Source organism: Diospyros lotus, chromosome 9 (genome assembly GCF_014633365.1).
Source record: "Diospyros lotus cultivar Yz01 chromosome 9, ASM1463336v1, whole genome shotgun sequence".
Lineage (NCBI taxonomy): Eukaryota > Viridiplantae > Streptophyta > Magnoliopsida > Ericales > Ebenaceae > Diospyros > Diospyros lotus.
In genome coordinates, this window is record NC_068346.1 from 6599997 (window position 1) to 6838509 (window position 238513).

Here is a 238513-nt window from a genome sequence, read left to right on the forward strand (position 1 = left end):
ATGACCATTTCACGGAAAGCTGACCAGCTTCTCAGGAGAGCAAGTAGGCGTCAAGGGTTACATCGACCTGTCAACCTCACTCGGGGCAGCTCCGTTAGTCAAGATTACCATTATTCGGTACCTAGTTGTGGATTATCGAGCACCATACAACGCTTTCCTCGGCCGATCATCCCTCAACGCTTTGGGCACAACAGTATCCACCCCCCATTTGACCATGAAATTCTTGATATCAAACATTAAGGCTGGGATCGTCCACGCCGACCAAAAGGAGGCCCGACAATATTACCGCGATAGCCTTAGAACTCGAAGCCCCAAGCCTAGCAGAGGCGAAAAGAGAAGTGACGCGTTTAATAGCAACCAAGCAACGGGTGTCAACAACCAAGGCCCACAGCACCATGTGCATATGGTTGAGCTAGATCCTCAAAGTGAACTCTTGGACAGACGTCCCCAACCCACAAAGGAGCTCCACCCTGTAAGCTTGGGCCCTCACCCCAAACAAGTCATCCGGATTGGCTCTACGCTACTAAATGAGCTAAGAGAAAGACTCATCACCCTACTCCAACAAAACGCCAACCTTTTTGCTTGGACCCTTGTTGACATTCCCGGGATAGACCCACTTGTCATTTGCCATAGGCCGGTGCTGGATCCAAAGGCCAGACTCGTTACCCAGAGAAAAAGAAGACTGGGAGAAGAAAGACGGCGTGCAGCCGCCAAAGAAACAACCAAAGTCCTAAAGGCCGGATTCATCAAGGAGGTTCCATACACCACATGGCTCGCCAACGTAGTCGTGGTAAAAAAAATCTTCAAAAAAGTGGAGAATGTGTGTCGACTTCACCGACCTAAACAGAACGTGCCCAAAGGATTCATACCCGCTGCTTAACATCGACCGACTTGTAGATGTGGCCTTTAGGTACATGTACCTAAGTTTTATGGACGCTTAAGTTATAATCAAATTCGAATGCACCCTGAAGATGAAGAAAAAATAGCATTCATCACGGAGAATGCCAACTTCTGTTATAGGGTTATGCCATTCGGGCTAAAAAAAGTAGGCGCAACATATCAATGACTGATGAACAAAGTATTCGCAAAACAGATTGGCCAGAACATCGAAGTCTATGTGGACGACATAGAAGCAAAAACTTTAGAAAAACAGGACCACTGCTCGAACCTAACCGAGATCTTCGCATAGCTCCGACAGCATAACATGAGGCTTAATCCTGACAAGTGCGTCTTCGGGGTGCAAGCTGGCAAGTTCCTAGGATTCATGTTAACCAGCCAAGGAATTGAAGCCAACCTTGACAAATGCAAAGCCATCATCGCAATGCGTAGCCCTACCAACCTAAAGGAGGTCCAGCAACTAACAGGCCGAATAACAGCTTTATCCTACTTTCTCCCAAAATCGGTCGATCGAGAGAAACCATTCTTCCAATGCCTAAAGAAGTCAGTCGAGTTCCAATGGACGAAAGAGTGCAACCCCCCATCCTTTCGAGACTAGAACCTGGAGAGGAACTTTCACTCTACCTCTCTGTCACCACAAATGCCCTCAGCGCAATACTGGTCAGGGAGGAAGGCAAAATGCAGCAGCCGGTATACTTTATCAGCAAAACCTTTCAAGGAGCCGAATTACGCTACCAAAAGATCTAGAAGCTAGCGTTAACATTGGTGACAGCGACCCAAAAGCTCATACCATATTTTCAAAGCCATCAAATCACGGTCTAGACTGATCAACCGATCCAACAAATACTCCAGAAGCCGGAACTCTCAGGAAGAATGATCGCATGGTTAGTCGAGCTCTCCGAGTTCGGCATATAATACCAGCAATGCAAGCACATCAAGTTCCAAGTACTCTTTGATTTCTATGCTGAGCTTTCTCCCTTAGATTAGAACCTGGAGCCCAACCCTTGGATATTGTTCATCGACAGAGCCTTTAACATAAAAGGAAGCGGGGTTGGGATCATCCTAGGAGGACCCAACGGGCTGATACTCGAACAGTCACTTCGATTCAACTTCAAGGCAACCAAGCAGAATATGAGGCCCTTATAGCCGGGTTAAGCTTGGCAAAAGAAATCGGAGAATCCTGGTTAATCACTAAGAGCGATTCCCAACTGGTAACCAACCAGGTCAAGGGTGAATTCCAGACAAAAGAGCCACGGCGTGGCCAATACCTGGTTGCACTCTCACCCTGCAATTAAAACATAATAAAAACACAATAAAACTTTTATATTTTTTTCTTTATTTTGGTGAGAGGTTTATACTCGTCAATGTAGGAATGTAGTTGTAGTCCAAATTTAAATTTGTATTTTCTAGATGGGTCAAGGTCGTCCACTAAGAGATTTATTTATGACAAAAGAAAAAGAATGTCACACACACACACACATCTGGATGAATTGACAATATGATTTTGTGGATTTTCAGATTACGGATGCTAGAAAATAAAACAAGGCAGAAATTAAAATAAACACTGAATGTGAAAATATAGAATTAGATAAGACTTGAGTTAAGGCAAATTCAGTACCAACCCACTGATTTCTAATTTTTAGCAAAAAATATTAGCAATATTAATTTAATTTCAGATATGAGAGTCTGCTATTAAATGCAATTAGAGATGATAATAGTTCGAGTTTAAGCAATCCCCATACATGATGTAATACCCCATTTTTGTACAAGGTTGCCACGTAATTTTAATAAGTTTAGAATACCGAAAAATTGATTTTATAGCAATTTCAGGTACTGAATCAACTGTAGAGAATGCCTCGAAGTGAAATTGTCTAAGGAAAATGATATGGTCTCGATATGCATTCTGAGTTAGGATTTATGGTATCAAAAGAAATCGGATCGGGAACAGTTTTCGGTACAGCTAAAATACAGCTGCCATTTAGGCTATAAAACCAAATCGTTGTAAGAGACTCTCGAAAAATCAATGGAACCCTAGGGGGGCTCCGATTTTGCGTAAGGATCAGCCCTTCAATGGTTTCGAGATGAAACGTCAGCTCGGTGAGGACACTGGGGCGAAATCGTCATTATCGAGTAACTTTAAAGTTATTAATTTTGTGTTTTCGGTATTATAATGCAATTTAATTCAGTGTTTGAGGATATTATTGTAATTAGGAAATTATTCCAATAAATTTAGGGTTAAAAATGGAATTTAAAAATATAATTTTTATAATATAATATATGTAATTATATATATATGTATATAAACGTGTTGCGCATGCTCTGCAAATGTAATGGCTTCGTGAAGCTTCTGTTAAGCTTTAATGGCCAAGATTGTGGCCACAAAATGGGGAGATTGTGGCAGCGAGATTTAGGGAAGAAGATATGGCAGCAAGATTTAAGGGGTTAGCAATTAATGTGATATATATATATATGCATTTCGTACAGCAGCCCGCCTATAAATAGGATGCATTCGGCCGAGAGGAAGGCAGAGGAAGCTCGAGCTTGAGCTCGAGAGAGATGGAAGAGGGTTCAGGGAGGCGCAAGGAAGCGGCGAAAATGGCCGAAGCTAACCGCAAGAGGTGGACAGCAACCATGGCCGCAAGCCGCGGCCATGGCAGCTCGAGCTCGAAGCTCTCAAGCGATTGGTCGGCGAACGAAGGGCAGCCAACACTCGAAGCAGTTTCATCAAAGTTCGTTGGTGCCTGAGGCAGCTCGAGAAGCGGCTAGAAGAAGAGAAGCCGCGGCCATGGCAGCCATGGTCGCGTGCTCCAGCAGGCCGTCGCGACGCAGGGAAGCTGGCCGCGGTGCGGAGGCTGTGCGGGTGGAAGCTGCGAAGTCTGGCGATGGTGAGGCTGGCCAAGGTAGCGGCGATGACAGCTAGTACGCACGGTAGTTGCAGGCGGGCGCTGGAGGAAAAAATAGGGGAAGAAGGAGGAGGAGGGAAGAAGAAGAGAAGAGAAGGAAGAAGAAGAAGAAGAAAAGGAAGAAAAGAAGAAAGGAAAAAAGAAAAAAAAAAAAGAGAGGAAGAAGAAGTTGGGTGTGCTGCGCGCAGGAGGCAAGGAAGAAGAAGAAGAAGAAGAAGAAAAAGAAAAAAAGAACAGAAAGGAAAAGAAAAGAAAAATAAATGGGAAAAATGTCGAAAAAATTCTAGAAAAAATTTTAGAAAATAGGGAATTATATTTCGGTAATATTCCGGAGATTTTGGCAAGAAAACGGCCCAGGCACGCATTTCGAGGAGATGGCACGCATACCGAGAAAGTCAGATATGCTAAGTTAAGGTAAGTAAAATTTCTTAAAAAATTCCAAAAATTCCAGAATATTATTTTATGAATTTTCGTAGTGAAAGATTCGAAGAAATGTTTTAAAAATATTTAGTTTGAAATTATTGAGAAAAATTAGGAAGAAATAGAAAGAAAATTATAGAAAATGCTTGAAATTATGAAAAATAGGTTTTAATACTTATTTAAATAATTATGATGATTAGGATGCTTTGAAGCTTAAGTTGAAGTGACTCGTTCAAATTTTGAGGTTGGCATGCAAATCGAGGCAAGGCACGGATATCGAGGTAGCCTGATAAGCTTGAGAAGGTAAGTGGTATTACCCAACTGAAGTTAGTTTTATGGAAAATATTTGGTTTGTAAGTGGTTTATGTTCCTCGAAAATGTTTTCATTATATTGACATGCGCTGATATGTATCCAGCACATAGACTGCATACATGACATGACTATGAAATGCATGAACACACGTTGATATCATTGATCACTCGCATTTGAGGCCGTAGGGAGTACGAACTGACACCGCTACTTTACCAAGGGTGCACCCATACACCTCGGCTTCGAAGAGGGGGCCACTAAAATGGTAGGTAGCATAAGGGGTGTAGTTGACACCTACGAGGTAAGACATTGCATACACACATGACATAACATCATGTACCCTTACTTAGATGATTTATCATCTAATTTGGGCTTTGCCCCTGGAATATTCAAACGTTCCAGGTGGAGATTGTAGCAAATACGAGGATAATTGAGGCATGAAATGGCACTTATCAGAGTGCATGAAGAATGAAATGTATGTTACGTAACCCCTGTATTTAAGTTCTGCTACTTTAGATTCTAAACGTTTTGAGAAATGTTAAAGATGTAAGAATTTATGATTAATGTTAAGATGTCAAGTTTCGATCTTTGCTTCCGCATCTAATGTGTATAATGATTCTCTTTCGAGATTAATGTATGGGAATTCTGGGATGGATTCGAGGTATGATGTGATTTAGAATTAAGTTTGAAAGAAAAAAAAAATTATTGTCTCGGAATTGTCCCAAGTCATAACGCGCCTGGGAAAGCGGAGCGTTACAGATGATATGCGGGATTCTAGTTTAAGCAACTACAATAAATTCGATTGCAATTAATACACAAAATAACTAAATTAATCATCCGGGTTTGGGTATGATAACATTTTCAGTTCTAGTAACTTTCATACGTGACATGAAAGCTCTAAGTTAGGCTTATGCTCCAATCCAAACCTAGTGATTTCTCAATAATTAATACACCTGATACTGACATTTAAATTAATGTCACTCATTTAAAGCGTAATTTTATTTGGAAATCATTGACGTTAGACACTGTACTTGCCTTAACCGAAGATTTTATTTAGCCACTCATCTTCATTCGAAAATTAATTGCCAGGAATTTAAATGGCGTAATTTAAATGATAGGAATTAAAACAATAGAAATTAACCGGCCATTTAGGCAGTGGATAATAAAAAGACGTGAATTAAAAATTACAAAAATTTAATGGCAGAAATTAATCGGCCATTTAGGCAGTGGATAATAAAGTAACAATAAATAACATGAGAATTCAAGAGAAGAAAGAAAACAAGATAAAACAAGAGTAATTCTCAAAGAACACAACTAAGATTTCATTCAAGAATATAATAGGTCCCTTACAAGTGCACCCAAGTAAGCTATTTATAACCCACAAGATGCGATAAGGACCACACAAATAAAATTACCTCATTATCACAAAACATAATCATAACTAAGCTAATGGGGCATTTACCAAAAAAATACAAAAGACTTTAACTAGTGGAAAGTCACAAAATACAAAAGACTTTAGGTGGTGAAGCACTCATAAAAATACAAAAGACTTTAGGTGATAAATCACTCATAAAAATATAAAACAAAGAAAAGTCTTCTACAAGTTGGGCTTTTGCTTAGTCTTAGGCCTTCTATGTGATTAAAATGATTGGGTCTTTCTTGTGATTAAAATGCTTAGGCCTTCCTTGTGTTGGATTTATTAAATAGTTGACCCAAGTGCACTTGAAACATCTTTTAGACTCCATAATTAGTCCTTGAATTTGAGCGGCAATACTGGATCATCCAACGTTTTCGATTTATGCCCCTAATTAGTTGTAGAACTCAACTTCCTCGCTTCATCCTAAAAATAATATGTAATGTGTATAATTATTTATTTAAAGCAAAAATATAAAATCAAAATGGAGATATAATTCATTAAGATTTAGGAAATATTGACCTCTCATCAATACCTCTATAAGGTTAGAACCTTGGCCGAATCCTTCGACTATTTCCAAATTGAATATATCCCCAGAAAGCAAAATGCACGAGCAGATATGCTCTCAAAACTTGCCAGCACCAAGAAACCCGAAAACAACCAGTCGATCATTCAGGAAGCCCTGGAGTTACCCACCATCAATCTTCCCAACATACAAACAATATAAAAGACGTCGGAATTCTGGGGAGCCCTTATCATCCGATTTCTACAAAACGGGATGCTCCTTGGTAACGCCGAAGAAGCCAAGAAGCTCAGAAGAACGGCTTGCTACTTTACCTTACTCAAGGACCAACTGTACCGAAAAGGTTACTCCATGCCACTTCTCAAATGTGTCGACCTCAACCGGTCCACCTACATCATGACCGAGACACATTAAGGGGTATGCGAAGGCCACCTCGGCTAACGATCCCTTACAGCGAAGGTACTGAGATCCAGATACTACTAGCTGACGATGAGAAATGACTGCCTGGCTTATGTAAAACGCTGTAACAAGTGTCAGAGGTTCGCAAACGCGCATCATTCCCCGCCTAAAGATGTTCACAACCTCAATAGCCCTTGGCTATTTTACAAATGGGGGATAAACATCCTCGGGTCCTTTCCAACCACAGCAAGACAACTTAAGTTTATGGTAGTAGCAATCGACTACTTCACAAAGTGGATCAAGGTCGAGCCCCTAGCTACAATCACTGCCGAAAGAATCCAAAAATTTATTTGGAAGAACATCGTTTGCCGATAAGGCCTCCCTAGGGTGCTAAGCTCGGACAACGACACTCAATTCACCAACGACAAGCTTTAGGACTTCTGCCAAGAGCTCGGTATCCACCAGGTCTTTACCTCAGTCGTGCATTCCTGGACCAACGGCCAAGCTGAAGTCGCCAACAAGGTCATATTGGCAGGGCTAAAGAAGCGACTCGACAGCACAAAAGGAACCTGGCTAGACGAACTCCCCATGGTATTGTAGTCATACCACACCACCGCTCAAACCTCAACCAAGGAAACACCTTTTCAACTCACTTACGGGTCAAAAACTATGATCCCAGTCGAGATTGGGGAACTTAGCCCCATGCGACAATACTTTCGGGAAAACACCAACAATGAAGAACAGAGAACCGACCTCGACCTTGTCTAGGAAATTTGAGACCAAGCCAAAATTCGTGAACAGGCCGCCAAACAAAAAGCAGCTCAAAAATACAACAAAGGAATTCGTCCTAGACAATTTCAGGAAGGAGACCTAGTCTTAAGGAAGATTGAAGGCCCAAGAAAACAACCCTCACAAGGAAAACTTAGTGCCAACTGGGAGGGCCCTTACCGATTCATTAACAATCTTGGCACATGAGCCTACCACTTGGCCAAACTCTCAAAATATACTTCCTTCTATTACTTGTCAAATCCTCATGCGGGTCCATACCTAACGTTTCTTTTCTTATCGCAGGCCTCGAGTTACCTCGATCTATCTCCAACAAGGTTTTGTAACAAACAAGCCCCGACGGACCTCGAGTTACCTCGGTTTGCTGCCTTTGTCCTCGAGTTATCTCGGTCTATGTCCAACAAACCTTTGTAACAAACAAGCCCCAACGGACCTCGAGTTACCTCGATCTATTGCCTTTGGCCTAGAGTAATCTCGGCCTATCTCCAACCAAGCTTTGTAACAAAAAAGCCCCGGCGGACCTCGAGTTACCTCGGTCTACTGCCTTTTGCCTCGGGTTACCTTGATTTATCTCCAACAAAGCTTTGTAACAAACAAGCCCTGGCAGACCTCGAGTTACCTTAGTCTGCTGCCTTTGGCCTTTAATTATCTCGGCCTATCTCTAACAAAACTTTTAACAAACAAGCCCCGGCGAAGCTAGAGTTACCTCGGTCTGCTGCATTTGGCCTCAAGTTATCTCGGCCTATTTCCAACAAAGCTTTGTAACAAACAAGCCTCGGCGGACCTCGAGTTACCTTGGTCTGTTGCCTTTGGCCTCAAGTTATCTCAGCCTATCTCCAACAAAGCTTTGTAACAAATAAGCACCAGCGGGCCTCGAGTTACCTAGGTTTGTTGCCTTTGGCCTTGAGTAGCCTATCTCAAACAAAGTTTTCTAACAAACAAACCCCGTGAGTTTCCTTGATCCGCCCCGCAAGTCACTTCAATATTTCCCTTTTTTATTACTTACAAATAGCACAAAGCCTATCCAAATAAAAGGCAATCAGATACTCACGAGGATTAGGCTGTCAAGCACTGCAACAAACAAAAGCAAAGGGAAAGTGCAAGGTACTCGTACTCAGAAAATTTTCATTTCATTACTCCATTCCATTACGAAACATGTTCACAATGCAAGATCTATTATTACACTTTTGGTTGTCCACTTACCATAAAATGCAACCAAAACTAGCTTAATATTTTACCCTAATCAAGTCTTAGCACAACAAGACCAACACAACTAATCAAGTCTTAGCACAGCAAGGCCGACGACCCAGTTATCAAACGCCCATCCTTCATAGAGCCCGTAGCAGCTTCCCAGCACGAACACCAAAAACCTATGCTACCATACAAAATCATGGGTCAGCTCGACTTTTCAAATGAAGGCCAAAACTCGAAAGATCTAGCTCTGGGAAAGCAACTCAGACATCGAACAAGGCCGTTTCATACCCTTCCTTTCTCGACTCCTCTGCTTCCGTCTTCGCCTTTGCCATCTCAGACTGAGCAACAACCATCTTGGCCCTTGCTCTCATCCCCGTCGCCGTCACCTCAGATTTGGCTAATGCCACATCTACCTCCAGCTTCTTCAGCTTCATACTAGCAGCATCCAACTGAAATTGAAGAACACCAACTGCACAACCAGCCTCTTCAACCTACTTCTTTTCCTCGACAGTAGTCGCCTCCACGGCTTTCTTAACTTCTCCACTTATTGCCTCTAGAACCTGGCACAACTCCTCTTCGTGAACTGCCTTCATCTCGAAAAGACTAGTTACTACGCCCACCTCGAGCAAGCGGCAATCCGCAGCAAGTTGGAGCGCCTGGTGCTCGACCTGATGAAATGCAGTCAACGAGCTAGCATCTGGTAATCCCCCTCGATTCGACGATGGATCAAGATAGGCGTCGATGAAGAGGTCACTTCGAAACTCTAGGTCTTGAAACAAAACCAAGTGACCACCACTCCTGATCAGATTCGAACCACTGGGTGATCGAACCTCCCCCCCCCTTCTAATGCTTCTTATGTAGGGCCAGCTCTTTAGAAATTGTAGGCTCCCCAGGGCCAACACCTGGAGTCGTGGTATCAGCAACCATAGCAGTGGGTTGGGTGGTAGGAGCAGCAGGTGCCAGCACAACTAAGGCCCTCCCAACCGTCTTGCCCGCCGGAGTGGGACCCGATGCAACCTTACCCCTTCCTTGCGAAGCAAGTCCATATCTTCCCTGATATAGTTCTTGCGATACGCGGAAAGCCATTCGCCCTACAAAGCACGTAGGCGCAAGAGCAATCGAGAAAGCTATCGCTCACAAAGTTTACCAAAAACCCCCATGCCTACTTCCTTCGTCCTGTCACTGCGAAAGTGAGGAAGCCCTCACCCAAAAGGGGATCCTTATAAAAATCATTGAAGAGCGCCTACAACACGTCCCACGGATCTACCGTCACAAAGCTGTCACTTGTCACACATCAAAAAGAATTAGTAGTTATTACCTTGGTAGCACCCCTGTATCCTAAACGAAATGCCTCGAACCCTGAAACCATGCGTGTTACTGGTCAACGCACAAGGAAAACCACATTGCTTTCAAGGTCAGACCGACCTCGAGATGACTCCAGGACCGCCATTTAAGCATAGCCAAAGTCAACTCGATCGACCGCCTCAGTCACATTTAAATCCAACTCTCCAAACTAGTACATGCAGCAAAAATCGCCCAGGCCTCCATTTTCTAGCTCGAACACTCGTTACTCGAGCATCCAACCTGGGGGGCTGTGGACCGTCCGGGCCCAATCTCGGCCCTCTCTTTAGGCCCAACCTTAACCCTTTCCTTAGATCCAATCTCGGCCCTCTCTTTGGGCCTAATCTTGATCCTCTCTCTGGACTCAGCCTCGGCCCAACGCTAGCCTGCCACGAGATTATTGCAAACCCCACTGGGTATTCGTGTGACAGCCTCAAATCCTATCCTCATTAATGGGGGATCTCATCTATATTAATGAGGGTCTCGTCGCCACCATGCTACCACCTCGAAACCTTCACCGACGCCGGATAGTCAGTCTCATCACTCACAAACGCACGACGCATGCATACAGAAGGACGTCTCATTCTCTTATATCAACCAGCTCTTCTCAGAGTCAAGGTATGTTTTGACCTCTAACCTACTGATACATTGTCTTCTCCTTACTCTCTTACTCATTCGAGCATCATAGTGTTTCCAGGAGTCAGGTGCTAGCCGCCCCTGGACGGATTTGTTATCAGAGCCTACGCCTTGTCGTTGTAACCCACCTCCGATTGTCCTCTTTCAGTTAGGAAGGAACAGTTACCAACTTTTGTGCATATCACTAAGGCCCCGTTATCCTTCAAAATTCTTATCAATACACATCAATAATATATGTTTCAAGGATCCTTCAAATTGTAATTCTAAAATTCTTAAAAATGTCTAAAAAAAACTAGTCCCTAAATACTTCAAAAAAATCCCAAAAAATCAATCCATAAATCCTTCAAAGTACCCCAAAATTCAGTTGCTAAATCCTTCAAAAATGCCTCAAAATTCAGTCCCTAAATTCTTCTTCAAAAAAAAAAAAAACTTCAACCTTAAACCCCTAAATCCTTTAAAAAAAATTCTTAAATTCAATCTGAAATCTCTTCAAAACATCCAAAATAGAAAAAAAGATTTTGAAGAAAACAAGCTTGAAATATTATGATATATGTATTTCTATTCAATTAAACTCATCTAATTACATTATAAAGGTAGTCTTTTTATTTTATTTTTCATAAAGTCAGACAATAAAGGCTAAGCTTGTAGCTTCTAGAAACAAAACAAAAGATGATAATTAGAAAACCAATCCATAGCCAAATATATTTGTCTGAAGAGTAAAACATTTAAACAAATTAAGGCTAGGATATATGCTATGTAAGAGTTAGTGGGATCTTAACAAGAAATATTTGAGAAATTCAGGGTGGGCCATGGTCCACCATTGGCTGTACATGGCTCCACCATTGTTTTTATGGTCGAGTTTAGTGGCCTAACATGCCATCATTACCTCGTTACTATTGCCACCTATCGTTTGATAGCTTCCTGATCATTGTTGGTCACCTTCGCTAACATCTATTATCCGTCTATGACACTTCCATGCCTATCTATCTTTTATTGCCTTCTTCAAATGTGATTTCTAGATTTGTGTATATATGTATACACATATCAAATCTTCTTCTTTTTTTTTTTTGTAGATTCTTGCCAAATTTTGCTTAATTTCTATGGAATTTCATCGATTTTCTTAGATCTCTCAATCATTTTGATCTTTCGAAATTTGCAATCAAATGCAAGCAATTTTCAACATAAATTTGGACAATCCTTGCATTATTTGGTAGTTTGACGGTGGTTTCCTTTGGTTTCATTTGGTTTATTCCATCAACTTTTGGTTTCAATATCTTATTTGTTTATGATCAAAAATTGGTTTCGAAAGCACATACATGTTCTTTTCCATGTCTTTGTTGAGCACTATAAACACTTTATGAAATATTTGTTTATGATCAAAAATTTGTTTAATGAAACTTAATTTTATCAAATTATAATCTTACTCTTTATGAAATAATTAAAAATTATATATTACTCATCATTCTTCAAATCTTTTAGTTATTTTACCATGTTAATTAATCTTAACTCAAATATTTACTAAACACTTATACATAATCAAACTCATCGCATCTAACTCTTTAAACTTAACACATTAAACTCTAATTCTTTTTGAGCTAGGTCAAGCACAACCCTAGAATTTAATGCAGTCAAGCCTATTATAATTATCATACTTGGTCATATCAAAGTGTTGACTACATAAATTATAGAAAAAAATAGGGGCAAATACAATAATAACAAATTAAATCTTAATCCCAATAAATTTCATCTATTACTTGAGTTCTAATTTGTCAATCACTTTTAGATGTACTCATATATTTCACAAATCTTCTATAACTTAAATCATATATATATATATATATAAAGGTTTCATCTATTACTTGATTTTGTCATGTCTAAGAGTTTCTTTGTCTTATTTAATAGCTTACCTATCGTTAGTTCTATTATTCAAACTTGCAAATAATTGTTAGCATAAAAAATAAATTCAATACTATAAAGTAAGCCATAAGAGTACTGGCGTGTGTTATGATAATTCCTCTTGACTTGTTGACATATGTTAGTATCTTTTCATTTTCAAACAAATTTTATGGGTGAAAGTTTTTATGATTTATTACCATAAAACAATGTTTTAATGATAACTTTCTTGTATCTCAAAACTTACATAAAACTATTTATTTGTTAGAAATTATCGTTAATGTATATTCTCTATTTTTTTATGGTGTGTCTTCGATCATTTTAGTAGAATTTGTAATGACTAATGAGTGACTCCCAATTCGGGATAATTTTTTGATACTCAAGTTAGAAATTGTGAACAAATTAAAATTAAGATAAGGAGAAATTTAAAAGAAACAGTGAGATAATACAGCTTAAATAGGCTATAAATGTCCTTATTAATATAATAACGCCACATTTTACTTAGCAAGAAAACATAATAATAATAATAATAATAGCATTCACATTTTTGAGATATAATTATAGACTGATGTATACTAAAACCCAAGATTAGAGAGCTCAAATAGAGCACTAGACATCACTGCTTCTTGAGTTAGGAGGGGAGGTAAAATAGATTAGTTCACTACTGATTACTAATATTAACCATTACTTAATACTAATTCAACTTTGTTTGAGAAATATTTATACAGTTGATAAAGCTAAAAACGAATTTTACAATTTACAAATATAATAATTTTCTACATTTCATAGTACAGATTACTGCTCTCAATGTAGACACTATGAAAGAAGGGGAAAGGAGGAAAGAAAGTTGCGGCATTCACTGCAGCATTGAACACTCCAACAATCCAAACAAGGAACTGAGTCTGTGTCGAAGCAGGCAACCATCGAATGGCCCCACACGCATCTTCCAGCTGTACACAACACACAATATATTCTAAATAAAATATTACATCACAATACACTCCAAATTTCCCTCTACTTGCAAAATTTCCTTTCTTTCTCTCTCACTTTCCCTTTCCAATTTCCTTCCATTCCTTTCCCCTCCTTTCTTCTCTTCTCCCCTTTCTCCGCCGCTTCGTCTGCCAAATTCACGCTTCCTCCATTTTTCACTCATTTTGCCCTACTCCGAAAACAACCCTAGTGTCGTTTCCGGCGATTTTCCCACCGTTTCTCGCTAATTTTCTCGGGAAAATGGGGAACCCCCAGCTGGGTCATCTTCTCGTGCTGTCTTTGATGTGGGTTTTGGCGTCAGTCCACGGCCAGGGGAGCTCGAGCGACGCGACGGCAATGCTGGAGCTGAGGGCGGTGCTGAAGCCGCCGACTTCTCTTGGGTGGACTGGGTCGGACCCCTGCAGTTGGAGCCACGTTGGCTGCAACGGCGGCCGGGTTACCCGGGTCCAAATCGGGCACCAGGGCCTGACTGGGTCCCTCCCGGCGAGCCTTTCGAACCTCACCGCCTTGGTGAGATTCGAGGTCATGTCCAACCAACTCACCGGGTCGGTCCCCAGTCTCGCCGGGCTCAACTCGCTCCAGTATCTCCTTCTCAACAACAACAATTTCTCTTCCTTTCCCGCCGATTTCTTCTCCGGCTTGACGTCACTCCAAGCCGTTTACCTCGACTACAACCCTTTCTCGGCGTGGGAAATTCCTCCAAGTCTTCGAGAAGCCACCGCCCTGCAAGTCTTCTCCGCCACATCGGCGAACATCACGGGCAAAATCCCCGATTTCCTTGGCGGCGACGTCTTCTCCGGTCTCACAGTCCTCCATGCGGCATTCAACAGCCTGGAGGGCGGCCTTCCGGCGAGTTTTTCGGGTTCTTCGATTCAGTCCCTGTGGCTGAACGGCCAGCAAAGCAGTTCCAAGCTCAACGGCTCAATTTCCGTTTTACAGAACATGACTCAGTTAACCGAAGTTTGGTTGCACGGCAATTCGTTCTCCGGCCCGTTGCCTGACATGTCGGGGCTAACTTCGTTGCAGAATTTCAGTGTGAGGAACAATCAGTTTACGGGTCCGGTTCCAGATTCTCTGGTGAGTCTTCCGTCGCTAAAAGTTGTGAACTTGACCGATAATCTGTTGCAAGGGCCGACCCCGAAGTTTGAATCTTCTGTTGCTGTTGATATGAATAATGGGTCTAATAGTTTCTGTCTGTCTGATCCTGGAGTTGAATGTGATCCATCGGTGAATACGTTGCTTTCCATTGTGGAATCTTTTGGTTATCCGACGATTTTTGCTGAGAATTGGAAGGGAAATGATGCTTGCAATTCGTGGATGGGAATTGCCTGTATCGATGGGAACATTACTGTTATCAATTTCCCGAAAATGGGGCTTACGGGTACAATTTCGGCTAATTTCTCAGCAATCAGTTCGTTGCAGAGATTGATTTTGGCTAATAATAATATTACAGGTACTATTCCGAATGAGCTTACTACTTTGCCTAACCTTAAAGAATTAGACGTGTCGAATAATCGGATTAATGGGAAAATTCCACCATTTAAGAGGAATGTACTTGTGCAAACTGATGGGAATCCGGATATTGGGAAGGAGAAGGTTAGTCCCTCGTCACCCGGGAGTCCAGAAAGTCCGTCTGGGGGTCCTAGTGCTAGTACAGGAGGTTCTGGAAGTGGTGGCAAGAAGTCCTCCTCTGGTGTGGTTGTTGGTTCGATTGTTGGTGGTGTGTGTGCAGCCTTTGCTATTGGGGTTGGGGTCTTCTGTCTTTACAGGGCTAAACGAAAGCATTCTGGTAGAGTCCAGAGTCCAAATGCAATGGTGATTCATCCTCGCCTTTCTGGATCAGACCAGGATGCTGTTAAGATTACCATCACTGGTTCAGGTGGCACTGGCGGGACAACAAGTGAAACATACAGTCACGGCAGTAGTGGACCAAGTGATGTTCATGTCATTGAAGCTGGAAATATGGTAATCTCCATCCAAGTTTTAAAGAATGTTACTAATAATTTCAGCGAGGAGAATATACTGGGAAGAGGAGGATTTGGAACCGTTTACAAAGGAGAATTGCATGATGGGACAAAAATTGCAGTTAAGAGGATGGAATCAGGAGTGGTGACTGAGAAGGGTTTGGATGAGTTCAAGTCAGAGATAGCTGTTCTTACTAAGGTCCGACATCGGCATTTGGTGGCTCTTCTAGGATATTGCTTAGAAGGAAATGAGAGGCTACTTGTCTATGAGTACATGCCTCAAGGAACTCTTAGCAGGCATTTGTTCAACTGGAAGGAGGAAGGTTTGAAGCCTCTTGAGTGGTCAAAAAGGCTATCTATTGCCCTTGATGTGGCCAGAGGTGTTGAGTATCTACATGGTTTAGCCCACCAAAGCTTTATTCACAGGGATCTTAAACCATCTAACATTCTTTTGGGAGATGACATCCGTGCTAAAGTTGCTGACTTTGGACTTGTTCGTCTTGCACCAGATGGAAAAGCTTCAGTCGTCACAAGGCTTGCAGGAACTTTTGGGTATCTTGCTCCTGAATATGCAGGTACTCTTTTGAACATATCATGCTTTTAGATTTTATTTTCAGAAATATTTTGCTATTCTCCAGTTTCTTATGGAAAGAATTAATTTGTTGTATTGGGATAGCCAAAACATCTAAAACTTTTGTAGTTGAACCAAAGGAACATGACAAAAGCTAGATTATAACGAATCCCACCTACCTGTATTGGTTAAGGCTTTGTGATGATGATGATGATGATTTGAAAGCAACTTCAGTTTGTGAAGGATGACTTTCTACGTGGTGCATCTATTTGATCTTGTTATGTGAAGGATTTGTTCCAGGGGACTGATCCTATTGGCTTTCAGTGTTTTGTAGAGAATTACATGGCGACATGAATTGTGTATATGGTTGGACATGTTCGTATCCCACAATTGGGGCTTAAGTTACGTTCAGTCTGATTTGATAGCCTCCCTCGTTTTCTTCGTGCATGTGAGGTTATTTTCCATTGGAAAAACACGAAAGCATTTTTGTCTTTTCATTTTTATTGGCCCATTATTGTTTATCGACGTCAGGTGTGTATGGTATTTTGACTTGCAAATGGTTGTACCTGCACCCTAAAAAAGCACTTAATCCAAGTGGTCTTCCTTTTCCTTTCTTGTTTCTTTTTCTTTTCCTCCTAACGACATTGCAACACATACTTGCTTGACCTGGCTGCACTTGGTCTATACTATAGTACTTTGTGCTATATGATGTCAAGTTGAGGCAACACGTTTATGTTTGTCTGTATTAAAATGTTTTAGTTAGGTATTTTTGTTATATTCTTTCATTCTCAACAAACTGAATGCTGTTGGGAGGATGATTGTATTTTGGTATCATGATCACATTGGTCTAGTATTGCATCATGTTCATGTATCTTCAAAGAATCTGTGCTAAAGGTGGAAATATCTGTTCCTCCGTGTGAATTGATAATGAAATGATTTCTAGAATACAGAAATTTTCCTGGGTTCATTAATTGGCCCATGAAAAATCATCCTAATCCTATCATATACTCGTATTCATTTCTATTCATCTATCTCTGTGAATGAAAGCGAATGGTTCTTTGCCATCTTTTGTTGCAGTCAAGTCTAGATCCTTTCTTGGCTATCATACTGACATGTTTTGTATGAATGAACAGTGACAGGAAGAGTTACAACAAAGGTTGATGTGTTCAGTTTCGGGGTCATTTTAATGGAGCTGATTACGGGAAGAAAAGCGCTAGATGAGACTCAGCAGGAGGAGAGTGTTCATCTTGTGACCTGGTTCCGGAGAGTGTACGCCAACAAGGACTCATTCCGCAAGGCCATTGACCCAACAATTGAGCTTGACGAAGAAACACTTGCCAGTGTCAGCACTGTGGCGGAGCTGGCAGGCCACTGCTGTGCAAGGGAGCCCTCCCAGAGGCCCGACATGGGTCATGTAGTCAACGTGCTATCCTCTCTTGCCGAGCTCTGGAAACCATCAGATATCGATTCTGAGGACTTGTATGGGATTGACTTCGATATGACCTTGCCGCAGGCGCTCAAGAAGTGGCAGGCGCTCGAGGGTATGAGTGGCATCGATGGTTCTTCATCGTCTTTCCTTGGCAGCGGTGACAACACCCAAACCAGCATACCGACTCGGCCATCTGGCTTTGCAGATTCGTTCACTTCTGAAGATGGGCGGTGAGCAGCAGTAGAATCAAGCCTTGCTGGAGAGCGAGTTAACAGTTGTTAAAAGGCCTCAGTGATAGGTTGGGTTGGTTTGTTCATTCAAGATGCTGCTGCTTCTCTGCTGAATTCTCTCCTCTCATCTCCCTGTTTGTCAGTGCTATGTTTTGATCCCTTTTTGTGAAGATGCTCCTTTCTGTTTCCTTATCTTTTCCGTTTTGTTTGTTAGTTTGGACAGTTTCTTGGCTTTTTGTTTGTCTAAAATGTTTGAACTCTGAACAGCCTTTCCATCTCCCTTTCTTCTCTGCCCCTGGAAGTGTAGATGCAAATAGTTCAACTTTCAGAAGATACATATATATATAATATAGTCTTCTTCATGTTCGTTCATTTGGCTATTATCGAAAACCACTCCTACACTCCGCACGCACAAGTAAATAATTTTCATGCTCGGGAAAAACAGTAATAAGAGAATTAAACAAAGAAAAAAAAGCATGGTCTGGTACTGGCGGCCTTTATTCATCGTGGGTATTTATTAGATCATGTGATGGTGGAGTAGAGGAGCACAATACTTGTCCCATACGATGATTTGGAGAAAATGAAGTCAACCATATCCATGAATTAATCAAATGCTTGATTAGCGGGAGAAGGGTTTTCTTTCTTTGGTAATAGCAAACGCGCCAGGGGCATGCTGGGGTATGGGTTGCCATCACCATCACCATCACCATCACCATACAAAGCTGTGCAGATGCAGGGATGGACAAAATCTAATAGAATAATTATGCCACCTAATTAATTGAAGACATTCTTGCAGTAAACAATCTTTTTCTTTTTCTTGATTGTTGGTTCTTTCTTCCTTCCTTTTACTTTTTAATGTATATATACAAATCACATAATATTTGAAGGACAACATTAATGATGGGTGCGTATTGTTTAATGCATTTGTTGGCGGAATATGACCACATATATAAATATAATATATGTGTGTGGGGAGTTGGGGATGCCAGGTGTGAGATGGGGAATGGATGGGCGCTGGATTAGTTTGACAGTTGGTCTGCTACACACACCTGAAGTGCTGACTTCTCCTCCTCTTTAGTTTCACGGTGGTCAACTCCGGTAGATAGGGTTGGCAGTGCACTTCTCTCTTCGATCTCTCCTCTCAACAACAACAACACACACGCACACACACACACACATATATATATATAAGATAATCTATCTAGGACTGCCACCTTGCACTATTTTTTAGTAACTAAAAACTTTCTAACTCTCATCAACCAAGAAATTTATTATTATTATTATTATTATTTTTAGTAACTAAAAACTTTCTAACTCTCATCAACCAAGAAATTTATTATTATTATTATTATTATTATTATTATTATTATTATTATTTAAAAGAAAGTGAAATACCCTACGACATACTCACAAAATTATCATATTTAGGCCTTTGTTGATTGAACGGGAGCACTTTGATTACTTAATTATAGAATTAGATGGATGCTCAAGTGATGTGTGACAGAAGGTGAAATTGTTTTTACATAAACTACTATTGGACACAAGTTGTGCGATGAATCATAGACCAAAGATTCACTATCCTAATTTGTAGATGATTGTAGAAATGGATATGCATGAAGGTGAGGTTGCTTTTATTTTGTGGGACATCCAAGTTAACATGTCCTCTCAAAGGAACCCCTAATTGGAGTGGGCACTTCACTTTCATTATCCAGGCCCATGCCCAAATTTGGTGGTAACTAATACCATCTCCAGGACCCATTTTACCAAAGGTCAGTGTCATATGAGATTGAGACTTCGAATTATTGTATCGCTGAGCTTTAAGTTCTTTCATATTCAATTGGTATTACAAACACTAAGGGAGCGTTTGTAAGGGAAAAGTTTTTAAATTTTTGGAATTTATAATTTTTGAAAATATTCATAAAAATATTTTATTTTCATGATTTGTATAATTTTATATTTGGTTAAGTTTAAATATTCTCAAAAATGTTGAGTATTCTTTTCTAGAAATTTTAAATTCCTATGTTTGGTTTAAATGTAACATTCTTGAAAATTCATATTTTTTAAAAAAAATTATCTTTATTTGATTCTTTATTTAAAAATTATAAATTTCTTCTATTATATAAAATATTATGTCTCACAGCATCTTTAGAAAGTCAAAAAAATATTATTTTTTATACATTATGTATATATATATATGTGTGTATATATAATATATATATAATATATACATAATATATATTTGTATGAATATCTACTTTAATATATATATAATATTTTATAATAAATAATATAAATATATTATAATATATATGTTTATATTAAATATATAAATATATATACATATATGTATATATAATATATTTAATATAAATATATATATATAATATATTTATATAGAGTTATAAAAAGATAAAGGGTGTTTTAGTATTTTTTTTTGTTAAAAACATTCCCAAGTTCATGAAAAATTTGGATTCCCAACCTCCAATGGAAATTTTTTTGTGGGAAAGTTGCTTAAAAATCATTCCGAAAATTCTATTTCCTATGATTCTTTTTATAAAAAAATTATACCAAATATGAGAATATAGATTTCCAACCAAACATTCTTAAGAATCTTAAAATTTCTCATGTACCAAACCTCTCCTAAAAATATATGAATCACTAACTAAAATTTCAAATTTCATAATTACAAACTAATTAAAAACACAAAAAACTAAGGTTTGCGTTCTCTTTACTATTTTTAAAAATACATTTTTAAAAACAAAAAAAAATTATAAAGAAAACTCAAAACAACTAAAAGTTGTTTTGAGTGTTTTCATCCAAAACAAACTCAAAACTCAAAACACATTTATTTATTTATATTTTATTATTATAATGAAAAAAATATTACAAAATTCATTAACATTAAAATGTAGATATTTTTTAATAATGTATAAATATTAAATATTTTTAATTTACTGAATAATCAAATTTATTTAATAAAATATCATTAAAAATTATTTTCAAAATTTCAAAGAGAACGAGTTTTTTAATTTTCTGTTTTGAGAAATAATTTTTTAAAATGACAAAGAGAATGCGTTTTTAATTTTCTAAAAACAGATTATCAAAACAGAAAACTGAAAATAAATTCAAAATTCAAAATTAAAAATTGAAAAGTAAAGAGAACGCAGTTTAAGATTGAAAATTCAAGAAAAAAAAAGAATTTGACTGTTTAAAAATTATTTTTTTTATTTTTTTCACAAAGTCTAATTTACTTTCCTAAAAAAGAAAAAAGACGTTTGAAAAAAATGAGTTATTTAATACCTTAGACAAAAATTAATATTAACAAATTTTGATTTATTTTGACCCATTTATATACATGTTTAATCTTTTTCTCTAACACAAACGACTCAGTGACTCATTCACGATCTAACCACTAATAGCTATAGCATATATATACATATAGAAACATGAATTAAGTGAAAGAGATGGGGCATTAGGGGTGGTTTGTTTGGGGGCAGGCATAGGCATGTGGGGGTCACTTTTGGCCCGATGTCTCTGTCAGGCTTTTAGGGAAGGGAAGGTCTTTGCTAAAAGAGGCTGCATTGGCTGCAAAGGCAGAAGGGCGGGCCATGCACACAGGGGAGGCCTTGTAATCATAGGTGGACCCAATTCTTCCATCAAGTTGTTGGACCAAATCACCTATGTCACTTGGCAATAATATATTTATAATATTATTAGCACTACATTATTTCATTTTTTAATATTGGTTTATTTTTTCAGTTTTCATTTTTTAGTTATCTTATTTTTAAAAATAAGGGTGGGGGTTTGACAAGGCGGGATTGGGCTATGATGAGGTAGATCGTGCTTGTACAAATTCTTGTGCCCTGCTTAGTCATTCTGTCATTCTATGAGTGATTCATAAATTAAATTGTCTAATTCTCTTGATATCTTTAGATAATTTAAAAGAGAGAAATATAAATTTTGCTTAAAAAATAGAGAATAAAAAAATTTCCAAGAAAGTTTGGCTCAACAATAGATCTTTGTGAGCTGAGACAAAGTTGAGCTCAAGCTCAAAACAATTTTAAATTTGATTCAAGCTTGAGCTTAATTTAATTTTTTTTTTATTAGTCGAGCTAGCCAAGGTTGAGCTCAACAAAGCTCAATTTTGTTCAACTCTATTGCATCCCTATTCGCTAGGCATATGACATTTCATCTTTAATTCAATAAAGTGGCAACATGTAATGCAATTTCTTCTATCTAATTGACTCCTTACATTAACACCTATTTTATCAACCAAAAAAAAAAGTAGATAAGTCCATTTTTTTCGTGGTTTATCTCAACTTTAATGTTATAAATTGTTGTCGCTCAAACACAACAATAAGATTTATTTGTTGAGGGAGAATCGTCTTCAAACCTTGAGAATTCTATAAAAATAAACACGTCAAAGAGCGTAGAGCATTCCCTGTGCAAACACACTTATGCTTAAATTAAATTCTTCAAGATCATAGAAAGAAGTGCAAAGCTCTTGATATTGCTAGGAATTGATAACAATCACTAATATACCAGGATTAGAAATGTTGCAAATAGTTCTCATCCATTACGAATTTTAGGAGAAAATTTCGAAGGTAATTGTTTGCATGTTTATCATGGCAATACCTTACGAGGGACCACTAGGGAGACTCTCCCTAGGCTTGGGATGAACTTTTTGAGAGATAGTCATTTAGTTCCAGCTTAACTTCACCCCAATGAGTGGGCCTAGCTAGTGGCTTTGTCAATCTTATGCCACTAACATCGAGTGGTGCCTACCATATAGCTATTTACCTATTTTTATCGAGTGCAAAGGATTGATAAGTGTGTAAGCTTCTTTACTATTCAGTGGTTGCTTGGGGCCAACTTTTTGCTGACCTACCCAACAAGGTGAAAGATTTTGAAATTAGATGGTTTATGGTGAGAACCCTGGCGAGCTAGGATGCCCCATTTGATGGTGTTGGGATGAAGAATATGATATGTATATAGCTCGCATGCCTCCTTTTAGGCACATTTGGGCCCTTTGCCAAGAGCTCATCTCGCATAAAGGAGCCTAAATAATGGAGATGCATAGGTTCCTACAGACCTTTTAGTGTCTCTAGTGGTGGAGAAAAACCCCCATATCCATTCTCCAAATAAGAGAGATAACTCTTTCCTTGACTCCAATAAGGGCTTTTCCTCCAATTTTTCTTCTACTAGTGATAAGGTTGCAATCGAGCCAAGATGAGCTTCACTTAGCTCAAGCTTAACTCGATGAGTAAGAGTATGGGCTCAAGCTTAACTTGAGCCTTAAAGTTGAGCTCAAGCTCAACTTGGGCTAGGCTAGTCAAGAAGCTCAACAGTGGCTCAAAGTTATAGGTAGTTGCAGATGGTGAATGGGTCAATGTTGTAAATGCCCGATGGTCAAAGAAAGAAAATCGATTGGAGAGAAGGGGCAAATAGCTAGCGGTCACCTTTACTGAAAAAGGCGGATGGTTGAAGGCACCAGAGGTTGCACACCAATTCTAAGATTTCTCCTTTAGGGGATATCAACACCATTTCGGAGCCACTCCCTTGTGAGCTTGATACCCCATCCATAAATAATTTTCACTCGGGTTTATCATCTTTCAGGGGTTCTTTTCATGTATGCATTCCACAATAAAATTTGCCAAAGCTTGGCATTTGATTTCCTAATGTGACTAGAAATTAACATCATATTCACTAAGCTTTATTGTCATGAGTCGTCCAAAGTATTCTAGTTTTTGTAATACTTGTCAAAAAGGTTAATCTGTTAATAATATTATGAAGTGAGCTTGAAAATAAGGTCTCAATTTTCTAAAGATCATAATTAGTGCTAGTTTGGCCCTTTCAGTGTAAGGGTATCAAGTTTCTACTCCTTGTAATACTTTGGCAGAGTAATACATAAGTCAATCCACTTGGCCCTCATTTCTTAATAATACTCACTAATTGCAATTGTCACTCACTCCTAAATACATGAACAATGACTCTACAATCTTTGTCCTAATTAACAACGTGACTTCTTTTAAATATTCTCTTAATGCCTTAAAAAGCTTTCTAACATTTAATTTCTCACTCAAAACTTTTCCTGACCCTCAAGGTTTGGAAGAAAGTCAGGCTTCTTTCTACTAATTTTAAGAGGAATCCATTAAGGGCAGCTATTCTTTCAGTCAACCACTGAAAATCTTTGATTAAAGTGGGTGGTTTCATATCTAGGATAGCTTTTATCTTCTTAGGGTTATAATCAATTCCTCGTTTGTGATCATGTGCCCTAAGAATTTTCCAAATTGGACCCCCCGAAGGAACACTTATTAGGGTTAAGTCTCATATTATATTGTTTGAGTACTTGAAATACTCTAACGAACTTTTTAGCATGGGGCTCAGTTTGCCTACTTTTCACAATTATATCGTCAATGTAAGCTTTCATAGTATTACTTAATAGGTCCTTAAGAACCCTATTAACCTTCATTTGATAGGTTGGTCCTACATTCTTTAGACCCAAAGGCATAACCCGATAGCAGTAGGTACATTTTTCAGTAATAAATGATGTCATCTCCTTGTTGGATGGATGCATCATGATTTGGTGGTACCTAAGACAAGTATCTAAGAAGCTTAATAATTCAAACCTCGATGTTTCATCAACTACCCTATCAATTCATGGAAGGGGTAAGAGTCTTTTAGGCAAGCTTTATTAATATTTGTAAAGTCTACACATATTCTCTATTTTTTGTTGGTCTTTTTACCATCACTACATTTGCCAATTAAGAAAGTAATATACTTCCTAAATGAAGCTTGCCTTTAGGAGTTTGCCAATTTCTTCCTTAAGACTAATCTCAAGCATACCTACTGGTGTCCATGTAAAGATATTAGCATTGGCTTGTAATCATTCTATTGTTTCCCTTCTTGCATCCCCTTGTAGCTGGTTTTCCACATATACTAGCTTTTTAGCATCTTCTTTTTGAAGTCTTATAACTTCCAATTTTTCCATGGGCTAAGGCTTGTTCAATTATAGCGAGAGTTTCTTCCTCTTCTTTTCCTTTTGTAAAGAAAATGTAACATTTTCTTGTTTTCTTTTGGTCACCTCGAATTTACCCTATTCCATGAGGTGTTAAGAATTTCATCAAGAGGTATCCTAAAGAAATTACTACTCTCATATCATTTAAAAATAGGTGTCCCAAGATCATGTTATAAGTTGATGAAAATGTCTTCACTATTTGAAATTTACTTGTCTCATCACACTTTGGGGTTCATTTCCTAGTGTTATTGCTAGTTGCACAGATCTAGCCATGGGTATGTCTTCTCTAGTAAAGGTGTATAGGGGATAAGATACATCATTTAGCCTGTCTCGTGAGATGTTCATTTTTTCAAAGCAATTTCAGTATATTAGGTTTACTGAGCTACCACTATCTATAAGTATTCTCCTAATTGGAAGTTTTGGTTATAGCAAAGATAACCATGGGATCGTTGTGGGGCATAATGATGTTCCCTCAATATGTAGGAGTAAATGTGATGCCTTCCTCATTCTCTTGTACTAGCATCATAGAATTTACTTGGTAGGCTAGTCTTGTGTAGGCTTTTCTTGAGGATGTTGTGTTTCTTACCATAGTTTCTCTATCAGAGATTATATGAATGGCCTAATGAGGAGTAAATTGTGTCATCTTGTTGTCTATCTTGTCCTCTTGTCTTTCTAGCCTTTCATATCCTTAATTGTGTCATCTTTCTCTCACTTAGCCAATCAATTTTTTTTAGGAAATTTAATGAGTCATGTTCCTTTAATAGTTGCCAGAATATTTGATCCTGATTTTGTGAGCTAAGTGTAGTTTCTAGATTAAAATCTGGAAAGGCCATCATATTTTTTAGATCTTTCCTCTTTTTTACTTGCCCCTTTATCATAATCTTTTTATTTTCTTTTCTTATATTTTTCTTCGCTTCCTATGACTATTCATATTTTCTTATCCTACATAATCTATTTGCTGGCCTAAACAAACAAATCTGCCAAAGATGCAGGTTGATCTAAAGCAAGGGATTCTTGTAGTGATACCAACTTAGTTCCTTGGAGCATCCATCAACTACCATATCCACTTGCAAGCCATGTATTTCCAAAGTTATATTTCTGAACCGATCAATATATTGCCTAAGAGTTTCTTTATTGTTTTATTGAATGCTGAGTAAGTAAGTGACGTCCTTCTTTCTTCTGTCTATTAATGATAAAAACCTTGATAAACTCCTTCCTCGAAAATAGATCTTTTAGCTAAGCCATTAAACCACATGCTAGCATGGTCAATTAATATTAAAGAAAAAACTCTACATAGATAGCGTCTTCCTATCCATGTAACAACATCACAGACTCATAGTTTTGGATGTGATAAAGTTCACATTTTCTCAATAAGTATTGAGTTGAGGCATTTTGAATTTAGAAGGAACTTCTTCATAATCTCAAGAGTAAAAGGGATTTGTCTCTTGTGCTAGTCTTTTTCAATGGGTACTAGATTTTTTTTTCTAATACTTGTTCAATCATTCTTTTTATGCTCGCTGCCTCCCGAGCACTAAATATAGATTGATTATCAACCTCGTGCTCTTTTTTAGGTTGATTTCTAAGAGAAACTTGATCTTCTCTAGAGATTTTACTTTCCACGATTTATTGGTATTTTTCTTTTTGGGTTGTATTACCCTTGTTTGATCTCTGCACATAACTATTGCAACATCCTTGGGACGAACTAGGTCTCAAAGAGTCTTTTAGTTTCCCCTCTCCCAATGAGTCTTTGAGAGGTGTAGATTCTCATGTAGGAGACTCTTTTAGAGGGTCTCTTGACTCCTGCAAGGTCTTAGTGTTGGATTATTTTACCCACTTTTTGTGTAATTTTGTAAAGTTAACGAAAAAGAAGCATAAGGCATGAAATTTTGTAGAAAAACTGTCATCTCTCAAGAAACCTTAGTACTTTCCTCATGTTAGTTCTAAAGTTCTTCATATTTACTCAGGGGAACTATCAATGGAATAGTTTCGAAGGTCTTCTTAGGAAAGTCTCCTAGTTTCTCGGGCGATTTGGACTAACATCAATTCTTTCTTTTCTCTGTCTACTTCCAACTGCTTGAGATCTCATGGGAACCATCTGGAATATTTGTGTCTACTCGGATATTTGATCAATTTTTCACAATCGACATGAATTGTTGTCGTTTAAACACAACAATAAGATTTATTGATCAGGGGAGAATTGTCTTCAAATCTTGAGAATTCTACATAAACGAACATGTCAAAGGGCACTGGGCATTTCCTGCTCAAACACTCAAATACTTAATTCAGATTCTTGAATATCGTAAAATGAATTGGAAAGCTATTAAACCAATAAAAAATGACTTAACTAGGAGGAAGGATTTTCCTCCATTTATAAATGAAATTGCTGAGAAGTAATAACAATTCTTAATATATCAAAATTAGAATTGTTATAGATAATTCTCATCCATTGCAGATTTTGAGGTAACTATTTGCACATTTGTCATGAAAATACCTAACTAGAGACCACCCAAGAGACTCTCTCAAGGCTTGTTAGTCATCTTTAGTAAAAGGTTGTTGAGGAGTCTCTCAAGAACCTGTCAGCCGAAAGGATCTCCTAGACACTTTTGATATGACTTTATCTCTGTAACCTTTATGCTTAACAGTAGAATTTTAAATTTCATGAACCTAGTTAGTGAGACTTGATCCGTATACACATCACAGATAGAGCCTAGAAGAATTGTCCCCATAATGTACTTTAGTCTCCCTTTGAAACTAGTATGCGAGCTATTCACAGTTTGAAATCAATTGCTATTAGGGTGTATTTGATTGCAAGTATGGAATTTACATGGAAAGAAAATATTTTCTAGGCAATTGAATTATCTAGAATTAAATTTCAGGTAAAATGTCAATTGAATTTGTTTTATTGGTTTAATTTTCTACCTAGAAGTTGTTATATTTTTTCAACTTTTGGTGTTTAATTGCCATTATTTTCTATGAAAATAATCACATACACACATACAGATAATCAATAACCAAATACACAAATCAACAATCAATTACATAAAATAATCAAATATATACAAAATATTCAAAAAATAAATTAAATGTACATACACCCAACAAGAAGATGAAAGAGTTGTAGTCACTGGACACCACTGCCACCATCATCGTTCACCCCTCAACCGCTCACTGTCACTCTAGCTCGTTGCCTCTCTCTCGCTCTCCTTCTTTCATAGAAATGAAACCCGAGCTACTGTCGGCACCTCGTGAACCGGTGGCATGGTGGTGAAGGGACGATCTACCACTACCATAGTCATTGCCTACGTCTTCTCTAGTCCCACTACCGTCGTCGTCGTCGCTGCCATAGCTGTTGCCTACGTCTTCTCCAATCACCGATCCTTCTTCTTCATTGATGGGCGGTGGTGAAAGAGGAAGGCTAGCACGGGTTTTCCATTTCCATATAAAATTGATTCTATCGTCCCCGACCCACCCACGAGGAAACCAATTCCACCAAAAGTAGGAAATAAGCATCATGCGATCACAAGTTGGAAAATATTTTTAGTGAAAAATTTGGCCGATCAAACACCTCAAAAGTTAAAATTTGGATGAAAAATAACCATTTTTTATGGAAAAAAAAAAATCAAACATACCCTTAGTTTAGTATATGAATTTAACACGTCTGAGTTTTTTGGACAATGCATGTCTCGTCAGTATTATGGACCGCAAGTCACCGAGTCTAAGCAAAGTCAGGTCCAATTAAAAATTAAGGCCCAGTGACAAATTAAGGGGCTGCAGATTTGGGCTTTTCGTTCAAGTGTTGAGTCTCTTCTCTCCTACCATAGGCCCGTTTTTGGAACGCATACATTCATACAAGAAAACAATAGTCCTTAATTTACTATTATGAGCAAGAAAATAAAAAAAAAATACTCTTTTACAACTCTGAGTATATATATTTAAATATTCAAGCTTGACACTTTGATTAATACTCAGTATTAATATCTTGTATTTTATGTAATATCAATACAAAGTGATACTACAAATATAAAAATATTTTTAAGTGTTCAAATAGCATTTTCGATATATATATATATACATATACATATACATATGTATATTCTTAAATCCAACTCCTCCCATATTACGAGGTCATATTAATTAAATACTAATCTTTTTATTAAGAAAGTATATCTTAATGGAGAATTAAATCCTGGTCTTCAATTCTTAATCAAATTATTAGAATTTAATTAACATGACCTTTGAGGTAAATTAGTCAAATTTTATACTAAGGGGACGTTTATTAAAATGAGTAAGATAAGATGTATCAAGATAAGTTTGAAATGCATTCCGGATCAAAATATGAAATGATCAAGATAAAGTTGAAAAATATTTCAATATTTCTATTAGAGTGTTTATTAAATTTTTTTAAATTCACTGATAATTGTATTTTTTTTTTTTATGTGTTTTGTTGATGCATATGATAAGCACCAAGATAAGAATTTTTTTATCAAAATATGCCTATTAGCAAATTTATGATTAAAATAGTATTTTATGATTAATATGAATTGTCAAAAAAATAAAAATTAAAATTAAAAATAATATTTTATTTTTTAAATTCATGTTAAAAAATGAATTTAAAAAGAGTTGAAAAGTAAAAATAATAATTATTGTTAGAATTACAATAATTCCACCTAGATAATTAAAAATGGTCAAAACATATTTTCATAATAGGTAATAAAATATAAAATTAAATAAAATAATTTAAAAATTGGTGAAAGGAATTATATTAGTTAATAAAATATATATGGAGAGAGAAATTTAAATTTTAAAAATCAATGAAATGAATAATGTCATTTAAAATTTAAAAATTGTCAAAACATATAACAATTAAAAATGTATTAAATAATATTAATTATAAGAGTTAAATAAATAAATTTTTTAATAAATTTAAATCTTTAAATGCATTAAATGGCATTAACTATCCTATAAGAGACATAGAAGTAATGGAGTATTATTTTGAAAGAGTTAGATAAATTTATTCGATGGAGGAGCTCGGATAAATTTATCTTAAAAGGGAGAGATAAGAGGTCACGTGAGACTTTTTCTAAAAATAGTTAAATAAATTTAATAAATACATTGAAAAGACCAAACATCCTAAATGCTTTTCATATCTTACAATTTTTGATATGATTTTGAGTGTCTACTTAGTACTTATTTAATAAATTTAAAGGTAAAGGGAGTGAAGATATTAAATGGTCAAGGAATATACACAAGGCCGGTTGGAGCCGGAAGCAGCTTTGCATTCCTCACCTGGATTCCCAAGCAACAAGAAGGAGACAAGTTTACGGCTAGTTCCAGGAGCGAATAATGGAATCCAATCCAAGCCAACTCATTCCACTCTCGTACCTTCCGATCAACCGAACAAGAAACTGAAAGAAAGAAACCTGCTTCCGCAGGTTGGCTGTTCCATGCCTAAACAACTCGGATTTCTTCAACATTATTTTCTTCCCACTTTCTCGGGAAAATAATTATGGGGAGACCACAACTACAACTGGGTTTCATCCGTTTTGCAGGGCTGTCTCTCTCTCTATGCGCGCTCTCTGCCTTCGTCTCCGTCGGCTGCGAAGAGATGACAATGACTAAGGTCGACTTCCCGGCAATGCAAGCGCTGAGGGAGAGCTTCACCGCATCATCGAATTCCATAGGCTGGATTGGCCCCGACCCCTGCGAGTGGATCGGCGTGGAATGCAACGACGACGGCCGAGTCGTCTCGATCACAATCAAGCACCGCAAGCTCAAAGCCTCCCTCCCGCAGAGCCTCGCCAACCTCACCGCCTTGAAACAGCTCGATCTCACAGACAACGATCTCACCGGCGAGCTGCCCAGGCTTCCCGGAATGAGCTCGCTCCGGCATCTTTTTCTCTGCCAGAACGGCTTCTCCTCCGTTCCCTCTGACTTCTTTCAAAACCTGACGTCCCTCGAAAGAGTCAGCCTCGACCGCAACCCCCTCTCCGCCTGGTCCTTGCCGAACAGCCTCCGCAGCGCTAGAAACCTTGTCTCCTTCACCGCCTACTCTGCTAATCTCAACGGAAAAATCCCAGGTTTCATCGGTAATTAAAGATACTGGTATTAACTTCAGAACAATGTCGTATTTGAATTAATTAATTGGGTTGGCCGAGAGCTTGCTTTTCATTGGTGTAAATGAAGGCACGGAAAATCTCAACTTTGTTTACTTTTGTTTTACAGGCAAGTTTCGGAAGCTGAAGAATCTTAGCCTGGAGGACAACTACCTCGAGGGCGAACTCCCGGCGAGCTTCGCAAACTCAACAATTCGGTCTCTGCGGCTGAATGATCAGCGTAGTAAGTCCAAGCTCAACGGTTCGCTCGCCGTCTTACGGACCATGACCCATTTGTCGGAAGCTCAGGTTAGACGGCAACTCCTTCTCCGGCCCCTTGCCGAACTTCTCCAGGCTGAAAAGTTTACAGCATTTGAACGTGAGAGACAACTTCATTACAGGTCCAGTCCCACCTTCGCTCCAGAAACTTCGATCGCTGAAAACTGTGAATTTATCAAACAATCTATTGCAAGGCCCGACGCCATATTTCGACCCTGCTTCAGTCGCAGTCGATTTGCTCCCTGATTCCAACAGTTTCTGCTCGCCTACTCCCGGAGTCTCTTGCCTTCCCATGGTGGATACGCTGCTCGCCATTGCCAAATCGTTTGGTTATCCTAAAATTCTTGCGGAGAAATGGAAACGGGGCAATCCTTGCGATTCTTGGATTGGGATTACTTGCGTGGATGGAAGCATCAGTGTCATCAATTTCCAGCAAGATGGACTCAGTGGCGTCATCTCCGCCAACTTCTCGTCCATCACTTCTCTCCAAACACTAATTCTCGCCGGAAATAATCTCACCGGCACGATCCCGATTGAGCTCAGAACTTTGCCTAACCTCAAAGTTTTAGACGTCTCGCACAATCATCTTCACGGCAAAATTCCTCCATTTGACCACTATGTCCTTGTGATAACCGATGGCAATCCTGATCTAAGTCCTCCCCTTCCAGCTCCAAATCGGGGAAAAATTGGAGTCGAGATTGGGTTGATAGCTAGTGGCGTTGCTATAATTCTATTAACAGGCCTTGCAGCGTTGTGCTATTGCAGCGGCAAAAAAGGCGGGAAAAAGTCGTGCCATCTTGATTTGATTGAAGGAGGAAGAATGGAAATCTCCCTGAAAGCTCTGAACAGAGCGACGAATAATTTCAGCGCAGAGAACATACTGGGAAGAGGCGGGTTTGGGACAGTTTACAGAGGCATCTTGAATGATGGGAGCAAGATCGCAGTTAAAAAAATGGATTCTCTGGTTTTGGTGGTGAGTAAGAGCAAGAGGGGATTGGATGAATTCAAGTCTGAGATCGACGTTCTCACGAAAGTTCGACACAGGCATTTGGTTTCTCTGTTAGGATACTGCTTGGACAGGAAGGAGAGAGCTCTGGTTTACGAGTTCATGGAGCAGGGGAGTCTCAGTCGGCATCTGTTCAACTGGAAGGTGGATGGGCTAAAGCCGCTTGAATGGTCGAAGAGGCTAACGATTGCCCTGGATGTGGCCAGAGGTATCGAGTATTTACATGGCTTTGCACATCGGAGCTTCGTTCACAGAGATTTGAAGCCGTCGAATATTCTCCTAGGAGATGATTTCAGGGCCAAGGTCGCCGATTTCGGACTTGTTCGTCTTGCACCAGACGGGAAATCTTCTGTTATTACCAGAGTGGCCGGAACCTTCGGATATATTGATCCCGAATATGCAGGTAATCTTCTTGTTCAGCTTAAAGTATCTATCAATTTTGGTATGCTCACTTAACTTTATATTAAACTACAAAACATCACTAAACTTTAATTTATAATTAAAAAATTATTAAATTTTAATTTAATATATAATTTTATAACTATTATTATTAATTATTGTTAAAAGATACTAATAGAATGTTGATATGATTAACAATGTAAATGACTAGAGTTAATAAAAAAAATACTAAATTTTATACTAAAATAAAAAAAATTATTAAACTTTATATTAAAATATAAAAACGTTAATATTTTAACTTCAAATCGAAATTGAACGATTTTACCAGCAATTTACTCATTTTAGTAGCTCATCGTCTCGCCTGTGTATATTAACGTTTATTGCATTGGCTTTACGGGCCATGGCTGAACAGTGACAGGTCGTGTGACGACGAAGATCGACGTGTTCAGCTTCGGAGTGATTCTCATGGAGTTGATCACCGGAAGAAGAGCGGTCGACGAGAGCCGGCGGGTGGATAGCGGTCATCTGGTGACGTGGTTCCGGGGCCGTCATCTCGAAAGGGGAACATTCCACGAGGCAATCGATTCGGCGATCGTGCTCGATGAAGAAACCCTAGCCAGCATAAGAATCGTCGCGGAGTTGGCCAGCCATTGTTGTGCGCCCAAGTCTGCCCAGAGGCCCGACATTGGGCACGCGGTGAATGTGTTATCGGCACTCGTCGAGCTATGGCGACCGGCGGCCGAATTCGCATCCTCTGCGGTGGGTGAAGAGAAGGGCGAGGCTCTTCCGGACGATGAGTGGCAGCGGTTTATCGACAAGATCAGAGCTCAGCTCAGCAGTTACGGTTCCCCCCCGTCAGGGGAAACTTTATAAATAATAATAATAAATATAAGAAAATACAGTTATAACTTAATACTCTTTTAATTTTTTGATAGAATTTTTTCTTTTTATTGTAGCACCAAACCAAATTGATTTCCTTTCTTCCTGGAATCTCATGCCATATGCAATGAACTCAAACCCAATTTCTGTTGCCTTTCGTTTTTGTGTTTCGGTAGTTCCATCATCTCATCCATGTGCTTAACATGCACTCCCCTGACTTGACTACTGATGGAAGCCTACAGATGCAATGCAATTGAAAATTAGAAAATTACTGAGGCCCTCTTCGATAATTAATTTGATAATAATTATATTGAAGCATTTTTAAAATAATAATTGAATAAAAGGGGAGAATTGAGAGTGAAGGGGTTATAAGTGCATATCATTTTATATATTTTCGATGATGTTAATTGATCTTAATTTTATCCACCTTAACGAGAATTGTTATGAACAAAGCGATAGGTGACGTGTGACAATTAGGTACAAGGTATGGCCATGTCAATGAGCGCAACGACGCACGAGTGATGAAGTATTGACGCGTGAACAAGACGAGAGAATTGTGTGCGGCCAGCGGCCAGCCAGCCGTCCCGTGGCGATTGCGGGTTGGTTTTGAATTTCATGAAAGAATTTTTCCAAGCCTTGCGCGTTTGGTTCGCGTTTGGCCACCGTGGAATCAAATCAACAAACAACCCTGTTGTACCTGTAACCTCCTAAGCTACCCCTTCCCCCTTAACAAAATATATTGAATTCAATTCACCTCACCTTCTTAACGTCCCATCTTTTCTCTTTTAATTTTTGGTCAGTTTCACGCCATATATTCAAGCCATGCAATTCAATTCTCAATACGTTTAAGATACCCCCACCATTGACATGATTATATTACACTCCTTAGAGAAAATTAATTAATTTATAATTCAATTTAATTTGTCACGTTGACCAATCCAAAAAAAATACATGAACTAGTAAAAAATCGACACATGATAGAATTTTTCTTAATTAACTGATAAGTAACACAACTTAACTAGTATCTAAACTTGTTAAATGATAAAATCTGTCAGTTAATGGACATAATTATTTTTTTTCTTATTTTTTTGTCTCTCTAACCTCAACAGAGAAGGGAGATTATGATGGTGACATTATAATAATAAAACATGACAGAATAAACCCCAAACATTAGTGAGCAATAATGATAGACGACGACTCAATGGTGGTACACAACATTGAAGATAAGAGTCATGACGATTTAATCGCAACAACATATGATTGTGAGTAATTGAATAAGGTAAATGAGAGATAAAAAAATAATAAGTAAAAAGGTAGGACTAAAAGATGAAAAGAGGGGATTTTGGTGTCGATGATGATGTCTAATATGCGATACAACAATGACTACAAGGGCTAAGAACAATGGTTGCAATACGACAATGAGTACAAGGGCTAAGACAATGGTTGCAATGACTCTCAACTTCATTAAGAGAGATGAATATATAGAAAGACAATGGAAAAGTGCTAAAGCAGAGAAAGGGAGTAATGGAGAGTGGATGAGAAAAAAAAAAAAAGAGATGGAGAAGATGGAAATGGTTCTATAGCTATGGTCAGCATGGCTTTGTAGTAGTTTTGGTGGTGTTAGATAAGGATTGAAAGAGAGAAGTGACACAACCATAGCATTGGTTGCTCTCTACCGAATGTGGTGGTAATAAATTGAGAAAGAAAAAGTTAAAAAAGGTGACGATATGACAATTATTACTAATTCCTTCATCTAAATTATGTTATTTTATTTTATTATATCATCATTTTATTAGTTAAAATTAACTACTACTAACAAAAGTTCTATAATTGAAAGAAGAAAGATAAATTAAGTATGTGAATTAAAAAATTAAAATTACTTCTAAAATTGAAGTTTAATTGGAAGTTGAATATTTTTCTTTTTTTGTAATTTACTCTTAAAAAAAATGAGGTCGGTCCTTCGGCTTGGCCGAGTCGTGGCACCGACCGTTGAAGCCGAGTCTCAGCTTTGATTCGTTCGTCGTTATAATAATAATAATAATAATATTATTATTATTATTAATCGCACTATTACCCCATCTGACCAGTTGTTCTCCTTCGTCTATCCCTGTGCCCTTTCAAACTTCCATTTGGTCAATGTTCAAATCCGTTCTCTCTCTCTCTCTCTCTCTCGAGACCGCGTAATGTCTATATATATAACTCTCTACCAACTCATTCTATTCTCATAGTCCATTCCGAATTAACTTTACAGACTCCATTTTCTTTCTTTCGAATCTGTTCAAGGCTTCAATTTTGATTCATTCTATGATTTCGTCGTGGAGAAGGCGAAGGGCTGCCCGCCGGGCACCGAAGACCGACGGAGGCGAAGCCGAAATGGTGGTTCCGACCCATTTCCGGTGCCCGATATCACTGGACCTGATGAGAGATCCGGTGACGCTGTCGACGGGGATGACGTACGACCGGGAAAACATAGAGAAGTGGGTTGAAGCCGGGAACTTCACGTGTCCGATAACCAACCAGCCGCTCCGAAGCCTGGAGCCGGTGCCCAACCACGCCATAAGGAAGATGATCCAAGACTGGTGCGTCGAGAACCATTCTGAAAGAATCCCGACTCCCAAAATTCCTGTAACCTCGTCGGAGGCTGCGGAGATCATGGGCAACCTGCTCTCGGCGGCGCGGCGAGATGGCGAGGACGGCGAGTGCCTCAACCTGGCCGCCAAAATCAAGTCTTTGGCTAAGGAAAGCGAGCGGAACCGGCGCTGCATGGCGAGGAATGGCGCCAGTTCGGCTCTGTCGGAGACTTTCGCGGCGTTTTCAGACCGTAACACAGCCGTTTTGGAGGAGACGTTGTCGGCTTTGGCATTGATGTTTCCTTTGGACGAAGAAGCCAAGTATCATCTGGGGTTAACTCCATCTTTAAACCAACTGGTCTGGTTTTTGAAGAACGGAGATTTATCCGGCCGAAGAAACGCGACCTTAGTATTGAAAGAGATTGTGTCATCCGATCTGGAAAAGGTAGATTCATTAATGGAAATCGAAGGAGCAACGGAGACCCTGTTTAAGTTAATCAAAGAACCCATTTCACCGACGGCGACAAAAGCTTCATTGACGATAATTTACCTCATGGTTTCATCGTCGTCTTCGCTATCATCTTCAAGAACGAACTTCGTGGCGATGGGAATGGTTCCTTTGGTTCTGGAACTAATTGTGGATTCAGAGAGGAGCATTTGCGAAAGGGGATTAGGGGTATTGGACGGGCTGTGTTCTTGTGACCAAGGGAGAGAGGAGGCCTATAGCCACGCCTTGACGGTGCCGGTTTTGGTGAAGAAATTGCTGCGAGTTTCGGACGTGGCGACGCAGTTCTCGGTGTCGGTTCTATGGAAGCTGGGGAAGGAGGAGAGGATTGTGGTGGAAGCTCTGGAAGTGGGGGCTTTCCAGAAGCTTCTGTTGCTGCTGCAAGTGGGATGCGGGGAGAAGACGAAGCAGAAGGCGAGTGAGCTTCTGAGGATGCTGAATGTGCACAGGGTGAGGGTGGAGTGCATTGAATCCATGGATTTCAAGCATCTCAAACGGCCTCATTGATTTATTAATGGCGATCGAAATCATATACACTGATGTTTAAATGTTTTCCATGTTTTATAGATTCATTGTACAAATTCACAGAGGGAACTGATAAATTACATATACATATTATATATATATATATCCATGCTAGATTCATTTGCTTTGGCAAGCTTTGGGAGTGAATTTTTTGTTTCTTTTGTTGGGTTTGTGGCATTGCGGAAACAAAACCCTGAATTTGGAGAGGAAGACAGAAAGAAAAAAAAAAAAAAGAAAGAAAGAAAGAAAAAGAACAAAAGTAGAACGACGACTGCTTCATCTTATTATGAACTATATTTTCCTATAATTGATTCAAGTTTAAGATTTTTTATTTTTTATTTTTTTGGGTAAAGTATTAAATACATCATTTTATTTTGAATTGGAATAAAATTAATCATTTTATTTTAAAAATAATCAAATAAGTCATTGCACTTAAGATCACTATATTTTCAAATGGCACAAATTTAATTCAATGGGGTTGGTTTATTGAATCTAAATTTGGGATTTAGTTGAATTATTTTGATTGGGACATATCTAACACTGCTGACAAAATTAATACATCGTTCGACAAACGACATATATCATCAAATAGTCAATTTTGCCGCATATTTGAAAAAAAAAAAAATTGACTTATTGTACCCATTTTAAATATATTTGTTAATTTGACTTTAAAATCTAAAACTATAATTATTTATTTAGTTATTTTTAAAATATAATGTCTTATTGGGTATTTTATCTTCTTATGATAGAGTGAATATCTTATAACAACAAACTTATAAATATATATATAATAAAGTCGAATTTTCACACTTAAAGTCATGTAAACTTCAATTATTTTTCTTAAATGATATAATTTTACTTATAAAATTCTTAATCATATTAAAAATATGTTACGAATTAGATATAAGTTATTTTATTTTATTTTTTTAATCAGGTATTAAAAATAAAAAATTATTTTATACCCAAGTAAATAAAAACCTAAATAGACCTTACCCATATGAAAATTCCATCTTTCTAGAAAGCAGTAAGCAATAGATGGAGCAAATTGAAGTTCAATGTTCTCCGTCTCTCTTTTCTCCCTTAATTTATGCGTGATAAATTGGAGGCTGTCCAAAGTCCTTTGAAAGGCGTGCTGTTTAGGAATTAGAACAAAACGTGGATAACTAAGTCTTAATCTCGGAACAATTATCTAGTTACACGTCACCTTAATTCCAGCGTGGCCCCCTCACATCAATTATCGTATTAAAAAAAATAAATTATCGTGTGAAAAATTACACTCAATTGTCATTTCAGTGACAATTTAATATTATTAAATTAGTATAAAGAGCTTGCTTTCTCCATCCCTTTGAATTAAGACGAGTTTAATTTTAATTGATAAAAGTTAAAAGGAATTTGAATTGCGCTTTGTTGTCAAGTTTAATTTTTAGATATTATTATTAATCATTCAAACACCACTCTTAATCTCACTAAATAAAGTAGATTATATAAAATTTAACTCATTAATTATTCTTATTTATAACTTTATTTCTTGTAATACTTTCGTAATTCAGATGGTTTCGACAAATCCCTCACTTAGTTTTTTTAATTTAATATTATTTCATTTTGTGTCTCGTGTTCTCTTGAGTTTTTATTAATTTTATTTTTACATAATTAAATTATTTTCATCATATTTCAAAAAAGAGTTACTCCAACTTTGATAGGTTATATTCGATTAATACATTTTAATTATTTTATATTTATAATTAAAGGATACCGTGAACTCAGCATCTTAATGATATTTTCAGTAAAATTTCATACCCATTAAAAATCTAAAATCCTAAAATAATTTTTTGGACTAAAATGTGTAAATTTCTCCATACGGGTCCCACCCAACGTACAAATTAGATAATTTTGATATTTAATTTTTTTAAAAAAAGATAAATATCGTCAATAAGAGATAAACGGTATTCGAAAGAATTATAATCTTAATAGGGTTAAGAAAAATCAAAATAGACGTTATCTACAAAAATTCTAATCTTAACAAAGTTTTGAAAAGTTAAAATAGACATTATGTATAAGAACACTGATCCTAACTAAATTAAGAAAAGTCAAAATAAACGTTATATATAAGAATTCTAACTATGGACTACTTAGTATTACTCTATATTTCTCTATAAATGAACAAACACTCATTTCAAAAATATGATATCTATAATACTAGTTTCAATATGGTGTTCATCATCTTTAATATCTGATATAAGCAGTGGCGGAGCCACGTTATGGCCAATTGAGCCTTGGCTCTGGCCGACTTTTTTATTATTTTAATTTTTTATATATATTACTATAGGTAATTATAATTTTTATAATTTGATCCGAACTAAAAATCTTTCTTGGCTCAGCCCTTGGATATAAGAATCGAAGTGTTTGCGTGAGGATTTTCCCGCATTTTCTAATTATTTTCCTCTTTACATATTCAACCAATTTAATGATTTTATTTTTTGTCAAATAACTATATTATTATTATATCATTTTATTAATGAAATGTTCTGAAAATATACTGCTTTGATGAGATGAAAACTGAGTTGCTTTCAAAACAGAACATAAAATACGAAAGCAGAGAAGTATGAAGTCCACGGTCAATGGAGTAATCCATGCCATGCCATGTGCTGAAGTTGAAGGTTGGAACAGTTCTTCTTCTTCTTCTGCGGATCGGTATCTAGAAGCTTGAAAGACAGCCAGTTCAATATTTCCAATCCATGATTTTATAAATAACATTTTCTAATGTAAAACTTGTAAGGAATCTTAATTTTGAGCCTTACACTTAGCCTACTTTCTTCAAATATAAAAGTTTGGTGTGTAATGACTGAACAACCAAAAGACTGCGTCCATGGTTGAACATCACAGCCATGACTTGGAACAGTGTCATCTAGAACACTCATGGTAAACGTATTCAAAATATACTAGCTAATCAACTTCACTAGTGATCATAAATTGATAATTTTATCTATAATATTATTTACTTCATTGTTATAATTAATGTCCTCTCACTATCAGAATTACATTATTGGAGTGATAGTTTATTGGTAGATAATAAGTGTACATCATCAACCTAAAAAATTAAAACCCTTTTTTCTAAGTGGTTCTTCATAACGCTTGGTTGAGTTTGACAAATCAAGCGGTTAATAATAATATTATTATAGATGTTTAGTAATTTATCATTCAATTTATAAATAATGATGGTATTACTTAGTCTCTTAATGTTAAAAAATTATTGTTAATCATGCTTAATTTGTTTTTTTTTTTATAAGTAAAACACTAAAGTGAAATGACCAATGTAGCAATCCAATTTATGTGGGACCATTAAAGTTTTTTTCATATTACATAATGTCAGGTGTAAGTTATGAGTTCTATTGAGAAAGTAAGGTGGTATTCTATTCGTATTTTAATTTTTAATTTTGAGTTTTGAATTTATTTTTATTTTTATGTTTTAAGTGTTTATTTTGAGATTTTTGAAAATACATTTTCTTTATCATTCTGAAAAATTATTTCTCAAAACAGAAAAGTAAAAAATGTGTTTACTTTAGAATTTTGAAAAATTTATTTTATGATATTTTATTCCTAAACTAGCCATAATCTCTGCCATTAGCGGTCACTAACGACCACTTTCAGTCGGAGATTCTCATGATCAGAGCCTATCATTAGAAATGCCAAGTCAATGGGGTTAACATACACAAAAATAAGCTAAATTTAACAATTGAATTTTCATAGATCTAATTTTTAATCTTTGGCCAAAACTGAGCGCACTGTAAGTCGCCACTAACACCCTTGTCCAGTGGTTTCTAGTGATCAAAGGCAACCACTCAACACCCTCATCTCCATTGACTAACATACCCAAAAACTAGTAAGATCAACAGTTAAATCTTTATAGATCTAAACTTGAACTTTCAGCCAAACCCAATTTTTGGGAGAGAGAGAGAGAGAGAGACGAGGGTGGCGAGAGCGACGGTGGTGTAAGCGGCGATGATGAGAATGAACGGAGAAAGCCGATTTGGATATAAATGGCAGAGAAAATGAAGAGGTTGTGGTTACAAATCGCAGAGATTAAGGTTATTGGGTGGCAATGGTAATGTAGATATGATGACCAAAGGCTTTGGTTGTCGATGCCGTTGTGGCTGGTCGATTGAAGAATGGAGAAGACATGGAAATGGTGGAATAGGCGGTGAGTGTAGAAAGAGAGAGAGATGGGAGTTGTTCGTTTTTCATATTTTAAATTTGTTCGCATGTTTTACTTTAAAACACTCAAAACAATAAAGAGTTTATTTTATAAATTTGTTTTTTATTTTCAAAAATATATTTAAAAAAAATAAAATAAACATATTTTTATTATTTAAAAAAATTAAAAATAATATAAAAAAACACGTCATAAATTTGTCACTTTACCCTCTCATCATTCACAAAGTCAACTCTTGTATTCACCGCTTCTTTTTATATTACGAATTTCAATCACCATTCAAGTAAGATGAATTTAAAATTTAAATCAAAAATTCAAAAAACACAAAAAACAAAAACAAAAACTTTTCTAAACCGCTGGACTACTATCACAAATAATAATTAAATAACAATTTCGACAAATTCTAGTCACACATAAACTATTTCTTAACTATCCAACCTGACCTCGGAGAGAGAGAAAAAAAAATAATCATAATTGTTTTCATACTTTAATACATGCTTCTAGGTTCTAATTTCCCCAAGCCTAACGCTTCACAACTAAAATAATAATAATGATAAAGAAAATGCAATAGTGACGACATATTCTAGAATATATACAGCTAGAACAAACATTTTGTCAAACACGACCGGCGAGCGAGAGGCCCTGGGCGAATCCTGGCCGTTGGAGTGCGATCATCAGAATCACGGGTCGGGTCACGCCATCTGCTCCGCTGTGCGCTCCTGGATGGCCCACCAAGAAAAGATGGTCCACTTAAACATGGATAGCGTTGGGTTGCACACGAACTGCATGGCCAGGACAGGACCCACCACCGCCAGGAAAGGAGGCCACACAGAATCAAAATCACGACTTTGATTCGATCCAAAGTTGTGTGCCGACCTTTTATTGTTATTATTTTCTTATGTTCATTTTTGGACTTTGGAGTCTTTGGACCAAATTTAATTCTAATTTGCGTAAAAGTATACCCAGATTTGCGCTCCATCTGACTTAATTTCAACTCTTTGAACTTTGAATTGAAAAAAATATTTTATATCCAAGCAGAAAATAATAATAGCTAAAATAAATTGATAAATCAGCTTTTATCTTGAGACCAGCATTAAAATCTCTCTATATAGATTTAAAAAATCACTTTTTTTATATATATATAGTATTATATACTATCAAATTTTCTAGCCACAATTATTTTGTATACAAATAAAAAATAATTATATATCTAAAATTTAATTAAATCTTAATTTAAAAGAAGTCATTTTAATAACTAAGTCTTAATTATTTGATTTAAATATCAGAGTATTTATACAGATATTTTTCTACACTTTCTTATCGTTCTTTTTTTTTTACTGAATTCAATATATTTAATGACGATATTTTCGATAATAAATTTCTTATTCTATTTGAGCAATAAAGACAATTCATGTAATTTTAATTTGATATTCCAAGTTTATGAGATTTTTTTTTCCTGCCCACGTCTTTGTGGGTCCAGGGGTGTGTACAAAGAAAAACATAGCTAGAACAAGTCTAGCTTCAGTGTTGACCTTAAACTTTTAATGGAAGTAAAAAGCAACCGCAAGGACCTATAATTTCAAATCCAGACCACATTATTTGTCATTTAAAGTAATTAAATCCACATGAAAATACTAAGTAGTTTGTGGAAATTGATGATGCCAAGGAACACAGCTCTCAAATTTCGACTAAACTATACTTTCTAAGGATGGTTTTAAATTATGAATTATATAGGTTTAACTTGTGTTAAGTTCACTAGATATCTATGTTTTTTTTTTTTTTTTTTATTGATATGTCTAAGATACAATGGACCTAACTCCAAGGCAAGTAAGTCTTAAGAACCTTAAAAGGAGTAATATTAAAAAGGGAAGTTTTAGAAACCTTCTCGATCGAACAATTCTTGAATACCTTTTCAACAGTCTCTCCTAAGTCTCACATATACAGTTTTCAGGACCCTTTAAATTATGCTCCATCAAGTATGTGTCAACTCATCTTCAATATTTTTGTCTATAGATTAGGAGCGACCTTCAAAAACGTAAACTATCTTCCACTTATTAGTCTTACCTTCTATAAATATAGGAGTTATTACTTTGATCGAGATACATAATAACTCTTACACAAAAGTACCTATATATTTTTTTATTTTTTAATCGAGATTAACTTAAACAAAAGAGAGTCTATGCGAAATACACCTTGCGTTTTTTATTGTCTTTTATTTTACAAATCTACGGAAAATTAAAGGTTCAAGACAAACACTTTTCCACAATTATAAATTTATCATTATATTTCAACAACAACATTTATCATTCATCAAGTCATCATTTAATGATAAATGCTAACGATCTAATAGTGTTTTATAATTGTAATAAATCGATAAGTTAGATTAATGAATTACTAAAATAAAAAATTTATATAAATTTATAACAAATCTAAAAATTCAATATTCTTTTTTATAATTCACACTTTTTTATGAGTGGTTGAATGCTTGACGTGCTTATATTTAATTCAGATTCCATTAGGTAAACGATTTTAATTTGTAATCTATATTCTTTACCCAATCAATTTATATAAAAATTAAAATTAATTGATTCTAAGTGTTATTTTACTTTTTTTTCAATCGTATGTTTTCACTCTATAAACATTTCACATCATATATTGCTATTAAATAACACGTTAACATATAAGCTAATATTAAAGCTTTAAGAAATAAGACACCCTTCGTAAAAGTATGGCAATGGCCAATGGTAACCAGGTAATCTATAGATTAAAAAACTTCTAACATCTATAGATAAAAATGGTATCTTCAACCTCTCATCAACAAAATTAACATATCCAAACCAATTTAGATAAAGATCAGTTTAGCTACCAAGCAATAATTTCATATTTTGTAAAAGATGAATCTTTGATGGCAACTCATATCTCGTGATAAGTATTATTCCTTTCGGCCTAAAGAGATGATCGGACGCGAGCTTACAAGCGGCATAAAATGAACTCCGGCAATCAACACAATAGGGGGTGACTGGCACTTGCAAGCACTCCAACGCTTAAGTAGGTAAGAGATTAAAGTGGCAAACTATCAATAAACTTGAAAAGAATATATATTAACTCTTGATAGAGCATGTTTATGTAGAAAGAGAAGAGGTCCTCCTACATGCATATTTGCATTGGGCGTTGCAGAGTGATGGGATTTGATATCTAGTGTCGACAGGGCTCCCTAACGATGGCATGGTGCCGACAAAATCTTCATTAAATGTGGATGAAATTTGTCATTTCTCATTAACAGGGATAAGATTTTAAATAGGCATGGAAGTATCCAACATGTAGTGGTAATGATGGTTGTCATAGACTAAAGTTGGGCCGAGACTAGACTATGCACCGAGCAATCTTTAGACCTTTGAACTTAGCCAAGCTTGATTTGGCCGGTATGGTCCGGTATAAAGTCATACATTAAATTTTTTTTCTGCCTTTTAACATATACGTTTTTAATAAATTTTAATATCCCAAAAAATATATGTATGAGATGAATGCTAATCACACGTTATTAAATACTTCACCCTTTAAGTGACATTTTCTGGTCTACAAAATTAATTTCACTTGACAGTGAGGTGACAACATAAGAAAATAGTATTATCATTTCTCACGTGCAAAATGTCCAAACATATGAGTGACATAAATCCATAACAAAAATAGAAGTAAAAAGGGAACAAAATGGGGGCCCCCAAGGGGCTGCAAGATTGCTAAGAGATTGGCAACAATTGGGCCAGATAAAAGGGCCTAAAGTGTTCGGCGGAATGGGCTTGCATTAGGTTAAGTGATTGGCCTAGCACGTAGGTCGATTTTAGGAAACCAAAATTGGGCTTAAATTGGGCCCAAAATTAAGTTATTCCTGGGTCTTACATTGGCCCAAAATCTAGTGCCCCACTGGGTTAACCAGGGCCGAATGTGCATTACAAGTTAATGGGGAGAAAAATGTAAAAAAAAAAAAATGATTTTTAGGGCATTGCAACTTGGAGTGCAGTGATGGATAACCACGGAAGGTCTACTAAGAGAGATGTGACTGAAATATTTATATACAAAATCAGTGTAATTTTATTTTAATATTGTTATTGTGTTGCCTAAGTATTAAAAAGTTGGACACTCATGAATTACCCAAAATCCAGGTTTGAATATGATGAAAGAAGGCTGAAATCGAACTATTATAATTTTATTTTTGTTACGTCTGGTAAAATAAATGGACAAACTAAATTAACAAAAATAAATGAAGGAATCGAGGCAACACCACGTGGCAGTCCAGAAAGCCCCCTCGAGTCCCTCCCAAGTGGGCACCCAAGGGTGGCCATCAGCTGCACCCCCGAGTAAGGGTCACTTAGGGGTGGCACGGCTAGGTGTGTTAGTGTTAGTGTCCTAATACTAGATTTAGACAACATATAACTATTGTATTATGTGACTAATTATATATATATTACAAATATAATAAAATATATTTTCATATTTTAAGGTCATATATCTCCAATCAATTATATGAATGAACTCTTAGATTTTCTGATAATAGTCTTATTATTAAGTGTTAAGAATATGTGATAAAGACTTTCGGATTAAGAATTTATTAAAAGTATTTTCAGTTCTTAGATTTCTTAAAAGAGGGTTATGATTAATCAATTATGGATTGATACATAGGTTATTATATTTGATTACTATGAGATACTAATAATAAATGATGGTGAGTCACATGTCATAATCCATGAGGTGAATATAATAAACAAGTGGGTAGATGTTAGTGAAACATCTACTGAATGTGATGTAAATGATAGATCACATGGCTGAAATGATTTATAACTTGTCATTGGCTTCAATTGTATTACTAGTCCTTAGATCGGACGCAACACAATTATCTTGTTATGTTGGTGCATGAGATTTACCTTTACTAAGAACCGTCTGATTACCAAGTGGGAGATATACTGTGTGGTTTTTATGTAGTAGCGTATGGAGACAGGTGATTGCTAATGGGATCCGTCGACCTCCGACACAAGGTGAATATCATATACGATCAATAGTGGTTGTGATTGTACAAATCTTTGGCCAAGGTACACATGATTGGAAATGTGTTTTCAATGTCGAAAGAGTTTTGATATGTCATCTTGATCACACTATACTAGATCTTGGCACAACTATCGAGTTAGTGAGTTTAATTAGTCAATGACTCTCACTTGATCGGGATGTTAGTTGATTGAGGGATTATAATACACTGGAATCAAAAGGCAAAATAGGTTATATTTGAAATAAGATTTCATTGCTGGTAGGATCATCATGATATAATGCTAGTTGTCACTTAGGGTATTTCGGCATACATCGAGAATATGAGATCATCGTTGTAGACTAAAGTGTTTGGTCAGCTTCAAAAAGTTTAATGTGTCCTGATTGCTACTTAGGGTGCGTTTGATTGCAAGCATAGAACTTGCATAGAAAGAAAATAAATTCTAGGCAATTTAATTACCTAGAAATTATTTACATATAAATTATTAATTAAAAGTGTTTGATTACAATTTTGTTTTCTATGGAAAACCCTCCCCAAACCCACCCCGTCCCCTTCTTGCCTCCTCTTATCTTTCTCTCTCTCCCCCCATCTCCCAAACCCAGTTCTCTCTACCTCCCCCATCACTGCCATTGCCGAAGAATGGAGAAATTCGGCAACACAGCCAAGGCGAGCGCAAAGCATCGATGAGAGGAGGTCAAAGAGGTGCCGCCATGGAAGCTTACCTCGAATCAGGACCTAGAGAATAAGAAGGCGCCAGAGGAAGGAGATGAGGTCAATGAGGTGCCACCATGGAAGCTTACCTCGAATCGGGACCTAGAGAATAAGAAAGCGCCAGATGAAGGAGATGAGGTCAAGGAGGTGCCACCATGGAAGGACCAACTCACTTTCAGAGCCTTCGGGGTAAGCTTCGCTGCCCATCTTTCTTTCCCCCTCACTCCCAAACCCAGTTCTACTCCTTGCCTCGCCCCATCACCACCATCGCTGGTTGCAGCGGCCATCGTCACCGCTGCCATCTTCGCTGCCCATCATCGCCGCCGCCATCACTGATGGCTGCTGCAACCGTCGATGGTCGATCTTCATTGCTCTCCATTGGTGAGTGGTGGACGAAGAGAAAACAGCTGTGTGGTTCCATAGAAAATGAAATCCAGCCCCCCCATGGGAAAATCAATTCCAGCAAAAGTGGGAATTGAGGGTTACGTGACTCCAATATAGAAAACATTTTCCATGGAAAATTTGGCCAATCAAACACCCCAAAAACTGGAATTTATGTCAAAAGTGGCCAATCAAACAGACCATTAGTGTTGAACTTAGAAGGTCACACGCATATGCGAGAGTAGTAGTTAATTTATGATATAAACTGTAATTAATTAATGATCATCATTAAGAGTTAATGGTGACCTCGTTAAGAGTTAACGAGAGCCTCAGTTTCATTGTGAGATAGTGAAAGGGTCGTTAAGAGTTAATGGTGCATATATGGAATTTGTAAAAACTTTGACAAAATGATTAAAACCAGTTGACCAGCCTTGGAAGCGATCAACCAAATCAGAGCCAAACCAGTCGATAGGTTGAAAACTAATTGACCAGCCCATGTCGAACGGTCGACGGTTCCTTCAGAACAGTCGACTGTTTCTAGTCACAAAGATCACGATTCAACACGATATCTTTGTCGTTTCTGTAACCGATTCCATAGGACGCATGAAGGAGAAGGACGATGGAAGGACGACATGCCCGCATGCCTCTCTTCTTCCAACTTTGTCTCCTCTCTCTCTCCTAGCCGTTTGTTTGGATTTAGGCATTCTAAGGTTTTGGGTGCTCATATATATTGGAAAGAAAATGAAAATGCCCAAGCTTTTTGGCCCTTGGAATAGTTGCTTGGTTATTTCACGACCATAGCGTTCCTGTCCTTATTCCAGATCCTTTGAATCCATTATTTCCTTTGCTCTTTGTTTGTGATTGCTATAGTAGCAATTCAATCCCAAACATAAACAGTGAGATTGTTATTGGATTTGAAATCAAATTTCTTTGAACCCGTTTCAGCTTTAATCACCTACAAGAGGCTTGGCTAACACATAGGCTTTCTTATAGGTTTCATCCACATTCAAAGTATGGATTGACTAGGTCCCTCGTATTTTCGAGGGATGGATTGGCCGTTCGGAGATTTGATCAGAACAATTGGACTGTTCGGAGTTGCTGCCCGAAATAGTAGGTGACTGCTCGGTGGAGTCGTTCGGGAGCTGTCGGCGAGCAAGAGTTGCTGCCATGGAAGGACGTCCAGACTCTACATCAGAATTGGAATAATCTGTGAGGTATATTGCTAAACGTCCTATGGAATGGTTTCGATTTATATTGCATATGGCCGCCAATATCAAGTCTTGCAAGGTGATTCTACTTTATTTTAGTTGCATATTGTATATGTTTTCGAAAAGGTTTTAAGAACCAGTAAAAATTATTGTATTGATACACCAAGAGTTGACATTCTCCTTCAAGAATGGGGGCCCCGCAAGCAAGGCCGTGCCACACCACCGAGTGAGGGTCACTTATGGGTGCCATGAGCATACATGCGCACTCGTGCACATACTAATGCCCCAACACCCCTAAGTAACCTTTACTTAGGGGTGCCATGGGTGTGCTCGTGCCCATTCCCTCGCCAACATACCTGTGCTCTACGCGCCTTCACCCCTACGAGACCCGATCAAAACTATCTCCAAACTACTCGCCAAGAATATTGTATCGCCTGACGCCTAATAGCATGTTCTATCACTATAAATAGATGGGTCCTCCCCCCATTTGATATGCAATCTCTCATACTCACATTTCCTTATTGAATTCGAGTATTTTGCATTTTCGAGAGGCTGATTTAAGCATGATATGGTCTGCGCAAGGATTTTCACTAGCGTTCCTAACCAATTTATTTTCATACAGGTCATCTATCACTCTAATGAGTCATCAATCGCTATCACTCCACACCAGGAGAGTCATCAATCGCTATCACTCACTCCATTCTAGAGAGTCATCCATTACTCCATAGAGTTATCCATTGTTGGGATAAGTCACACGTGAGTCATTCTAAAGTAATTTTTCATATCTATATTAACTGTTGTAGTTGAACAACGATAATTTTAATAGTTATTTTGTTTTACAAGTATTAAAAGTTAAATAATGACATTTAGGTTTGGAAAATATATATTCAAATATAACAAAAATAGGTGAAATGTCTAACTTCACTTAAATTTTATATTTGAGTGATCATTTTAAGTAAAATTACAACTGCTTGAACATTATTCAATTGGAACCAAAATATATCTATCAAACACCAGCTTCATATTTTAATTTTTTATATAAAAATAAAAAATAAAATTGCAAACAAAAATAAAAAATCATCAAATAACTTAAAATATTATTAATGAAATCTTAGTTCAGCGACAAGATAGAGATTTTAAGATGGTGTTCTATTTGTATTTTATTTTTGAGTTTTGAATTCATTTTAAGTTTTGTGTTTTGAGTGTTTATTTTGAAATTTATGAAAACATGTTTTCTTTGTTATTCTAAGAAACTGTTTCTCAAAACTGAAAACTAAAAACGCGTTTACTTTGAAATTTTGAGAAAAATTATTTTATGATATTTTATTTATAAAATTTAATTATTATTTAAATTAAAATAGTTTAATGCTAGTATACTATTAAATACATTTTGAAGTTAGTGGAATGTTGCAATATTTTTTTCTCCATTACAAAAAAAAAAAAAAAAAATTACAGAAAGAAATAAAACAACTTTGATAAAAAAAAAATAGTAAATATAGAAATAAAAATTAAAAAGAAACTCAATGAAAATTAAATAATATGATTATTCACGATAAATAATATTACATTAAACAGTTTAATAGCAAGTGAACTACAATTACAAGTTTAAATAGTCATGATAAAAATCAAACACAGTTCGAACACTAAACATTAAAATAAATCAACATAATCATGTACGACTCATTGAAAAGTCATTTCAAATTTGTGTAGTAATTCGATCATTGACTTGTCTCATTTGAGTTGTTTGACTAACATCAAATTATATGACTTCTTGACTTGACTTGACTCCGGCATATCTTGAAATACCATATTCTCTGATGAAAACTTAACGAACAAGCTATCTAAAGCGTGTTCCTAACGAATATAGTTATGTATTATACAACATGCAGTAGGGATTTGTCTTTGCCTACTAAATGGATAATTGGTAATTAATTTTAAAATAGAAAATCTTGCCTTTAAAACTTCAATGCAACGTTCAATAATATTACAACACGAGGAGTGTTTATAGTTAAACAATTATTCATTTCCATGCAGTCTTCCTCCTCCAAAATAATCACACAGATGATATCTTCATCCTCAATAAGGGGCAAGAAAACCAAGCATGTTTGGTTATTCAGAATGAACAAGGTAAAATTGATCTGAAAAAAAAAAAAAAGACCTAAAGACTTTAATATTATAAAAATATTTGACAAATTATTTGAAATATTACAATATACCTCCACGTGACATTGGAAAGTTGTTTGAAGTTTTTGTGACTGCATCAATGAATACTCGCAAATCAATAGCATTACATTCCCATCCAGAATACACAAATGTGAACATCATATCAAAATCACATTTTATGTTATATTAGTCTTCCTTCACGAAAGATGTTTGTCTCGATGCAGGTGCTCAAGCTACAACATGTGTTCCATCTATTGCGCCTATGCAATTCTTAAACTAAGGAAATTTGTGCAAAATTCGCTCATGTGGCACATTTTGATGTGTTAGATATATTATCTCTATGCCAAATGAACAAACAACCCGTAATACTCGTTTAAATCATTTGCGTATTGTGTTGTTGGAATGTTGAAATCTATCACCAATAATATTGTATCGTGTAATGTGCCATACAATCATCAGAAGTATAGCAACGCCCTCCTCGATATTAACTTTTTTTCCATATTTCAAAATTCATGAACACGTGTTTCTACATACGAAAATTATGATAACACACGTCTGGATGTCCATTCAGAATGTCTAGCATGTACACTTTCTCTATAAGTAGTAACGTTCTACAAGGTACCTTGCTGGTGACACTATTTTTGCTGGAACCAAATCTATTAAGTATTATTAAATCCTCAAAATTCGCAAGAACATCATTCGTAAATAAAAAATCATCATCACTCGAATCTTCGTCAGTCGAATCATTGGTACACATATTACCAACCACATTTGATTCGGTTGACATCCTTTGCATAAATATATTCATAATCATCATCAGTAGTAATATCATTCATCATTTATTATAATCAACGTAAAGAAATAATTCAATATCAACTGAGATAGCAACAAAGCAATTAAAGATCATTAAATCCCCAAAATAAAACAAGCATTCAATTCTAAATAAATTCAACATCAAACAATTCCATTTGGAACACAGTTCTACAACCATCAACATCAACCTATGAAAATAAAACAGTATTTGAAGCTAATGTAAGAAAACACAGTACTTTGAGCTACAACATCACTAATGAAAATAACATGGTACTAGAAAATATGAAATCAAGCAACCAAATCAAAGAAGTTCCATGATAGGTTTTCTTATAATTTCTGGCATCTTCACAAATGACACTCTAAAATCTGGATCCTTAAAAGTCTTTATCGTTTTCATATAAATCTCATTAGACACTTCTTCCATATTGTTCAAGATATCCAAGGAAAGCCATATTTGAATAAGGATCCAGACTAGTAGCTTCACTATGTGATTGATTACATGATTTTCCTTGGAGCTTTGCAAGTTTTTTCTTTTAGGTAAAGTGTCATAAGTTCAGTTTCTTCATTCCTTGTACTAACTGTAGATGACCACTGCGCCATGCAAGCATCGAGTTTATCAGCTTTATTGATCTTAGGTTCATTACTTCGTCGTTCGCTAAATTCACCAATTTCTTCACGCTGACAAGTATTTGTAAGTTCATCAGCATTTTTCACACGTACATGAATTCATCTGTTCAAAAAATTATCTTCTAACTGCCTTTCTTCCTTTGATGTTGGAGGAATCTAAGTGGAAGTATTGCCTAATCCTTCGATAGCTGTAGTCCTGCTAAATATCTCTCCAAGAGTTTCATAGTGCTTACATCCTTCCTTCTTGAATATTGTGTACTCGGACTTGTTAATCTAAAATAGTAAAAATAAGACACATTATTTGGATCCCATAGTGATAAAAAAATGATGGTGAAAATATTATTTAATAAAGATATATACCGTATAAAAGTGTTGCCAAACTTCATATGGAGTATTAACTTTGTTGGTATTTGGATCCCATGTAACACCTGTATGTCCGAAAAGTTCAGAGAACAAGTGATGTACTTTACGTAAACGATTCCACTTTCCCTTTAATTTATCTATGTCGTAATCCGTTTTTGTGATAGCAATCATAGCTTGATTGATCTTGCCCTAATCGTCTTTTGTGAATGTAGAACATTGCAATATCCTTGATTTCACATTTTCGTAAAGAATTCCAATAAAAGTGTGTTCGTTCTCATTGAACCTCGACATTGGTTCCTTAGTTTTACCTCTGTGGTCACCCATGTTCTATATTGAAGATAATAAAAAATACGAAGACAACATGAAAAATATACTCCAACTTACCAAAATATACTCCTCACGGCAAGAAAAAAAATTCAAGATCATAATTTGATAGACCCACCCTTGGACCAAGGAAAAGAAAAGAAAAATAAAAACAAATACAAGAAAAAAAAAAAACACTAATAGCAAAAAGTAAATAGGTAGTAACAATACCAAAATTAGAATCAATGTTAATTAGTTCTAACCATGTTAGAATAAAAAATAATTTAATGTTATGTGGTGTATTAGAATCAATCTATCATTTCCTATGTTACTTGAATAATTGGATTGGACTCCCATTGCTCTCAAAATCTATCCTATTTATTTTCTTACAAATACACCACATAACACCAAATACAATTAGATAATCCCCAAACTTGTCTTACAACAACCTAATTTATCATACCAACCAAAAGAGAAAAGATCCACTTAAACCCATGCATCATTCTCCCAAATAGGCAGCAAACCAAAATTACCACCAATAAATGAATCACATTTTTTTAAGTACTTTGCATCCCATAAAATAATTAAAGAACTCACCCAACAGCCATTCTAATAACCTCTAAAACAATCAAATAACTCATTATTCTAGTAGTTATTCATGCCGGGTTGTGGCTGCGAGGAGGCAACTTCTGGCACTTCTCCCGGGATTGCAATGATAAGAAGCAGCCAATTGTATATGATGGCTTGGGGAGTGCTCTGAGGGACCATATTATTATATTTAAGTTTCTTGAGGTCTAACCATAGGTGCCAAATCTGGAAATGTGGCAGATTATGGAACATACTTGAAGATGGAGATCAACATTGATGATGAATGTGTTCAGGGCCATCAATGTGATATGAGGAGGAAGGGTCTGGTTTATTTCCTCTATTACTAGGATTTTAAGACACGTTATTGTGTGGATATCGTGAGTTTAAATTATCAAAATAGTTTTTTTTTACAAAATAAAATTATATTTGTATTTAGAATCCATCATCACAAAATAGGGAGGTTCGGTGCAGTAAAAATGTGTTTTTGTACGGAAGCAATTATTGCTGTCAAGAATAGAGGATTAATGGGGATTTTGAGTTTTAAACACGAAATGAATTTATTGTTGGTATGTGATGGCTTGTGACAAACATGTATTTACAAACAAACCTTATTTCAGGTCAACACAAATACAGATTAAACCATCAATTTACAAACAAAAAATAAAAAAATCAGATATAATTCAAGAAGTTGAGGAAGAGAGTTAAACGTGAAGAGAAAAGGCAAAGGAAATAATAAAATGATCTAGATGGAGGAGGCGACGGATCTGGCTAGAGGAGGTGGCGGATCTAGGCCGATCTGAGTTGCTGAAGGAGGTGGACGAACAACTGTGGTGGCTGGAAGATGAATGATGATGGTGGTTGAGGATGAATGATAGCGGTGGCTAAGGACGAACGATGACCGTGGCTGGAGAAAGAATAATAACGATGGTTGAGGATGAATGGTGGCTGTCGGAGGAGGCTGATCTCAGGCGATGGTGGTTAGAGAAGAACGAATGGTGGCGATCAGAATGACTAATCTTGGTCGATGATGGTGTTATATATGGAAGAGAGGAGTGAAGAGAATAAAGAAGAAAGAGAAAGATAAGGGAATATAGAAGAGGCAGAGGTATGCATTTTTCGTGTTTTGGGTTTGACATCGTATTTTTGATTGAAAATGACCAAAATGTATTTTTGGCATTTTCAATTTTGTGTGTAAAATTTGTTGGTGTTTTGAAAAATACATTTTTGAAAATAGGTAAGTAAACACGTTTTGGGTATTTTAAAAAATTAAAAATAGAAAACAACCCAAAAACAACAAAGAGAATGGGTTATAAATTTTTTTGTCGAAGTATTTTTGACTAATTATAAGAATAAAAAAACTAAAGGTTTAAATGATAAATTAGAGATTTGGATATTATTATTAATATATGGGAATTTTTTGTGTGGAAGAGTGCGTTAGAAAAGGCGTGTAATTTGCAAACCCAGCCGAATCCGGACCCAAACGCCGACCCGGCCCGTATCGTGGCCTAATAAAAAGCCAAACCAGCCGCAAAAACCAGAGAGAAGAAATCGAAACAGCAAATAATGCTGCTTTTAACCCTTCCCCCATAGCCCCTGCTGTTCCGATCACCCGAAAACCCTAAAAATTAAGCAAAGCTTCAATTCCTCTCTCTTCTCATCCATGAAATCCCCTCAAAACACGATTCCAACAATCCCTCTCTGAACCGACCTAAAACCCCACGTCCAAAGGCCCTAGGGTTTGTTCTTCCATAGAACCATGTCTCTCCCCCCTATGGAGTGCATATACGTTACCGAAGACTGTATAAGGGAATGGAAGAGCGGAGACCCTTGCTTCAAAGTCCCGAAGCCGGTTCCAGGGCTTCGTTTTCTCTATGAGCTTTGCTGGACCATAGTACGTGTGGACTGCTTGCAACTGGCGCTGGCTTTGGTTTTCGTTTTAATGTGTTATTGGATTGAATTATGCGTGATTTTATTGTTGGACTGCTGTGTGCGTCCTATTTTATCTGGGCTTAGTTCAGTTTGCCGCTTCATGGGTTTAGGTTCGCGGAGAGTTGCCGTTTCAGAAGTGTAAAGCGGCACTAGAGTCGGTTGAGTTTTCGGATAAAGTCTCTGATGAAGAAGTGGGTTCAAATTTTGCGGATATCGTGACCCAGTTGGCTCTGGATGTGAGTTCTGTATTTAATAGCCGATAGGTGTTTTAGTTTCTATTTCGCTGCTACTTCTTTTGTTTTATAATATGGTTTTGCCGTGCTACTAAGTTTCCTTGACTCATTTCGTGGAACTAAAATCTTCGTATCAGTGCCTTTGGATGAGGGCGTCACCGTGTTGCCTTTTAGTCTGACTTCGGGGAGGTCATGCGATCTTGAGGAGTTTTTTTGTGTGAAAATCATGACACCATGTTTTGTTTATTGTACCTAATTGATGGGGATGGTGCAAATGAAACTTAATTGGGGAAATTACAGAAAGATGAGGAGGCTTTTTGTGCCACTGCATTTTGATTTTTGTCAATCAAATTTAGCTATTTGATTAGTTGTTTTTGGTAGTTTTGGCATCCGTGTAGGCTTTGTTTGTATGGTTTGGTCCCTTTGGCCTTTTGCTAATATCTTTGTCTATCACAGAAAAAAAGGAAGATGCATACAGATAGCATATGCTATATACGTAGAAGGATGTTTTATGATGCTTTCTACTGATGTTTTTGTTGACTAGCTAACTACTATTCAGTGCTAGACCTCGTGGTTCTGCCAGAACTTTGACTTACTCATACCTGTTGATGTTTTCTTGCAGCTTACAATGCCTGGAGAGTATCGTGCACGTCTCATGAAATTGGTTAGTGTGCAGGCAGAAAAAAAAAAAAAAACTCTTTTTGTTTCACTTGTAATATTTATTGATTGCCTAGCCTAATTATTGCATTTGTAAGGGATATGATTTTTTACTCTCTGCATCTGATGTATAACTTTATCTCTTGAGTATTTCAGAAGTTTTTATTGCTGAAATTCTAATTCTGGAATATTTAATTATACAAATTTCTAAATTTTAATTTTATGATAGACATGCTAGTCAAGAGCAGAGATTGAAACTAAATTTACCAAACTTTTTAGTATTTGGCTGATATGTTAATTTTCTTTGACTTCAAATTTACATAACTTTTGGGCTTTCAGATTTTAGTGGTGGGCTATTGTGTGCTTAAGATGCTCTTAGTTTTCAAGCAACTGAATGCTTGCAGTTTTATGTGTTAGATTCTGGCAGAAAATTATGTAATTTTTGTGTGGAATGGTCCTTTATCTCTATCAATGTGGCACACCTTGTTGCTATAGGTTCCAAGAATGCAGTGCTCTAAGACTTGGTCTTCTCCTATTCTATATGTTTTCTACTGCTCGTAGTTTACGTTCTAGCTACCCCACTAGTAATTAAAATGGATACATATATATATATATAAAAGTTAAATGTACAAAAATATATATATATATATATATGGATATCAATACAGACTCAGATTACAACAACAACAACATATTCAGCCTTTATTCCACTATGTGGGGTTGGCTACATGAATTCTAGACTTCCATGTATTTCTGTCTTTTGTCATATCTTCATTTAGGTCCATACACTTCAATAGACTCATATTACATATGTAAAAAAAAGTTAAATGTACAAAAATAAAGAAATAAGTAACAACAACACAGAGCAAGAGGTTGAGAAATCCATTCTACAGAAATCTAAAATGGTCGAACACCAATGTGAATACACAGGAGCTGTTACCTCACTAACTTGAGCTCCTGAAAATTCATCATGAGTAATTCTCTCTTGAAATCTCATTGCTACTCAAGTTATATACTAAATATTATTTAGGCTCAGGATGTTTCTATCTGGTGCTTGTTCTACTGTTTTGTGTCCAGTTCATTAAAAAGTTATTTAACTTGAGGTGTAATTATTTCTTCTTATGCTTTTCTTAGGCAAAATGGCTGGTGGAATCTGCATTAGTTCCATTGAGGCTCTTTCAGGAGCGCTGTGAGGTAAATGTTTATTTATATCTGCATTCCTGCCTTATGCTGTCAGTAGGAGGGGGAAAAACTAAAAAGAAATTTATGGCTTACAGCTATAAATTGTGTATTGCAGGAAGAGTTTTTATGGGACTCTGAAATGATCAAGATAAAGGCTGCTGATTTGAAGTCTAAAGAGGTATCGTGTTCATAGTCCTCTACCTTCTTTGTTTTATCTTCTACAGCAAACTATGGTACTATAACGTTAGTATCCTGAATTCAACATTTTCATGATTTTGTTGTTGTTACTATATGAAATGGGTTTCCATTTCCAAGCTTGTTTAGTCAACGAGTCTGCTAAAGTGGTTCCAACTTGGATGATATTTATCTTTACATCTTACAAATGTATGGAGGCTGAGTCCTATTTCAAATTTGAAATTTCCCCTCTATTCGTGAATGCAAAATTTGTGAATGTCTTAAAAAGCCTAGTAAAGGTTTGATAACATGTTTGGGAGTCTATAAAGGAGTAAGAAAAAGAAAAGGGAATATGAAGTGCTAAGGTAGTAAAATGCACCTCTGCTTAGTTGGATGGAGCTCTTGCATTCTGGAGCCTAGTTGATATCATCTGTTTTGTTTGTTTTTAATTTCTTTACTCCCCCCCCCCCCCCTCCCCCTTCTTCTCACACACTTGTGCATGCACACGCATATATTTGCAGCGAAGGGGCCTTGTGTAGTCAGTTTATCCTTTACTATTGAAATCCATACCCCCAATTTTCATTCATGTGCTAGGAGTCCAAAACCATAATTGTTCCTTCTGCACATCTAACCTATAGACACACATGTTAAAGTGTATGCCTGGTGGTATGAACTTTATAAAAGTAATAGCACTTTGTAGAGGACAAGCCTAGGTAGTAATGCCAAGGTTGCTCCTTTGTGACTGGAAGGTGACACTGTCACAGGTTTGAGTTGCAGAAGCAGCCTCTTGGCAAAGCAAGGGCATGGCTGTGTACAAAAACAACCCTCCCTTGACCCTCATAAAGTGGGAGCCTTGTGTACTGGGCATGCCCTTTATAGCAGTTTGTAAAAGGTTTCTGTCATGTACCTAGGGTTTAGCCTAGGGTTTGGATTGGAAATTGGAAGAATCTGAGGGAATTAGGACCAAGAACAGAAGGATTGGAGAGAGAATTGGACAGAAATGGGGAAGATAATAGACAGTGTTGGAATTAAAAAGGGAAATAGAAGGTATTGGAAATATCACAATCAAGGGATAAGTCAAGCAGACAACTGTTACAGCTGTAAATGGCAGATGTCAGATTTGGCATATTCTATGGAGGCAATCAGGATGACTTTTGTGTATATGAGTTCTAATTAGGATGGCTTTTGTATTCTTTCCTTTTGTTTTAAGATTCCTAAATTGTAATTTATGAGATTATAAATAGAGAATAAACCAAAGGGGCAATAAGTCTTTGCTTGCTACTATTCTTACATGGTATCAGAGCCATCTTTCTAGGAAATTTTTTTCCAGCCTTCATTGCCACCTTGCTGTTCGGCCTGAACTACTTCTCAAGATTCTGTCTCAACTACTATGGGGGAGATATTGGCTGTACCTGTGACTACTACTGCAGTAGGAATTGGAAGCGATTTCTAGAATGTAAATCCTCTATACCGGCTTGATGGAACCAACTACTTGCAATGGAGTTTGGTAGTTTGGACTTTTCTCAAAGGAAGAGGAAAGATAGGCCATTTTACAGATCCTAGTCCAAAAGAAACAGATCAAGGAAGGCATGGGATGAAGAAGATGCAGCGATTATGTTCTGGTTATGGAACTCCATGAAACCAGAGATTAGTAAAAACTTGATGTTCTTTACCACTGCAAAAGAAATATGGGAGAATCTGCAACAAACTTACTCCATAAAGAAGGATGCAATTTTGATCTATGAATTGAAAAAACAAGTAAGTTCTACTCAACAGGGGGGCATGTCTGTCACCAAATATTACAATCAGATGAATGGATTTTGGCTTGAAATCGACCAGAACCTAGATCTGAAACTAGAATGCAACCATGATATTCAAGTGGTTCAAGGGGTTACTGGAAAATGATCGAGTATTTGAATTCCTTGCAGGTTTGAATTCTGAGTACGATCAGATTAGAGTTCAAATCCTTGGTAAGGTTCCTATACCAACTCTTCGTGAATGTTTTTCAATTGTTCGTGCTGAAGAGAGTCGACGAGGGGTTATGTTGGAATCTCGTATACAAGAGGCTGCAGCAATGGTCACTTGTTGACCGGGTGAAGGAGGGAATAAAGGAAATTAGAGGCTAGCAGAAGCAAGAAAACAGTCCATCAATGATGGACTATGGTGCATTCACTGCAACAAACCTTGCCACACTTGAGAAAATTGGAAATCCCAAGTTTTGGCACGGATAGGAGGATTCAAGGGCCAAGGGAGCAACCAAGCTAATGTGGCCGGCAAAGAGCAATCACTAATTGACACTCCTCAGCCAGACAAGGAGGAATCCACACAATTCAACTAAGAAGATATTGAAAGATAGAAACATCTCCTTGAATCTCTCGATAAATCTACAAGTTCTTGTTCCATTGCCAAAAGTGATATGTGTCTTATGACGGACTCTTTTAAAGCATTACATACTAAAATAGGTAGATGGGTTGTAGATTTTGGGGCTACTGATCATATGACTTATGATATCTCTCTCTTTGATTCATATACACCAACCCAAGGACACCGGGAAATTACTGTAGCTGATGGCTCTCCTACTGCTATTGCTGGACAAGGAAGTCTACATCTTACCCCTTCGATAACTCTTACCAATGTCCTTCATATCCCTCATCTTTCAACTAATCTGATCTCTGTCCCAAAAATCACTAAAGACCTTCATTGCAAACTAACATTCTTTGACTCTCATTGTGTGTTTTAGGATTAAGTCTCGGGGAAGATGATTGGATTTGCCAGAAAGTGTGACGGGTTGTACTCCCTTGAGAATTTGGACAATGGTCAAATAAAGGGAACCTAGTCTCATTTCTCTCAAGCTCTTGTAGCCACAACTAATAAACAAATGATCTGGGCACATCATTTTTGTCTTGGTCATCCCCCTTTCCCTCTCCTAAAACATATGTATCCATTATTGTTTAATGGACTAGTTATGTTAGATTTTCAATGTGAAGTGTGTCAATTTGTTAAACATTGTTGTACTTCCTTTCCTATCACTTCAATAAAATGCGGTCAGCCTTTTACCTTGATACATTCTGATATTTGGGGGCTTGCAAAGATTTCTGATATTCATAGGGTTAGGTGGTTTGTTACTTTTATTGATGACTACACTAGGACTATTTGGTTGTTTTTGATGAAAGACAAATCTGAGGTTAGTTCACTGCTTCCTCAATTTCAAAAAATGACTTTTACTCAATTTGGAGCAAGAATAAGAAGGTTTCGTTCAGATAATGCCCGGAATTATTTCAATCAAACTCTCTTCCTTTCTTATCAAGGAGGGTATTGTGCATGAATCTTCTTGTGTTGAAACCCCAAAATTCCTATGGGAGAAGCAGTTCTAACATCTACTTATCTCATAAATTGTCTTCTTCTAAAGTCCTAGCCAATCTCAATTCCATACATACTCTGTCCAACCATTTTTCAGACCTTGTGTCTACTAGAAATCTGTTCCCAAAAGTATTTGACTGTGTTGCTTTTGTGCATATTCACAAGACTCACAGATCTAAATTGGACCCTAGGGCATAAAAGTGTATCTTTGTTGGTTATTCTTCTACCAGAAAAGGGTTACAAATGTTATGATCCTTCTAGTCGACATACCTATGTCTCTCTTGATGTCACATTTCATGAGTCCCAACCATTCTACAAAACTCCTCACACTCATCTTCAGGGGGAGCAGTCCAGAAACAAAGATGTGTGCTCAAGTTCCATTCCCTTTCTCGAACTAAATGTCCTAAATACAAACCTTTCTGATAAACCATCATCATCTCAACTATTTTCCAGTGTTATCACTCCACAAACAATGGACCGAAATGTAGAAATGGCAGATATTACTGCCCCAAAGAATGTTACATCAGGTGACATTGGCATCATTAAATTTGCCAATGACATTGCGAAGGTCCTTGAACCTGCCAATAACATTGAACCACATGCCAATGACACTACCAATGTTCTTGAACCTACCACTGACAGTGCCAATGTCCATGAACAGGTGCAAACCCATAACCCTTTAAAGACACTGAAATAGTATTCAAGGAAAATACAACCCTCACAACTGCCCAAGCAAGTCGAAGAATCAACTCTAAGTCTAGGTAATGCAAACATTTTGAACTTGTTCAATTTTGAAACTAATAGCACTATTGTTTGTGATACTGAATCAAATTGTGATCTCTATCTTTCTATTGCTTGGAGAGCAAGGACACGGAAGTGTACCTAACATCCTATAACCCATCTCATCTCCTCACATAGACTATCCTCCCAGCACAAAAGCTTTCTCTCCACCCTAAACTCAACCCAAATACCCAAAACTGTATATGATGCCTTAAGGGACAGGAACTGGACATATGCCATAGAGGAGGAAATGAGAGCTTTGGAGAAAAATGAGACATGGGAAATGGTGGTGTGCCCTAAGGAAAAGAAAGCAGTGGGTTGCAAATGGGTCTACACTGTTAAATTTTAGGCAGACGAGACTATTGAACGGTACAATGCAAAGCTAGTTGCAAAGGGCTACACACAAATCTATGGGGTGGATTACCAGGATACCTTTGCACTAGTGGCAAAAATGAACATGGTAAGACTCCTATTATCTCTAGCAGTTCATTTTGGTTGGGAAATTTGACAGTATGATGTAAAAAATGTATTTCTCTATGGAGACTTAGAAGAGGAGGTGTACATGGAGCCACCATCGGGCTTTGATGGCAAATATGGCCTTGATAAGGTATGCAGACTGAAGAAAGCCTTGTATGGGCTAAAACAATCTCTGGGAGCTTGGTTTGGAAGATTCAGTAAGGCTATGATGTAGTTCGGGTATAAGCAAAGTCATGGTGACCATACTTTATTTGTGACACACTCAAGGACAATATTACAGTCCTATTGGTATATGTTGATGATATTATAGTTATTGAGAGTGATGAAGAAGAAAAATTGAGACTGAAAACACAATTGGCTCGAGAATTTGAAATGAAAGAGTTGGGGAAATTGAAATATTTCTTTGGAATTGAAGTAGCTTATTCAAGACAAGGGATATTTATATGCTAAGAAAAGTATATTCTTGACTTGCCTAAGGAAACAGGTACCATTGAATGCAAACCAGTGGGCACACCTATTGATTCGAATCATGGAATGAGCCAAGATTGCATGGAGGGAATAATCATTAATAAAGGGCGCTACCGAAGGTTAGTGGGAAGATTGATTTATCTCTCACACACTAGAACTGACATTGCTTATGCTGCGGTAGCAGTGCTGTACCTGAGTTTTGGGGGCCCTAAGGCGAAATGTAAAAATGAGTCTCTGAATTGTAAAGTACATTCAAATGCGACGGCAGCGAGCCACTGGCCACGACCCATAAGGGCGAGCGACCGAGCAGAGCAGCGAGAGGTGATGCTTGTTGGGCGAGCGACCGAACAGCGAGCCATTGACCATGAGGGCGAGGTGAGCCGGTGAGGATGAGTGATCGCCGACCGAGCAGCGAGAGGTGAGAGGGCGAGGGCGAAGGGCGACGGAGCAGCAAAAGGAGAGAGAGGCAACGAGCGACCGGAGACGGAGCAGTAGCGAGAGGCGAGAGCGAGGGCGAGGCGCGACAGAGCGAGAGAGGTAGGGCTAGGGCAGCGAGCGAAAGAGAGGGAGGGAGAAGGGTCGTGAACTTGTAGATGGGAAGGGGGTGGGTGGCTGGGCCTGGGCAATGGGCCCTTACAAATAGGGATGTTTTCAATTTATGGGCCCCTAAGTAGTGAAATTTCCATGGGCCCTGAGGTAGCCGCCTCATGGGCCTCATGGAAGGTCCAACCTTGTGCGGTAGTAATTAGTCAGTTCATGCATGATCCTAAAGAGGAGCATTTACAAGCAGTTCAAAGAATTTTCAAGTACTTAAGCTACTCTAAGAAAGGGACTCTTATTCAAAAAAGGAAGTAATTTGATAATAGAAGGATACACTGATGCTAACTACACATGATCTCTCACAGACAAGAGTTTAATTACTAGCTTCTACACTTTCATAGGAGGTAATTTGGTTACTTGGAGAAGCAAAAAGCAAAATTTGGTAGCCAGGTCAAGTGTAAAAGCAGAATTTTGTGCTATGGCTCTAGGGGTTTGTGAGCTTTTGTGGATCAAAATAATCTTGAAGGATTTGAGGATTGAAAGTAGATCGATGAATCTATATTGTGATAACAAATCAGCTATTAGTATAGCACACAACCCAGTACAACACGATCAAATGAAGCATGTAGAAGTAGACATATATTTCATCAAAGAGAAAATTGATAGTGGACTCATCACTATCCCTTATGTGACATCATAAAACCAATTAACTGATGTTCTAACCAAAGTATTATCCACTTCTAGATTTCAAGAGATTACTGGCAAGCTGGAAATGGAGGATATCCACTCACCAGCCTTAAGGGGGAGTGTTGAAATAAAAAAGGAAAATAGAAGGTGTTGGAAATATCACAATCAAGAGATAAGTCAAGCAGACAACTGTTACAACTGTAGATGACAGATGACAGATTCTATGGAGGCAATCAGGATGACTTTTGTGCATATGAGTTGTAATTAGGATGACTTTTGTGTTCTTTCATTTTGTTTAAGATTCCTAATGTAATTTATGAGATTATAAATAAAGAATAAACCAAAGGGGCAAGTAGTCTTTGCTTGCTACTATTCTTACAGACAGGAATAAGGGAGAGTTGCAGACAAAATAGAGAAAGAGAGAGATTAGAGCGAGAGCACAGGGAAACGGGAGGGAATTTGAGAGAGAATTGATGAGAGGGAAAGCTAAATTCAATTGTCATTCCAAAACATGTCCTACCAATAGACTTCAATAGCTTTATATAGCTACTCTATGGAAAATAACAAACTAACAAAAAAATACAACCAGAGGATAATACAAGTAAAATGTAAAATAGGCTAATTACTATTTTAGCCCTAGTGAACCCTTGGGTCTTGACATTTCCCCTTGCCTTAAAACATTTATTGTCCCCAAGAAATGCCAACCCTCCATAGCTTCTAATGTGCTTTTTCCTTCTCTTCCATAGCTTGGATGGCGCAATCTTAGAAAACTTTTGTAAGTCTAACACAATGTCAATAACTCTCTTGGACGCTAAAACAAAACCAGAAGCAACCACTGTCTAGTTGTCGTAGTTAGTAGCTAAAACTTGTCGACTGCTGTTCACACTTCACGCCTATTTTCCTCATCACTGCTCCTTTGATGTTGGATGTTTGGAGTCCAGAAGAATGAGTAACTATGCTCGTGACTTCCTTTAATAGTTCATCACCATCTAATACAAGGATGGTAGACTGCAGTTAATGTATTCCAGACAAACCAACGGCCATTCTCTACTGCAAAATTATTTGCAATAACATGCAAATGCAGCGATTGAGTAATGTAAACTTGCTTTGGATACCGAAACAAAAATTGTCTGAGAGCAGTAGAACTAGAAGCTAATGCAACATCAATTCCAGTCATCACTCTATCCTTCATTACAGTAGACAAAAATCCTAATTGGTGAGCTAGAATGAGAGCAGACAAAGCAGCATGAGCTTTGTTCTCCATAGCAAAACTTTTGGCTCCTTTAGCTATTTCCCTTGGCTGAAACTTCGATAGAGATTTATTTGTTGAAGCCATACTTTCTAACATCTCCAGAGCAATGTTTTGCTTTATTGGCACAAAGTACCATAACCTTCCTTGAAAATTTGAATTGTCTAACTCATGCAAGACCTTGTTTCCAACCGTAAAGCCTGCTTCAGTTCTTTTTTGTAGCTGTCCTCCAATTACATTTTGTCCCCATACTTCCTTATCAAATCCACACACCTTCACAACATTAGAAGATATCTCAGTTGAGGATATATCTCCAATCATACCATTTCCAGTAATAGTAAGGGACTCAAATTTCTTTGCCAGCCTAGAGTCGATTTGACACTGGAGCTCACCAACTAGAATTTGAACAAATAAAACGATAAAACTCTTCCTCTCGAGCTGTTTCCTGCTCACTGCCATACACCCAAGATTTATCTTCAACAATTTTCTCCTCCAATGGTGTCCTAGTGTCAATTCCTGGCATAGGAAGGGATGAGAAAGTTCCACAGGTTCCCCAATGGTTGAAACATGGCCCTCCATCATGACCTTCATCCCCAACATGATTTATAGTTGGGTTATCTGATGAAACAATATCCCTGTCCGAAATATCAGATGCATGAAAGCCATCTTCATAGCAATTCTCATCTCCAATTTGTTTATAGCCTGCATATCAACCGGATCATCAACTTCCTGCCATTGTAAAATGTGGTCTACATAGATATCCTCATCCAATCTCCTTTCATCTCCGGAATCTTGAGTTACCATTGATAGGTTCACTTCAGTTGGTTCCTTAGATCCTTGTAAATCAGAATCCTGTAGAAAGACTCTAGCACCAACTTCCTTAATATTGACTGATTTTTTAGTTGGAACTTCCTGATTCCATATAGATAATTCAACAACATTTGTTTCTTTCTATTTGTCGGAATATTCCTCTTCATGAACTTTTTAAAAGTGATTAGATCGTTTCTTTAGATCTGTTGTCCTAACAACTTGACTGTTATAGTTTCCCTTTTGTTGAAGATTATCTCGAGTTAGTGATAGGATTTTGTGCAGTTGTTTATATGCGGTTAAATGGTTAGTTGATAGGCGTTGGACCTCAAGTGTAATTAGTTCAAAGTTTGGGGGTCAAACTGTAAATATCAATTATGTGCCTAGGAAATTTTATAAATAGGGCAGTGAGGGCTAGGGGTTAAGAGGCTGCATGTTCTCTTTCTGTTTTTCATGAGAGCTTTGAGAGTGGAAGGCTATATGTGTGTGTAAGTAGTCTTTGTACATTCTTGGGAGAGGCTTGTATCGTGAGAGAGATGGAGTGGAGTTGCTGTACTGATCATCTATCAAATAAAGAGGCTGTGCTCGGGTTTGAAGGCTGGATGTAGGGCTGATTCAAGTCGGCCTGAACCAGGATAATCTTTGTTTCCTTGTGTGGTTTGATGTTTTCATTTCTTGTTCTGTTCTTGCGTTAAATTTCTGTTCTTTAGTATATGGTTGTGTTGTGGTATGTTGGTCGAGTGAGCTGTGAGTGTGTTGTGAGGTGTTTGAGTGGTTTCTTGGGTGATTAAAGGCTGCCAGTGTTCCCAATTTCTAACAATTTGGTATCAGAGCCGGGTCTCTCATCAAGATTCATCAAGAACTTAGAATTTCACCCCATACTTGCAGGAATAGCTTCTATAGCCTTTGCCGCACAGTATGATGTGAAGAAGCTTGAGGGCCAAAACGTTTTTGGCCTATGGAGGATGAAGATGAGAGCTTTATTGGGGAATCTTGGACTGGAGGAAGCCCTAGAGGCTGGAAAGCCTATGCCCGAAAACCCTATCTGAAGTCCAGAAAAAGGAAATCAGGGATAGGAGGATAGAAACCATCAAAGAGTTTTTTTTTTTAACACCCTTATTCTAAGTCTAGAAGATAAAAGTCTTGCGGGAGGTGTCAAGGAAGACAACCGCGAAGGATCTTTGGGATAGACTAGAGACACTTTACATGTTTAGAACCCTGTCCAAGCAGCTGTGCCAAAGATTTTCAACACAAGATAGAGTCCCAAAATCTGCCATAGAAGCCCTGGCAGTGAACTCTAGAACAGGAAGAAGAGACCCTAGGTTTAAAGGTAGGTCTCGGTCTAAGTTTAGGAATGGCAAGAAAGTGATTAAATGCTTTCATTGCCATGAAGAAGGGCATATGAAGAAGAATTGCCCAAACAGGAAGAAAGAATCCAAGAAAGAACCAGCCCTGAATGTTCAAACACCATGTGTGGTTTTGGCTATGAGAGTGCGGATGTCCTATAGTCTTTCTAGGTATGCAGTAAAAATAGCATAGGTCCTACGGTTAGGGTGTAATTCTCATAGGAAATGGGTATTTACCCATAGAGACATGGTGGAAGGGGAAATGCTTTGTCTAGGCATCAAACTAAGGCCAAGATAATTGGAGATGTGAGAATGGGAAGCATGGTGGAGCTGTTCCAGAATATTAGAAGCTGTAAAATATGTCCCTGTTTTTAATAGAAAGCCTAATGTCCTTAGGAATAGTTAGATAGTGAGAATTGGAGTCCTAAGAAGTTGCAAGGATCTCTTAGAGAGATGGTAGCAACCCTCAAGAATGGAGGTTATGTGGTGCATGCTTGCATTTATATGTGGATAAGCTGCAGCCACTAAAGGATAGCCTATGATAAGGTTAGGCTGTGTCATTTGTTGAGGATGGCTCACAATGGTGAGCAAGGACTAGGAAAGGTATCTAAGGCTAGGGATATCAGGGGAAGGGAAAATTTGCAGGTGTATAGGAATAGAATCCATGTAGTTTTGGCTAGGTCTCCAAAGGTAGAAGTCTCCAAAATCAGTAAATCCCATTAGAAATAAGTTTCTAGGATGTTTTGGGAACCTATCTAAGCCTTGTCTCATGGTGGAGCTAGGTGAAGTGAACCTAGTGGTGATGATGTGTCCCTAAGGAATTCCCAAGCATATATGAGCTTGCTGGAATTTAGGAAGCTTGCTGAAAATTGCTTTTGGTGTGGAAGGTTAGGTGTAGTAGAGTTGTGGAATAGGCATGCCTAGGTCTCCTAAAGCTAGGGTTCTTACCTATGAGGGAAAACTCTACTAATAGGACATGGAATTAGTTGATTCCAAGGCCAAGGGATGGAATTTGGAATGCTGGCCAGCAAGGAGAATCCTTTGGGATGTCCTAAACTAACCTATGAACCAGGGTATAGCAATAGGGAAATCTGGAAAATGGTTTGATCAGATTCATTGTGTAAGCTTGGGCTAGATTGTGAGAGGGAGGAATCTAGTATAGCTTTGGCTCTTGCATTAAGGGTCCTTGTGATCAGTGAGGAGAAAAGGGTGTGTGCAAGGGTTGTCTTGTATGGTGAAGCCCATGGTTGATCAAAATCTGGATTAAGCAAGGAAAGGGAAGGAGAATCATCTTGTAGGTAATGAGCAAGGGAATAGAAGGTCTAGTGTTGCCTAGGATGGGTAAAAGATAGAACCACAAGTAATCTACTAGTGAGGTATGGAATGTTGGGTTTGAAGGATGCTTAGGCTCAGGTTTGAGTGCTAAGGAGCAGGCTGGAATATAGAACCTCTTGTATAAGAAGAGGTGATGCACTCATGTCCAAATGAATGGCATGAAGCCATGTAAATTTGGGGAGAGGCTTGGACTTAAATGGAATATCCCTTAGGTTAAAGAGGTGGAGTGCTGTGAAGTGTCTATTTGTAAATTAAAGAAGTGCTGGGAAATGGGAAAAGTCTAGGGAAATGGCTAGACATGGCCATTGGTTATAGCAGCACATGAAGGCTTAATTTGGATCAAATAGGTGTCACTAATCAGCTAGTATCCATGGAAAACTAAGAGAAAAGTGATCTTATAGTATAGCCAAGGAATAAGAGGCTAGAGGGAAAGGTAAGCAAGGATTGGTTGCTTAGAAGGTCTCTCTAGGTATGAGATATGATAGTAGTTCCTTCGGTAAGATATAAGATTGGAAGAGTCCAAAAGCGTTAAAATTGAGTGCATAGGGAAGCTGTGAATATTTCAGTGGTATGCTTAGTATATTGATGGGCAGCTTTATTGGTATTTTCTCCAAAAATAAAACTCTCAAGGTGTAGCTGAGTGTCTAGATCAGTGTTTGAGAGTGGGAGGAAGGATAAGCTGGGAAATACTAAGGCATAGAGATTGGAGTAGGGTTTGGACAGCTTAAGGCAGCCTAGGTTACCCTAATTGTAAGCATATCTTAGTAACTGGTAGGTAGAGATGAGCAGTCCTGTTTGTTTGAAGCAAACATTAGAGGAAGAACAGTGGTAAAGCCTAATAGACCGGTTTTTGGGTGCTAGGAGTAGGTCTAGCAAAGTTAAGGCCAATCCGAGTAAGGTTCACTCTGTTGTGATGCTGTATAAATGTTTGGACACTTTGGATTAATGAGTAATATCATGTATGGATTTGGTTTATGGTGGAGTGTGCCTAGCTAGAAATTATGCATTTAGGGTGTATATGTTGCATTTTGTATGCAGCAGGAACCCTAAAATATAGTCTAGGTAGGAGGACTTGAAACAACCAATGAGTAGTCCAATTGGCTTAGTCCTTAGTCCCACCATGGAGTATATCAATCATATTGATGTTAGGAATGTATTCATTAGGAAGACCCTTGAGGAGGTAGATAATTCTAATGCGAGTTGCAGGTTTAGTTAAGTGCAGCTGAAAGTATTGTCCTAGGTGATCCATTGGTGAAATTTACAGCATTGTTTTTGATTTTCTTAATGTTTGTTGATTGATTTGATGATCAAGTTATCATGCGGGAAACCAAAGGAAGAGCAAGCCAAAAAGTCTTTGATGGATGAAGATGGAAGGTATCACACTCAAGACAATGGTGGAGATTTGTTGAAGATTGTCTCGAGTTAGTTATAGGATTTTGTGCAGTTGTTTATATGCGGTTAAATGGTTAGTTGATAGGCGTTGGACCTCAAGTGTAATTAGTTCAAAGTTTGGGGGTCAAACTGTAAATATCAATTATTTGCCTAGGAAATTTCACTGTTGTCTATAAATAGGGCAGTGAGGGCTAGGGGTTAAGAGGCCGCATGTTCTCTTTCTATTTTTCATGAGAGCTTTGAGAGTGGAAGGCTATATGTGTGTATAGGTAGTCTTTGTATATTCTTGGGAGAGGCTTGTATCGTGAGAGAGATAGAGTGGAGTTGCTGTACTGATCATCTATCAAATAAAGAGGCTGTGCTTGGGTTTGAAGGCTGGATGTAGGGTTGATTCAAGTCGGCCTGAACCAGGATAATCTTTGTCTCCGTGTGTGGTTTGATGTTTTCATTTCTTGTTCTGTTCTTGCGTTAAATTTCTGTTCTTTAGTATATGGTTGTGTTGTGGTATGTTGGTCGGGTGAGCTGTGAGTGTGTTGTGAGATGTTTGAGTGGTTTCTTGGGTGATTAAAGGCTGCCAGTGTTCCCAATTTCTAACACCTTTGAAGAATGCATTTCAAAGGGATTAGATGGTTCCTTTGGATTTGTTGTCCTAACAACTTGGTCGTTATAGTTTCCCTTTGAAGAATGCATTTCACTATCATCTCTGATATTGTAGAATGCAGTCATCCTTCTTGTTAATACTGTCTAAATCAAAGTACTTCTTCTGCTCAAAATTGAAGGTAAGTAATGAATCATTTTCCCCATAATCTGGACTTCTCCTTAGACTATTGCATTTTAAGGAACTCCTGAGGCTGTAAAGCTTCCTTAACCATGCCCTTATTATTATTGTTTTTTTCCTTAGACATTTCGAAATCCATTTCCGAAAAAATAGTTTTGTCTCCCTGCGTTGGACTCTGAGATTTGTTAATGGAGTTCTGATTTTGTGGATGAGTAAGGTAAGAATTCCCAACTGAAACAAGATTTGATCTAGTTCTTCAAGGAGAGTATGGATTAATCGTAGGATTTGGTCGCTTCCCTATAATAATCGGATCTGAATATTCTTTGGAAAGAAAACAAGCAGGTAGTCTAACCTGATTCTATCTAGCAAACATTATCATGTATTGGTCCATCATCCAATTTCTAAATTCATCCCAAATTTTACGTGTGTGACTGATCTCCCCTTGCAACAGACCAAAAACACTGTTTAGCTTCTTATCCACAGCCGATTCTACATATCCAATATGGATCTATCTGTTCATCATCATTGTTGTCACTTGTTGCAATAATCGCTGAGTAATCGATACCTGGCAACTGTTGGAATCGTCGATTGTCAGAATTGCTTGCTCTGCTTCGCCTACAATTTTGAGCCGAGAATTAATTCGTGGCTAAGAATTGTTGCTCTGTTTCTTATGACTCGATTTATCTCAAACAACCGAATCAGGGGCAGGAGAAGTCAAACACCGTAGACTAGGAGTTCTGTACAGTCTAGCGATTTGATCAACCTTCAAAAATCGCCTTGATTGCTTGGCCTTGCTTCGCTGTTTAACTAATCGAAATTCTGCCAAGCTTTTTAGGTTTCACCTGTTTCACTCCTCCTAAATTGATTGCCTCAGCTGTAGCTTCTTCAAAATTCTCTTGCAAACAACTTTGAGGATAGCCTTGCTTGTCTGGGAATTCCGATCAACTGGAATTGCTCTAAGAGTCACTGTTATCACCTGTAGCAACTGTGAACTAGCTGCTCAAAAGTTTCCAAAATCCAGCCGAGGATAACCTCGCTTTGTGATGCCTTCCAATTCTGAATCGCTTGGCCTGCTCATTTGCATTTTTTGACCAACTGGAACTGCTCTCAAGATTGTTGGAAGCACTGTCAGAGTTGCTTGGCCAAGTCGCCTTCCTAAGTCGAACATGAATTTCTGGTCAGCTGCTCCATTTCGCTTGCAAGACTGAAACCGAGAATTTCTTGCTCGCTCAAGTTTGCCAGAATCACCGAAATTCACCGATCAACTGTTTAGTCGTCGGAACTTCGCCCATCCTATCTTGTTGCCGAGAGCACTGGAGAACATCCAGGAATCATAGACAAGGAATGTGGCTTTGCATCGGAGCTTAACGACTGATAGTCGACTGGCTCCGTTGCTTTGGATTACCTTCAATTACAGTTGGGGTTTATCGTCTCAACCAACGCAATGTTGATTATTGCATAAACCTCCATTCGTTGGAATTTTGTCAGATTTGTTGGATAATTAATTGCCTCAAGGTCAAATAGCCAATAATTCCTCCGTTAGAATCAATGAAACTAAATCTGTCGAATCACTGCTCGATTAATTCCACCGATAAATCGAATTGAAATCACAACTAAGGATTGATTGTTTTGATACCAAATTGTCATGTACCTAGGGTTTGGATTGGAAATCGAAAGAATCTGAGGAAATTAGGACCAAGAACAAAAGGATTGGCGGGAGAATTGGGCAGAAATAGGGAAGATAATAGACAATAATGAGGTAGAGTTGCAGGCAGAACAGAGAAAAAGAGATAATGTTAGAGAGAAAGCAGAGGGAAATGGGAGGGAATTTGAGAGAGAATTGATGAGAGGGAAAGCTGAATTCAATTGTCATTCCAAAACATGTCCTACCAGCAGATTTCAGTAGCTTTATATAGCTACTCTACAGAAAATAACTTTCACGGGCAGGCAATTGTAATAAATTTGGGGATTAATTGATTGTATTGGGGTTTAGTTGATGATAGATGGGAAGAGCCATTTGGCAATTAGGCTGAACTTTTAAATTCAAATTTCTTGTGTAAAGGTTGAACAAGTGGGCCTTGGCGCCACTCTCAAGAGCTGCATCAGTATATATACATGCTGATTCCACGCCCCAAACCATCGAAGATCAATATACAAATTCATCTCTCCCGCCTAATTCTCTCTCTCGTCTATTCCCTCTCAATTCTCTCTGTTCTTTCCCCTTCAATTTCTCTAATTCTCCCCAATTTGAGGAGAATTTCCCTGGTCAGAGTCCAACTCTGACAATAACAAACTAACAAAAAAATACAATCAGAGGAAAATACAAGTAAAATGTAAAATAGGCTAATTACTATTTTAGCCCTAGTAAACCCTTGGGTCCTGACATTTTCCAAACCATTAGGACAATTGACATGGCATGTATTGCTTGTTTGTGCCACGTCTCCAGCATAGACTTGCCACCACTAGGGGTTTGTCTATCCTCCCAAGAATCTGTTGGTTGGTTGAGCATTATTGTTAACTGGGCTTCATCTTCATTGTCCTCATCATTCCTTGAGATAAGATGTGCATTCTTATGCTTGGTGCACAATGCTAGCTGAGCTGTATTAACTATACTTGAATTGTACTTGAGCCAAGCTACATCAGCCTTATATTTTGTCAATTGGTAAGTAGCTAATATGTTTTTCATTCTGAATCCTGCTTAGATGAAGGTAGACATTTATTCTTGGTCTTATTTGTTGCAAGTAAAATCTGAACAACTGCTGATGTTTCTCTACATTTGTTTGCTCTTTATGCTGAACACCCTAGTCGGGGAATCTTGTAGCTGACTTCCGCAAAGGGCTTAGGAACTATGCACGACATTTTTTCAGTTCTCATTTAACGTAATTGTGATGGTATTTCAGGTCAGAGTGAACACTCGTTTGCTTTATCAGCAAACCAAATTTAACCTTCTTCGGGAAGAGAGTGAGGGCTATGCTAAGCTGGTACAGTTTTCTTTAAATTGCTTTGTTCTGTTGTAAATTTGTTTAATCTTCTACTTAAATTATATATGCTTCTTGTTTTTATTATGTTGAAGATGGGGCATGCTTTATGGGCGATTCCATTTGACTTCTTGATATAACAGTTTCCCTGTTGTCCCAAATAAACACAGGTGATGTGGACATGGTATGACACACTCCAGTAGAGCAATTTTCAGAATAGTTTAGAATTACACGTTGGAGTCTTGCCGTTTATCCATTGTGTTTCTATATAGGAGAATAGAGATAATTATTTTTTCTTCTATTACAAAATTATTTAAGGTTATTTCACATTCTACGTAGTAGGATGTCTGTTTATCTATTTTATAGAGTCCTAACTGTAAATGAATTGTAAGTTTTGGGATACATAATTCTTGCTATTAAAAAACTATAGATAGAGTAGGGGCTAATGTACATAAATTTACATTGTTTGGTTTTTTGATTGATTTTTAATTTGTACTTTTAAACTTCTAATGTGTGTTGACTTGTTCAAAATGATGGAGACCTATGAGGACTCCCTAAATTGTCTATGAAGCACCTGGTTCAAGAAGAATCGAAAAATAGTATGACATGTTTTGCTGAATGTTCTTGGTGCACTCAAGAGAGTCAAAACTGTCCGCCTGTTTTTTATGTTCTATACAATATGACACACTTTCATAAATATCTGGGTTTGTTAGTTGTGAAGTAATGGATTTTATACTCTTTCTATCTGTTCCCTTCCTTACTTCCCTAAAAGCTGGATCTATCTTTTCACTCGAGTTGTGCCTAACCAAAACTAGTGATTTTTTGACAATCGTGACATTGCTCCGCAAGACCCATAAAGGGGATGCACCCAAGCATGCAAAGAAAGCTCTTCGAGCTTCCCAACTATTATGGAAAGGTTTGTAGAAAGGGGCTTCTTTAAATATCCCAACAATGTTGTAGGAGCTTCGAACAAAGCTTGTAGTTTAGGGGTGCGCAGGTGCTTACCACCCCATATGGGCACTCCAATGATTGATTATGCATTGCTTATCTCTTTCTTCTCTATCATATATCGGTGAATTGGGGGGAAGAGTTCACCAATAAGGGGAGGTGAAAAAGCAAGAAATAGGATAGTAGAGTAGTTGTCACATGTTGGTCAATCTAGTATGTACGTTGCTTTTGTTCTTTCCATTCAACCTTAACGGCCTCTCCTCCAGTAATACGTCCTCCAGCCCTTCCTACTCATCTGGAAGCTCTCGCAAGGTCTCATCTTGCTTGGATAGTGAAGTACAGTTGACATTAGTGAGCACTCATAGCGTCTTTGCTTTCTCGATAGTAATTTTGGATCTCTCCCCCCATCTGGTAGGCGCAAGCCAACAACCCTATTCTGTTAGCTTAAGATTCGTGAGAGAGTAGCATTTGTTGGTTCAAGAGAAAGGGAATCTGTTGGTTAGGCATCTGTCGATTCGTATGGGGATTGGGGTGCTTTTGTTCAAAATTCCTTATTATTTTATTTTGTTGGATTCTATCGATGGAGAATCGGTATCTCTTTCTGTGTCTTCAACTGGGGATGCAGTTTCGAGAAACGTGGTTTCAGGACAAGTAGCTTAGGGAGAAAAGGAATCTCTTGGTTTAGATGAGAATGCGTCTATTGTATCGGATGGTTCCTTCGGAGTAGACTTAGTAGACTAACTTGGGATAATAGCCCTTTTCGTATATGGCTGAATCAAGACTCGTGTTCACATACTATAATCCTAGTCGTCCACCGCACTCAATCAAACCCTCAATCCTCACTATCAGTAGGCGAATCCCCACACACTTAAGAAGAAAACAAAATATAGAAATTGAAGCATACACACATACAAAGCCGGGATTTATCCTGGTTTAGTTCTTGAAATGAAGAACCTACGTCGAGACTGCTTTTGGTCTTTCTCCACTATCTTGAAAACACAATCGATGATTACATGCACTGCTATCTGATCTCTCACAGCCCTATATATACAGGCTATACGGAATCTCGAGATTACAAAGCACTCTACTTTTCTCTCACACATAGCACATTCTCGACCTCTCTCTCTCGCCCAAGATAGGAAAAACCTGTGCCTCCCAATGAGGCCTTGACCCCCTATTTATAATACATAAGGGGCATACATTGCAAGATGATATCCCGATAAAAACGGTACACTACTAACCAACTTAATAGAAAACTAACTAGTGAAATACCAAATACATCCTTGACAAATACCCTCCCGAGCCTTTTAACTAATCTAAGACAAATGATTTAACAAATTCTCCACCCATTTGAGTTGGATTTGTCTTCCTCAGGACTTCTACTTGCACCCTCCCATACTGCCATGCTCTTCTTCACTCAGCATCTGAAATAATCGGCAGTATCTTCATGCAACGCTTCAGCTTTGCGATAAGTACAACTTTAGTAAATATGTCAGCCGCATTCTCTTCATATGAAACTTTGGTTAGTATAACATCTTGTTTTTCAATTATTTCTCTAATGAAATGGTGCCTAATGTCTATATGCTTTGTCCTCTCATAGTGAGCCTGGTTCTTTGACAAATGTATGGCACTTTGGCTATCACACATCAAAGTGGCTTTCACATCTAACCCTAGGAGTTTGCTAACTAGGCCCTTAAGCCACATAGCTTCTTTTATAGCGTCTGATACAGCTATATATTCTGCTTTGGTTGTAGATAAAGCCACCACATGTTAGAGGCTTGATTTCCAACTTATTGTTGAGTTCCACAACTTAAATGCATACCCTGGTTGTGGATTTCCTCTTGTCTAAATCAATAACATAGTCTGCATCTGAGAATCCTATGATATTAGCCTATTCTCCTATGTTTGCTTCACCATAAGACAAAACAATATTATATGAGTCTTTTAGATACCTAAACACCCATTTTATAGCATTCTAGTGAGTTTTACCTGGGTTTGCCTTAAATTGACTCACAACACTCGTAGCATGAGCTAAGTCAGGACGAGTGCATACCATATTATACATTAAGATTCCCACAGCACTCGAGAATGGTATATTATCCATCTCTTTCATACTTTCTTCATCCTTGGGAGACTGATACGAGGACAACTTAAAATGAGAGGCAAAAGGCATAGTCACCATCTTAGAATTTTCCATTCCAAACCTAGATATCAGCTTTTCTAGATAGGATTTTTGAGATAGGTAAATTTTCTTTGCTGTTTGTTTCTAGAGATTTCTATTTCTAGAATTTTCTTTGCTTCACCTAGTTCCTTCATCTCAAATTCAGATTTTAAACGTAGCTTTAATTGTTGAATCTCTTGCTCGGATTGACTTGCTATGAGCATATCATCCACATAGAGAAGCAAATAAATTGAGATGTTGGGTGAGATATGTTTAAAGTAAACAAAACAGTCATAGAAACTCCTAAGATACCATTGTTTCAACATAACAGTATCAAATTTTCTATACCATTGTCTTGGAGACTGTTTAAGCCCATAAAGGGATTTCTTAAGCAAACACACCTTCTCCACCTCTCCTCTAGACTCAAAGCCTTTAGGTTGATCCATTAGAATTTTTTCTTCTAAGTCTCCAAGCTATTGTTACATCCATTTGCTCCAATTTTAAGTTTAAATGAGCAGTGATGGCCAATAACACTCTGATTGAGGTATGTCTCACAACAGGTGAGAAAACCTCATTGAAATCTATTCCTTGGACTTAGGTAAAACTCTTAGCAACCAACCTAGCCTTATGTTTAGGTTTAGTGTTATCTCCAACACCTTCCTTTATTTTGTAAAGCCATTTACAATCCACTATACGCTGTCCTTTTGATTTATCAACCAAATCCCAAGTCTGGTTTTTTTCTTAAGGATGCAATTTCTGACTTCATGGCTTCTATCCATTTTCCTAACTCTTTTGAGGCCACTGCCTCTTCATATGTGAGGGGTTCATCTCCTACACTTTTTGATACACTTATTAGGGCATATGCCACTAGGTCTGAGAAACCATATCGCTGAGGAGGCCTTCAGCTCCTCTATTGCCTGTCCCTAGCCACACTGTACCTAGATACATCTGGGTGATCTCCTGGGTTGGAGTTTACATCACTACCTCTTTCACTCTCCTCATATTGAGTTGAGTCCTGATCTCGATGCTCTTCTTGGACTTGATCATCCTGATTTTGATCATTTTCAGATACTTCTAGGGTGTTTTCAGGCGCTACTATTTTAATATCGACATCTATGGACTTAGTATTTTTTCCTAAGTCTGGTTGGGTTTCCTTATTGCTTGTTTTCATGGTAGAACTTTCATCAAATGTCACATCTCTTGTGACTATTGTTCTTGGCCCTTCTAGTTCAAGGTTTGATAATTTGTAGCCTTTTACACCAGTTGGGTACCCTATGAATAAGCATCTCTTTGCCCTTGGTTCTAGCTTGCCTTGCTCCACATGAGCATAGGCTAATCATCCAAATACTCTAAGGTGACTTAGACTTGGCTTATGCCCTGTCCATCTTTCATAGGGTGTTTGAAAATCAATAGCAGCTGATGGTGACCTGTTTATCACATGAGTTGCTGTTGAAACTGCCTCTCCCTAGAATGACTTGGGCATATTTGAATGAAAGAGCATGCATCTTACCCTTTCCAATAGAGTCCTATTCATTCTTTCGGCCAAACCATTTTGTTTAGGGTTACCCGGGGCAATTAAATGTCTAACAATACCACTATCCTTGCACATTTGGTTGAATTCCTTATTGCAGAATTCAAGCCCATTATTAGTTCTTATGATTTTGATAGACTTGCCCTTTTGGTTCTCTACCATCTTTTTTCATGTCCTAAAAGCCTCAAAGGTGTGATCCTTTGTTTTTAAGACATAAACCCATAACATTCTAGGGTAGTCATCAATAATTGATAAGAAGTACCGAGAGCCACCATGGGTTAGGGTTTGAGCTGACCCCCACAAATTCGAGTGAATGTAATCTAGGAGTGATTTAGATGAATGAATGGCTTTCTTGCTAAACTTTACCTTTGCAGCTTTGCCATAGATACATGACGCACATTTACATAGTCTAGTAACTTGACCATGCCCTAAAATATCTTGCTTGGCAAGTTCCTTGAGCCCTTGCTCACTTATGTGTGACATTCGTAAATGCCACAACCTTGCCTGTTTTTGGACATTGTTGCTTGCCACTGTAGCTTCACCACTCAAGGTGGTTGCTTGCAGAAGGTATATGCTATTCTGTAGCATTGCCCTCATGCATACTAGGGATCCTTTTGATATTTTCAATATTGCACCCTCGCCCTTAAATTTAAGGCCATTCCTATCCAATTCCCCAAGGGAAATTAGGTTTCTCTTAAGTTCTGGAATGTGCCTCACTGCAGAGAGGGTTCTATATGATCCATCATGCATTTTCAACCTTACATCACCAATCCCTAATACTTTACACTCATGGTCATTTCCTAGCAAGACCTTTCCCCCATTTATTTCTTGATAATTAAGTAGCCAATGCTTCTTAGGGGTCATGTGGTAAGAGCAGCCGGAGTCTATAACCCAATCATTAGATTCGGCTCTCTCTGAAACCATCAGGGCATCAGAACTGTCATAACCAAATTCACACACATTTACACCCCCATCAGCATTCTCCTTATCATTTTTCTTGGGGCAGTTTCTCTTAATTTGGCCTTCTTCATGACAATGGTAACATCTTATAAGGTTCTTTCCTGTCCTAGACTTTGACCTAGATTTTCCCTTACTTTTATTGTCTTTCTTAAGGCTTCTAGATCTTACAATCAGGACATCTCCAATGGAGGATTTTCCATCCACCTTGCGCCTTAAATCCTTAGAGTTTAGGGCACCTATCACATCCGGTGTCTCTACCGTGTTTTTGAAGATATCAACAAAAGTCTCATAAGACCTAGGTAATGAGTGGAGCAAGACTAAAGCCTTTTTCTTCATCATTGTACTACACATCTATGTTTTCAAGATCTAAACAAAGTTTATTAAACTCATCTATGTAATCTTGAAGTTTTTGATTATCATGCATCTTAAAAGTAAAGAACCTGGCCTTTAGGTAGAGATGGTTGGAAAAGGACTTTGTCATGTAAAGACTCTCCAGCTTGAGCCAAATCTCCGTTGCTATCTTCATTTTGGACACCTCCCTTAAAACCTTATCACCGAGGCTTATTATCAGCGTGTTATAGGCCTTCTTGAGGATATCCCTCTTCTGTTCTTCCGTGTAGGATTTGGGCATTTTTGTTTCTCCTTCCAGTGCCTCCTTGAGACCAAGATTGCCGAGGAGGGCACTCATCTTCATTTTCTAGAGGGCAAAGTTGCTTTGCCCATTAAACTTCTCAATCTCATGTCTTGAGATGGATGAAGATGAAGCCATGATGAACTGCCCTTACCAATGGCCTTTTTGCGAGTTTCTTGGTTTCTTGAAAAGTGATGGCACCGACTTTGATACCAGATTGTAATCCTAGTCGTCCATCGCACTTAATCAAACCCTCAATCCTCACGATCAATAGGTGAATCCCCACACACTTAAGAAGAAAACAAAATATAGAAACTGAAGAATACACACACATACGATGCCGGGCTTTATCCTGGTTTAGTTCTTCAAATGAAGAACCTATGTCCAGACTGCCTTTGGCCTTTCTCTACTATCTTGAAAACACAATCGATGATTACATGCACTGCTATTTGATCTCTCACAACCCTATACGCACAGGCTATACAGAATCTCGAGATTACAAAGCACTCTACTTTTCTCTCACTCACAGCACATTCTCGACCTCTCTCTCTCTCGCCCAAGATAGGAAAAACCCGTGCCTCCCAATGAGGCCCTGACCCCTATTTATAATACATAAGGGGCGGACATTACAAGATGATATCCCGATAAAATCGGTACACTACTAACCAACTTAACAGAAAACTAACTAGTGAAATACCAAATACATCCTTGACAAATGCCCTCTGGAGCCTTTTAACTAATCCAAGACAAATGATTTAACACATACGTAATTCCTTGAGTTGAATGCCCCCTAACCTTGGCAAGCCATACCTCTCACCAAAGTGGACATCGGTTGGAAAACATGGATGCTTGAATGGACCTATCCGCGTCGCGATACCTCGTTCGAACAATCATGCAACCTGGGCTCTGATCACGCTACCATCTAGTTTGGCAGTCCAAACAAATGTCACGACCCCAAAGATCTCCAAGGCTATAATTGTGATTATATACTCTAGGTTGCTGTTTATGTTTGAAGGTGAATTCTGACTGCGATCCAAAGTCGACGATTCTTGGTGGTGATTCTTGCAATTCATAGCAGTTAATTTTGACGATTTTCCCTGTAGATTGATCTAGGAAGCAAAGCATAGTCAATCAACCTCTATTGGTTGATCTTGGCTGTTTCCGAAACTGATTTAGGCAGGCGACCTCAGTTGTGGAGTTAAATGATCCAGAGTCGGAGATTGAAGGCGAAGTAGGAGGTGGACTACCAGCTTTTATTTTCCGTCACGGATCCAACGAAGCAGAACCGACGAATGCCGCGATCTCCGACGATCCAAGTGAGCCATTAGGAAGGAAGCTGCAGCCGAGCCGGTCGATTCCTCAGGAGACTGCATTGAAACAGTTCCTTGGCTGTCGACTCCTCCTGCTCCTGTTAATCGAGGTCTAGAATTGAAGCCTAAGCAGGTCCTGGTGAATTCTAGTCTGATAGACCTATACAATCATCAATAGTAAGTTAGTAAGACTGATTGTAAGTTCGATTTTAGTGGATACAATCTTTGTGACGGATTGAGTTCTGCAGATCTCAACGGATTCAATTTTTGAGGTGGACTTAGGTTACTGATTTAGATCTAGGCAATCACAAGGAGTAAGTTAGAAACGACATTTTTGAGATAAGAAGATTGAGGCAATGGCGGAAGGAAGTGTACAGTCATTGGAGAAAACACTTGAGAAATTTTTTGTTCATATCAACCAAAAGTTCGACCAAATGGAGGAAATGCTGATTCAGCTTTTTAAGAATTTTAAGGTCAGTATTGATTCATTAGATATTCCAGTTATAAATCAGGTTGGAGATGAAAGACGTGATGGAGGTCATGTTTCAGCTATTGAGGTACTTGCGGAAAATTTTCATTCCTTCCTAAACAATCAGGAAACAGAAGATGCTGATAAGTGGGGATCGGAAATGATCACGACTGCTTTAGATTGTGAAGATCTTAAATCTATTTCTCTTGAAGGAATATGACTGGAAGAAGTTGCTGAATTGCCTACCCTGGATCAGGTAACTCAACTGAAAAATCAGTCAATTGTGAGGAAACTTGTGCCTTAATGAAAGTGAATAACCAATAGAGGGCAGTTAAAGATTGGTTAGAGGTTGATGGAGGATGCTCACGTCAGTAAGAAATTGATCACATTGAAATTTTCCAGCAGTATATTTGTGATCTGGAGCAGAGGAGGATGCAGAAGGAAAAATTGAAATGTGATGAAAGGAGGATGATGGAAGAGATGGTTGCTGCCATTTGGTTTGGGAGTTTTGACATTGGAGAAGGGAGCCTTGATATGGCGATCCTTGGAATCTAGATTTTATCTTTGCAGGAAAAGCAATAGCAATAGAATGTAAGAGAAGATGGGACAAAGCTTAGAAGGAGAAAGAAAGAAAGGAAAAAGAGAAGAATAAATTAGATTATGAAGGCTGGAATTGGATGAAGAACAGGGCCAGCAGTTGTGAGTTCTTGGGGACAAGAGTTCTCTCAAGGAGGGGGGAATTGTCACGACTCCAAAGATCCCCAACACTATAATTGTAATTATAATAGTAGTTATTTTACTTGCATCTGCTACATTGTACTCTAGGTTGCTGTTCATGTTTGTACCTTTCAGTTAACAGTTTATAAATAGGCTAATGTAAGTAGAGAATGGGCAGAGTTGAATAAATTGAATTCCAGATTTCCCTCTCAATTGTTCTGATCTCTCTCGTTCTTTCTGATTCCCTCTCTTTCTCTCTGTCTGACTGTAGTTCTGCCTGTATTCTTGCTGTTACCTCCCTCTTTCTGTCTAGTTTTCCCTCTAATTCTCTCTGTTCTGATTATATCTTTCCCAGTTTCTACCAAATTCCTTGGTAATTTCCTATTCGAACCCTAGGGAAACCCTTGGTTCGTAACAACGAACAAGCCTCAATTGAGCACTACACCAGTCACCTGGGCATTGGTTCTATGACCCATTCACTTGTGGGGTAGTATTAGGAGATAACACACTTCTTTTATTTTATTATTTTGTTGTACTATATCATATTCTTTTCTCTCATGTAGTTGTTTATGAAAGCCTAGAAAGGGTTGTCGTTTTCCTCCCTCTCAATTCAACTCTGACACAGTATCGGAGCCTAGGCTTTGAACAACCACCTCAAATAAACTGAATCTCTCAAGGTAATTTTTGGGTAAACGCTCAGCCTTTTTTTTGTCTTCTTGACTCACTAGTGTTTTCTTGTTCATTTCTTCTCCTTGTTGAATCAAAAAAGAAAATTTTCAATATGTCTTCATCTATGGCTGTGGCTTCTTCTTTCTCTTCGTCCATTTTGTCCTTGACTGCATCACCACCTATGCTTTTGTACCAACCTATGATTCTCTTGCGACTATTGCTACCTCTTAGTTCTTGAAAAGGTATGGATCTGGATATACTACTATATCTACTGGTCCTAGGTATACTTTGTTAGGAACCTGGTCCTAACTGTGAATTCTTCGAAGATATAGTTGAAATAGAGGGAGAAATAGAGACAGAAATGAGGGAGAAATAGAGATAGAAATGAGGGAGGAACAGGGAGAAACCTAGAGAAAGTGGGGTAGAATTGTAGAGAAAATAAGAACTTTTAATTCTGATCACACGTAACCCCTTGACAATGTGGTTATAGCTTTATATATAAGCTATCTATAGTTTCTACAAGATACTTACCACTCCTCCACTATCAGTAACTGCTCCTAAGTCACTCCATTACCGACAATAATCTGAAAATAAAATTAATAATTAATCCTTCTGCAAAATAAAATAATCTGCTGCAAAAATAAATACTGATCCGGGTAATCAATTCATCTGGGTTGGCTAATCACTGATCTGGGTCGTGACATGGAGCTTCTTCAAGCTCTCGACCTGGTTAGGATGTTGCCCTTGTTTCTGTCACTAGAAAATCTGCACCAGGACCTGTGGAACCAAGCTTTGGTCACTAGTAAATCTACGTATGGAGCTGGACGAAGGGATGCTGGTATGGCTCTAGATCATGAAGGTATCTGCCTATCAATCCAGCTAAGATGATGCCTATGGTGCTACTGGTACTGGTGCCACTACCTATGCTGCTGTAGGCTATGGGTCCAGATTCATAGGTTTCGATATTGATCTGCCTACTCGTAGACTACTAAGAGACCTCTCATTATGCTAACGACTGAACTCTGTGGGTCTGGGTCTCGATTGGTGCTTTGACAATGATTTCCTACTGTGGCCTCAGAGGTTTGGATCTAGAGTATTCGTTGCAAGAAATTGCAATATAGAACTTAAAACTTTCCCACAATATGTTTTTGCCTAATTAGGGCTCCAATCCAAGTGTTATGCTGGTTCACTTTCTATTGTTGCTACTGTAGCTAATATAATTTTCAACCCACTACCTTACAGTGTCACCTATCTGCAAGTCCCTTTTAAGCATTTTCTTTTCTCCCCGAAGTTCCCTGAATAGTAAGTCTTAGGATAGGAAGGGATTTCAAAATACTTTGCTAAGTACTGATAATTGTTTAGATTCTCCTTTAAAAGTGTGGTTTTCGCCTGGTTTTCTTTTTGCAGGAGCAAGGAAGGTGTTGATTGTTGAGAATTTTGGAAATATTGGATAGTCTTACCAATCAGAGGATTTATGAAATGCTGACCTACTTCTTTCAGTGAATTAGTAAATTTAGTTAGTCAGTTAAATAACATGCGAACATCTGACTACCAATTTATTGCAGTTTAATAACTCAGCTTGGAGTAACAGGAACTGAATCACTTTAATAACTCAACTTGTGGCAAGTGGAACCAATGACATCCAGTGACTAAATACACAAACCTTTCGATAGAAGTTTAGATCTCGGGTTAACATTTCTTGAATATGATGCTCTATTGTTACAACTACTAAATTACCCATCTTTATGGTTCACTATTTACAGGTAGCTTGAACTTGTTAGGCTTTAGGGTATAAAAAAGAGGGATTGATGAGTATAAATATATACTAGTTTTGAGATGCATCTAATCCCTATTTCATGGTGCATGATTGGCCTATTCTAGTATGTGGTTTCATCATTCCCTGGTTGGTTGATGTACTTGTTAATTATCTCCTACTTTTGGAAGTACATTGTGTAGTTATGGAGCTACAGTATTTCACCGATTCTCAGTCTATGTTGTTATCAGAGTTGCTAATGTAATTTAAGTTCCATCCTATTTCTGAACCTTTATTCCTCCTTCCCGACCTGCTTATTTTAGATAGTTGTGAATACTGCAGGTTACCCTCCTTTGTCAAGGTTCTGAAGCATCAACTCAAAATGGTTCAGCAGCAACAGTTGGCATCATTAAGGTTTAAGTGTGATCTACTTTCTTTGATTATGTTCCTGTACTTACTGTTGATATTATATTTGTGCTATGATGTTTTGCAGTCACTAATTGGACACTTTGATTTGGATCCGAACCGTGTATTCGATATTGTAAGCTGTCATTTTCTGTTATCTTGGTTAATATGCTCAAAATTCTTTGACTTTATATTCATCTCTTGGGAAATGGTGTTTGATATGGCAGGTACTGGAGTGTTTTGAGCTTCAGCCTGATAACAGTGTTTTCTTGGATCTGATTCCAATATTTCCCAAGGTATATTTATAATTTTTATATATGTCCATCATATATCTATTATGCTGATTGGACTGCCACACTGTTATTGGATTTTCATTTCTCAATGAAAATGTCCATACTTTTTCTTATTCACTTTTCAATGTTTTGCAGTCTCATGCTTCCCATATTCTTGGTTTTAAGTTTCAATACTATCAGCGAATGGAGGTGAATTGCCCTGTACCATTTGGGCTCTATCAGCTCACTGCTTTACTTGTGAAGAAAGAATTCATTGATCTTGATAGCATGTGAGTTTTTTGCACATCTAGCCTTATAATGTGGCATCTTTTAGTTATATTTTTGTTTAGTCAGTGATTTTATTGTAATAAATGCATAAGATTGTAATTTACTTTGTTGTTTTTTTTGTTCTTTTTGGCAAAAAAAGGTTTGCAGGTGGTGTAATTGAGTTATATCACCATCTTTAGTTCACATGCTTCTAAATATACTTCATTGAGCAGCTTAACTATTTTTTTTTTTTTTTTGGGGGGGGGGGGGGGGGTTGGGGGGGCTAAATGCTAAAGCATGTTGGTTGATGTAACTTTCGTTTATGCTAAAAATTGGTGATACATAGTTATAATCATAGAACCACCCTTGACCACTTTTAAGAAAGGAGAGATGCATGCTTGTGTTGTATATGTTGTATGGATTGCATCGACTTTGTTCTGTTGTTATAATGTATTTTGTATGATTAAACTATGTATTAGTTTGGAATCAAACTTCTGGTTAAGCATTTGGAAATATGATAGTCCTGTTAGTCCAACTTGGGGTGAGTTAATTTGCAAGCCAAAAGTACCACTACCAGAAATACAAGAATTTGGTTAAGGACCTGCAATGGTATCATCATCATCAGAGGTTTTTATCCCACTAGGTGGGGTTGGCTACGTGGATTTTAGCTTTCTAACTTTCTTTGTTCATGATTATATTTCTTCAGGCCATGTCATACCTAATGGGTTTTCATCTAGTTCTGTTCTTTTTTTTTTTTTTTGTGTGGTCTTTCTCTACATAGAAACTTCCTCTATTCCATCTACTCACCTCATAGGTGTTTGTGTGTTTGTTGGTCTTCTTTTCATATGTTCAAACTATGTTTAATTTCATTCCGTGAATCTTATTTTCAATAGGTGTTAATCCAACTTTATTACAGATAATCTCATTTGTAATTCAGTATTTTCTTGTATAGCTGCAGATTCGTGTTATTATCTTCATCTTATTTACGGTCATATTGCATGTCTGTTGGTACTTAATTGTTCAATATTTGTGAATGATATTAACAAATATGATCTCATAGTCTCCCGACAAAAAATTTCATTTTTAGCTTTAAAAGGATTTTACCATACAATAAGATTCTCCTCGCATTTCTTTGTTTTTAATCACTATGCCTTGATTTTATGAGTAAGATCCTCAATGACTCATTCTTTTTAAGCAATTGCCTCAAGATATCTAAATTATTATTATTTTTTTCTATGAATAACTAGATCTTCTAGTCTTACCATGACAACATCTATATTTTTATTTTTACTCGGCTTATAGTCTCACCATGACTTCTTGTGTTTGGAATAAATAAAAGTTTTGGAATTAGAATTCTGTTTACCCTCAAACGCTGGAATTAATATTCCAATTAAAGTTTGTTAGTGTTAACCTAGGACTATGCGGAATTACCCTTAGATGATATAGGCCTCTCTCAACACTCACAAACCCTCTCAGTGTTAATAGGAATTGAAACAGAAAACTTAAGCAATTAAAACGGAATGAAAATAAGAACAAGAAACAAAAAGTAAACCACACAAATGCCAAGATTTATCTTGGTCTAGTTCCCTTTAAGGAAATCTACATCCAGCCTTCAGAGAGCACCCTGAGCAATCTTATTAAACCAAAGAAATACGACCAGTACAGCAGCAAGATCTCCTCCCTATTCCCGAGTACAAACAAACAACTTCTCTCCCAAGATTACAAAGCTAAATCAGAACTCTAGCCTTCCTCTCAGAGAATACAGTGCACTCGTTTCAATAGAAAAGAATAGAATAGAATGGCTGCACACACCCCCTAGCACTCTATTTATAGAGTGGACGGATATCCCTAGAGAAGACATTAAATATTTACAGTTTAAGATATAAATTTCTATCTAATTCTTCAATGGCCCTCTAGCGTACCACCGTCACTCACTACTTTCACTGATCTTCTTCTTATACCATATACTCGAGACAACATTTCAATAGTCAGAATTGTTAAAAAAGAATTGGAATTGTTAGGTCCCACGTTTTTATTTATTTTATTTTCACAAATATCCTTCCCCATTCTATTTGTAAAACCAATAAGATTTTCTCATCTTCCTAGGGTTTTCTTATAATGGTAATGTTAATTTTCTTACCTTATGTCAGAAATAGTGAAAATATACTTGTTAAAAAATTGTAATGTTAAAATGTCAGTCATATATGCAATGGCTATATCATCTTATTTTTGGTACTTCATATCTAAATTAATTTTTTTCTACAATACAAGAGTATGTAATTCACTGTTATTTATTTTACAGAGAACATATAAAAATTCAAGTCAATTGTTTAATGTTGTATATTGACCTTTTTCTTATCGAGTTGTTAAAGGTGATATTGTCAAACAACTTGTTCAACATTTCCATCTTGTTCCAAACATAAGAATTGGAATTCAATTCTATTTTTTAATGTTTTGTTCCAAACAAAATAATTAGATTTCTAGTTTTGTTGGAATCATTAAAACTATAGAATTAGAATTGAATTTCCATTGGAATTGGTTCCAAATGGACTGTAAATACCATATGCTAATCATTCTCTTTATCTTAAGACCTTCCATTGGAAAGCTTAGTGAGTAGATAGTTTCTATTGTTGACCTACCAGGAATGGAACCAAATTGTTTTTTATTTTTTATTTTTTGCTTGGTAAGATAAATTTGTTTCAGTGATGCTGTTTTCTCTTCTTAACTTTTGCTCAATCACTTCATATGAAACCCATCTGAAAGTTTCATAATGAGACTTATGAGATTGATCCCTTTGTATTTCCACAAATTTTAACATCTTCTTTATTGTTGTAAATGGATACTAAAGCTCTTTCTCTACTCATTGTCCATGTTTTATCTGAAAATATTTTATGGTATACAGAATTAACATATAATTGAATTTTAATTGGAGTTCCAGCCCTTAATAGGGCCAAACTGCAAAGTGAGATTGATGTAGGCAGCTCCAACCTGTTGGGCAATGTCTTTGTGGAGTTTTGATGTCAGCAATGCGTACTTTTATTTAAAATATCACGTATCTTGATGTGGATTATGGAAATATAACCTATTGTATGGAAGTGTTAAGTTGTGTTAGCCTGTGCATGTCTTGTATATTGCCTGGGACTTGGTTTCGTTTCCTGCAAAGAATCCCAACCGGTGCATATTTTTTTGTTTGGTCTTTTGCATATTGGAGTGTCCTATATCCATCACTAAATATATACAAATATATTTTTTATTTCTTCTCCTGTTGTTACATTCTGATGACTTATTTTTATGCCTGGTTTGTTTTTGAAAACATTGCAACTATTTCAGATATGCACATTTACTTCCCAAGGATGACGGGGCATTTGAGCATTATAATATGTTTTCTGCTAAGCGACTTGATGAGGTAATCGATTGAAGTATGCTGGGCTATATGTTTTGTTTTTTTGTCATTGATTGGGTTCCATTACTAGTGTTGTCATCATCATCAGTATCATCGTATCATATCTTTGTGTTTCTAAGTACATTACATTTAGTACATCAGGTTCTGTAAGAAGCAATTGTGAGGTGTGATGAAACAGCTTTTTCTGTTGTTAGTATCCAATTTTCCTTGAAAATGGTTTGGTGTTGGTGGGTTATTAATGTGGTTAGTCTTTTTTTTTCTTTTCTCCCCCCCCCCCCCCCCCCCCCCCCTTTTCTGTCATGCTTTCAGGCCAATAAAATTGGCAAAATAAATCTTGCTGCCACTGGAAAAGATCTTATGGATGATGAGAAGCAAGGAGACGTGACAATAGATCTTTTTTCGGCTTTAGACTTGGAAAATGAGGCAGTCAGTGAGCGAGCTTCAGAGCTTGAAAATAATCAAACTTTGGGCTTGCTAACTGGATTTCTTTCGGTGAACGACTGGTAAGCTTGGTGTATGAAATGCTGCTTCTTCTGACTGTCAAATTTTGTATGGATGAATTATACTTGGTCCCATGTATTTTTGTTGGTGAGTATTTAGCATTTAATCCTTTTGGTTTGAAAGTCGAGACATAGCCCTATCTCTGGCTTAAAATGCCATTGAACGTTTGACAACAGATTTAGTAAAAGGGAAAGAAAAAAGCGATTATGTAACCCAACTATGGTTGCTACAATTATTTTGGCCAAATTAGTTGCTAGGCACAAGTTGTTAAAATTAAAAATATTTTATTCATTTTGTAGTTTTGACTAAACCACAAATGAGCTTGTATAAAAATTTGACTATAGGAGGATACACATTTTTTTTTTTCCATGTAATCATCAGAGGAAGTGTGATGCGTGGTTACTCGCCTTCCTCATTCTCCGCTGACTCATCCTCTATTCTTCAAGACAAAAACCACAACATATGAAGCTTAATTCCACTATGTGGAGTCCTGCTACATGAATTCTGGCTTGGCAATTATTTATATCTATGGCCTTAACTTCTATAAGACACTTGTAATTTTCTTCTTCAAGACAAAGTAGCCAATAGTTTTCTTCTTTAACGCCCTTTGAACTGGCATTGTCTGATGCAGCTTGTTGGAATTTCTTTGCTTCAAGTGGAGTATCTGCTTTTTAACTTCCTAACATTATATCAAGCCTATATTCCATTATATGGGGTTGACATTATATGGGGTTGACTATATGAATTCTAAATTTTCATTCATTTCTATGCGTCGTCGTGTCTCTATGTGGTTCATATACTTAATATCAAACCTAAGTGATGCACTTCTATAACTTCCTGATTCTTGAAATTTTAAATTTTTTAATATTTTTTAATTTTGTTTATACTTGGTGAGGACTGAGACTTTCCCGATGCCTAACGATTGCATTACTTATTGTCTATTCTTTGATGGCTATTTTTAACATCCTTGCTTGTGGACTAGGGCTTTCAGTTGCAATTAGGTTGATATTTTCAACTGTGTTGATCTAATGTCATTTTTCTTTTTTGGTGTGTGGTGTTCATTCAACATTATTAAATAATGGGAAATTTTGTTTAGCGTAATGAATTGGAGCCACATATATGTCATGAATGGTAAAATGCTTTGCTAGCATTTTATTGAATGAGTGTCAACTTGCAGATTTTATGTAACTTATGTTTCATGATTATCATTTCTTACCCTTTCCCTGTTTTGGATGTGGGTTGGGAAAGTTTTATTTGGTGTGTTGGATGATATTTAAACTTGAAAGTTTCAGCACGGGTTAAATGTTGAAGATGATGTAAGCTTGATCACCAATTTGTATTTGTCAATTTATAATGGACAATTAATTATTATCTCTTTAGGTCTTGTTTAATCGAATATTAGCATGATTAAACTTGCCTATTTTTTTTTTTTATCTTCTTTTTTCTTCTTGTTCATATGAAGAAGAATTTTAATCCCACTTCTAGTTTAGCTATTTTAAGCTACAAAACTTTTGTGTTAATAGTATCAGTCTGTCATACTAAATTGACTGACTTTTTACAGGTATCATGCCCGTGTCCTGTTTGAACGACTTTCAGCTCTTAATCCAGCAGAACATATTCAAATTTGTAATGAATTGTTTAGGTAAGTCTGAGTTGCATGTTTAATTTGATTATCAATTACATTGGGTTGAGATAATTAATTTATGTCCTTGTCTTTGAATGTTCCTTCTTCTTTGTTTCTCTGTAACACTTCTGAGCTTTACTTAGTCGGTTTCAAAAATGCAATCTACTTCATTCATCTAAGTCTGTGTTCCAACATCACTTTATGATTTTCTGGTTCTTAACCTTGTGTTGATCATCCAGGCTCATTGAAGAATCCATCTCCTTGTCATATGAACTTGCTCGACGGATCCATCTTCAGAGCTTAGGCTTGCATTCGGCAGCTGGTGGTGAGCCTATGGAAACAAATTCATCAGCCCGTGGATCCTTTATTGATCTTCCAAAGGAACTTTTTGAGATGCTTTCTTGTGCTGGACCTTATCTTTACCGTGATACATTACTGCTGCAGAAGGTGCATTGTTTTGCTAGCTCTATGATCTGCATTCTCAGTGTGAATTACTCTTACCAGATTGAGATTCTGCTGGTTTCTTGGTAAAACAGGTGTGTAGAGTACTGAGAGGCTATTACCTTTCAGCACTTGAGCTCGTCAGTACTGGTGATGGAGTTTTAGATACTGAAACTGTTATTACTGGGAATCGAACTCCTCGTCTTCACCTAAAAGAAGCCAGGTTAAGGGTTGAGGAAGCCCTGGGAACGTGTTTACTCCCTTCTTTACAGTTAATACCTGCAAATCCAGCAGTTGGGCAGGAGATATGGGAAGTTATGAATCTCCTTCCATATGAGGTTGGCTTTGTTACGGAGGTTTATGACTTGCATTTTAGGTATCATTAGATATATATTTTTCTTATAAGTATACTGTCTGCTTAGGTACGATATCGGCTGTATGGTGAATGGGAAAAAGATGATGAGAGGATTCCAATGGTTTTGGCTGCCAGGCAAACTGCAAAGGTTGCAAAATATATTCATAGAATTGATTTATCTTTCCATTGTTTTCAGAATTTTTCCTGAAGTGTATTGTTTGCTTTGTGCCTCTCTTTCACAGTTAGACACTAGAAGGATCTTGAAGCGCCTTGCAAAGGAAAACCTGAAGCAGCTGGGTCGAATGGTTGCAAAGCTAGCTCATGCCAATCCAATGACTGTGCTTCGAACAATTGTTCATCAGGTATCCTGTTTCTACTGCTGTTGTTGTTGTTATTGTCATTATTATTTTCTGTAATTTACTGTCCTAGTGAATAAAATTATGTCCTGGAATTATGATGTGCAGATTGAGGCATACAGGGATATGATTACGCCTGTGGTGGATGCGTTCAAGTACTTGACACAGGTGTGGATTTTATTGTTTATTGAAATCTTACCAAAACTTTTGTTTCATCTCTTCTTCCAATTCTTCCTTTGGTGTATATGCATTGACTGTCTCATTCCTTTTTGGGTAGTACGACCTGCCATGAAACCAAGCTGAAAATTAGGGATCAGGAAGCCTAAAATCCAATCATCATAATAATCATGGGAAAAACCAACAACATTTTTTAATGATAGAATATCAAAAGATCAAAATCTCAAAGTTGCAAGTCAAGTGAACAAAATAAAGAAATGAAATAAGATAACCCTAATATGTCCACATTCAGTCCCCTCGTCCAATTACAACTCTAATAATCTTTTTGAGCACCTAAAAGTCATAGTGGAGCAGGAAGCTCATAGCTCAAAAGATAGGTAATCTGCATATAAGTAGATCATATCCAAAATTGCATTTTTCTATGTCTATCATAAAAATAGGTTCCATGTCAAAAAATTTGCTATTTATCAATATGAATCAACAATAATAATATCATGTCACATGGTGTAGCAAAAATTATGTGGCATGTAATCATTTCAGTGTATAGAACACGAATGATTTTGAGTGCAATAATCCAATCTCCTAACCTCTTTACATCTATCAAGCTGCAGTGTTCAATCTCTCCACCTCTTTGCATCTATTATCTCATCCTTTTAACATTTTTATCTGTAATAATCCTTATTCTATTTTCATGCAACCCTTCCCTATGAACATTTTCCCCTTCTCACCAACCCAACTCATCTGTTGGAGGCAAATAATATTGATTCTTCTCCTAATCATCATGTGCTGCCTTCGTGGATTTTTTTTACCAAGGTTTTAACATTCCGTGATCCCATTCAAAGCCTCAGGTTCTAAACAAAATTTTTTACTCACGTCTATTGATGAAGATATGAGAAACAACAACAACAATAACATATCCAGCCTTTATCCCACTATGTGGGGTCGGCTACATGAATTCTAGACTCACATGTATTTCTGTTTTTTGTCATATCTTTATTTAGGCCCATACACTTCATATCAAATTTTAGTCTCTCCCAAAGTCTTCTTGGGTCTGCTTCTATCTATTTTTTTGATTAATTGTTCCATTTCATTAACTCTCATCACAGGAGCGTCTCTTGGTCTCCTTCTCACATGACCGAACCATCTTAGTCTAGTCTCTCTCATCTTCTCCTCGATTGGCACTACTCCTACCTTATTACGAATAATCTCATTTATAATTTTATCTTTTCTTGTATGTCGCACATCTATCTTAGCATCCTCATCTCAGCTACACTCATCTTTTGCTCATGTTGGTATTTGACTGCCTAACATTCTGAACTATATAACAAAACTGGTCTTATAGTTATTCTATAGAATTTTCCTTTCAATTTTAATGGGATTTTACTATCACATAACACTCCCGATGCATTTCTCCATTTAGCCAACATGCCTTAATTTTATGTGTGACATCCTTGTGAATTTCTCCATCTTTTTGAATCACTGATCCCAAATATCGAAAACGATCTTTTCTTTGTATGATTTGGTCTCCAAATTTTATTATAACATCCTCCACTCTTGCATTCTTACTAAATTTACATTGCATATATTATGTTTTCCTTCTACTTAATTTAAATCTCTTAGATTCTAAATTGTTTGTCCACAACTCAAGCTTAACGTTCACTCCCTCTTTTGTTTCTTCTACGAACACTATCTGCAAATAGCATATACCATGGCACCTCTGCTTGGATGGGTTTAGTGAGTTCATCAATTACTAAAGCAAATAAGTATGGACTTAGTGTAGAACCTTGATGGAGTCCATTGTAATTTTAAACGGTTCAGTATCCCCTCCACATGTTTTGACCCTTGTTTTTGCACTATGATACATATCCTTAAGGGCTCGTGTTTAGGCTATTCGGACTCATTTATTTTCTAAAACCCTCCATAATACTTCTCTAGGGACCCTATTATAGGCCTTTTCTAGATCGATAAACACCATTTGCAGGTCCTTCTGATAATCCCAATACCTTTTCATTAGGCGCCTCAGTAGGTTTATAATTTCCATTGTTGACCTACCAGGCATGAAATCAAACTGATTTTTCGAGACGTCTGTTTCTTTTCTGAGCCTTTGCTCTATTACTCTCTCCCAGAGTTTCATGGTATGGCTTATTAACTTAATTCCTCTATAATTTTCACAGTTTTGAACATCTCCTTTGTTCTTGTATATAGGAACCAAAGTACTCTTCCTCCACTCATCTGACATCTTTTTTGATTTAAGGATCGCGTTAAATAATTTCGTTAGCCAGGAGATGCCCTCTTCTCCCATGCATTTCCATGCTTTTATTGGTATATTATCCGGTCCTACCGTCTTATGATTTTTTATCTTTTTTAATGCTTGCTTTATTTCTTTTGAACTTATGCGTCGATAAAATGTATAGCTCACGTTCCCTTCGGAGTTTCCAAGATGTCCCAACCTAACTCTTGTGTCCCCATCATCATTGAATAATTTTGTGAATTACTCCTTCCATCTCTCCTTAATCGCTCATTCATTCACTAATACATTTTGGTTTTCATCTTTTATGCATTTCACTTGGTTTAGATCCCTTGTTTTTCTTTCTCTTGCTTTAGCTAATTTATATATATATCCCTTTCTCCATCTTTTGTATCAAGTTGTTTATATAAATTCTCATATACTTTTGACATTGCTTCATTAACAGCTATTTTTGCTGTCTTTTTCGCTTCTTTATAATTTTTTAAGTTTTTTTCATTGCTGCACTGATATACAGTCTTATAGCAAGTTTTCTTATTTATAATTTTCAATTGTATTTCTTCATTCTCCTTAAGATTTGGGGCTCTGCCATTTGTTTCTCCAAGGACTACCTTTGCCATGCTCCTCAGGGCAATTGTCATTTCCCTCCACATTTGGTTTGTTTGTCATTCTCCATTCCATTCCCTTCTACCTCTTAATTTTTCTTTGAAGATTAATTGCTTCTCCTCTTTTAAATCCCACCACCTAATTCTTGGATTTTGTTTTATGTGATTTTTTCTCTTCCAATTTTTTACTTGAACGTCAAGTACCAAAAGTCTATGTTGAGTAGTCAAACACTCTCCCGGTATCACCTTACAATTCCTACAACAACCGATCCTTTTGTCTCATGAGGAAATAATCTATTTGAGTGCTTGATGTGACATTTTTGTATGTGATCAAGTGTTCGTCTCGTTTTTTGAATCTAATATTGGTTATGATGAGTTCATATGCCATAGAAAAATTTAGAATAGACTTACCCTCATTATTAATTTCCCTGAATCCGTATCCTCCATGTACCTCTCTATATCCGTTTCTGTCTCTACCCACGTGACCATTTAAGCCGCCTCCTGTAATCACTTTCTCTCATCTTGGTATCATTTGTATGAGTCCCTCTAGATCCTCTCAGAATTTTGCTTTTATCTCCTCACCTAACCCCTCTTGTGGTGCATATGTACTAAAGATATTTATAGTCATTCTTCCTAGACCAACCTTCACCATAATAATTCTATCCCCTATTCTCTTTACATCCACTACCTCATCTGCTAAGCTTTTATCCATAATAATCCCCACTCCATTTTTCGCTCGATCATTTTCTGTGTACCATATTTTATATCTAGTTTTTGATAAAGTTTTTGCTTTTTTTCCCTACCCATCTCGTCTCTTGAAGGCACATAATATTAATCTTTCTCCTAATCATCACATCTACCACTTCCGTAGCTTTGCCTGTTAATGTTCCTATGTTCTATGACTCAATCCTTAATCTATGATTTTGATTTTGGCTTTGACTTTGAATTTGAATTTGATTTTGGCTTGATTTTGAACTAGCTTCTTTACCTGCATCCGTCCAAACAAATGTGAGGACCCTTGCTCATTTGTCACTACATCCGGATGCCGATGCAGCGGCCCTAGCGCAGTGTATAGCGTCGCTCTGAAAGGTTATGCCCCAACGATTTTTCATAATTTGTCTAGAGTTCATGATTTTGGATCCGACTAGGTTTTACGGTAGCTGTCAACTACCTAAGACAACCCTCTTATTTTATCCGAGCTTGAGACGGGCAGTGGATAACATCTCCAGATGGAGTTTGTTGATGAAGATACGAGAAACCTTACAAATTTAACACCACTTCATGCTCCAGGACTTAAACTGAGTAAATATTCTAGAATATTTATTTTCTGTAAATTGATGACACCGACACTCTGGCAAAGGTGAGTAGGGTCTTAGGAATGGTTGGTGTCTCTTGAATCTTCATCCTAGAGTCAAATCTTCTTTTGTTTAACAATTCTTAGGTGCGTCCAGGTGGAATAGTACACACCAACCTTGTATCACAAGCTCCAACATACTCCTATGTAGTGTTCTGATTTAATTGTCAATTTTCCATTCTTCTGCTAAACTCAAATGACTATCAGATTGATGTCACTGACACTGTGACAGCAGTAAATAGTAGCCAGAGGAGGGTTGGACGTGTCTCCTATCCTGAAATTAGCACATATTCTGTTATTCTGATATAATCTTATGTTATGTGGATATTGAACACATTTGGTTGTTTGTAAAGAAACTAGGTAGATTAATTAGGGAATCAAACCACCGTGAATAATTTCATTGATCTGAAAAATATATATACACAAGTCCTAAAAAATATGCTAAAAATCCTAATTTTTCTCCTAACTATTCTCCTAATTTATAGGAGTAAATTACAACACTTTGCTATCTATTTTATAGATTGTGAAATCAGGAGCACTAGAATTTCTCAATCTTGCCAATTTACATCACACACACACCCTAATTCAACCCACAACAGAAAATATAACAAGAACAGAACTAAAATTGGGAAAGAACATGCAAACCACACGATGAACACAATCAGTTTATCCTGGTTCAGACAACCAATAGTGATGCTACGTCTAGCCTCTTGTCCCGAGAGCAAAATCCACTAGAATATTTGAAAACCAGTATACTAATCCCTCATCTACAAGTACACCAATCACAAGATTACAAATCACTAACTTTCTCTCTAGACTTTCCTCTCACTTTACAACACTCACACAATTGAATGAATGATGCCCAAAGCGACTGCGGCCTCTATTTATAGACATTTTTTGGACGGACATTACAAGGGTTATAAAAAAGACTACACAATGTCTAATATACCCCTCATACATATACAACCGTTAGACACTATCTAACTTAACTTATTTCTGCCGCTTGGATTATACTTGGATTATCTTGATTTCTTCCGGTTCTTTTAGGCTATAATCGATGCAAAACCATAACAATTCTGCACCATTTTACATGAGTGATGCCTGAAACCGATTCCATCATCCTACTCTTCCTTTGGACCTGCATAAAAAATTGATAATTCACAAACAAGAAATTGCAAAAGGAACATATTAGCTGCATTTTCTTCACCTGTAACCTTAATGTTGAGTTTGCCTAGAGTTTATGCGGTATAAGATTAGTAAAGTGTTGAAGAATTATCGACTGGAAGTTTAAAACAATTAGGGCTAAAATTACCAAGTGTAATTATTTAGTAAATTAGAGGGCCTAATTGTAATATTCCATTAGTAATTAGTTATATTGGGATGTCCGCCCTTTCTATAAATAAGAGGGCAGGGGAGGTAGTCAGGATTCATTCTAAGAGAGCTTCTAATGTGGTCTATGATTGAGTGTTGGGTTTCCATTCTTGAGAAGAGAAAAGGCGGGTTTTAGTTTTGTGTATTCTTGGGAGAATGTGTGCATGTACTCGGGGATATAGATGAGGGTTTAGAGGCTTGAAGTACTGATCGTTTTCATCATAATAAAAGGTTGCTCTGTGTGAGTGTTAACTGCTGGATGTAGGTTTGCCAAAGACATTCCGCATCAAGATAATTCTCGGCTCTTGTTGGTTTGTTTTTATCTTTTTGTATTTTTCATTTCCATTTCTGTTTTGTCTGTTTTCTTAATTGGTTTCTAAGATTCTGTGAGTGTGCAAGAATTTGAGTGGAATTCTCTTCAGGTTTGATCTTCGATTGACAGTCCTAAATAACAACACTTAATCAGATCTATTTCCTTCTTCTCAAGTACTTCTCTAATAAAATGGTACCTTATATCAATATGTTGTTCTCTCATGGTGGGCTTGATTCTTGACTAAATGTATAACACTTTGGTTATCACACATTAGGACAACTTGTAAAATTTTTTTCCTAGCAATTCACTCACTAAACCTTTCAACCATAGGGCCTCTTTTATAGCTTTAGTGATAGTTATATACTTGGCCTCAGTGGTTGAAAGAGCCACCACAGATTGTAGATTAGTTTTCCAGCTAATAGTTGAGTTCTATAGTTTGAAAACATACCTTGTAGATGACATTCTTTTGTCTAAATCTGCTGCATAATCAACATCAGTGTCCTAGAATGTTAGGCTCTTCTTCTATACTTGCTCCACTATAAACTAAAGCCATATTGATTGTCCCTTTAAGGTATCTAAAAATCTGCTTAACAGCAGTCTAATGATCATTTTCCAGATTAGCCATGAATCTACTTGTAACACTCATGGCCTGGGCTAAATCCGGCCTAGTGCAAATCATACAATACATAAGGCTTCCTACAACACTTGAATACAGGATCTTGTCCATTTCTTTAATGCTCTCTTCCTCACTTGGGAATTGCATATAAGATAACTTGTAATGCTAAGCAAAAGAACATTCACTTCCTTTGCATCAAGCTGTGAAATTTCCTAATTAGCTTCTCAAGATAGGACTTTTGAGATAGCTGGAGCAATCTTTGCTGTCTTTTCCTTAATATTTCTATCTCTAAAATCTTCTTAGCCTCTCCTAACTCCTTCATTTCAAAGGTTGATTTCAATTTCAGTTTTACAATTTTAATTTCCTCATCTGATTGACTTGCAATTAGCATGTTATCAACATAAAGGAGGACATAAATTGAGATCTTAGCAAAAATATGTTTTACATAACACAACAATCAAAATCACTTCTCTTGAACCCTTGACTAATCATGAATGTGTCAAGACTGTTTAAGCCCATATAATGACTTTTTCAACAAACATACCTGCTCCCTTTTGCCCCTTACTTCAAAACCTTTAGGCTGCCTCCATTAGAATTTCCTCTTCTAATTCACCATGAAGGAATGCAGTGGTCACATCCATTTGTTCTAGGCTTAGGTTTAAATGGGCAGACGTAGCAAACAAAATTCTAATTGAAGTGTGTCTTACTACCGGTGAGAAAATTTCATTAAAATCTACCCTTGCAACTTGAGTAAAACCTTTTGCTACTAACCTAGTTTTATACCTAGGTTTTTGATCAATTCCTGCCCCTCCTTTAATTTTAAACAACCATTTACAGCCTATCACCCTTTTATCTAAGGGTCTATCAATCAAGGTCCAAGTATTATTCTTCCTAAGTGATTCCATCTCAGATTCCATGGCAGCAAGCCATTTCTTTGAATCTCTTGAACTAACAGCCTCTTCATAAGCAAGAGGCTCTTCTCCAGCAACTTCCATTGCACTTGATGGTGCATAAAACACTGAATTGGAGAATCCATACCTCATAGGAGGCCTACTCACTCTCCTTTGCCTATCTCTAGCTAGATTATATCTCCCTAGTGCCGGATCACTTTCTAAGCTAGAGGAACCAGCACTGTCATCTTGATGATCTGCTGCTTGATCACTTTGGTTGTCAATGGCAGAATCATGGATTTCATCTTGCTGTTTGATCTCAACAGCCTTAGATTTTCCTTTTGCATCTGACTGGTCCTCTATCTTGTCATCTCTTATGAAGGAATTCTCATCAAATGCTACATCCCTACTCACTATAGTCCTTGGCAATCCGTTCTTCCAAGTTCCATAATTTGTACCCCTTAGCCCCTGATGGATAACCAATAAATAGGCATCTTTTGGCTCTAGGTTCTAATTTATCTTGTTTCACATGGGTATAAGCTATACACCCAAACACTCTTAAGTGATCTAGGCTAGGCTTATGTCCATTCCACATTTCATAAGGTATTTTGAACCCTATTGCAGCCGATGGTGTCCTGTTTATTACATATGCAGCTGTAGTTACAGCTTCACCCCCAAAAGGACTTAGGCAATCTAGTGTGAAACAACATACACCTCACTCTCTCAAGTAGGGTCCTGTTCATTCTCTCAGTTAGGCCATTTGCTTAGGGTTTCCAAGGGAAGTTAGGTGTCTTAGAATGCCACTATCATTACACATTTGGGCAAAATCCTTATTACAAAATTCTAGACCATTATCAGTCCTAATGATCTTAATTTTCATACCCTTTTGATTTTTTATCATGATTTTTCAGGTTTTAAATGCCTCAAAAGTATGGTCTTTTGATTTCAAAACATAAACCCAAACCATCCTAGAGAAATCATCTATAATGGATAGGAAATACCTTGCTCCTCCATGTGTTAAAGACTGACTAGGGCCCCACAAATCTGAATGTATGTATTCTAAAGGGGTTTAGAGGAATGAATGGCTTTCTTAGGGAATTTTACCTTTATAGACTTATCAAAGATACAAGATTCACATTTGTTTAACTCTGAAATACTTCCAGCACCTAATATTCCTTGATTGGACAGTTTTCTTAGGCCTTGCTCACTAATATGTGCCATCCTAAAATGCCACATCCTAGTGTGTTCATAGGTCTTGTTTTCACCTATAGCTGCATCACCACACAATGTGGATGCCTGCAGCACATATATCCCATTTTGAAGGACAACCTTCACGCATATAAGTGAGCCCCTTGATACATTTAGAACTCTACCATCCCCCCTATAGGAATAGCCATTTATATCGAATTCTCCAAGAGAAATTAGGTTCCTTTTTAAATTTGGAACATATCTAAGGACAGTTAAAGTTCTAATTATACCATCATGCTTCCTAATCTTTGTGTCTCCAATTTCCTTAATAATACACTCATGGTTGTTTCCCAATATTACCTTACCACCACCTATATCTCTATAGTTCAAGAACCATTCTCTATGGGGTATCATATGGAAAGAGCAACCTGAGTCAAGCACCCAAACCTCCCTATCTGCCTTGTTAGATACAAGCAAGGCATCGGCACTATCATAGTCAAATTCACAAATGGAGGATGAAATTTCAGAATTAGATTTTTCTTGGAATTCTTCTTTCTTTTAGGGCAATGCTTCTTGATATGCCCTTCTTCATGGTAGCGATAACATTTAATGACTTTTCTGCCATTTCTTGATTTTGACCGTGATCTACCCCCACTCCTAGGGTCTCTTCTATCTGTTCTAACCTTGACTGCAAGAACATTTCCTGCTGTGTTCTTGCCCTCAACTTTTTGTTGCAATTCTTTGGAGTTCAATGCTCCAATTACATCATCCAAGGTCAATGTGTGTCTATCGTGTTTGAGGATATCTACAAAGGTTTCATAGGACTTAGGTAATGAATGCAATAAAACTAGGGCTTTGTCTTCATCATTATACTTAACTTCTATGTTCTCTAAATCAAGACATAATTTATCAAAATTATCTATGTGATCCTGAAGTTTCTGCCCTTCTTGCATCTTAAAAGTGAAAAACTTTGCCTTCAAATACAGCCTACAAGAAAGGGATTTAGTCATGTATAAACTTTTTAATTTCAACCAAAGTTTTGCAGCAGTTTTCATCTTTGAAACCTCTCGCAACACTTTGTCTCCTAGGCTTAAAATTAACATATTAAAGGCCTTCTTTCCTATCTCCTTTTTCTTTTCTACGGTATAAGTTGCTGGCATTTTTGACTCTCCTTTGAGAGCCTCTTCCAGTCCTAGATTTCCTAACAAGGCCCTCATCTTCATCTTCCAAAGGCCGAAATCATTTTGTCCATCAAATTTCTCGATATCCTATCGAGTAGCAGAGGCTATAGAAGCCATTTCTGCGAGTCTATCTATCGCTTTCTAATGATTCTTGGCTTTCTTGATGAGTTAATCATGCTCTGATACCAATTTGTGAAATCGAGGGCACTGGAATTTCTCAATCTTGCCAATTTACAACCACACACACCCCCTGATTCAACCCACAATAGAAAATATAACAAGAACATAATTAAAATAAGGAAATAACATGCAAACCACATGATGAACACAATTAGTTTATCCTGGTTCAGACCACCACTAGTGATTCTACGTCCAGCCTCTTGTCTTGAGAGCAAAATCCACTAGAATCTTTGAAAACCAGTACAATTATCCTTCATCTATGAGTACACCAATCACGAGGTTACAAAGCACTAACTCTCTCTAGACTTTCCTCTCACTTTACAGAACTCGCACAATTGAATGAATGATGCCCAAAGCAACTACCCTATGCCTCTATTTATAAACATTTTTTGGGTGGACATTACAAGGGTTATAAAAAAGACTACACCATGTCTAATATACCCCTCATACATGTACAACTGTTAGACGCTATGTAACTTAACTTATTTCTGCCGCTTGGATTATACTTGGATTCTCCTGATTTCTTCTAGTTCTTCTAGGCTATACTCGATGCAAAACCATAACATAGATTTAGAAATCACTCAACAGTTTGGATAACTTATGACTAAATTATCCTTGTTCTACCTTATCTTTCTACTTGAATTTCCTGATTACACGAAGCTGTAATCCCGAGCCTCTTATAGTTCCTTAGCTTCCTCCAACGCTTCCCCTCAAGCTGAGGAATTGATGTTAATCATTCCCAACTTACCTAAGAGTTTCAAAACCTTGTTTTTGCATGGCTTTAGTTAGGATGTCTGCTTCTCGATCTTCAATAGGAACATAAGTTAGTCTTATGTCTCTTTCTTCCATCTCTTGCTTGACGAAATGACTGTCAATTCTGACATGCTTCATCTGGTTATGCTGCATTGGGTTGTTTACAATGCTGATAGCTAATTTGCTATCTAAAGAGGGACGCCAACATTTGGTGTATCAATGCAAGGGTTTTATCAGTTTTCAAAACTTTTTCGCAAAAACATACAAACGCAGTGAAAATAAAAACGAGAATCACCTTGCAAGACTCGATATCAAACAATCATATGCATTAAAATTGAAATCATACCATAGGGGATAAGAAGGTATACCTCACAACAGTTTCGAATATGATGTAGAGGCTGGAATCCTCCTTGTGGCACAACAGCTTGCTCCCGAGCAGCTCCTGAACACTCATTCGGATGACTAATCTGACCCTTGAAACTACAAGGGCCCTAGTCGGGCCACGCTCTTAGTAGAAGGTGAAACCAACAAGAATGCCTATGTGCTAGGCAGGCTTCTTGTTTGTGATTCAAGTTGGAAATAGGTTCAAAAAAAGAATACCCAATCAAATAGACAATCTATTTGAATGGGATTGCTACTCTAGCAATCGAGAGATGAGTGGAGCAAGAAGGAGAGTAATAGGAAGGGTTGTAGGCTTTGGAAGAATTAGGAGAAGAAGATATGGCCAAAAGTGGCCAAGCATCAAATGCAGCAACAACCACACTGAGTCTTTTTCTTTTTCTTTCCTTATATATTAAGCCCTAGGAACCCTAAGTGCTCAGTAATCGGTTAATAGCCAAGGAGAGAGAGAGAGAGATGGGGGACAAGTGGGAGACAAGCCCACATCATAAAGAACATATTCCATCCCTTTAATCATTCTCCCACTGTCCTTCTTTTTCATTTGAAGCAAAAACGAGAAAACGGGTCGTGAGGTTCACAACCCTCTGCAATAGAAACGGTCAATAGTTCTAAGGAATTATCGACCGATTGGCATGAATCGGTTGACAGATTCTTCAGCCTGTTGACGATTTTCTTTTTTTTTTTTTCAAATTTCTACAGATTTCATCTAGGTTTGCCATTAACTCTTAATGACATTTTCATCATCTTGTGATGAAACTGAGGCCCCCGTTAACTCTTAATGGCATGCCTGTCAACTCTTGACAATTGCTCCTATTGGTTTAATTATTGAACTCAATCTGTTAACTCTTAACGGTGACATCATTAACTCTTAATGATGATTGTAGCTTTCATCGCTTAGTCAACCACTACACCTAGATATGTGTGTGACCTTCTAGGTTCACTAATAAGTAGTAATCGAGACACGTAAACTTGTTGACGTTGACCTAACACTTTGATCTACAACGAGGATATCTCCATCTCCTTAATGTACTTCGAAAGATCATGAGTGACAACTAACATTATGTTAGGGTGATCTTACTAGTAATAAAGTCTAACTTTCTTGAGAACCTATTTGGGCATCCCATTTCCATGTACTATAATCCCTCCATCGACTAACATCCTGATCGAGTGAGAGTTTTGGACTGATCAAACTCACTAACTATGCAAAAAATCAGTGTGGTGTGATTGAGATGACACATCGTAACGTCTTTTGACATCAAAAACACTTTCTAATCAAGTGTACCTTGGGCAAGGGTTTCTAGAATCAAAACCATCACTGGTTGCATAGGATGTTCATCTCACGTTGGAGGTCGACGGATTCCATTAACAATCACCTGCCTCCATACGCCACTGCATAGAGACCATACAGTGTATTTTTCATCCGGTAATCGGATGGTTTTTAGCAACGGCAAATCCCTAGCATCGACATACAAGACAACTGTGTTGCGTCTGGTCTAAGGACCAGTAACACAATCGAAGCCTGTGATAGATCATAGATTCTCTCAGTCATGTGATTTATCACATGCATCACATTCGGTAGATGTTCAACTAACATCTACCTACATGTCTACTATATTCATCGCATGGATTATGGCATACGACTCACTATCCTTTATTATTAGCATCTCATACTAATCAAAGGTAGTAGCTCATGTGTCTATTCGTACTCGACTAATCATAGTCCTCTTTTGAAAAGTGTAAGGACTAGGAATTAACCTTAAGATATCATTAATACAAAGTTCTTTTGTCACATATTCTTAACAATTAAGAATAAGACCTTTATCAGGAAATCTAGGGACTCGTTCATATATTGATTGGAGATGTGTGAATGAAGATATGACCTTAAAATATGAAAACATATTTTATTATATTTTTAAGAATTATATCATTAGTCCATAACTACAATTGTTAGATGCCATCTAAATCTAGCATTAGGGCACTAGCACTAACACTAACAATATCACTGTAAAGCAACTTAGGAGATGATATAGGCATAAAAAGATCTTTCATCAATCTTTCTATCCATATTAGCTCACAAATCCCTTGAGCAATGGCTCGATACTCAACTTCTGCGTTGGCTACGAGCAACAACTTGTTGTTTCTTGTTTCTCCAAGTCACTGGGCTTCTTCACAGCTTGGTACAATATCATGATGTGGATCTACCATCCTAAATGGAACTTGTCCAATCCGAATCTGCATAGCCAATAATTTCTCTATCCTGACTTTTCTTGAACAACCACTATTTTCTAGGTGTTCCTATGAGATACCTGAGAATATGGTAAGCTCTTTCAAGATGTCTTTTAGTTGGTAGATGCATGAATTGGCTAATGATGCTCATAACATAGGCAATATCTGGCCTTGTGTGAGATAAATAGATAAGCTTTCCTACTAAGCGTTCATATCTTCCTTTGTCAACCTGATATTCTTCTTTCTCTTGTTTATTCTTCCAATTGGGCTCTAGGGGAGTACTTGCTGGTTTACACCCTAGTTTGTTTGTTTCCCTTAGCAAATTTAGGATGTATTTGCTTTGAGATATGAATATGCATTCCTTGCTTCTTGCCACTTCCAACCCAAGGAGGTATCTTAATTCCCTTTTCTCTTTTACCTTGAATGCTTGTCTTAGTTGATGCTTTAATTTCTCAATCTCTTGGTTGTTGTCTCCTATGATGATGATATCTTCCACATAAACTATCATGATTGTTCTCCTTCCGTCCTCTTCAATCTTGGTGAAAAGTGTGTAATCAACTTGCCCTTGCTTGTATCCAAGCTCGTGTAGGGTGTCACTAAACCTCTTAAACCAAGCTCTAGGAGATTGTTTAAGACCGTAGAGTGATTTCTTTAGCTTGGATACCTTCCCTCTTGTGTCATTTTTCTCAAAACCTGATGGTATTTTCATATAGATTTCTTGTTCCAATTCTCCAATCAAGAAAGCATTTTTAACATCCAATTGATGTAGTCTCTAGTCTAGATTTACTGCCAATGATAATAAAACCCGGATGGAATTTAGTTTAGCCACTGGAGCGAATGTTTTCTCATAGTCCAAGCCCTGAGTTTGAGTGAATCCTTGAGTTACAAGTCTTGCCTTGTATCTATCAATACTCCCATCAGATTTGTACTTCATATTGAACACCCATTTGTTGCCTACTACTTTCTTTCCTTCTGGTAGTGCCATAACTTCCCATGAATTATTCTTTTCAAGGCTTTCATCTCTTCCATGATTGCTGCCTTCCATTTTTTATTTTGTAGTGTTTGATAAATATCTTTAGGAATAGCCATACTATTAAGACTGACAATAAATGATCTATATTGAGGAGATAATCTTGACTATTCGAGATGATTTGAGATTGGATGTTTTGTACAAGATCTTAGCCCTTTCCTTAGAGCAATTGGACTACCTAGATCATCTTCAAATCTGTTCTGTACCTCTGTATCTCTTGCAACCACATTTTTTGGACTTATCTATGGATTAGATGATTTTGTTGGATGAGGATCACGAGGTCTTCTTGTGTAAACCATTAGTGGTGGTTTACTTTGGACCTGGTCATCTTCTTGATTTTTGGTGTTCTCTTTCTCTCCCCTTTGATGGTTTAGGGCTGGAGGAATAGAATCTGAACTGGATTTAGGATTGATTTGAAGGGTTTCAAGATTAAGGACATGGTTTGGTAATGGATCAGTGAGAGGAGTAGGAGAAGAATGATTAGGTATAGGCAATGGGTTTCAGGATTACAGACATGGTTTGGTAATGGATCAGTGTGAGGAGTAGGAGAAGAATGATTAGGTATAGGGATGATTGTACTCCAAACATCTTCTATTTTGGAGGTATTTTCTTGCAGAGGGGTGTTTTGAAAAAAATGGTTGATGCTCGATGAAAGAGATATTACACGAGACAATGAATTTTCGGTTAGTGGGGTTATAACATTTATATCCTTGTTGAGTAGGAGAGTAATCAACAAATATGCATTTGAGTGCAGTGTTCTAAAACGCGGCCCGCCAAGGTCGCCTACCACCATTTGACGAAACTTTTTGAAATCAAGATAAGTTTTAGATTTGTCTTTCATTAGGAACACCCATCACACTATTGTGTGATCATTAATAAAAGTGATGAACCATCGTATGTTTGTTAGGTTGGGAGTCCTAGTTGGTCCCCAAATGTCGCTATGAACCAAATGAAATGGTTTTGAAGGTTTATAGGTATGATTAGGATGAGAACTCTTGGTTTACTTTGCAAGGATACAATGTTCACAATAGAAATTCTAAATTTTATTGCTAGAAAGAGAAGAATACAAAACTCTTAAGATACTCTAAGCTAGGATGTTCTAATCGTTGAAGCCATAACATTAATTCAGATCATAGATGTTAAAGGCGCGCCTAGGCGCAAGGCGCCAGTTTGGCGCCTTGACTGGGCTGAGGTGAGGCGTTTTTCAGGAGGCACGCGCCGAGGCGTGAGGCACACCTCATGAAACCAGCTGTCAAGCAGCCCGTTGCCCACCGAAACCAGCTGCCATTCTCGGTTCCGGCCTCCCCTAACGGCCCAAGCCCTCTGCTACCACCATAGCTCTCCTAAAAAATCCACATTTGGGTCTTGTCCCAAATTATCCGGGCCGGGTCAAAATAACGGGCTTCATTCTGGAAATCAAGACATACTTAAACAACTTCTTTATTGATTGTGGACTTGTAATGTTTATTGATTGTGGACTTGTAGTATTTATGTGTTTGTTTAGAACTTTGCATGATGATTGGTACTTGTTTTAGTTTGAGACTTTGAGTTTGAACTTTGATGATGTTTCTAGTTTAGAATTTGCATGATGAATGAATCAACTTTGATGTTGTTAGTTTAGAATTTAAAGATGATGAATCATGAATGATATGTATGTGTTATTATTGATAATTTGATAGTTGTTTATGATTTTACAATATTTTGAGTTTTTTTTTTTTTTCTAAAAGGTGGGCCTTGCCTCATGCGCCTTGCGCCTTGCGCCTCAGGCCCCAGGACCTTTTGCGCCTCGATGTGCTTACCGCCTTTCAGAACTATGATTCAGATTCCAAAACAATAGCTAAGGAGGATTGAATAGATAACCTAAATTTTGTAGGATGGTCAAGTCTTGAAATTTGATAAAGTCCTCTCTTCTCCTTAGCTTTGCCAATCATCCTCCCTGAGGATATGTCCTGAAAAACACAATGAGAGTGAAAAAATGTCACTGAACAATTCCTTTCTTTTGTGATTTTACTTACTGATAGTAGGTTGCATCTTAAATCTAGTACATAAAATATTGAATTTAGGGTTAAGCCTGCTATGTAAGCTGTTCCTCTCCCTTGGGCTAAGGAGGTTTTGCCATCAGCCATAAACACAACAATGCCTTGATCACAAGGTTCATAATTGGATAAAATTTCAAGGGAACCTGTCATGTGGTTTGATGCTCCATTGTCTATGATCCAAAAGTTTGTAGAAAACCTTTGGGAAAGTAGAGAGTGACTGGTATTACTTTGTTTTGCCAAGGACGCCACTGGATTGTTGTCTGCACTTCCAGCGCCATATGCACCTTAGTTTGGCTTAGTAACTATTGTAGGGCCTCCAATTGATCTGTTGTTAGAGAAGCCATAGTTAAATTCCCTTTTTCAGCTTCTACCATGTATGTGGACTGACCTCCCTTTCGTTGATTTCTTAGTTTCCAATTTGCTGGCTTCCCATGTATCTTCCAGCCGGTTTCCCTAGTATGATAGGGCTTATTGCAGTGGTCACGCCACTGCTTATCTTTTTGCATCTCACCTTTAGTTGTGATAGGAAACTTTCCTCAAGATATGTTTAGGGAAGAATTCTGAAGATATACCTTGCTGTTTGAATGACTAGGCAGCATCGCTTTCTTCCTACTCTCCTCTTCTTACTTCAACAAACACCTCTCTCATAGATGGGAAGGGCTTAGTCCCGAGTAATTTGCCTCTTACTTGATCTATTGTCATACTTTCTTCTTGTAATCTCATAGAAGAGATCCATTTCCTGCCATAATTTAGTTAAGGTGTTATAATACTTAGTAACAGAGTTATTACCTTGCTTTGTGGTTCGAATGATATACCAGAGTTGAAAACTTTGGGCTGTGTTTTCAAGATTTGAGTAAATCTCCTTGATAGCCTTCCAAATCTTACTAGTTGTTTTTTGGAATAAATAAGTTCTTCCAATCCTAGGCTCCGTAGAGTTTACCAGCCAAGCCATAACAATAGCATTCTCAGCTTCCCATGCTCCATAAGTTGCTGACTCGGGGTATGGTTTTGCAATCTCCTGTTAGATAGCCTACTTTACCCTTCCCTCGAACTACTAGCATAATTGATTGGGACCTATCTCAGAAGTTGGTTCCATTCAGCTTGTGTAGAGTAATTTGGAGTGAATGACTATCAAGAGCTGTTGGAGTAATTGAAACTTGATTGTTCTTCATTGGAAGAGGATTGGTGGTTGAAGTCTCGCTTGTTGTTAGAATCTCAGCCATTACATGAGCTTAAGAGTCCTATCTGAAATAGAACACTAGCTATCGGATGCCACAAGAACGTGGCTCTGATGCTATGAAGAAACTAGGCAGATGAATTAAGGAATCAAACCACCGTGAATAATTTCATTGATCTGAAAAATATATATACACAAAAGTCCTAAAAAATTTGCTAAAAATCCTCCTAATCTTTCTCCTAACTATTTTCCTAATTTATAGGAGTAGATTACAACAATTTGCTATCTACTTTACAGATTTAGATCACTCAACAATTCGGATAACTTATGACTAAATTATTCTTATTCTACCTTATTTTTCTGCCTGAATTTCCTGATTACACGAAGCTGTAATCCCGAGCCTCTTATAGTTCCTTAGCTTCCTCCAACAGTCTGCAATCCAAGCTTTTCTTGGTCGATTAATTTGAGTCTTTGGAAGCTTTAATGGTTCATATTTGTAGGGAAACTATAGTTAGAAATGATGATTTTTTTTTTTGGTAGAAGTAAAATAAGAATGCTTTTTAGTTTGCCATTCAAGTTTAATGAACAATATGTGGTTTTAATTGGCGAGGAATATTAAATTTGTTCAAGGACTGATGATGACTAGTTGTTTGTCAATTATTTCTATCAGGTGTTCTTCATTGCTGGTGGATCTGTATTTGTTTGTTGTTAAAATGTGGGACTACAGACATATTTTTCTATATATTTGAGCTGATATTCTGCTATAGATATGTTGAACTGCAAATATTTGATTTTTTAACTTACCTATTCTCATTAAAACTATTTACCTATGATTCATCTTTCTTGGGATAGTACTATTGTAGTCCTGTGCTGACCCCACATAGTGGGATAAAGGCTTGGCATGATGTTGTAGTACTATAGTACTCTTTGTCCTTGCTTCTCTTTCACTAACTGCTTGGTTTTGAACGCAGCTTGAGTATGATATTTTGGAGTATGTCGTGATTGAGCGTTTGGCACAAGGTGGGCGTGAGAAGCTGAAAGATGATGGCCTTAATTTGTCAGACTGGCTTCAATCTTTGGCTTCGTTTTGGGGTCACTTGTATGTATTCTTCTCTGTATTCTGCTGCAGTGTTTAAAGTTCATAAGTACTTCACTCTAAGTATTACCGCATTGAAAGTTTAATAGTTGTTGGCTTTTCATTTTTCTTTTAGAAGACTTTCTTATGCATGTTATTTCCATATTATTTGGGGTAATTGGTAGAAACCATGTATGAAGTGTTATGACCAATCAAAGCATGTTTCTAGGTTTTAGTGGTAATTTTATTTTTTTCTGGCTTGCATCTTCTTGCTCTGAGTAAGAATATTCATTTGGTGCTACTTTGTTTTGTTTACTGGTTTTGGCTGTGCAAGGACAACATTATTTATTATAATACGAGGTATGTTAACTGACATGCAAAATGGTAACTCTTAACTATGTAGATTATTTGGTGCATTTAGAATTTAGCCATTCATGGGATGCTTTACCCAGTTTTCTGGGTCGCAGATTAACCCCAGCAAAGGCAGGTTGACTGGAGCTGAGGAAGTTGTGAACATTGCAGATTTTCCTGAGCTCTTTCTTTGATGGGCGATATCACTGCAGCCTTCTAAGTTCACTTTGTCATATGGGGCTGGCATGAGTCAAATAGATGGGGTTCAGTAACTGAGCTTGGCAGATTGTTGTAAGAACAAGTATGGGGGAAAATGGGAATAATGAAGAGTGGTTGTCTAAGGGAGACCACATGATCTTTAGTTTGCTCCAGTAAAAGAAAGGGCTGGGGGGAGAGGTGGTTGATTGATCGTATGCTCCTTTTAAACCTCTCCCCATATGTTTTCTTTTGACATTTTGAAGCTCAAAAGATGAGAACCTCTCCTTTTTTGAAGGATTTGAAGGAGATAATTGATGGGGGGAGAGGTGGTCGGTTGATCATATGCTCCTTTTAAACCTCTCCCCATATGTTTTCTTTTGACATTTTGAAGCTCAAAAGATGATAACCTCTCATTTTTTGAAGGATTTGAAGGAGATAATTGAGCAGTACCTCCTTAGATGGAACCCTTCTCGCACATTAAAAATAGGTGTTCCATGGGAACCTTGCCCTAGACCTGTTAAGATGAAGCCAAAATTTGGTTCCACTGTTCTACGTGGACGGTGCATGTTCTGGAGTTAAAACGAATGATGAACTGCAGAAAGAATAAATCTGGCTGTCTTGGCATCCTCTTGTGCTGGAGAGTTTATAAAGGGACAAAAGTTATACTTCATGATGTTTGACGCTGAGGACACGGTCCCTATAAGAAAGGTGGTGTGGAATCCTTTGATGTTTGTTTCTTACAGTGCCTACCAGATATTTGAGTGATTTCTATTGGACTGCTTAGCTGTGCACTTGGATGTTCTTCTTCTGATTTCCATGTAATTAGGAATCCATCTCCAAGTCAAGTTGCTCCATTAGGTGTTTCGATCTTGTGGCATCTATCTTTTTTCTGATTGTGCATTTCTTTTTAACATTTGACTGGGAATCGCAGAGAAATTGACCCATTTATGTATACATTTTTTTCTGCCCATATAATGTACCTTTGATAAGCTCAGTTGTGTATGCCTACACTTTTGGAGAGTTCTTCCATTTTAAGAAATGGGATCTGATTCCTAATTGTGGCTTGATGAGGGCAAGCTGTTTGGTGGTACTTTGGTAGATTCAAATGTCTGCGGTTTGCAGTAATTTCATTGATGGTGACAACTGATGTACTTCTGCAGCTTATTAAGATAAAGGTTCTGTATGTGTTGCTTCATCATTTACCCGAGTATTTTTGGTTTATAAAGAGTGGGACATGTGAGCTGTTGACGCAAAATTCAAGATCTCTTGTGATGATTCTTGCAAGTTGAAGTTTTGTTGTTTTTGATCTTCATCAACCAAACCTTTTGAGGGCGCCAGTGCTACTTGAATGTACAAGGAATGGGAGGTGGGAGGCTTTTATCAAGTTCTCTTTCCGGTTTCTTATTTTCCATAGATTATCACTTATCATATACATTTCACCCTAATGCTCCAGTCTGTTATGAAACTAGTAGTCCCACTTGGTAGTCTGGGAGGGAGGTTTTTTTTTTTTTTTATCCTTGTTTTTTTTTTTTTTGGGGGGGGGGGGGTGTGCGGACAGACTAAGCAGTGAATGGTTTTAACATTAATGCTAGGCCAGAACTGGCTTAGTCTTACGTGTTTTTTGTTACCTTTCATTTTTATTTCTTTTGTTCATTTAAAAATCCAGGAAAAGGACTTTGTTTTGGTTCCCCCCCCGGAATTTAAATGTGCTAGAGCAGAAATGACATCTCCTTGAATGTGTGGGAATGTAGAGTAAAGTAGTTGTCTTTTTTTCTGGCTAATTTAAATTTCTAATTTTGTTTACCTGATAAGTATGTTGTAAATGGTCATGAAAAGGCTACTCAGGCTTGCATGGAAGATTGGCTCAGTCTGGTTAAAAACCAAAATTTTCCATTCCGTTGACAAATCTGAGTTTTGAAGTGATAATTTGTAATGGGTGAGCTTTACCTAAAGGAAGGCAAAGGAATTAAGAGACCTAGTGTTGTTTTAGACTAGTTACTATCTGTTGTTTGGTTATTAAGTGCACCTGCATTGGCATTGTGTTGTTTAATTTTTTTTATTCATTTTTAATCGTTTATCCTTTTTGTTTTTGGTATTTGTTCATACAGGCTGCAGCCTGACAATGAATGTTAAGATCATCTTGAGTCTATTGGTCTTGGGTTCTTTTGGAGAGGTTGGAAAGGAGTCTGGAAGTACTTTTAAAGGGAATGGCAGGAAGTTGCCCTAAAAAAGTGGATGTATTAATTCTTGATTTATATTTACAATGATGTCAATGTTGTTTCTTTTTTTATTGGGAACAGGGGTGGACATAAATACAAAATATTTTGTTGAGAGTAAAATGATAATATAAAAGATAACGTTAACCCTTTATCTAACAATTTAAATTTTTAAATCAGATGGTGACAATTCAATATAGTATTAAAGCAGGTAAATGTCCTAAGTTTAAACCTCATTGCCAACCCAATATTTAAATTTTTGCATGTGGTTGGACCAGTTATCAGTGAAGTTCAGTCACACATGAGGGGGCATGTTTAGAGTAATATAATAGTGTAAAAAATAATGTTACCCCTCTATCGAATAGCTTAAGCTTTTAAATCAAATGGTGATTAACCATTCAATAGTTTTATATATTTTTTCTGAGTCATTTGTCAAATAATTTCTTTTTGGATTTTAATCGCTAGTGTTCTAATTGATGATTATGAGCCAATGCATTGCTTCTCCTGGTCCTTATTTTCCAGCATGTCATTGGATATGCGAGATTAGTTTTTGTGGGTGCACTTGTTAGGCACTGCTACATGTCACTCTCGCAATCCTTGAACAGGCGCTGCCATACATTTTCAAAAAAGGTTATTCATACTGTTACTGACAGGAACTGTCTTGGTTAAAGGATTTGCACTTTGTGCGTCCATTTTTTTGCATAGGATTAATTTATTGCAAGTCACCTGGGCAGTCCATCTTAGAATATCTCCAGTGGTTTCTCCTTGTCATCTTTGCTGGTTAATTCCTGTTATCTTTTGTGTGCTCTCTGAAGCCTGTCGTACTACCACATAGCCTTGGTATCTCCTTAGGGCTAGTACTGCTTGATATTTGCTTATGGCTTTTCTGTCCAATATTTTCCTAATGGCCTTGGGCATAAGATGGAATTTAAAAGTTTTCTACTCCTTGAATAGGACCCTTGAGACTTGTGGACTGACAGCTAAGGTTAAGGAATTGTTGAGGTGCCTGATCCCTTGAGTAGCACATGACAAATGGGTCTATATTGCAAGGAGGGGGGCATTAAAAGACAAAACTTACTTCTCCTCAAAATCTGGCTCTTGCCATGATGATGTTAAACCCCTAACATGAGTGGAGACTATGGTCCCTAACAGGCTAATCCTTATCTGAAAAGGCTAAGCCCGGCCTAGCCACCCAGAATGTTTCATATTTTATTAGTGCATTGGATTACCCTTTGGAGGATATGCATTTTCCAGGCCTTATGCTTTACCACTCACCTCTCTATAAAAGAGCACAAAACTGTTTTCTTGTAACAAGAAAAAATGGAACTAAAAATCTGCTTGCCTCCCTCTTTCCTATAGTTGTCTTCTTTTCCCAGCTCCTTTTACAAGAGGCCCACATTTCTTCAACAATAGCCATTGTATCCCAGTCTTATTATTAGTTCCCAGTACTACCAATCAATCTTAGATCTGTCAGATTTCAGCTCCATACATCAATTTCTAGTTTCACTGGAACTACTTCTGAAGCCCTTATCTCTGATGTCTGAGGGAATGGAATAATGATTGCACGCTTGATTGTACTACCAATCAATCTTTGTGGTTATAAGGGAATGGAATAATGATTGTACGCTTGATCACATTGTTAAATGCTGAAAATTGTAGGGCTTATATTATATTGTCTGTGCTTCCTTTTTATTTGTTTCTGAAACTAAAAACACAATTTTTTTTTACATGCCGCCATTTTCATAAATTTTTTAGTTTTGCACGACTTCTACTTTTGAAACCAGATAAAAACAATTTTTTGTTTGTTTTCTTAAGTTATGGTTTTTGGGATAAATTTTCTGATAAACAATCTTTGGAATGCGTTTATGCAATGTTCTATGGCAGTTATTTGGTTTATGAATGAGAAGGTAGTTTATGGAACCATGCCAATGCACCTGAACATTTCACATAGCTCTTTTGTTAAATGTGCTTGATAATGCACAATTTGCTGACGTAAGGAACTAAGAAGCGTCCTGCACTTCAACCTAAGGTGACCTGGCAAATGCCAAAGGGAGAACTGACCCTGCAGCCTGCATCATACAGTTTCCAAGTCGTGTTGTTTGGATAATGCATCACACAGTAAACCAATGTCATGTAGGCCATCATGCTGCGTACTAATACTTGCTTATTAGTTATTCCTGTATCATTTATGCTTACTTTTTGTTGATGTAATCTGCTATATCCTTACTAGCACTGTCTCTAATTTTAAATTCTTTGAACTATAAAATAAATGGAGAGGATAAAATAACGTGTTGGTGACATATCTAAGTTTAGTTAAATAATATTAGAATTGGATTAAAAGTTTTTACTAAACGTAAAGTTCAGAGTATGCTATAGAATTCAATGAACAGGATGAGTGGGTTCGGGGGCCAATAAAACTCAATTGACTTTTAAGAATTCTCACTCTATACAACTCAATTGGATTATATGAATTTTTATTACTTGAAACAGTTGTAGCGCTCTCTCTCTCTCTCTCATGTATGTATTTTACGTATGCATTTTTGAGGTACTCCAACAATTTAAGGTTCAATGGTTCCATGTTGGCTCTACTAATGCTATCACTAATTAATGGTCCAGCTGTATAACCAGTATTGTGTTTTCTTTTGCCCTGCTTTGCGTTTGCTTGCTGCATTTTTTTTTTTTTTTGTAGCTAAGTAAAAGACTAAGGTGGGATGAGGAGCGTAGCAACCCCCTCTAGGGGTGACCATAAGGGCCCTTCCATGCTTGCTACATTCTCGATTGATAACATTATGCCTGCAAGAAACAATGTTGTAATCTTTCCATTGTTACTTGGAATTTACCTGTATCTATTGTTATTGTTGATAGGTGCAAGAAATACCCATCAATGGAACTAAGAGGTCTTTTTCAGTACCTTGTTAATCAATTGAAAAAAGGGAATGGAATTGAACTTGTCCTCCTACAGGTATTTTTTGTTGTGTTTCATTATTTGTAATAATGTCTTCTAGCCCCACCACTCAAGAATTTGAACTCCTTTCATTGAAACAGGAGCTTATCCAGCAAATGGCGAATGTGCAATACACAGAGAACATGACTGAGGAGCAGTTAGATTCCATGGCAGGGAGTGACACTCTTCGGTATCAGGCTACATCTTTTGGAATAACCCGAAACAACAAGGTTGGAATGTTTACTTTCTGCAGGCGACATTCCTGTAATTCATAAGTTATTTAAAGATATTATGTTTATAGAAGACAATCTGTTCGTGCATCTATGATTCAAAACATACAGAGGGCTCTATATCTAAACATAAACATGGTACTAGTAGCATGATCCCTCTATGAGAAATACTCTTCTATTTGTTTTTTCATTCAACAATTTAATTCTTAATTTTACAAGAAATATTCTCGTCTATTTGTTCTTTTCATTCAACAATTTAATTCTTAAATTTACACTAAATTATAAAATTAAGTTAAAAGGCTTGATGTACTGTGTTGGTTTCTTACTTAAGTTGTAGAAAACATTTTCTAAGTTCTTGGCCACCTGTTTAGTCATAGAAAACATTTTCAAAGTTCTTAACTCCAATTTTCTATTGAATTGTTGAATTCTAATTAGAAAATGTTTACAACAACTGAATGGGCCCTAAGCTTTTTGAATTTTTGGTAATTTAATATGGTATCAAGGTTTTGGTTCAGTGTGCTATATTGTTTTGTGTTTTGGTGCAACTCAAGTTTAGTCTATACATGTGTAACCATTTGATTGATGCAAGTGGGAGTTTCACAGGCATTGCGGTGTTGGGCTCCTTTCCTGACTTCATATACACCTTTGGTTTTGCCCTTGAAATTTTATTTTAAACAATCTCTCTCAGACCCTGTGGTTCATATCATAGAGGAGGTTTTTGTAATATTAAGGAATAAAAAAAAACCTTTTAACTTAACCTTTCTTCCACCTTAATTTTTTACCTATACCTGTGAGTGTGTTAGGAAGTTTGATATTGTTGGGCCCATTTCCTAACTTAACGTATGCTTTTGTTTTTATTCTTGAAAATTTTGTTTTGAACAATCTTACATGCTCTGTTCAAAACAATCTTTCTCAGACTCCGTTGTTTGATTGCTGGTTCTCGAGTCCATCCAAAATTTATTTCGAATCCATTTTTATGGACACCTTAATACTTGGCATCTTTGTTGGAGTCTTGGTATAATAACGTCCAACTGTCCTTGCAGGCATTGGTCAAATCCACTAACAGGCTAAGGGATTCATTGCTCCCCAAGGACGAACCCAAGTTAGCAGTTCCACTTCTGTTGCTTATTGCCCAACATTGTTCTGTGTAAGCTGTTCATATTCAAACAGAGTCCCTTGGTCTAACATTATTAACTGTCACAACTGGTGCAAAAAAAAGTATTCTTTTTGTTTCAATTTGATTTGAAGAAAAGGAGTATTTACCATGCCAACTGTTTTAATGTCTAGTAATGAGACTTCATTTGTGAATAAGATGGGCCTGCCTCTGTCTTTATCAGTCTATTATTCAGATGGTTAGTCAAGTGCTAGGGAGCTGATGACCTTTGCAGCTCTGCTTGCCATAATTACCAGAGATAGATTATCTAGTGATAGGGGGCTGATAACCATTGCTACTCTTTACAGGGTCCTCATTAATTCTGATGTGCCATACATTAAGATGATCAGTGAGCAGTTTGACAGATGCCATGGAACCCTTCTCCAATATGTTGAATTTCTGTGTAGTGCTGTCACGCCAACAGCAGCATATGCTCTGCTGATTCCACCTCTTGATGAGATTGTACACCGTTACCACCTTGATCCTGAGGTTGGTCTCTCTCTCTCACTCTCTCTAGTTGTTTGAGTGATTTCTTCTAGCTTGTTATATTTGTATTACAGATATAATTAAGAGTCATCACTAATATTTGACTTCATTATTTTTTATGCATTTCACTTCTGGTTCTACAAATCTTACCACTGAGAGTTATACTTTAACAGAGTTTATATTGTGCTTTGACTTCCTTTTCGTGTTGTTTCTACTTTCCTCTCCTTGGCTAGGTGGCTTTTTTAATTTATCGGCCTGTGATGAGGCTCTTCAAGTGCCAGAGTAATTCTGATGTCTTCTGGCCTTTAGATCATGCTGATGCTACCAAGTCTTCCATTTCTGAAAAGGAATCTCACACAGCTGAGTCATCTGGAAAACTGGTTCTGGATCTTGGTCCTTCTCGAAAGTCTATAATGTAATCCTTTTATTTTTTTAATTAATAGATAGCATTGAACTTAGTTCTCCTGTGCTTATTCCTTTTAACTGCTTAGTTTGCATTTTTAGTTTGAAGGTTTGTAGTTTACATTTGTGTACGTGTATACTGATATATGCATTGGATGAAGAAGCATGGGTACTTGGATATGGGACATGGACAAAATGATATGATCATTTTTAAAAGAGAAAAAAAAAAAAAAAAAGACTTGATGTGGGTGTTACATGTAAGATAATAGTAAGGTATATTTTTAATATGTGCACATACAAACAATAAGTATTAGGAAATAAGACTGATTAGAAAGTCTTAATATATATATATATAGAAACCTCGTCATTGGAATTTAAGAGTCTTATTATTAAAATGTTTAAATGAGTCTAGAATTCATGTAGCCGACCCCACATAGTGGGATAAAGGCTGGATATGTTGTTGTTGTTGTTATTATTAAAATGTTTAAAGGAATGACCAATAAATATAAATCTACATTGTTTTAGTTTATAGGTAATTTTTCCCCCTATATTTTAAAAGTATAATATCTTTCTAGTTTGTTTAAGACATGCACAAGTATGATATCACCAAAGCATGAAACAGTCCAGAAGCCTTCATCAATAGGATTTGTATTTTCTTTATCCCTAGTGAGATTCTGGGATTTCTTCTTGTCCCCCCACCCCCTAGAGCCTTTGTTATATTTATAGTAGATGATGATTTTTGCATATTAAAGGTGCACTGAATTCGTTTTCCGGGGAGGGGAAGCCCCCATTTTAAACCCCCTTATATGCTTTCTAAATTTAAAAAAAGCTTGGTGTGTGTGTGTGTGTTTGGCCGGGGGGGGGGGGGGGGGGGGGGGTAAGATTTGGGGAGCTGCCCTCCTTGGCAGAACAAATTTGGTACACCTTTTTGGCGCAAATATCAGTGTCTATTTGTTGCTTATACCTTTTCATTTATGCTGTGATTCTAATTATTAACTGATCACCATGCAAGATTTCACCAAAGCAGGAACCCATCCAGCAGCCTTGGGCACTACAAGTTCTATTCCTCTGTACCTAGTGATTTTATGGGCTCTCTCTCTCTTTCACACACACACCCCGTGTGCACACTCACAAAGAGAGACAGAGAGCCTCCAACTTATATTATGAAATAAATTCTCATGTCTTTTGCTCTTTTAGCCTTCGTTGCCCCTTGAGCATGCACATGTCTAAGCTCATCCTTTTTATTAGTAAGGTTACTTGCAGTCATGGCTGACATCCTGGGAAGGTGTCCTATCCAAATGCTGCTATGAAGGATGTTTCTTGCCAAGCTGGTTGGCTGCACTCGGGAACTGGTTGATAATCCCAATCTCAACTTTTCATGATTGTCAGAATATGCAAGTCTGTTCAGCTCTATTATAGGATTATAGAAGCACATAGCGTGTTTTTTTTTGGGACACATGACCTATTGCAGATCGATGAAGTATTTGGTAGTGAAAAATAATGAGACACGTTTGGGACGGTGTTTGAGGTGCACCAGAAAGTGTTACAGTGTCTAAAGATGTGTGGCATTGATGCATTTGTAACTGTTTTGGTTAGATTTTGGACAAGTATTAGACATTCATTTGTAAGTGTTCAATGTGTATAGATAACCAACTTGATATGGCACTCCTGTGGAATTGTATGTGCTTCTTCGATGCAGTGTATATATTTGTCTGTGTATGTGCATGTCTGTAATAAATACCAACATATGCAAAATATTTGCATAATTTGGAAGATGTTAAGGTGGATGTGCTGGCCATATAAAAAGAATATGACACACCTATTGAAACAATTTAATAAGGTTGGAGTGTGGCACCTGTTGAAGATAAGAGGATGCAATTGGGATGGTTTGAACATGTGAAAAGAAGACCAATAGACACACCATTGAGGCAAGTGGATTGAATGAAAAAAGTTTGTAGCAAAATAGGTATGAGGGTGACTAGAAAAGACTCGGTGGGAAAGCTTTAAACAGGATATAGAATACAATAGCCTTACAAAAGATATAGCGATGGATAGAGATGGCTAGAAAGATTGAAGTCATGTAGCTGACCCACCTAGTGGGATCAAGGCTTTGGATTGTTGTTGTTATGTGCAAGTCTGTATTGTAGTTGAGGCAATGTTATTGGAAGACGCTAACTTTGATTAAATAGATTCTAAACTTCTTTATGTATCTGTTTTCTAGTTTTAACTAGCCATTTTGTTTTGCTTTTCAAGAAATTTATACTTTCTATGCAGGTGGTCTGATCTTCTTGAGACTGTTAGGACTATGTTGCCTGCAAAAGCTTGGAACAGCCTTTCTCCAGATCTATATGCCACTTTCTGGGGTCTTACACTTTATGATCTTTATGTTCCTAGAAGTCGCTATGAGTCTGAAATGACCAAGCAGCATGCTGCTCTTAAAGCTCTGGAAGAACTCTCTGATAATTCGAGTTCAGCAATAACGAAGAGGAAGAAGGACAAGGAAAGAATTCAAGAATCTTTGGATCGTCTCATGAGTGAACTCCAGAAGCATGAAGAACATGTTTCATCTGTTCATAGTCGTCTTGCTCGTGAGAAGGACAAGTGGTTGAGTTCCTGCCTAGATACCTTGAAGATTAACATGGAGTTCCTCCAGCGCTGTATTTTTCCACGCTGTACTTTCAGTATGCCTGACGCGGTTTACTGTGCCATGTTTGTACATACTCTTCATTCTCTAGGGACTCCATTTTTCAACACTGTCAACCACATTGATGCTCTGATATGTAAAACCTTACAACCAATGATATGCTGCTGCACTGAGTATGAAGTAGGCCGACTTGGGAGGTTTTTATATGAGACATTGAAGATAGCTTACCACTGGAAGGTGACTGCCCATTTCCCTTGCTTTTATTTAGTGTTATCCAATCATAGTTAGGTTGGCAATGGTAATTGGCCTCTTCATTTGATTTTCTGAAAGATTGTTTGCGTTGAATTGTGCATTACTCTGCAGAGTGATGAATCAATATATGAACGTGAATGTGGAAACATGCCAGGTTTTGCTGTCTACTATAGATATCCAAACAGCCAGCGTGTGACTTATGGTCAATTTATTAAGGTGAGTTTATTAACATATTGGTGCTGCATAGTTGGTTGTCATGCTGTAATTATTTCTGATTGCAAATTTCAGGGGATCTATTGTTCTGTTATTTGTATTTGGGTCTTGCTAAGTGGTTGCTGCTCCCTACTTTTTCTTTGTGGTAATGCCACATAAGTGCTTTTTATTGTCTGAATTTTATTGCTCTATTTTTGTCTCGTGTGCTGTCACCTCTATATTTTTGAGAAAGATCGCTGTTTTTTCTGCTATGACTTTGTTATGCATTCCTTGCTTTTTGTGCCCCCCACCTCGCCCCCAAACAAACCCCCCCCCCCCCCCCACCCCCCCCAAAAAAAAAAAAAAAAAAATTCTCCCCACCTTAAACCGTATGATGCTCATTGCTAGATTTTTATGTTGGACTTGCTAGATTATGGAAATTCAGTCGTGTAGGTTGGACTGTCACATTATGTTGATTGAAAAATGTAGCATCTTTTCTTGTACTATTTTTTTCTTTACTGTATTAATGTGATTTTTAGATTTGGTATTTTTAGCCATATGATTGATATTTTTAGAATGAACTATGCATTTAAACCTCCAATCCCAACAGTTTTCACAGCTTCCTTCTGCTTCAGATTCAGAATTCATGTATACCAAGTCCTTTAAGTAGGATTGGTTTTAGGTTGCTTCTCAGACTGATGTACTAGGCTTGTAACTTTCATTCTATTGCATTTTTTGTTTATTTTACTTTATTCCTGGTGTTTCAACCACAAAAAACTACTGTTCAAGAAGATGGAGCAAATTTTCTACAGTTCTATCGATAATCAGCTGAAAGTGCAGCAAATCGATGAATAATTACAGTGAATTTTAATTATATGAATTTATACTCAATAGCTATGTTACTGGTACAATAAGCTAAGGGCTGTTGTTAAATGTTGGTCCTGGCTTGGATTGGTACACTGATATCATTCTTTTAGTGTTATGAGGTTATGTACAGCAAGTTTGGGATGTGATTATAATCAATAAGAAGCATGAAAGATAGTCTCTTTATAACTTTCCCTGAACATTTAGTCATTGCAATTAGGTGCAAAGTGACCAAAGAATGAGAAAATATCTCATTGGGTGGTTTTTTTTGTTAAGTTTGATGAGTGAGGACAAGTGGATACTATTGCCATGCAATACCTACTGAGTAAATTTCAAAATTTGAAGATTATCTATTAAATATGTGTTAAGTGACGTCGTGCCCTCCCTTTTCTATTTTGTAGGAGGTGGTGAAAAGATAGAACATGGGGTTCAGATTTTGATTCCTATATTCACAATTGTGTTAAGAACTTTATCAATTCAATTACTTCTCTTGCTTTATTACTTGGATCTAACAGGTCTTCATGATAAGATGTTCTCAAAAGTATCATGATTGTGCCCTACCATAGGTGCAGATCATGGCTTTGATTCATCTCAAATCAATTATTGACGCAGTTATAGCTAATCTTTGGCTATTCTAGGATAACACAAGAACTTTCAGGATGAGACCATGTGACTTAGTTCTGCATTTCCAACCATGAATTCCCCATACTTTCTTTTTTACTGGAATCAGGACTGGCTGAACCTCTATTGTTGCTGTTAGAGATGTGGAACTTGATTTGATTTATGACACCTATGTTGAGCTGGCACAGGGGTCTTGCTGGCAGCGCCCCTTGTGGGGGCTTGGGGGCGGAGTGCCCGGACCCTAAACAGGAAATTGCTTCCGAAACTTAAACAAACTAGGAATTCTATTCAAATTAGGAGTTCTATTTGCCCTAATTTTTGTCTATAAATACGTGGGCATAATTATTGGAATTGTAATGTTCTCAAATGGTGAAAAACACCTAGTGTGCCGTGGACATAGGCATTCTTTGCCAAACCATATAAATTTTGTCTTTTGTGAGTGCAATTTTGTTCCAAGTTTTTTTTTTTTTTTCTTTTTTTTTTTTTATGGTTTGATTTGTTCCCTAACAGACAACCATGTTTCAAGTGTAACACTAAAAACTTTTTGACTCTTTTGAGTCTATGTATAGAATCTGGATTATTGTTTGAAGGAGGTTGTTAAAAGAAATATGGGAAATATATTGTCTTGAGTTATATGACCATATTGTTGACAATAGAGAGTACTTATAGACAATTAAAGATAAATTTAATCTAAAATTAAACCTAAAACTGATATGATATGATTTGGATATGAGCTGATTTGATTCTTATATGATGATTTTCTTTAAAATCCCTCCTCAAACTCAAGAAGCTAAGAAATTAGCTAAATTGAGTTTTGAATTCCAATTCATGAAAGCACCCAGGTTGATGAATTAGTAGCTATGCACTGATTTAGACATCATGACGGATGGTTGCTCTGGCTGGAGAAAGCAACAACAATATGGCTGGTGAGAGGCACAAGTGGAAATATGTGTGGCTGATACAAGGCACAATCGGAAAGGTAGATGGTCGGAGAGAGTTGGAAAGATGTGTGGCTGGAAAGAAGTGATTAATCCGGACATCACTTGAAAAAGTAGTGAAGTGGCAGCTTGAACAATGGTGTAACAGAGGATGAAGTAGCATTGTAATGATTTTTGTATAGCAATAATGTTTCTAAATTAGATGATGCCATTTGTCCTTGACAAAAGCCTGGCAATTGAATTTTACTGTCTCACGAAGGAGGGGACCTGATTCAATAGATAGCAAATACCATGTGTTTTGATGAAGAAGACCAGACCAGATCAGATCGTCTGATGCATGTATAGAGGTGTCACTAAGCAGCTGCATACGATGGATCTCCAGCATTGGTGACAAGGACTCAATGGTCGTGAGGGAGACGATGACCCAATGTCAGGTTGCTGTCCAAATTGAAGATGACTTGGCTGAGAGAGGGTTGAGATGAGTGACCAATGAGGCAAGAGCAGTTGAGCAGCAGCCATGCTACCGAAGATGACTGGAGCTTGAGAATGGGGGCAGATCTGGGTAAAGACCCTTTCCTTGTCGAGGTGGGCGGAGACAGATCTGGGTGTTTTCTTTGTTGTCTTGATATCTGCAGCGGAGATGACATGATTGGTGTCAATCGGTTTTCGAGAAGATGATGCAGCCGCTGAAACTCATGGATGAAGGAAACCCACTGGAGAAGGAGAGAGTTGGAGGGATAAGTGGCTGCAATGGGAGAAAGAAGATGATGCAGCCACTGAAACTCATTGACGAAGGAAACCCACTAGGGAAGGATAGAGTTGGAGGGATAAGGGTGACGCAGCGTGTAGCGTGGGTGTGAAAAAAATACACCAAAATAAACCCTTGAAAGAACAAACTTCAATGACCGAATTTTGACTTTCAAGAAGACGCAAAAACAAGACTTGTTTTGCTAAGAAAATCCAAATAGGTTGCTGAAATTTGTATTGAGAAAACTTGATTAGAACCCCTAACTTCTGGATATATTTATAGTGTTTAGCTAATCCAAATCCATCTAATATTCGTAACTAAAATTCAACTAGAATCCTAATAAAAATAAATCCTAACTAAAAGTCAACTAGAATTCTAATAGAAATAAATTCTAAATAAAATTCAACTAGAATCCTAATAAAAATAAAACCCTAGTCAAACATGAAGTAGAATCCTAAATCAAGTAGAAATACGAAATAAAATCCTAAATTAAGTAGAAACACGAAGTAGATTCTTAAATCAAGTAGAATTCTAAAACATATGAAGTATTAAAATATTGTTCTGGCGCTACTATTTTGGTGATACTGTTTCGGTTTAGTCGGGTCGGCCTTGGGTCGGGTTTTGATTGGTGACCGCATTGTTCACCTTCACTTGAGAAAAAATTTGACCTCGAATTTTGATCCGAGTAGGACAAATCCACTTCCAACAAGTACAAAGAAAGATTAGCCACATTGAATCTTTGAAAATATCCATATGATTAGGCAAATCCACAACATAAGCATTATCATTGATTTTCTTTGTAATCTTGTAAGGACTATACTTCTTATTTGTGCAACTTTGCTTGACATCTTCTTGAACTGCTTGAACTTTTCTGCTAAGGGAACATAAACAAAGACATTCCTTCCCCTCTTAGCCCTATCTTCGTTTGCATGGGTCCAACCATCACCATGTTTATTGCCCACTGCCTCCATTGTATTATTATTGTTAGATTGAGGACGTTGAACATTCGATCTTGAGCGCTTCTCTAATCTGGTAGATCTTATCACATGTCTTTCTCTTCTCATCAGTTTTCTTGATTTTGATTCCTCAACATCTTTCGAATTCATCTGTAGATTTTTCTTGCCTGGACAAGCATTCTTTTGCAACTGTTTCGAATAGAGGCTTATTCCATAACTACCAGCAGTCTCTCCATCACTTAAAATATTGATGCTTGTATCCTCCTTTGGTCCAAGCACTTGATCAGCTATAGTGGTAGTTGCTACAACATTCTTAATTTCGGAATCTAATTTCAGATTAGTACCGGAAGCAGTTGTACTACCCGAGTTAACTAGCCTAGGAGATCCAACACCCTTATCCACAAAGAGAACCCAGTGACCATCTTGCTTTTGTAATTGCAAATGTGAATATGTTCCTATTGCCTTCTATTTGACCATGTCATAGCCTGAATAAACTGTAGAAGGATCTGCTACTATGACCTCCATCTCTTTTACAATTGCAAGTCGATCTAAAGAAACACCACTATCCTTGGATTGTGAAGCAGTGCCTGAGCCATCGGGATTGGAAAATACCTCAGTATGAGTCTAACAACTTTGGAGTTTCTGTCATGTTAGCAACATAAACCAAACCTGAGTTTGGAAATGTTGAGGTTGTTGGGACAACATAATGTTCACGATCAAGCTCCAGACTCGTCGAAAAGCCATTCTTTAGTTTATACTCATTGTTTTCCCGATGGTTGTGTTGCTGGACATTCCTCCTAACCCCTCTACCACTAGGGTTGGCTATCATACGACCAAAATCATCCTCATCGTCACTATCATCAATGATTGATCTTCTAGGATTAATGAGGACATGATTAATGGCTGGTCTTCCCGGTTTAACGTAGCCAGCTTGATTCACGCCATTAGTTCGGTTCCGATTATCCTTAACTCGTTGTAAAATGCTCCATTGGTTACGGATTCGTTCTAATTGATGCTGCATTGTACGAGTTATTTTCGGTTAATCTTTGATTGCTCTCAAAACTGCGGGCAGCCCTCGATTAGCGTCACGAGATTGGTTGTTGTTATCTTCAAGATTGGCCATTTGATTGGTTGATGAACTACTCTGATACCACCTGACGCAACGTGTTGCGTGGGTGTGAAAAAGACACAGCAAAATAAACCCTTAAAAGAACAAACTTCAATGATCGAAGCTTGGCTTTCAAGAAGATGCGAAAACAAGACTTATTTTGCTAAGAAAACCCAAATAGGTTGCTGAAATTTGTATTGAGAAAACTTGATTACATTCCCTAACTTCTAGATATATTTATAGTGTTTGGCTAATCCAAATCCATCTAATATTTGTAACTAAAATTCAACTAGAATTCTAATAAAAATAAATCCTAAGTAAAAGTCAACTAGAATTCTAATAGAAATAAATTCTAAATAAAATTCAACTAGAGTCCTAATAAAAATAAAACCCTAGTCAAACATGAAGTAGAATCCTAAATCAAGTAAGATTCTAAAGCATATGAAGTATTAAAATATTGTTCTGACGCTACTATTCCGTTGATACTATTTCGGTTTGGTTTAGTTTGGTCGGGTCGGCCTTGGGTCAGGTCTTGATTGGTGACCGCATCAATGGGAGAAAGAAGACGATGATGATTGTGCATCATGGGAAGGCAGTGGTGACAGACAGCTGCTTAGTGGTTCAGCTGTTCAGTCATAACCAGAGTGGCCAAATCTAGTCAGGGCAGCAAGAGAAGCAATGACCCAGCAGCAATGTGGCCAGACAGAAAGAGTCTGGGCAGCAGCTGGAGGCTTCTTTAATGGCAGCAACCGGGTCCACGGAAGAGACTCCTAGTTTTGTCTGCGAGCAGCACTGAATGGAGAACTGATATTGGTATTGATGTTGGAGTACGATGATGGAGACTTTTGAGCAGCGGCAATCTTGAGAAATGGGCTTGATAGGAACCTGATTGAAATATCAAGCACTAAGTAGAAATTGAAAGCCGAGACACTAGGGAGCAAACGAAATGCATTGAAACTAAGTTGGAATGAAACGAACACACAGAGGAAACTGGGTTTGTTCATATTCAGTCTCGTGTTTGAGAAAACATAAGACTCAGAACACAAATCAACAAGACTCTGATGCCATGTTAAAAAAAAAATATGGGAAATGTACTTTATTAAATTCTATGGGAATATTGTTGACAATACAGAGTACTTACAGACAATTAACAAGATAAGACCTAACCAGAATAAAGATAAATCTAATCTAAAATTAAACTTAAAACTGATATGATATGATATGATCTGATTTGATTCTTATATGATGATTATCTTTATCAGTTGTTGAAGTAACTTCTGACAGACTGGGAATTCAAATTAATTGTAGGTATGAAATAATTTGCAGGATTGGACAAGAATCTTAATTCATTGTAAATGTAACTGAGGGTGTTAACCTTAGGACTCTTAGATTACACCCTTAGGCGAGAAAACCCTCACATAAACCCTCTTAAACACTCTCGGATGCAATGTAAATGTAAGAACATAAAACTGAACAACAGAAACGAAAATAACTGAATTTAAAAGATCAAACCAAACAGCATTAGGCGCAAATTTATCCTGGTTCGGAATGCCTTTGGCAATCCTACATCCAGCCTTCAAACACCCACCAAGAGCAACCTCTTATTAGGATGAAACTGATCAGTACAAAGCCCAAGCCCTCTCTCAACCCTATTGCTCAAGTACAACCCTTGTTCACTCCAAGAAAACTCAAGAACACAATACACATGCCTCACTTTCTCTAGAACAAAGAATACTCACAATAAAAACAGAGAACTTGACAAGAGAAAGGAGTTATTAGACTGCTGCCTTGCCCTCTTATTTATAGAGGAGGCAGACACACTTAGGCAACTAACTAACTTGGGAAAATTACATATTAACCCCAACAAAATGTATTAATTACACTTAATCCCTAGCTGCCTAATTTCTTCAGCCAAGACTACTCCTTCATGCTCCTTCCGGTTTTGCTATATTCTAGGACAAAACTCGAGGCAAACTTCAACAGAGGGGCTATTTATTTATTTGTTTTCAAATGTCAGGATTCACTGACTGTCTTCTGGTCAGATTTGATATTTTTGAATAAAGAGCTCTTATATGGGCATTCATTATATATGTTTATTTTTTTCTTTTTTATTTCCCTTCTTAGCTTCCCACAACCCCCAGCCTCACCCCAAGCTTGGTGGAAGTACTATTTTCGTTGTTTATGATTTTGAGACTGACTGCACATGGGGATTATGACTAGGTTCATTCTTTTACTTTAACGTGACTCAGTTCTCGTATCTATTTTTGGTTATATATGGATACGGGCATTAATTTTCCGTGTTAAATTTATTATTTTAACCTTGAAGAATTTGATAACTTTAGTGGCTAGTACAATAAGAATCGCTATACAAACTGTCTTAACATGATGTTATGGACTTCATTATTTTCTGTACTTTTAAGAATCTTTTTCCTGTTCTCTTTGCTGTTAGCTCTTTTTTTCTTTCTGTTTGTTCTTTGGGGTAAAAGCTTTGGGTAGATACCTCATTGGATGATTTGGGGCAAACTGATCCTGGATTTTGGTTATCATTTGCTTCCCAATTGTATTTTCCTGTTGTCAATGAGCTTTTAAGCACATAGTTTCTGTTAGAATTATTAGTATAATTGTATTTATTGCAATTGTTGTATGTGTGTGTTTTATTTGTAATTAGATTAAGCCCATAGATTAAGCCCGTAGGTGTTTAAGGCCCATTATGCCTATTATAAATAACAAGTCAAGAGAGGCTAATCTTATAGGTTTTTCTCTCATAGTTATTTTCTCACATGGTATCAGAACCACCAGTGAGAAAAACCCTAACCATCGCTGTGTATCTTTTTCCAGCAACCTTCAAACCCTAGTCGTCACCGTCACTGCCCATGCCAGAACACCATTGTTCGGCTACCACTTGCTAACATCACCACCAGTCTAGGGTTTGCTGCCATCAAATCGGCTGACCGCCAAAGTCCCACCGCTGATGGACCACCCACGCGTCGTCGCCACGCGTTGCCTCTGCCTCTGCCTCCACGCGCCGACTCGTCCGCTGGTCATTTTTCTCTGGCTTCTCTAGATCTAATCTTTGACGGCCCCTCAAGCTATTTCCAATGTCAAAGTCTTCGTCATGTCTGATCTTAGTGACGAGGTTTCTACCGGCGCTACTACTGCTTCGGCATCTGTTGCCCCTGCTGCCCCTCAATCCTTTACTGTCTCGAATCTTGAGACAACCAATATTACTACTGTCAAGTTGATAAGGTCTGCCAATTACCTCTCATGGGCAGTCTCTGTCAAAATGTGATTCAAAGGGCAAGGCCAAGCAGATCATCTTACCACAAAGGCTAAAAGTGTGCCAGAAGCTAATCGGGCTAGGTGGGAACAAGTTGATACCCAATTATGTAGCCTCCTATGGCAGTCTATTGATTCGGCCATCATGCAGCTCTTTTGCCCTTTTGAAACTTGTGTTGATGTGTGGAAGGAAGCTAAAGAGTGTTATACAAACGACATCTAACGTTTGTACATTGTGATCTTTAATATCAAGAATCTCAAGCAGGAGTCGTCCATGGAATCTTATCTGGGGTAGGTTCGGGCTCTTATGCAAGAATTTGATGCTCTTCATCCTCTTACTTCGACCCGCATCGAACATATTGCTTAACAAGAGAAGTTTTTTATGGTTATTGCTCTCTCTGGCCTAAAACCAGAGTTTGACGCCATTAGACATCAAATCTTGACCAGTTCCGCTAGTCCTACCATGAAGGACTCTTTTAAAAGGTTGTTGAATATGACAGGTGCGCATGGTATTTTCTCTTCTTCTCATGTTGTTCCTCCAGCTGAATCTTCAGCTCTTGTGTCTCAGGTTTCCACCTTAGGAGGAAATAGAGGACGCAATAATAGTCGCCCACGTCCATAGTGTACCTTTTGTAAGAAACTGGGTCATCTTGAGGACAAATGCTGCAAGAAACATGGTCGGCTAACTGCTCCACCTACATCATCTATCTACTAGTGCAACTCATGTATTTCAGAGCAATCCTAGTCTTGTTCAATCTCCACCAGGTTCGCACTTGGTACCTATGTCTGTAGCTGAGTATGATGCATTCCTGAAGTTCCAGGCCGCTCAACAGTCTCATCCTAGAAATCCCGTTGCTTGTGTTGCTCGAGGCTCATCTGTTGGTCCTTGGATTATAGATTCTGGCGCCACTGTCTATATGTGTGGTAATGAATTTCTTTTCTCCTCACTTACATATTCTAATACCTTGCCTACTGTTACCCTGATTGATGGTACCAAAACTGCAGTTAAAGGGATCGACCAAATCACACCCACCTTGTCTTTCTCTTTAAATTATGTTTTATATGTTCCTGATAGTCCTTTTAATTTGATTTCAGATAGCCAACTCACCAAATCTCTTTACTATTCTGTTTGTTATCTTTACTCTCACCTGTGTTTGTGTTCAGGACTAGGGTACGGGGCAAAAAATTGGTGTCGGGTGTGAGTCACAGGGCCACTATCATCTTTCTGTGCCTAGTTCGCCGGTAGCTTGCACCAATGCCGCTTCCCCAGATCTTCTCCACTATCATCTCGGTCATCCTTGTCTCTCCAAACTAAAGAAATTAGTTCCTAGTTTGTTGGCATTGTCCATGTTTAATTGTGAGTCATGTCAGCGTGATAAACACACTCGTAATTCTTTTTCTCGTCAGGTCAATAATAGGGCTGAGATTCCCTTTTCCCTTGTCCACTTTGATGTATCCCAAAGTGGGTCCTGATGGGCAGGTGGAACGTCTTAAAGCCCGCTTGGCTGCCAAAGGCATTACCCAAATCTATGGGCTGAATTACAATAATATCTTCTCTCATGTTGCAAAAATGGCATATGTTCACCTTTTTCTCTCTCTAGTTGCCACGCGTCATTGGTCACTCTATTAGCTCAATATTAAAAATGTCTTTCTTCATGGTGATTTGCAGAAAAAGATATATATGGAGCAACCACCTTGTTTTGTTGCTTAGGGGGAGCCCAATGTAGTCTGAAAATTGAAAAACTCTCTCTATGGTCTGAAACAATCTTCACGAGCGTGGTTTGGCAAGTTCAGCACTGTGGTTCAAACCTTTAGTCTCACTCGATGTGAAGCTGATCATTCGGTTTTCTATCGCCATTTTTCTTCCTTATGTATCTACTTTGTTGTTTATGTAGATGACATTGTTATCATAGGAAATGATCAGGTTGGAATACAAAAGCTGAAGGAGCATCTACATCAGCACTTTCAGACCAAAGACCTAGGCCGACTTTGGTATTCCTTGGGTATTGAAGTTGCTCAATCAGGAGATGGTATCTCAATTTCTCAGAGAAAGTATGCCCTTGACATCTTAGAAAAAACTGGTATAGTGAACTGCAAACCAGTTGACACTCCAATGAATTCGAATGTCCGACTCTTGTCGGGATAGGGGGAGATTCAGATCCTGGAAGATATAGGCGACTGGTAGGCAAGTTGAACTATCTCACAATCACTCGTCCTGATATTTCTTTTGCTGTGAGTGTAGTTAGTTAGTTCCTCAGTTCTCCATGTGATTCTCACTGGGATGTAGTTATCCAGATTCTAAGATATATCAAAGGAGTGCCAAGTAAATGTTACTCTATGAGGATAAGGGACACGCAGATATTTGTTATGCAGATACAGATTGGGCATGATCTCCTTTTGATCGTCGGTCAACCTCTACGTATTGCGTTCTTGTGGGAGGAAATCTAATTTCTTAAAAAAGTAGAAAACGTAGTGTAGTAGCTAGATCTAGTGCAAAGACAGAGTATCGGGCTATGGCTAATACAACTTGTGAGCTCATCTGTCTTAAACAACTCTTGCAAGTACTCAAGTTTTGGGAAGTGTCCCTTGTGAAACTTGTTTGTGATAATCAAGCTGTCTTACACATTGCTTCCAATCTAGTGTTCCATGATCGGACTAAACATATTGAAATCGGCTGTCACTTTATTAGAGAAAAGCTGGTTGAAGGTGTTATTGTTACAGAGTTTGTTAACTCCAATGATCAATTTGCGGATGTCTTCACCAAGTCTCTAATGGATCCTTGAGTGGAATATATTTGTAACAAATTTGGTGCACATGATATCTATGCTCCAGCTTGAGGGGGAGTGTTTGAATTATTAATATAATTGTATATATTGTAATTATTGTATGTGTGTGTTATTTGTAATTAGATTAAGCCCATAGGTGTTTTAAGGCCTATTATGCCTATTATAAATGACAAGGTAAAAGAGGTTAATTTCTTATGTTTTTCTCTCTTAATTATTTTCTCACACCTTTGTTTTTATGTAAATTGTTCAATTATCCATCCCCCCCACCCCAAAAAATGGAAGGAAAATTTTATTTGTTCACCTTGGGCTAAGGTGCTTGGGAACAAATGTACAATCCCAATGAAGCTTTGGAAAAAATTATTTTATGATATTTTATTTAATAAATTTGATTATTCATTAAATTAAAATGGTTTAATGCTAGTATATTATTAATAATATATACATTTTGAAGTTAGTGAATTTGCAATATTTTTTTCCTGTTACAAAAAAAAAAAAAAATACAAACAAGAAATAAATTAATTTTGGCAAAAAATATGAAATATAGAAATCAAAACTAAAGAGAAGATCAAGGAGAATGACAAAATGTGAATTTTAATGATAAATAAGATTACATTAAATGTGATTATTCCTTACTAATTGACGCAGCGTGTAGCGCGAGTGTGAAGAAAACACACCAAAATAAACACTTGAAAGAGCAAGCTTCAATGGCCGAAATTTGGCTTTCAAGAAGACGCAAAAACAAGACTGTTTTGCTAAGAAAACCCAAATAGGTTGCTGAAATTTGATTGATTAAAACTTGATTACAAACTCTAGATCCTAGGTATATTTATAGTGTTTGGCTAATCCAAATCCATCTAATATTTGAAAAACAAAATTCAACTAGAATTCTAATAGAAATAAATCCTAAATAAAAGTCAACTAAAATCCTAATAAAAATAAAACTCTAATCAAACATGAAGTAGAATGCTAAATCAAGTAGAAACATGAAATAGAATCCTAAATCAAGTAGAAATATAAAGTAGAATCCTAAAGCAAGTAGAATTCTAAAACTTAAGAAGTATTAAAATAACATTATGGCACTACTATTTTGGTGATACTGTTCTGGTTTAGTTGGGTCGGACTTGGTCCGAGTCTTGATTGGTGACCGCATCATTCACCTTCACTTGAGAAAAAATTCGACCTCGAATTTGGATCCTGTTTGGACAAATCCACATCCGATAAGTACGAAGAGAGATTAGCCACTTTGAATGTTTAGAAATATCCATATGATTAGGCAAATCCACAACATAAGCATTGTCATTGGTCTTCTTTGGAATCTTGTAAGGATCATACTTCTTTGGCTTGAACTTGTTCTGCTTTCCTGCTGGAATTTGTTCCTTCTTCAAAAAGATCATAACTTCATCTCCAATCGCAAATACCTTGTGCTTCCTATGCTTGTCAGCTGTCGCCTTATATTTTTTATTTGTGCAACTTTTGCTTGACATCTTCCTAAACCGCTTGAACTTTTCTGCTAAGGGAACATGAGCAAAGACATTCCTCCCCTTCGTAGCCATATCAGCATTGGCATGGGTCCAATCATCGCCATGTTCGTTGCCTTCTGCCTCCATTGCATTATTACTGTTAGATTGAGGATGTTGAACCTTCCATCTTGAGCGCTTCTCTAATCTAGTAGATCTTATTGCCTTCGATTCAACCATGCCAGATCTTGAATAAATTGTAGAAGGATTTGCTACCATGACCTCCATCTCCTTTACAGTAGCAAGTCGATCAGAGGAAACATCACTATCCTTGGGTTGCGAAGCAATGTTTGAGCCATCGGGACTGGAAAATACCTCAGTATGAGTCAATAACATCGGAGTTTCTGTCATGTTAGCAGCATAAATCAGACTTGAGTTTGCAAACGTTGAGGTTGCTGGGACAACATAATCTTCGAAATCAAACTCCACTTTAGAAGCTTTGGTTTGATTCTTTTCCACTATGGGTAATAAAGTATAACGCACACCTTCTTTCTCAAGCTGATATGTGTTCTTCCTACTCGAGTGCTTAGCATCCACATCAAATTGCCAAGTCCTCCCAAATAAAATATGGCAAGCATCCATATCAACAATATCACAATAGGCTTCGTCAGAGTACTTACCAATAGAGAAAGGCACCCTGCAACGTTCATCCACATGTATGCCACCAACTTCTTTGATCCATCCAATCATGTAAGGGCTTGGATGTTTTTCATGAGTTAACTGCATCTTTGCCACCTCGTCTCTTCCTATGATGTTCTCCTGACTTCCACTATCAATAATCAACTCAAAGATTTTTCCTTTCACCGTACACTTCGTGCGAAAAAGCTTATGCCGTTGAGTAGTATGTTCATTCTTTTGAGATAGCATTAACTTCCTCACTACACAGGTATATTGCCCGTGTCCATAATCTTCTTCATCATCCTCCCCATCAGGCTCGCAATATACTTCCTCTTCAGCAACATCTTCCTCTTCCTTTTCTACAATGTTAACTATTTTCCTTTTTGGACAATCACTAGATCGATGCCCAATCTCATTGCACTTGAAACATTTTAAAAGAATAGGCTTTGCACAAGGATTAGGGGATTTTGGAAGATTAGAAGTAGTACCTCGAATGTTTCCCCCCGTTGTAGCCTTATTAGGGTTGACTGTATGGGGTGGATTGGAGGGTTGCGCTCCTTGAACCGACTTGCCTTTATCAAAAGCTGGTTGTTTATTTTCATTCTCACTATACTGACGATAGTTGTCATTACGAGATCTCTCACTCAACATTAACTCAGCCTTTAAAGCTAAGTTCTTTGCTTCTTGCACACTCAGAACCATCTGAACCCCAATTTTATCACGAATAGCAGGCTTCAATCCATTCAAGTAACGAGCCGCTTGTTGATTGTCACTTTCTGACAATTGGTTTCTCTCCGCCAATCATAGAAAGTCAGAGGTATATTCATTCACACTCTTCATTCCCTGTGCACATTTTTGATAAGCTTCAAACATATATTGTTCATAGTCAGGAGGCAAAAACCTACCTCTTAACAGCTGCTTCATTCGTCTCCATGTCTGAACCGACTGTCGGCCTTCCCTCAATCTCGTTTCTCTTAATCGTTCCCACCAAACAGATGCATCGCCCTTCAACCTGTAAGCCACTAACTTTACTTGTCGTTCATCTGGGATCTCCATGTATTCGAAAAAACGGTCAACCTCAGTGATCCAATCCAGGAATCCCTCAATATCAAGATCTCCACTAAAAGTAGGAATATCAACTTTTAGTTTATACTCATCGTTGCCCCAGTGGTTGTGCTGATGCGCATTCCTCCTAACCCCTCTACCACCAGGGTTAGCTATTGCTCGACCAAAATCATCCTCTTCATCGCTATCTTCAATCACTGGTCTTCTAGGATTAACAAGGACATGATTAATGGGTGGTCTTCCCGCTCCGGCTTGATTTACCCCATTATTCAAGTTCCTGTCATCATCAACTCATAGTAAGGTGCCCAATTGGTTGCTATGTTGCTCCAATCGCTGTTGGATAGTACGAGTTACTTCCCCCTGTTCTTCGATTGCTCTCCAAACTGCGGACAATCCATGATTATCGTCACGAGGTTGGTTGCTACCGTTACCTTCAAGATTGGCCATCTGATTGGTTGATTAACCGCTCTGATACCACCTGACGCAGTGTGTAGCGCGAGTGTGAAGAAAACACACCAAAATAAACACTTGAAAGAGCAAACTTCAATGGCCGAAGCTTGGTTTTCAAGAAGACGCAAAAACAAGACTGTTTTGCTAAGAAAACCCAAATAGGTTGCTGAAATTTGATTGATTAAAACTTGATTACAAACTCTAAATCCTAGGTATATTTATAGTGTTTGGCTAATCCAAATCCATCGAAAACAAAATCCAACTAGAATTCTAATAGAAATAAATCCTAAATAAAAGTCAACTAGAATCCTAATAAAAATAAAACTCTAATCAAACATGAAGTAGAATGCTAAATCAAGTAGAAACATGAAATAGAATCCTAAATCAAGTAGAAATATAAAGTAGAATCATAAATCAAGTAGAATTCTGAAACTTAAGAAGTATTAAAATAATATTATGGCACTACTATTTTGGTGATACTGTTCTAGTTTAGTTAGGTCGGCCTTGGGCCGAGTCTTGATTGGTGACCGCATCACTAATGTGCCTTTTAATTAATCGTTGGTACAGATTGTGCCATTGCTATTACCTTCTAGAGGCATCGATGTAAGAAGACCTTCTCTAAAATCCTTGTTCTTCTATTCATTTGACACATACAAAGACACATAATTAGTTATAATGTCCTTGTGCATCTATTGATAACAAGCACATGTAATCGGTTAAAATGAACTTAGGCCACTACCATCTTTCAAAATTAAAGACACAAAATTACACTAAAAAATAACCACCAATAAGAATCCCGTCTATCATACCAACAATCACCAAACAAACTCAATCAACCCAACAGTCATTCTAGAAATCTCTAAAAGAATCAAGGAACACATCACATTTTTGAAATCTGGAACCCTATTTCCTCATGAGAACAGATTCATAGATTCCGAAATTACAAACATAGATCCAGATTTAAACATCAAATTAGAAACAAAATTACAAACATAGATCTAGATTTAAGCATCTTAGAAACAAAATTACTGAAATCAAAATACAAATCATATTAGAAACAAAATTACTGAAATTAGAATACAAATCAAATTAGAAACAAAATTACTGAAATTAGAATACAAAGGGTTGTAGGAGGAAGTGACGGACAACGTAGGTGAATGGCTACGGGGAAGAAGACATGACCGGCGTAAGCGAACGATGAAGGGGAAGAAGAAACGACCAGCGTAGGCGAAGGCAAGGCGTGGCAGATCTGGGTTGCTGGTCGTGACGACGTGCGGTGGCGGCAATGGCTGTGGCAGGTGCTGCGACGGTCAACAAGGAAGAGAGGGGGTCGACGATAGTTGGAAGAGAGAAAGAGATGGCAGCCGACGACTACTTCCGGCGATGATGGCCGTGGTAGGCGTGATCAACGACTGAGATGGAGTTAGATCTAGAAGAGGGAAAGAGATGGCAGTCGACAACTGTTGGTGGCGGTGATGGCCGTGGCAGGCACGGTCGATGGCCAAGAAGATTTGGGTTGCTAGTCGGAAGAGAGAGTGGAGCTTGGAAGAGAGAAGGAAGTGGGAGTGCTCGAGTTTCAGGAAATGAGAAGGAAAAGAGTTGGGAGTTTGGAAGAGAAGGAACCGTCTACACTGCGTGAGAAGGAAAAGGGAGGTGTTTTTCGTGTTTTCAACTTTTCACTTTGTTTTGGCTGAAAACGGCCAAAACGGTTTTTTGCTGTTTTGGATTTCCTTTACAAAATCTTCTCTTGTTTTTTAAAATGCTTTTTTTAAAAATAGCAAAGCAACACGTTTTCATTATTTTGAAAAACTAAAAATGAGTTAAAAAAGGGTAAAGTCATATGCCCTAATTTTCCTGAAAAAGAAGAAAAGGGCTAAAAGGAATCCAGTGGTTCTTTTATTTCATGGCTTCATTAGTAGGAGTTATTTCTATCATATGGGGGGAAAAACAAATGGGATCCATGACCTGATAAAAACTTAATTTTATCAGGAAAAACATCTCCTCCTCCCCTCATCCCCCAATGTTTATTTTGAAAAAGAAAAAGGAATTACCGAAGCATCTGTTATTAAAGGCTCATTGTAGGAGTAATTTCTGCAATGTGTGGATAAGTTGCAATACAACAGTAAATATATGTTTGTATATGGACATTGTTGAACTACAGTGTTTGCCCCCCTCAAATTACTGCTGCTTGTGCTATGAATATATCTTAAATATGTTTTGATCTTAGCATTCTCATTTTTGATTCAAGATTTTTATACCTCCTCTTTTTCCCCATAAGGTACACTGGAAATGGAGTCAGCGGATCACAAGGTTGCTGATTCAGTGTTTGGAATCCAATGAATACATGGAAATTCGAAATGCTCTTATAATGTTGACAAAAATTTCTGGTGTTTTCCCTGTTACACGAAAGAGTGGGATCAATCTTGAAAAACGGGTAAAAATATTTGGAGGACTAGTGGCACTCTTCTAAGGTTGTAATCTTCTGGAGCTGTATCTTCACTTTTTTGTTCCCCTTTCTCTCTTTCCCTCTGTACAGGTTACTAAAATTAAAAGTGATGAGAGGGAAGATCTCAAGGTCTTGGCCACAGGTGTTGCAGCAGCATTGGCTGCTAGGAAGGTACAATATATAATGAACTCAAAAATTTTCCTGTGACTGAGGCAATTGCTATGCATTAATTCTGAATGTCTCGACTCGTATGTAGAAAGATATTGTTGTATTCAAACATGTTCTAAGCATGTCCTTTTTCCTCTTTTTTAATTTCTTATTTGTTTTTCTTTATAATTTTCAGCCTTCATGGGTTTCAGAGGAAGAGTTTGGCATGGGCTATCTTGAACTGAAGCTTGCCCCTTCACTTCCTTCAAAACCTTTAGCTGGTAATTTAGTTTCTGTGCAAAATGGTTCTGGCATTATTGTTTCTCAAGGTGAGCCCACTGGGGGAAGAGTTGTTGCCGCAGGAACTCAGCATTCTGATACGGGGACTGCTATCAAAGACCAGATATCAAGAACAAAACCTGTTGATGGAAGGCTGGAAAGAACAGAAAGTGCTGCACTGAAATCTGATCAAGGACATGCAAAACCAAAAGGTTTATCCTTAATTAATGGGTCAGATGCCCAGCCCTCCGCTGCACAAGCTGGAACATCAAAATCAATAGAAAATTATAAACAGATGGATGATACTATAAACCAAACACTGGATGACAGTGTCACTAAAGTAGGTACAAAGGCATCTGCTGAATCTGAGGTAACGTCTGATTTTTGTTTTATCTATTGAGCTATATAGTGTTGAGCTTACGAGCATGGAGTGGCTTGCATTCTGGTTGGCAATTTAATGTTGGAACTTCATTTGCCTATTTTATTTTCTGAATTGATATACAAAATAAGCAATATATGATTTCAAAAATGTGTTGGGAGCATTTTGAATTAATTTTCCTTAAAATTATATGAGAGTTGAACATGAATGTTGGGAATGTGATTCACTAAGCAGGACTAGTTTTCTAATAACTATACTTATTTGCCAAGCATGAAAGGAGGCCTCAAACAATAGGTTTGTGAGATGAATGTTTAGCATACATATTATGTAGGGAATATAATGGGTGGGTGTTTAACATGCGCCAATTACTGCTTGATTGGGTTTTGCGTATTTTATATGTTCTAATGCTACTGGGCCTAATGTGGATGATGTAAATGTGGCTTCAAAAGTTTTGCTTAAATGCTCTTTGTGAGAAAATAATTATGAGAAAAAAACTTAAGAGATGAGTTTCTCATAACTTGTTATTTATAATAGGTATAATGGGTCTTAAACATCTATGGGCTTACAAATAAAACACACATATAATAATTACAATTATACTAATAATTTTAACACTCCCCCTCAAGCTGGAGCATAAATATCATATGCACCAAGCTTGTTACAAATATATTTCAGAGGACCCTTTAGAAACTTGGTGAAGACATCTGCAAGTTGATCATTAGAGTTAACAAACTCTGTAACAATAATACCTTCAACCAGCTTTTCTCTAATAAAGTAACAATCGATTTCAATATGCTTAGTCTGCTCATGGAACACTGGATTAGAAGCAATGTGGAACGCAACTTGATTATCACAAACAAGCTTCTTAGGGGACACTTCACAAAATTTGAGTTCTTGTAGAAGTTGTTTAAGCCAAATGAGCTCACAAGTTACATTAGCCATAACACGATACTCTGCCTTTGCACTAGATCTAGCTACTACATTCTGTTTCTTACTTTTCCAAGAAACCAAATTTTCTCCCACAAAAACACAATACATAGAGGTTGACTGACGATCGGAAGGAGATCCTGCCCTATCTACATCTGCATAACAACAAGTATCTGTGTGTCCCTTATCCTCGTAGAGTAACCCCTTACCTGACTCTCTTTTGATATATCTTAGAATCCGAATAACAGCATCCTAGTGAGAATTACATGGAGAACTGAAGAACTGACTAATTACACTCACAACAAAAGCAATGTCGGAACGAGTGACTGTGAGATAGTTCAACTTGCCTACTAGTCTCCTTTACCTTCCAGGATTTGAATAAAGCTCCCCCTGTCCTGACAAGAGTTGGACATTCAGATCCATTGGGGTGTCAATTGGTTTGCAGTTCACCATACCAGTTTCTAAGATGTCAAGGGCATACTTTCTCTAAGAAATTGAGATACCATCTCCTGACTGAGCAACTTCAGTACTCAAGAAATACCGCAGTCGGCCTAGATCTTTGATCTGAAAGTGTTGATGTAGATGTTTCTTCAGCTTTTGTATTCCAATCTAATCACTCCCTGTGATAACAATGTCATCTACATAGACAAAGTAGATGCATAAGGAAAAAGAATGGCAATAGAAAATCGAATGACCAGGTTCACTTCGAGTGAGACCAAAGGCTTAAACCACAATACTAAACCTGTCAAACCACCCCCGTGGAGATTGTTTCAGACCATAGAGACTTCTTGAGTTTGCACACTACATTGGACACCTCTGAGCAACAAAACTAGGTGGTTGCTCCATATATACCTCTTCCTGCAAATTACCATGAAGAAAGGCATTTTTAATTTCGAGCTGATAGAGTGGCCAATGACGCTTATGTGAGGAGAGTTGACGAAATGGAACAATTAGTCAAAAAAAGAGGTAGAAACAGATCCATGAAGACTTTGGGAGAGATATTAAAGTTTGATATGAAGTGTATGGGCCTAAATGAAGATATGACAAAAGACAGAAATACATGAAAGTCTAGAATTCATGTAGCCGACCCCACATAGTGGGATAAATGTTGGATATGTTGTTGTAGAGTGGCCAATGACGTGTGGTAGCCAGAGAGAGAAAGAGACGAACATAGGCCATTTTCGCAACAGGAGATAAGGTATCATTGTAATCCAACTCATAGATCTGTGTAAAGCTTTTGGCAACCAAGCATGATTTAAGACGTTCCACTTGGTCATTAGGACATACTTTGGGAGTGAATACCAATCGGCAACCAACGAGAGTCTTTCCTGGTGGTAAAGACACCTAATGCTAAGTACTATCTGAATATATGGCATCAATCTCATCTAACATAGCTTGGCGCCAACTAAGATGGGATAGAGCTTCACCTATGGTTTTAGAAATAGAAACAGACGAAATACTTTAAACAAAGGCACTATAAGAAGGAGACAAATGGTCATAGCATAAAAAGTTATAAATAGGAATGGGATTACGAGTAGACAGTGTACCTTTACGAAGAGCAATAGGGAGATTGTCAGGCTCATAATCCGGAGCAGGAGGGACCACAAATGGAGAGAGCGAGTCAGGAAAGTCCTGGGCTAGAGGAATGCTGGAGTCGGTAGCAGGATGACGATGACGGTGATATGTAAGAAGTGGAGGAGATGTGGAAGGTGGACCAAAAAATGGTAGGGGTGACGCCACAGAGGAGACAGGCGGACCTGATAAGGACAACGAAAGAACAGAAAAAGGAACAGGCAAAACCTGGTGAAGACTTTGTGAATCAAACTGATCAATCGAAAAGAAAGACTGTTGTTCAAAGAATGTGACATCAGCAGACATAAGATAATGCTTCAGCTCAGGAGAGTAACACTTATAGCCTTTCTGCAATTTGGAATAGCCGAGAAAGATACACTTGAGAGATTTTGCAGCAAGCTTATCCTATCCAAGTGAAAAAGAATGCACAAAACAGATACAACCAAAAACACGAAAAGGAACATAATAAAGCGGTTGTGTAGGGAATCAAAAGGGAAGGAGGAATTTAGTCCTGTAACGCTGAAGATGGCATGCGATTGATTAGATAATATGTAGTTAGAACAACATCGCCCCAAAATTTGGTGGGAAGATTGGCATGTAAAAGGAGCGTCCGTGCAGTCTCAATTAGATGACGTTTTTTACGCTCAGCAACACTATTTTATTGAGGTGTGTAAGGATAAGAGGATTGATGCAAGATGCCATTAGCAGTCATAAAGGTACTAAATTCAGAAGAAAAATACTCAGGTGTTAAAATCGAGAACTATAATCTCTCAAGAATCACTCAAGGACCTTACCGAAACTCAAACAATATTCAAGACTGAAATGAAAACAATACAAACAGAATTAAATGTAAAGAAAACCAACTCAGATTGCAGCACACATGATATACCCTGGTTCATGCCATTTACATGGCACTACATCCAGCAATCCAAGAAGCAACCAATCCACTAGAAATGTATGAGAAACCAGTACAAGAATACCTCTCTTTCACCTCATCTTGCCTCTCGAATACAATACTCTAATGAAGACGACAAGAACTATAATCGCACAACTCTTTCTCTCGCCTCTCACTGTATCCGAACACAAGGAATGAAAGATATAACAGTTTCGATGATGAGAGTGACCTCTACCCACTTCTATTTATAGAATAGAAAAGCGGAACCTCTAAAGGAAGAATAACTAACTCATAAAAGTCAAATCTACCCTTACAAAATACAATTAGTTACATTTATGTCATATTAACTAACTGCTGCCAAATCATCAATTATTTCTTCCTAATTTCTCCCATAATTCCAGCAACCAATTACATTAGGCAAAACAGTAACATCAGGGGTATTATCTCTACGTAAGACACGTATAGAAATTTCAAACTGTGTTTTTATTTCAGTAGTAAATGTTTGAAAGATAGAAAACAACTCGGACAGACTCTTCACAAGAAATAACCATGTGCAACGAGAAAAGTCATCAATGAAAGTAACGAAATATAAAAGACCAAGAGTAGAATTGACGCGACTAGGCCCTCCTGCTCGTCATAAGGGGCACATGGAAACTCACTCGTGGGGCATGATATTCCATAATTTCTCAAGTGCTTGCTGCACTTCCTGCCAAAGAAATCGTCTTGGTATTGGATCCTCTCTCTCGTGTCCTTCTAGGTGGTTCAAAGAATTTCAAAAAGAGCGCACCAAGAACGAACAAAAGAAACCAGACCTAGAAAACAATCGAATCGAGTCCTTGTGAATGGGCAAAGCCAGGTGTTCTTTAAGGACGATTGTTTCCATTATTAACAAGGAGTGCCAAACTATCGTGGTGTCTTCGTCTGTCTCCTCTTTTTACATTAGAGTGCACAAGGGAAAAGGTAGCATCAGCCTTACTATGGACTCAAGGAGAAAAAGAATTGCGAGCGTGTTTACCATGTTGACACGACTCACAATTAAATATGGACAATGATGACAAACGAGGAACTAATTTCTTCAGTTTGCAGAGGTTGGGATGATCGAGACGATATTGGAGAAGATCTGGAGAAGCGGCATTGGTGCAAGCTACCAGTGAACTAGGCACAGCAAGATGATAGTGACCCTATAACTCACGTCTGACTCCAATTGTCCGCCCTATACCCTGGTCCTGGACACAAACAGAGGTAGGAGTAAAGATAAAAGAACAGTTAAGGGTTTTGGTGAGTTGGCTAACTAAAATCAAATTAAAAGAACTATTAGGAACATATAAAACATAATTTAATGAGAAAGACGAGGTAGGTGCGATTTGGCCAATCCCTTTAACTGTAATTTTGGTACCAGCAGCCAGGGTAACAATAAGCAAGGTATCAGAATAGGTAAGTGAGGAGAAAAAAAGTACATTACCACACATATGGTCAGTGGTGCCAAAATTTATAATCCAATGACTAACAAATGAGCCTTGAGCAGCAAAGGCAACGTGATTACCAGGATGAGAATGTTGGGTGGCTTGGAACTTCAGGAAGGTATCATATTCAGTTGCAGACATAGGTACCAATTGCGAACCTGGTGGAGATTAAGCAGGACTAGGATCGCTCTAAAATACATGAGCTGCACTGGTAGATGATGCAAGTGGAGCAACTGACCGACCATGTTTCTTCTAGCATTTGTTCTCAAAATGACTTAGTTTCTTACAAAAGTTACACTGTGGACATGGGCAACCATTATTGCGTCCTCTAGTTCCTCCTACGGTGGAAGCTTGAGACACAAGAGTTGAAGATTTGGCTAGAAGAACATGAGAAAAGGACATACCATTCGCAACTATCATATTCAACAACCGTTTAAAAGAGTCCTTCATGGTAGGACTAGCGAAGCTTGTCAAGATTTGATGCATGATAGCATCAAACTCTGGTTTCAAGTCGGGGAGAGCAATAACTATAAAAAACTTCTCTCGTTGAGCAATCTGTTCGGTGCGAGTTGTAGTAAGATGAAGAAGAACATCAAATTCTTGCATGAGAGCCCGAACCTGCCCCAGATAGGATTTCCATAGATGACTCCTGCTTGAGATTCTTAATATTAGAGACCACAATGTGCAAACGTTGGATATCATTTGTATAATACTTTTCAGCTTCCTTCCATACATCAACACAAATTTCAAAAGGGGTGAAAGAGTTGCATGATGGACACATCGATAGACTACCATAGGAGGCTACATAATTGGGCATCAATTTGTTCCTATGAAGCTTAGGAATAAAACCCTAGCTTTTAATATGTATATACAATTAAAATTAAACACAGAGACTATACACCTATATATATATATATATACAAAATACTAAACGGGTCATGGGCCACGGGCTCTAACATAAGATTAATCCTAGGTGTACTATATATAAATATAACCATATAACTCAACACTCTCCCTCAAGCTGGAGCATATATATCATATGCACCAAGTTTGCTACAAATATATTCAATTCGAAGACCCCTGAGAGACTTAGTGAAGACATCTACTAACTGTGCATTGGAATTGACAAAATGTGTGGTAATACACCCAGATAAAATCTTCCCTCGAATGAAGTGACAATCTATCTTGATATTTTTGGTCCTCTCATGAAAGATTGGACTGGAAGCAATATGTAATGCAGTTTGATTGTCACAAATTAATCTCATCTATGATATCTCCCCAAACTTGAGCTCCTAAAACAATTGTTTTAACCGGATAAATTCACACATTGCCAAGGCCATAGCACGATATTCTACTTTTGCACTCAACCTAGCAACAACCTCCTGCTTCTTACTTTTCCAAGATACCAAGTTTCCTCCAAACCTGCCCAATCAGCGTCAGAATATCCGACTACTTGAGTATGACCTCTGTCCTCGTACAATAGTCCTCTACCTAGAGCTCTCTTAATATACCTGAGAATTCGGACTACCGCATCCTAGTGGCTATCGCAAGGAGACTGTAAAAATTGATTGACAACATTGACGAAGAAAGAAATGTCTGGGCGAGTAATAGTGAGATAATTAAGTTTTTTAACTAACCTGCGGTATCTCCTAGGATCAACAAGAGGCTCTCCCTGTCCTGGTAAGAGCTTTACATTAGGGTTTATAAGAGAATCTATAGGTTTACAAACAAACATCCCAATTTCTTCCAGAATGTCTAACACATACTTTCGTTGAGAGATAACAACACTAAAACTGGATTGAGCAATTTCTATGCCAAGAAAGTATTTAAGTAACCCCAAATCCTTAATCTGAAAATGATGAAAAAGATGTTTTTTCAACTGAACAATACCATTGTGATCATCACCTGTAATAACAATATCATACACATAGACAACCAAGTATATACACCTCCCCTGTGATGTGCGTTTATAAAAAATCGAATGATCATTCACTGCGAGTCATACCAAAGTTTTGAGTGACAACACTGAAGCGACCAAACCTGGCTTAAGGAGATTGTTTCAACCCATATAGTAAGCGATGGAGTTTACAAGTTGACAAGACTCACAATAGAAACTAGACAAACTAGAACTCCAAACATTGAAATGAACTAAAGCAAACGGGGACATAGCTCGATTATTGACACGCTTTGGAAAAGAAGTGCGAGACTGTTTTCCAAGTTGACAAGACTCACAATGAAAAGACGACAAACTAGACAAACTAGGGACCAGCTTCTGAAACCTAGCCAAACTAAGATGTCCTAAACGATTGTCGAGAAGAGCAAGAGACTCAAGTCACCGAGCAAGCAACAGGAGATGCAGGAAGGTTGAGATGATAGAGATCCTGCGACTCACATTCGACGCCAATCATTTGTCCCATACCGCAATCCTGGATAGTAACAGAATGGTCATCAAATGTGATAGAACAATTTAAAGCACACGTAAGTTTACTAACAGAGACATGATTAAAGGGACAATGAGGAAGATAAATGACAGAATCTGAAGGCAGAGAAGATAAGGGTTTGGCAGTGCCAACAACTTTAGCAACTGCTTTGGACCCATTGGCTAATGTTACAGAAGGTAAAGAAATAGAATTAGTAAAATGAGAGAACAAATGGAGATTACCAGATATATGATTAAAAGCATCTGAGTCCGGGACCCATGGTCCTAAAGATGATGATTGAGCGAGACAGGCAGTGGAATTACCAAAGTGGGCGATAAAAGGAACTGTGGATGAGGATTGCTAGGACGTTTTATACTTGAGATATTCATCATAGTCAGCCCTAGTGAGAAGGACAGATTGCGGTGGATGACCATCAAAAGACTCAAATCGAGAACCATCAGCATGAGCTACATTAACACGAGGAGGGCGACCATGCAACTTATAACATTGTTCCTTAGTATGCCCCCACTTGTGACAGTAGTTACACTTGGGGCGTTTTCCCCAATTACCACGATCTCCTCCCTGTTCGCCGCTATTCTGAACTTGTGTTAAGCCATAACTGAATGATCACTTGAGAAAGAGGGAGGCACTATAGGAACAGAGGAAACCCGAAGAAGACGAGAATACATTTCATTCATAATAGATACAGTAGGACTAGCAAGAATCTGATCACGAACAAGAGCAAGCTCAGGACCAATGGCAGCAAGAGTACACACCATGAAGAACTTATCTCGCTAAGTTAGATCCTCTGCAGCGGTCTTACCAGCAGGTAACAAATAGTTAAATTCAACTTTAAAAGAGGCCATACGACCAAGAAAATCAGGAAGAGTCAAACCCTGCTGTCGTAAACTGAGCAGATTAGACACCACCGAATACAGGCATTGAATATCATTAGTGTATAGCGCCTTGGCCTGAGCCCACAATTCACAGCACGTGGTATAGTTAGTATAAATTGGATGAAGAGAATGATCAATTGACTGCCACAGGAGACTACACAACAGAGCATCAACTCTCTACCACTCAGTTTTATCTGTGGTCACATTCTCGGCCTTAGTAGTTAGATGATCCTGTAAACCTTGACCCATACACCATAGTTCAACCGCATTGAAGTAGGAGATATAATTGGAACTGCCCATCAACTTCTTAGTAGCAATGGCTGGAGAGGGAGACAGAATACTAGAGAAGTAGCTAGATTTACTCGTTCCAACCATGTTGGACAAAAGGGAGCCCTACAAGATCAACAGATTTGAAGCAAAAGGGGTTAAATAAGTCAAAAACAAAGGTTGGATGATCCAACACAGAGAATGAAGCGTGGAGGCGCGCTGGAGCGACGACGGACGGTGGATGCCAGTGACTGCTGGTGATGAAACCACCGGGAGTGGGATGGACTGAAGGAGGCGAGTCCAATGGTGAAGACGGCGCTGCGATCGGAGCATTAGAGAGAGAGATTAGAGCAAAAACGTCTATGTGAACAGTGCGAGAAAGGTGGCACGTGGCGGCGACAACGGTGATGGGCCTTCGGGGGTCGACAGATCGAAGGTCGGTGAATGCAACGATGGCAACGACGATGGGCCTCCGGGGGTCGACAGATCGGAGCCCAACGAACGCAACGACGACGACTGTGCGTGATCGATAGCCGGACGGTGGAGTACCACTGCAAACCAGTAGCGCGAGCGGCAAGAACGTAGTGGGCGGCGATAGCGGTGGCACGATAGGTTGCGGCAGTGGTCGTCGATGATGTGGGCGGCGATGACAATGGCTAGGATTTGTATGGTGACGGCTAGGGTTTATATTTTGGCTCTGATACCATGTGAAGCTTAAGAAGAAAACCCTAGCTTTTAATATGTATATACAATTAAAATTAAACACATACACCTATATATATATATACAAAATACTAAACGGGCCATAGGCTCTAACATAAGATTAACCCTAAGTGTACTATATAAATATAACCATATAACTTAACATTCCCATCTAGCTCGATTAGTTTTTGGCAAACTTTCAGCCTTTTTGGTAACATGATCCGCTTGGCCTTGCCCTTTGAACCACATTTTGACAAAGGTTGCCCATGAGAGATAATTGGCAGACCTTGTCAACTTGATAGTGGCAATATTGGTCATTCCAAGATTGAAGATAGTAAAGGATTGAGAGGCAGCAGAGGCAACGGCAGAAACCGGAGCGGGAGTAGCACTGGCAGAAATCGCATCACTGAGATCAGACATAGTGAGGACTTTAGCACCAAAAGTAGCTTTAGGGGTCGTTGGGGGTCAGATCTGGAGAAGTCGGAGAAAAACGATCGGCGTCACGCGCCGGTGCATGAAGGTGGAGGCAACGCGCTGGTGGTCTGAGGGCGGCGATTCTTCAGCAATCGGCTGATCTAGTGGCAGTGAATCCTAGGGTGGTGGCTATGTTATCAAGTGGTGGTTAAATAGTGGGGTTCTGGTATGGGTAGTGACGGTGATAGCTAGGGTTTGACGGTCGCTAGAAAAAGATACACAGTGATGGCTAGGGTTTTCCTCACCGGTGGCTCTAATACCATGTGAAAAAATAATTATGAGAGAAAAACTTAAGAGATTAGTCTCTCTTAGCTTGTTATTTATAATAAGCATAGCAGGCCTTAAACATCTATGGACTTAACCTAATTACAAATAAAACACACACATATAATAATTACAATTGTACTAATAATTCTAACACTCTTCATGATACCTCTCTTTATCTCTATATGATAATCTGTGGAAGTTAATGTTCTCTTCTGACATTGCTATAGTATTTTATTTTCATATTTGCAATATTCAAAGTTTGTGGTCTTAATTCTCGGGGAATGACTGATTTGTAAGACCAGTAAACTCGTGCATTAAAGTCATTATTAGGACAAAAATAAATTAATAGAACATTGAGTATGTGAATGAATGATTCTTTTGTATTTTATTCAAGAAATAAATAAATAGAAAAAAAGAGTTCTCAGTTAGATGATTCTTTTGTATTTTATATGTGGATGGTTTCTCATTGTTTAATAAATTGATCAAACTCATAATTCCCTATTAACAGTTACCTGTATCTACTTCTAGTGCACTGACTTGCTTCACTGGATTTCCTAATTTTGAGCCCACAAAGCATCCACTTTCCTTCCTGATTCATGACTCTTTGTAAATTATGTCTCTTGCAGAAAGACAGATTTACACTCATAACTGCATCAGTTGTGCAATAACTATAACCATTTATATGCACTGTGACATTGTGACATCAATTCCAGAGGAATCCAGACAATTATCGAGTTTAAAGTCTATATGAATCCTTTGACAGCCTAATGGGTTGTGTAGATTTACTTGTTTGGTTTTAGTAATTATTTCAGCTAGGCTTGAAATATTATTTTGAATTTTTGCAATTTAAATTTATTGATAGTGTTTGTCTATTGGACACCATTGTCATCTTTTGTTCGTGCTTGTCCTTGTCAGTTTTTAGTTTTTCCTTTGGAAACGTTGCTTAATGGAGAACTTCTGGTTGAAGCAGGTTTCTGTTAGTTGTATAACACTGATGTTTGGCAAAGCCAATCTGCATAGTAACTTCACTTGCTGACAATGCACTTCCTTTTTGCCTTATTTCAGATTTCACCATTAACAATTGCCAATTGCCTTGAATTGGACATTGCTTTCTTGTAATGTTTCATTTCTAGCCAAATTTGCTCTATTTTTGTTTCATCTCTCTCTGTCATTTGACAGGCAAGAGCACCTGTAAAGCGGTCATTGCCATCTGGATCTCTTTCAAAGCAAATTGGGAAAGATGATAGTAAATCTGTAAAAGCTGTTGGCAGAACACTTGGCTTATCTTCTACTAGCGACAGGGACCCCACCCATCTCCTTGAGGGGAGGCAAGGTGGGACAGCTAATGTCTTGTCCTCAGGTTCTCACAATGGAAATATGAATCCAAATTTAGTTAAAGGCTCCACCCCTGCCACAAAATTATTTGATATCCATGGAAGTGAACCAAAGGCAGGAAGTGGAGCTGCAAAGTCATCTGATTTGAGGGTTTCTGCTTCAAAAGATGATAACACTGAAGTTCCTGACATTCAAAAACCTCTCTCCTCAAGACCTGTTCATTCTCCAAGGCATGATAACTCTGCTGCCGCATCAAAATCTAGTGACAAACAACAAAAGAGAGCCAGCCCTGCTGAAGAACCAGATCGACTAAATAAGCGTCGGAAAGGAGAAATTGATTCAAGAGACTTAGAGGGTGAAGTTCGAGCCTCTGAGAAAGAGAGGTCACTTGATCCCCGTCTTGTGGACAAACATTTTCCAGTGGATCTGGAGAAATCTGGATCTGAGGATCAAATTACAAATAGGGCCATGGACAAGCCCCTGGACAGGTCCAGAGATAAGGGAAGTGAACGGCATGACAGGGACCATAGGGAAAGGTTAGAGGTTCCTGATAAGTCACGCGGAGATGATGTTATATTGGAAAAATCTAGAGATAGATCAATGGAAAGATATGGAAGAGAACGATCTGTGGAAAGAGGGCAAGACAGAGTTTCTGATAGGGGCTTTGACAGGCTTGCAGAAAAAGCTAAGGACGACAGAATCAGAGATGATAGAACTAAAATGCGTTATAGTGAGGCATCTACAGAGAAATCTCATCTTGAAGATCGTTTTCATGGGCAAAACTTGCCGCCCCCTCCACCATTACCACCTCATATGGTCCCACAATCAGTTAATGCAGCCAGAAGAGATGAGGATGCTGACAGAAGGTTCGGAAGTACTAGACATAGTCAAAGACTGTCTCCAAGGCATGAAGAGAGAGAACGGAGACGATCAGAGGAGAGTACTTTTCTTTCACAAGATGATGCAAAACGTAGAAGAGAAGAAGATTTTCGTGATAGAAAGCGGGAAGATCGAGAGGGGCTGTCTACAAAGGTATCTGTAGGCACTTAGTGTGTTTTGAATATTTTTGTTTTCTAAATTATTAGGCGCTAAAATGTTTTTATATGAATTACACAAGATTGAATTGTTAAAGGAAGCTGAAAAGACTACCGAAACTAGGGCTGGAAATGAGTTGAGTCAATTCAAGCTTAACCATAGCTCGGGTCGACCCGATTAAATTGATTCTGCTTGGGGCTTGGCTTGAGTTTGTTATGAACCAAATTTTTTGGTTCAATATTAACCCAAATGAAGCCCATGAATTGTTCAACTCAATTCAGCTTAAATACAAAAAAAAAAAAAAACAAATCTTACTTCAGCAGAAAATTAATCACTTGGAAAAGAAAATGCATGGATCAAGCAATAATTTTTTGAATTAATAAATTTAACGTAATCAATTATATATTATGTTTAAATTAAATTTACTATAGGATATTCATTGGGGAAAAGTTAAATTTCTAATCACAAATTAAGTATTTTGAAAAACAAATTCATGTATTTTAGATATAATAAATATAATTGTACTATTAATTTATATTATAACATATATCATGTATTATATAATATTTACATGACTATATGTAATTCAATCTGAGTTGGCTCATGAACCAATGAGTCAAAACACACCACGAATCAAGCTCAGCTCATTTATTGAATGAGCTATATTTTTTAGCTCGTATTCAGCTCATTTGGTTCATGAACCCAGCTTATTGAGCTAGTTAATGAGTTGATTGACTGTCTTTTGCCAGTTTGGCTCATTTCCAGCCCTACGTTTAATGGACAACCATAATAACTTTGGCCTTGGTTGGGGCTCTTGCCTATCTTATTGTGTTAGAAATGTATTTCAAATATGTTGCTTATGCTTCCTGACTTGCATTTAGGTGGATGAGAGGGAGAGAGAAAGGGAGAGAGAGAAGACAACGCTTCTGAAGGAGGATTTGGATGCAACTGCAGCATCTAAAAGACGAAAACTCAAAAGGGAGCATCTACCTGAGGCTGGTGAATATTCACCAGCTGGACCACCACCTCCATTAAATGTTTCAACTCCACAACCATATGATGGAAGAGATAGGGGGGACAGAAAGGGGTCCACGGTCCAGCGTCCTAGTTACTTAGAGGAACCAGGTTTGAGGATTCATGGTAAAGAAGCTACTGCCAAGATGACTCGCCGTGAAACTGAACAGTATCCTTGAATTTATATATTCATGCGTATGTGCCATTTATGGATCTAAATCCATCCTCTGAATGTTTCTCTCTTGCAAATGTTGCATGTGCCTTGATCACTTGCTCTCTTCTACGATCATTTAGTTCTTCATTTATCAATCTTTCATTCAATATCAATGGAGAGGTAGCTGGTGATTCTTTTAGTCAAAGAGGCAGCATGTTTGAGTCATCGGTCTTACACCTTTTTTTGAGAGCATGAAAACATCCCCTATTTGGTGCGATTGATGAACCCAACGAAGAAAGCTATTTGGTAGTGGGATTCATTTCGTGCATGCAGTGTCCATTTCGTGAGACTGACTTCATTTTATTTTAAGTACTTATTAGAAGTTCTTCCTTAACTACTACGTTCAGGATGTATGAAAGAGAGTGGGAAGATGAGAAGAGGCAGAGAACCGAACCAAAGAGGCGACACAGAAAGTGAGTGAATGAGGAGAGCAAAGATTTCTGACTGCTGTTAGCTGGATTGCAAATGCAGTAGGGTTTTCACCGGGTTGCTTGTTCGATCGTATTGCTGTTATGTTTCATGAACAAACCAACATTGGAAGTCGATCTGTCTTCTTTTTAATATCTCCTTGCGTTGGATACATTGAGAGAGCAGTTAACTGGCAAGTTATTGATTTCTCTGGGCTGAAATTTAGTTTTTATACATCAAGAAGAGCATTGTATTGATATCTTGATAGTTCATGAAACTGATGAAATTTGATCAGAAATATCATGAAAGGTTTGAGGTTGCTTCTCTGCCAACCAAAGAGTCACATCAAACTGTACACCTCTACAACCAAATATGACTTGACTGGAGAGCGTTCAAGTCATGGAAATAGCATTTTGTTGAACCTCAAACGATCCTTCAATTTGGGAATGCTGGCATGAAAAGGAGTCTCCCCCTTCATATGCTGTACCCAGCTGATTTGTGAATTAGGTTTTAACGTTTGCCTCTTCAGTTATCAACTCTCTAAATTAGAAGTGGCATTTAATTTTATTTAAGCTCCCATTTGTTTATTTTTTCTTTCCTTCCTTCATTCTTTGTTTCATTTTGTGATTATGGAAGAGAGTTAGATGGATTAATCTAGCTTTTGCACAGCTGGGGGTCTAAATTAGATGGATTAATCAAGTTTTTGCAGCTGGCGGTCTACAATTCATGCGGCTCACTTAAGGGTTGTAAGATTTAACTGTTGTTGGTAATCTAGATTAAGGCTTGATCTAGTTACTGCATTTGTGGATACAAATGGAGGCTTTATACATACAGCCATATTTATGGAATAGTTTGCCTAGGATGTCTTCTTTCATTATCCTTTTATGAATAATATACTACTTGAAGTCAGTTCGTAACTGGCATAGAGATAGAACACGATCAATGAGCTTAGAGAAACTACCCTGGTGGCAAAGTAAAAATTAAGTTAAAATTGAATTCGCATTAAAACTCTGAACAGCAGCTGACATAATCCATAACCCATCAAAGAGAGTCAATCTAAGTATATGCATATATGGATTGAGTATTATTCCACCAAAAATTTGAATGTGTGACCATCAAATGGTTCAAATCCCCCATGGGTACAAGGGATTGGCTGCAAATGATGGGTAGTAATTAGGAATTTCGGGCTGCTGGCTGAAAGGATTTACAGGAGGATTGTACACTTGCAACTGCCACCCATTTGCCTGCTCACATTGCCCACCTCCCAAATTGTATCTGTATTCATGTCCGTAGCCCCCGAATAAGAAGTGTCTAGAACCTTCCCATTCGAGGCTAGTAGAAGCTTCCAGAAGCTCCTCCCAGCCAACATTGTTGTCACCTTCTACAAACTGAATCAGTGGCTCGATTTCTTCATCCCCTTCCAGTTTCTTGCTCAAATAGTCATCCTCAAACTTCGGACAGTAAAGGCCGCCGGCGACAATCTCGGATCCTGGACCCTGCCTTTCACTTTCATCTTCTGTCAAACTAGAAGACTCCACGGCGCACGTTAGTGGGGAAACAGGCGAGGAAGATGTATCAGTCAGCTGCCACATTCCATTGAGCAATCTCTCAAGAGCCGTGACTTGGATGTGTGGGATCCGATCAATGAAAGGGTATTCATAGCACCCGCAAAGCCCCAATGATTTGCACCAGTCGTAGAACTCGCAGAGCTGGTTCGCCTGAACGGCCGCCTTTTTGTAGATACCGAACGCCTCCACGCAGCTCCGGTAGGGCATTTGCATGAGATTCTCTAGCACCAGCACGACGTCTCGTCTGAAACTTGTGTAGCACGCGAAGCTGTCCCGGATTATGTGTTTCATGGCCGATTGAACCAGAAAGCTCCGAGCGACGGCGCCCGTTGGCCTGCAGTCCATCACTCGGTCGATCATCGACTGCAGCTCCGGCAAGATCTCCGTCAGCCTTGCAACTTCTTGCATTTTTTCTGCTAAGCTGGCAATCCCTTCTTCTTGTTTTTCTTCTTCGTTGACATGCAACTGAGACGATGTAATTGAGAGATTGAATATCCAAATGAATCCAAAAACAAGTTTAGGGGCTAAAAATCGAATAAAATTCACGATCAAATTGGTAAAGATATTCTCAAAATATTCTAACAATTGTCGTCGATGGAGAAAACAAACCAGGGCTTCGTCAAGGAGATGAGCGTATGATCGGATGAAGACGGTGTAATCCTCTGAGGACGAAGAAGAGGAGTCGCGGAAGTGACATGGGTAGAGAGACAACAGCCCGTTGGAGCGAGTCCAGAGAAGCTCCGCCCGGAAGGGGCTATTTTCCGGCAGCGACCGGAGGAGGCGGTGGAGGAGAACCAGGCACTTGAGCGCCACCCGCCAGCACTGCGTCTTGCCGAAGCGCCGCGTGAAGCTGATGGAAAACGGCCGGAACGAGGCGGGCGAGATGGAGAAGATCTTCAGGAGCTGGTGAACGTATCTCTCCGGCAGCGGCAAGTCCACCGGAGCAGTGGCCTTAACGACGATCAGGTCAAGGTCACAGAATCCTCCCATGGTGGCCATCTTGGCGTAGCTGACGTAGCCGTGTTCCCTCATGGCCGTGAAGGCTTGCTTGAACTTCCTCTGCATGGTTGCAAAGAAAGTGAGGGAAAATGAGAGGGTGTTTTTCTGGGAGTCGGATGTAGGGGGGGTTTGGTTTTGTTTGGGGTGGAGAAGCATAAATGATAACGATCGAGAGATGATGAGTTGGGAGGGGCATGGCTTGTTCTTGTTGGGAATCTTTGGAAGCGCCGATCGAAGGCCGCAACAGATAGAATTAAGTCGCCATCTGGCAATCATGGCAACTGGGATGACAACTTTTACTAAGGAAAATTATTTTCATTTTCAATCTTGAGGTGCTTAGTACACTATGATCCATCCATTTGGCTTTTAATTTGATTCAGTGTCTTGATTGATTGATTGATTGATCAGTAATATTGTCTTCTTCTTGTTCCTTGTTTGCATATTTAAAGAAAATATATATGTATGAATAAAATATAATTTAATTTAATAATCAATAAAAAAAGACATAAGTTGCGCGGAAATGCCTTTGGGATGCGTTTCGACATTTTCGAATCGTTTTTCATTTCAAAAACTGCGAAGACGACCCGAAATGATTTTCGTACCGTTTCTATAAATTGTGAAACGTTTGAGGGCCATTTTTCAATTTGCTAAAATTAAATGAAAATGCGTTTTAAGGAGAAATGCGTTTCTGGTTCTTACAACAGTGGCCACACGACCCACACCCTACGCATCCCCAAAGTTGGTCGAACCCCCATCCTCCTCCTTCTTCTTCTTCTTCTTCTTTTTGGTTCTTTTTTTGAATCTGCTGTCACTCATCGCCGACCATCGATCTGTCGCTTCCGATTCCATCGCTTTTGATTCCAATCACCAGTTACTAAATATGACAATTACAACTGAAACCGTGGGGAACTGAACTGAAACTGAACCGATCAACGCGATTAAAAACCATTTGACTGGATAATGATTTGATTTGTAAAAAAATCGAACATTGTTTTAATGGGTATGATTTAGTTATGGCTTTCACTACATTCAAACTAAAACCAGAACCGAAACCGAACCGAATGTGTGGGTAATTAAATCAAATCGAACCGAATATATATATAATAGATATTTATTTATTTAATATATTATATGTACACATAATATATATATATTGTACATTTTTTTACAAGTATTTTAACTAATGCATTACAAATATATAAAATATTTAACATTTATAAAGTAATTAACAAATAAAAATAAAACCTAATCTTAAATTATTTTATTTTTATCAATCAAATAATTATATCTAAGAAGTTTGAAGTTAATTTGTAATTTTATGCAAAAAGAAAGTAACTTTATTAGAGCAACTCCAACATTGGACACCAAATCCAGTGCTAATTTGGTGTCCAACAGTGTTTTACACCAAAATTTTCAATACCAATTTGGTATTGTCTCCAATGTGCAACACCAAATTGGTGTAAAAAAAATCTATAAAGAATATTTTATAAATAAATATAAATTAATTTATTTAACTTGGCATAATATAAGAATAGAAAGTATTTTATTTTTAAACCATGTTGTTGTTTTTATTTTAAACTTTTTTTCTATTTTCATCATGTATTTTTATTTTAAGTTAATAGAAATGTTATTATTTTTTATTATATTATTGAGTTTTTGCATTAAGAATATTTTCTTTCTATTAAATAATTATTAAAATAAAAAACTTTTATATACATAAAAAAAAATAGTTCATTTTATATTAACATAGTATTTATAAAATATATTAAATATTTTAAAATATATTCAATATTATATTCATTTTATAGATCTTAATAAAATATTTACATAGGTATATATTTTTTCTAACAATTTAATTTATATTTTTAATTATTAATCAAAATATACGAATATAATAAAAATAATAAAGGATATAAAGGGAATAAATTGTTTTGAAGTTATACAAAGGGGGTAAAATTGAAAATAAAATAAAAAAGAAAATTTGGTATTCGTGAATAGTATAACACCAAATTTAGTGAATAGTATACTATCAGATTTGGCATTATACTATTCGCTCAACATCAAATTTGGTGATTGAAAATTGTGCCCAACACCAAAATTGTGTATTCGTCGGAGAGCTCTTCAGCGCCAAATTGAAGTTGGCGCTAGAAATAGTGTACTACTTAGAGTTGTTCTTAGAGTTTGTCTTTGTTTGTTGTGGAGTTAACAAGGATTTTATGAATGCTATTTGCAAGAGTTTGTCTTTGTTTATTGGTATGGATCAAAATAAAAAAATCATAGTTAAAATCGAAATCGAACTGAAACCGAATGATTTGATTATGGTTTTTAATTTTTAAAACAATGGGTAATGGTTTGGTTTTGATCTTAGTAGTTTAAGTTTGGTTTGATTATGGTTTGACAAAAATTGAAACCAAACCGAACCATTGCCAACCCTATCCGCCATTGTTCATTGCCAAAGATTGTTCCTTCAGTCGCTTCCAATCAAACCCTGATCCGTCGCTTCCAATTTTGTCGCTTCCAATCGAACCCCGAAGCTTTGTTGCCGATTGTTCCTTCAGTCAATCATCGTTGTCATTCCCTCTCAGGTAGTCGACAATCAACCTCTCTCTTTCTCTTTCTCTCTCAGTGTGTATGTTCTCAAACAGTTCGTATTTTGTGTTTGGAGGTGTATCCATTGTTTTGTGTTTTATGTTTGTTTGATATTTTTGTTTTAATTTATTTATATTAAAATTAAATTAATTATTTTTTTCAGTAATATAGCACGTTGCATATTATTGAAAATAAATTTTTATATTTCAATTATTTTTTTATAATTTACTATATTAAAAATTATATTTATAAAACTTCTCTTATATTTTTTAAATTTACAGTTTACCCTGCGTTTTTGTTTCCTATATTTTTTGAAAAATGCAGTTTTAGTGTTTCCGTTTCGTTTCGAAAACGTATCGTTTTTCATTTCGGTGCTACCTAGGTGAGAGTTGCATCTCTGATAAGTGTAAGACATTATGGGTTTGACTCCTTGTCTTATACAGTGAGACAAAAATTTTATTTACGATTTATCTCTTTTATTGAAATTGAGAGTACGAGCGATAGGAGACCGCTCAAGAACGATAATTTTAAAATTAATAAAAAAATTTATCTAATTCATCTAGCTTTGCCTCTTATTAATTGAGACTGGGTTTTTTTGTACTTTGAAAGGGCCTCCAAATAGACAAGAATGAGTTGATTGCACTATTAAAAAGAAGAAGAAAAAGTATTTGTCAATCACCTTATAAATAAGAACAAGATTTATTTATTGTACGTGCAGATGAGGTTTATCTCATTTGCTGGGATATTAAAAAAGAGAAAGGGATTGTTAGATCTTAAGAAATTTTTATTATTGAAAGCATTGTTGTTAAAATCCCGATTTTACGCGTACGATTTTACGATTTTATGATTCGAAGACCCCTAAACGATTCAAATCTCATGTAAAATCTAATTTGGGATAAAATCCTATAAAATCTCGATTTTACATGTACGATTTTACGTTTCAAAGATTCCCAAACGATTTTACGGTTCAAAGACCTCCATTGATTTAAGTTGTAATTTATAGGATGCTTCCAATATCTCAATGTCACATAGCATCTGACATTGGAACTTATGCAATGAATTGTTATATTTTACCTCTAAATTGGAACTTGATTTAATATTGATTGCATAAGTTCCAATATCACATAGCATCTAACATTAATTGCATAAGTTCCAATTTACTTGATTTAAATTATAATTTTTACTTGATTTAGCATTGATTGCATAAGTAAATCAAGACAAACAAGTAATTAATTAATGGACCACTCAACTCAAAATCGGGATATTACTTGATTTAATCAATGTTAAATCAAGAAAAAATTGTAATCTAAATCTAATGGAAGACGTTGGAAGCATACTCTAAAGAATTTTAAGCTATATTTTACCTCTAAATTACCTATATTTTACCTCTAAATTGTCTATACCAACCTGCTAGTTTTTGAGCTATATTTTAAAAGTATCATCTTTTGAATTATAATAAGAAATAATCAGGTTATTAAATGATATTAATTTATTTTCTACAAAATTATGTTATTATACACATATATTTACAAAAATTAAAGGGTATTTTTAATTATCTCTAAAATCTTACGATTTTACGATTCGATTTTACGATACGATTTTATAGACCCTTTGTCGATCCCACTTAAAATCCCGATTTTAACAACCTTGATTGAAAGGGAGAGAGGAAAAAGATAAGAAAGACAAAAATGAGAATATTTTGATTATTTTTAAAATATTAACAACATGATATAACTAACGATAAAAAAATAAAATATTATGAATTTTTAAATTTCAATGAAATTTTTTGTAATTTTTTTTAGAAAAATTAAAAGCATAATTAATGTGATGCACTTAATAGTTGTATAAATGAATAATAAATGAACAAAAAGAGCAATCTTCTCAACTGTACAGCTTTATCCTCTTTCTCGTAAATCACTTGTGAGCAAGGAAGATCTTTTTGGGTGTTGCTCTTCGGGCCTTAAGTTGAGCAGTTTGCTTGTTCGAGTCTTGGTCAGTAAAAATATATTCTCGATTTATCTCTTCAGCGTAATTTTAGTGACGGAATAGATGAGGATACAGTAAGGAGGAGTTGTTCCAAAATGGAAGACAGCGAACCCTTGGCTTGGATTTAACTAAACTGAACTCTAGACATCAATTATTAAGGAGGACTTTGGCCAACGAATTGAATTTGATGTAGCCTATGATTAGACGTCTGCCTAACTGAATTTTAGTCTTATTATTTTTTATTTTTAATAAAAAATTATTCTAAAATTTTTTCATAGTGAATATAAATTTATTAACTTTAAGGTGTGATTTTACGTACAATAGAATTGTTGCCAAGTGACGACAAATTTTTTAAAAAATAGCCAAATTAACTCCGCGGCATGAGATCTAATAATAAGTGGGTAAATTGCAATAATTACTCTAAAAATTTGTCGTAATTATGAGAATATTTTTACATTTTAAAAATAATAATAACCTCCCTTATTATTAAATCGAAAGGTAAAATAATCACTAATTTACCACTTATTCTGTCTCATCTTTCTTTTAATTGTAAAATAAAATAAATAAATAAAGTTATTGTACCATGATAAAGTAGGCCCCACCAAAAATTATTTCGAGGCGCAAGAAGGAAGTTTCTAGCGTTTAAGTGAGCTTCCAAGCAAGGAGTTTCCAAACATTAAGGTATTTTCAGGCATTAAGGTGTTTTCGAACATAAGAGGTGTTTTTGGGCATAAAATGAGTTTCTGGGATTCAAGTGTTTCTGGGCATAAAAAAAGATTCTGGACATTAAGGTGTTTCTGGGTATAAAATGAGCTTTTGGGCATTATGTTGTTTCCCGGCATAAAGGTGTTTCCAGGCATAAAAAGAGCTTCTGGGTATTAAGGTGTTTTCAAGCAAGGCATGTTTTCTGGCATAAGTTTCAAGATAATACATCTCTTAAATGCTCAAATGATTGACACGTGTCTTTTAACAATTCTTGGGAATCTAGCCCTATAAATACCTAGCTACAAGATCAAGAAAATGACATTTTTTTCACATTTGGTAACTTCTAAACACTTAAATCAATTTCTATTGCATGAATATTTTTTTCCAACATACTAACTTGATCATTAGAGGGTCTTCGCTAGTGTACACCCTTACAGACCTTCTAACTTGTTTTGTGATTTTTGGCAATATTGTTTTTGGGCGCACTTTCAAGGGGGGACTCTCAGGGCATTAAAGTATTTTCAAGGCATACTTTCAAGGTTGGACTCTCAAGGCATCGAAGTACTTTAGGGCATACTCTTGGGGCACACTTTCAAGGTAGACTCTTAGGGCATCAAAGTACTTTCAGAACAGACTTTTAGGACACACTTTTAAGGCATTGGGATATTTTCAAGGGATCTCCTCCGTTTCTAATATGGCGATTGCTTCATAACACTGATACTACTTCCAATCGATATCTAATCACCCCGGATCTTTCCCACTTCACAAAATTTTTATTGTTGTATTTTGGGCAAGAACAAAAATAAATGCAGCCAAGCACAAAATTAAATCTAGTGGGTTTATCATCTTCTTCATTTTGAACTCAAATTTGGTTCGAGATTAACAACGAACCTAAATTTGAATTCATAGATGAGAAAGAAAGATTGGCATCATGTTGGTGATGATCAAAAGAACCTAAATCTAGACTTTCTAGTTGAGAAAGAGAAAAAGAATTGGATTTCTAATAAGATTTTGTTAGAAAATCCTATTAGAAGCCCTATTCTCACTAATGAGGTATCTAACAAAACCCTATTAGAAGCCCAATTGAACTTAAATTTATCTAGGTTGTGTTGAACCTTAAACACACGCACAAAATAATGTCATCATCAATCTAGGTTTTGTGATATAAGAAAAGAGACAGAAACTTACCATCATGTGATGTTGTCACCTAATTGTAGCCATTATCCTACCATGTAGATCATTCCAAATTTAGAATAACAAGATTGATAGCTTAGACAGACGAAAAGATATGAATGCCGTTGCTGTCTTCGTCACTGCCAACTAAGAAAGAGAAACAAATAAAAATTTAAGAAAAAAAATAAAAAATTGAGGAGAAAGTCTTTAAATATAAAAATATTTTAATCAATTTTTAATGTTTAATTAGGGTTAACAAATGATACGAGTAAATTGTAGTATAGTATTAAATATGAAGGGTATTTATATAATTATCTTAAATCTTAGAAATATCTTGAATAATTTTTTCATATTGAGTTTATTAAATTTAAAAGTACCAAGAGTAATGTTAACTGTTGTCCTTTATTAAATACACTTATATTTTAGATAATGTATATTTATTATATTTTATTTTTAAATTTAAATATTTTTTATTGGTTAATTTGGTTATAACTGCATTTATTTTAGCACATTCGAATAAAAAATATTTAAATTTAAAAATAAGATATAATAAATACTTATTATCTTAAAAAAAGTGTATCTAATAATGTTTAATTATTACTTAACATTACCCATTAACTAAATATAATAAGTAATAATAATTAACATTAAAATATCATGAAAAATACTTACTATACAAAATTTTCTAAATAATAATTATACATAATAAATTGTGGCTGTGCTTAGCTTTGTTTGATCTTGTTTTTCAGCTCGACTTTCCTTTTACAATTGAATTTACTTATTTATTACACGTAACAAAGGCGTGTGAATTACTTCCATTAATTATGTAATGGCTGGTATTTAGAATATCCCCTTAGCGAAAAGGTAATAAAATAAGAGAAAATGTGGTCATGAATGGCGGAAGTCTATTATTTCCACCTGATTTTCTAGCCAACCAAACAAAGAGAACGGTCCCAATGACACATAAGAGAAAGGGCCCGACTGCATTTAAACAGTTATCAATTGGTCCATGGTCTACGTCAACGCACCCAGGGTCATTCCAAGCCGCCCCTCAAGCCATACGAAAAAATCAACACTGGCGTCTTCAAAGCCAACCGCCGCCCACTGCAGGCCTTCTCCACCCAACCCATCGCCGGAGAAAATGTCTCTCTCTTCCCTCTCTCTCTTCTTCCTCCTCTGCCTCTTCTCAAACCCGCCGCTATCGTCGTCTCAGAGCACAGAGATCACCTCCTTCTCCGCCGCCGAGTCGCCGTGGACGGCTGGAAGCAACCAAGTCCTTCTCTCCCACAACTCCGTCTTCGCTGCCGGATTCCGCCCTGGATCTACCTCCGAAAACCTCTACGTCTTCTCCGTTTGGTACTACAATGTCTCCATCTCCATCGATGTTTGGTCCGCCAACGGCAACTCCCCGGTCAACGGCTCCGCGATTCTCGCCATCACGCCCTCCGGTGAGCTCCGCCTCAGCGATTCGTCCTCCGGCCCCAACTTGTGGCCTTCGAAGGCTGTCGGAAATCCCAACTCCACCCTCGTTCTCGGGAACGACGGCAAGCTCTCGTACGCCACCTGGTCGAGTTTCAATATCCCGACGAACACGCTTCTTCCGAACCAGACCATCAACGGAACGATCCTCTCTTCCAAGAATGGAAAGTATAAGTTTGTGAACTCATCAGTCCTCGTTTACAACGGGACATATCGGTACTGGACTACTGCCAATCAGTTCCAAATGCTTCAAGAAGACGGCAAAGTCGTTCAGGGCAACAGCCAAACGCTCCTTTCGGCCGATTTCGGCGACCTCCGGCCGAGAAGACTGACTCTCGACGAGAATGGCAATCTTATAATTTACAGCTTTGACCGGAATTTGACCAAGTGGAGCCCCGTTTGGACAGCAGTGTTCGAGGTCTGCACGATCCCCGGTACTTGCGGACCAAACTTCGTATGCATGGTCAATGAAACAAACAATCCCTCCTGCGTCTGCCCGTCGGGCTTCCGGTCAGTTTCCGGCAACGGCGGCGAAGTCTGCGAACGGAAAATTCCGATAAGGGTGCCGGAAAACTCCAAGTTCCTACAACTGGACTACGTTAATTATTCCAGCGGATCAAGTTACCAAAAATTCTCTACAGTCCAGAATTACTCAGAGTGCGAATACCGGTGTTTATCCAACCGGGAATGCCTCGGGTTCGGATTCAAGTTCGACGGATCCGGTTTTTGCCAAATCCACCTGGAAGTTCTCCTAAACGGGTACTGGTCTCCGGGTACAGAAGCAGCCATGTTCCTCCGGGTGGATAAATCCGAAACCGATGAAACGAGCTTCAAAGGTATGACGAGCTTGATGGAGACTACGTGCCCAGTCCGGATCGCTCTCCCGATTCCACCCAAAGACTCCAATTCGACGACCCGGAATATCGTGATAATCTGCGTCCTCTTCACTGCCGAGCTCGTTAGCGGCGTTTTCTTCATCTGGGCTTTTCTCAAGAAATACATCAAGTACCGGGACATGGCTCGGACCCTCGGGCTCGAATTCTTGCCGGCGGGCGGCCCGAAGAGATTCAGCCACGCTGAGCTGAAAGCCGCCACTGGAAACTTCTCGAACATCATTGGGAAAGGTGGTTTCGGAGATGTTTACAAAGGCGAGTTAAGCGACCACCGTGTCGTGGCGGTGAAGTGCCTGAAAAACGTAACTGGCGGCGACGCCGAATTCTGGGCGGAGGTGACAATTATCGCCAGGATGCACCACCTCAATCTGGTCCGATTATGGGGTTTTTGCGCTGAGAAAGGCCAGCGAATTCTCGTCTATGAATATGTGCCCAATGGCTCTCTGGACAAGTTTCTGTTCACCAGTGATCGGGTCGGGTCTGGAGGGTCGGATAATGGATCGGATCAGGTTACAAACTCTGGGGATAAGCCTGTTCTGGATTGGAATATTCGGTACCGGATCGCGCTGGGAGTGGCAAGAGCAATTGCCTACTTGCACGAGGAGTGTTTGGAATGGGTTTTACACTGCGACATTAAGCCAGAGAACATACTTTTAGGGGACGATTTCTGCCCGAAGATATCTGATTTCGGGTTGGCGAAGCTCAGGAAGAAGGAAGACATGGTTAGCATGTCTAGGATACGGGGAACCCGGGGATACATGGCGCCGGAATGGGTGAAGATGGATCCAATCACCCCGAAAGCTGACGTGTACAGCTTCGGCATGGTGTTGCTGGAGATCGTGACTGGTGTTCGGAGCTTCGAGATCCAAGGGTCGAGAATGGATAGCGAGGATTGGTATCTGCCACGGTGGGCGTTCGAGAAGGTGTTCAAGGAGATGAAGGTGGAGGACATTCTGGATCGTCGGATCAAGCAGTCGTACGATAGCCGGGCCCACTTCGATCTGGTGAATCGCATGGTGAAGACGGCGATGTGGTGCCTCCAGGATCGGGCGGACGCGCGGCCGTCGATGGGGAAGGTGGCGAAGATGCTCGAAGGAACGGTGGAGATCACGGAGCCTAAGAGGCCCACCATTTTCTACTTGGCTGATGACTAGTCCGAGTCTCCCTGGGCTCTTGGCTGGCACGTGAATCGGGTTCCATTACACGAAAGTAAGGCGCCGCGTGACTTAGCATAGCCTAGCCTAGCCTCTTAAGGCCTAGATGGAACCGTTCTTTTTCCATTGAAGACAAGATGTTTGAATTTCTAATTTGTCCTCTCTTTTTTTTTGAAAAAATAATTGATATTAATGATTCATTCCGTCGTAAATTTAAAGATTTTGCTTTAATTTTGAAACCAGATATACTTGTAAACTCACACTTGGCAAATTGATTTTTAAAAATAATCGTATAATAAGATAGTTTTTTCATATACTTAAATGATAAATCTAAATTTGTTAATGATAAATCAAAAGACCAACTCATCAACAAAAGAACATAAAGTCTAAAAAGAAAGTCTCCACAATGGGCTCTAGAAGATCCTCCTGGAGTCTTCCATATAACTTTATAAAATGTTTTAAAAAATTGAAGTTAGACGTCTTTAGGCGGAGGAGGAGGAGGAGGAGTCAAGTTTTTGGGAAAGTTTGCACGGCATCTTTTACTAAAATAACACGTAAATGAATATTTATAATTTCTTTCAATGATCTTGTAATTGAAAATTAATATCGATCTTACAAAATTTGAAAGTGTTACGAGTATTTCTCGTTTTATTCTATGTGGGCTAGACTTAATGCACTGATACAGCCTAAATGCTAAGGCCCAATAAATATCGAACTGAGTTCGTTAAAACGAGCTCGTATAATGCTGGAGCCCACGCTCAAACGTTGGGACCAAGCGAGCTCCCGGTAATGCCTCTAACTCATCAGCGTATTTGAGCAGACTCCTAGCTATGTTCTGAGTGGGTTCCCAACAATCTCTGTAGCTCGTCGGCTCAGTCCGTCAGCTCGCATTATTGAAGGGGTGTATGTTGCGGTATATCGACAAGGCAATGGCTGCCCTGGATGGACCATTCAGACCCATTTTCTCTGCCCATTTGGCCAACCCATACCAGTCTCATCCTGGCCCTCTCATAATAACATCATTACAGTCGTACCTGAGTTTTCGGGTGTCCACCTCAGATCTCATCCTCATTAATGGCAGATCCCATCCACATTAATGAAGGTCTCGTTGACACCTTGCTGCGGTAGGGACGCCCCCGCCGGCTATTCTATCCCATCGCCTGTACACGTACGGAGCATGCAAAAGAGCTTCTTCTCAGATATATATCGACCAGCCCTTTTGAGGGCCGAGGTATGTACTTTTTTCTGCCAACTTACGAACACTCGATGTACTTGCTTACTTGCTCACTGACTTGAGCTTTGGAGTACCTATAGGGACGGGTCGGCTGCTCAACAAATCGGACCGGATACTTCACTATTCTTCTCTCGAATCCACCACACTAGTACGGCCCAACGAATCTTCATCAATCAATTTCGAATGTCGACAGAAAGGTTCCATAATTAATCTATAAGTTTAACTATGAGAAATGAAAATTTTATTTTTTCGGACATGTCACTTTTACTTAAGTAAGAATTTTGTGCATTCTTTTCATGATTTTACCATAATTTGACTAAAACATTAGATTAGTTGTGCAAAAAATATCTTTTATCCTTTGATTATTTTTTTTTTTACAAAATTCGTAAACTTTGGATACAACTTTTTTCAATAAATAAATATATTATTATGTATGAGTAACAATAATTTTAACCAAATGTATATAAATAATAATTTTATACTGATATAAGAAGTGTCTATTCCATTATTTAAGCAAACACCAATTTTTGTGTTATTAGTAATTTTTATTATTTCCAAAATATGGCTGAAACAAACCAAAAGGCTGTTATATATTCAAAAGCAAGAGTTTAACTATAACTTTATGAACCATTTCATTTATTGGCCAAGTCTTAACGTGAATTTTATGTCACTCTACTTGTCCATCAAATCTGTTAAAAAGGCTGTTATATGTAATTAGTAACTTTATTTTTATTTTTTTGACTTTTCTTAAACGAGAGGGAGGAGAGAGAAAACAAGGGAAAAAAATCAGAGAGGAATAGGAATTAGGAAAGAGGCTAATTTCCTTCTCCATTTGGGTTTGGGTAACGTAATATTAGAGTTGAAAGCTGTTGGATATGAAGCAGATGGAGATCGTTACCGCCTGCGCATCTCACTCTCGATAATCTCTCTCTCTCTCAATTCTCATTTCTCAGTTAATTCTCTCTCTTTCTCTCTGGAGAAACGATGGAGTCAAGATCGCGCGCCCGAAATCTCTCTTTCGAGGTGCTCGCCGCCACCACCTTCGACGCCAACGATGTCGAATCTATTTACCCATCCCTTTCCGATCTTCTCCCTCGCTCCGATGCCGATTCATCGAAACTCTCGCCCTCCGAGTCCAAGTCGGGCAGGCGGAAACGTAAGAGCAAAGCCTCAAAGAAGAAGAATAGGACGATCGAGAGTTCGATTTCCGAGAACGGAGTTCTCGAGAACGGCTGCAGTCGAGGCGAATTGGAAGTGAATTCTAGCGTTTCTCAGACCGTTGTGTGCGAGGAAGTTACGGTTAGGGAAGAGAGTGTGTGTACAGTGGTTCCGGTTCGGGGATCGGGGTTCCAGAACGAGCAGAATTCCGAGGGTTTTTTGGCTGGGGAGTTAAGACAGAGGAGTGTGGTTTCCAGTGCTGGAAGTGACGACGCGTTGTCGCGGTTTGATGAAAATGCGAAGGAGGAGAGTGGAAGTAATAAATTGGATTCGTCGGCGGGGAAACAGCTGCAGGAACCAAATGTCAGTGGTCATAGGAAACTGGAGACGGCGGAGTCTTTGGATTGGAAGTCGTTGATGGCAGAGGATCCTAATCGTGAGTAAACGATTCTTGCTCATTTTGGGTATAGGACTCAAGATATTTGTATTTGTTTTTGCGTGATGTTCGATGTGTCGATGATTTGGACCCTTTGCTTCATTGTAGACATTGATAGCTTTTTAGAGGATTTAACTTGCATGTTTACCTTCCTGTTTACCAATTTGTCTCTAATGCGTACACAAGACACCAACATCTATATTATGGAGTTGTTGAAGTGCATAGCAATATATTTTCTTGCTTTTCAATAGGTGCTTTCTTTTCTCTCCCAGCAAAAGCCTCAACCAAGCAGTGAATTGTTTTCTTTTTTTTAATATAAAACACCTAATAAGAAAACACACGGAGTATTTCTAATGTTTTGTGGTTACGTTATCTAGTAGGCATTACAAAGTTTGTGTCACATTTTCCAAAGACATGACTAGGCCCAAAATGTCCCATGCTCATTAAGAACAATAAAAAGCATATTGTTTTACTGTAGACAAGGTCTCTGAAGTCCATTACACGTAAATCCCTCAAGTATGCTCTTTGTAGAAAACTATAGGTTCTGAAAAGGTTCACCTGTTGATTGTCATCAACTGTTTGGCTAGTGGCATGACATTCATAATGTCAAGAGACTTGTAAAAGTCATATAGACAATACAAATGGAAACAAAAGATGATGTGAATATTAAGCTTGAATTATGAGCAACACCTTAAAATCCAAATGTTTTAAGTTGAATATGTCAAAAATCAAATATATGAAATGTAAGTTCAGTAAAAATTGAAGTGTGAACAATGTTGTGTTGAGACTTGAAGGTCAAATTATCTAAAATTGGTTAATTTAGATATCTCAAATCAATTGTTCAAAAAGAAACGGACATTATTGAGAATGTTACTCAAAAAACCCAAATAGGATGGTTAAAGTGTAAAACTGCACCCAACGCGTTATGTGAAACTAAAAGAAAAGTGTATGGACAACTAGAAGATCATTATTTGTTGTATGGTTCAGAATGTTGATCAATAAGTACCAACATGTGTAAAATATGAGCATAATTGAGATAAGGATGTTGTGGTAGATATGTGACCATAAAAGAAAAGAAAAATTAGAAACAAGACTATACATCATAAGGTTGGTGTGGCATTTATTGGTGATAGGTATCGGGGTCGTGATTAAGATGGTTTAGGCATGGGACATGAAGACCTATGTTAACATCTGTGATGTGAATTGGATAGAATGGGAGAAGTATAGAGCAAAAAAGATTGTGGAAGATCGAAGAAAATTTGATGGCAAACTTTTAAACATGACTTGGGGCATATTGGCATTACAAAAGATATAATTATGATAGAGGTGGTTGGAAAGCCAAAATTCATATAGCTGATAGGCGGGTCCATTGGATGTACCAAAGACGATCCACGGGGGCAGGGATAGGAGAGTAAATTGGCTGGCTACCATAACAGTTAGCCATGTGTAGAGGGGTAGAGTTGGAAATCGTTGGTTTGTGTAACAAACCAGCAGGTGCGAATCTAATTTCAGTTGAAAGAAGAGAAGGAGAATAAAAAGGGGAGAGAAAATTTTAGGGGGGGGGGGGGGATTTTGGATTTAGTTTTTGGAGAGTTAAGGGCCTCTCGAATGCCCTATTTTCTTTGTAATCTTGATCGAATTGGTGAATTGAATCAAGTGTAGTAAATTTTTTTCTAGTATCCATCATTTTGGTATCAGAGCACCACCGATTCTAATGGTGAACTTGATGGACCAAGTAGGTGAATTGGAAATGAGGTTGGAAGGCATGCAATGAGGAGTTGATGCCATGAGGGGTGAGGTTCAATCGGTGGAGAAGAATGTTGTGAACATGCTGGAGCAGTTCGCATGGATGAGAACGAGGTGGGAAGAGTAGGAATGAGAGAGGAAGAACAAGGAGAAGGTAGGAGACCAGCCACTAGAATTTGCTCAGGATTCCAAGGCGACATCGGAAATAGGAGGAAGGCGCGCTGAAGCAGGGGGTTCCGATGGAGTTTGGTAGCCAGAAATCCGTAGTCGTCGATTGGAGATGCCCCTCTTCGAAGGAGAAGATCCAGACAACTAGATATTCCGAGCTGAACGGTACTTTGCGATGAATGGGTTAACTGGTGATGAGAAGTTGGATACAACAACACTCTGTTTGGAGGGTGCTTCACTTTCGTGGTTTCAATGGGAAGAAAAGCGACGAAGGGTGAGGAATTGGGAGGATTTCAAATCGTTGCTGAGGAGCCGTTTCTGACCCACCCAAGAAGGCTCCGTCGAGGAGCGGTTTCTAGCCCTCTGACAAAAGGGAACCATCATGGAGTATTGCCAATGCTTCGAGACGACGGTGTCGCCCCTTGAGAACCTGTCGAAAGCCATGCCGGAAAGGCATTTCATAAATGGTTTAAAGCCTGATATCAAGGCCGAGTTGAGGCCGAGGGGCTTGGAGCAGATGATGTTGGCTCAACGAATAGAGGAACGTAATTAGGTGGTTTGTGGAGGTGCAGTCGAATCGGGTTTGAACAAGGGACAGGCTATTCCAAACCCAATTCTGACGTACCAGCGAGGGGGGATTCTGCCACACTCGTAGTAGCCCTCCAAACTGGCGACAACTAGTCCTACCAACCCATATCAATCGTAGGCAAATGGAAGATGGAGCAACCCGCCCTTCAAACAGCTTAGCAATGCAGAGTGGAAGGCAAAAGGGGATAAGGGCCTATGTTTTTGTTATGATGAGAAATATACTATAGGCCACAAGTGCAAAAATAAAGAGTTGCAAGTGATGATGATATATGATGAAGAGGTAGAAGAGGCGGAAGTTGAGGGAGAAACGTTGGAAGAGGGAGAAGGAGAGCCAGGGCAAGGAGGTGAGGTCATTGAGCTCTCAGTGAACTCTGTAGTTGGATTGACTACGCCACAAACTATGATGCTAAAAAGGGACATAGAGGGGCAGCCAGTAGTGGTGCTTATTGATAGAGGAGCAACCATAATTTTATGGCAACCGAGCTGGTGCAGTAGTTGGGTTTACCAAGGGTGGAAATAACAAGATATGGGGTAATTATGGGAAGGAGAATGGCAGTGCAAAGGGCTGGAATTTGCAAAGGAGTGAAGCTTAATTTGCAAATTATGGAGGATTTTTTCCTCTGGAATTGAGGAGCTCGGATGTAATTTTGGGAATAAAGTGGCTAGCTGCCGTTGGAAAGATGAATGTGGATTGGAAGACCCTTACAATGAAATTTTAGATAGGAGGCATGACTGTATCATTGCAGGGGCCCAGGGGGACCCTAGTTTGAGCAAGACTTTGGTGTCCTTGAAGGCTATGGTGAAAGCCTTTAAGGAAAATGGGGAGGGAATGTTGTTGGAATTGGGAACCCTAGTAGCCGAAATTAAGGAAGATCAGAGGGAAGCTCCATTGATGCTAAGGGGGGTGTTGGCTGAATTTGAGAGGGTTTTTTCTACATCGAAGGGGCTGCCACCTTGCAGGAGGAAGGATCATGCCATAAATCTGATTTTGAGAACCACACCAGTTAGTGTAAGGCCCTACCATTACCCTTATTTACAAAAAAATGAAATTGAGAAGTTGGTGGGAGTGATGTTGGTTGCTGGAATTGTTTAGCCTAGTTCTAGTCCATTTTCTAGTCTGGTGTTGTTGGTAAAGAAGGAGGATGGAGGGTAGCGTTTTTGTGTGGACTATAGGGCTTTAAAGAAGGTCACTATTCCTTACAAATTTCCCATTCCTGTGATAGAGGAGTTACTTGATTAGTTGCACGATGCCATGGTCTTCTCCAAGCTCGATTTGAAATCTGGTTACCATCAGATTAGAGTCAAGTTTGAGGATGTCCCAAGACCACTTTCAGGATTCATGAAGGGCATTATGAATTCGTAATGCTATTCGGGCTGACAAATGCACCAGCCACCTTCCAATCGTTAATGAATGATATTTTCAGAGAATATTTGAGACGTTTTGTGTTGGTATTTTTTTATGACATATTGGTGTATAGTAGGAATTTTGAACAACACACTCAATATCTACGTTCTGTCTTAAAGGTACTAGCAGACAACCAGCTCTTTGCCAACAGGAAGAAGTGTGTGTTTGGGCAGCTGGAAATTGAATATTTAGGCCATATTATGTCTTAGCAAGGGGTTTCAATCGATCAAAATAAGGTACAAGCTATGTTAGATTGGCTTACTCCTACAACGGTATAGGAATTGAGAGGGTTTCTTGGCCTCACGGGATATTATAGATGTTTTGTGAGGGATTATAGCAAGTTGGCAAGGCCTCTAATTGAGAGATTAAGGAAGAACAATTTCTTTTGGGATGTGGCACTTGAGTAGACCTTCTAGCAACTAAAGGCTAAAATGGTATCCCTACCCATTTTAGCCTTGCCGGACTCTGGGAAGCCTTTCATCATTGAATTTGATGCCTTGGGACTAGGTACGGGGGCTGTATTAATGCAAGAGCAAAGGCCTATTGCTTATTTCAGTCATGCTTTCAGTTAGTTAGGGAGAAAAAAATCTGTTTATGAGAGGGAATTGATGGCCATAGTGTTTGCTGTACAAAAATGGAGACACTACTTGTTAGGCAAGAAGTTTGTGGTTCAAACTGATCAAAGGAGTCTCAAATACTTGATGGAACAATGAGTAGTGAGTCCGGAATACTTGAAATGGATGGTGAAATTGATGGGGTTCCAATTCGAGATACAATATAGGCCAAGTTTGGAGAATAAAACTGCTGATAGGCTGTCACGAATCTGCCATGCAGAAACAATAATGGCCTTAATAGTGCCTAAGGTGGTCCAAATTGATCAGTTAGCCCATGAAGTAGAGGCAAATGAAAGATTGCAAGGAATTATCAAAGATCTCCAAACTGATCCTTCTTCACAACCCAATTTCCAGCTAGTGAACAACCATCTCCTTTACAAGGGAAGGTTGTATTGTATTTACCAAAGGGATCCACTCTCATTCCGTTGTTACTTCATGAGGGGCACGATGGAAGTGTAGGAGGACATTCAGGGTTCCTAAAAACTTACAAGAGGTTGTAGCAAATGTCTATTGGCAGGGAATGAAGAGACACATATATCGGTATGTAAGTGATTGCTCAGTTCGCCAACAAAATAAATATATGGCCTTAGCACCGGGGGGGACTCTTACAGCCCCTTCCTATCCCAAACCAAATTTGGGACAACATTGCTATGGACTTCATTGAGGGATTGCCAAAGTCTGGCAAGATGGACTCAATTTTGGTGGTGATGGACAAACTTAGTAAGTACAGGCATTTCATTGGCCTTAAACACCCGTTTACAGTTGGGGAGGTGGCAGGAATTTTTATTAAAGAAGTGGTGCGGCTTCATGGAATGCCAAGGTCTATTGTATACAATACAGACAAAATTTTCATGAGCAAATTTTGGGAGGAAATGTTTCGACTACAAGGCACCAAGCTCAACAAAAGCACAGCTTATCACCCTCAAACGGATGGGCAAACGGAGGTACTTAACCGGACTTTGGAAACCTACCTACGTTGTTTTGCTTCCTCAAAATCAAAGGCATGGTACATATGGTTGCCTTGGGCTGAATTATGGTATAATACGTCTTACCACACAGCTGCTAGGATGACTCTATTTCAAGCAATGTATGGGTGAGAACCACCACCCTTTTTGAGGTTTGAGAAGGGAACTACCCCAATTTCAATGGTGGAGAAGCAGTTGATTGAGAGATATTTAATCCTTGAGGAATTGAAGGCATAGCTGATGAGAGCACAAGCAGTGATGAAGAAATGAGCAGATCTAAAAGAAGGGAGGTGAAGTACAAAGAAGGAGACTTGGTTTATTTGCAATTATGGTTCATTTGAAATTGAGAAGGAGGTAGGCCTGATAGCCTATAAGCTAATACTGCCACCTTATTGCCCTATCCATCTCGTATTCCACGTGTTCCAACTACAAGAGGCAAGAGGGGCATTTAGTTTGGGGGTCGGGGGGGAGTAATGATAGTCCCCCGTTCCACTAGAGGTACCAAAGACGATCTAGGGGGGTAGGGATAGGAGAGTAAATTGGTTGGCTAGCATAACAGCCAACCATGTGTAGAGGGATAGAGTTGGAAATCGCTGGTTTGTGTAACAAACCAGCAGGTGCGAATCTAATTTCGGTTAGAGGAGGAGGAGGAGAATAAAAAAGGGAGAGAAAATTGTAGGAAGGGGGGTGAATTTTGGATTTAGTTTCTGGAGAGTTAAGGGCCTCTCGAATGCCCTATTTTCTTTGTAATCTTGATTGAATTGGTGAATTGAATCAAATGCAGTGAATTTTTTTCTGGTACCCATCAATAGCCAACCCCTCCTTGTGGGATTATGCCTTGTGATTGTTGTACTATATGGTCATACCCAAATTATACTTGTCTCTTGTCATTTTAGGACCTTAAGACCTTTTTGTTCGTGGACAGCTTCATATTCATGCTTTTTCTATTACAACTCAATGATTACTTGTTAAGACAAAAAATTTTAGAGGGAAAAAAGGGTATGATGAAAGATAAAGGTGATGTAGAATTGAGGGATGAGAAGGAAAATCAACAAGAGAAGTAAAAAGAGAAGCAAACAAAATAAATTTAGAGAGAGGAGGGATAAGAAGAGGAAGAAGGAATAGGGAGGGAAAAGAGAATAGACAACAACAAAAGAGAAGCAAAGAGAGAGAGATGGGTAATAGGAGAAAAGAGGGCAAACTTAGAATTTCTATATATTCAATATCATCAAAGTGGGTATTTCTCTTGATTATATATCTATTTATACCGAAAAACAAACATAATCCTACTAAAAATCAAATAGTAGATTTCTACTATAGTTTTGCTACCAAAAATATTGGAAATAAAATATAAACATAATTCTAATTTGTTTGGGTTGTTCTTCCTCTTTTGCTTCTCAAAGAATACATTTATCTTCCTCGATCCCTATCAAGAATAGATGTGACCACGCCCTCTTATGAGTTATGCCCTCCTGCCTCTATCCAAATTGACCTTTATAGTAAGACCACTACAAACCTGGCTGTCATGACCCTAGGATAGAATGGTCATTAAGCATGCAGCAATTACTGGTTGGTATTTTTCTTGTATTTCTTTAGTTACATTTCTGTTTTAGATAAGAAGTTATAATACTTTCAATTACAAATGATAACTGAAAGCACTAACAGTGAGAGAAGCTATATAAGCTACCCGAGAGGCTCTTTTGGAGGATATTAAGTAATGATTGATTGAATGCTTCCCTCTTCAGTTCTCTCCCAGATTTCTCTCTCGCATCTTTGTGCTCTTCTCTCCCTTCCTCTCTGTTCTACTTCTATTCTTGCTGTCTCCCTCCAATTCCTCTCTCTTTCTCTCCCAAATTCTTCTCAATTTTCCATCTAAACCCTAGCCAAGCCCTAGAAGATTCAATAAGTTCCATATTTCTAGAAGGACCTACTATTTGATTGGCAATAATTTGAAGATTCTTAGTTACTTAAAATTTACTTATATATTACACACTTATTTCCTGTCATGTAAAGTGATAGGTGGAGATGAAACATGTTAAGCATTTATAGGCGTTTTTTTTTCTATTTTTTTGGTATCCCTCAACATTTCTATCATTTAGCTGACTTAAACTAACACAATGAAGTAGCATTTTGCTGCTTGATTTAGAGGTCTGGTCTCCAACAAGACTCAACACAGAATCTGCCTTGAGGATGACCTTTGATAGACCTTTGTAGTTTGCAAGGGTATGAACATGATAGATTGCTCAGGTTTGGCAATATCTTCACTGGGCCATTCATTTGCCCAAAAGTTTTCTTGAAAATAATTTTGCAGAGGACATATTTATGGTCTCTGACATACTTTTCACACATGTGGGCTCTGATTGAAATATGGCTTTTCAGGGTCCTTATTTTAAATTTAAGACAAATATGTTCTCATTATCAATAATATAAAGCTCAAACTGTAGATTTACAACAGATATGCCTTATATTGGCTCACAAGAATAGTCCTTATGAGATATGTTTTCCTTATGCTTGCTAATAGAAACGTAAATCCTTTTCAATGTTATGGTTATCTGCCTTCTTCCACCTTTTCATTTAGATTTTTGAATTTAAAAATCAAAGATCATCCTTGTGTGTTTGTGTATATAAATTTTGCAACCTAGACTTTCAATATGATGCGGAAATTTGCTTCAGATGCGTTCTCATTGGACAAGTCACCCGTGAAGTGCTTCATTGAAGAAATGTATAGTGGAAACTCCTTACAGAGCACAACTACTCTTGGGAATGATAAAGAACGGGAAAGAGTATATGACACCATTTTCCGCTTGCCATGGCGATGTGAACTGGTAATATTAGTTCTGTCATTTATTGAAAAAGTGAAATAAGCATTTTCATCAGCTGGTACCTTTCTTATGTAGTTTATGAGCACTAGGTTGTTATAATTGATGTCAGTGGTTAGTTACAGGACCCAACTTTCTTGCTCAGTCTGAGGAATAGGCCCTTTTATGGTTTAGAAATATTAAAAATGCACATAATTTTGGGATAGATTATTCATTTTATTAAATTTAACCCAATGAGAGGGCTTCTTTGTGAAAGATGGCACCATTTTTGCAGCTTATAGATGTCGGACTCTTTGTCTGCTTGGATTCCTTTTTGTCATTGTTAACAATCATGCCGACCAGGATTCTCATGGCCTTTTGCAGACTTTTTAAGACAAGGTTAGTTCCTCATCTTTTGAGAAATTAGTTGTTGACTAAAGTCTGTGGCGATAGTTGTGTGGGAATATTATTGATTAACTTCTCTTGTTGGATTTTTTTATTGAACTTCATATCTAGAACTATCTTTATGATGTTAATTTGCATGTGTATGGGCATCTTCTGCTTTACTAGTAAAATGTAGATGTAGCTATTGTGAAGAAAAGATGTCACTAATCCTAGAACTGGAAAAATTGGTCCAGAAACAAATTCCGTTCTTTGCATTTTTCCTTGTTTCAACTCTCCCTTTCCAATCAATAGTAAGATTTACAAAAAATATCACTGAACCAATAAAACTTAAAATCTATCCGTTATGCCCTAGTTCTCCTAAGTAATAAGATTCTTAATAAGAGGTGTAATTTAGAAGATGGCTATTAATGAACTTTTTCGAAATTGGAAAAAAAATTCAAGTGCCAAAAAAATGTGTTTCCTGTGTTTAAAGTAGAGTACCTTTCAATTTTATTTTACTTTTGCTACTAACCCATGTATTACTACTATTTTTTCTTCTAAATATTTTGGTTATGAATTCAGCATGTGAATTTTTCAGTTTGCATGATATGATTGCGTCAATCATGCCAATAAGCCTGAGATTTCCCTTTTGTTTTCTTTGTAAATTATGTTTACATATTTGTTGCCACCTGTTTTTAAATATTTGTAATTAATTATCCCTTATTTGCCTTTTGGTTATCATTTATATATCATTAAATGAGAACTTATACAAGGCTGTGCCTTCCCTCACGCAAGGTTAGAGTGCCCCGGCTTAAGCTTTTACCTGTGGGAGTTTAAAGAAAACTCCACACTGAAAGCTAAAAGTATGATAGGTCATTGATTCTATGTTTGGATTTTAGAAAGGTAGTTAGAAAGCTTCTTTCTTGATCTTTCTTAAAAACTTAAAATGTTGAATGTTTGCTGTTAGCGAGAGTATTATTTCCTGCCTTAATGAAAAGGTCTGGGTGACAATTAGCATGGGTTGTTATTTCCTGCCTTTCTGAAAGGGCTTGATTGAGTTCATAGATGGGTGCACCTATTTTGTCAGGCAGAGAGAACTTCCCTTCGGAAGTGGAAAACTCAGACAATTGGTTCTTCCCTAATACTTTCCAGTAGTTTGAACACAAGCAAAAAGTAGGCACGAGTATCATTTCCTGCCTTAGTGGCTTGTTTTATGAAGTACTTCTGTAATAAACCAAAGTTCCTGCTCTGATATTGTTGTTCATGTTCTTGGGTCTTTCTTTCCTTTCTTTTTTTCTTTTAAATTCTTTTACTTTTTTTAACTGTAATTGACTTCTTGTAACTTGTGATGTCTACAAAATAACCTAAGCATAATTGTGGCAGGCAGTTTGAGAGGCCTTCTGCTTCAGAGCTGTCTGACTTCGGCTGTTTCATTGTTCTGGCTTGTGGAGTTGCTCTTCTTGAACAAATAGGTTTAGCAAGGCAATCTGGACCTTTTACTCCTTATCTTCTTACCAATGTCTACCATGAATATTACATGTTACATTTCCCTTGTTTATGCAGTAGTTGCTCACTAATATTATGTCTTTCAATATTTTTCACCTCAGATATCAGCCTTATATATCACATGATTCGTGGTCAAGGAACAATCAAATTGTATGTGGTATACAATGTTTTGGAGGTGAGTTATAGACTCCAGCATTCAAGAAAACCTATCTTCTGTGATGCACTGTACTGTTAAACATTTAGTACCAAGTTGGATTCCATAATGCCAGTGGATTAGATATTGCATGACAATGACTATACACATGTTATAGATTTATGATGTGTAAATACAAAAATAATTATAAGAAACTTGATGAAATTTTGACAGATGTTGGTAACTGATGCTCTTCAAATCAGTTCAGGGACAGGAAGGTTACTACCTTGGAAGAACGGCCCACAAAGAAAAATGCCTTTCCTCATTTTTTTTTTTCCTTGCATAAGCTGCATTGTATAATAAAACTACTTGCATCTCTTGAATGTTTAGGAAATGCCTCCTGAAACTAGAATTGAATAGAGTTATTAGGAGGAAAACAACAATAACAACATATCAAGGCTTAATCCCACTAGGTGGGGCAGCCATTAAGAGGAAAGATGGTGCTAATGTTCATTTTCAACTTTACAATTAAACATGTAATGGTGATACGTTATGTTTTTTCATTATCCTGTCAGTTTATCTTGTGGGCACCAAAATATCTAGAAAATATGGTGTCTACTGAAGCTAGTTCTATCAAAAGTAAACCTTCTCCTATTTTATCTTCAATGTTATATTAATTTGTGCAAATCAAACTGGATATCTTTAATAGTAGAATTGGAGGACACAAAATAAAAACCCATGGAGATAATTATATATAGTGACAAATGAAGGTATATAGAACTGAAAGAGAGAAGAGAATGGTTCACTTAATATGAAAACATAGATTTCAAGTTCCTTTTATGTAAAATACACTACATGACCCAAAAAGGAATATAAATCTTTAAATTCAAGTTTGCATCTTGCTTGACTACAAAATGCTCCAAGTATCACTAGCAAATATAGGTGACAAATGCAAATAATCGGCAGTCTCCACACTTTTTACGAAAAAAGCACCAAATGACCACAATCTGACCCTACTTACTAAGATTATCCAAAGAGAAGTCCATATGGACTTCTAGGAAAATCCACTTCATCTTCTTCAAGATGTACTCCATACAATGAGTGAATAGAAAAAAAGTTACATCACTCGACAGATGCCACAACCATCTGTCCTCACACTGCCTAAAATAACTATGCAAGAAGTCAAATACATCTGTCAGGGAACCAACTCCTCAGTCTCAGGTAACATCTGAAAAGCAAGGACCAGACAATGTTAATGGGAGACGAAAACAATTATTGACTTCTACTTCTTTTACCTAGACACACTGCAGACTGGACAGCAGCCTATAGCCACTCCAACCAAGCAAAAAGAAAATTAGTAGCTCCTCAGCGGACCTCTAAACAGATAACTTGAAAACCTATAGCACAAATTCAAAGTATCCTTCAAAAGCCAATCTGTAGATGGCTCTTTCAATATCAACAAACTCCCCCGTCCAATTCATGCTTTTCCATAACGGTCTTCTCCAAAGACACACCCCCTCAGCCATAATTGCCACATTCTAGTGGAAGGCACGACTTATCCCAACTAACCAGTTGATATGTAAATTCATCATCAAGATGTTATTACTTAAGAGGGTAATGTTAGTGGAAGTTTAGAAATGCAAAGTCCAAAGAAACATTTTAAAACATGCATTTGCTAATTATTGGAGAATTTTAACCTACATATTTAGCAGCTTTTTATCTCACATATTCACTACTCCTGATCCAAATCCTCTGCAGTTTTATCCTCATTAGTTTATTTATTATTTCAAGATCTTTAGATTTATGAACCAATGTACCTTTACACCTTGGACAGGACACGGTTCACCTATGTGGAAAAGGCATGGGGTGCTGCTCTAATATCATCTTCCCTCAAACTTTTGTTAGTTTAATTAATTTGAATATATACCTATGTTGCTATATAACCTTACTTTAGGCCCTTGATCACAGATTTTTGACAAACTGTGCCAAAGTTTTGGTGGAGATGTACTGCAAACTTTATTTAGTTCTGCAGAAGGACTTGCAAACTGCACATCAGAAAGCAGAAGATACTGGATATGGAGGTTCATTTCAGATGAGGCTTTGGCTGTGGCTTCATCAAATATCCTATTTCGGAGTCTTCTTTTCTTTGTGTTAGAATAATTATCTCTTTCTTTTTAATTTTTCTTCTAATTATCTTACTTTTTAATTTGTCTTCCTTAACTGCTATTTCTACTTGTTCATTCATTTATCTTATTAGCTCAGGCCATTACTTTGTCAACCTGTATTGTTGCTCACAATAATGCTTTGCTGGCTTTGCTGGTATCAAACAATTTTGCTGAGATAAAGAGCAACGTGTTTAAGCGTTTTAGCAAGGATAATATTCACAGTCTGGTATATTATGGTGAGTTGTCTTCCTTACTGTCTCTTGCATTGTTCCAAAATGGTAGATAATACACTTTTGCGTGAAACTGTGCAGAATATAGTTATTGCTTCATGGGGAACAAAAGATGGGTTTTTTTATCAGTCTGAATAGTGGTTCCGAAGGAATTTTCATTTTGTTTCTGTTGAGATGGTCAAAGTATTTCAGTTTCCAAAGAAATTGGCATAAAATGTTGATGAAAATTGATGCTCTAGTGTTACTGCAGATGCATACTGAAAACACCATGGAATTTATCGGAAAAAAATAGTTGTTTCAATACTTATTAGGCTTATCTAAAAAGAGCTTCTTTATTTTCTCTTTTTGTTAGATGAAAAGATTTAATATTAAAGAAAAATCGTAAATTTATTTGTGGAAGAAGAGAGGAAGGAAAAGAAAAGAGAAACTGGACTTGGTTAAATTTATTTGTGATTATTGTAATGCTTATATATATATATATTAATTGTTTCGTGTATATATATATATATATGTATATTAATTGTTTCTTTTGTTTGTCTTCTAAGGGCAAGCCTTGGTAGCATCGGTAAGGTTGCTCCTTTTTGATTGGAAGGTAATGAGTTTGAGTTGTATAAACAGCCTCTTTGCAAAACAAGGGTAAGGCTTTGTGCAGAAAAAACAACCCCCCCTCAACCCTTGCAAAGTGGGGACTATTGTGCTCTAGGATACCCTTTCGTTGTCCTTCCCTTTCTAGAATCTACCCTTTTGTTTATGACTTCTAATGTTCATTAACTTCTATTTGAGAACTGTGGAAATTCTTGATGCTTCCGTCATGGACATGTGTTGGACATTGACAATCATTGGATGATTCTCAGTTTGATGTTGGACGAATACACCCATTTAACACTCGAAGCATTTAGGGTTTGCATTCAACATGTCTTATTTAACTTCTCTTTCTGATTGTCCTGAGTCAGACATGGTTCTGGCACTCGATAGAAACATCTGGTGTATGAATTACATGCACATGAAATATATTGCAAATTTGAATACAATAACTCTGATCTACGGAATAAAATGAAAATAATGTGGATCAATCCTTAATCCTTGCTCCTTTAGGGTGTTGCGTCTGTCAAGTCAAATTCAAGGGCCTCTTACTAGAGAATAGAGATGTCAGAACAGGCCAGGTCGACTTGGCCTGGCCCATGCTGGATCCATCACTGTGTAGGTCAGGCCAGGCCTATTTGCTGAGATGAGACCCTGCTCAGCCCATGAGCTCTAAGCCAAGCAGGCCCAGCTTACGGGCCAAGCTGGGCTTGTGGGTCGTGGACCTTGATGGCCTGAGGATGCTGGGTTGGCACTCTTTAATACTGTTATTTTTTATTTTTAAGATACTTCCCACTTTTAAACATTACTTCATATTTCAAAGTTTCAAATGCTTTATGATTTAAGCCATGCATGTATAACTATGAAATTGAAATTTGGAATAATTTAGATTGTGAGACTAAGAGACAGACTTACTGCAAAAAAATGCTTTTGCAAGTCTGGCAACGGCATATACATATATAGAAATATATAAAGTAGTTTTATGCATACATTCAGATAAATATATAGTAATATTAAATAATTTAAATATTGATAATGTTATTTATATATTATGTTATATTAATATTAAAAATAATGATATTTATATAATTTTTGTCTCATATTTTGAACTTATTTATTCTCATATTCTTATAATTTTGTAACTTATTCTTCTAATGATAATTTTTGTTCACATTAAATACTATTTATAACTTTTGGGAATTGGAATATTTATACAATTTTAATTTTTTTTAAAACCTAAAATTAATCTGGCTGGCTTGTGGATCCGACAGGTATGGGTCAAGCTGAAGCCCTTAGAACACTAGCCCATGGATCGGTTAATCCATGACCATGCCTGATGGACACAGTTTAAGACTAAGTAAAATGGATGCAAACACGGTTACAGTTAAAAAAATAGAAAACTGCTGGTTACGATTATTATAAAAACTGTAATTGTAACCATAACTGATAATTATATGTATGTATATTAGTTTATAAATTAATAATTTAAATATATATTTCTTTATAAAATATCCTTCAAGTTGTAATTTATTTACAACAATGTTTAATAAATAAAATGGTTACCTTAAAATATATAACAATATCCCAAAAAAATTAGCAAAATCATTTCCCATAAAATGTGTAATCATTTAAGATTTTCATTTCAGTTGCTAGATTTCTTGAGGCCTGTTCTAATTTGTTTAATCAATAGTTTAAGTCTAATTTAAATGTGCATTTTCAATTTTGGTTGCCACTTTCATGTATTTTTTATGTGTGTTGTCAAAATTCTTTAATTTTATAAAAAAAATTGTTTTTTATTGAAAATTTTATTTAATTATGTGATTTGTAAAAATGGTTATGGAAAAAAATCACGGATGTAGTTGTTAGTTACAGACATGGTTATGAGAATTTATAACTGTGTAGTTATAGTTACAAACTTAGAACCTTGGTTACGATTATCTTAAGAACCGTAACCTAACTGATTCACACCCATCCCTACACAAGCCTGGCCATGGGCCCGGAATCCTTGGGCCCGACCCCACCCTCTATACTGGGCTGGGCCAGTCTGCTATAGTGACAGGGAGGCCAAAGCCCAGGTTGTCATGGGTTTAGCTGAGCGGCCTGTCCTGTTTGACAAAACTACTAGAGAATAAGGGAGATTTTGGGGAGTCTGCGTGTACCTCTCATGTAGGTGAGAGCAAGGGAGGGAAAAAAAAATATTCTTTGTATTTTTTGCATCTTTCAAGTTTTTTGGGCATAGACTTGGTTGATGGGGAAGAGGTTCTTTTGTCTAGCCAGCTTTTTGAGAGCTTGTTTGTTTGCCAATTTTTTGTAGTATCTATTTTCTGCTCATTGTTTTATTACAACAATGCTGTTGTATTGTTTTATTGATAGTGGATAAGTTTCTCCTTGTTTTCCCCTCTTTATCATTAGAGTTCAATGACTTGTCCTACTAAATATGTTTCCTCATTTTTATTTCTTTGCCCTATTAACATGTTTCATTCACACTTAGTACATGTATTAGAATGCAAATTACAATGTATTGGTCTTACCTGTGTACAATTCTTGTATGGGATATTTTTGTCTCAAGATTTTGTTAATACTGCTTTTGATAATTTGAAGTGCAGATGTATGTACAGGATTCTAAAATATTCTTTACTCCCTATTTCTTTTGGTTTTAGGCTGTAGTTGGTTTTCAAGGGTCAAGGAATTATTTTATATCATTTCATCCACAGTTTAGTTTTCAAAGCTTGGTTGAATTCTTGTTCAAACTGAACTTGTTGAGAAGTAGATGGACTTAGAAGCTTTTTATTTACTTCTTAAGATAATAATGGTTTCTAGGCCTATAAAACTTTTAACAATGGTTGCATCTGGCAGCACAATTTTGGATAGCATGTTTCCATATGCTTGTGTTTTGTCATTTCACAAGGTTGGTGTATGGCATGCCATCTTTTCTTCATGTGTTTCCCTTTGTTTATCATTGGTACTATGATTCAATGACCAGATTCAGTGGAAAGATTCCATATTTCAGCATTTGTACTATTCATCTTGGCTCAGAATATTCTAGAAGCTGAGGGTCCTTGGTTTGAAAGTTTTCTTTTTGTAAGTTCTCTTGATACCCTTGGTGCCACCTCTGAATGCAGTGAGCGTAAATGAAGCACATGAATTAAAGATTGCTTCTTTTATGTGGCCGCTTTTTTTTTTTTTTTTCCTTATGTATTTTTTCTGGAATTTTGCAGAATGCTCTCATGGTTTATCTCTGTGAAATGATGATTGATATAATAAAACATTCATTTATTGCTAAATTTAACGACATAAAGCCTATTGCATTTTCTGAATTTCTTGAAGACCTTTGCAAACAGGTATGCCTTCAAATGTTGGTTATTCTCTTTCCGAGTTTCCTTCTTGGTGCTATGGGCAGTTCTTCTTGTCTTTATGAATAATATTTATTTTGTTATGGATTCCCTGTTATCTTCCTTTGTCAATTAATTGATTATTGGACATGACAATGTTACACGCACAAAAAGCACAGGAATGCGCAATTCTGTTATATGGATGTTCTACATGATCAATAGGATATATGCAACTTTATTTTATTTGCTGTGATAGTAGATGCATATTATATGTTTTGACTTTCATACCGTCTATAAATTGGAACCCTCATTATTGAATTTATTCATCTTTTAACAGACTCTAAATATTGAAACGGGGAATGGGAAGAAAAACCTCACCTTTGTTCCTCTGGCACCAGCTTGTGTGGTAAGGATACTGATACTTGTATAATTTACTATTTTATTTATATGATGCTGAATCAGGCAAGTGAATCTCAATTGGAAGGGAGTCCTCTCGAAAAAATAGGCTCTAGAGAGGCAACACTGCCCTTCATGCCTGAAAGTTAAACATATAAGAAGGCTATTTATTACTTTTTCCTAGAAGGAATATATCCTCTTTGTCCATTTATCCAAATTACGATACCATTTGAGGCAGATTTTCTTGGTTGTGTTGTGGCCTGTGTCGGTTTGCTTGCTGAATGGAGAACTTTAGACGTAAAGAGCTTTATTTTTGTGTAATTTCATTCAGGTAATTCGAGTATTGGCTCCAGTATTTGCTGCTCGGCTTCCCTATAATCCACTTCCATGGAGGCTCTTTTGGATCTTGGTCCTTTCTGCCATGACCTTTGTCATGCTTGCAAGTCTTAAATTGATGATTGGCATGGGCCTCAAGAAACATGCCAAATGGTACATCAAGAGATGCCAGAAAAGAAAACTCCACTCTGACTAAGCAGAGCGGATAGAGAAAACGCTCACTCGTTTTTACTCGACAAAACAGGCTCCGGCCGGCTGGGGATGGACCCCCACCCCAGCTCGAGGTTTGCGCAATCTGTGAACATAGCAAAAGAACATGGACATGACTGAGGTTATTTATTGGGGTTGGATGGCCTCGCCCGCCCGGGAGGACTGGGGGCGCTTTTTATGTCCGGAGAGCATGTAAAATTTTCTAGAAGTTATATAAGTTGTTAACTTGGTCGTCACTGGTCACCCCCCAATTTTGTAGTAGAATGTGGCCAGGCTAGCTATGTATTGATTCCAGTTTGTCCCAGAGCAGCTCTATCTATCTATCAGCTAATTGTTATTAGCCACCCCACCTCGACTCTACTTGAAAAAATTGAGACCATAAAGCTGTGCAAACATGCTCAGCGTCTCATGTGCAGTCGACTTTTTTGGTCATAATAATAATACTCGTCAATACCTGGAAACCTTCTTCCTTCAGTTCTGGAATTCCCTGCTTACAACTTGAGCTCCTTATTGCTTCATCATCATGGTATGCATTTATGGCTATGGTCGTTTGTTCTGTTCTCTTGTTTTATTTTGCTTGGATTATCGTTTACAGTGTTTTTGTAATTTAACATGTCTTTGAGATTTGTTCCATTCAACATTTTCTTCTCTCTAAGTCCTCCCCAACCACACTTCCTATCTCACTTTTTATTATATTATAAATAATTTACTTTCTATTCTAATTTTACCTAAAAAATTATATGTTTCCGACCACACTCCCTATCCTACTCTATATCTCACTTATTTATTAATAAATCTTAATTTTATTTCTTTTACCTCATTTATAATTTTTATAATTATAAAATTTATTAGTTATTTAATAATATTAACTATTATTTTAAATATAACATTAAATAATTTAATTGAGTAACTTTAACATCTATTTTTAAGATCAATTTTAAAATATTATTTTAAAATAATATACACATGTATATATAATCAATAATTAAATATATATAAAATAAATAATTAAATATATACAAAATAATAAAATACATACACACAAAATTTAAGTATTTTTCTAGCCAACCAAGTACATCTTAACTTAAAATCAAGTAAGACAAGAAATAATTAATAATCAAACAAAATTTTAAATAATAAAGAACTTAATATTAGAAAATAAAAAAATAAAACAAAACAATGGATAAAAATTGAAATTACCATATAAATAATAAATTTTAAATAACTCAAAATTGATTTAATTAATACAAAACTAAATGACTCTGTGCGTTGAAGATGGGCACAAATCCAAAAGAAAGAGGGAACCCTGGCCTTTGTTAGAGAAGAGAAGTGGCGCCGTCGCCGTTGCTGAAAGGAAGTGTTGCGCCGCTACTAGAGGAGGGAAGCGTCGTTGCTACTCCTTCTCCGCACGCGGGCTAGCTCCTTTTTCTCTACGCACCGCCGCTGCTGCTCCTTTTTCATTCGTCGCCACTGCCACTGTTGTTGCTAGTTTTTTCCACTATTGCTGCTTTTCTTTAAATATCAGAGTGAACACAGAGCTGTTGAGATGTTTCTTTAAATTTCAAAAGTCAAATGGAGCAATATGTAGGGAGCAAAACATGACTTCTCAATTGTAAAAAGCCATTTGAAGCTCTACCAAAATTTGAAGAGTGACTTGACAGGCAAGGAGCAGAAGCAAAAATTTTGAGAAATATTTTCCAAATTTTGACTTAGGGAAATGGTGGATCTCCATTAGAGATGGCCTAAAAGATTTGTTGTTAAGGGTGCACTAACACTGGACAGTGCACCTTGCATGTTGCTGCAAAACCTCAATCCAATTGTTGCCACATTGCAGTGTGCGACGTCATCAATTACTAATTAATAATTTAAATTTAATTTTAAATATGTGTAATGTAGTGTAATTTTGAATAATGTATATTTATTGCATTTTTTTTAATTTTTTAATAAATCTATTGTCCCATGATAAAAATATTTAATTAAGTAATAGAATTATTAGAACATTAAAACGAATGTATAATAAATACACATTATTTGAAAATAAGCTACAATAGTTACATTTAACTATTGTCCTTAGGGTTTAAGGCAATTGTTAGCACTTATTTTTAAATATTTTAAGTATGTTATTTTTATATAAATTTTATAAAACAAATTAAATATAGAGAAATGTTATTATAAATCACATAATGTATTATTATTTTTTAATTTTGGGACAAAGATTTAATTATTGTATATCAATTTTTTAGACAAAATTAAAGTAAATTATTCGTACAATTCTTGTGATTTGGAGTCTTAGGACCTTTTCGTTGAGATAATCCCTATAGTTTATTTTTTATCAAATTAGTCCCTATATTTAGTTTTATGTTTAAAACATTGATTAATGTTTTAATTATAATCAATACTTTTAATTAATGTTTAAAATATTGTACCATGCATTAAACCAAAAAAGGGAAAGAGTGAGAGTTAATAGTCTATCTAAAATATATGAGTTATAACATATATAATACACATATAATGATTAAAATTATTTTTTAAGAAAACAATACATAGTAAAGCAAACCAATGTTGCATCAACTGGTTGAATGGCCAGATTCAAGAAAAATAAAAATTAACAAGAAAAGTAAAACGGGTTTAATTACAAGTGTCTAAAAGAATGTAAAAATTAACTTCTTATTTTTTTCTTATAAATAAAAATTATATTGAAGAAAAATAATGCAAAACGTCTTCAACCTTAAGCTAGAGCATACGTCTCATAATAAAATCAAAGAAAATAAAATTATCAATCAACTAAAACTATCCTATAAGAGCATCTCCGAGGGGAGTGCTATTTTGGGGTGCTATTTTAGCATTTTACAACTTTGAATAGTGTTATGACACTTTTAAATTTTACATCTGCTTCAATGGCAGGTTACAAATATAGGTGCCATTTTAATATTTTTTATTAAAAATTATAATTAAAAATTTAAATTTCAAAATTCAAATTTTGACCGCTGAAATTCAAATTTCAAAATTCAACCATTGAATTTGAAATTTTAAAATTTAACCGCCAAAATAAAAATTCAAAAATTTTAAATTCATCTATAAATATGATAATCTTTTTCATGTTTTCATTCATCTATATTACATTCTCTCTCTAAAATCATTCATCCTCTTATATTTGCATTCATCCATCAATATGAATCGTTATCCTAATATTTTAGGAGGGATCCTCAATATTGAGGAAGAAGATGATGATCAATTAGATATGCTGTATGATTCAGCCAAAAGGTCAGAAGGATCTAATCGTGGACGGGTAAGAAGGCATCGTGGTTCTGTTCCAGGCCGTAGAACAATTAATCGTGGTAGAGTTGAAGGCCACGAAAGACTCTATCATGACTATTTTGCAACCCCTTGTGTATATGAAAGGTTTTTTCGAAGGAGATTCCGAATGAGTCGTCATCTTTTTCTTCGAATTGCAAATGAAGTTGAACAACACGATCCATATTTCATCCAAACAACAGATGCTGTTGGAGTTCTTGGTTTGTCATCCCTTCAGAAGATAACAGCTGCTTACAGAATTCTTGCTTACAGAACACCGGCAGATTCTGTGGATGAATATATCAGAATTGGAGAAAGTACTGCCATACTTAGTCTAAGAAGGTTTGTGAAAGCTGTTATTGCAGTGTTTGGCGACCATTACTTGAGGCCACCAAACAATAACGATATTACTCGATTGCTACAGATAGGGGAACAACGTGGCTTTCCCGGCATGTTAGGGAGTATTGATTGCATGCATTGGAAGTGGAAAAATTGTCCAACCGCATGGCAAGGTATGTATACTGGTCATTGTCATGAACCAACAATCATTTTGGAAGCTGTGGCTTCTCAAGATCTTTGGATATAGCATGCATTTTTTGGGCTTCCTAGTTCGCTGAATGACATAAATGTTCTAGATAGGTCCCCTATTTTTTCATTATTAGCAAATGGTCATGCTCCTCCAGTAAACTATACAATTAATGGCCATGAGTATACAATGGGATATTATCTAGCTGATGGTATTTATCCAAACTGGTCGACATTTGTAAAAACAATTCCCTGCCCACAAGGTTTGAAGAAAAAACATTTTGCTAAAGCACAAGAGTCGGCAAGAAAAGATGTAGAGCGGGCATTTGGGGTACTTCAAGCCCGTTTTGCAATCGTGTGTGGACCAGTACGCTTTTGGGATGAAGAAACACTTGCAGATATTATGAAAGCGTGCATAATAATGCATAACATGGTCATTGAGGATGAAGGAGATATTGGTAACAATGACTTTGATAGAAGTAATGCAAATCCACCTGTAGAAGTATCGCATGCCTATACACCAGAATTGGAAGACTTCATGCAAACCCATTATCAGATTAGGGACAGTGTAACTCATTCTCAACTACAATCAGATCTTATCAAGCATTTGTGGGAATGCCATGGCGAAGAATAATTTTTCCAATTTTAATTTCAAGTTGTATTTTCAATTTCAATTTCAATTTCAAGTTGTATTTTCAATTTCAATTTCAATTTTAAGTTGTATTTTCAATTCCAATTTCAATTTCAAGTTGTATTTTCATTTCCATTTTCAATTTCAAGTTGTATTTCAATTTTACAAGTACTTTCATAACAATCAAACTCTAATTTCAATTTCAAGATTTTTTAGTCAATTTCAAAAATACTTTCATAACAATCAAACTTAATACATAGTTTTTCATTAATAATAACGACATAATAAATAATGACTAAAAAGTAAAACCCCGCTTTTTCATAATCTCCATCTTCAAGTTATTCTAATATGCTGCAGAAATTGGGTCCATACCAGTAGTGTCAGGTTCCATGATCTTCATTTCATATTGCCATTCATTATTCTTTTCTTCAACTTCTACCTTCTTTCTTTGAACTTCTAATTGCATTTCTTCAATTTCTAACTGTTTACGATGTTGCTCCAATGCCATCTCTTGTTGAGCAAACATTTTCTCATGTCGCTCCGCTTTTTGTCGTTCCATTTCCATTCTTTGATTCTAGTGGTGATAATCTAGTATATCTTCAGCCCCAGTTTGCTTCTCTTTATTTTTAAGTTGTTTCTTCGAAGCTTTTCTGCCCAATGGCCTATTGAGGTTGGGAGTAGACGATGGTTCAATGTCATCCCCTAAATGTGGAGTTGAATAACAAGATTCAACATGATTTGATTCAGTAGGACTACCAGTTGAATGGGTTTTTGCTCTTTTGTTGCTGGTGAGATTATCAGTCCATTTCCGCTCCATTTTCAAGATATTCCAACAATGATCGTATTGAAATGGTCTTCGAATAATCTTAGCAAACATTTCTTTAGCTTCATCAACCTGAAAAACACATGAAATCATTAAATCAATAATTCAAATATTAAATCATAGTAGTGTCTATCTAAAAAAAAACTCAATCATTACATTATTTTGCTCGGTGTGTCCACTTTGTCGCAGTCTTTCAATTTGACTATAAAAATCGACAAATTTGGCACATTTTGCATTTATATCAGTCCAACGACTTTTAATAGAAGTTTGCGAACGTTCTTCTTGATTGCCTCCATGAAGTTCTAAGTATTTCAATATTCTATTCCAGAAAGCACCACCTTGTTGTTCATTTCCAATAATTGCATCTTTACTCGTGTTAAGTCACGCAGATACAATTAATTTATCTTCTTCTTGAGAGAAGTTCTTTGTTCTTTGCGATTTTCTCACTTTTGGAACGACTTCATCTTGTACTGACGCCAATAATGCGGGATTGGACCGCATAGTATCATCATATAAATTGGTGTTACTCATAAGCAAATCAGTGAAAGAACTGTCAAATTGAGAATCCATCTAAAAAACAATTAAAAAATATAATCAATTTAAAGAATGAGCATAAAATAATAAATTAAAATAAATTCTAACAATTAACTAAAATACTTATTTTAAATTAAAATCAAAATATATAATTCTAACCTAAAAATATCAATTTAAATTCTAACAATTAACTAGAATAAAAACATTTATATATATGATTAATAATTAATTAACTAAAACAAAACATAACAATTAACTATAATTAATATATATAATTCTAATAATTAACTTTCAATAATTGTTTTACAACTCCCCACATACTGTTTAAATATTTATAATTAATTAATATATATTTATATATAACAACATAAACATTTATAATTAATTTATATATATATTATAATATAGTTGGACGCTCCAGAGCCTTCCTCTAGCAAATCAATTGTAAACATTTTAATAATTATATACATATATATTATAAGATATTTGGGCGCCTCCAGAACTTTCCTTCCTCCAAATCAATTATAAATATTTATAATGATTATATATTTATATATTATAACATATCTTGGCCTCCAAAAGCTTCTCCTCCGCAAATGAATTGCTGCCCTCGCTTTTGACGCAATCCAGATACCTTTATCTTCTCTTCTCTGGAAATTAATTTCAGTTGCTCACAGCTCGCTCTCTCGCCCTTGCAATCCAGAAATTTTATTCTTTTTTGCAAATCAATTGCTCTGCTCACAGCTCGCCCTTGTCCTCCCCTTCGCTGGCACTATTTTCCCTCGCCTTGATCTTCTTCTCACTCAGTGTTGTTCGCTCTCGCAGAAGCCTCTGGTATCCCTTGCTCAGCCCGTCTCCTCTGTTCAGGTAATTATATATATATATATACATAATGTAAAATATAGCCGTTAATTTTTTGACCGTTGGTGAAATGCAACCTCTGATTTTCTCTTTCCAAAAGTTACAAAAATAGCACCGAATGAGAGAAGTTGTCATTTTACAACCTCATTTGCCACTCCCGTTGGAGTGAATATTTTGTATTTTCAGGTGCCATTTCGGCAGTTACACCGATGGCACCCCTAATGGCAACTCCCGTTGGAGTTGCTCTAAACTAAGGTAAAATAAATAGATTATTTATATAATTATGTATAATTATCGTAAAATAAATAGATTGTTTATACAATAATATATAACTGTCAGATGAAAACTTTAAAAGATGATCATCAAAAGGTAAGATCTCCAATAATTGGAGACAAACACTAGTAGGAAACTAGCAAACAAGTAAACCATCAACTTATAATCCTCCTTTGGCATTAGATTAATACCTTCGCTTGAAGAATTGATGTAGAAGCTAAAGAAGCATACTATCAACCACCCCCCCCCCCCATCTGGTGCTAGCTACCCACGCAACTAATCCCTATGCCTAATCCTAAGGGGGACCAGGCATTTGGTCGTGAATGATGTCCAAAGATGGTGATGAACCCATCTCTGGCCAAACCCAAGGCCCCTTATCAATGATGTCCCATACGTGGGCGTTAATAAAAAGGCAGGCAATTGGGCAATTGGTGAGAGAATCGATAGTATCAGAGATAAATTATGTTGCATGGTAACGTTTAATAGGAGTCATTTTTTCGTTTTCGAAACGTTTCACATTCTAATTTTGAATCTTATTTATGTCTATTTTTTTAAAAAAAGTCTGTTTATGCATTTTTATTTTTTATCAGAAATATTTTTCATTTTCGTTTTTGTGTATCATAGTAGATAAAAAGATACTAATACTTTATAAGTTAATTTTATAATATTGATAAGACTAGATTATTATAACGACCCTAAAGTGGGTCTAGGTGTTTTAATACTTGACATCAGGGTAATAGCAATTAAAATGTAAGTCTAAGTATTTTTTTTTTTCAAATGCTTAATAATAAATTTCCTTGGTGACACATAAATAATTTTAGATTGCATAATTTTATTTTATAGTGCATGGAATCAGAAATTAAGTGAAAGGGCCTCAATTAAATAGTTAATGAGATGTTTAACCGAAGTAGAAAATTAAGCCTGGTGGGCTTGAAAAATATGTATATGGGATACATGTGATTTGGGCTTAGGCCCATGGTGAGAAATAATTTGGAAATAGTGGGTTTGATGGTGTAATAAGAAAATAAGGAAAAGAAAATAAATTAAGTAACATTTGTCACTCAAGCCCTTGGATATTTTTGTTTGTAATATGAAAAGAGGGTTATTTCAGTAAATTCTGGAGCTGGCGTGCAGACCTGTACGCGCTCATTTTTCCCAGCAGCCTCTGTGCACAAATATCCTATTTCAATGCAAGGTGTATCCCTTCTTTCTGAATGCACTGTTCCATTGTTTCTTTAGTCCATCTTCGTGCTCTTCTTCACCTTCTCCATCCTATTCCATCACTTCTGTTTGCTGCTGCTATTTGCTTCATGTGCGCGGGTGGAACTTCTCTCTGATTTTGCATTCTCAACAGGTAAGTTCTCCTATTCTTCCACGTTATCTTTCAGTGCGAGCCCTCTCTTAGATATATTCTATATTTTACTGCAAACTTCCTTGATTTGCAAACTATTACTTATTGTGTCACCTCGCTATTAATGCTTTTCACTGTGTTTATTTTGTGTGTAAATTCCCTAGTTGCTGTGAAGTCCATTTGATGTCTCAAGCGGGGTTTGATTCACCCTAATATTTGTTCAGTGAATGGCTTTTCTTCTTAGTTACAACTGAATTTTGTTTAGCTCATTACTCCCTGCTCAGGCATTTATATATGTACATGTTGCATCTCATTTGGAAGCTCTCATCCATAGCTGAATGTTCCTTGTCCATCCAATTTAAGGCCCAATTCGGACCCATTTCACGCGCAAACAGAAAGGATTTCAGCGAGGAAAATAAGAAGAAGAAGATCTCGCACACAGTGATGAAAATTGGAGGGAATTTGGAAGAAAATTGAAGATTTAATGCTGTTTAATTGCGTTTTAATTGGCCAGGTTAGTAGAGAAGCTAATATTAAACATTCTGTAAGGTTAGAATTTTATTTTGGATCTTATTTTATTAATTTTGAGAGTTATTCTATTTTACAGCGTGTATTAATTTGGTGGTGTTCAAGCGTGGGAACGCTGTAATCAGGCTAAACGAGGCAAGCTTTCTTTACCTTTGCGATCTCCTTTCATTTTATGAACCCCTTGTCTTCCCTTAACTCGTTTCGGTATCGCATATTAATTATATATATAAATTGAGGATGTTATTGGCGTTATTTAATTTAAAATAAATATGAGATTTATTGGGATTTTATTTGCAATGCGTCTACGTGGGATTTTAGACGGTTAAATTATTTATATACCACGATTAGATTTAATTAATGAGAGCCAGGGTTTTATTAATCGCTATTAAACGTTTTACTTCGCAACGGGAGTGTAAGAAAGGCAGGAAACGGCCGTGTAAAGGCAAGTTCCTAACCTTCTCCTCCTATTCTTTAATTCCCGTGAGAGATCCTGTGATTTCTCGTATTTTATACCATCCCTTACTCTAATTCGACGCCTAGCATTATTTATTGAGTTATTATTCATTTGTTTTAATTTAAATTAAATCCGAGACTTCTAGAGTTTTATTTATTATGTGCCTACGGGAAGGTTTGTATCGCCCCCATTCCTTTTGGGAATGATGCTGAACTAGCTTGGGGACTAGGTTCCTAGACGTGCGGGTTTATTTATGGTTTTCTCGGATTTATTTATGATTCGGTTAGAGCTATCGAGCAGTGGGGCAGGGGTCGACTGTTTGGTGACGTTGGGGTAGAATATGGTACGGCCTTGATGTGGACCGTCGGGTGGACGCTCCTAGTCACTGGCCATTGACTAGTGCCGAACACTGTTGATTAGCTCTGCCGGTATGTGATTTACTGCATGATTATATACATTGTATTACTATTCATAATTTGATATGCACATGGGTACGGGTTGCATGTTGGGATATTCATTTATTGAGTATGCTTGGACACGGACATTCTAGCTTGGTTAGGTTGCATCCAGCACGGGCATATGTATCGCGTGTGGCTTACTATGTGGGCGGAGCATGGCCTGATGCCTGGATGTATGGGCGCCAATGTATCATGTTGATGCTCACTACGCCATTGCATATCTATGTGCATTGCATGGCTACTGGTAGTTATTAGTTCTCGGACGGGAGTACCATTCCGAGAGAGCCTATGGCTCGGGTGTCAGGAGTACTGACATGGACAGATGACGGGAGTACCGACATGGACGGGTGACGGGAGTACCGACCTGAGACAGCGCGCGCAGGTTTGTTGGAGATACATGTTGCCTTTCCGGGCAACGGCTGGTTGGTATGGGACTTGGGTGCCGTATGTCTTGTGTGAGCCCCAAGGACTGGTATGTGCTTTTATTATGTTATGCTATTGTGTTGTAGCGTCTCATGGCTTGTGTGTACCTGGAGGTTTATACTGGGGAGAGTGTTCTGGATATGTTCAGCCTTCAGCCTTTCTTTTCTTATGCTTAATGAGTCTCTCGACTCACTTTGCCTTCCATCATTCCAAGTAGTGGCAGCGTGGGCCATGGCAAGGGAGTCATCTTTTAGCAGCATAGTCGGTATGGTGTACAGGCAGTCCTGTCAATCCCTGTCAACTTTGATAGTTGAGTAGGATGTACTCTATTATTTTTACTGTGCTAGGTTTTTCCTCGAGTCTCGTGTATATTGGCACAGGAGTCTGTGTTTATTTATTTATCATGTAATCGCTGTGTTAGCGGGGTACCCGTAGTGCTTGCATGTGTTTAGCTTGGTTTCTGCTGTTTTTATTTTCGTGTATGCATGCCAGAGTGGTTCTTGTCTTGTATGTTCCATTCTTTTCCCTTCCGTAAGTGCTCCCGTTTGGGTAGTCCAGGTGGTTGGGGATATCCGGATGGGGTTGCTTACAGTCACTCATTCACATTCCTAGTGGTGGTGGCCTACGACGATGTTGATTGGGGTTAGGGGCCAGACTATAACAGTGGTTAGGCGTGAGTGAGCAGATATGGGTTAGTGGCATGGGAGTCATCTTTTAGCAGCATAGTCGGTATGGTGTACAGGCAGTCTTGTCAATCCCTGTCAACTTTGATAGTTGAGTAGGATGTACTCTATTATTTTTACTATGCTAGGTCTTTCCTCGAGTCTCGTGTATATTGGCACAGGAGTCTGTGTTTATTTATTTATCATGTAACCGCTGTGTTAGCGGGGTACCCGTAGTGCTTGCATGTGTTTAGCTTCGTTTCTGCTGTTCTTATTTTCGTGTATGCATGCCAGAGTGGTTCTTGTCTTGTATGTTCCATTCTTTTCCCTTCCGTAAGTGCTCCCGTTTGGGTAGTCCAGGTGGTTGGGGATATCCGGGCAGGGGTGCTTACAGTCACTCACTCACATTCCTAGTGCTGGTGGCCTACGACGATGTTGATTGGAGTTAGGGGCCAGACTATAACAGTGGTTAGGCGTGAGTGAGCATATATGGGTTAGTGGCATGGGAGTCATCTTTTAGCAGCATAGTCGGTATGGTGTACAGGCAGTCTTGTCAATCCCTGTCAACTTTGATAGTTGAGTAGGATGTACTCTATTATTTTTACTGTGTTAGGTCTTTCCTCGAGTCTCGTGTATATTGGCACAGGAGTCTGTGTTTATTTATTTATCATGTAACCGCTGTGTTAGCGGGGTACCCGTAGTGCTTGCATGTGTTTAGCTTCGTTTCCGCTGTTTTTATTTTTGTGTATGCATGCCAGAGTGGTTCTTGTCTTGTATGTTCCATTCTTTTCCCTTCCGTAAGTGCTCCCGTTTGGGTAGTCCAGGTGGTTGGGGATATCCGGGCGGGGGTGCTTGCAGTCACTCACTCACATTCCTAGTGCTGGTGGCCTACGACGATGTTGATTGGGGTTGGGGGCCAGACTATAACAGTGGTTAGGCGTGAGTGAGCAGATATGGGTTAGTGGCATGGGAGTCATCTTTTAGCAGCATAGTCGGTATGGTGTACAGGCAGTCCTGTCAATCCCTGTTAACTTTGATAGTTGAGTAGGATGTACTCTATTATTTTTTTTGTGCTAGGTCTTTCCTCGAGTCTCGTGTATATTGGCACAGGAGTCTGTGTTTATTTATTTATCATGTAACCGCTGTGTTAGCGGGGTACCCGTAGTGCTTGCATGTGTTTAGCTTCGTTTCTGCTGTTCTTATTTTCGTGTATGCATGCCAGAGTGGTTCTTGTCTTGTATGTTCCATTCTTTTCCCTTCCGTAAGTGCTCCCGTTTGGGTAGTCCAGGTGGTTGGGGATATTCGGGCAGGGGTGCTTACAGTCACTCACTCACATTCCTAGTGTTGGTGGCCTACGACGATGTTGATTGGAGTAAGGGGCCAGACTATAACAGTGGTTAGGCGTGAGTGAGCAGATATGGGTTAGTGGCATGGGAGTCATCTTTTAGCAGCATAGTCGGTATGGTGTACAGGCAATCTTGTCAATCCCTGTCAACTTTGATAGTTGAGTAGGATGTACTCTATTATTTTTACTGTGTTAGGTCTTTCCTCGAGTCTCGTGTATATTGGCACAGGAGTCTGTGTTTATTTATTTATCATGTAACCGCTGTGTTAGCGGGGTACCCGTAGTGCTTGCATGTGTTTAGCTTCGTTTCCGCTGTTTTTATTTTTGTGTATGCATGCCAGAGTGGTTCTTGTCTTGTATGTTCCATTCTTTTCCCTTCCGTAAGTGCTCCCGTTTGGGTAGTCCAGGTGATTGGGAATATCCGGGCGGGGGTGCTTACAGTCACTCACTCACATTCCTAGTGCTGGTGGCCTACGACGATGTTGATTGCTGTTAGGGGCCAGACTATAGCAGTGGTTAGGCGTGAGTGAGCAGATATGGGTTAGTGGCATGGGAGTCATCTTTTAGCAGCATAGTCGGTATGGTGTACAGGCAGTCCTGTCAATTCCTGTTAACTTTGATAGTTGAGTAGGATGTACTCTATTATTTTTTTTGTGCTAGGTCTTTCATCGAGTCTCGTGTATATTGGCACAGGAGTCTGTGTTTATTTATTTATCATGTAACCGCTGTGTTAGCGGGGTACCCGTAGTGCTTGCATGTGTTTAGCTTCGTTTCTGCTGTTCTTATTTTCGTGTATGCATGCCAGAGTGGTTCTTGTCTTGTATGTTCCATTCTTTTCCCTTCCGTAAGTGCTCCCGTTTGGGTAGTCCAGGTGGTTGGGGATATCCGGGCAGGGGTGCTTACAGTCACTCACTCACATTCCTAGTGCTGGTGGCCTACGACGATGTTGATTGGAGTTAGGGGCCAGACTATAACAGTGGTTAGGCGTGAGTGAGCATATATGGGTTAGTGGCATGGGAAGTGAGCGATCGGTTGGTTTGGCAACATAGGAGATGGGCAAGCAATAACGCGATGGAGTGGGCAGTCATTTTCTTTTGTCACTAGCATAGAGGTGCGTGTTGTTTGAAGTTGTAACACCCTCCTCAGTTGTCTTTCGACAGTTATCTACTGCGAGCCTATTTCCTCTCTTGTAGTAATAAGACATGTGGCACGTTCGCATTAACTTGGTTAATGTGAAGCCTATGTTGAGGGGTCCAACAAGTCCCTGCTCCCTAAATTTAGAGGACAAAATTGTTAGTGTTGAATATGTCTTTAGCCTAAATTTTATACATATATACATTCATTAACTTTCACCAACATATGACTCATAAATATGTATGCTTTTTTTTTTTTGTAAATAATATGTATGCATTTTTATATTTACATATGTAAATATATGTACATACATATATTTTACATTTATTTATGTATATATATACAGTTATATATACCTATGCATGTATATATATATGTGAACATATATTTGTACTTAATACATAAATATATGCATATATGGATACATACAATGTACGCATGTACATATACTATATTTGTATTACATACATATATGTATGCTTATTGTAAATATATATATACATGTGTGTGTATGTATAAGTATTTTAATTGTGAGAATAAAATAATTTTAAAATGTAAAATTAAATATTAAAATTTTATTTTGTAGTAAATATTTCTGTAATGGATCTTGATTTGGTCTAGATCCATCAAATCCATTTGATCTAGACCCAAATAAATCTAAATCAAATCTAAACGGATTTGGATATTATGGACTTGGACCAGATTTGATTTAAAACAAAATAATTTCTCAATTATTTTTTGAAATTTTAACTAATTTTATTTAATATTTCATTTAAATTATTTTTTTCTTATTTTATCAAATCCATCTTCAATTTTTTGTTTTTTTTATTTGCATCAATAACTGAATCAATTATCTAAAAGACTATCGTAAAGATATAATATTATACATATTATCTATTATTATTTTAAAATTTTTATTATAATTTTTAAAAAATGATTTTTTTAACAATAATAAATCATTTATTTAAAGCAAAAGTCAGGAAAGGAACTCTCGCTGACAACAATATTATTAAATTATTATAAATAAAAATAAAAACATTCACATAAACTTTCAAATCAGATTCAATACGTTCAATGGAATTGACCGAAAACTAAACCCAAGACAAGAGAGAGAGAGAGATTGGTGACGAGTTGACTCTTTGTTACTTATTTAAATCCTAAAATACATTTTAATTTTATTCTAATATCCAATGTATTCAATAATTGAGATATTTTTTAAATTCAAACAACAATAAAAGAAGATAAATATTCAACTTTGTTTAATTTTAAAATTACAAAATTTAGTATTTTTTTTAAATTTTACATTTATTTTGAAAATTTCAGAATTTCAGTACACAAGAAACATATTTGCTTAAATAAAATAATAAAAGAATTATTAAAAAATGACTAAAATCTCATTTTTTTAAATCTGTATTTTAGAAGTATAATAAAATTTTCAAATAACACAATATAACTATAGATATTTAGAATATTTTTATTTAAAGTAAGTGAATTTGCCTAAATCTTGACTTGAGTAATAAGAAAATAGTGCCTTTTGTAAGAATATGTTTGATTTAATTTTTTAATCTATAAATTATAATATAAAATTAGATAAATTAATATATATATATATAAATAAATAATATTTACACGTAATGATCATAAAATAGAAATACTCATGATTAAGAATTCTACTTAAACAAATTTAAGGATACAAGTAAGTGTCCACGTCATCATCCGTGTAGAGTACTAAGGAAACCTCAACAAATCATGAGAGATCTTATCATTCGTTTGAATTGTGGTACAAATCATCATCATTTCAAGATTTACTTTTGTTTGGACTTATCATCATTATTATTATTAACTTCTTTTTAATTTTAAATACAAAAAGGATGAGATTTTCTTAATCCCTTAAATATCCCCTAAAATCAAAAGCACAATTAAGATTTTTTTTTTTTTAATCTTCCCACAAAATTAACAAAGCTAGGGAATCAAAATTATTTAATTTTCAATTTATGTGTCTCCAAAAACATTTAAAAATATGGGTGCATGCATATGCCATCTATATATATATATATATATATATATCATCATTGCTGCTACAATACAATACAATAAAAAGGCATCAACTTTTAAATTCTCTAAATACCAATTTCTAAAAAATCACTTAAAAATTACATTTTACTTTCAATGCATGCATCCAAAAAATATTCCATAAACGTTGGTGCATGCTTATGCCATCCATCCATATATCATCATTATCATCAACATATCAATCAATCAATCTACTGTGGCAACATTTCTCAAATTTTTAAATTTTCCAAATATATATATTTTTTGGGTTTTCATGGTTTAATTAAACAAGATGTATATTATTTGAATTTTTTGAGTTTATTTTTGGATGCATGTATCTCCAAAAATATTCTAAAAATGTTAGTGCATGCATACTTGATATAATACATGTACCATTCATTATTATCGAGATATCAATTTAAGGTGTTAAAATTTTAAGTTTTTGAAATAATTATGGTTATTATCCCTATTATTATATTAAATAAATAATAAGAGATCATGTATTTAATTATTCAACAACATTATATTAATTTTATAAAATTATTTTCACTTAATTTTAATATATATAAAGAAACAATTACAGGCATTGAAATTATTATTATAAATAAAAAACACAGAAAGTCGCAGTCGCCACAGCATTAAAACAGCTGTAATTTTAGATTTACAGAATTTTAAAAAAATAAAGCAACAATTCATGAATTTCCGTTTCCATTTTTATTTAATTCAACCTTTCCATGCTCATATTTCTTAAAATAAGTCGAAAAAACAAAACTTTCCATCAAATCCCACACCCATAAAGTTTCCTCTCTCTCTCTCTCTCTCTCTCCACTTTCCCTCGCACCCATTAATTTTCTCGGATTTTCTCTCTTCGTTGCTGCGCAATTCGGAAGTTCACTCCCGGTGAGTACTGCTGTCCCTTTCAACATTTTTTCCCCTTCTTTTTGTTTCAGTTTGGTTACAACTCAAAAGGGTACCCATTTTTTTAGGTTGGATACACGAATAGTTTGATGAAGAAGAAGAAATCGGAATGGGTTTCTACTCTGCTTCACAGCAAGTTCTTTGATTCCTGCGACGATCACAGGGACCTTCGCAAGAGCGAGAAGAATGTGTTCTGTATCGACTGTAATCTTTGCTTCTGTAAGCATTGCATCACTTCTTCTGCTCATTGCCATCACCGCTGGCTCCAAATCTGCAAGTATGTCTACCATGATGTTGCTCGGCTTCAAGACATTCAAAAGTATCTTGACTGTTCAAAAATTCAGGTCTGGTTTCAATTTCAATTTCTTTGATTGATTTCCAATGTCGGGTATTAATTGCTGCTGCCAGAACTAAATGTCTCTTCTGAATTGTTGATCTGTTCATTGGATCTTGACATCCTGTGCGTTTGAATTGTCGTGGCGTTTCGTATCTGATTTCGTGTTTCGATAGGCAACGAAGAAATAGATGATAAGGTTTGATCTTGAAACGAGTAATGGCGTCGTAGTTATCCAAATTACCACGTTGTTAGTTCTAGTTAGCTGAATTCGATTGGCCGGGCTGTTTTGAAATCTGTTGAGATATCGCCGCTGGTGTTCGTAGTTATCTGTAAAAATTGACAAATTATCAACTGGTACATTTGCTAATTTGCTTGATCGGAATTTTTAGTTGTTTGTTCCATTTTACTCTTCGACATTAAATTGGGAATTAGTCCAAGTTCGTTTTGTAGAGAATTGTTCCTTAATTGCATGGACTAATGAATGAAATCAATGGTGGCTTGAATTAGCAGACTTATAAAATCAACGGGGAGAAGGCTGTTCATTTAAATCCCCGCCCTCTTCCCAAAGATAACAAGACATCGAAATCTAAGAGTGGCTTGTCGTGCGAGGCTTGTGGAAGGCACATTCAAGATTATCCCAATCGCTTCTGCTCCATCGCGTGCAAGGTAATTTATTTCTTGGAGAAATTATCCCAAATATCAAAATTGTTGGTTGTTATCTTGATTGGATGCTTCAATTTGTTGCTCTGAGCAAAGAAAAAGAAGAAAAGCTTAAATTTTTATGCCATTGTTCTTGAAACTATGGTCTCCAGGTCTCAGTGGACGAGGAGATATCGAATACTGACAGCAACAATAAGCCAATGTCAGTCTCAGTCCCAGTACCAGAACTTGGTGGTTTGTCATTGAAGGAGGAGTACTATGATCCCGAATCAAATACAAACGAAAAAGACTCGTCCTGCCTCTCATTCAAGGACTCGTCTTTCTGCCTGAGTGAATCATCGGAAGAGATTCAAGCGTGGAGAAGATCGATATTGAAGCCGAAGAAGCATCCACGCAAGAGAAAGGGCGTGCCTCGCAGGGCTCCTCTCCGCTAATGAAGGATTCATTGATGAAAAGTAGTGATTTCCTCCTTGTTCTTGAATTCTGTTCATCTTTTCACAGCTTCTGGTTTAAGTTAAGGTACAAGCACAATAAATCCACATGCATATATGATCAACGAATAGAAAATTGACAACCAAACGGCCCCCATTTTTGGGTTTTAGTTGTTTTAGTTGGAATATGTCCCATCTTTTCTGGGAAGATGCCGAGTTCTTGTGGTTGTACAGAACATGTGTGATAGTGCTTTTTTCTTTTTGCTGCAACATTTGGAAATATATGGCTCGTGTTCAAATCTGCTGTGCCTTTTCTTTTTCTTCATCCCGTTTTTCCACCATGATCCATGTTTGAGTAATGATATTGGGCCCGGAATCCGTTGGTTGAGCGGCGTGACAGAATGACCAAAATACTCTTTGAATCGATTGAGTTTATTAGATAAGCTTGACTTGGGGTGTTTTCTAATGGGTTGAATTCAATTGATACGAGATATTGTAGGGGTTGGCTTTGGCGTTGGCGTTGATGCTTTTTGAACATTGAAAATAATAAAGAGGGGGGTGTTTTCTTTTTGGGCAGAGTCGACGTGAAAGTAGAGGTTTTGTCTCAATCTTTGTCGGATGAGTGATTGGGGGGTGGGGGGTTGAGGTTTTGTCCGTATGGGGATGGTGTTGGGCCCTTTAATCCCACACATTATGGCAATAAATGCTTGATTTATGGTTGAATGGCAGACAAAATTAGGCTGCCAAAAGGGGTAGATGGTCAGAATCCGGCGCCCGACGATGCCATCTTTTGCCTGGCCTGCATTCCGCACATGGATGACTAGACTATTCCATTTCACATCAATATATAATGAGTTATGCTATTTGTACAGGTAAACCTTTATTAATTGGGCTACCGTAGAGATATATTGCGATAAATTAGAAATATTTTAGATATAAATTAAAGTAATTTATTGTAAAAAAATGAATTTAAGTGAAAAAAGAGAGAGAAGACGAGATAAGCAGGAAACGACCAAACCCCTCTTCTCCATCGACAAAGCCACTGCTCCCGTCTTTTGTCATTGGATTTGTGTCATCGTTTTGGCCAATTTGCCTATAATCAATTGCTCTTGTCTTCGTTGTTCCTCAACCTTCTGTCTCTGGCTTCCTTGAGACCATTTTTCTACTACGAGCCATAGCATCACCATTCTCCTCTCAATATCGCCATAGCCACCGCCTCTAAGCTCTCCGTGAAGGCATTGCTACTGCAAAACCACTAGTCGTCTTCGTCACCGACCTCTCCCCCTCCATCTTTTTGTTGATTCACCTCAAGTGGCCACCGATATCTTTTTTCGAGTAATTAGAGGGACATAGAAAATGAAGCACTGTTCATTGAATTTAGTTTTGTATGTGATAGGGTGATGATGTTCTTTGCAAAACTCAGGAATTTAAGGAAAAAAAAATGAAAATTTGTACTCACAATAATTTGATAGCAATACTAATTACTTGAATATCATATTATTTTCTCTCCCTCGCTATGTTTTGCTCTATTTACTTAGTAATTCCAGAGGCAATCGAGGTCCACCAATCCACCATAGTTCATGGGAATGATGGGATCGTTTTCTTCAAGTGAGAACACTGGTTTGGAGTATCTCTACGTGTTTGATTCGTTGTTCTGAAGCAAAATTCGCAATAGAGAGTGATCCTGCACCGAATTAGTATATGGGCAATGGAAGCCTTCGATGCTTGGCTCGAATTGAGCGGAAAAAGGTGAGGCTGGAGCAGAAACTTTTGCGAAGAGCGATGAACAGGAGGAGGAAGCTGCCAGGTGTTGTTGGAGTTGTCTATCATTTATCACTAGGGCAAAATCGTCATTTAATTGCACCTATAAACCATTGTGTAAAACTCATTCTCTACAAATAGCATTACTTATATATAATTTGTCTTACCAAGCCCCCTATGTGGCTCATGTCATGAGCAGCAAAATTATGTTTTTGAGATTAAAAAGGTCTTAGATTTGAATTGTAAAAATAGTAAGTGAAAATTTTCAAGATGGAGTTTGCTACTTGTACATAGAACCTTGCACACAGTCTTACACATATATGATAAAATGGTGAAAATATCTCTTTCAAATTCCCAAATCTCTAAATTAATAACACATTTAGAGGGTTGTGGTCGTCACCTGTGCCACCACCCATCGTCCACAAAAACTCACCTCTGTTGCCAGTCACACCTACTGTCACCCCACTTGCCTGTACCCACCCTCGTCGCTAATCCAGAAATTCTCAAATTGAAACCCACAAACCTCCGAGGCCTTGAGAGAGAAAGGGAAATTGTCGGCCATGGACTTTCGATCGAATTTCACGGATGAAGTCTGATTTTGGCGACCATGAATGAACTCCGATCGAAAGATAGGGAGGAGGGAGGATGCAACGACGGTCGACAAAAAGTGATGAGAAGATGCAACGGCGATCGACGTGAAGAGAGGTGAAAGTGGCGATCAACAGTTATTGGAGGCGGCTATGGGAAGAGAAGAGTGAAGAGACAAAGGCAGCTATGAGAAGGGAAGGAAAAATAATTTTATAAATTGGATGAGGGTATTTTTATTATTTTGATACATTTTCATTATCCATTATGTACAAATAACATAATTTTTTTTAAGATTAGATTTAGAGATGCCTCTTTACCAAGCTATAGATTTTGAAGATTGGATTTGGAAATTTTAAAAAAAAAAAGAGTTAAGATTTAGAGTGTCAAAGATAATTTTAATAAAATTTGAGAATTAAATAAATATCTAGAACTATTTCCTAAGATAATAGTTGTGGGTTGACATTAATAGTAAAAATAAATATATAAAAATAAAATAATCTTGGGACAACAATCTTTGAATTAAAAAGAAAACTAATCAAGTGTAGGAATGTCTTTTCACTGAATAAAAAATTAAATACATGGTAAGATTATGCAACATAATAATAACACATGTCACCTTGTGGTGGAGCCCAGGCTATGGCTATTTTAACAAAAATGAATAAAGCAACCAACTTAAAAAACAACTTAATTAATTGATTTCTCCAATGAGACAAGAAAATTGAGTAGCATAAGTATATTAATATTATTTAAACACTTAACTGTAAAATTTTAGACGAGGTATATATGTTAATATATTATATATTTATTTAATATAGTGATGTGCATAAATTAAATCAACGCCGTCTTTTTAAATTTCAGTTTAAATTTTATTTGTGTCACGATATACTCTAATAACCTATATTTAGGTTTAACAATTAAATTTATGAATAATAATTTTGTCAAAAAATATAACAATAATAACTTGGATTGTATAGTCTTTTTTGTAAAAAAAAAAATTATTAAAAAATTCTGGTGATAGGGAAACTATTTAAATTTAAGGAAAAAATTCCACCATATTGCTATCAGATTCTTGATTTGCACAATCAGAAAAGTCAACTAAAATATTATCAATAAATATAAATTATATTATTAATTCTTAAACTTCGAACTTTATAATAAGTTGGTCACTATAATTTTTGTTATCACAGTTACTAAATTTTGCTTTTTTATTAAAATTTAATCTCTCTTTTGATTTTTTTGCCATTCTGTTAATAAAAATTCATGTAATTTATATTAATTTTTAATATTAATATGAATATCAAATCAAAGTTTATGTTAATTTTAACATTAAATAATTTTTAAATTTATATTAATATAAATTATAATAATTTTTTATAAGAGAATTTGATTAAAAGTCAAAAGAGGGGCCGAAGTATAATAAAAATTAAAGTTTACTGATTATGATAACAAAATTGAAATACAATGACTAATTTATCATTAGAGTGCAAAGTTTAAGGATTAATAGTGTTATTTCTCTTCATAAAAAATAATTCAACAAGGTTAAATTCAACCACACTCATTTAGATGATTTATTAGGATAATTCCTATTTTTTATAAAAAAGAATAATTGGTATTTTAATAAAAATGTGATTTCCACATAATAATTTTTGTGAGAATTTAGGGTTTAGCAATATAAGGTGTATTTGGGAAGTGAAAATTGATTAGCTAATTATGGAATAGATTTTGTGCAGTTGGGAAAGATGGTTCAGATTTATGCCCAAACTGGCTGCCATCTAATCTTTGTGCCTCAAACAGCAACAGGAATTGAATTTAATGGTCAAGAATATTTATTAAAATTATATATCAATAATTAATAATAAACAACATATCAAACAGGAGTCTGATAATACTCTTATTTACTTATTTTTATTTCAAAATTAATATATGATTATTATGGGTTTATAATATTTTATGAAATATATGAAGTTTAAAGATACATACGACACCTTTATGATACAAAATGATTATTTCTATCTGAAATGCAATAATTCATCATCTTTATATGTTGTATTTAATAACTCTTATTATTTAAGAATAGGATTTGACATTTGAAATTCTTCAGAAACAATAGAAGCAATCCTCTAATTCAGTTCATGAAGGCCTGGCGCTTGTATTCATTCATATGGGTTGCCGACTAATAGGATATTGGTACGAGTGAGTGCAGGAGAAATTTATGAAAATCTTATCTGGCCAAACAATTTGTGTTAAAACACAAAAGGAATCCACTCACCGCAAATCGTAAACAAATTAACGAAAACTTGAAAAAGAGTCCATGCCTACAATTCCACCGCAAGCAACAAGATAATTCTCTAAGCAAATAAATTAACTTCACGGCTGTAGATAATTGGTCATACCTCTTGATTATCAAGCATCCTCTCAATCCATGGTGTTGAGAAAAAACGAAGCCACATGTTATGGTTATGGTTCTGGAGGATACACAAGGAGCTTGAGGCCTTGGTGCAGTTCATGCTTTTGCTTCTGAATTTCCTTGGCAGAAGCCACAGCAGTACGGGAGGCATGATGCAGCTCTAAGACATGAAGTGAAGATACATCACCCAGGCCCGAAGGCACTTCTTGTAGTTTTTCACAGTACTTGAGAATGAGACGTTGAAGTCTAGGGAAGTGATGACTTGAAGCCTCCCAGTTCACTAAATCGGTCTTCCCAATCTGTAGGAATCTAAGTCTCCGAAAGCCTCCATCCTGTGTTTGCCAGCATTTTCCCCTAAAGGCATTGTTTTTCAATTTCAACACCTCAAGCTTAGGCAACATCCCCAGTGTAGACATATGCTGCCAGTCCACAAGGGTATCTGCCAAAGTTAGCTTCTTCAGGTTTGGTGGGAATTTGTACAGTTGGGGGAGGGTACCGCCGCAAGGAGGATTAGGGAATGTGTCATTCAACAGCTTCAAAGCCACAAGGTGATCCAGCTGGGTAAGGTTATCGAACATGTTGCGGCCTCCCTTTTCCTCCAGGAGCACAGCTAATTTGCCGCGTATTCCTAGTTTCTTGAGGTTGGGAGTCCTCGCTAGAATATCTCCAGTACAACTTTCAGGGGACAGTGCAGAAATAGTTTGCAGGTTGCTCCTTACCAGAGGGTCTTTCCCATCCTTTCGAACATTAGCTGGAGGGCCGTGCAAACGACATGATGCATTTGTGTGTATATGTCTCAGTTGCAACATTCTCCAAATATCAGCTTTGACCTTCAGGTTTCGCGATGATGTTTCAATGATAATCGTTTGAAGGTTCCATAGGTCAGAGATTGAATCGGGAAGCACCTCAAAATTACCGTAGAGGGCAATATACCTCAAATGAACTAGTTCTTTCATCTTGACAGGGAAAAGGGAGAGTCTGACCGACCCTATATCCAACACCCTGAGCAATTTAAAGGCTTCATGGATGAAAGAAGTATACTCTCTGCACAACTCTGTTTCTTCAACGGGGAAGCACAAGAAAGAGCGCACATGTGGATCAGAAGGTTTTGAAGAGATATAGTCCAGAACACGGGAATGGATACAAAGACGGCGATATTGGTTGATGATAGGGGTGAAAGGCAAACCGGGAACTTCAATGGAACCTTTAATGTCGTGGAGAAACTGCTCCTCTGTAGCTTCTCTTAAGCATAGATTTCGCAGCATATCATGAATGCGACACGTTTTGATTCCCCCATCAGACCTCCTCTTCTCAACCAACAATAAGTTCCTGTCAACAAGATCCTCCAACTGTTCCTCCGCTGTATCCTCCAATCTTATTTCCCCAACCTGCTGGATAAATCCCTCAGCCACCCACAATTGGATCAGCTTCCACACGGGGATCTCATAGTCCTCTGGGAAGACTCCCAAATACAGGAAACAGGCCTTCAAGTGATAGGGCAAGTAGTTGTAACTCAGAGCTAGAATGTCCATGCATTGCTTAGGGTCTCTAGCAACGTAAGAACTCACCCTTTTAGCAACCTTCTCCCACCAGTCACAGGTTTTCTCTTTCTTCATCAGAAGCCCTGCAATCACCACAATTGCTAGTGGCAAGCCGCCACATTCCTTTGCAATTCCCCTCCCCAGATCCTTCAGCTCTGGCGGGCATTTTTCTTTCCGGAAAACCTTCTTTTCAAGTAACTCCCAACTCTCATCGTCGTTCAGAAAGCGCAGCAAGTAAGGATTCCTATCGGTGGCATGGATCGCAACTTCATTGTTCCGACTTGTTAACAATATCCTACTTTTATTATTGTTCTTGGGGAAGGCCATTTTGAGGTCATCCCAAGCCCCTTTTGTCCACACATCATCCAGCACAACTAAGTATCTTCCACGCTGCAAAATCACCCTCAGCTCATCGGCGAGCTTTTCGGCACTCCATCTATGCATTTCATCAGCTAGCATATCCAGCGAACTCAAAATCCCTAGGAAAACCTCTTTCCGATTGTAATCTTGAGAAACATAAACCCAAGCTCGGATATAGAATTCAAACTCAATTGCAGGATCGGTAAAGATTTTTCTAGCCAAAGTGGTCTTACCTAAACCCCCCATTCCAATCACAGCCACAACTTCAACCTCCTCTTTCCCTCCAGCATTCAATCCATCAATCACCTCCTCGGCCACTTCGTCGAACCCTACGACATTCTCTTCCTCGACGACCGGAGCCTTCTTCTCAGGTGATCCCCGGCCGGAGGTCTCGCGGAGCTGCAAAGCCTCCAATCCGAACGACTGTTTCCGGTAAATCTCGTCGACTTTCTCCCGGATGGACTGGATCTCCCTGGCCAGGCCGCGAAGCTTCGCTGAATAGTCGATGCCGTGAATGAGCCTGGCCACGGGGCCCCTGGACCTCTGAAAGGCGGTGTGTGCCACGAAGGTGTCGATTAGGTCTTCGGATTTGTAGACGATGGCTCGGATCTGCCTGACCAGCTCTTTGACGATCTCGTAATCGTTGCGCTTCTCGGACGAATCCTTGAGGAAGGCCTTGAACATGCTGAACTGGTTGTATAGGGATTCGACGTGCTCTTTGACATTAAGAATCAGATCGGCGTTGTAAACCAGAAGCTGTTTGAGGTTCAGCAGCAGAAATTCGACAGCAGCGTCGGCCATTTTTCTCGATCTGCAGGAAGCTCTCTACAAATGCTGGAAGATTCGATTGGTATCCATTTTCCTTGAGAAATCAGTTTTTAAGTTCTTTCAGGTTGCTGTTGCTGGTGGGCTGACTTTGACGTTGACGCTGACGTGCGCGACTCGGAAAATGCTTGGAAGTAGATGGTGACGAGAGGAAATGTTGATATGAAACACTCACTAAAGGAAGAATATTCCTTGGCCTTAATTTCTTTGGCAAAACTCACGCACTCTAAATCATAGATACCACAGGCAGGCCTTGATTGCATTTGCGCAATCGGATCAAACCCTCTTCTCCAAACTAATACCAGGCTGGCTGAGGCTCCCCTCCAATTAAAGAATTTCTCCCCCGTCACATGACACGAATAAATCCTTCAGCAACCCAAAACCAAATCAACCTCGAAGCAAGGATTTGAAAGTCCTCTGGAAATGCTCCTAAATACAGAAAGCGTGGCTTCCAGTGCAGTGATGAGGCAAGTGCCAGTAACTTAGTGTGCTTTCCTAGCTTGATTCCAATAGTCTCGCTTCTTCTCTTTGCTTGCAAGAATTCCACCTACCACAACAATTTCCAGTGGCAATCCCGGCTCGTTTGGGCTATTCGTTGGCCTAAATTCCCCCCGAGCTCTGGAGGACAAATTCCTTCTATTCCAAATACCTTGCTTCGCAGCAAGTCCCAACTCTCATCATGAGTTAAAAATCATAGGAAAAGAGGAGGCCTACTAGGACTGACATGACATGCAAAGCCACATCTGCCGGTGGACTTGTGAACAGAATCCTCTACTTCATTGTTGTCTTTTGGAAAACAATTCATCAAATCAATTCAGGCCTTGCTGTCCCATATATCATCCACCACAATCAAATATGACTTTCCCTTTAAGCATTCGTACAACTTTTCACCCAATTTGTTTTCACTCTTTTGATGAATCCCATTTGTATCCTGACAAAATGAACCCAAACGGTGAAGCAAAAAATCTCTCTTCTTGTATTCTTGAGAAACATATGCCCATCCACAAATAGGGAAGCAATAATTAAAAAGAGAATCATCACAAAATCTTTTAGCTAGAGTGGGCTTGCCTACTCCAGCCATCCCAACAATTGGAATAACCTCTCCATGTTTCTTTCTCCAAAAAGTTGATCTGATATGGTCCTCACCTCATCAACAAATCCCACCACTGTTTCCTCTTCCCAAGTTGGTTTACTAGCTTTTGGTGAATTTCCAACTTCTATGGCTCTCATGTTGTAAATTCTTGGTGGCCTGTTGGCTTTAGCTCCACTTTGGAATCTAAAGGTCACACATTTTAAGACTGGTAGAGAGAAAGAGAGAAGATAGGAAAACTTTACAATCTCACTCTTGATGGCTTTATTCTCTTGCTTAATAATAGCAACCTTAAATGAGTATTAAAATCTTCGACTAATTTTATGGATCAGATCGGCTTCTATTATCATCTTTATCCTCATGATACTACTTGATAGAGCTTAATTATATATATATATATATAAATTTATTTAATTTTAACTTCAATTTTGTGTTATTTTTTCTACTTAAAAGAGTGAGTTTATATGAATTTTATATAATTTGAATTTTTTTTAGGAAACAAGTAAAAGAAATAAATTCAAAGAATTGAGTTCTGAAGAAGATATTTTTGATTAATTTATAATATTAATTTTAATATTATGAATTATTGGAAAATTAATACTAAGAATTAATATTAAAAGAATTAAAAGGAGGAAAATTCGACAGAGGATGAAGACAAGGAGAGAATGAAGAGATCTCGGAAGCAGAAGATAAATTGAAGATAGAAAAGAATTCAAATTAAGAGAGGACTAGGGTGGCAGCGGAAATTAATATAAAAAGGGAGAAGGTGTAGTGAAGGAGGAGGGAGAGGAACGGAGGAGGCGGAAGTTGCAAGGCTGAAGCCGCAGCCAAGCAGCAAGCACGCAGCAGGCGGCCGCACGGCTTGGCAGAAGCCGCGAGGCGTTGTACGGAGCAGGCAGGCTAGTAGCAATGCAAGGCAGGCGGACGCGGGCTAGCAGCAGGCTGAAGCAGGCGGATCCGGTTCCATCTTTCTTATTCATTTAATTTTTATTTTAATTATATCTAGTAAATTTTTTTAAATAGGATTTAGAGTGATTCTAATTTTAAGATTATGTTATTATTTTCTTAATTTAATTTAAAACCCTATTATTATTAGTTCAACTTTTCTTGTTAATTTTTAATTTGGTTTTGCATTAATCTTTTCTCATTAATTTTTAGACGGATTCAAATTCGTTTTGCATTAATCTTTTCTTGTTATTTTTTATTTTTATTCATTCAATTAATTAATTAATTCAACTTAGATTAATTTAAAATTAATTTGATATTATAATCGAATCTTTGTAATATTGACATTCCTTTCATTATTATATATATATATTCGACTAAAGTACACTTTTTTAAATTAATTGTACATAAATAACATATCGTTGCTAGGGAAGGCAAAACGCATGTCCTTATACTTCTTGAACATAGCATCAAATACAATTATACTGATGGTGTTTTTAGCCACATACACCACATTTATAATTCGCCTTTCTAAATTCTTCATGTAACAATCCGCCATCTCAAGGTGTGTCATTATCTCGAGATTTTTTTTTCTCGCAACACCATCTCGAAAATTTTAAAATATTATATTTAAAAATCCCTAAACATATATATTTAACTTTCTAAATGATAAGTTAAACAATGATAAATTAAATACTTGCGGAAGAATAATCAAAACTTGATGGGATATTGTAATCGCAAAAGAAATTAAACCGTACAATATTATTTTCAATAATCACAAAAATTACAATATCTGACAGACATATTAACATATAAATAGCTATAACATGCCACTTATTATCAACATTCTCACAACTTATCCTAACACGAGTGTAGAACTATTACATGACTACCGCTACAATCACATCTCAACAATCTCATTTACTTTCCCATTACTCGTCTCACCTGGAACGTTGAATATTCTAAAAACAAAGTGTTGAGCCCACAAGTTTTAGCTACTACAGTCGAGGTTCCCACTACGCCAACAATTGATCGCAATTTGCCCCATGCAACCTCCATAGCCCGACATTTGCTGCAACCTAGTGTGCAAGCCGAGCCAGTGGCTGAAGCCCTCGTCGTAGATCAGGTCTTACTGTCGCATACAGGGCCAGTCGAGGCCACATCTCTTGATGTAGTCCGCAAGGGGAAGGGGCAAACGCTAGCAGATGCAACTGAAGGCAGGCCGTCTGCACTATGTAGGGCCAGACAAGGCCATGACAAGCGCACGGTTGCAAGAGCATGCCCACTGTTGGTCAGCTTGGGTGCCAATTGCTAGCAACCGCTTATAACTGCCAATAATTGCCTAGGCCAATAGTTGCATATTTTCATTCCAACAGTCATGTATTTTCATTTATAAGTTGTAATTGTTTAAAGGGTCACGTACAACCACTATAAAAGGGTTGGCCTAGCTCATTTGTAATCATCAAGTAAATAAATACAAATTGACCTTTATTTCATAATATTTCGATTTTCTCCTCCTATTCCGTAGTAGCAAGGCGATAATCACATTCTAAGGACTAAGGCATCCATCATTGGTGCTCTCATTGAGAGGCAATCCAACTGTTTTGGAAGACGTTCTCCGAAGTTTTATTATTTTTCCAACCAACCATTCAACAATGGCTGGAGTACCGACACACCATGAACGCATCGAAGCCTTAGAAAACATGGCCAGCACCACGGATGAGAGGTTTTCGAGGGTGGAACAAACATTGCAACAACTCACGCTTTTGGTGCAGCAACAACAACAGCTACAACAGTCATTAAGGTGAAGTAATAGCATATTATCCCGTAGGTGGCGATCTCATGGTTCTATTAGCCAGGAATATGCCTCTAGATCTGAGGGAGACTCGGGGGATGACGAAAGGGAAGATAATGTGAACCCTCATGGCTGCAATCTATCTATTTTCAAGCCACGACTGCAATTTCCTACATTCAAAGGCAAAGATCCTATTTCTTGGCTTAGCTATGCCAACCAATTTTTCAAGTCACAAAATATGACCAGCCAAGAAAAGGTGGATTATGCCGCCTATTTCCTGGAAGGCGAGGCAAATCATTGGTGGCAATGGCTCTCACGCACCTATGAGAGTCAGGGCAAAACCATCCGGTGGAAAGACTTTGAGCAGGAAGTTTGAACAAGATTTGGGCCTACAGGGTACATGGATTATAACGAAGCACTATCAAAAATGCAACAGAGTGGATCCCTCAGAGATTACCAATGAGAATTTGAGAAAGTCGTAACACAAGTAAGGGACTGGCCAGAAAAGGCATTAATAGGGGCATTTGTGGGAGGCCTGAAGATAGAACTGGCAACAGAAGTCAAGTTACACAGGCCCACCAACTTGCGGCATGCTATTGAAGTAACAAGGTTAAAAGACGAGCAATTGCAGTCCATGCGCAAGACTTATGCCTACAAAGGCCCTGTCATGACCGCATCAAACACAAGGAGGTACAAGCCAAAGGTAAACCCCCGCCACAAGCCATGTCTAGCAAGACTATTCCCCCAGGCATATGGCGACTCTCATGGGCAGAAATGCAGAAACGACGCGAGAAAGGCCTATGCTTTAACTGTAACAAAAAGTTTACTCCAAGTCTTAAGTGCAAAATGGCCCAAGCATTTCTGATCGAGTGTGAACACACACTTGAAAGGGACAGTGAAGAGGCAGAGCCTGACATGCCTTTGGAGTGGGCTACAGAAGGAATTGAAATTGATGTTGAAGAACAACCAGAAGTATCTCTACATGCTTTGGTTGGTTCATCCGGACCACAGACCATACGCATCACAGCCTGGTTGCGCAACAAAGAAGTCAGCCTACTTATTGATAATGGCTCAGCACATAATTTCATCAGCATAAGGATCGCCCAAAAGCTGTAGATCCCGATTACCCTCATTGACTCTTTTCATGTACGGGTGGCTAGCAGTGAAAAGCTAACATGCACCCAACAATGTAAAGCCATGAGCCTGAAAATCCAATACATTACGGTGACAATGGACCTATATGCCATACCACTGGCAGGGGTCAACATCGTATTGGGTGTGCAGTGGCTATCTCAATTGGGCAAGGTGGCGTTCGATTACAAACAACTCGCAATGGAATTTACACTTGGGGGTCGACAAGTATGTTTGTCAATGCAGCCTGGTCATGATGAGAGGTCAATATTTCCTAAATCTTAATAAATTATATCCCCATTTTGGCTTTATAATTATGCTTAAAATAAATAATTATTTGCATTATGTATTATTACAGGATGAAACAAGGAAGTTGACTTCTACAATTAATTAAGCGGCATAAATTGAAGACGTTGGATTACCCATTATTGTTGTTCAAATTTATGGGCCAACTATGGAGTCTAGAGGATGTTTCAAGTACACTTGACCCAATTATCAAATAAAATCCAACATAAGAAAGGCCCAAGACTAATCAAAGGCCCAACAAAGCCCAATTTATAGAAGACTTTTCTTTGTTTTGTATTTTTTTTATGAGTGATTTATCACCTAAAGTCTTTTGTATTCTTATGAGTATTCAACCACTTAAAGTCTTTTGTATTTTTTGTCTTTTACCTAATTTTCTTCCATTAGTTAGGTGAATGTTTTGTGAGTGTCCATTAGATATAATTATGTTTAGTTGAATAATTGTGTGGTTTGTATTGCATTTTGTGGGCTATAAATAGCTCACTTGGATGCATTTGTTAAAAAAGTTGTTATTTACTTGAATCAAAGTTTAGTTTTGTTCTTAAAATTTCTCTTAGAGAATTGCTCTTATTCTCTTTCTTGTTTTATCTTGTAATCTTACTTCATTTCTTTCTTCTTTTAAATTCTTATGTCATTTATTGTTACTTTATTATCCACCGCCTGAATGGCCGGTTAATTTATACCTTTAAATTTCTACAATTTTAATTATTGTTTTTTAATTATCTATCGCCTAAATGGCCAGTTAATTTCTACTATTTAATTCTTGTCATTTAAATTCTGTTATTTAAATTACGCTATTTAAATTCTTGTCAATTAACTTTTAAATGGAAATGAGTAGCTAAATCTAATCTTGGGTTAAGGCAATGACAGTGTCCAATGCCAATGATTCTCAAAAAAAGCTGCGCTTTAAATGAGTAACATTAATTTAAATTTCAGTATGAGTGAGTTTAATTATTGGGAAATCACTAGGTTTGGATTGGAGCGTAAGCCTAAGTTAGAACTTTCATGTCACGTATGGGAGTTACTAGAACTAGAAACGCTATCATACCCAAACCTGGATGATTAATTTAGTTGTTTTGTATATTAATTGTAATTGAATTTATGGTAGTTGCTTAAATTATAATCCCGCATATCATGTATGGGGATTGTTTAAAGTAGAACTATCATCATCTCTAATTGCATTTAGTCACAAACCCTCATATCTGAAATTAAATTAATATTACTAACCTTATCTGTTAAAATTTGGGAATCAATGGGTTGGTGCTGAAATTGTCTTAACTCAAGTACTATCCAATTTTATATCCTCACATTAAACATTTATTTCAACTTTTACCTTGCTTTATTTTCTAGTATCTGTTATTAAAAAAATCATAAAAAAATCTTGTTATCAATCCATCTAAATGCGTGTGCGTGTGTGTGACATTCTTTTTCTTTTGCCATAAATAAATCTCTCAGTGGACGACCTGAACTCATCCAGAAAGTATAAATTTAAATTTGGACTACAACTGCACTCGTACACTGACGAGTATAAACCTCTCACCTAAATAAAGAAAAAATATATATATAATTTTTATTGTGTTTTGTTTTATGTTTTAATTGCAGGGGGAGAGTGCAGCCAGGTCACAACCGTGCGGTTAGAGAAAACGAAATTCAGAAGTTGATTAGCACGAGTGGTGAATGCTATGCAATTCAAGTAGCCACCCAACCCCGCAGCCAAGATGATTCTCTAGCAACAACTGACCCACAGAGGGATGAAATAACAACTGATATTCAAGAGGTACTTGCAGATTTTCCCTCGGTCTTGTAAGAACCTACCACTCTACCACCAAGCAGGACTTGTGATCACCGCACCCCCTCATAGATGAGCAACAACCCATGAATGTACCCCCTTACATGTATGCCCACCACTAAAAAGATGAAATAGAGAAGCAAGTGAAGGAAATGCTCAACCAAAATCTAATACGACCAAGCACAAGCCCTTTCTCTTCACCAGTACTACTCGTCAAGAAAAAAGACGGTACATGGCGGTTTTGTACTGATTATTGTGCCCTAAATAAGGGCACGATGAAAGATCGATTCCCCATTCCCTCAATCGATGACATGTTGGATGAGTTAGGGGGCACAACTATATTTTCAAAGTTAAACCTACGAGCGGGATACCATCAAATCCACATGAACCCTCGGGACATCCACAAGACAGCCTTTCAGACCCATCATGTCCATTATGAATATCTTGTTATGCCTTTGAAACTATGCAATGCTCCATCAACTTTTCAAGTGACCATGAATCAAATTTTTTAGCCAGTGCTCCGTAAGTTTGTCTTGGTATTTTTTGATGATATCTTAATTTATTCCAAGACACGGGCATAACATCTACTGCATTTGCGACAGGCACTCACTATACTAGCCCAAACCCACTTTTGCATTAAACTATCCAAGTGCGCATTCGGTCAAACCGAGATGGAGTATTTGGGGCATTGGATCTGCCCAGAGGGTGTTAAGGTGGACACACGCAAGATTGCTGCTATGTAATCTTGGCTACGAATGACTAATATTACCCAACTACGGGGTTTTTTGGGACTCACAAGCTACTACCGCAAATTTGTGCGGCACTATGGGATCATTGCCAAGCCATTAACATAATTACTCAAAAAGGGCAACTTTCAATGGACAGATGAAGCAAACCAAGCTTTCACAACACTCAAACAAGCTATGACATGTACCCTTGTCCTGGCTATGCCAGATTTCTCCCAACCATTTGAAGTTCATATGGACGCCAGTGACAATGGCATTGGTGTTGTACTAGTGCAGCAAGATCGACCAGTGGCCTATCTCAGTAAGGCCTTTGGGCCAACGAAAGCAACATGATCCTCATATGCCAAAGAGATGTTAGCCATCATTAAAGCAGTCCGAGTATGGCGTCCTTATCTACTGGGGCAACATTTCAAGATTGTTACTGATCAGCAACCCTTGCGACACTTATTGGAGCAACGAGTTCTAACATCAACCAACAAAAATGGGTGGCAAAATTGATGGGCTTCGATTATGAAATTGTGTACCGGCCGGGTGCCCAAACAAGGTGGCCGATGCCTTGTCCCGGTGGGAAGATGGGCCACAACTGTTACCCATCACGGGCCCTACATGGGCCATTTGGCAGCAGATACGCGATGCACTCATAACCGACTAGTGAAGTAAAGAATTGATACAAGCTATTGAAGAAGGAACTTCCCATGATGATTATGAATTGCGAAATGGCCTCTTGTTGTACAAGGGATGAGCATATGTACCAGACATGCAGGATCTAAGGGTCACTCTTATACATCATTTTCATAATTCAAGAGAGGGAGGCCATTCGGGAAGTTACCGCACCTGACAAAGACTTAGCCATATCTTCTATTGGAAAGGCGTGAAGCAACAGATAACTAGGCACGTGGCTAAGTGTGACACCTGCCAGCGCGCTAAGAGCGACTCCACACGGCCTAATAGATTGCTACAACCTTTGCCTGTGCTTGAACAAATCTAGGAGGATTTAACAATGGACTTTGTAGAGGGGCTTCCAAAATCCCAAGGATTTTCCTCTATTCTAGTCGTGGTGGACCGATTGAGCAAATATGCTCATTTCATTCCTCTGGTTCACCTATTCATAACCCAATCCGTGGCTCGAGTGTTCATGCAAACGGTGGTTCGATTACATGGGTTGCCACGCACCATCGTCACTGACAGGGACTGAATCTTCACGAGTCACTTCTGGAAAGAATTGTTTAAGATGTTAGAGACTGAGTTTTCTGCTAGTTCCTCTTACCACCTACCACCCACAAACTGACGGCCAAATGGAAGTCACCAACGAACATTGGAGCAGTACCTTCGTTGATTTTGACAAAGCAATCCCCACATATGGGCCGACCGAATTGCATGGGCAGAATACTGGTATAATACTTTATACCATCAGTCGTTGGGACGGACCCCATTCAAAGTCGTTTATTGGCAGACCCCTCCGACACTTGTCTCGTATACGTATAACAAATCTCCAATGGACAGTGTGGATCAAGTGTTGGTGGATCGTGATGAACTCCTAGACGAGTTAAAAAACAACTTGGTCAAGGCACAAACCCGCATGAAGAATTATTATGACCAAGGGAGATAAGATAGGAAATTTCAAGAAGGCGACATGGTTTATGTTAAACTTCGACCACGAAGGCAGAAGAGTGTGACTCTTGCTACTAAGATGAAGTTGGGCCACCGGTACTATGGACCTTATAAGGTCTTCCAGAAGATTGGGCCTGTTGCCTACAAGTTAGACTTGCCCGCAGACACACGCGTGCATCTAGTATTTCATGTGTCACAACTCAAGGCAAAGGTGGGCCATCTTACGAATGTTATGCACGATTTGACTAAGCTTAATGAAGACACCACATTGTTGGTCCAGCTTTTAAGGGTCCTAGATTGTCGAGTGGTTAAGAAGAATCGCAAAAAGGTACCAGAGGCCCTAGTGCAGTAGGAGAACATGGCACCCGAAGAGGCTACATGGGAGTCAATTGAGTATTTAGCCTACCAGTTTCCCCACTTGCATCTTGAGAACAAGATGGTTCAGAAGGGGCGGGGAATGTTGAGCCCACAAGTTGCAGCCACTACAGTCGAGGTTCCCACTACGCTAGCAATTGATCGCAATTTGCCCCATGCGATCGCTATAGCCCGACACTTGTTGCAGCTTGGTGTGCAAGCCGAGCCAGTGGCTGAAGCCCTCGCCGCAGATCAAGCCTTACTATCACATACAAGGCCAGTCAAGGTCACATCTCCTGATGCAGTCTACAATGGGAAGGGGCAAATGCTAGCAGATGCAATTGAAGGCAGGCCGTTTGCGCTATGCAGGGCCAGGCAAGGCCATGACAAGCGCACATTTGCAGGAGCATGCCCACTGTTGGTCAACCTGGGCGCCAATTGCCAACAATCGCCTATAACTGCCAATAACTGCCTAAGCCAATAGTTGCATGTTTTCATTCCAGCAGTCATGTATTTTCATTTATAAGTTGTAACTGTTTAAAGGGTCACGTACAACCACTATAAAAGGGTTGGCTTGGCTCATTTGTAATCATCAAGTAAATAAATACAAATTGACCTTTATTTTGTAATACTCCAATTTTCTCCTACTATTCCGTAGTAGCAAGGCGATAATCACCTTCTGAGGACTAGGGCATCCATCACAAAGTCCAAATTAGAAGCTGAATCTTCTAAATGAGGGTTTAAAATAATTCTTATGAATGTATGATGCATGAACATGAATCAACCGACGCCCTAGGGTAGCCTTCGTTAGCATTCTAGCCCCGTTATAGAATCCTTGATAGGCATCCCAGTAATCACATACAACATGCGATATTTCTACGGTCATTTCGGTAAAACTCACTTGGGGAAATGCAAGTCATGCTACTAAAGCAACACCCCATCCCATCATGGTCAATATGAATAACACAATTATCGATATGCCAATAATTTTGTACTCAATACAATATCACAATTACAGAGGCAATATAACATGCACATATATGACAAGATGCACATAAATCACATATATTTTGGCAACCCTCTTGAAATTTACGCTCAATTTAGGTAAATCATTTCATGTATAAATTTTTTAAAAAATCACTTACCTTGATCTAATTATTTAAGCTTTCTCGAAACTCATGCCCTGCCTTGAAACATGTGTCCCGATATTTTTTTGGACCAAATTTTAGGAAAATTAATAAAATTAAATTACTTAATTTTTATTTTTTTTTAATTTTTTGGCGCCTACACAGGTCCGCACCCACGAGCTTTGCGCGTGCTTTTCACGCTTCTTCTCCGACCTTCCTCTCATCGGCCAACCACTGGTTTTGCTTGTTTTCTTTGTTTTTCTTCCTCTTTCTTTCTCTATTCTTTCTTCCAAACACGATGGACCCCCTAGTTGCTTGAAAATTAGGCCAAAACTCCATTGATTTGGCTGATTAATCCTCGGCTTCGGTGGGTACTTAATTTTTCGGTGAGACTTCAAAACACCCTCAAATCTACACCAAAATTTCTCAAACTCTTCAGAAATCTTCCCCTACCCTTGGAGATCAAAACCCTTCTATTAATATCCCTCAATTTCTTACCAAATGCTCAGATTTTTTAACTAAAAATCGATGAAACCCTTGGCCACAAACCTGACTATTTATAGCCTTTTTCCGGTTGTACCTTTGGCCAATCAAAACACTTCCTTGTGCTAGACAACCTAGTCAAGCCATGATGGCCTTACCATCCCTCTCGAACGTCGATTTGACGTCTATTGCCGGCAGCCATAGTGCGATTGCTGGCAACTTGCAGTGTTCACACTACTTATTGCAAATCAGTCCCTTAACTTTTGCCTTATTTCACTTTGGCTCCTTGCCCTCAAGTCCTTTGGTTTCAAAAATTATACGTAGTCCCCATAATTTTAAAAAATTAAACTTTTGCCTCAATAAAAATTATATCCAAGTACAAAAAATTTTGAGTATTACATCCACCATTCCTTAAAGAATTTTCATCCTCAAAATTTTCCTTGGCCTAATACTCGAAAATTTTAACAGAATCTAGTCATATTGTCTAAAATATCTCTTTATTCAAGAGAATCTTTAGTACAATTCTCAGAAGAGTTGTGAAAATTTTCTATTCGTTTTCCAATTCTTCAAACAACTGGGGATATCTCTTCTTAAAAATATCCTTGAGCTCATATGTTGCTTCTTCTTCTGTGTGATTTCTCCATAGATTTTTTTGAGGTCCTTATACTTATTATGCCTAGCATTGAATAGATTGGATATTCACCTTATCAATATCTCAAATCAATGATGGGTTCGGTTTGGCACCTAAATTGAATGGGCACCTGAATCAGGCCGGACCATTTGTCAGGTTATTATTCTCTTGTTCCCTTAAAGTTATGGAGTAAGACATCGATTTTTCAATACAATCAATTCTTTTGATTGCATGATTGACTCCCTTGTAAAACATTGGCACGCGTGTAAATGAGGTGCTCTACCAACTGAGCTAAGGAAATTACCTTATTCCTTAGGACTTGATCGTGACGGTCCAGGATTCATTTGGGTGATTCCGAATAGGTCAAATTATCTTTTAGCTCGATTGTCTCTACCCGAATTTCATGGGTGGGATTAGGTATATGTGTTCAAAGTTGAGACACGTGGAAGACATTGTGAATGTTGGATAAACTAAGTGGAAGTTTCAGGCGGTAAGCTAAAGGCCCAATTCGCCATGTGATCAGATAGGGTCCTATATAACGTGGTTCTAATTTACCCTTATTTTCCCTTCGTGTTGCCAAGTACTGAGGTGACACATTTACGTACATATGATCTCCTACCTAAAATTCCAAATCTCGTCATTTTCTATCCGCATACAATTTTTGTTGGCTTTGTATGGCTCGAATCTTTTCCTGAATTAGCCGTATCTTTTCCATGGTTTGTTGCACAAGCTCGGGTCTCAATATCTGTCTTTCTCCTACTTTAATCCAACAGATAGGTGATTGACACTTCCTTCCATGTAGAGCCTCGTAAGGTGCCATCATAATGTTGCTGTGGTAATTGTTATTATATGCAAATTCTACCAACGATTGGTGCTCTTTCCAATTTCTTTCAAAATCCAGGACATAAGACCTTAACATATTCTCGAGTGTCTGAATGGTCCTTTCAGATTGCCCATCGGTCTGTGGGTGGTAGGCTATATTAAGTTTCAATTGTGTCCTCATGCATTCTTATAAGCTTCCCCAAAATCTCGATTTGAACCTCAGATCTAGATTAGAGACTATGCTTACTGCTGCACCATGGAGTTTGACTATTTCTCCAATATACTTCTCTGCAAACTTTCGTACTAGCCTATCTATTCATGTAGGCAAGAAATGAGCTGACTTTGTTAGTCTATCCACAATGACCCAGATTGCATTATTGCATTTCCGACTCTTTGAAAATCTTGTCACAAAATCCATTGTGATGTGCTCCCACTTCCATTCAGGGATATCTAGGGGTTTCATTAGCCCTACTGGTTTCTGATGCTCAAGCTTGACCCTTTGGCATGTATCGTATTGAGCCATTTTTTTTTGCCACACTAGTTTTCATTCTTGGCCACCAATAGATCTCGCAAAAATCCCTATACATCTTTGTGGCCCCAAGGTGTATTGTATATCAAGCTCTACGGGCTTCGTCTAAAATCTTTTGCCTCAATTCCTGAAGATTAGACATGTATATCCTTCCCCAAAACCTGAGAATACCATCCTGCATCTCAAAGTCGGGATTCTTGGGCTGGCCATGCTCATCTATCCATAGATGTATGCGCTTGTCATCCACACTGACCTCCCGTATCTTGTTCACCAAATCTACGCTTACCGCCAGTTGGCTCAAAGCCTCCACCAGACACCATTCATGGGCCATCAACCTGGTCATAACAGTAGGCACACTTCTACTCAAAGTGTCAACCACCATATTGGCACGCCCCAAGTGATACTAAATGGTGCAGTCGTGGTCCTTAAGGAACTCCATTTACCGTCGCTACCTAAGGTTCAAATCCCTTTGCGAGAACATATACTTCAGGCTCTTGTGATTCGTGAACACCTCAAACGTTTTATTATACAAGTAATGCTTCTATAACTTTAGAGCATATACCACCGCTGCCAGTTCCAAATTATATGTTGGGTAATTCACTTCGTGCCCTTTAAATTGGCGTGACCCATATGCAATTACTTGTCTATGTTGCATTAATACAGAACCCAATCCTATTTTCGAGGCATCAATATACACAATATATCCTTCGAGCCCACTTGGCATAGCCAGAATAGGTGTTGAGGTCAGCCTAGCCTTAAGCTCTCAAAAGCTCTTATCGCATTCGGTAGTTCATTCGTACCTGACTCATTTCTGCATAAGTCTTGTTAGGGGTGTGACTATCTTTGAAAATCCCTCCACGAATCTTCGATAATAGCCTGCCAACCCTAGGAAACTTCATACCTTAGTTAAATTGGTCAGTTGCTTCCACCCTTGAACAACCTCAATCTTAGCTAGATCCATTGCGATTCTTTCAGCGGATATTATATGTCCCAAAAATGTTACTTGAGATAGCCATAACTCGCACTTGGAGAACTTGACATACAATTGGTGTTGCATAAGAGTTTTCAATACTATCTTCAAGTGTTCCTCATGCTCATTCTTATCCGAGGAGTATACCACTATGTCATCAATGAACATAAAAACAAATTTATCCAGATAGGGCTGAAATACCCTGTTCATGAGATCTATAAATGCGGCTGGTGCGTTGGTAAGCCCAAATGGCATTACCAAATACTCATAATGTTCATACCAAATCGTCAGGCTTGATTCTCAACTGGTAGTATCTAGATCTCAAATCAATTTTCGATAATACTTTTGCTCCTTACAATTGATTAAACAATTCTTCGATTAGTGGGAGTGGGTACTTCTTCTTCACTATGACCTTATTCAATTGACGGTAGTCGATACACATTCTTAGAATCTCGTCTTTTTTTTTTTTTTTTTTTACAAATAATACCAGTGCGCCCCACGGTAATATACTTGGCTTAATGAATAATTTATCAATCAGCTCCTGCAATTAACTCTTCAATTCTCCCAATTTTGCTGGTGCCATTTGGTATAGGGGTATAGATAATGGGTCAGGTTTCAGGTATAAACTCCATAGAGAATTCGATCTCCCTGGGTGGTGGTAATCTTGGTAGATCATCCGGGAACACATCTTTGAATTCTTGTACTACTCGCACCTCCTCGACCCTTGGTGTCTCCTGTTTCACTAATTGAGAAGTAGCTAGGTATCCGTATGCCCCTTTGTTCATTAATCTTACTGCTTTATGTGCCGAAATCAATTTCCTTTCCTCGGGGTTACCTTGTCCTCAAAATTTGATCAGTTCTACTCCGGGCTTTCTTATAGTCACCGTTTTTCTTCAACAATCCATGTTGGCATCATATTTGGATAGAAAATCCATCCCTATGATGACATTGAAGTCGTTCACATTTAGCAATATCAAATCAGCTTGAAATTCACTATCGCTCACTCCGTAATTTTCAATTAGCCTCGAGATCTCCATAGTTTTTCCATAGGAGTTGAGATAATCATTAGACACCCTAAAGGTTTAGTTTCCATCTCCAAACTCCCAGCCAATGCACACGAAATGAAAGAATGCATAGATCATGTATCTATTAATGCATGCACAATGATTTTCAGTATAAAAAGTGTATCTTGTATGACTGTGGGATCTGGCCATGCATAATCTTTTGTCAGGTTAAAAACACGTCCTTGGCAGGTCCCATGAGCTTCTCCTATCTTTTTAGTCTGTCTGACTCTCAACCTCTTCAGACAATCTCGTGCGATGTGCCCGGGTTGCTCGCACTTGAAACATATGATCTTCCATTGGTTTCTCGCATGATGTGTTTCTTTCTTCTTACGACACTTTCTCCCTATGTGTCATTTCCCACACGAAGCAGTTGATAGGCCTTAACAAGCATTTTCTTCCTAGGTGATTTTTCCTATATCGAGGGCACCGTCGGTTACTTTCAAATTTTTATTCCATGTTTCATGCTCTGTGCTTCGTTTCATTTCCTTATATTTCATCAATCTCACTCGTAAGAGGTTTCTTTCTATGGTTAGGGGCCTGCTTAATGCTTCCCTGTAAGTGTCGATGGCCCAAGTACTCAAAGCTTGTTGTAACTCCACTTGTAGTCCGGACAAGAACTTTTGTGCCTTCTACCATTCATCCGCCCGTACATTGGTTGGCATATATTTGATAAGTTGGGTAAATTTCGTATCATTCTTGGTTACAATCATTTCACCAGTTAGCTTAAATTTCATAAATTCCCAACTCTTTTCCTCTCTCCAACTTCGAGGAAAATACTTGGCATTAAAGGCTTCTTTGAATGTTTTCCACGACACCATTTGAGCCTAGCTTGACCCCGACCCTTGTCTTGAATTGGAATGTGATCGTTGCAGGGCTCACTTCATAGTTTGCCACTATCTCCCCGTTTCTTCTTCTAACATAAAGGTCGCACAATTTACCTTCTATGCGTCACTGCATTGCAAGTGTCGAAGTAATTTCTCCTTTTGCTCTAGCCCATATTTAGCTATGCTGGGGTCATCACTTGTTCTTCCCTTAAATACGGGCAGTCGTTGTCTTCTATATTGTTTTAACATATTTCTCGTATGCTTTGTTGATTCTTCCCTGGCCACATAGGTTAAGAGATTTTCTAAGACTCTTTCCATCATGTCTAGCCATCCCTCGTTGATAGTGGATTCCTTGGCTTGCCCATCACTCCTTACATTATTGCTATTGTTGTGATTACAGTGATGTATCTCATTATCACTGCCATCCTCATCTCTTTTATTAAGAGTGCTAGGAACCATGTTTCCTCTTTGTCGGGTGGTTACCATCTGTAAGGGAAAATATGAGTTCACATGTCTAGGGAGAAAATTTTCACTTTAAAAAGAAATTTTTATTTCAACACAAGCCATCTTCCAAGTGTAATACATGAATCTCAAAACGTCACTTGGAAAAAAAAATCCTAATACAAGCATTAAACAACTAGTAGGGGTTCGTTTTATGGCTATCTTTGGTTTATTTCTTTTCTCGGAGATCAGTCGATTTCCAGATCCACGCGTCATTCTCAGCCAAGTCCTCTTTGGACTTTGCTGTTGGTTTGCCACGATCATCTTAGGATTCGATCATATCATCTTCCTCATTCGAACTTATTTCGATAATCTTGATATCGTGCCCTTCTTCAATCTCATCAGGGTCCTAATCCTCTTCTTAGTCTTTTTGAAAATCGAGGTTTGCCTCTTCTTCTAAGACTTCCTCGTATATCTCCGCTGCGTGTTGGCATATGTAATATCCAAGAAATTTTGATTATTTGAAAATAAGTGTTTTATTAGAAAAACAAAATTTCAGGGAAGATTGGTATCTAAATAGCCCAAAAAAAATTGACCGAATCGATTGCAGGGAGTGCCCTGGAGCCGAGATGCCAAAGGAAAACGATATGACCGTGATAAGTATTCCGAGACATGATTTATGGCATCGAAAGAAATGAGACCGGGAACAGTTTTTGGTACAGCTAAAATGCAGCTACTAATTAGGCTGGAATACTGAATTGTTATAGATGACCTCCGGAAAGTCAACGGAAGCTTGAGGGGGCTTCGATTTTTCATAAGAAACAACCTTTCAGTGGTTTCAGGAAGAAACGAAGAGGTTTAGGGCCAAAATAAAGATTTGGGCCTAAGTGCAATTTTCTAAAATTGCCAAAGGCAGGTCAAAACAATGTTTTTTCGAAATCCTTGGGGGTCAAAATAATATTTTAGGACTTGAGGGCCTTGAATGCACAAATAGAAAGTTGAGGGGTTAAGTAAAAAGGGCCAAATTGAGAAAGGCCAAAACTGGAGGGGCCAAAATGCAAAAAACTCAAAGATGGCAACAATGAGAAACTAACCAAGCCACGAGGGTCGTCGAAAGCCACTGGGCTAGCACGAGTGATGGTCGGGGAGCAACTTTTGTAAAGGAAGATCTGACAAAAGCCATCGTGGTGGCCGAAAATTGAGAAAAATCGACTGAAAGTTCGATCGGTTGGTCGAGCACCTGCAAATCGATTTCTTGGTCGGCAAGGGCTGCCTCGAGGTCGATCTAAGGTAGGGTTTAGCTCCTAAGGCAATGGGTTGGCCCATCTCGGGCATTTGGTCGCTTGAAAATGCCTATAAATAGGCGTTCATAGGTGGCCAAAAGTGGGAAGTTTAAAGCCTCAAATCGGCCGTGTTATCGAACAAATTGAGGGCCAAAACCATAGGGCTTTTGTTGCCCATAGCCTAAGGATGATTTCTAGAGAAAATTAGGCGTTTTGGTTGAGGTTTGAAGGGGATTCGAGAGGTCGTTGGAGTTGGAGGCGGGCGATTTGGTCGAGCCTTTGGTGGCAAATCCGAGCCCTTCGCGAGCTTCTTTCAGGCCGTGGGATATGCCATGAGGATCGACTAGCATGGCCGACGTCGGAGAAGATGACCGGCGCGTGGGCCACAGGCGTTGGTCAACATGTGCAGCCCACGCGCCAGCGCATGCAGGTGCGTGGGGCTTGGGAAAAATCTGGGAAAAATCGGAAAAATTATTTTACGAGGATTCATGCAAAAAAATTTAGATTTGGGATTCTCGATGTCTCGATTTTAGCATCAAAGAGCCTCGTTTTACGTGAAAACGCAAGATCCGGGTAAGTTCAGTATTTTTCCTTTGAAGTTCATAGCATATGATGAATTGTTGTGGAATTAAATTTGAGAAAATAGTCTCGATAGTATTTATTGGGATTTTTAGAAGAAAAAAGTAGAAAAAAAAGAAGGAAAAATGAAATAAATGGAATATGAAGATATTTAGTGATAAATTATCATTTTTATGGTTGAGGTGATCGAGATGATGTGATTGGTGCAACTTTTGAGAGTTGGCACGAGAATCGAGGTCGGGCACGCATATTGAGGCGATGCATGCTTTTTGAAGTGTCTTGATCTTTGAGAAAAGGTGAGTGGTTTTCTCACAAGAACTTATATTCATGATATGTTTGCATGTTGTTATGAATGCAATATTCATTTTGTCATATTGCATGGAAGTCGTGATAATTGCGTGACACGATATTATTGTTATATTGATATTTGTGCATGGGAATGGGCTATCGCCCCCAGAGTGTAGCCGTAATTCCCCTAGGGCAATGATGGAATAACGTTAGGCTTATCCTGTAGAGGTTCGAGATTTGCCTAGGATTCCGTGCCAAACTGATGGGTCTGAGAAGTTACATTAAGGGAAAAAGTTGTTCATGTTATCGAATCATGCATTCATATATATGTTTTTGAACCCTCACTAGAAGTTTCATCTTCTAATGGGTTATGCCCTTGGAACATTCAACATTCCAGTTCAGACTTGCAGCTTAGGCAAGGAGCAGGTTGAGATGAAACAGCACGTGATGGCGTGGCCGATAGATTCAACGAGTTGATTCGGATATGTTTTAGCTTATTCTTTATTGATGATTAGTCTTGTTAGAATGTATATGGAATCTCCATGTATTTTATATTGAGAATATGATATAATATATGGTACGAATTCTTTATGATATAATATAAGGTGAATTTAGGTATGTACCATATTAGGTTTCGATTATCGCTTTCGCATTGTGAATAATTTGTTGGGGGTTTTGTTTGGAATTCGATACTTAAGGTTTAAGTTATGTACCGAAAAAGAAAGAAAAAAATAATTTATATATATATTTTGGGCCCTAGCACAGTGACACACTCGGTAAGAGAAAAGTGGGGTGTTATAGCATAATTGTTCATAAAAGGTAAAGAATGATTCATAATTACCTACCTGCTGGACCCATTCAACAAGGGTTTTCCATTCTTCCTCAAGATGATTTATTAAGAAATCAACTTGAACATGTACTAGGTTTGGTTATTGATAACTACTTGGGGGTACATCTCCCATAATGTCCTCAAGGGTAGCAAGGAACCCGAAAAAGTCCTCAATCACTGGTTCTCTCATTTCTAACTGGTTTGTCCAGTATGTCACCCAAAATTGTTCAAGATAATTTATTTCCATTCTATTATTCAAAATAATTTTCTCGATTAGTATCCTCAATCAATAATTTCTAAGTTTCGAAATCATTAATCCCTTAGTCTCCAAATAAGGTTTTGCTCTAATACCAACTGTAACAACCTGCCATCCCAAGGCGTGACATTATTCCGAGACTTTTTTTTTCTTGCAACACCATCTCGAAATTTCTAAAATACCATATTTAAAAATCCCTAAACATATATATTTAGCATTCCAAATGATAAGCTAAAGAATGGTAAATTAAATACTTGCGAAAGCAAAATCAAAACATGATGGGATATTGTAATCGCAAAAGAAATCAAACCATGCAATATTGTTCTCAATAATCACAAAAATTACAATATCCGGCAAACAAATTAATATATAAAGCTATAACATGTCACTTATTATCAAGATTCTCACAACTTGTCCTACCAAAAGTGTAGGATTATTACATGACTGTCAGTACAATCATATCTCAACTAGGGGTGTTCAAAAAAATCGGTGCACCGCGGAAACCGGGCAAACCAAACTGAACCGATCCGATCGGTTTTTTTTTTTTTTTTTTTTTTTTGCAGTCGAAAACGGTTTGGATTCTATCCAAACCGCGCGGTTTGTGGTTTGGACAGTTTGCGGTTCGGTTTTAAACTGAACTGCCCAAGAAAATAATAAAAAAAATTATAAAAAAGTTATTATTATAAAAATCTAGTAATTGGCAGCCCATCCTATTTAATTTTTACACTATTTTATCTTTATTTTTTGCTCTTATTTATTTACATTTAATTGTCTTTATTTATCAATATTTGTGTCTTTATTTACCATTTTTAAATATCTTTTTTAGTGATTTTAAATAGTATTTCAAACTGCGATAAATCGCACCAAACCAGACCGTGGTCTAGTTTGGTTTAAAAACCGTACTAGCGGTTTGGCATCCTAAAAATGATTCAAATCGGCCAAATCGCACCGCGAACACCCATAATCTCAACAATCTCCTTTCCTTTTCCATTGCTCGTTTTACTTGGAACGTTGAATATTCTAAGGACAAACTCAAAATTAGAACATGAATCTTCCAAATGAGGGTTTAAAATAATTTTCATGAATGTATAATGCATGGACATGAATCAATCGACGCACTAGGGTAGCCTTCATTAGCATTCTAGTCCTAGCACGAAATCTTTGATAGTCATCCCAGCAATCACACACAACACGAATACTTCTACGGTTATTTCGACAAAACTCACTTAGCGAAATGCAAGTCATGCTACTAAGGCAACACCCCATTCCCCCATGGTCAACATAGATGACACAATTATCGATATGCCAATAATTTTATGCCCAATGCAATATCACAATTACCGAGATAATATAACATGCACATATATGACAAAATGCACATAAATAACATATATTTTGGCAATCCTCATGAAATTCACGCTCAATTTAGGTAAATCATTTCACGTATAAATTTTTGAAAAAAATCACTTATCTTGGTTTAACTATTTAAGCTTTCTCGAAACTCGTGCCCTACCTCGAAACACTTGCCCTAATATTTTTCTTGACCAAATTTTAGGAAAATTAATAAAATTAAATTACTTTATTTTTTAGAATTTTTCCATATTTTTTTCATTTTCCTCTATTTTTTCTATTTTTCTCTTACCTTACGCGCCTACACACGTCCGCACCCACACGCCTTGCACGTGCTTTTCATGCATCTTCTTCGATCGTCTTTTCTGACTTTTTTTCACCGGTCAGCCACTGGTTTTACTTATTTTTCATGTTTTTCTTCATTTTTCTTGTTTTATTCTTCCTTTCGAACACGATGGACCCCCTAGTAAATTGAAAATCCAATCAAAACCCCCATCAATTTGGCCAATTAATCCTCGGCTTCGACGAGTACCCGATTTTCCAACGAGGCTCCGAAACACCCTCAAATCTATACCAAAATTTCTCAAACCCCTCAGAAATCTTTCCATTCCCTTTGGAGATCAAACCTCTCTATCAATATCCTTTAATTTATTACCAAATGATCGGATTTTTGACTAAAAATTGATGAAACCCTCGTCCACAAACTCGACTATTTATAACCTTTTTCAGCCGACCCTTTGGCCAATCAGAACACTTCCTTGCGCCGAACAACCTAGTCAGGCCATGATGGCCTTGCCATCCTTTTTGGACGTTAATTTGACGTCTATTGCCGGGGGCCATAGTGCAGCAACCAACAACTTGCAATGTGTTCACACTACTTATTGCTAATTGTTGAGCCAACTTGTTTATATTAATTAAGTTTTAATGATTAACAAAAAGAGAAATTTTAATATACAAATTATAGTATTTTTGGTGATTAACAAAAAGAATATTTTTCTTAAATATATTAATTATAGTACTGAATTATTTTTTATTAATTTATAAAATATTTTTTTTAATAGGATTTGTATTACCAAAAATATTACTTCTTGTTAAAAATATTTTTAAAAATATTTTAAATTAATTTATAAAATATTTTCAAAACACATGCATTATTAAAAATATTATTTTCCATTAAAATATTTTTTAAATATATTTTTATTATTAATTTATTAAATATTTTTATAACATATGCATTATTAAAAATATTATTTTCTATTAAAAATATTTTAAAATATATTTTAAATTAATTTATAAAATATTTTTCTAACTTATGTATCACAAAAAAAATATAACAAATTAGGTGTGCCTCCCATAGTTTGATATCACAACCTCAAGCTAGCCAAAGCTTTTCTTTGCCAATTGGTGTAGAAGCATGTTTGTTATTTAAATGCACATATTGAATTTAAGTTATACTAAATTTTTTCTATTGTAATGTTTAGGTTTTTGACCGTTGGAAAAGTGACTAAAATACCTATAAATATTCTCCAAACTCATTTTTTGAGTATCCAAATATTTCCATTGCATATTCAAAGCACCCAAAAACTCTCAAGCAAAACATTCAAGCAATTCGAGACTCTTGAAACATTGCACATCCACAGAAGAACCACAAGGCAAGAGGAAAAAAATTCTTCAAGTCTTCTACAACAAATTTGAATTTCTCTATTTGAAATTACAAATTTTTTTATTTATTTAAATATTATTATCTTATATAAGATGTTCTTAATTACTTATTTGTGTCCAAGTGTGGACAAATTATTTACAAACATTTAAATTATTATTAATGATTGTATAAGTTTGCTAGATCCATTAAAATTTAGATGAATATAGTTTTCAAGATAAGTTGGAGAAAATTTTGATACAGTGGTTGCCTAGAACCCATTGTAATCTAAGTGTGTATCTAATTTTCAAGGTGAGCTAGTGTGAAAATATTGGTGATTTTAATTTAATGGAACCTCAAAAGTGGTTAGACCTTAAAAGAGTGGATTAGGTGTGTGTGGAAACACCGAACCACTATAAATTGTATTGTGTCTTATATTATTTATTTTTCTTATATGAGACTAAGTGTAATTGTTTACATTTATTATTAATCTTAAACATAATTTATTATATTTATCAAATATATTTTTCAATAAAATATTTAATTAATAATATTTATTAAAATTGAAAAAAATTTTAATCACTCATTTCACGCCCTTCTTAAGTGGCCATACCCTAAGAGACCAATACAAATTAGTCCCAAAATTTTTGTCTTCTTCCATTTTGGCCTTTGTAGGTTTAAAAAATTACACTTTTATACTTTAAAAATTACACTTTTATCCCCAATAATTTTGAAAAATTAAATTTTTGTCCTAATAAAAATTACACCTAAGTACAAAATTTTTTGAGTATTACACTTCACTTCTTCATTCCGATGAAACTTCCAATCTCGATTCTTAAGGAAAGCTATAAAAAAATCCAAGATCGTGTGAAAGTTAATTAATTTGCAATTCTCTAGGTTCATGATTCATCTTTATTAGGTGCATGGTTTGTAAAAAGTGGTTTGTGATACAATATCCTAGTAATTGCATACATGCATCCAAGAAGATCTAAAGTCATCTAAATACTAGTACATATATGGAATGTTGAAGAGTATTGGAAATTAAAGAGATTGAAAATCATAAAAAAGAATACAAATTAGAGTAGGAGCCACAGCTCTTGTAACGCCTCGGTATTTTAGGAAAAAGAATAAATAGAAAGGAATGAATGAGCTAGTTTCATGTTGATTAAAAGGTGACAGTCAAAGGTGGAGGTCAAAGCAAGTAAAGTTGAAAAGTCAAAGTGGGGCAAAATATATATATATATACATATATTTGTTATGGGATTTGTAGTATTCAGAAATATGAAAATATTAAATTTTGGATTTTTGGGCTAAATATATGCAAATTATGGCTTAAGTGTATAATTATGTAAAGAGATAAATAAGAGAAATGGGATAAGTATAAAAAAGGAAGTGAGGCTTGTGAAATCAAAAGGAATTGGGCGAGAAAGAGGGCGATGATTTTGGGAGGTTCCAAATCTTCTTCTCCTTCTTCCTTAAACTTCAAAGGTTCAAAAAGGTGGTGTGCAAATGGGGAGTTGTTTCATCATCTTGCTCATCCTCTCTAGTTGAATTTTCTCTCGGCTTGAAAGTGATTTGAAGACTCATTCTCTTGTGGTGATTCTTTCAAGTTGAAATCAAAGGAAAAGCTCAATAAGACAAGTTCTAATCTCTTCATGTTCTCTTAAACTCATGAATTAAATAGTCTTTATGGTTTATTTACCAAAAACATCCTATTTTTGGAAAGATGTTATTAGGAAGTGCCTATGTAGAAAGGATTATAAATCTTTCTCAATCCTTGTCTACTCTTGTAAAAGTGTTTTGAAACTCAAAATAGGGCTTATTTGGGAATGGTGTGTTAGTTGTTAGGATGTAGATCATGCGAGAGTTTTGGTGTTTCTTGCATGTTTCGGGTGTCCTGTTTCGAGCCAGAGCATTCTGTCGATTGACAGGTGCCTAGGAAACTATCGACCATTTGGCTCAACAAGGGCAAACTGTCGACCATTTTCAGAAGGTTGCTGACTATTTTCGCCCAAAATAATGAAAATATCGACCGATTACAAGAGGCTGTCAATCGGTTCTACTTTTGTTCCTCTACCAAAATCAAGTTGTTTCCCAAGTGTTCCCTCTTGTATTCATCCCTTGGATAAGTGTCTTTGGGAGATATTTGAGAATCCTGGTGGGTTAATCTTGGGACCATTTAGGGATGTAGAGTGAAATGCGTTAATGTACATGTCTTTCTTTGATATGCTTTATATGCTATGACACATATATATATATATTGTGATGTTGGGCCATGGATTGCATTCATTGGGGATCATGCTTTGTATGTGTTGGGAGCGTGAGCATTGGCACAACATAGTTGGCTTATTGAGTGCTAACTCGTGTATGATAAGTGAGCATATGCATGTTTGAATTATTATATGGATGTAGTATGGCCTAATGCTTGACTTATGGAAGTTTTGCCAACACGTTTATGCTACAAGAGTCGTTGCATTACATGATGAGAATGTGAGTGATTGAGTTGTGGAAAAGGAAGCATGGCTTCCGCGATCTTGATATTATATGAGCATTAGCTCGAGTTTGTGTTGAGAGCTTTGACTTATGCTTCTGTTATGGTGTTGTGGGGGGATTGTGGTGGTTCTAATTTGGGAGCTTTACTTTTAATCTTGATGTGCTAGCCAGATTATGGCAACTGCAAGTTTGTATAGAAGTACAAAGGCCTTGGGCACCATTGATTGTGTACAATATGTGGGCCTCAAGGACCATATGTGTATATTCTTGCATTTATATCGTTGACTTGACATTGTGATTCATGATATAGCGTGATGCATTGAGCATGACTTGAGTTAG

The 238513-nt window shown here is 37.5% G+C and overlaps 10 protein-coding genes across 11 annotated transcripts; 8 read left to right on the plus strand and 2 right to left on the minus strand.

Annotated features, from left to right (window-relative positions):
• The first annotated feature begins 13721 nt into the window (after window positions 1–13721).
• Window positions 13722–18272, plus strand: LOC127810183 (receptor protein kinase TMK1-like). The gene is made up of 2 exons (XM_052349505.1): window positions 13722–16245; window positions 17375–18272. The coding sequence occupies exons 1-2, from the start codon at window positions 13947–13949 to the stop codon at window positions 17902–17904; spliced, it is 2829 nt and encodes a 942-aa protein (XP_052205465.1). The 5' UTR covers window positions 13722–13946; the 3' UTR covers window positions 17905–18272.
• A 12279-nt stretch (window positions 18273–30551) lies between these two features.
• On the plus strand, window positions 30552–33716 carry LOC127810314 (receptor protein kinase TMK1-like). Its single transcript, XM_052349718.1, is given in 4 exon segments — window positions 30552–31004; window positions 31141–31301; window positions 31303–32698; window positions 33107–33716. Coding segments are annotated over 4 exon segments (2469 nt in total). The 5' UTR covers window positions 30552–30553; the 3' UTR covers window positions 33568–33716.
• Window positions 33717–35787: 2071 nt separating this feature from the next.
• LOC127809515 (U-box domain-containing protein 21-like) lies at window positions 35788–37306 on the plus strand. Its single transcript, XM_052348361.1, has one exon. The coding sequence runs from the start codon at window positions 35878–35880 to the stop codon at window positions 37153–37155; it is 1278 nt and encodes a 425-aa protein (XP_052204321.1). The 5' UTR covers window positions 35788–35877; the 3' UTR covers window positions 37156–37306.
• Window positions 37307–55120: 17814 nt separating this feature from the next.
• On the plus strand, window positions 55121–155281 carry LOC127810076 (THO complex subunit 2). 2 transcript variants are annotated; one of them, XM_052349317.1, is made up of 33 exons: window positions 55121–55466; window positions 55615–55740; window positions 56360–56401; window positions 57529–57588; window positions 57692–57754; window positions 73870–73950; window positions 85439–85510; window positions 85590–85637; window positions 85729–85797; window positions 85930–86063; window positions 89371–89446; window positions 89753–89946; window positions 91506–91586; window positions 91808–92015; window positions 92105–92347; window positions 92432–92512; window positions 92607–92726; window positions 92829–92888; window positions 111436–111563; window positions 117170–117266; window positions 117350–117478; window positions 118522–118625; window positions 118940–119120; window positions 119351–119532; window positions 121794–122400; window positions 122527–122631; window positions 139833–139988; window positions 140091–140171; window positions 140344–140428; window positions 140510–140796; window positions 151868–153055; window positions 153940–154241; window positions 154634–155281. In XM_052349317.1, the coding sequence occupies exons 1-33, from the start codon at window positions 55332–55334 to the stop codon at window positions 154701–154703; spliced, it is 5595 nt and encodes a 1864-aa protein (XP_052205277.1). In that variant the 5' UTR covers window positions 55121–55331; the 3' UTR covers window positions 154704–155281. The 2 variants fall into 2 exon arrangements, with proteins under 2 accessions (XP_052205277.1, XP_052205276.1); XM_052349316.1 differs by having other exon boundaries at window positions 140344–140796.
• A 385-nt stretch (window positions 155282–155666) lies between these two features.
• On the minus strand, window positions 155667–157492 carry LOC127810077 (putative clathrin assembly protein At2g25430). Its single transcript, XM_052349318.1, has 2 exons — window positions 156872–157492; window positions 155667–156727 (listed from the first exon to the last, which is right to left on the minus strand). Exons 1-2 carry the CDS (start codon window positions 157415–157417, stop codon window positions 155819–155821), a joined length of 1455 nt encoding a protein of 484 aa, XP_052205278.1. The 5' UTR covers window positions 157418–157492; the 3' UTR covers window positions 155667–155818.
• A 7216-nt stretch (window positions 157493–164708) lies between these two features.
• On the plus strand, window positions 164709–167452 carry LOC127810601 (G-type lectin S-receptor-like serine/threonine-protein kinase At1g34300). The gene has a single exon (XM_052350154.1). It carries the CDS (start codon window positions 164724–164726, stop codon window positions 167238–167240), a length of 2517 nt encoding a protein of 838 aa, XP_052206114.1. The 5' UTR covers window positions 164709–164723; the 3' UTR covers window positions 167241–167452.
• A 1831-nt stretch (window positions 167453–169283) lies between these two features.
• Window positions 169284–188100, plus strand: LOC127809858 (protein POLLEN DEFECTIVE IN GUIDANCE 1). Its single transcript, XM_052348999.1, has 11 exons — window positions 169284–170068; window positions 178228–178379; window positions 178648–178751; window positions 180120–180208; window positions 180344–180417; window positions 182344–182494; window positions 182609–182776; window positions 186336–186433; window positions 186571–186693; window positions 187022–187090; window positions 187412–188100. The coding sequence occupies exons 1-11, from the start codon at window positions 169459–169461 to the stop codon at window positions 187610–187612; spliced, it is 1839 nt and encodes a 612-aa protein (XP_052204959.1). The 5' UTR covers window positions 169284–169458; the 3' UTR covers window positions 187613–188100.
• Window positions 188101–190798: 2698 nt separating this feature from the next.
• LOC127809225 (uncharacterized) lies at window positions 190799–192079 on the plus strand. Its single transcript, XM_052347989.1, has 2 exons — window positions 190799–191432; window positions 191583–192079. Exons 1-2 carry the CDS (start codon window positions 190799–190801, stop codon window positions 192077–192079), a joined length of 1131 nt encoding a protein of 376 aa, XP_052203949.1.
• Window positions 192080–203769: 11690 nt separating this feature from the next.
• Window positions 203770–206236, plus strand: LOC127810139 (protein RGF1 INDUCIBLE TRANSCRIPTION FACTOR 1). Its single transcript, XM_052349415.1, has 4 exons — window positions 203770–203874; window positions 203961–204236; window positions 204740–204895; window positions 205042–206236. Exons 2-4 carry the CDS (start codon window positions 203982–203984, stop codon window positions 205321–205323), a joined length of 693 nt encoding a protein of 230 aa, XP_052205375.1. The 5' UTR covers window positions 203770–203874; window positions 203961–203981; the 3' UTR covers window positions 205324–206236.
• A 3460-nt stretch (window positions 206237–209696) lies between these two features.
• Window positions 209697–212898, minus strand: LOC127810627 (putative late blight resistance protein homolog R1A-10). The gene has a single exon (XM_052350196.1). It carries the CDS (start codon window positions 212776–212778, stop codon window positions 210127–210129), a length of 2652 nt encoding a protein of 883 aa, XP_052206156.1. The 5' UTR covers window positions 212779–212898; the 3' UTR covers window positions 209697–210126.
• Between the last annotated feature and the right edge of the window lie 25615 nt (window positions 212899–238513).

What these genes read in the sequence shown, in the direction of transcription:
- LOC127810183 (XM_052349505.1), top strand. Translation starts at nt 13,947, where the DNA reads ATGGGGAACCCCCAGCTGGGTCATCTTCTCGTGCTGTCTTTGATGTGG. An exon ending in TCTTGCTCCTGAATATGCAG is followed by an intron (nt 16,246 to 17,374) that starts GTACTCTTTTGA and finishes ATGAATGAACAG; the next exon opens with TGACAGGAAGAGTTACAACA.
- LOC127809515 (XM_052348361.1), top strand. Translation starts at nt 35,878, where the DNA reads ATGATTTCGTCGTGGAGAAGGCGAAGGGCTGCCCGCCGGGCACCGAAG.
- LOC127810076 (XM_052349316.1), top strand. Translation starts at nt 55,332, where the DNA reads ATGTCTCTCCCCCCTATGGAGTGCATATACGTTACCGAAGACTGTATA. An exon ending in ATGAGCTTTGCTGGACCATA is followed by an intron (nt 55,467 to 55,614) that starts GTACGTGTGGAC and finishes TCATGGGTTTAG; the next exon opens with GTTCGCGGAGAGTTGCCGTT. An exon ending in GTGCACGTCTCATGAAATTG is followed by an intron (nt 56,402 to 57,528) that starts GTTAGTGTGCAG and finishes TGCTTTTCTTAG; the next exon opens with GCAAAATGGCTGGTGGAATC.
- LOC127810077 (XM_052349318.1), bottom strand. Translation starts at nt 157,417, where the DNA reads ATGCTTCTCCACCCCAAACAAAACCAAACCCCCCCTACATCCGACTCC. An exon ending in ATCTCCTTGACGAAGCCCTG is followed by an intron (nt 156,728 to 156,871) that starts GTTTGTTTTCTC and finishes ACATCGTCTCAG; the next exon opens with TTGCATGTCAACGAAGAAGA.
- LOC127810601 (XM_052350154.1), top strand. Translation starts at nt 164,724, where the DNA reads ATGGTCTACGTCAACGCACCCAGGGTCATTCCAAGCCGCCCCTCAAGC.
- LOC127809858 (XM_052348999.1), top strand. Translation starts at nt 169,459, where the DNA reads ATGGAGTCAAGATCGCGCGCCCGAAATCTCTCTTTCGAGGTGCTCGCC. An exon ending in TGCCATGGCGATGTGAACTG is followed by an intron (nt 178,380 to 178,647) that starts GTAATATTAGTT and finishes CCATTTTTGCAG; the next exon opens with CTTATAGATGTCGGACTCTT. An exon ending in TCACAGTCTGGTATATTATG is followed by an intron (nt 182,777 to 186,335) that starts GTGAGTTGTCTT and finishes TTCAATGACCAG; the next exon opens with ATTCAGTGGAAAGATTCCAT.
- LOC127809225 (XM_052347989.1), top strand. Translation starts at nt 190,799, where the DNA reads ATGAATCGTTATCCTAATATTTTAGGAGGGATCCTCAATATTGAGGAA. An exon ending in TTGTCCAACCGCATGGCAAG is followed by an intron (nt 191,433 to 191,582) that starts GTATGTATACTG and finishes TTTCATTATTAG; the next exon opens with CAAATGGTCATGCTCCTCCA.
- LOC127810139 (XM_052349415.1), top strand. Translation starts at nt 203,982, where the DNA reads ATGAAGAAGAAGAAATCGGAATGGGTTTCTACTCTGCTTCACAGCAAG. An exon ending in TTGACTGTTCAAAAATTCAG is followed by an intron (nt 204,237 to 204,739) that starts GTCTGGTTTCAA and finishes TTGAATTAGCAG; the next exon opens with ACTTATAAAATCAACGGGGA. An exon ending in TCTGCTCCATCGCGTGCAAG is followed by an intron (nt 204,896 to 205,041) that starts GTAATTTATTTC and finishes TATGGTCTCCAG; the next exon opens with GTCTCAGTGGACGAGGAGAT.
- LOC127810627 (XM_052350196.1), bottom strand. Translation starts at nt 212,778, where the DNA reads ATGGCCGACGCTGCTGTCGAATTTCTGCTGCTGAACCTCAAACAGCTT.